The 225,343-nt window shown below is 37.2% G+C and overlaps 3 protein-coding genes across 8 annotated transcripts; 2 read left to right on the top strand and 1 right to left on the bottom strand.

Moving 5' to 3' along the window:
* Window positions 1–2,207: 2,207 nt before the first annotated feature.
* LOC125228218 (calcium release-activated calcium channel protein 1) lies at window positions 2,208–11,911 on the bottom strand. 5 transcript variants are annotated; one of them, XM_048132703.1, is made up of 4 exons: window positions 11,618–11,911; window positions 11,210–11,292; window positions 6,107–6,256; window positions 2,208–3,119 (listed from the first exon to the last, which is right to left on the bottom strand). In XM_048132703.1, the coding sequence occupies exons 3-4, from the start codon at window positions 6,242–6,244 to the stop codon at window positions 2,589–2,591; spliced, it is 669 nt and encodes a 222-aa protein (XP_047988660.1). In that variant the 5' UTR covers window positions 6,245–6,256; window positions 11,210–11,292; window positions 11,618–11,911; the 3' UTR covers window positions 2,208–2,588. The 5 variants fall into 5 exon arrangements, with proteins under 5 accessions (XP_047988660.1, XP_047988661.1, XP_047988659.1 ...); XM_048132704.1 differs by having other exon boundaries at window positions 11,704–11,911; XM_048132702.1 differs by lacking the exon at window positions 11,210–11,292.
* A 543-nt stretch (window positions 11,912–12,454) lies between these two features.
* Window positions 12,455–153,905, top strand: LOC125228352 (mitogen-activated protein kinase ERK-A). 2 transcript variants are annotated; one of them, XM_048132884.1, is made up of 8 exons: window positions 12,456–12,865; window positions 100,561–100,687; window positions 104,596–104,706; window positions 106,088–106,222; window positions 134,002–134,118; window positions 138,788–138,955; window positions 145,183–145,371; window positions 150,421–153,905. In XM_048132884.1, the coding sequence occupies exons 1-8, from the start codon at window positions 12,741–12,743 to the stop codon at window positions 150,538–150,540; spliced, it is 1,092 nt and encodes a 363-aa protein (XP_047988841.1). In that variant the 5' UTR covers window positions 12,456–12,740; the 3' UTR covers window positions 150,541–153,905. The 2 variants fall into 2 exon arrangements, with proteins under 2 accessions (XP_047988842.1, XP_047988841.1); XM_048132885.1 differs by lacking the exon at window positions 104,596–104,706 and having other exon boundaries at window positions 12,455–12,865.
* A 54,763-nt stretch (window positions 153,906–208,668) lies between these two features.
* LOC125228357 lies at window positions 208,669–209,888 on the top strand. The gene is made up of 3 exons (XM_048132893.1): window positions 208,669–208,775; window positions 208,933–209,249; window positions 209,612–209,888. The coding sequence occupies exons 1-3, from the start codon at window positions 208,768–208,770 to the stop codon at window positions 209,788–209,790; spliced, it is 504 nt and encodes a 167-aa protein (XP_047988850.1). The 5' UTR covers window positions 208,669–208,767; the 3' UTR covers window positions 209,791–209,888.
* Window positions 209,889–225,343: the final 15,455 nt, after the last annotated feature.

The following is a 225,343-nucleotide window of genomic DNA, read 5'->3' as shown; positions in this document are numbered from 1 at the left end:
CTGGCGTGTGTAAACTTAACTGTGCATCATTACAAATATTTAGGTAAGTACTAAAAATATCTACGGAAATTTCAAAATAAGTATTCAAATTTGTTGAGTAATAGGAGGTGTCTGTCTACTTCTACTCTTCACTAATCAAATATAAATGAAATTAACTTTTTAAAACGTTATAAATTACATTTTTTACATATAAAAAATAATAATGTCATGTAAACAAATAAATCAAATAATATGAATAAAAACAACCAGTAGCACCCTGTATAATTTAACCATATTAGTTTTTCTTGATGCATTTTGTTCGTAATAACTAATAATAATGTTGAGCTCTTATGATTAGCTTTCGCACCGATTTTAATATTTATTTGGGATAGAAATGAGTACCTAAGAAGTACTTAGAGACAGTCCAAGAGACTTTGGCAAAGATTTTGAATCCCCGCCTCTGTGAGGGTTGAGTAAAGCATGAAGCCCACTAGGCTCGCCGAGTCGAGTCTCAATAATTCGCCTTCTGCATTTCTTATGAAACTGCGACACGTCGAATCGCATTCAAATGTATGAGAGCTCGATTCGATGTGGCTTCATGAAGTCTCACGTTTAAAATGACATTTGGACTGGCGAGTTCTGTCAAAATCGTTGCAAACTTATCTTGGACTGACTTGACTCTACATTTCAAGTAGACTGAATTGGGATTAGGACATATTTCTGTGAACATATACATCATAAAATGTAATATTAAAATAATTGATAAATATAATTTTCCTTCAGCCCTCCCTTCACTTTATATAGTCAAGACAGTCAAATAGTAATTTTAAAGAACGAAGTAACTACAGCTACAATAACCTATTTTATAATGGTTTTCTAAATTCTATTTTTTATTATATTGTATCTGATATTCGGAACATACGTATTAAAAATATGAATAAAATACTTGACATAGGAAACTTATCAACTGGAGATTCGAATGTAGGTAAAGCCTGACCAGTGGCCCGTTTCTCGAAAGGTACAAGCCTTGTACCTATTACAAGTGTGTTTCCATGACAACCCATACGATTTGACAGTTCGCGCACTTGTAATACAAGGCTTGTACCTTTCGAGAAACGGGCCCCAGAAATATATGACTATTGTCAGGAGGGCGCTGTTATTCTGACTAGCGTTGAAAAAACCGGAAAAAATCAAATGATTTTTCCCGAAGTTTATGAATTTTTCGTTTTTTTCGGTATTTTTCGGGTTTTTTAAGAAAAAAACAAATACATTATTAAAATTAGTGTTCTATTAATCACTCTCACTCTCATCATGTACTGACGGTCAACTGACCTTGGCAGTAAAAAAGGCGGTTAATTTGGAAAATATAGGGCTCACCGGCGAATTGTCTTCCTAAAACGCGTGCCTTCTTAAACCTTGAAGTTGGCGGAATCATCGACGACACTTACAAAAATATTGAAAATGTAGGGGCGAAGGATTAATTCCCATAGAAAATTCGAATTTCGCGCCATTTTTAGTGCCAAGATTTGGTTGACCGTCTGTATTTCAGTCATTTCTGCCCATGTCGTCGGTGTAGCCCGTTTGTAGGTGCAAATTCGCCCGAATAAAGATTAATTTACTGTATAAAATCGTTCGGGCAATAACCGATTTCTATGTCTGGTATGTGTCCGTCCAAACAATGACAAATTTCTTTATATTTCATGTTTTTTTTTGAAAAATAAGAGCCGAAACATTCGCGGTTTTTTTCCATAAATTTCTGAAAAAAAACAAAGGAAATGGAAAAAAACGGGAATTTTCCGGCTTTTTTCATCGCTAATTCTGACGTATGGGATGACAGTTCAGTATAGTATGAAGAAAATAGTTCTAATGAAATTCCGCAAGATGGCGCGTAGCGTAGTCATATATCTCTGGCCAGGCTTTATGTCATGCTGCTCGCATTTCAAACGGTACAATACAATTGTATGTACAAAAGTATGTTTTATTTTGTATTTATAAGCGTTGTTTTTTGAGCAAGAACATTGTTAAAATCAGGATAAGTTGCAAGATTAAGTAAACGCTAGAATTTCATCGAAATTTAATGTAAATTGTAGCAAACTTATTTATTTATTTATTTAAACTTTATTGCACAATTGGAAAAAAAAAGTACAAATGGCGGACTTAATGCCTTGAGGCATTCTCTACCAGTCAACCATAGGGCCAAACAGAAATTCTACTTACCTTAGACTTATCTTAGACTGGCTAAAACAAATATTTTATTTTATTGGCTTTTAAAGAGAATGCAAAGTAAACCGCCTGATATTGGCATTTTCTCAGGCAATCACTACACACAATCGACATATTATTATTTTGTAAGAAATATAATTACTATTATCGACATTATTACGTCCAATGCTCAACCTAACTCTAATATACCCGAATTAAGTATAATATTGCAAAATTGGCACTTATATAAGTACACTTTTATTATTGATAAATAAGTACTTTCCTACATTCTACGCGTTAACAATAAAAACGTGGGTATATTCAAGTCAAAAAGGGTAAATAACATCCCAAAATCGGACACTGGAAAGGTAAGGCTTAGCCTTAATATTCATTAATACAATAATTCTTCAAACCACTCTGCTCTGATCGAGTAATGTGAGATTATTCATCCTACCATCATGGTCGCCCATTTCGATCTGCTCTTTAAGCAACTCCAGCTCTTTAATGCCAGTGACGGTCACTTCATATTTATGCGTTGCTAAAGACATGTAGAAATGTATAGCAAACGCTAGGAACACTATCATGACGGGTATAAGTACGACGCAGGCTGACCAGGCGGCAGTCTCGCTTAAATCGTAGAACTTCACCCAACAGAGAATAGCAATTTCTACTAGAAACAGAATAAGTCCGAGTAGCGTTGAGAAAGCCCAAGCGATTTCGATGTACCAATGTAATCTTTCATGGGGCGATTCGTGTACCAGAGATATGCTGTGTAGATTCCCCACTGCTTCTATATTAGGTAGGATACATGTGCTTATCATAAGGGCCAGCATGTGAACAGCTACAAGTAAAGTTGTGCACACTGTGAACGCGACAAGCATCTCTTTGGGTACTTTGCTGGTCTGGTCTGTGTTCAGTTGCACTTCAACCATGGCTACCTGTGAACAAATGAAACGCTAGTTGTAAACATTGTTATCGTAGTTTGTAAATGTAGGTCGCATTCGTGGATCGCTATTCATGTGCATACTGAATGTGTTACGGTTTTCATGTCCTCGTGATAAAAAAGAAACAGTAAATGGAGCCACATACCTACGTGATATATTAAACTTAATAAGTACCTAGTTTTACAATGTATATATTATAAATTGTATACCTACACGAGACATTATATCATTAAGTATAGACTAGCGTTTGGCAAATCAAAGATTCATAACTTCATAATCGTAGAGTTGCTTGTTACTGGATTGGGTTACTTGATAAACAGTATTTTGTATCTTAAATCAATGAGTTGAGCCATGAGAAAGCTATATAATAGGTAAACGTATATAGAAACATAAAATAAAATAATTAATGAATCATTACAATGATTTATAATCTAGTCTTCGTTAGAACGCCGTTAGTTGAAAAACGGCGTTCTAACGAAGTAGCGAGTCTTAAAACCTTGCTTATTAAATTTCGATTCTCTAAAACCCTGTTTTAATTTTCTACAAATATTAACGGGTAACCAGTACACGCTGTCCCCATAACATATGACGTCGGCACATTATTGCCATATGAAAGCGGTTTATAGCGACACTCTTTCGGGGTCAAATAAAATCTTGTCAGGCATATACATATATGGAAGGATTTGTAGTGATTATGATTACCTACCTATTTTTGGTTTTATTAAACAAAAGGAATAATGTATAAGTAATGTAATTTCACTTATTGGGCTACGTTCTTTCGATATCAGTTTGAACTTATCCGATATCCGTTATATTTACGGAATAATGGCCTGGGCTACGCTTAATCATTACGCCCTGTACAGTCACCGGCATAAATATGTGATGATTTCTGAACCTTGTCATATTAACATCTTGTTTGAAATGTCATACGAAATTGACAAACGATTAAAAACGACGAGGTACAGAAATCATCACTTATTTATGCCGGTGACTGTACAGGTAGGGTAATCTCGCCTCATTCGGTGACACGCCTAATTCGGTGATACAAGCTTTGAAGCACTATTCCGAAAGACGATTTTTGGTTGTTTCACCGAATTAGGCGTGTCGCCGAATGAGGCGAATTTACCCTACTACAACAACACAAAATGCTGAACCGACTATAACATGTCTTGAAAATAAAAGTCTTACTACGCCTCAGAAATGGAGCACTGTTAATTACCCACAATATTAGTCACGATTCTAATAATATGCACAACATGCTTTGTATTTAAGTGCAACTATTAATTTTTGTAACATTTACCTACTTCCGTGTTACACATAGTTTTTTCGATTAAAACTACCTATGTAACTTGTGAGATTTTTCCTCTGTGCCTAATTATTGAATTTCTGCTAATTTGCCTACTGCTGCATATCAGATGGCGACTGTACCTAATTATTAAGGTCAAAACTAAGTCTACCTTTGAATCTAACAATAAGACTAATAAGTATTAGTCATGATCATGAATCGTTATGTGCGAACAATTCTATTGTTTCAAATGTCGGAGCTAAGGACCAGGGTTTCTCAGGCCGTATGTCATCTAATTATACTGTTTACATAACATTACAGTGCCAACTTTACAAACATGTGCTCATAAAAACGTATAATAGCTTGATTAGTTTGAAGGCAAAAAACGCGTATAGCAGCCGATGTGCAAGACCGAAATTAATGAAATTATCGTCAATGTACGTACAAATTGTTTACCCAGTTGAAATCGAAACCAAATCTTTCATAATCCCTACTCATAGTGTTGTGTTCCTGCCGATGAGTAAGGCTGCCAGAGCTCAACGAGGGTGCGGTGTGCTGGTGACGGAAGAATCTATGGAAATAATTTGTTCCGTCTATTGTCCTTTGAGTCGTCGGAACCCGAACCCTCCTTGGAACTTGTACACTCCTTCTTGCTGTGTTAAGTACAACTTTCTAATGGGGTGGCAACGCGCATGTGACGCTCCTTGAGTTGCAGGCGTCCATAGGTCACGGTGACCGCTTTCCAGGACCGTATGTTTGTTTGCCACCGACGTAGTATTAAAAAAAAACCGCTTCTTAGACGACAAGTGTCAGGAATTTCCAGACTCCGCTCAACAGATAATTCTGTTGACGTAAATCAAGCGGATAGATTTGAAAAACATGAGAATGCTCATATTTTCTAATCAAATGGAACGTGTGAAATTTATATGCCACAGTTTACGGAGTAAATTGCGTCAGCTCAGAGCGGGGGTCAATGTTTGTGTTTTACACGTTTTTTTTTGGCGCGTTTAATTTGCCGTGTAGGCAGATGTTAGGATTAACTAGGCACGGTACGCCACTACTACCTGCTGTTGTAGTGTGCACTGTACGTTACACACACCTTTACGTAATCTCTCTATATATTCCGTAGGTTAAGTATCAATATATCAGTAATAAATCATACATTCAACCAACAGTTGTTTCCATCAACGCTCCTCCTTTACATGGCGACCCTGCCAGTGCGGCCTTGTGCTGCACTAGCAGCGCGCTGCGCTTGCCAGTCAAGGTTGTGAAGTGAAATAAATATAAGAAAAACATTTCGGACATTAATAAATTTGCGCGTAAGTGACACTGTGTGGAGCAAAAAAAAAATGGACTAAATGGAGACAGAAGGATAACTTTAAACAACTTTTACCTATTGACTGTATCAATTAATTTTAGCTAGGTTACCTACTCACTTCACGCGACTCAGTTGTACGGAGGTGTGTGGGGCCCCGCACTGAACCGAATACTCAACTATTCAGACACAACCCAGCAGTGGCGGGGCGTGAAAATTTTTGTAAGTAAAGCCGGAGGGGTTTTTGGGAACTGTTTTGTATACACTTCTAAAGAAACTGGACAAATTTAGGCAACCCGTGGGGAATCGAGTTGTATCGATGCTACGCCACTGCAACCCAGCCACCCATTAGTGCCTTTGTTACAATGTGACTTAACTTACCATAGCGAATCCAGAGAGCAGTGCCGAAGTCTTACTCGAAGCCTTCAGCTTCGCACGACTAAGTTGTAGTTTCCGCCATGACAGGTACGCGGGTGTGTGAAGCCCCGCGTCCGACTGAATGGGCGCCTCGCCCGACATCACGCACTTGTGCTGTAAATGAAAAACGAACGTAATGAACATGCAATCGGAGTAAAATTGATGGTATCCCGACACCTTTAGAAGCTGTTTTGCGTGAACGCGTGACATGAGAAAGTATTAAGCCCAATGCCGACCAAAGTGGGATTGATCCTTTCTATGTATAGAATCTGATACTTTTGTTTCTAACTAGAAAAATGAGAATATAAGCGAAATAATATCAATTATGAAAATTTATTTAAAAAGTAAGAGGTATTGCACTTATGTATAGAATCTGTACTGTACCTAGAATGTATGAGTACATTCAAGTACAGAATCAAGTTGCTGTGCAAACTTAAGAGCTGATTGACTCCCTCAGAGACGGACATAACAACACCCAGTAGTAAACTACGAACTTTTCCGTACAACATCCGTACAGCGGACGTTGTAACCATGACACAGGTTTGGTGTAACCGACCCTTACTGGGTCGCAGCGCTATCAATCAAGGACCTTGATTTGATTGTAATAAACAATGGATTTGAATAGGTATCACTAGTATATTTCAATAGGTAGGTACTCAAGCGGACTCAGCAGCAGGAAGCACTCGTTTTGGAGGATCACGTACCTATCTCGTATTGAATTCAAATACGTAACAGGTAGGTATATATGAAACACATTTGGCCGTTGGCACCCAAACATAATAGGTATATGTGTTGCATACCTTTTCCTTACATGGCAAACGAGAATGATGACGCAGCCGTTGCAGCCATCAAAGTGAACCACGAATTTTTACACCGTGCATTTTCTAATAAATTAGTAAAATTAGCTCATTATGGGTCACATGTAGAGAATATAGTCTTCAAAGGTGTTGAAGTGGAAGATTTTAGTGTAGGTAATTTACAAACCCTGAAAATTTGGTTTGAACAGTTTTACACATTAGTTACCACAACCAGATCACCACGTTAGGTTTGAGTTAGTCACAAAATATTTGACAAAAATAACAAGATATCCTAAGAATACTTATAATTATGTATGTTGCACAACAAAATAGTGTGACAAAACTTTTCATCAAGTTCTTTATATCTGTTTATATTCACCGTTGTATTGCATAAATATATTCTGTAATGGAATTGTTATCGTACTACCGTAACCGTCCGTTTTGCAGTAACCTCAACCTCAATAATCCAGAGTGTGGCTAATGAAATATTGCCCCAACTTTTGGCGGGAAATTCAAAAAATCTTGGGCTGGTCACACTTGGTATAGTAGGAGATATAGTTTTGATACTAGAAAATATTTTTGTTTTCTGTGCACACTTATATTGAAAATCAATAGAAATTGCTAATATATGTACAGAAATTTGACAAAATCTGTTAGCATTTGACGTATTAACCTAAAAGTTTTACGATGGTTATTGGCATTTAAATATTAATAATTAACGTGTATTACAAGCAGTAATGGGGAATGCACTATCGACATTTTTGCCGCTCATGTATAGACATGTTTCACCAAGATATTTTTATATATATTTTATATTTTTATTGCCATATAAGCAGTGGTGGCCGAGTGGATATGACGCCCGACTTTCAATCCGGAGGTCGCGGGTTCAAATCCTGGCTCGTACCAATGAGTTTTTGGGAACTTACGTACGAAATATCATTTAATATGTACCACTAGCTTTACGGTGAAGGAAAACATCGTGAAATTCAAAGATTTATGTGAAGTCTCCAACCCGCATTGGGCTAGCGTGGAGACTATATAGCCCGAACCGTCTCAGACATGAGAGGAGGCCTGTGCCCAGCAGTGGAACGTATATAGGCTAAATTATATTATTTATTTTATTTTTTATATTTTTATATCAAATTACTACTGACCAGTCACTTCACTGATTTCTTCTAAATATTGGTTTTTCGTAAGTCGTTACGTTCCAATATTTTTATTTTATTAATGCTTTCCAGAGCTTCGAGTTTCTCCTTGTCTTTACACTCTTTTCCTGTTTATGAAATTTAAGTTTTATTATATTCACATACTTAATCAAAGTTATAGGCAAATGTTAGAACTAGTACTTAAAGTATCAAAATAATAATAGAGCACCAACCTACTATATTGTTTACGACTTGTAAACATTGCAGTTTTTCATTATATGCCGCTTCACGTCGACTTCGCTCTTGGTTGTAATTATTTATTAGCTTAAACAGCAAATTGCGGACCTCGCTTGGTATCGTCATTGTTATAATATTTAAGATTTACCCTTAATAACCCGCGAACAATTTGAATAAGTGACATAAATTGACAGCAGACTTTTAGCCTTTTTTTTAAACCATAGACAATTGGTGATACCACAAGGAAATATCTGTCAACAATATTTGGCTAGCCAGACTCTAACGCAAACGCATGTTAGTTGTAAGTTGCATTGTGGTTTGTGGTAAACAACTTAATTAAGGTAAAATATATTTGAGAGCGCACTATTCGCCAACAAACTGGTTCCAGTTTGGCGAAAAGAAAAAATGTAATACTTATAGTCATAAGTTTTTTTGAAATAAATAAATAAAAAAAAAAAAAAAAAGATGCTACTCAATTGCGCTGCTCAACTCGTGATATTTTACTGGTAAAATTGTACATAACATGTCTGGTGACCACTGTCCGTGTACTGAACATTATGGGTTACATCGTGCCATAAGAGCCAACCAAAAGTATTCTTTAATGTAACTACGTCAGGTTTATATTCAGATGAGACTGAGTATATGAAACATGATATCATCTTTGTTATTTAGAGATGAGTGCTCACGTGAAAAGTCAATAACCTGTCAATTAGACGTACTTGTAGGGTTGCCAAAAGAATCTCAATCTACTAAAGTGCAATGCGAATATGCCACTTCGAATTCGTTGAAAATTACCCAATTTAATTGCTCTATTGTACCTAGATATAATTCATTGGTGATATAAAAGTAGCTAAGAAATATCATCAAGTTTTGCTAATACCCGTAACGGTGATGTTACACGGGCAACACAATTGCCAGAAATTCACACACTATTGCCGCGTTTGTTCAATACGCACCAACTAACTATGGAGCAAACGCGGCAATGGTATGTGAATTGCCAGCAATTGTGTTTCCCGTGTAAAAGCACCTTAATTTATCGTCATTTGTCTTGTCTCTAAACTATAATATAATATTTATAGTATATACATTTCATCATTTATGTTATGCTAATTGCTAGTACAGTTCGATAATATTTTAAATTAAGTTTGTAGCTAAGAAATATCATCAATAAGATTTGCTAATACCCGTAACCGTAACGGGCACGGGCAACACAATTGCCAGCAATTCACATACCATTGCGTGGTGAATGCTTCTGGTGACTTGATTCTGGTGAGATCTTTTCATACTTATAATTTAATAGGGTCTTGTCTTGTTATATGATCATCCCAACGAAATGAATATTTGGTGTTCCACTAAGGGCCTCCCCACATCTAGCGTCTCGCGAGCGTAGCGTCGGGTCAACTGTATGGAAAACGTGGACGCGGCGTCAGGCTTTTCCATGCAGTTGGCCCGAAGCTACGCTCGCGAGACGCTATATGTGGGGGGGGAGCTCACAGAAATACTTTCAATAAATTACGATGTAATTCATACACAAACACGTTTAACCCAATTTTGAAACAATCTACACATGTTCATGTTTACAGTTGGTATACACAGATGTGGCATGACATATTCACTCACACAGTATTTGCCAACATGGACATGGCCATAATTATGTAATTGTCAAAATATTTATGTTGCATTTGTTTCAGACCATGTGGAATTTTAGTAATAAAAAATATATTATAAAATTTATGAAATTTATTACCTACTTAGACAATACTAATTCCAGTTTTCCCACAGTGCTTGTATTATTTTACGAGTGTATTATAGAATTGATCATAACTCATTAACCTAATTATTCAGTCACGGCGGTCATGACCCCCCTCTTGGAGCCTAGGTTGGCCATACAAATAGATCATGCGACCCCCCCTCTGGGGCCTGGTCCTTTACCATGTGACCCTCCCCTGGGCATGAAGCTGGATCCACGCTTGAATACAGGATACTATGCCCTAATAGCATGAGTAGCTGTAATTGAGTCCCTATTAATCAGTATTGAAGCAGCACAACAATTAATAAGCAATCAACTTCATTGAATACTGAAGATCATCAATTATAAGTTTCATAACATTTTGATTAGCCACAAACAAGTCATTATTGATAGATAAAGTTAGTTGGAACAAAAAGCAAGCATAGGCCAATTAATTAGCAGTTCATTTTATTTAACCCTTTATAGGGCACTGAGACTACCTGTCCTTATGTCATTAATACAATTAGACAAAGACGTGTCATCTATCTCGCGGCGACATACTCCCGCGGCCATCATGTGCTAGGCCTACTGGTCTCAAAAAAGTGCAGACCACCCTGTAAAATTATCTTTTTATATTTTTTTCTTGTACAGAATTTTTAGAATTACAGGAGGGTGATGACGCTTGAATTCATGATTTTAGTCTTGCCTGCTAAAAGGTTAAAAAAAATTGAGTTAAACATGTTTTTGCACCACTTCCAAATTTAATATAAAATACAAAGATAGTTAGAACCAAATGGTTATATTTACAGCTATGGAACAATTGGTTTCCCCTGAAACGATGTATGGCAAAGTGACTACAAATGATACAATAAATAATCTGAATATTGTAAATTCAACATGATATTTACTTATTTATGGTTTTATTTTACTAAGTTCTGGCTAGTAAATTGATCCATTTGGTTCATATTAAGTGAGTTGTCTATTTGCATAACTTTTATACCAAAGGTAAAGTATTGTTTATAAATAGCAAATAGGTAGGTTATTTGATGTACCTTACCTTTGCCATAAAAGCTTATATTTCATAACATTTACACTAGGATTTCAGTCTACACTACAGGACCCAAGCAACCCTCTCCCAACAAACAAACAGTTAACTCACTCTTTATTAAAGAAGGACTAGTAGCAGCCTCCGTGTAGTACAAAACCAAATTTTAAGGCTTTGCAAATCTCACATCAATTTCACTATGAAAAAATAAAAATAAATATTAAACCATGCTACTTGTGCTCTTGTATACCCGGTATCTTTAATAGACTACCACTTTTTAATACACATAGTTTATTAACTATCCCAAGAATCAGATATTTTGGAACTAAAAAGTGCCAGTTAAAGAGGACCTGTGCTGATAACAAAAACTTGTGACACAACTACACAACAGAGAACCACGCAAGAGACTGCATAATAATACGTGATACGATACGTGTAATCGTGCGGGCCTGATTGTAAACACTGCGTTGAGCGGAGCACGACTCAGTGAGCGGCAAAAAAACATGCTGAGAAACATCATACCTTGCTCATTTTTGGGCACCAGTTACTAGACTGAGAGTAACGATTGGGTGGGCCTGGGACTGTACTGCCTGACCAAACCGACATACCTAAACAATTGCACAGTCCTTCGATACGGTGAGACGAGGTCACTTTTGCAGTGTTATAATTTTATGTATCACTCCATGGCCCGAGTCAAGTATTTCACATAAAATTTTACATTTCTTGAAAATGAGGATTGCGGTACGATATTTAAACTAATTTAATAATATTTGCATTTCTTAATTGAGCAATTAAAATGACAGTATTGGCTCGTGATACACGTACATGTCAAATAAATGTCAAGCATGAGATGTTTTTTTAACTCAACAAAGCTGTCATGATATTTTTATCGATAATAGTAAAAAAAAAGTAAAATAATATATGTAACGATAAATATATTTTAATATTTTTTTTTAGGTCGGCATATTGTTCAAAATCTATTTTATTGAAATTAATATGAATTTATATTACGTCACCTTGCTGAAAGGAAATACTTGTAAAAAAACTACGATGGTTAAATCATTCTGAGAAACGTCTCAAAACTGTCACTAAGGTCACTGAGATATTTTTTTACACTGGCAACTACATAGTTTTTTTCTTTTTAAAAAATGTTTTCTATTCATGACAAAAATGGATTATTTTAATTGTTTTGTTAAAACTAATTTATTCCAAGTTCAATTCAATTATTCCGAGATCAATTCTATAATTAAGAAAAAACCGGCATCAAGGGCACGCGCCAAGTTCACATCACTCGGGAACGAAAGGAAACAATAAATTACAATTAGCGCAAGTGTGAAAGAGATGCTGTTATATGTGTGTATTCATTTGTGGGACGGTAACGGTACGTGCGGGAGTGTCCATGAAGTCTTGCAAACGAGAATGATAAGCGAGTGACTGTGACAAGTGTACGGTTTGGTCGGGTAGTGGATAATGTAGGTCGGATACGGTTTGTTTTGGTTAATTATTAGGTGTTTGATGTAAATTAAAACGCCGAGACTCGATCAGTGTGTGGCCTCATTTACGGATGCTGAAGTTAGAAGAAGTGAGCGTGTGAGGTACTTTAAAGTAAACAGTTTGTGTTCCCGCTTACTGAAAGTGCATCGTGATGGCTGAAGGAGGAGCAACGAGCACCAACCCCAACGCGGAGATCGTGCGGGGCCAGGTCTTCGAAGTGGGGCCCCGCTACGTGAACCTGCAGTACATCGGCGAAGGCGCCTACGGGATGGTTGTGTAAGTATCTACTACTACTGCATTGTTTAGTGTAGCTAACCATAATCTGCATAAAAATGTAACCTTTTAAGAGTCAATTACACAGACAAAAACTGAGTAAAGCTGCTCTGAATGTTGCATAAACAATTTAGAAACATTTGGTGTATTATCTTGTTCAAAAATGACATCATTGTGATAAACAACATGATGCAGGCTTGAATTAGGCAAGGTAGCATGCCAGTTATACAACATTTTGTTCAACATATATGTGAGGAAGCCGAGTAACTAGTTAATAGGTAAGTACCTTGTTTTTCCTCATTGGCTATATTAGGTTTATTAATTGTGCTTCAACTGCTTACACTTGTTACTTCAATATGAATGTTGACTGCTACTTAGTTGTTTGTTAACATTTCACCAATTACTTAACAAAAAAATGCTCAAAATGGGTTTAATGATTTTGCAAAATCAATTAAAAAGTTGTTTATTTTTATTTTATATAACTTTGTTCTATTTGCCTGCTTTTTTTTTTAGAAACTGACTATCAAATTCATCAGGTTCCGTATTAGAAAAAGTCTTTTACATAGTGTATTTGTTAGGTAAGACCATTATTGTCCACAACAGTTTACTTTTAATGCAGCTTGTCACACTGGAATACTGTTATGTATGCAGTGTAATGTAACCTTGATTAAATTTATTTAATATTATGCAGAAATGTCTGCGAGTGATACTACATATTTTTAATTTAAAGAAAAAACTGATAAATCACACCTCCGGCAGGACTTGAACCTGCGATCTTCTGCATCATGGGTGCAGTTGCTATGCCCAACTTAGACACGGAGGTCTTGTTGTTTAAAATTGGATAAGAAGGAAACTAAGGTATTATGGTAAATTATAATGTTTTAAAGGTACATAATAAATACACTTTATCACACACCTTTAGTAAAAGATAGAACCCTAGGCAACTTGTTTTTAAGATATAGGCAGAAAACATGCAATCTTATCACTAAAAGCAATTTCAGATATACCTAGGACCTTTCAAATGTATGGACTAGGTAATCTGACAGAATTGCCCTGATAATTCTGTCAGTATCTTATCTCTAAAGTTACTCATTTGACACTGCAAATTTAATCAGATTGTCTGAACAGTAGGTACTATATAAATAGTTTCAAAGAAATATGTTTATCTATAGAGTGTGTGTCATGTTTTTGTTGAGGTGCATAATTATGTAGCTATGCTGTATGAGGAAACAATAGTCAGTGGGTAAATCCTGAATATGTTTTGTTATTGATTTGGTTTTGATACTTGTTTCAATATCATACCCATGCTGCTTATTATTGTTTATTTTAAAGTCCGTCATACACAATAACTGTATTTCTAAGTAGAATATTGTTATAGATAAGTATGTAATAGTCAATTTGGAGGAATAATTGTAAATTTCGAAATCAATTACAACAAAAGAAATTGTAGAGGTATAATGTAATATTATGTTTAAAAAAGATTCTAATTAGATTGAAAATTGACCCATACTTACATTGTAAAGTACATCACAACTTTACGAAGTTATTTCTTATTTAGCAAAGTTTTTGAAATTTTGTTGTCCATTCTCAGTCTGTGTCGGACTCTCGCCCGTTAGTCTTCGATTTTATTTTCGATTTCCTATCAACAAGATCATCGCTAAATCGAATGTATGGTCATCGATAAATTAGATGTCAATCGATCCATCGAACGTAGATCGATTGACTGATTGTTGTGGTAATGATCAGTCTCGGTTCAGTACTGAAGCAGCCAAGTTATTTATAAACATGTGAATTTTCATAAAAAATCTACAATTAATATAACAAGACATTAAAATGCATAATTAGATAATTTTTAGCACAATTTTAACCAAACCGATAGCACGCGTGTTGAAACATCGAAACTTTTTAAGATGTTGCTAAGATGTCTCTGTCTTTCACATTAGGCTACGTATAAAGGTGTGACTACACCGCTGCTTAAAAACGGTGACGTTACGGAATCGCAGTGACGCATCGTATTTGTACCGTTTTTACCGCATGCTCCCCACACCGCTGCTCGAAAAACGGCGACGGTACGGAAACGCGCGACTAGGGTTTGCAATCCGGATATTCGGATATCCGAATTATTCGAGTATCCGCCAATATTTTTATCCGAAAATATTCGAATAATCCAACTGAAAATATCCGATAAACGGATAATTTGTTTAAACCTTACCCGTCGGTACCCGTCGAAATTTCTTTAGTGTAGTAATAAATATATTTAATAGATAGACGTCACTGAAACCAATTTCGATCAGTTCTTAATGCGGATAATATTATTGCTATCAAGTTAACACTACTGGTGGCGAAGCCGGGAATCGAACATGGGTCTCCAGCTAACGCGGCTGACGTGATAAACCGCTACACCACCTCGACCGCAGAGGTACCCGTCGAAATTTCTTTAGTGTATGTTTTTTAATTGTGTATGTAGTGTTCTTTTTGTATCTATTTCAGTTTACAAGATACAATGCGTCATTGCAATTCCGTACCGTCACCGTTTGTTAAGCAGCGGTATGGTTGCACCTTTAGACTAATGAAAGTAATGAATAAGACGCGAACTTATTTTAGTACACGCTGAACATATGGCGCCATTTTTTGTGAACTTTTTTATAGCTACATTAAATATATGAAACCATATTCGCGCTCGCGGCGAATATGATTCCTTAAAAGACCTGAATACAAATTTAATTGCGATCCCTGTAGGTTTTATTATCAACTCTTTACCGTAAAACATTGTAAAAATCAAATTAAAGAAATAATGCGCGCATACTTTTATAACAAAATGAATACCTATCCGCATACCAATATATGGCAAACAATTTTCGAGACAAACTATGCGATAGTGAAATTAATTTCAGTAAAAATAACTAGATGCAATAACAATTAGTTTGTGATCAACATGTGAGAGCTTCGAATGAAATGGTAGGAAAACAATCCGTTCAAGAAACCATTTTGAATTCTCAAATAAAATATCAACATAAATTGAGATCGTCTCTCTTTGCTTTTAATATGTATTATAAAAACTGTGAACTTAAAGGGTCACCCACCGAAATCGAAAACACACAGCGCGTGGGCGCGACATGAATGGAAATGTGCATTAATAAAATTAAAACAAGTTTTGATTGTTGCTTAAGACAACCGGCGCCAGCGCCGTGAAATGTTAGAAGGGTTATTAAGTTGTCGTTGCATAAACTGTTTCGAGATTATAGGTGTTGGCGTGTATAAACTGAAATCTAACACTTATGTGCTTCGTTCTTATGCATGGGATGAGAGTGACATTAATAACACTGTAAAAGCTAACCCTTTACGGAGCGATACGTAAGGATTTCGATTTTTAATAATAGCTTATTTTTTATATCATAAATAAATAATAATAATAAACCTAAAGGTATATACTAAAAGACATAAGAATTAAAATTACACGAGTGTGCTTTATGAAAAAAAAAACTGAAACACGATAGATACTCCAGAATTATTTACAAATGTAAAGCTGAGCTAAATGAATTCTCTTACCTAGATTGCATTGTGCTAGCTTAGACCACCGATTTATTTTCAAAAGCTAAAAGCTGCAGGGAAAAGTTCGACACAGACCGACCAATCCAATTACTTAAACCATTTATTTAATTAAACCCTTTCCCAAAAGAACAGACTATATGTTTAGTCGCTATTGTACATTTCGGAGCGGCCAATGTGCTCAAAAATATTTGAACACATTCACTACTTTGGCGCGAAGACCCGAAGTGGATCTTGGCTTCCGACACCAAAGACCTTGGTGCTCCATACAAAGCCGTTTCCAAATGGCATTTCTGCGACGCGAAACGATAACGAAACGCAAAGATACGCGCCAATACGCAAGAGCGATAGAGATAGATATCTATTACGAGCGTTTCGTTTCGTGAGCGTCTCGTGAGCGTTTGTGCCCTTCGGCTACGTACCCAGTTTCCGCCCTTAGGTATTTTTGTACTTTACACCGAAACGCCCTAAATGAAGGCAATGATATGCTGTATTCAGATGTTTGTGATTTTCCTGACAGCGAGTGTTCATGGCGTCTAATAGACGGCGATGGCGGGGGGTCTATGCATGTACTTTTATCGTCACGCAAAGAAAAAAGCAGTGGCCTCATGTGACGGCGTCGGCGCGGCGATCTCTACTCATCTGTAATATTAAACTATTTATAACCAAATCAAGCTTATTAATAATTATATATATTTTAATGTGCTGCATATATGAGCCATGTTGCTTAATTTAAATAAATAAATAAACCTACGAGTAATCCATACTCCATACTAATATTATAAATGGGAAACTGTGTGTGTCTGTTTGTTTGTCCGTCTTTCACGGCAAAACGGAGCGACGAATTGACGTGATTTTTTAAGTGGAGATAGTTGGATGGATGGAGAGTGACATAGGCTACTTTTTGTCTCTTTCTAACGCGAGCGAAACCGCGGGCAAAAGCTAGTAAATAATAAGGCGTGTTGTAGGTCAACGTCCGAAAACAAGAGAATAATGCATTGCCTTATTTGCCTTAAATAAAACATTTTTTCCCTGTGCCTTGATCCTTTCCGGTATAAAAGCTCTATACACAGACAGATAGGAAACAGATGAGGAATATTAGGAATATACATACATGTATATTTATTTATATATACCCAAACTCACACCTGTATTCCCTAACGGGGTAGACAGAGTACATGAAGTGTCACTCTTGGCCTGGCAATCAAGGGGTTGACAGAAGCCTAAATTGTGATATTGCAGCGACAGGTTGCCAGCCCATCGCCTACAGACCCCACAGTGGACTTCTGTGACACCCACGTAACGTTGAACAAAAAATTGTGTTCAGATTTTTTAGAATCAATATTCAGCAGTAAGCCTCGGGCAAACGCAACTTCTAACGCTTCGAACGTGGCTTAAACTGAAAATTACCTGGTTTAAATGCTTGCAAAAATATCCAACACAAAAAGTTAATCGAAATGGAATGTTTCGCATCATTGGTTTTTCCAGCAATTTGATCGGAATTATTTTTGCTAGACATTTTCCAGCATTGAAATGTAAAATGCAAATGTACAATTACTGCAACAAAGCTGCTGACTCCAACGACACAAATGGTTCCGATTGTTTTGCATACTAAAGAAGGACTATTTTAAGAAGGAACATGACACGGCCCAAGTAAAATAGAAAATGTTGTGTTATGGAGGTTCGTGTCGAGATTTTTCTAAGGACTTTTGCGGCTCATCAGCAGAATCATAGGTAGTCTGTGTAAACTATAAAAAAATCGACACGACAACAGGCATCTTCTGGGCGAGCTCACTCCATCGTAGGCCACGTCTTTGTCTTTGGCTAGTCTGTGGCCAAGAGTAAGCCCATTCATAATAAAAAAAAAATGCTTAATAGACGATAAGTGTAAGTGCAGTTATTTGAACAGGCTAAAGTGTCTGCGTAGATAGACAATCGCCACTCAAGATCCTTTCATCCCAGCGGCTTCTAATTGAAATTCTTACTAAACCCTTATCAATATGCAAATAATACGTGTCATATAATTTACCAATGAATCGCCTGGCCAGCAATTTGCTCGATACCCAAACCTCCCTCCAGTTTGAATAAGATCTCCAAAACTAGTTAGTGCCTATTCAAATTGGTATCAATCGTGGGTATAAACTTTAAATTGCCCAAATGCAGAGACTACAGTTGCTTCGAAAGTTTGTCTCTTCAATTACCTACGGTTTACTGATACATCATGTTTTTTTAATACGCTCGTCTGATGAGAAAAGTACATCTATAAAACAAAAGCTGCCTTACACGGAAACAGGCAATAAACAATTTTATGTGAATAGACACAAGGAAGTTGTGCATGTCAGCGGATGAAGTTTAGAATAAAATCGACATAAGGTCAGTGTGGGGAAGACCGTCTACCCGGAAAGACCGTCTATTGACTATAACTTTTCTGTTTATATATCTACGCCTCTCACACCTCCGGAGGTATACCAGTTTTCCATCCTTAATCCACTGGTCTTCAATACATATCCCTAGGACGAACACTAGTTAACAATAAACTTGATTCGTGTTTCGAACTCGAACATCGAGTTCAACATGGTTCCGCAAAAAATTAAAATAAAATAGAAGCAGTCGGAATATTTGTATATGATGTATGTAACGTAGTCATTTGATAACCGTTCTTTCTGACTAGTACTATTAATCTACTCAAAACGCGCTCAATTTCTAGTTTTATGTTCTGAAATATGTAACTTAGAAATTGTGCCTACTCAGAAAGTCCGGCATAAAAGAGAAAGGCAAGACCGGCATATGATAAACAAGGAGTTGCCAACCTTTTTTAGGCTTTATTGGAAATAAGTCGAGTGTACACAATATCAATATATAAGTACGTTTTTGGCTTATGAAATTTGTACCGTCTTTGATTTTATTTTCGAAATACAGTTTCGATAATGATTTGTATGGTGTTACTAAAATCATTAGAATGTATTAAGTAAAAAAAAAAATGTGACATGGTTGTGAAGAATGATAAGAGGTGAATAAAAGTAAGCCTAATACACTGCATTATTCATCATAATATTTAAGTTGGTAGAACTATCGTAAGTTCTACCCGTTCTTTATTATTTTTGTTTAAGTATACGTAGATTGTGCAACATGCGACGACAAATATTTCAAAAGAGTAGGGTTTCAAGTTGGACATTATTTTTAGGATCAGCATTACCCAACAGGAACCCTTTAAAACGATTTTGACCGACTATTTTACGGCTACGTGACCGTTAGTTGACATTGCTGGCTGTCACTTTGACACAAAAGTCATCATGGGTGTCATCAAATAGATTCACGGGGGTGCTGCTGATACCAAAATTAATGACCAATTTAGAATTTGACTTTGCTGACTTTACTTTGACGCAAAATTCGTCATGAGTGTCATCAATAGGTTTTCGGGGATGCTGATTTAAAAATTAAACACTACTTTGGAATCTGACATTGCTGGCTGTCACTTTGACACAGAAGTCGTGGGTGCGCGGTCGCCGCTGTCTAAGCAAAACACCTCGTAATAACCGTTTAGCTCAACTTTCGGTCGGGTACCCCTACAGCTACTTAAAACGGTTGAAACGGTCAACATAAGAGTTCAATCGCCCGTTTTAGATTCACACCCACCTATGTTACCAAACTAATTCACGTATCTTAATATCCAATTACCTTTTCTTAATAACAAAATTTCAAAAACAAATAAGATAGTTCGATTTATATGAGCCTGTAATATCGTGACAATTGTATTAGCAGGTGTTCGTTGGAAAAACAGTATTGTGCAATATCTGGACCTGAAAAGAAAAGGTTATGAACCCCATCTACGGGACATATGCCGGTCTTGCCTTATAAATAGAAAAATGCTTATATGTTCAAAATTTCAACGTTATTTTATTAATTATCTAGCACATTCTGCCCTGTTATTACGTAAAATAACAATGATCATGATTTTGGAACCTAGTCTCATATGAAATTACGCGACAACAAGCACTAGACGGTCTTTCCGTGCTCATCGCGGGAGGACGGTCAACCCGCCGAGCCTTAAAAAATGTGATTTTTATCACTTAAAAGTACCTTATTTTACCAAAATGTTGTAATAGCTTTGTAAAATGTAATATTTTCTATCCCGTAGGGCCATGCGCATTACGCCAGACTACATTAATTACAGAGTTTTATCCACTCAAACTTTATTTCAAATAAACTATGCCGGTCTTGCCCGCACTGACCTTATGTACGCCATTTTTCATAGAGCTGACTAGACGGCAGTCGGCAATCTTACAGGCCAGGTACGCACCGCCAACCCTTCTAGTGTTTCGGATGTCCTTGGGCAGCAGTAATCGCTTACCATCAGGCGACATGTCTGCTCGTTGGCCTCTATCGCATAAAAAAGACGTAACTGTTAACCTTGTATAGTCTTCCCTTTTAGTCCCCAATTATTCTCGAGATAGGTCACACTCGCAGAAAGATAAAATCTCCAATATATTTGATATCGATATCGACAACCGACGACGTATTTTCATTATACACGACGTGTCAACCTTAACAAGGGCTGCGGCAGGCGGTTCGCATCGCAAGTACAATTTGTATCCTAGTATTACTTTCGTCTCAACGATGGTACTGTAGTGAAATACGATTTTGCTTGACAAGATTAGCATGAGACTTGGTATCTTGTGGCCGTGAAGTCTGAGGCTGTAGCAATAGCTTCCTTTGTTTATAAGACTGTAAATGCTTGAATTATATTTTTAAAATGTAGAACAAACTTGCCAGAGAGCTTTTAATAGTACATTACGATACAAGTGCGTAAAAAAGGAAGTTCGAAACGAGTGGCGATAAATTAAAACACGACCGAAGGGAAATCGACACGAGTTACGAACCTTTTCGCACGTGTATCGTACGACATTTTTCAGTACAGATGAGCATCCGAAGTTTCGACCTGGCATATAATGAACCACTTCTCGCACTAGTGCGTAAAAAAACACCATCTGTACTGAAAAAGTTTATAACTGTTTCAAAATAAATATAATTTCATAAGACTAATGAATCACTAGTCGCGATTTTATGAAGTACTTAACCCAAAAATAGTTTCATAAACGAAGTCTATGGAATATAAATAAACCAATAACGTAAAAGCGAGATTAATAAATTCTGAACTTCATTCAACTCAATGCAACTTGATTCAAACCAGTTGAGTTGGAAAACGTCATTGAGAATTATCGGGAATTTGTCGCCGTAAATCTAGTTCGTACTTTGCATAGAGTATATTGAATAGTATGGTATAGAGTTATCAGTCAATATTTTCGAATGTAGCGCCATCTATTATTAAGTTACGACAACTTTTCATGTGACTTTCCATTCCGAAAGGTTCAAAGCACATAAAACATTTGGACCCTTTAGACATGGAACGCCACATATTTATAGCGGGATTTTAAAATAGGATTGACGTTTTCATTATGAATCTGAGCAAGACAAACCAGCTTATTTTCCAAGCTCTAAAATTAACAGTAAAATTTACAATGTAATTACATATAATTAACCATAGTATATCGTTCGCTAGTTTGCGGGCGGTACAGCGACATCTAGCGAAGTATTTGGACATCAACAATATTTATACATTTTACAAAGTCATTACCCAGTTTGCGGGGGTAACAGTGACATCTAGCGAACAACTTGCACTACGGCATATAATTGTTTTTCACGCCCTCTATCGTTGAGTTTCCTAAACATATCCTAAGTACATTGGATTTACTATTTCCTTTGACTGGAAACACCGTGCTTTGTATTGCTGCGGTATTGCGGTCGGCTTGAAGGGCTGGGATTGACGATCAAACTCGGATTTATATCGTCATACATCAAAGACCCTTTGCTATTACATGTTATGATTACTGTACGTCACACGTGTTTGTACAATTGTACAATCAAAATAATTTATTTCACATTAAAATGTAATTTCAATAACACAAAAGAACACAAACGTTTACACTACTATTTGAATTGTTATAGTTTTATGTGGTTTTGAGTTAGAAAACTTTAAAGACCTGTACGGTGTACCCCAAAGCTCCTCGGAAAACTTCAACCGAGACTTATTTTTATCCAGAAGTTGTCTAAACTGCCTAATTCCCTATTCTAAATTCCAATTCCCAGTACATCAATTTACTAAAAAAAATTACAATGCCTTTTCAGGAATTACCAAAGAAGGTTGCTAAGTCTACAGTCTACTACAAGTAAGTATGGTGGCGTATTTTGCTGGAAATGTCCCCAGACATCCCATCTACGTAACGTTCAAAGAAAAAAATGTTCCCTGTCTCCACAAACTGGAAATAGCCTTACCTATAAGCTAACCCCATACATAATTCAAACGGGACCAATGAACCGCGTACTGAACGTTTAACCTTTGTGCCTTTTAACCTTTTTCGCCTCACCAAATATGCCCCTGGCATTTTCTAGTGTCCGAACTTGCTGAAATTGACAAACCATGTCACAGAATAGAGATAGCGTGCAGAAAGTTCACTACTCTACATTACCACAAAATATATAATAGTACAATACAGAAGGCTCACTCCTTTGATGTTCACAAAATGCCGCCATTCTAAAAATTCTTACCTACACAAACGGACGGCACGTGAGCAGCCGACATTGAATTCTATTGCGCCGCGCGAAGGTCGTCACCACTGAATGAGCCGCGAACTCGCGGCCGCCGGCATGTACTTGTAGCGCGGAGGGAGCCGCCCTTGACATTACATTATACCTACATCTACAAGCATTAGAAATATTTGTGTAACTTGTGCGCTCTAATCTATACAACAGTAGGATCACATGTAGGTAAGACACTGAAATTGATCATGATCAATATTATATATACCATCTTTAGAAATTGGCAACATCTGCTGATTATTTAGCTTCGTCGCTTAGGTAAAAGTTCGAAACAGGGTATATAGCAGGGTATAGCGCACTTACGTTCTGAATATCAAGCTTCCTTGTCTAATGTGTCTAAACAATTCATTCATAACCACAATCATTCTGCTGATCGATGGCATATGGTAGGTATTGATTAACTGGTCTAGACTGAAGATAATAATTATAACCGGTGAACATTTTTGTTCTACTACTGAGTGACATATCTGCCACATTATTTTGTAGTCTGCAGCTAGCAGCTCTATTCGACTCACGTGCGGAACGTCCGTATAATCATGCTCGAATACCGGAATCTATTGTTTGCTCAGTGGCACAAATCATCTTCATAATCCTGTATGAGACGTCTCATTCAGAATGATATTCCGATGTCATGCCAATGAAAAGGAAAACAAGATTCCTTATTCTTAGTCTCTGTCCGTCCGTCTGTCACATGCTGTGGCGAAGCATCTGATAATTATTCATTTGATCTATGTGACTGTGTACACGTATTATCCGCTGGTGATCCTTAAAGAAAACCTTATTTATTTGAAATAATAATTGAGGTATGATTAATAGGTACCTTTATAATATTTGTTCCGGAGTCACAGGTCAGTGAGGTAGTTTTCTATGTCTATAAGTATTATAATATACATAATTATATCGTTGTATTAGTACCCATATACAACAATAGCCTTCTTGAGCTTGCCGTGGGACTCAATCAATCTGTTCTCAATCAATTTATTTATTTACTTATATATTTTGAACCCCCTTATTTAGAAACCATCACAACCAATACAACCATTCACAACAGTTACAACTATTTGTGGCTCTCTGGCGCAGCTCAGTAGACCTGGCGATTACCTTATTATTATGACTCCCATAATTATTAATTACGTCTTTACGAGCCCGTTGTGTTGTGCCCTCCCTTTTTCCATTTGTCCCGGACTTGACCTACATCTGGCAGTTCTCCCCGTCACAAAATAAGGTAAATATAACACCAATCATATTTCAAATAATACCATAAAATAAAATTATAATAAAGGTGCAATTAATCTATATGATAATCTGAAATCGTTACTATGAGATAAGCTAGGGAATAAACCTTGGTAATTTAGAGCGCTATAAAGAATGCTTGGTTTGCTTCGGCGTCGTAACGGAGACTTCATATATTTTTTATATTTTCATAAAAGCAAAGCTTTATTTGAAGTTATAAAAATGCTGTTAAATGATATCACGCGAGCTTCGTAAGGGCTATAAGGGAGCGTATTTAGATCTAGAAATATGATAGGTCAACGGTTTTGTTACACTGCTGCGCAAAGGCCATTTTAAAAGTTAACTTCAGTGAATTTTTGTCCTTTATGCGCATCTGCGCTATCATAATCGCTGTCTTTGGTCTCCACAGTTTTTATCTGTTTCTTTGCAATCCTATTGTAATAAAATAATTTATTTTTAAGCAACATTAAATACTTGACAACCAAATATCGGCCACACAGGATTCGCCATGAGAGTACGAGTACAACCATAAATCAGCAACAGGCATCATCCTTACACACAAACAATAAAGCAGTCCGCAACAAACTTAGTCATTTACCCATATGGGTTATTGTAACAATTTAATACCATAACCAGGTGCCGTAGCCGAATGGCATTTCTGCGACGCCAAACGAAAACGAAACGCCGCGAAAGGTAGTCTGGCTCTGTTGCGCCAATACGCAAGAGCGATAGAGATAGATATCTACGAGCATTTCGTTTCGTGAGAGTTTGTGCCATTCGGCAACGTACCCGGGACCCGCCTGAGCCGTACCGGGCCTAGAGTTTACCATCACACCAGGAGCACTTCCACGCTGCACAGCCAAAGAAATCCCCTGCATCAGATACGACCCGGAGTGTGGATCGCTGCCACAATCCTTAAGTCGGTGTAATCATAAGTGCGAGCGTGCCGCGATTTAAAAAATGTAGCATACATCATTTTTTCAATTCTGAATATACCTGGCGTGACTCTATTCTGATTTGCAATTCTGTAACAGGGTGTCCACTTTCTGGAAAGTCAGGGAAAGTCAGGGAAAAGTCAGGGAAGCTCATAGTGGTCATGGAAAGTCAGGGAAAGTCAGGGAAATGATTTGGAGGTCAGGGAAAAACTTGACACCAAGAAAAAAAAAATCAAAAAGTATTGAAAAAATAATATGATTTCTTGGGTTGGCCACATCCATGACAGCAAAAATGGATTCCCGGTAGTGATTTTAAGACCACTTAAAATTGTCTCTTTAGACTTTTCATGACAAGTATAGTACCTGGCCTCCATCCCAGTGATTGCTAATGAGAGATATCTTCATGCTCTAGCTGATCTTAATTTATCCGGCCCAAAATCGTAAATGCGGAAAATCCACATTTTTTTTACATTGCGTGCCCTACCCACATATTCCAAAATGGCGAAGGGGGTCGGGAATAAATTCAGTTATTGTGATTCAATTCACTCGCGAAGAGGTCCGCTCGTTTAAATAAAATATAACATATAGATGTAAGTAGTAATAAGTTAAAAATGAGTCGGAATAAAAGGCTTTTTTTTATAAAAGGCTTTTATTGTGATTCAGATTAACTAGAAAGTTGCACCACAATGTCACCATGTACAACATTCATAAGGTAGGTGCTTCTGTTAGGACGATGTGAAAAAGACAAAATTACGTCGCTGTCCAAATTCTAAGTATCTATCCGACAATCCAAAGCGGAGTTCCTCATAAAGATAATGGTAAAAGCAAAACGTCACATAGAGGCGCAATTTGTATGAGTCAAAGGAGCATAGGAGGATAATAAGCGTGACGATGAGAGAACTTCAAACACTTGGAAACCTAAAGGCATGTAGTGCCAAAACACCTAAATGGGCATCCTGACGCTGACAACAAAGAAAAAATTTCGCGCTCGCTTCGCTCGCGTTTACCATTTTTCGTTTTATAAATTTAAATTCCCTTTTTTTTGGGGAAGTTTCGCGAATTTTTCATAAAAATTAAAGATTTTTTTAGAATCATTCCGTAACTTGCACATAACCACTCTGCTCTGATAGACTAGGTACTCCATTTTGTTTCCTATGTTATGTACATAATAACTACTATCAGCCCCAGGGACGTATAAAAGGTGAAAAATTTTCGCGCTCGCTGCGCTCGCGAGATATTTTGAAACTAAAACTCTCTACCCTGAATGATGCACGGGCCGGCACTGGTATAGCCAAAAGTAAATGGCGATAACTACCAACTACAGATTTCGTTTACGTTAGTTTTATAAAACCAGAAATTAAAGTTTAATAGTTAACCTTAAGCTGAGTTTAGACGAGCAAGTTATTGCTGCAAGTTTTGAGACAGAAGTATATCCAAGAAAGAGATGCAGATATTTGCCACTCACTCTTACCTATAGTTACGTCTCAAAACTTGCAGCAATAACTTGCTGGTCTAAACTCAGCTTATGGTACAAAAGTATGAACTGCCTTGCAAATTTTAATATTTCGTACTTTAGAAAACAAACATATTCCAGAAAAAAAATTAGATTGACAGACGGACAGACAGACGCACGAGTGATCCTATAATGGTTCCGTTTTTCCTTTTTAAGGTACGGAACCCTAAAAAACTTATTTTTTTTAGGTTTTTTTTTTCAAGACAGAGAAAAAAACCGTTTTTTTTGCAACCTTAAGCAAAAGTGGTAAAAATGAAAAATTTGGTCAGGGAAATTTTCTTAAATGGTCATGGAAAGTCAGGGAAAAGTCAGGGAATTTTTTTTGGGTTTAGTAGTGGACACCCTGTGTAAGGGAAATTATACACTCGCTTGCGTTAGCCGCGGCGGGGCTTTAGACAAATTGCTCTTCGCGAACTTGCATAACTTGATCGTTAAAGATCTTTTAAGGGTCTTCTGAGGCGTTTTAAACGGCGATTTGGTCCCTTTTGTGAGATTTACGAGTCCATCAGTTGAGATTGTCAGTGATACTTATAGTGAATTCATTTGATGCTTCAAAAGCGCTAAATTACAATTGGCGGAGTGTAGCGATAGTCTTCGTGACTGCTTGGTTAATTAATTATGAGCAGTTGGACAAAGCGAAATCAGATTTATGCCAAAAATACTTGAAATCAATTTAGAATCTTTTACGTAATAATAAAATATGCATTTTAATGGGTTGAACTTTCCTATTACTGACTGTTACTGTGATATACGTCATGAATTAGATCTAAATCCGAACCATATCGTACCCAGATTTCCACCACCTTAATATTGGTCTGAGAAGCAAGCATGCATTCATTTTTATAATAAGTTACCTGACACTGCTTTGAGATTACCCCTCCCAGCTCTTAAGAACTACTTAAAAAAATCATTGATGTTAAAGGCTTATTACAGAGTCGAGGACTATTTGACAGACAAACATGCATGGCCCGAACCAGAAACTACAAAAAACGAATAGCAATTAAAATAATTGTATTATGTATAGAGGACACAGTTCAGATAAGAAAGCACATCAAATATTTTATATTTTATGTTGTGTAGGTAAATTACATATTTAATGATATTGAGATTCATATTATCTTTTTCTTCTATGACAATTTGATATGTTTTCTCTGAAGAAGAACGACGTATTATTAAGCAATAATATAATTTATTGAAATTGATTTCCATAGAGTACCTAGTCTGTTCATATTCTTTGATGAATACTTTTGCATGTTAAATTGTATGTTGTTATTTAATGCATGTTAATTATAAGATGTAATGTTTTGAAAAGAAGTTGCCCGCCGAGTTTCTTGCCGGTCCCATAGTGGATACCCCCCTCCCAACTGAGGGGGGACTGAAATCTTCTCGAGGCTGAGGCGTAGGGTTAGAGCCGGCGTAGCTTTATTTGACGTTCATATGCGCATTGTAATATGCCTACTTGAAAAATAAATATTTCATTTTCATTTTCATTTTCATTTTCAAGCAACTTGTTTCAACCTTTCAACAATGAGCAATTAATATTCTGAAGATATAGTAAGTTCTGAAACCAGGATTTTTTTTAAATTAATCTCACACAACACAATAAGGCAATTTTAGTAATTCATTACACACGGCCAGTGCTTAACAAGTTAAAATCCAACGATGTAGTAGGTACCTACATCAGGATCAGAATTTTATTTATTGTAGCCAAACACAGTCTATCAATAAAGAGGTAATCAAATTTCGCAAAAACCTTTATATAAAGCTGCAATCAGTGTAACTAAATTCCGACTTCGAAATATTAATATAAAATACATTCAATTCATTTCGTATTCTATGTACTTCTAGCGCGAACATTTTCCAAATGGATACTAATTACTATTCATTAAACGTACAATGAAACTCCAGCCGGTAATTGCATCGTCCATCGTCATAAGTTTCATGATTTAACGTTCAATTCTCATTTCAATTTAATCAGGCTAATTGGAACTGATAGAGGCTGTAGACATACTTTCATATAACCGCCATCGCCGTAGTCATAAATGACACCGTTAAATGGCTTCATTCAAACCATTTGCCGTTTTACTGCATTCATATGTTTTCTTGCTCTCTGCAAGGCTCATCTATTGTACCTGCAGGGCTAGGACATTATTGGCGCGAGATTATGTCGCTGCGAGTCTTTGAGTAATTATGTTAACTAGAGAGGGCACCTCAACTTGATTTTGTGTAACAACACTTAGAGCCGATCGGCACAAACGCGCTTAGTCTGTGCCGAACGGCTGTGGTAGAATGACGTATCGCAATGAAAAATATTTCGTCTAAATAATGCCGTCATGTGTAGTGAGGTACTGTACTAACTGCTCAGGAAAATCTAACAAAAGCCAAGGAGTGAGTTGTCATACGTAGGTTTACTGCATTTTTGTTTAAACACGCTTACTTGCGAAGCGCCATGTTGCGGCGGCCATGTTTCGTTGAAATCAAAGAGTAAAAAATGCAACAAAAGCAGACGTGACAATATCGCAAGTTAGTTCAAGTTTCCTATCATATAATAAATTATATATATTTATCGACGCAAATAAGGTTATTTAATTATTATTGTCAGAATTGCACAGTTTTCCGACATGTCGGTCTATAACAGATTCTCAATACGCGTGTCGAATTTCATGTGAGTATGTAGGTAAACGTAAGTGCAGTACCTAACCTGCCTGAATGAATTTGGGTAGGTAGACGGTCAAGCAAATTATGAGTATAAAAACGCGCGAAATTCAAATTTTCTATGGGACGATAAACCCGCGCCCATACATACATGGATGTAGATAAAGTTATGTATGCGACTATACATAATTAGGCATTAAAACACTCATGTTATCTTATTAACACAACAAAAATAACAATGTTTTAATGCCTACCATTATGCAAATGTCACATAAATAACTAATATCCAGTTGCGGCTACGTGTACACATGTACGCTCAGTCCGTATGCAGCTTTCTATGTGGGCATTTAAAAAAATTGGGACTCACAGAGTTGTTAAGAAAAAAATAAATCGCTGTCAGTTTCGCAACGATAATTAAGCATGGAATTTCAATAAAAACATCGTTTTTGTTTTAATTATGTAAATTATACTAAGTTATAATCTAAATTCAGAACGTGAAAAAAGATTGGTTGGGGTATAGAAAAAGGGGGCAAGATTAGTTTTAAATCCAGATTTCAAGCTTAATTGTCGTTACAAAACTAACAGCGATTTATGTTTTTTGTTAACAACTCACGCTAATTGAGAGTCATAAATTAAAAAAATGCCCATGTAAACCCATGTCACTTCTATACTACGACTTCTAATCTATGCACTCTATGCGGGGCTCATCATCGCGACCGAAACGTCGTAAGCGCCGAGTAAAATCGTAGCGCTTGCGACGTTACGGAAGCAGGCCATTGGTTCACACCCCGCCCCCTCGCCCCGCCTTCAGCTTACAGGCTGTGACACGTTCGTTGTTTGCTATAGCTCCTCTATACGAAGTAATAATTACTCAATGCTGCGAGTTAGACTACCCGTCCTTATGTCATTATTAGTACAATTAGAAAAAGACGTTTGACTTGCCTGGCAGCAAGATACAGTACTGTAGCGCAACGTTAACGTAGCGTTTAACACGTGTGATCAAATGCGCAAAGGAAAAAGTGTGCTTACGCGTAAATAATATATATAGATAGGTACGGTACGGGCATTCAATTTCACCAAATTACATGGTATGGTACAAACGCGTTGCGTTTTTCTCGGGAAATAACCGCACTAAATACGACACGTGTCAATATAAAACTACGTCAGATAGTGCATGTGCGATTTTACTATAACGTCCCGTATGGCATGACTGACACGAGGCAATAAATTTGAATACTACGAGTAGTGTGTTGCGGGAATGTTGTCGTCATTCATTGTCATCTGGCGTCGTGACAGTGCGGCGCGTCGGTGGAACGTTTGTCAGGAAGAAATTATGTATTGCTTGTGCCGTTTCGTTCGTTGATCGGATCGCTCCGATCTCGTTCAATCGCTCCCACGAACTAGTTCGCTCTTTTAGGTCTTTTGCTCATTTAGTTCAGCAGACCAGCGACCACTGCGGTCGGAAAGATCAGAACGAATGGGACCGAATAGTGTCAAAATGATACGAATAGTCCACAGATAGTAACATTCCGGGCCCAAAGGTTGTAAGTAACCGAAGTTTAATATGAAAACTTGACTTTTTTTGATGCTCTGCTAAGTAGCTCTCGCTCTCGGTCGGCGCAGTCACACACTCGTTCTCGATCCAAAGTTCCAAACCGCTCGCGCTCGCCGATCCTATAATGAACTAAATGAGCAAAGACCGATTCTCAGAGCACGGAAAGATTCAGTTCATTTCGGTCATTGATGGGATTTTATTCCTAACAGTTCATAGTTCGTGAACGACACAAGCCTATTATGTATTCCAGAAAGCGTACAAAAACGAATATCATATACACACACGCCGCAGTCATATAAAGGCTTCTCAACATGTTTGAATGATTTCCATGTATTAGTCTTGTAAACGCGGTTCTTGCTCCAACCTCAAAAGGAATTTCTAATAAACGGCACCCATATTTATTTCAGGATATCTGTGCTGCATAATCTTCTAGAAACATAACAGAAAGCCATTAAACAAGTTGAAAGGTCTTTTCTCACCTGCCCGTTCTGTTCAATACTCCGGGCAAAAATAGCAGCCACACGGTGCAGACATAATTGACAGTTCAAAGCCGTGGCTATCTCTGCGAGCATTGTCTTGGGCTGCGTGTGTGCTGTGAGTCGGGTTCTTGGCTAGCCAGCGTAACCTGACTTCGAGATCTATTACTTTGCGGAATTGAAGAGCTTATTTTATATTGGACGAATTGGGTCTATCGAGCGTACGAGGCTAGATGGCAGTATGTTATGAATGAATAGGGATTGTTTTGAGGACTAACTGCCTGTATCTATGGCAAGTATGGGACACATTGCATGAAAGCAGTACAAAAGACAAGAATGTTAGCCAGTCTAACTATCGTACCTACCGTGCATCACATCACTCATCACTAGATGCTCCGAATACGTTAATGACGATAAGTGATCGTGTCATCACGATAGAAGAAAATTACGAAGAAGCCGTAAATATGGAAAACAATAAAATACATTTTTATGCTTTTTGGTATATATATATATATATATATATATATATATATATATATATATATATATATATATATATATATATATATATATATATATATATATATATATACAGAGTGGGGCCTGTAACAAACGCGAAGAATTGAACTCTAGGCTATTCTCCTTATACTGATCAACATTTGTTCGGCGACTTTTAAAAATAACTTGTATTTTGATTTTTATCACCCTTGAAAGTTTTTTCTAAGAGGTAATGTATTGCGAATTCTGTTAAGTCTAAAGTGTGACAGACAACGTCAATGACAACAATAATGGCGTACATTGAAGCTAATATTTATTTTGTATGAAAAAATAAAAATATAAAGACTTCATAATTTTTAAAAGTCACTGAACAAATGTTGATCAGTATAAGGAGAATAGCCTACAGTTCAATTCTTCGCCTTTGTTACAGGCCCCACTCTGTATATATGAAAATCAACTACATATAAAGTAAACGTAGGTAAGTAATATATTTTATTTGCGTCGCTTTTTCACTCTTTCAACTCTTTCATACAAGTATTAGTACGACAGTAAAAAGCATAGAACCGTTTTTCCCCCGAAGGGTAAAAAACGGATATTTAGGTTCCTGCCGAAGCTTGAACCACTAATGAGATTAACACCTTCATAACTCGGCCCTAATCGAGTGAATTCCTCGACTAGTAGCGCCATCTGGCGCGCCAGTCAAGTACTAGTGTCGCCCGGTTACCAGCGCTCGGCTGCTTTTTCCTCAGTACCTTTAGCCGGCAAGGCCCTTAAGGGTGGTTCAAGCTTCGGCAGGAACCTAAATATCCGTTTTTACCCTTCGGGGGAAAAACGGTTCTATTTAGGTGTCCGTGCCTTCGCTTGAACCACTAATGAGACGTGTTTAAACCTCTGCCGGCGCTGGTTAGGGCGTACTGTGACTGATATACTTTATTTATACAGAAATTTCATAATAAGAAATAGGAAGGTATACAAAGGGAAGTTTCAAAATTTAGCCACTAAGGTTTCATGAGTTGAAACTGACAGCACATCACAGTTATCCATTATGACTCTATGATGGTGGTGAATCACTTAATTTATGTATAACATAAAACCGACAGGAAGCCAGTAATTAATAGATCGGTATTATAATATTTACGGAAATAAAACCTGTTATTTCAATAACATTTTTGTGAGAAAATATCTGTAGCAACCCAAACTCTGAAGAGCTTCCCTTCATCAATGGGTGTTACATCAACGTCGGCAAAATTTGTCTCACGTTTCCCTTACAACAGTCCCTAGTCAGAAGAAGATCATATACATGTTTTTTGTCTTATAAATTCACCAAGATACTAGTCTTCTTCTGCTTAAGATAACTATAATTATATCATGTAACTATAATACACAATTATATCATAGCACTGCCATGAGCATTATGACATTATGTTGAAATTTTTATTTTTCATGTAAATTGATTACTGTACCATAAGTAATGTATCTCCGAATATGCACATATTATTGTTAGTATACAGAGTAATAAGCAATATTGACATAGCTTAAACATTGTCTTACATAGCCCACTGCCAAATGTCAACGTTTCCCATTGCATAATGTGATATGAATTCTGTATATGAAATATACATTTGTCAAAACAATTGAAATGGACGCTTGAGTTGGGAGAAATTGCACGCTATCATATGTTAATTTGTAATGTATACCCACATCACGATAATGTATGCGTTACTGCTGGACTGGTAGCAAAACGGCAAATAAGATGATAATACATTTTCGGCTTCTGACTGAATTGACAATACCATGGCCATGATTAGCTAAGGATCCATATAATAAAAGGTAAGCTCCTACTCAAAGTCTTTACGAGAACGGAAACTATGCAAATTTTTCCTATTAAATTAAAATGGGTCAACTGAGCAAAAAGCTTTGGGATACAAGCGATTGAAACGAATCAATGATCTAATGAGTCACACATACTTAGGCGAAGGTCAAATGAAGGCAATTATTTCTAATTAAATTGACTTTGATACTTCCATGAATATACATGAATGTTAATGCGGGAATCCTCTCTACACTGTACTCGTCAACTTTATTTAGTCTTTTACTATGTCTAGCTAGTATGCTTTTTTCGATATTTGAAATATTTAATTTGTGTTTGAATAATTATGAATATGTGATGCATATATTTTTAGGCTTATCATTTTTATGACTTATGTGCTGACTAGCCGAATTTATAAAGGGAAAATTGTACGATTCGTGAGCTAGTAATTCTAAAACATTACGACTTATGGCTCTTTAGTCCATTTCGATATTCTAATAAGAACGTAAGACGACAGATAACTCTTCAAATAAGGGTTAATGATGTACGATTACCCATTTATAATTAAAATTCAGTCATCAGCTTAAAATAGTAAATAGTTTTCTTTTCAGAACTTTCGTAATTTATCACCAAATTGCAAAGCAATATATTCTATATTGCTCTTTTGTGCGAATAATATAAATGTCTCACGTTCTTTATAAACTGATGTATACACATAAACATACGGGTTAATATTTACTGTATTCTTGCTTATTTCCCAAAATCCATATGCAGCGGGACTTCCCATAAACAAGATGCAACTGTTATGTAGGGTAATACCTGATTCTACAATTATATCGAGATGACAATTATTTATTTATCGTATGGCATATAATTAGAATTTTCTTAAAAGTCGTACGTACGCACGGCTGTAGCATGTATCGCCACGGACGATGACAATGGTATTTACACTTGCCTGTCATTCGAGACCAATAGGTCAAAATATCGTAGCTATAAGTACCTACTGCGTACCTTAAGCGCTGAGCTTTTATTTTTCATTTAGGTTTCAAGACCTTACTTCTGATAAATATAGTTCATCAATATCTATTTAAACGGCAATAATTTTAAGTTTTCTGTTACCACTAGAAACCCATTTTGCCTAGAATCTGCGCTCCCTTTTATGAGTGTCCTAACAAATTCTTGTATGTCAGGTATATTAGGAGTCCGAAGTCTTCTAAATTAAGTCATAAGCACAGTAATGTTATAAACATCATATTTCTAGTTCCTTACACTAAATTCAATTGGGACTGGGACTCGTCCTCTGACCTTACGAACCGTTTTTGAATAAGTTGTGGCGTCTCCTCTGTTACTGACAAATAGTCGCGCCGCAAAATTTTAATAAATGGCGCTTAGTAAGCAACTGCGGAAATGTGTATCGATCCTACAACGCGCTAATGGAGTTCCAAAAGTTAATTGTAAATATACAACTTCTGTTAATCTCTCTCTAGGCCCCAGAAACCTATTCAGAAAACATTTGTCAAATGAAATAAACGGGAACTTTCTGTTAGTAATACCGCAGTAGCGGGCGATAATTTTAGGATGCGAGCGCCTCTTTATTTGTAAGAGGAAACTGTGGTCAAAAATCGAAAGAGATTCATCCTTCAATTTCCGTTTAATTTATTATTTCAGAAACAGGCCTCCACATTCAGTGACTACTTTTCAACATTTTATCCATAAGAGTGCCTTAGCAAATTGTGAAAATCGGCTTCTCTCGGAAAATGTATTGCCCTATTGGTTTTAATGAGCTTAAAGTGTTTTCGATATATCATACTCATACAACAAATAAGCACTTTGAATACAATTTACCTACACGGTTTCTTGCTTTGTTTTGTGTAGTTGTTTAAAGTTTAGGACCAACTCCATTTACTTCGGTCAAGAGATGTAAGCCATAGTTCTTCGCTGTAAGTAGTTTGAGAATATTGTTCGGTCGTCTCTTTAATCTAATTTGTTAGTTATTTATAGAAACATAGGATTCGTAACATTACGCCATCGAACTGGGCAACCGACAAATCCTTTTACGACGAGAGTCCGTCCTGAGTAACAATGCAACAAGGCATACTAAAATGCTATTGTACTAAATAACATATCCTTTAAGTCATTTTGCCAAACTATCCACAAAATATCGTATATATTTGGGAGTCAGATTTCCGGTACGAGTTTGTTGTCTTTGTATTAACCTCTTCAAGGATTGTCTGTAACCTTGGTCTAGCTAACGTTAGTAATAATGCATGATTGAGTATTCTAACCGTTGGTCGATTAACGGCAGTTTGAGGTCAATTTGTAGTACATATATGTATATATCGTACTTAGAAAACTTTCCGAGCTGTAGCTTTTTATTTCTAAATGAATTGGTTCAGAAGGGTGGGTCTGGGACTGGGTCGATTGTTACAGAAGTAATACTTTTGTCAGTTCGGTATACTGAACAACATATACTGGAACATTATCCGCCATTAGTCCGACTGGAAGTTTCAGCCGGACAGCTATAAGTTTGCTGAAATACAGACGAATATCCAGGTTTCACAGAGTAATGAGCCTAGTACAAGAATTTTCCTTTGCGGTAAGTTATTTTGTAGCTAATAGTCAACATTTGCTAAGTACCTGAGTGGTTTTTCTGCATTTCTAAAGTCCGTATCAAGACCCAAGACCATGCGTCAATTATTGACGCCCGTGAGCTGATGAGACTAGAGCTCTAATCATTCATTCAAAAGAATCTGCACTCGAGGAATAGCGTAAAACAGTGGCATAAATTAATGGATTTTCTTTTTCCCATTGGTAATTTCGCCGCCCCCTCTCCCTTTCTGATTGGGCAAGAAGGGCTTTGTAATATAAAGTGGTTTTTCATTCTGTTTAGCATCACTATTATGTATATTTCTTAATTCGCTTAGTATCTGGCAACAAAGTGCTAGTTAATTGCTACCGAAGCTCCACCCACACGTTTTTAGATGTGGAAGTGGATTTTCACAACGTCAAACCTGCTAATAAACCTCTATCATGACGAGCATTCTAAAAGTTGACATGACAAATTAGGTTGGCAATAACGGCGTTGCTTTACAGTAATTGGATCACACATTCGTCATCATTATGGCCATTCAGATATTTACGAGTGAGAGAAATTTGGACATTCCTCACAATCATTCAATTGAGACGACGCCGATGTCGTTCACTTTACCTGTCTAAAATGACCCCACTTATGGGAACCCATCACGTGATGATTTTTGTCTAATAAGACAATGACTAAACTGTGTAATTGTGTATGTCTCAGGTTAACACGTACGCTGTGGTTCTGATTCGAAAGACCTTCTACGAAGTACATATGTTTAGAAATACCTTATACAAAGTATGTTTAGTTAAGAGTTGTGCTAATTACCGTAAAGTAGATGTTAAAGCGACATAATCTCATTGAGATTCGAGTACAAATACAACATTTTGCCTCGTGATCATAACGCTCGTCTCATGACACGAAAGGTGAATTAGTGCATAGCATGTAATAGCCCAATGGGTTCTCACAGGATGTCGTAAATCATCGCATAGGGCAACGAAATCCAAATTCCAAGTCGCTGCAAAGTTTAATCTTTTACGGGGCGACGCTTCTCAATTTATATGACAGTGTACTTTTTCGCACAGCACAACTTTACTCATGTTGTCTCTAATGACGAATCATGTCTGCACAATGAATGATCTCCTTTGTCATATCACGAGGCGATGCCCTATCGGATCGTGGGCCCTATCTTTTCATAGGCCAGGTTATCTAATGGGACCTCATCTGTCGTTTCAAGACATCTCTCGTGTCCTGTCACCTCACGAGGCGAAGCTATGACTTTTCAAGGGACGAACCTATGTCGTCTCACGGGACGTCGCTCTGTCTCGTCTTACGTGAGCGTAGCATTTGTCCCTTATATTCTTTATGACGGTGCATAGGATTACACTGCGTCCCATCGCTGTCAATTTTCTTCATCGTCTCCATGCCACCACACAGGAACAACCCTGTCGTCTCGCGGGACAATGCAATGTCGTCTCATTGGACGACGCCTGTCGTGTCACGGCACGACGCCATGTCGTCTAACGGGACGACACCAGTCGTCTCACGGGACGACGCTTGTCGTCTCACGGGACTACGCCATGTCATCTCACTGGACGACGTCATGTCGTCTCACGGGACGACGCCTGTCGTCTCACGGGACGACGTCTTTCGTCTCACGGGACGACGTCTGTTGTCTCACGGGACGACATCTGTCGTCTCACAGGACGACGTATGTCGTCTCACAGGACAACGTCTATCGTCTTACGGGACGACATCTTTCGTCTCACGGGACGACGTCTGTCGTCTCACAGGACGACGTCTGTTGTCTCATGGGACGACGTCTGTCGTCTCACAGGACGACGTCTGTCGTCTCACGGGGCGATGTCTGTCGTCTCACGGGACGACGCCATGTCTGTCTCACGTGAGTGAGGCATATGTATCCGCGTACTTATGACGGTGCCTACAGGAGGTCACTGCGTCTCGTCGCTGGGCCAAAGGCACCGAGCGGAATATCACGAAGTTAGAAGTAATCATAATCTTTTCGATGTTTTAAATTTCTCGAACTTTTTAAGACTTGCTTTTGTAAACGTGTTGCTCGGCCGAGTTACAAAAGCGTACTGAGGAAAAAGCAGCCGAGCGCTGGTAACCGGGCGACACTAGTACTTGACTGGCGCGCCAGATGGCGCTACTAGTCGAGGAATTCACTCGATTAGGGCCGAGTTATGAAGGTGTTAATCTCATTAGTGGTTCAAGCGAAGGCACGGACACCTAAATAAAACCAGTTTCTCCGAAATCGGGCGTGGGATAAACCTATTATGCTTTGTGTGAAGTAAAATGTATATTCAGATTCAATCTAGGACGAAAACAGGACCAGCAAAATTGAAATTGCAGAGAAAAATATTCGAATAGTGATTGAAGAAATGTAGAAACGTATTTGATTAAAGATATGTCTGTACCTACTGTTGATGTTCTGACATCTTCATTTTTATGAATGAACTTCAATGTTGATATTTATATTTACCAGCTGATGATCTTCATAAAGCATGTGCATTATTTTCTTGCACCTCAACGTTGGCGGAATCATCGACAATATCGATAACGTCGTAATATTTGATTGATTGATTGATATTTGAAGTATTGTTTTAATTTTATTCAGCCGTATGCCTAAAATAAACCAACAGAATTCGCTTGATAATGTATAAAGAAGGAACGAAAAGTCGAAATAATGCAAAATTTACAGTATTTACCAATAAAATTGTACATTGTGTCCTTGTTGATAGGAAGGAAAGGTATTTGTTTCAGTTAGAACATCTTCATATCTTAAAGGATCATTAAAATAATAAAGAAAAATGATTATTAGATGTTTTCTGATTGTAATTTATGAAAAACTACGTAATTTCGGAGCTCTTGTCTGACAAATCTGAGGAGCGCACTCTCATAAATATAGCAATTTAGTGCTATTTAATACCTTGTACTTCATGACTGAAACAAACATATTTTACTTTGTAATTGAGAAATTGAAAGGTTTCAAACGAACTATATTTTGTCTTCAAAATACTTGAAATACGAGTGACGCACACATACAATCACGCCTGTATCCCATAAAGGGGTAGGCAGAAAACATGAAACTACTAAAGCTTCAGTGCCACTCTTGGCAAATAAGGGGTTGAAAGAAAACGAAACTGACATTGCAGTGAGAGGTTGCCAGCCTCTCGCCTACGCCACAATTTAACCCGAGTGACGATTTCTCCGAAAATCTGCTTAAATCGAAGTTATTTTAGTACGCAATTAGTCTGCCTCGTTTTTCTTAAGCTGCTGTTATACCTTAGTGATTAATGTGATTATAATTTTCTATAATATTTTTTTAGCATTTCTGAACATGTTCCACAATTTATTAGACCAAGTAATATAAATGCTATAGTGAGTTTATATGATTTGTAAACTATTCACAAAGCTCTTTCATTTGACATCCCACAAGGTATGATTATTTAAGAGGGTGCGCAGACAGAGAGCGGTCTGCGTTCTGTCAGAGTTCCGCGTTCTGGTGACCGTTGACCGCTCAAGAGCTCCAACGCACACAGGCGGCGTTCAAATTCTCGCGTTCTAGTTTCGTTTGTGTCTTTGTACATGCAACATGTCACTGGAAAGTTCGTTTTCCTATGAAGAATTATTGCTCAAATATTATACCTATTAAATTCTCCTTACAGATGCACAGTGATTCGATATTTTTATTCGCATGTCGATGAATAGTTTCATTAATTGAGAAAAATAAAGGCTGGCTGTATTTTTAGGGCATTGTAATTATTTATTAAGGATAAAATAAACATAACGGCATTTCGTCATGTACTATCCGTAGATTCGACCTCAGAAATCCTTCCTTTTCCTAACAAATTCATTATTTTTTATGTGTTTGCAACCTCAGACATCCCCGCGTTCCGGCGTTCTCTGTCTCGGCGGGAAAAGAACGCTAGAACGCGGCGTTCCGCTTTGACCGCCGCGGGCAGACTGCCCGCTGTGTGCGTTGCTGCTACAGACTCGGTACATTCTAAAGAACGCAGAACTCTGAACGTGGAACGCAGAACTCCCTCTGTCTGCGCACGCTCTTAGGCAGCGTTCCCACTTAAGCGTCGCGTGTCTCGGGGCGCGCAGCGGACGTCTCCGCCACGCCGCCTTAATGTAATTCAAAAAACGTCTCCTCAGTACATTTTGTATAGGAAGGACGTAAGACGCGCCCCCAGGCGGCGCGGCGCGCGCAGGAGACGTTTTTTGAATTACATTCAGGCGGCGTGGCGCGGACGTCCGTTCCGCACCTCAGGACATGCGTCTCTTAGATGTGGCCGGTCCCTTAGTGTTCGCTCGCGATGTCAGCAGTGCTGACGTTCCGAGGTCACCCTAAAATCTAAAGAGCTCTTAAGTTTTGCCCAATATGGAGAATATTCTTCCGTAAAATAAGTAAAACAAACTTCAGACACGTTCGCCATAACGTTAAGCGGTACCTTCAAGTTAAATCCTAACCACAGTGATCTGAATGAGAAACGCAAAACTTCCACCAGCCACGAGCACCAAACTTCGGCTTTGAATCCACAAAGTTTAATTATTCATAATACTTACTTACTGACTTTAGATTTTTGGAAATTTGTGTTACAACGCAAATTCGCAATCAACCTACTGATCTTAGTATATAAAGCCTTACAGAATCTTTTTCTCCACTCTTAAGAGTATTATCTTACTAAATAAGAACAAAGGATTTAATTAAATACCCATTATAAAAATCTGCTTTGTCTTTATTATATTAGGCTGTATTTATTATCTTCATTGTTGCTAGCGTAAGATTTCTACTTGATTAAAATTGGTTGATAAATACTTATCAAATTAAAATCATCCCCGTAAGCACGCTGGTTAACCTCTATAAAAAATATAGTGGTTCATCATCTGCTCATAAACCGCCTTTCATAAATATCCTATAACCGGTGGCTACAGTGACGCGATCTTAAACGTCCTCCACCGTCGACACGCCTTTCAATAGCTTCTCGACTCGACGCACACACGTTTTTCCACTCGAGCGGACCCCCTCGACCGCAACCTCGCCAACTTCCCAAAATGCCAAGCCAGCCGTACTTAGGAATTACTACTTGTATCGGCCTATTATTTTGTCACGTAGCGTAAGCTCCGAGCGTAATGGAGGTCGCGAATTTTATTTTATGCCTCGGAAGTTATGCACGAGGTAATGTTACATGACATCGTTTGCCTGCAACGGGCGTCGTGTCAAGAAAATATATTTCACGCGAAAGTGTTTGTTTTACGTGGCTCTCCTCTTCACATCCATAAAATATATATTCATCGTATAAAGAGTTCTCGCGTTTTCTTTAATTTTTCATTGCATGAAGAAACGAAAAAGAATAACAGACAGAAATTTCGCATGTTCGTCGATCGTCATGTTCAGCACTGTTGTTTTACATCCAAATGTTTTTATTGATAATAAAGTATAAAAATATCATTATATGTACAGAAATTTCTACTTTAGACTGAAGGTTTATCTGAAATCAAACTAGTAAATCGTAGAAATGTTAGAAATACTTACACAGCATTATTTTTGTATGCTGCTGAGCTGACACGTCAGTCAAAATTATACTTATTATTATCACATTCCTTTGTTGGTATTTGAATTTTTTGCTAGATATTTTTTGTTCGTTTTGGGAATTGTACCCGAATGCTTATGTCGCATTGTTTGTTTGTACAAAAGGCTGACAAAAATCCTCGTGAAACCCATTTGGAAGACTAGCCAGTGAGGTTTTGCTCTCGGTGGTAACTTCTCATTACACAGAGAGCTTACAGCGTTGTTTAGATTGCTAGTACCTATATCTTACTATAGTTAGGGTCACGTTCCAGTTGTTTTCTATATTGTTGTAAAAAAATCAGAATTATGTTGACGACCGGTCTGGCCTAGCGGGTATTGACCCTGCCTGCTAAGCCGCGGTCTCGGGTTCTAATCCCGGTAAGGTTCCTGAGTCATGGATGTTTTCTGTATTTGTATATTATATACCTCTTTATCGTTGTCTGAGTACCCACAATACAAACCTTCTTGAGCTTACCGTGGGACTCAGTCAATTTGTGTAAAAAATGTACTATCATATTTATTTATTTATGTTGTAATATACACTTATTAAGCTATTATCTATAATAATTCGCATCGCTTATGATAATATAATAATCAGTTCAATTAAATTCACGCCAACCCATTCTGTAAAGGAGCTATAATTTTCCTCTATGGAGGAATAAAATCCATTTTCCTCAAATATTACACACACCATGGGCGGTGAATCAGAAAATCCGATATGGGACATATTTATTGCCTTTACCTTCCTGTATACATTATATCTCACTTAAAAGTAATAAAATTGGGACCATTTTGTATTAATTCAATACAATTATCAGTGTCACCCCTTTTTGCCAAGAGTGGCACTGAAACTTAGTGGTTCATGTGCTCTGCCTACCACTCTATGGGATACAGGCGTGATTATATGTCTGTTATATGTATGTATGTATCAGTGTGCTTGGGTACATTATCCGTAATCAATTCAATTTACCTCAACACAGATCAATTATCTTCGACAAACACGATAATATCAATAGCACTAACGTGATTATTGTTATCTTATTATCTCTGCTCTTGTCGTGCTGTTCATGTGTTGTGTCGTGATGGTTCGTGTCCATACGAGGACTTGGTTCGTATTGTCATGTCATTAAAGGCTAGACTGGGTGAATTTTCGCGACATGGTGAATGGCATGAATTGTACGCACTCGACAGACAATTGAATACTGGCAGTGTTCAGTCAGTCTAACTTAATTGAGTTGTTGCTCATGTATAATGCAATGCTAGTGCTACTTGCCTATTATAACTGGGTTATATGTACCTAATTATTTCCGTTAAATTCGACACGTCGTTAGGTTCATTTTCAGGAACCATCCTGTAGATATATCACTTTTAGTTAAATTCGCAAAAAAAAATTTTTCGTCGTTTTCATACATAATAAATGAATTTATTAGTGTGGAGACCCTTAAGAATTACCTTCAACTTAGTGTCAAGTGATTGACGGCAAATGTCAAAACAAAGAACATTAGGAATTGGTAAAGGCTGTCACACACGTGTTCAGTAATTATCTTAATTTTTTTAATAACTCGATAATCGTAAATTATTATATTAATTGTTATATTAATTGTATTATGTATATGATAAATTAATTGTATTTGATCTAAAGAACCTACTCTTAAAGTTAACGGAATTCAATAAAAACAGGGTGTATTTAAACAATAATTAATAAAATCTGTTAAGACACAACTAACAAGAAAATCTGTAAAAAATAAAAGCGTTAACGTTCAGTTTTATGAGATATTACTTAAATTATTTACTAGTAAATGATGCACCTACTTATTTTCATGGTAAACTTTAGATGCCAATTAAAACTAAAATGTTGTCATATTATTTTTGCTCACGCGAATACGAGTACAAGTACCTATAAGAAAAGACACGCGCTAATAAAACCAAACATAAATTCGAAACGACATTATTTGAACTGTGTCTGGTCTGGTGGTTGGGCTGAAGAAGCAAGATATACTGTGAAATAATCAAAACCCAATATCTGAGCTCAGGTGGCAGGGCGGATGCGGCAAGATTTCCCACGGTGCGCTGGGCATCAAGGCCGCTAGGCCAGGGATGAACGAGCGAAGGTCAGATTGCGCCTGGTTGAATTGTGTCATGCGTATGACAAGCTGCCTCGGATGTATACATCGAGTACGTACCCCAATAGAGCAGAAATGTTATTTAATTTGTTCGAAAACGATTCCGCCAACTCGCAGCTACTCATATCCCCTCTCACTGCGCTCCCATTGGCTGATACAAGGTCAAATAATAGATGCGATGAGCGCTAGGGATGAGGTAGTGCGTAAGTAAGGTTTATCGATAACGCTATCAACCCCTTACGCGCTTTATGCACCACCGTATGTGCAAGCCCCAAGTCCGTAACATCGCATGCACACAAGGTTGTGCAAAAATCTGTTAGATACTTACAACTTTATAATATACTAGCTTTTACCCGCGGCTTCGCCCGCGTAATAAAAGTATTCTTATTGAAACGTTTACAAAAAATAAGATTTTCATTTGGATCCGTAGGTTTCTTTGTAGGTACAGATGTCCGCGATTATTTCGATTAAGGTAAAGCGGGGCAATTCTCGACTGGAGGGCCATTGTAACTGATCTATTTGCTGTACGGTCCGGTTTTGGCTGACTGTACCTTACACATATTACTATTGCTTTAAAATAAATTCTTGCAATGATTGTAGAATTGTTACAAAGCGACCACAGCGTAGGTAGTAGGTACGAATATGTATGTATTTTACCTATTTAAATATTTATACTGGGGAAACTTCATACAACCCACATAGCCAGTATCTCGACGCTATGGTCGGTAGGGTAGAAAGTACTTCCTTGCATTATCGCTTACAATTTTTTCCATTTTGCTTATACTTATTGCAAACGTAAACATATAAAAGGCAAGCAAACAACGATCTTCTTACAGCACATTGAATGTAATAGTTATTACGGATGCAGGATACTCGCCGATGCCTACTTACTAATACGAGGGCTGATTGGAAAGTTCGCGGCCTGACCATTAAAAAAAAAACTTAGTTTGTTTTTTCTGCCGTCATTTTGAACTGTCATTATTTAGTTGTCATCCCGCGAAATTTTAATTAAATGCAATATTTTAAAATAAGTTTTTCCTCTCATTTAAAAATACGTGTAAGCAGTTTTTTCACAATGGACAATTTGGAGCAACGTGATGTAATTAAATATCTTCATAAAAAAGGATTGACTGCGAAACAAATTTATGAAGATATGCAGTGTACATTAGGGCAATCCGGTCCATCATATACGATGGTAAAAAAGTGGGCAGCTGAATTCAAGCGGGGACGAGTCAGTATCGCAGATGACCCTCGCTCCGGGAGGCCAACTACTGCGACCAATCCAAATAATGTGGCAACTGTATGCAAAATGGTAATCCAAGACCGACGGTTAAAAGTGAGAGAAATAGCCGACATCGTAGGCATCTCCTATGAAAAAACTCAAAACATTATAGTTAACGAATTAGGGTTTTCCAAGGTGTCGGCGAGATGGGTTCCAAAGCTCCTTTCAGTGGAACAAAAAATCACTCGTCTAACAATTTCACGCGACTGTCTAGACCTGTATGAAGCTGACCCTCAAGACTTTTTGGACAGATATGTTACTATGGATGAGACATGGGTCTACCACTATACGCCCGAGACTAAACAGTAGGGATTGCAGTACCGGTACTGTTTAAAAGAACCGGGATTTTCGGTACCGGAGCAATGTGGAACCGGGATTTCCCGGGATTTTCGGTACTTTCGGGACTGGTCTAATTTTTTCGCTTTTTCAAATATAACAACATATTTTTTGGCATTTTACATCTTTTATTATTATATTTCCATAACCAAACCGCACCGGCTTCGCTCGGCGTATTATTTTATCTGCCTTTTTTATTACAATGAATTGGGAGTCGGAAGAGCAAGCAAAAAATCCTGAAGAATTCCGCCTAAACCATAGGCACCAATGGTTACCGTTGCAATACATTGCTCCGATTAAGCGATCTGCCATTTCTGGGAGATATTTAATCGCTTAGTAAAAGAAATAAGACAAATACTATTAAAGAAATGTAATAATTGATTATAGACCGGCAGTAAAACCTCACAAATTTTCCCCAAACATGTAATTTGAAGCAAAGAATGTAAACTAAAGGAAGCAAAACATTTACTATTTTTTTGCTAGGCAGAGAGAACGTTCTCGAGAAAATGAGTCATTTTCTGGAAATTTCTGTGGAATACCGTAATACCACATTATATGTAAACATTTTTTAAAAGTTAAGCATGTTTATAACAGCTATCCTTAAAAGTTAGACATAACTCATAAGCCATCCCCGACTTTTTTTCTAGATCTACATTTATGTATAAGAGCGACAATTCCACCATACATTATTTTGTTATAAGTCGATCGGTACGTACGGGCAGGGTTTTCGATTGAAGCTCTTAAGCAGCGTGATTTTTACCGACCGATTTTAGCACATGTCGTCATGTTTTAATAATCAATTTATCGTCCCATTAATGCAAATACCGACTAAGTGACTTTTTGACGAAATCGAGTTTTTAGCACCTATAGAATAAGGTTTTCAAGGGCTACAATATGTTAAAACCCATGTATTGATACGACGCTGCATTCAAAAGATAGCTTTCGCATAAAGTTACTTAATAGTCAATTTGTTGCATTATAAACTGCCAGAATGTGATATGAATATTTAATATAAACTTTTATGCTTTATCCGCCAAGTAGAACCTTTTAATGGTGTATAGTGTTTTTTTGCATTTAAACATTTTGTTAAAGTAGCCATCTTATGTTCTAGAAAAAAGTTTAATGTGTACATATTTGATTTTTGCAAATAAAACTATCAACAAAATTCTTTATTTTAAGTCAGGCTAAATACACCAAATGTCTTTAAGATGTTTTTCCAGAAGATGTTTGTTTACAAACATCAGCAATGTCATTCTACCAAAAAGTTGTATAGGGACTATAATTGGTTTTGCATGTGATGTGACGAAGGAAAGGATAACGGTATATTACTGCAAATACCGACTATGTGTAAATAGGCGATTTTGAGATAATGCGGTTTTAAAGTTTGAAGGCACGTTTTATATAAAAACATGAAGAAATGTACGTTATGTGTATGGCATTTTAAAACCTATATTTTTTTGTTTACTACTTTGTCGTATATATATTCAGAATGTATTTAGTTGGCGATCAAATACGATTTAATGAAACAGTCTAATACCTACTTAGTTGGTTTTTCCTGTAGAAATAAATGTTTGCATATTTCTCTTCTTTATACATATAAACCATTGTTTGTCTTAAATTAAGCTTCGTTTTTCATATGATGTTCTCGTGATTAGCAAAAAGTGCGTTGAGAACCTCCTCCTTTTTTTGAAATCGGTTAAAAATACAATAACACAAACGGTTTAAGCTGAAGGAATCCAATTTAGTGTAATTTTATGTTTCATAACTTCGATGACCGTTACTAATTACAGTGTTATATTTAAATCAAATCTTTTTTGCCACTTCACCGACTGGTAAAGGCTCTCTTAGTTCTTCGAAAACGGACGAGAGAGTTGCATTTTATCCACAAAATCTTGTCGATTGCATTAGTGCAAAGTTATTTCATACTAATTTTAATTTGGTAACCTAAGCTGGTTGGCAAATAACCTTAAATTAACCTTTGAATTACTAAAAATAATACAAATCGGTTCAGACGTCTGTGAGTAATCGCATAACATGTATCGTTGTTTTAACAACTCGAAGTGGAATTAGCCTACGACACTAAATTCACTGCGCCAAAGTCACTGTATTGTAGACGTAGGTAGATGATATTCTTATATATTAATAAAATAGTGATAAAGTTATTAAACGTCATCTTCATCGCTGCTGATTCCCATACAGCGACATCTAGAATCTATTTTTAACGCCTTACCAGTTGAGGAGGGTAATAGATATAAGCTTAAGTTAAAAAATTGGTTGATAGAAAATGTTTTCTACAACCTAAATGAGTTTTTTCTGAAATATCCCGGGTAATAATTATAAGTTAGCCAGTAAGCTAATATAGTCAGTAGTTTTTAAGAATATAGTACGCTCGAAATGGGCAACTGTTGATACTGTATTTCCTGTATATCATACCATCTTATGTACACAGTTAATTATGAATAAACTTTACTTTACTTTACTTACTGGCATACCTACGGTACGAGTAGACTTCAGATGTCACAACTGTGTACCACTTCACCAACTGCAGTATTAACGCCGTGGCTGGCGTGGGCGACGGTCGCGCGATGGTCGCGCGACGGCGATGCGATGCATACGAAATCAAACCTTATCAATATGGAAGTAGACGATGCGATGAGACGCGACGGCGACGGTCGCGCAACCGTCGCCCACGCAAGACACGGCGTAAGTGATTAAAACCACCCATGGTACTCTTTAGGTATGAAATCTCTGTCACAAAAGCTGCATAAAGCCTTGAGGACACTTAGGTGGAGTCGAGCAGCGTCGAATCGAGCCCTGCATACATTTACAATGAACGATGAATCCGATTCGACGCGTCGCTAATGGACGTAGTTTCATAAGAAATGCAGAAGGCGAATTAATGAGATTCGACTCGGCGAGCTTAGTGGGCACCAGGCTTAAGTCATGTCGAGATCTGGATGTAGCACAAGGCAAGGAAATCAACGCCACAAATTGAACTCCAGTTCAATAGAACCACCTCTTAACGTATCATACCATATTTCTATATTGGTCTAAAGCTCGATAAACAACTAGCTATCTCTGCGTTCAAGAAAATGGACTTACGCAGACTTTTTGACAAAGGTATCATAACTAAATAGTACCATGAGTGCTTCCAATCACTTAATACCTAGTTAGTCTAGCATTGTCAGCCGTGGATGTGTTTGTATCGAATTCCACCAGCGATGAAGATGTTGTTTAACAACTTTTTATCACTCTTGCGCAGTAAGTGTGCAATCGCACGCAGGCGTATCAGAAGTAAAAGAAAAACTTTTGTTTAAAGTGTTTAAATTTGTATTTTGGACTACCATAAATACTTTTTTCTTTTTATTGCAAGTGTGATGAAAAACACTGCGTGTAACTGGGGGCGTAAGAATATTGCAAACATGATTGCTTTAAATCGCCCCAGAAACCTATGTAATTACCGTTACACATTACTTTTTCTTACTTATTACCTCATCTACACCTAAATTTTAGTGACGTTGGCGTAAATGATTACTACAAAACTTTAGATAAACTATTACTTCAGGTTATTGAGCGTACAAAAACTATTTACCTATATTAAATGTAACAGTGTCGATAGTGAAATTTTGGACATAAATTATGGCGGACTTCGGATTGCCGAGACAGTGAACTAGTATGTAGTAAGTACCTATGCATATTATGCTATTACCCAAAAACTCATTAACCGATTTGTAAAATTCTTTTTGTTATTTCAAGAGAATGCTATTGCGTTACTTATTGTAAAATTTTACTGAAATCGGTTAAAGTATTTTGTGAAAAATCTCCTAAAACCGATTGAAGAGGATTTTTTTCAAAAATTTTTTTTTGAGAATAACCCTTCAAAACCTCAAATAAAGTATTATTAATGGTTAGTAATGTTAAAAAACTTTTTGTTACAAATGTACCACTTTAGTTAACAATGATAAGTGAAGTTTTGTAACATAAAATTAGAGCAGCTATATTTCCTGCAGCTAAAACCGCCTATGTCATTGAGAATATTTAATATATTTTGAAATAAGTTCAAAACTTTTGTATATTTTTTCTTTTTTTGCAAATCATAAGTAAAGTGTATGAAAAGCAAAGCTTAATCAAAGGGAAACACTGCTTTATATGTATTAATAAGAGAAATATACAAATTTTTATTTCTACAGGAAAAACCAACTAAGTTTGCTACTATTTTTTTTTAATCGTAGTTTTATCGGCAATCAAATACAGCCTGGATATTTTTTACGATTAAGTATTAAACAAGACAATACGGGCTGTAGAATGCTGTATACAAATAGTAATTTTTTTCATGTTTTCATATGAAATCGTACCTTCAAACATTAAAATCGCATTATCTCAAAATCACTTTTTTGCACATAGTCGGTATTTGCAGTAATGGGACGTTATAATAACAAAACCTTAATCATTCCTCAAGAATCACTTCATTCATACATATGTGAAAAACGCATAAACATCCGTTTAATAGTTTTTGAGTCTATCGCAAAATTCGCGAACACAGTTTTATAACATGCAGAGAAATGAGTCAAATGAGAAATGAGATTGCGAGAGAAAAAATAAATACACAAATTCATATAACAAACCTTCACCAAAAATACAAAACTCAACTACTGAGCTGGCTAGTGGGGCTAGCCAGTGGCCACCGCGATACCCTCGGTTTTTATGTTATTATAAATTGTTTATATGTTATTATAAATTGATTATTAAAACATGACGACATGTGCTAAAATCGGTCGGTAAAAATCACGCTGCTTAAGAGTTTCAATCGAAAACCCTGCCCGTACGTACCGATTGACTTTTAACAAAATAATGTATGGTGGAATTGTCGCTCTTATACATAAATGTAGATCTAGAAAATAAGTCGGGGATGGCTTATGAGTTATGTCTAACTTTTAAGAATAGCTGTTATAAACACGCTTAACTTTAAAAAAATGTTTACATATAATGTGGTATTACGGTATTCCACAGTAATTTCCAGAAAATGACTAATTTTCTCGAGAACGTTCCCTCTGCCTAGCAAAAAAATAGTGCACCATCTCAAATGTTTTGCTTCCTTTAGTTTACATTCTTTGCTTCAAATTACATGTTTGGGGAAAATTTGTGAGGTTTTACTGCCGGTCTATAATCAATTATTATATTTCTTTAATAGTATTTGTCTTATTTCTTTTACTAAGCGATTAAATATCTCCCAGTAATGGCACATCGCTTAATCGGAATAATGTATTGCAACGGTAACCATTGGTGCCTATGGTTTAGGCGGAATTCTTCAGGACTTTTTGCTTGCTCTTCCGACTCCCAATTCATTGTAATAAAAAAGGCAGATAAAATAATACGCCGTGCGAAGCCGGTGCGGTTTGGTTATGGAAATATAATAATAAAAGATGTAAAATGCCAAAAAATATGTTGTTATATTTGAAAAAGCGAAAAAATTAGACCAGTCCCGAAAGTACCGAAAATCCCGGGATTTTTCAAGTTGATTTCCCGGTTCTTTGCTCGGCCAAAAATCCCGGGAATTCCCGGTACTTTCGGTACCGGTATTTCCCGGGAGCAAACCCTACTAAACAGCAATCAAAACAGTGGGTTCGTGCTGGATCTCCGCCACCCAAAAAGGCAAAGGCCATTTTGTCGGCAAATAAAGTTATGGCATCAGTGTTCTGGGACGCAAAGGGTGTAATAATGGTTGACTATCTCCAAAAAGGTACGACTATAAACTCGGACTATTATTGCGAACTTTTACGTCGATTACGTCGACTTTTACGTCGACTTTGAAAGTAAAAAGACCTGGAGTGCTGACAAAGAAAGTTCTTTTCCACCAGGACAATGCACGCGTGCATACGTCACTAAAGTCAATGGCAGAAATTCATAATTGCGGGTTTGAATTATTGCCGCATCTGCCTTATTCACCCGATTTGGCACCATCGGACTTCCATTTATTTCCAAACTTAAAAAAAACACATGGGTGGTAAGAAATTTTTGACCAACGACGAGGTCCAAGCTGAAGTGGATACCTATTTTGAAGGCCTGGAGAATTTTTTTTTTAAAAGTGGTATAATGGCTTTGGAATCCAGATGGAATAAGTGCAAAGACCTTAACGGGGACTACGTAGAGAAATAAAAATATTATAAAAAAACTTTGGTTTTGATTTCATACTTAAGCCGCGAACTTTTCAATCAGCCCTCGTACCTTCCCACTGAGCCACCTGCATTTTATCCCCGTCCCCGTCCCCTATTTCTATCCCTATCCCTATCCCTAACCCTATCCCGTTCCGTCCCTGTCCCCGTCCCCGTCCCCGTCCCCGTCCCCGTCCCCGTCCCCGTCCCCGTCCCGGTCCCGTCCCCGTCCCCGTCCCCGTCCCCGTTCCGTTCCTGTCCCTGTCCTTGCCCCTGTCAAATTATCATTCTAGGAGGTGAACTATAAAAAATCCTTTCTTAGTGCTCCTCTAAGGAACTTCCGTGTTAATTTGAAATCTCTTGAACCAGAAGTAAAGATAAAAACTAAAGCTATACTTATGGCTATTTTGGATATTTTAACCTCATTGCACAACAACAGGGGAGAAAATTTCTTTTCCACCTCATTAAATTTTAAAATCGTTGTATTTATCGTGATCAGCGACCCGATAAACCATAAAAACGATACCCATATTGTGCTTTTGACTTTACCCCCTTTGCACCCCTTTAGGGGTCAAATTTCTTTAGAAATCCTCCTGTGAAGTTTCGAATAAAATAGTCAAACTAATCTTGTTTCCCCATACAAACTTTGAACCCCCATTTCACCCTTTTAAGAGGAGAATTTTGAAAAATCCTTTCTTAGTGCTCCTCTACGCCATATAAGGAACCTATGTGCCAAATTTGAAATCTCTAGGACCAACAGTTTCGGCTGTGTGTTGATATGTCAATCAGTCAGTCAATATCTTCTTTTATATATTTAAACCCCATTGCACCACAACAGGGGAGAAGGTATTTCACTTCCGCCTCGTTAGATTTTAAAAACGTTGTGTTTATCGTGATCAGCGACCCGATAAACCATAAAAACGATACCCATATTGATTTTTTGACTTTATCACCCCCTTTTCACCCTTTTAGGGGTTAAATTTTCAAAAAACCTGAAACACGTAGTCAGTCATATGTCTTAAGGAATCTTCCTGTGAAGTTTCGAATAAATTAGTCAAACTAATCTTGTTTCCCCATACAAACTTTGAACCCCCATTTGACCCCCTTAGGAGGTGAATTTTGGAAAATCCTTTCTTAGTGCTCCTCTACACTATATAGGGAACCTACGTGCCAAATTTGAAATCTCTAGGACCAGCGGTTTCGGCTGTGCGTTGATATGTCAGTCAGTCAGTCAGTCAGTCAGTCAGTCAGTCAGCTTCTTCTTTTATATATTTAGATTGGTGTAAAAAACGGTATACAAAAAGGGAAAACATTTCTGGAATTAAAAATGGTATAATGATCAAATTGTATTTATTTACATGTATTAAAAGTAAATATTTGACATGTAAAACTAAGTTTTATAACGGAATAAATGAATGAATAAATAAAGAATGTGACATTTTCATGGTAAACGAACCACATTGTCCCTTAAGCACTAGGACGTTCTACTAGGTAATTTGTATAAAAAGTAACGTTATTATCAAATTTCGTTCTTATGGTAAGTGACAATATGGTACCTTTACCATGTCACAAATAATCAATTATGTACACAGTAAATTACTGATTTTTGAAATGAATTAGTTTAGTATAAATTATTCGGACTGCTTTTTTTCTCATCATATATCTTTCTTTTGGTAAGGAAAGCCAGCCTTGTATCTATACATTTTTTGAAACACATTTAGTTAAATCAATGATATGGTTTGTTTCGTCTGCTTAATATTGGTGCTGATATTCCGGAAATAATTGTTCTTCTACGAAACTACTCAGTGCCAACAAACATTAGTGCAAGATAATTTTCTCGTGTGTTTATTTAAACAGAGTATAAATATAATTATATTCCTTACTCATTCCTTAAATATCGATACACCACTTGATGTTATATATGTTACAACACTAGTGAGACTAGAAAGAGAACGCGTAATGTGGATTGTGTTAAGTGGAAGCAAGAGGTAAAGACACATGCGTCATCGCCTTTCACTTTTGTTGTCCAGCTAACTTGAGCTCTGGCAAAATTTAATTTAAAGTAGTTTATAATTTATAATCGCAACTTACCGATGAAAAGTTATTCCGTTTGTTTTGAAATTTGATGTTTTACTGTTTCTTCCACACCACCGAATAGAACAGCATGCCATAATGATAATAAAACGTGCACAATAATTTATTTCGTTATCCACAGTGACACGTACGCACAGATCCAATACTGGTTTTGGATGTATATGAAAAAGTGAAAACAAATATCGTAAATCGATCCTAATAATATATGTATCTACAGTACCTACTAATATAACGATTATTGAAACCAAATGTTCTTGTATATCTGAAACTGTGAAATAAAAATCGGTGAACTATTAAATTAAAAAAATGTTTCTCTTAATAATTAATTTTGCATGATGCTAAGACGGGCGAACAAAAATCGATTTGAAAGGTTCAAAACACTATTCGTTGTTTTGTAATGGATTAAGGGATTAACCTGCTATTCCAATTTCGTGTTAATGTTTCAGTTAAATAAGTAATTCTATGTATTCTTGGCAACATTTTCTCTAAATAGCGGTGTTTTGTTTCCGTAATAGGTATTCCGGGGGCAAAAAACACTATTTTACTAGTTAAGAGATTTACCGAACAAATTGGTAATATTTTGTTACCTTGTTTATTGTATTGTACTATTACAGCACAACGCTAATCCGTTATAATTAAATAAAACGGCCGCTACTTAAATCAAATCGTGAAAAATTGATTGCCGTAAGTATTTTTTACAAAATGTCACTAATAATTAAAAGCTATATAGTTATTTATATGGCTGTATAATAAGTGTCCAAAAATTCAACAAACAACTCACTAAACCTTGCTAAACGCCCTGTTAGTATTCCGAAAATGAACGATGATTTCCGAACGCAATGTCGCATTGTACGTCGATCGGATTCACAATTTACGAGACAGACTTTTGTATTCCATTGTATATATCGTAGTGATCGAATCTCATCAATCGTCGTATTCTTAGTTGTGACGCGAGAGGCTCGGGCCGAAATAATCAATAATAATTCGTTACCTACCAATTATTTCTACGCAACACGGAATAACCTTCGGTTGGTACTGTCATGTCTATCTGATTGGCCTGCGGGACAATTAGCAATTGCGTTTCTTAATAAAAGGCAATTCTTAATCAATGTGTTGATGTTTATAATTTACTTTGTACGAGTACGTCTTAAATTATAAAGTTTATAATTTACTTTGTACTAGAGTACGTCTTAAATTATAATTCAAATGTATGAGAACTCGATTCAACTCGGCTCGATTCGTCTTAGTGGCCAGGCTTCAAAGAACCATACCATTTAATAGTTCGTGCTTTAAAGTTTCGCCTCAAATTGGTTTCCTCTTTTAACCACCAGTTGCTTCGTTTGATACTAAACGAATATGCATGCACGTGCTAAAATTTGCATTTTGTGAAGAGCCTTATAAAACAACGACTGATTTTATAAAACACGTCGCTTTTTATTCACTTTCGGCACACACACCGCGTTCACCTACCTGTGTTCATATCGGATTTCACATTTTGCTCTTGGGTTTCTGGGCTGGACCTTCAGCGGAATATTCTAAATAGCAGGACCAAAGGTATAATGCCGACGTAAAATAAATATTCATGTGTAGGTCATGAGAATAATGTTTTATATTATAGATCGAATCAAGTATAAATAATATAATAGAGATCGACTTCACTACAAAGACCTATATTGGGAAATAAGAATATGACTTTTGATTGATTGATTCGCTCATACCTACAAGTATTCATCAGGCAGGCTAACATTAACTTGCTTTCTCGTGCGCGAATCCAGTCCATACATCCAGCGCGACTTGAAGTTTGGAATTGCGCGCGATGTTGTGCAAGTTGTCCTAAACCGCCTATGGTACAATAGATCACATACCTAGTATATACTCGTGCCTACCCTGTATAGATGATTACATACACATTTGGCTGCCACAGTTACACTAATTAAGGTTAATCAAACTAACGCACTATCGCCGACGACATCACATTGCTAGCATTAGCCTGAATGGCAAGTGATTACACGTAGTGTGGTAGGTATTGCACATAGAATATTGAAAGTACAGAAAAATCGCATAAATTGTTTAAGTACTAAATAAAATTCATTTCTACATGATGATGTATTCCTTAAGGATGAAACATAAGTATCATAACCAAGCACAGTAGATACAATCATACGATATGTTCAGTAAACTTTATTCTTACGACGACCGGTCTGGCGCAGTCGGTAGTGACCCTGCCTGCTACGCCGCGGTCCCGGGTTCAAATCCCGGTAAGGGCATTTATTTGTGTGATGAGCACAGATATTTGTTCCCGAGTCATGGATGTTTTCTATGTATATAAGTATTTATATATTATATATATCGTTGTCTGAGTACCCACAACACAAGCCTTCTTGAGCTTACCGTGGGCCTCAGTCAATCTGTGTAAGAATGTCCTATAATATTTATATATTTATTTTTATTTACAAACTGAGTTCAGAGTAATATTCCCTGGGTGCGTAGCCCAATGGCACAAACGTTCACGAAACGAAACGCTCGTAGATATCTATATCTCTGTCGCTCGTGCGTATAGACTAGATTTCGCGGCGTTTCGTTTTCTTTTCGCGTCACAGAAATGCCGTTCGGCTACGCACCCTGAACCTATTCAACGATGCTCTTAATTTTACCTTTTCAAAATACCGACCTGTGAATAAGTTTTTATGACACTCGCAAAATATTTCGGATAAATTCCACATAAATACCGGTCACCGGGCTTCGCCCTTATAAATATTGCGGTATATGTACCTACGTACCTACAACCATCAAAGGCAATATTTAACATATAACTTTGTAAAAAAAAAACAAATAATAAAACATGTTAGTTTAGATACCCGGTGGTGGTGGATAGTGGATGAATATGTTTATTTAACAATTTGTCGTGCCGAGAGATGGCAGTCCATGCAACTTGAATACACATTTTACTTTGACAAAAATCCTCTATCCAGTATCTTTGGTACAGTCAATTTTCTAAATATAGTTACGGACAAAGTGCAAAAAATACGAGTATGTCGGTATAAGCAATAAAAACGTGTTTACATGTTTTTGGCACTTTGTCCGCATTTGACTGTACAACATTTTATAACCTAAATAGGGACTCCCATACGCGCGCCAATTCCGACTCTCTATTCTATTCACTATTCAGTCATGGCTCTGCTCTATTATATAACGTGTGCGTTATTACGGCTGTGAAAACCTCGTGTGCTCGGCGCCCTTTGTCACGGCTGAAATTGACGCTTAAAGCGTACTGTAATCTAACTTCCATTTAATTGTTGTCTGAAAAATGCTGGAAATGTTTTTATTGTGCGTCCTTTTATTTACGTTGATGGGATGTTCAATTTATTGCTCATATTTTTTGTTATTCAAAAGCGATGACAAGCCCTGAGATATATTTTCGCTACACTTGTGGACGAAATATTCTATGTACTTGAAAAATTGTCGATCGTATAGGTAGTATAGGTACTTACATGTCACCATGACAAATGACTGAATACTTTTCATTGATGACTTGACATATGTTCGACATCGTGACTCATTGTGCATATTTATATGTGGCAACATAAGTACGTATAGTAAGTTTTTTAATTAATTCTAGATTCTGATTGCCAAATAAGGCCGGCAACAGACAGTCTTAAATTTCATAATCTGTAAAAATCATAATCTTACAAAAATCAGTTCGAGTGCATGGAGTTCCATACTATTTCGCGACTGTCCATCACACCACAAGATTATGAATTTTCAGATTGATCTGACAGATTGCATACAAGTATTTTTTTAAGATTATGAATTTTAAGACTGTCTGTTGCCGGCCTAAGGCTAACTTTAATACAAATAATAGTCATGTGATTTCGAGTTTCGATCTTAATTGGCTCGTCGGTCTTTAGATTTGAGAATGAGGTCACTTTCGCTTTTCGAAGAATAAACAGTTTTGACAGATAATAATTTACGCAATGTATTAGTCATATTTTGTCTGGTGTTAGTCGTAAGTTACTTTAAAATACACAAAATACACGGTACTACTGTTTCAATTTTAACTAAACATACATATAACTCTGTAAAAAAAATGATAAGCAGTCTCCGTAGCCATTGGACGCCTGTAACTCCAGAGGCGTTAGGTACTTAACACTTCGACCCTCGTTGAGCTGTGCCTAAAATATTTCTTAAAAATAGTATGCCTCTGTCTAGTCTTAAAATCATAAAGCATGTCTCACTCATTGTAACGGTTTTACTACTAGTTCGGTACCTAAATGCAAATATTCGTCTGATACGGAAGTCGGGATGACGCGCCCCAGCGCATTGAGTCATACAGGTCATACTAGCTGGCACCAAAAATGGCGTATGAACCAACTTTTAAGACGTTAAAATTCGTTGTCGTCCGATTAAATTGAGCTTACTTCACATTGCAATACGGAGCGTTTTCTCCAAAATATAATATGTAAGGTTGTTCTTTATATTATAGCAGCAAAGATAATGCCGCACCGTTACATCACTGCGTACGAAATATTTTCCTCGTTTTTGCGGAACTACGATTAACCAAACAGAAACCTTATTGAGGTCACTTGAGCCCAATCTGTCATTCAGAGATATCGAAGAGGAGGGAATTCGAACACGGAGTATTTTCACTGGCGTCGTCAGCTCTTTCAACTGAGGTAATAGACACACAATGATGGCCTCTTGACTGAATGGGAGGAAATAAAAGTAGTTCATGTGATTTCGTACAGGTCGATTTATTTTGTACGTGGAAAAGATAAATATTTACCAAGTCTGCTCGATAGAATTAGTTACGCAAAGAGTACATGTTGATCGAACTTATAGTTAGTCAGTGGCGCCTTGACTTTCAGAGATAACTAAGGGCTAACTAGGTACGCACTACGCGGCTAGCCGCAAGCGGCCAGCCGCACAGCGGGTAGGAATGTATCATGTATGTAACCGGAGCCGCAAACACCGCACGCACTATTATGCGGCCTGCCGCAACCGCACGCGGTTAGCCGCTTAGTGCTTACTAGCCCTAAACATGCATAAGATAATTTAAGACGGCTACCGCAGTGGCTGGGTGGTCTTGTAGTCAGGAGACTCAGGAGCTTTAGCCACGGAAGTAATAGACCCGGTTTTGATTCCCAGATTCGCCACCGGTGGAATTTGCCAGTTTTTCTTTAGTGTATAATATCTATTTCAGCATGTTAAATACTTACAAAATGCCTAGCAAACCGGATCTTATTATATCTAGTTAAAATTGTTTTATCTAAGAGAATATTTCCCGACAAAAAGTTGTTTGTCCTTTAAATTAAACATGAAGGCGTAATTAGATTACAATAACAAAACCGCTCGGGCCATATTCGGTCGCATTTTCAGGCTCGGTAATGAAGGTCCCCATTATAATGACATAGATATAATAAAATTGCGGTGTCCTCTTATTACGGCGGTAACGATAAAATTTAAATAAAGGCCACACCTACATAGACAATCAAGTCTTATGGCTAGTTGTTGTGTGTGACTTAGACTTCTTTTCATGATATTAGATATAGTATTTTGATCTATAAGTACTTCTTCACTTATTGGTACATAGTACTTGATAGTACATACTTGTTTTGGGCCACAGTCTTTCAATTACCTATTTTAGTGCTCTGCCCACTTCCACTACATGCTGCTTCTCTCAGTTTGGGTCACATTCTGCGACATCACAGCAAAATGCAATACAGCAAAATGTTTGCTCACGCTGTTGTCTCGTATAGCAACGTTTTAATTTTGTAAATGTCGCTGGCGGCGACGGCCATAAAGTTCGCCCTGAAATCGTGTTACCGTAACATCATAGTATGTCTATTTGTCTACATTTTTCAGTTTAATCCACTGCAATAAAGTAAAAACACGTATACATATTTATGAATTAGATAATATAAAAGTCAAGTTCAAGACTGCTCTGCGGTAAGCATTCTTCCGGTTGGCTACGTGTCTGGAATGAGAAAAAAGTCCATAACGTCTGGGCTTAGTCGTAGGTATTGTTTGCAAATAGCCATATTGGAATTTGGACCCTCATCATTTAGCCATGTCGGGATATAGCCGGGGTCATAAGACCAGGCAAGTCGCTGATAAACGATATAACGTGAGGCCGTCCTTTTTGCACTATTTGTAAGTGCGATAGTGTGCTACTCCCGCAAGACTCGTGTTTTAAAATACTTACTGTAATTTCATCATCATCATCATCATCATCATAATATATCAGCCCTTTATCGCCCACTGCTGAGCATAGGCCTCTCTTCTAGTACGCCACTTCTGTAATTTACCTATGTTGAACAAATAAACTTTAAATTCTATTTCTAAAATCATCGAATTGCCTCGATAGCTAGTATGATAACATTCTCTCTTATTAATTGTTGACTGAGTTTTCAAATTTCAAATTATGTATTATAAAATTTTTGCCTTTAAATAATATATGAGAATGTAATTTGTAATAAGTTTAAGATAAATAATATGACGTGGCGGAAATTTATTATAGGTACAAATATTAAAAACGTTACCAACGTAATTGAAGTCGACACGTTTGAATGAAGTACATATTATAATAAATTAAATTATTTTTCATATTTATGCCCGAGGTAAGATCGCCGACAAACTTTAATAAGTAAATGAGTCTAACCGGGTTTTCAATATTTTAAAATATGTAGAGCAAGAAGCCCTTCCGATAAAACACTTTTCAATATGTCGTTGTGATATAAGGGCATAGTTAAAGAACTTTGGAACGAGTGTTCGCTCAAAATTGTCTAGAACGAAGTGAAAACGGCGTCTTAAATAAAAGCAAGCAATTTAATACAGGGTGGTCTGATCAGTGTCAGACACGGGTCGGATGTGGGATACGGGTGAGACTCGCGTGTCAGTTATGGTAATTCAACCCTGCTTAATGAGAGCGTTAAACTGCCAGGGAACTCTATAATCATCATTAGTAAGCCCTAACACGTTGGCAATTTGTCTTTAAGCGTTACTTGAGGTTTACTGATAAACTTGAAGGGTTATGGCACATCTCGGCCACTGGCGATCAAATATATGAATAAGGCGCGTTCCTAGCAAACATTCTAAGCTTGTGTAGGTGATCGCGTACCATGCTTGTACAAGTGAGATATGACAGGTTGACTGTTCGCGTTTTTGACAGGCGGCGCTTTCAGCGGGAGCAGGAGTGGCCATACTGTACGATAGTACTCTTTATTATACTGTGGTTATGGTATCACAATCGTTAATAGTAGTTAGTTTGTATCTGTGCCCAATTTAACAACAAAATGAAGAACTGAAGTATCTAAGAAACTAAGAACCTACCTGATCGTATGAAACGCTCAATCAATGTCAGCTTTCATAAAAATATATCCCTCTATAGAGAGATTTTCTTTATTTGTGACACTTTACTACATTGTCTCCTCTAGCTTTTCGGTGAAACTTTAGTAAGTACAAAAGTCAAGCCGGTGTCTATAAAATGACATATAAAATAATACAATTATGTGTGCTACCAATGTGACAAGTTCACGTACTGTTATTAAATTACCAGCCTGTGTGTTGGGGTTGGGGGCCTTACTCAATTTGCCCAAGTTCAATTTTATAAAACGCGCCCACCGACACGAGTTGCGTCGTGGGCTTACTTTGTTAAAGGAACGTGTTTTATCTGTATCATTATTATTTAGGGATATGGTACTAAACACGGAAAAAATAAGTAACTTTTATATAACTTTGAAGTGTGTATAATAATATGAACTAATACACCTATTAAGTACCTACCAGTAAAATGAACACACGGTAAAGTAACATGTGTCTTCGCCTCGGCCAACAATTACCTAAATGTGATCGTTCTTGTGAGCTATTCGAGATGTATGTATAATACTCATATACCTACTATTTTTATGTTCAACTACGACATCTAACTTCATTTAGCGCAGATCGTCAATCACAATTTAAAATTTCAAAACTTACTTTTTGTATACTTTCGTATAAAACTAACGTTTAAAAATCCACTATACGAGTACAAGTAGAGGAAACCCAAGGATGATAATATGTACGTACGTACTACGTACGTACAATCACGCCTGTATCCCGTAAAGGGGTAGGCAGAACACATGAAACTACTAAAGCTTCAGTGCCATAATATGTTTTCTTCGTAAACATCTGATCTGATAGCTATAACGTCTAACCAACGGATCTGTAAGAACCAGAGCATCTATAAGAAAAGAAACTTGCTTGAAGATATTAATATCGTCAGCCTTTACAAGCAGGGGTGCCGTAGCCGAATGGCATTTCTGCGACGCGAAACGAAAACGAAACACCACGAAAGGCTGGCTCTGTCGCGCCATTGCGCAAGAGCGAAAGAGATAGATATCTACGAGCGTTTCGTTTCGTGAGCGTGCCATTCGGCTACGTACCCTGGAGTCTAGACCGATCACTTCATTCCCCTCTGCACGAACTAAGAAAAATCCAATAATTGGAATGAAAGCGCTCACTGGTGCGATAGCCGTGATTTACTACAATAAATAAAATGTAATCTGATGCAAGGCTTGGATAACTTTTTTTAATACCCCTTGATGATGGCAAGCCGTTAAAGCCGTGACCGTAGCCTTATGGATGCATGTAACTCCAGGCCCCGTAGCCGAATGGCATTTCTGCGACGCGAAACGCCACCGAAACGCCGCAGAAGGGTAGTCTGGCTCTGTCGCGCCAATACGCAAGAGGGATACAGAAAGAGATATTATCGTGAGCGTTTGTGCATTCGGCTACGCACACAGAATTGTTACTTAGGTAGGCGTAACCTGTACAGGTCACCCTTTTTGAAGACCCTATATAGGTACTGTAGAGTGTAGAACCTCGGGAAAAACTCGGCAGAGAGCTCATTCCACCTTATATTGGAAGTCAAAAAATTAATTTCATTTAATATCTTTTATCAGCTCAAGTTTTTAGATCGTGGCTGCAATGCATAAGTTGCCTACGAGTACTGTGTTTTTATTTTGAAAACGCTCATAGTCTCAGGAAAAGAGTTCAGAGCCGTGATTGGAAGATACAAGACATACAAAACAATGAAAGAACAGTTTTAATCGAGTTTTGCGTAGAAGGCGCCAAGGCCGGGATGAATACGAATCTCAAGAGGCCCTACACAAACAATATGCGTCAATGTAAACGAACGGTTATTTTGTTTATATCAATGTTTCACTGTATCCAATATTGGAAGTTATACTGCGATTTTTAGAAGTGAAACTTCTAAGGCCACTTCCAACTGCCAGCGTTAAACGTTAAACGCTCAGTGTTGCCAACTCGAATTTTGAAAAAAAAAAAGCTGGACTGATGCCAGGAATATGCCAATTTTTGAAGTGAAACTCTTGAACTAGTAAATATTTTAAACAGTAAAAAGATGGAAGTAACTAAACGCAAGAACGTGACCGTGACAGACACTTGACAGAATGTTTTACTTTAGAGATGGGCCGAATATTCGGTAAATATTCGGTATTCGGCATATTCGGCAAGTTTTTTAATGTTCGTATTCGGCCGAATAGTTCGGTCACATTGCCGAATATTTACCGAATAAACAAAGTAAATAAATAGCGTAAGTTGTTTCGTAATTCATCACATAATGACATCCTATTTATGCATTCTAAGTAGTTCCTTAAGAGAGTTCCAAAGGGAGTTAAAAATGCGTAAAAATATTAAATACGTACAATAATTTTGTATGAAAGTAAAAATAACGTATCTTAAGAAACGAAAACCAAAATGTTCTTATGCACTAAATTATAGGAACATTAACATAAATGTGTACCCAATACCCATTACCAATCATTGAAACGTTTTTAACTCTAAGTCAGGATTTAAAATATGGCTCAACCGAATATTCGGCCGAATGTTCGGTTCGGTAACAGCTGAACCGAATGTTCGGCCGAATATTCGTATTCGGCAAAGTCCGTATTTGGCCCATCTCTTTTTTACTTCTTCCGCGCGGAGGGTCTCCACGCAATTTTTTTTTGGTACCTATCTATTTTCTTCAGATTTTATAATAAATTATCCTTTTGGCCTCCTTGATTTTTTTCATGGAGCGTACTCGTGTCGTTGCCGGTACGAAGTTAATGGAGGCCACTCTTTGTAAACTAAATTATACTTGCAAAATAGGTACATTTATTAAGGCAGCCTGTATGCTTCACTGTGATTTATGATTTAATTATAAAATAAAGCTTCAGATTTCAGGATTGTCCGTTTGAGAGAATTTAAGAACATGTAAATAATTGACTAAATGATATCAATCTAAATATATAAAAGAAGAAGCTGACTTCAAATTTGGTACGTAGGTTCCTTATATAGTGTAGAGGAGCACTAAGAAAGGATTTTCCAAAATTTACCTCCTAAGGGGGTCAAATGGGGGTTCAAAGTTTGTATGGGGAAACAAGATTAGTTTGATTATTTTATTCGAAACTTCACAGGAAGATTCCTTAAGACATATGACTGAATACGTGTTTCAGGTTTTTTGAAAATTTAACCCCTAAAAGGGTGAAAAGGGGGTGATAAAGTCAAAAAATCAATATGGGTATCGTTTTTATGGTTTATCGGGTCGCTGATCACGATAAATACAACGCTTTTAAAATCTAATGAGGCGGAAGTGAAATACTTTCTCCCCTGTTGTGGTGCAATGGGGTTTCAATATCAAAAAAATATATAAAAGAAGATATTGACTGACTGACTAACATATCAACGCATAGCCGAAGCCGCTGGTCCTACAGATATCAAATTTGGCATGTAGGTTCCTTATATAGTGTAGAGGAGCACTAAGAAAGGATTTTTCAAAATTCGCCTCCTAAGGGGGTCAAATGGGGGTTCAAAGTTTGTATGGGGAAACAATGTTAGTTTCACTGTTTTATTCGAAACTTCACAGGAGGGATCCTAAAAACATATGACTAAAGACGTGTTTCAGGTTTTTTGAAAATCTAACCCCTAAAAGGGTGAAAAGGGGGTGATAAAGTCAAAAAACTAATATGGGTATCGTTTTTACGGTTTATTGGGTCGCTGATCACGATAAATACAACGTTTTTAAAATCTAACGAGGCGGAAGTGAAATACCTTCTCCCCTGTTGTAGTGCAATGGGGTTGGGGGTGCAGTGCAAAAGAAGAAACTGACTGACTGACTAACTGACATAATATATCAACACACAGCCGAAACCGCTGGTCCTAGAGATCTCAAATTTGGCACATAGGTTCCTTATATGTCGTAGAGGAGCACTAAGAAAGGATTATTCAAAATTCTCCTCTTAAAAGGGTGAAATGGGGGTTCAAAGTTTGTATGGGGAAACAAGATTAGTTTGACTATTTTATTCGAAACTTCATAGGAGGATTCCTAAAGACATATGACTAAATACATGTTTCAGGTTTTTTGAAAACTTGACCCCTAAAGCGGTGCAAAGGGGGTAAAGTCAAAAACACAACATGGGTATCGTTTTTATGGTTTATCGGGTCGCTGAACACGATAAATACAACGATTTTAAAATCTAATGAGGTGGAAAATAAATTTTCTCCCCTGTTGTTGTGCAATGGGGTTAAAATATCCAAAATAGCCATAAGTATAGGTTTAGTTTTTATATTTACTTCTGGTTCAAGAGATTTCAAATTGACACGGATGTTCCTTAGAGGACCACTAAGAAAGGATTTTTCAAAGTTCACCTCCTAGCATGATAATTTGACAGGGACAGGGACAGGGACAGGTACAGGTACAGGTACAGGGACAAGAACGGGATAGGGTTAGGGTTAGGGATAGGGATAGGGATAGGGATAGGGATAGGGATAGGGATAGGGATAGGGATAGGGATAGGGATAGGGATAGGGATAGGGATAGGGATAGGGATAGGGATAGGGATAGGGATAGGGATAGGGATAGGGATAGGGATAGGGATAGGGATAGGGATAGGGATAGGGATAGGGATAGGGATAGGGATAGGGATAGGGATAGGGATAGGGATAGGGATAGGGATAGGGATAGGGATAGGGATAGGGATAGGGATAGGGATAGGGATAGGGATAGGGATAGGGATAGGGATAGGGATAGGGATAGGGATAGGGATAGGGATAGGGATAGGGATTGGGATAGGGATAGGGATAGGGATAGGGGAGGGACGGGGACAGGGATGGGACGGGGACGGGGACAAGGATAGACATAGGGACGGGGATAAGAATACGGATTGGGGTCGGACTAATCGGTCGGCAATCGATATCTAGGCAGTGTAAAATGCAGGTGGCTCAGTGCGAAGGGATTAGTAAGTAGGCATCGGCGAGTATCCTGCATCCGTAATAACTATTATATTCAATGTGCTGTAAGAAGATCGTTGTTTGCTTGCCTTTTATATGTTTACGTTTGCAATAAGTATAAGCAAAATGGAAAAAATTGTAAGCGATAATGCAAGGAAGTACTTTTTACCCTACCGACAATAGCGTCGAGATACTGGCTATGTGGGTTGTATGAAGTTTCCCCAGTATAAATATTTATATAGGTATAAAATACAAACATATTCGTACCTACTACCTACGCTGTGGTCGCTATGTAACAATTCTACAATCATTGCAAGAATTTCTTTTAAAACAATAGTAATATGTGTAAGTACTACAGTCAGCCAAAAAAGTGGTTTACCACTTTTCGATCAATAGAGTCGAAAAGTGGTAAACCACTTTCTTGGCTGACCGTACAGCAAATAGATCAGTTACAATGGCCCCCAGTCGAGAATTGCCCCGCTTTACCTTAATCGAAGTAATCGCGGACAGATATACCTACAAAGACCTACGGATCCAAATGAAAAGCCGCGGGTAAAAGCTAGTATTTAAATAACTGTTTTAACACGTGCAGTTTACATAAAACATTGACTTTTAGCAATGTCTTGCGAGCGAGATGCAAACGCAAATGATGATAACAAATAAAGTTAATTTTGATGTCAAGTATTTACTTTTTTCATCTCTAGTGTTTACCCTCAACCCGGTAATGAAAAGCCAGTCGTTAACCATTTTCGTCATATGTCATATCCATACTAATATTATAAATGGGAAAGTGTGTGTGTCTGTTTTTGTTTGTCCGTCTTTCACGGCATCACGGCAAAACGAAGCGACGAATTGACGTGTTTTTTTAAGTGAAGATAGTTGAAGAGATGGAGAGTGACATAGGCTACTTTTTGTCTCTTTCTAAAATAGGAGGTGGAAATTTGTATAAAGCATTGTGCAATTTTCGAATTTAACGTGAGCGAAGCCGCGGGCAGAAGCTAGTATTAAATAAACAGTAACCCTACACTACGTTATAGTCAAGGTCGTCTCACTACATTACTCTCTTTGCTTAAGGCCGAGCCCAATCTTCATTGTTTATTTATGGCACTGATGATATTTACTAATCTCCGAATCTGGGCCATGTTTATCGTCTCGCTTTCAGTGTATGTATCACAGCCGCAACCCTTGGCTATTGTCTAATCAAATATTTTGTGTGACTGGAACAGTGTTTTGTCTATCTATTCTCACTATTTATCCACCTTCTGAAGGGTAAGTACAATACAATTTACGAATTTAACTTAAAATGTGGCGTAAAGACCTATTGTACGAGCCGTACACCTTAGATGATATGATTCTTGATGGTTGATTGTAGTCTTGATAGAAACACTGATTTTGATACACTTATAAATTTATTGATAACCAAATAACCAAGGTATATTGAGTACTAGCTAGGAGCACGTATAAACGTAAACTAATGCATAAATCGATGTATGGCGTAATCGCAAATACAGCAATTAAAATAAAGTCATAATTATATTAATTTTAATGCTGACGCGAGAAATGTGCGATGCTTGCATTGTACATATTCCCGGCCAGGAGATGAGAGATTGATAAAAGATGCTGATACATTATTCTTATATAAATCTGATCATTACAGCGAAATGTATTGAAATAGAATCAAACAAATGAAATAGAATTTAAGTTGCAGGGAATTATTTGATAGAAGTAAATCCCCTAAACATAGAAATGTTTGTAGAGTTAAGCGCAGTCGCCGCGACGCGATGATCTTGTCTCTCAGGGGGTTGTCCATTGTGGTGGTGCTCGGTCGCTGATGGGATAGAGCTGCGCGATGTGATAGACATCGAGGTTGGTCTGCGGCCGCTCTCCCGGGGGGCGGCGGCGGCGGCGAACGGAGGGGTGAGGCGCGCGACGAGTTGCCGTCGACGAATATAGCGGCGCACGTACAGCGCTGCTAACACTGCGACAATGCCCATGACCACGTAGATTATTACTGTGTAATGATGAATGTCGTGGTAGTTGGTTGATTCTGTCTGATAGGGCTCCCTCGTTCTTCATATATTCAATTTGATCTCTGATGACCTTGAAATATTTGTCGTTGTTTTCAAGAGCTGTTGATTCGCCTTGCAAGACTGGTACTGTTAGGTTTATAACGTTGTTGATGGAAGGCACGTCGAACTTAACAACGTTTGATTGTGTTTTGATTTCGTTCGAGAGTTTCTTCTGGGGAAATATAGTAAAGGCGTCTCCATTCAACACGCACTTTGTTCGAAGGGTTATGATTCCTGCCTTGTTTAAATGCTCAGCCTTGACCTCCTGTCCGCATATGATTCTCGCAGTACATTCGTCACAACAAAAGTATAGGTATGTATTCATAGTGCTTAGTTCCGTCCATATGTTTCGACAAGTGTCAGAGTCAGCTGAACACTCGTTCGACATTTGATCGGCGATGCAGAGGTGTGAGTCAGACTTTAGTTGATAAATTGGACCTTGTAGCGTACTAATGAGAGTATATGAATCGTAGTACGAGCATTTATTTACAGTTTCATCCAACATAGGTATATACGATTCTTTTTTGATGTTTATAGCCACTTGTTTTGCTATGGGTCGTATTTTGATCATATTTTTTCCAACTTGACGTGGGATTGATATTAATCTGAAGAGTTCATACACATCTTGAAAAACTAAGGGAATCTTGATTTCGAAGATAAGGTACTGACGGGTCATTCTTGTTCGCACTTTCATTAATTGATATAGTTTGGGTAGATCTGTGTTGATGTTCTCGCAGGGTAGAGTCAAATCCTTTGGCATCTGCCCGGCTATGATGTTCAGCTCATCTTTCAACTGTTGTGGTGTCAAGAGATGCACGTTAAATTTGCCATAAATAACGTTAGCAATGGTGTCCAATAAAGTGTCTTGTATGCTCTTCAGGTTCACGAGTATGTTGTTAGCGATGATTGATGATACGGTGATTTTATTTATGTGGGTTGATTCTTGCATTTCAGTTGCCTGCTTGTTAAGGCTCTTCTCGATGTTGTTTATGTGTTGATTGAACGTTTTGTGCTGATTTTGCATTGATGTTTCAACTCTTTTCAGTAAGTTAGCTTCCGCCTCGATAACCGAAGTTTGATTCCTCCATAATTGTGCTAAATGTTTCTCATTAGCTCTGGTCAGGTCGATGTCCTTCTGATATTGTTCGGCAAACTGTTCATCGAGCACGCCGAACAGGCTGTGAGCGACGTTACCGACGCCGTTGAAGAAGGCCCTTCTCTGTCGTGGGGACTCGACGCGTTGACCGAGTAGCATGCTGTCGTAGTACTTTAGTTCCGAAAAGGCGTGGCGCAATTGAGTTAGGACGATGTTGCACTGTTGTTTATTTTCGAGGGCGTGACACATATTTTCCAAGTGTCTGATGTATTTGGAAAATAGTTCTGATCCTTCCCAGTACGGATTGATGTCATAATAAACTACAAGTTTCCACTCGTCTCGGGCCAGCTTCATGTTCGTTATTTTATCAAAATAAATGCCTTGTCCCTCTTTGAAATGTGACACGCTATGATTGCATTATGCCGGTGATATAATTAGCATAAACAGCATAAGCGCCATAGTGATGTAATTGATGAGTTTTGATCTTGTTTTCCTTTGTTTTGTTTGTTTTGCTGGGGGCGCGACCGACGAGGGCAACGTGTCTTCTTTCTGTACTTCTTTGGTTGATGATGATGATTCGTTTTCTGATACTGGCAGTTTAGACAGTTTGATAATGGGCCTTTTGATTATTGAATTTTTTGTCTTCACTGAGGCGACACGGACAAGTCCATCCTTTCCTTCGTGGACTTCTGATACCCTGCCAAGGGCCCACTTGCCAGCGGGTAAGTTTGCGTCGTGAATGATTACGACGTCGCCGATCTCAATGTTTGGCTTGAGTTGTGTCCATTTACAGCGTGATTGTAGCTGACACAGGTATTCAGTTTGCCATTTCTTCCATATATCTTGGAATATTTTCTGTGTTAGGCGCCACCGAGTGCGTTCGTCCCTTTCTGTTTCAACGATGTGGAGAGTCGGCCCGCTCGATAAAAAGTGTGCCGGCGTGATGTAATCCAAATCGTCAGGGTCTTCGGTCAATGCGCACAGGGGACGTGCGTTTAAACAACCTTCTATCTGTGCCAATAGAGTCGAAAATTCTTCGAAGGTTAGATGTTGTTCTCCCAGCACTCGGTGAAGATGATGTTTGAGACTCTTCACCGCTGATTCCCACAGGCCTCCTGCGCTGGGCCAAGAAGGAGCGTTGAAGTGCCAGCTGATGTTCATATCGCTGATGGCGTTGAAGAATGATTCATCAAGCGAAGCAGTGATCTCTTCATATTCTCTTCTGATTGCTTTGTTGGCTTTAGTAAAATTTGTGCCATTGTCACTGAAGATGTGACGTGGTGCTCCACGCCGGGCGGACATCCTCCGTAGAGCGGCCAGAAATGATTCCGAGCTTAGGTCTGAAACTAGCTCTAAGTGCACTGCCTTTGTCGCCATGCAAACAAACACAGCAATGTAGCCTTTAGTCGTTTTGATGCCGCGACCTTTGCTTGCCTTCACTGATACGTATCCCGTATAGTCAACACCGGTGTTAAAAAACGGCCTTGATGGATTTGATCTCGACTCAGGTAAGTCTCCCATGAGATGATTGCTTTGGGGGTTTCTGCTTGAGGCATGTTATGCAACGACGGAGGCGATTTTTTGTAGCTCTATTACCTCCTATGATCCAGACTGATTCTCTTAGCTTCGAGTGAGTGAGTTTGGCAGTTCCGTGCAAAGTAGCTTTATGTGCTTGATCTATAAGCAACTCGGTCAAACGACCTCTATGTGGAATGATAAGAGGATGCTTCATTTCCCAGCTGATGTGTGCGTTGTGAAGGCGTCCTCGAACGCGTAGCATTCCATTTTGATCCAGGAAAGGTCTTAATTTCACAATATTGCTTTTTAAATGCACTGATTGATTTGTTTTCAAATTTATTATTTCATTTGAAAACTCTCTTTCTTGCACGTACTTGATGATTCTATTTTTAGCTGTGTTTAACTCGTCAGCTGTTAGGTAACTCGAGCTTTGCTGACGCCGCGAAGCCACTCGTAGTATCCAGGCGAGTACGCGGGTGCAATGAGTCATGTTGCTATGCTTACATATTAATTCATTGATAATATCGCCGTCTGTTTGTTGACATGTTACCGCGTGGCTTTGTTTTGATATTTTAACCTCTTGATCCGTAGTGAACGTGGGCCTTTCTTGATTTTCACTGTATGATGACAGCCAGTTTGGTCCATCCCACCAAAGATGGTGTTTTAATAACTGCTGGGCCGTGATTCCGCGACTAGCGCAGTCGGCCGGGTTTTCTTCGGACTTGACGTAGTTCCAACAAGTCGGTGGTATGATTTTTGTAATTTTCGTAACTCGGTTAGCTATAAATGGCTTCCACTTGCTAGGTTCGCCGTTTAGCCAGCCCAAAACTGCTGTACTGTCAGACCAGCAGACCATTTTGATTTGGTTTTCTGACAGAGATAGCTTGACCTTCTCCATGAGGGCTGATAGAAGTAGAGCTGAACACAGTTCTAGTCTCGGCAAGGACACAGCTTTTTTCGACGGTACAAGTCTTGATTTTGCTGCTATCAGTACCGGCGGCGGCGGCGTTGCTTTTTTGTCGTCGGTGGAGATAACACGGCAGTAGATTGCGCATGCGTATGCTTTAGTTGATGAGTCACAATAACCGTGTAGTTCGATTTCTTGATTCTTGCAGGTATTTAGCCAACGCGGGATTTTGATATCTTTGATAACTTGGAGGTCTTGTGAAATTGTGAACCATTCTTTCTTGATATTTTGGGGTATTTGATCGTTCCATCCGATGTCATTTGATATGACATTTTGAAACAGTAACTTCAGTTTCGTGGTTACTGGTGACAGCCATCCCAGAGGGTCAAATACTTGTGCTATATTCGACAGCAACTCTCTCTTCGTCATTGTGATTGATGTTTGAGTTGGGAGTGGTGCAATTTTTAGTTGGAAACTGAATACATCTTCCTGAGGATGCCAGCGTAGACCCAGCGTTTTCGTTGTTTCTTGATCTTTAAATTCGAACGTTTCTTGCTGATCTTGAGTCTTACTAGCTCCTTGCAGTAGTTCGGGCGTGTTTGATGCCCATTTGCGAAGATTAAATCCTCCTGATTTTAATAAATTGATCAAATCTTGTTTCATTTTCTTCGCTGATTCGAGATCGTGACAGCCGTGTAGCAGGTCATCCATGTAAAAACTCTCTTCAACGACTTTAGCCGCTTGAGGATAGTTGTGGCGTTCGTCGTTGGCCAGCTGTCTTAAAGTCATCATAGCTAACCATGGAGCAGCCTTGGTGCCATATGTTGTTGTTGTTAGAGCGTATTCACGGAACCTTTGATGTTCATTGTCTCTCCATATGATTTTCTGATATTTTTGATCTTGAATGTTCATACCAATCATTCTAAACATTTTTTCAATGTCTGCCACGTACGCGACCTTGTATTGTCTCCACATGATGATGAGTGACAATAAGTCGTGTTGTAAATTGGGTCCGCTGTACATGATGTCGTTCAAACTTGTCCCATTTGACGTTTTGGCAGACGCATTGAAGACCACCCTATGAGATGTAGTTGCTGACTCAGGTCTTTTCACGCAATGATGTGGCAAAAAGCACTCCTGTGTCGAGTTGGATGGCCCGTCGACTTCGTCTGTACATTCGCGCATGTGGCCTAAACTAATGTATTCTTGTATAAACTTCTTGTACTCCTTTTCGATATTTTGATCCTTTCGAAATTTCATCTCGAGTTGCCTGAACTGTGCTATGGCTATGTTCTTTGAGTATCCAAGCGCATCTTCCTTCTCTGGCTTCAACGGCAATCGAACAACATATCTTCCGTCCTCTTGTCGAAAAGTAGTTTCGCGGTAGAAGTCTACACAATGTTGATCTTCTGATGACAAATTTGATGTTTCATTGATGTCTTCAATGGTCCAAAAGCGCGAGATATCACTCATGTTGTTGACGATGGTGCAGCCTTGTTGATACGATGGCAATGGGACCTTTCCGTTAATGATATACCCGAGTTTCGTTTTCTGGGCTACGGGGAGGTCATCGTCTTTTACTATGGTTCCATTTTGGACGAATTTGGCGTAGATTTCTGTTCCTAATATGATATCAATCTTTCGGCTGATGTTGTAATCCGGATCTGCCAGTGGTAGTCCTCTTAAATATGACAAATCGGGCTTGACGAAGGTTTGATTCGGCAGTGGCAGAGTGAGTTTATTCATGATAAATAACTCTGCGTCAAATTGAAAGTCACAATGCAGTGATGACAAAGTGACGTTTATAACGCCGTTACAGGAGTTTCCATTAATTCCCAGGCCGTACATAGTGTCATCACAGCTTTCCCGGGGTATTTGGAGAAGTTGAGCCGCAGCCTCCGTGATCAATGACATCTGTGCTCCAGGATCAATAAACGCCCTCAAAGTGTGATACTTTCCTTCTACTGCCCTTACTTTGATGAGGGCGGTAGGTAATAAAACTTCTATATTTTTTCTACATTCTTGCGTAATACTTGCAACAGTTTTGCGCTTATTAAGTGGGTCGGAAGTCTCTTGTTTCTGACTGTAGGCATCATGCACGAGCGTGTTATGTCGTTCATGACACGTGCGGCATCGACTCGTTGAAAAACATTCCTTATCGTAATGATTATAAAGGCAATTTTTGCATAGATTCAATCTTGCTATAGTGCTTCGTTTGCTTTCTGGTCTTGCACTTTGAAATGTTTCGCAATTAAATATGCCATGATTTTTATTACAAACTGGGCAATGTTTTCTTTGATAATAACTTGATTTAACATCATTTGATTTATTTTGTAATAATGATGAATCTTTTATGCCCATAAATGATTTGTAATAAGGTTTTCTTGGTGCTTCTGATTGCTGAGATGTTTTTGGTGTATCCAACTTGCGGCGGCTCGCTTCATATGATGTAAATTTCATTTCTAGAAAATCTAGGAAGTCCTTTAAGGTCGGCAAGTCACGTGGGTTCTTCAATGATTCGACGTACTCCGTATGACTTTCCGGGTCCAATTTTTGTGATAGAATATGGACGATAAGGGGATCCCATGACACGATGTCCACGCCTAGGTTCCTGATGGCGTTTAGGCACTCGTTGGTGGTGTCATGTAGGCGCTTGATTTGTTGATATGATTGTTGTTGCATTGTTGATAGCAAAAGCAGGTTGTTGAGGTGTGCGGTGAAAATTAGTTTCGTGTTGTTGTACCTGTGATTTAGGATATCCCAACAGGTTTCATAGTTTTCTGAGCTGATGTTCAGATGTTGAATGAGTTTTTCAGCTTCACCTTTAACCTTATTTTTCAAAAATTGCATCTTCTGTGCATTAGACATCGAGCGGTTATGATGTATGGCTTCATTAAATAAATCCTTGAATGAAACCCACTGTTGATAATTTCCACTAAAGGGTGGGATGTCCATGACGGGGTTGATTTTTCACGGTGGACCATGGACCATATTTTGGAATTGATAGATTTTTTCATATCTTGGAATTTCTTCTCATATTTGCAAAACGTTTGATTATAAGTTTCGTCGTTTTCGAAAAGTTCACTGTCGATGTCCCAGTGAAGAGTGTCAATAGTTGTCCAACGAGACTGTACTGATTTAAGTAAATCTTCCAATTCCCACTTTTCATTTACTGTGGAGAGGTCGATGTAATGTAGAGTACGTGCGAAGGCCTTGAAGTTGCTCTGTTGCTTTCTCATCTTTTCTGACAACTTGGCAGCATCGACGCTTGGTTTTTCGGTGATATTGAAAATAGGTGCAATTGCGAAAGCAGAATTGATTGTAGCCTGGGTGGCCGACCTTTCTTGATCTACAGATTGATGGGTAGGGACGGCGCGGCTTTGAAGATCCGATGGCCCAGGTTGCTTTTCTTCATTTTTGGTTCTTTCTTCAGCCCAGTTGGGCATCTCTGACGAAGGGAGTGGTGAACGTTCTGTTGGTTTAGGTGAGATTGGTCTCGGTCTCGGTGATAAGGCAGCCTTTTGAACTGTATCCAAATGATCAAGCAATACAGACCGAGTTGATTCGTAGAAGGATTTGGTTTTGATGTATGTTTTTTCGGCAAAAGAAGTGCAGTCCTCGTTCTGGAATTCTAATAACCTTGCATGATTGCTTTGAAACTCCTGCCAGAACCCGTCGAGGCCGGCCAACTTGTTATTGATGTTAGACATAGTCCGGCGGCTTGGACCATCTTTCTTGTAGTTTTCAAATAGCCTGTTCATATTGGCCATGAGCTGATTTTGATCACTGCAAATCGCTTCCATTTCCTTGTCTAAACTCATCTTGATTTATTGATATGTAGTAGAGTAGATTGATAATTTGATAGTGAGTATTAATCAAAATATTTGACAATACTGTGGCCACTGATGTATGATGTAGTGTAGTGTGACAACCCTGATGATATATAACTCATCTCATACAGAGTGACAACCCTATGCTCATGCAGCTGTGTGTTATGGATCATAGAGTTTTACGATGTAATTATAAATAATCATAAAGTTTATGGTATAATTAAAGTAATGATTATTGGTCATAAAATATACAATAAAATGTAATGTTAAAAACAGATGGGAATGACTATTGACCGTGACCAGGATAGTATATAAGCACGATTTTTATTGAATAAAGAAGAGTATTGACTCGACTTCTGAGTTATCACTACACCCGAAGCACCCCACACTTCAATGATATTGATATTGATTACCTTGGTTAACTGATTAAAAATTGATGATAATTTGATAATAGCTGCAGCACTATAATGATGATTTTACAAGTTCGAGATTCCTCTTACTTGAATTGATAGTAGACGTCTTCTGTTGATCTTGATATCTTCGATGATGAACTGATTTTTCTATGACAATGAATATAGTCAGGCTTTGAACCTATGATTAAATTAAAAATGTAGATTTGATCTGGAAGAGATTTCAATATTACGAGTAATCTCTAGAACAGAAAATCACACTGAGCCAAAAGTGTGAAATGTTAACTATTACTCCGCCAACTTGAAGGAACTCCATGTAAACAAGTGTCACTTGGAAGATATTATCCGAGAGTCAATCTAAAAGTCTTACTTCTATCGTAGACGACGGGCTTAACATGAATTGTCACTTCACCTAGGTTGAATGTAGTCTGAGAGATTTATGTGATTTTAAGGTTTTCATAGTAAAGGTTGTTGAGGATGATCTAAATGTTCACCCCTTCAATATTACTATAAGGTAACTAAATAAACACCCTCATCTTCCTCACCATGTTTTAATAGAACCCTTGTCGGTGTATTTAACAGTAGAACCCTTGTCGGTGTAGCAATTTCCATGCGGTTTTCTGTCTTTATTTTGACAGCCTGACGGCTCAGCCACGACATTGGTCTAAGCGCGACAGCGGTGAGCGGCGGCCATACATTGGAGCGAGACACAGCGATGGGACTTTTCATTTGCACGTATGGCTGCCGCTCACCGCTGTCGCGCTTAGACCAATGTCGTGGCTAGGCCGTTAGTGTAAGGCCTGAATGGAAGCTCGGAGCGGAGCGTTCGGCGGGGCGTGAAGCGGGGCCGGCGAGCGTGCATCCACCCTATGCAGCGTCGACTCAGGACACTTGTATTAGCTTCCATTGTTTGACTGTCCAATGTGCACTCAGGCCTATACATTTTCAGAATTTAGGACACCCCAATTAGCGTAAGTTGTTAACAAAAATTAACTCACTGTCAGTTTTGTGACGATAATTAAGCATGAAATTTGAATAAAAATATTGTTTTTATGTTAATTACATAAACTTTAAGCGATAATCTACATTCAGAATGTGAAAAAAGTTAATGTGTAAAAAGTAAATTTTTAGACAGATTTTATGCTTAAATAATTGTCGTCACAAAAGTGACATCGAGTAAATTTTTGTTAACAACTTTCGTAATTGGGGGGGGGGGGGGGGGGGCAAATTGTGAAAATACCCCTACACTAATGCGACTTACGCTCTTCTCGTTCTTTCCTTCTTCTCTGTATACCTAATCCATGCCTACCGCCTGCTGTCTGCCTCTATTTATAATCATTTGTTTTGTCTTCACTGTAGGTATACTTTTTCTGTACCTTTTGCTGAAGCGTGCCAATAAAGAGTATTCTATCTATCTATAATCAATTAGTATGCTAATTTACCTATATGGTTGGTACTATGTACCTACTATGGTAGGTAAACCGATGTACGGTTCTGGTTTTACGAGACATTTCATTCGTAACGAATAGCGCTTTACAAGAGTATAAATAATTCACCCGACGCTATTCAAATTCGAAGCTTTTTCCTTGTTTACAAGCGTATTATATATTTCCGTTTACCTTCCTATCTCGTTTCGAGGGTTAAGACACAGTATAAGGATATATCAGTAGTTAATCTCCGGCAGCGGCGGCGCGGTCGTTACTACTGCGCAAGGTCACGCAGGGTTGTACAACGTTACTATAATCGACTTCGTACAATGTAAGTTGTTGTAAATCTAATAGGTACTATTAACTGTAAGTAGGTTTTAGTATAACAATACCACGTCATGACACCACATTAGTCAGTATTGAAGATACAAAAAATCATTATAAATATATTACTCTCATACGCGCAATAGTAGATTGTGTAACAATAATTGCAAAAGCGTTAATTTAAGTGTTCATTTTATATGTTTTCTCTAGAATACACCCAATCCATCACAATAAAAAAAAGATTCGTTTGAACTAGAAACGTAGGTACCTACTGTCCTACTCGTATTAGTAACTGTGTATGGCGCTATGCTAGTACCAACGCTCTTTCTACCTTTTTATCTAATAAAGATTCAAGTACGTATTTGTTTCTTAAATACTGACGAAATCATATTTACATAAAATGTTTGAATAGATGTTTGCACAATATTTAAGTAGGTACCAAACTTTCGAGCTAGATAGATCGCAGCATCTACCTAAATGTCGTTACAGATAAATCCTTATTGATTTTAATGTGTCATTCTAGCTTTAAATCTCACTTTTACGCCATTTACGTAAGCAATAATGTACCTAACACTGCAAATATATAACAACCACTTACTTTTCTGGGTGTCTAGGAATTCTAAAGAATGACATTTCCGCATTTTGAGAACTTTCCATACACCCATAAACACTACAGTAACGAAAATATGTCTTCGGTGCTGACGTCATTTTCTCCCGAACTCAACACGTCAACACAGCGCGCAAACGCGGCCCCGACTGTCCAGCCCAATAATCACCAGTTTCGCATGTTTTCGCCGCATGCGAGGGGAGGGAGGGGGACACACCGCGCGGCGTGAAGTTTGTAAGAAGAGTTATTACTGGTTTTATACTGTGGTTAAGAGCCCGTTAAAAGCCAATAACCTTGAGCAATTTGCAGGTGTATTGCATGTAAATTATTAAAAAAATATTTCTTATGAGACTTGAGATTATAGATTGGGGCACAGTATAATAAATAGTACTATCGTACAGTATGGCCACTTCTGCACCCAGCTGAAAGTGCCGCCCACCCCCTCTCCGTTACCTTACAGTTACCGCCTGTCAAAAACGCGAACAGTCGACCTGTCATTCTCACTCATACAAGCATGGTACGCGTTCACCTACACGAGCTTAGACTGTGTGCTAGGAACGCGCCTCTTTCATATATTTGATCGCCAGTGTCCGAGGTGTGATTGGGGTTTTTCATTATTTTAAATTTTTGATATATTCGCATATCTCTGTTTATCTAACTTCGCATTTCTCATGCGGATCAAGTACGTAATTTGGTTGAAACAATTATCCCTTTTAACAATTTATTTTTGGACATTTGCATATCAAGTACTGTTTAAGTTAGTCAATTTAGTTCTTATGAGCGCCTTAAGTCGTTCCAGAAATACAATAAATCATGCTAATTGTTGCTTGCTTTTAATTGCTTTTTCCTCAACAGCAATAACGGAACGAGGAATTAATGTGGCCTAATTAATATTCTGAACGTTATGGTTCCTTTAAATGGCGTAGTTAAATTCTAGCATCCTTCCGTTTATTACGTGGATAAGGTATTTGTAGGCTTTACTCACGAATTTATGCGATAAATTGTCATTGTGTATCCCAGTTGGGTATTAAAGATTTAAGGACGATGGGAATTTCTATTGTCAGTACCACAAACGTCAAAATATTGTCTTTATTATGTCTTTAACTGTAAGTTCCATCTGTAGATATATTTAATTACCTTTTATTTCTGTAAAACTATGAAATGTTTTATTCGATAAATGTTTGACGCTTTGTCTAATGACCATACATTGTTTTACGCAACGATAATCACACTGCCATTTTAGCAGTGTTCAACGCTGCGCTGCGTTTAATACGAGACAGAACATCGAGACAGTTAGTCATACATGCATTACATTATATTGCGAAACGCAACGGAAATGGAACCCACCACTTTTAACAGTTTACGCATTGTGGCGTGTCAGAGTATCTAACTATGTCTACACGTAGACATAACAGTGAACACAGCTAATAATGTCGTTACTCGGCGTAATGCAAACTTTGTCACACACACGTGGTGCATAATACAATATGAGATCTATTTACTTTACTAGTATCACTCACAATACTGAATAGGGTACGAGGTATAACTAATATGTGTCAGTGTCAACAACTTCTTCAAGCAAAATATAACTTTTAAACACTGTCACTTCAGTACTTTACCGCAGCGTAGGGAATTCATAGAAGCATTATTTGCATACGGTCGACGCTTAGCTTACAACAACTCACGTTGCCGAACTGATGTTTCTTGTCTTAGCTTCCCGGTCCCAGTCTGCTTATCTCCTTTACCAGAAAGTCTATTACTCGTACCTCTACAAGCGTGTCCATATCTCAAGAAAAGATTAGATTTTCCAAAAAAAATATTAATATCTATTAGAGGGTCCATAGGGCTTTGTTACTAACACAAAGTGCGTTTATTCTGGCTTCTATTATGTAGAGAAAAGTGGTTGCGGAGTCGTTCAATTTAATATTGCAGATTCCTGGAAAATATGTATAGAATATTCCTCACGGTTCATTACACCGCCGAATAAATAAATCCGTTGTATGGCTGTTAGTGACTTACGAAGTTGGATTTTCATTTTCCCCTTAATGGAACATAATGGGGCTGAGAGATAAATGACTACTTAGAAATAGGCTATTTCCAGGCGGGTGTGCCTATCGAAGGTGTTTCTTGAAATACGGGGGTACGTACACGTGAGGGGATATTTTATTCAAGGTGATCGTGGTTACTTCCGCGGCGCGCGCCTGTATTAAATCACCCTGTAACATGTTTTCGTTGTTATGGTAATGTCCGAGTTTTCCGATAAATAAGTAGCAGGGAAAACACATGCTTATATTTTAGTCTGTATACACACACATATATTTATATACATATATATAATAATAATAATATATCTATGTATGTATATAGTCAACGTTAAAATATAACCTAATTGTACATTAAATTCAACATATGACAGAGAGAAGTAGGTAACAGTGGGGTTTATTGGTTTTGGTTTTATATAAGCAAAATCTAATATTCTTGAGTACCTAATAAATATTCTAGTTATTATGTAATAAACCTGACTGTCGCTTTAATATATTGTCATTTGATGTTGATACGTAGACTTCATATTTATTTTGAGCTTTGTCAAATATTTTACTTCAACTTTATTCGAATTGTATTATTAAGAATACAACAAACTTAGGTACTTACCTATATTGTGAAACTCGAATCGATTCATTGTGACTTGTCACACTTGCTAGAACCTAGTGTGATATTATATCGAGAGTCGGACTAAGCTTAGACGGCAACGATTTTGATAGCCCAGCCTGTGCAATGGTTAACTAAACGACACGATTGCATAGGTTTGACGTTTCAAATAACTGTTGCATCGGCGAAGCTATCAACGTCCCTTGATGTGACTCCAACACATGTACCTAAAGCCTGACCAGAAATATATGACTATGCGCCATGTTGCGGAATTCATTAGAACTATTTTCTTCATACTATTTTATTTTATTTTATTTCAAAACAAATTACACAGTATTACAGTGAGACACTAAGGCACTGTGCAATGCATAAAACATCATACTATATTGTTAATACTTAGTGTAATAACGTTAACATAATAAACTTAATAACTAACTGAAGACACCCGATCATCCATCGTTGCAAAACCTCAGACATTCATCAACCTTCCATCTACTGGCAAAAACGTCACAGTCAGGTGCTGATTTGAGAAGCGCATTATGGTACTTCAAAACGCGAACTAAGGGTGAGTTCCTGTACGCTACAGTGCGCGCTTTGGGAACTGCTAGCAAGTCACGAGTTATACTGAACTGTCAACCCATACATCAGATAACAGCGTCCTCCTGACAATTGTCATATATTTCTGGTCACTTGGTCAGGCTTTAAATTCACACCTGACAATAAAATATCACTTACTTATGTGACGATGACAAATGTCTTCTAGAATAACTTACTCATGATCTTAATCTAGAACCACGATCCACATTTCCACGTAATTTCTGCCTTTACACGAATGTATTACATTTCGTACGCGATTTAAATCACCGCCGATCATAAGGTGCCGTGTCGAGATTACAGTAATGTGCTCCATAAGGCGTTTACTTATGTTCTCCTCGCAATATTATACAAGACTGATTTTAGTAATTTATCAGACTTATGAATTTATGTTATGTTATGGTTAATTTGGAAGATTTCGGGTAAATAAGGATTTGTAACATTGGTAGATTTAGATCTCGCCAAAGGCGTAGAAACCCCAATAGTGAAAAACATTTAGGTTCAGTTGCTTCACAGTTAACAAGTCAATGACACATTAACGTCACGCAGCAGAAGTATGGAAATGCCCATACAAAAAATTTGCGAACGCTAAATTGTGTAACAGACGGACGGTTTGGTGCAACCGACCCTTAATAGATCTTCAAATTGTTTATCGCTACATTTGAAAACAATTCAATACTTAATCCGCGAAAAAAATAGGTAGCTAATCATAGAATTTGGTCACAACATTTCACCAGAATCGATTGAGAATTGCGGTCCGTCGAGAAGAATATCCGGATATACCTACTGGATAAACCTACGATATCACCCCGGTTAATCACACTTTACTGCCTGTTGCAGGTTTGTTATTATCAAATATGTTCCGTATTTCATTTAGCAGGTATGCATTACCGTCAATCGTAACGTGTTGTGCGTCGTGCCCGGATTATCCTAATGTTTATTCAATGCGCGGGATATATTTCTAAAGTCGTTACAATAAACTTTTATTTTGCAACAAAACGGGACTATAAACGCGTCGTTAGGCTTGCAGCCTTGCACGCTTTTGTTATTTACTTCGAAATTTGCCACAAAGAGAAAATGGACCACCGATTTTATAAAGATTTCAGTAAATCGCGGTAGGCGCTGTATCAGGCCGTAAAGAAAAGATTGAAGTTTTCTCGACTTTAATATGTGTTAATATGATACCTGATGATCATAAACGGTGGCGATTATTGAAAAAGTCACTGGAGTTACCAGCCACCAAAGGCATCACCAATCACCAAGTCACTTGTAGCTCTTTTTCCGTGTATTATCTTTTTTTCTACTTTACCCTAAGCACATATCTCTTACCCAATTCCTTTTCCAAACAATAATAAATCACAAACTCTTCATTTTTACCAATCTCTTGTCACAATCCCAATAGAAACCCCCGGTTGTAACGGAACAGTGAACCGAATAAAAAGATAATTGAATCTGGGCGCCCCGAATATTCCTCCAGTCGGCCGCGTTTCATTCGTGAACTATTCAAAAGCTGAATTGTTGGTATCGCTTACTACTGAATCGCTTGTAACCGTACTATCTTTCCAACTTGGTCGTCCAGGGAACGGTGCTGAATTTACAAACTTGCTACATTGTTTTTTTGTTACTTTTTTAGTAACCTAGCGCTCGTTGGCAGTATATTTGCATTCTAGTTTGCAGAAAGTACTAGAACAAAGCGGGTTTTATATAGCACAATGTATGCTGCAGTAAATACGTTTAAAGAGACTGGGTCGCCTCTCATTAAGCGTAACGAACTCTACTGAGATATCATTCCAAAACTGTTCGTCCAGCAGACTGATTAAACAAACCAGTATATCTAAAGCCATGTCTCCAATTCTACATACATTATTGAAGCACATGAATGGCATGACCTCAAGATAAAGAGTGAATCCTTGCGTTGTTGATGTAGAATTTACTCGTACGAACCAATTTGCTTCCTATGTCTCGTTGTAAACTTTTGAAAACTGCCATCGTGATTCTTGAGCTTTTGACAAATATCATCTAGGTTTAAGGTATTCCAAAAAATTTCATCTTAGTCTTTGTCATCACTTTCCAACAATCAGGACAATCTGATCATAATAATTAGTAAGATATGCTGGTAGGCTACACGAGTAAAAGCCACATAGATATTTATTTCGAGTTCTCGTTACCCAAGCTCGTCGAAAGCGTCGCTAGCGCTCCCTCAACTAATGGTAACGCTCGGCTGAAATTCAAGCATGACGAACGCTTTACTGCGCCACGTCCACTTCATACGACATTAAATGTGAGCTCGGCTTTATGTGCAAATTATGTTTGACCGTGCTAGATTTTAGTGACGAACAGATTACAGCGGGGTTAGTGTAGCGTTGTAACAAGATACACGGTGACTCATCAGTGGCAATAGATACTGACTTATTTTAGAGGATAAAACCCGATATGGGAATCTCATAATTTTTTTCGTGAAAATCGAGAACAAAATGTAATTAACCCAAAAATGTTTTCATCAAATCAAATCAGACAGTGAAAATAAGACCGTGGAGCAGCTGCGAAAACTCATAAGTGAAAAATTAAAACCTCAAAATTCACCACAAAAAACAATGTCAAACAACGACACAAATATCAAACCTTTTGATGGCTCGAATTGGGAAGCATTCGAAAAACAATTACAGTGCTTAATTTTACTAAATGACATACCAGAAGAAAAGAAAGTGCCACTACTAATAACAAAATTAACCAGTACCGTTTTCGACAACATTCTGAACATATGTGAACCAGCGTCACCATTGAAAAAGACTTATGATGAGTTGTGCAGTCTTCTTAAGACAAACTACACAAATACAAAAGCTCCATCAATCAACAGAGTCGAATTTAGGAAGAGGAATCAAGCAGCTAGTGAATCAATAGATCAATATATCACAGAATTACGGAAACTAGCCAGAACATGCGGATTCAAGGATATAGAAGATCAAATTAAGGAAAAATTTATTGACGGAATAACTTCAAATGTCGTTAAGTTTGAACTATTGAAAAATGCTGATTTTACACTAGACAAATTAGTGATTTTGGCTCGCAGTATTGAGGCCGCAGTGAAAACATCTGGTACAACAGAGAGTACAGAATCAAAGAATGTGACACCAATGTTTAAGAACTCCGTTAACTATAAAAACACAAATAGCAACAGACGAGGGCAGGGCCGTGGCGGAACAGCAAGTGGAAATGCAAGAATGTGCTATTGCTGTGGAAAAACTAATCATATACGTTCAGAGTGCTCACTACAAAAGAAGTATTGTTCGGAGTGTGGAAGACAGGGTCATATTTAGAATGTGCCCGAACAATAAAATGCGACGGTCCACTAACATAGTCTCGACGGACACACAAAGAGTACAAGAAGACAGCAATGAAGATTTTTTGGATGGCTCATTACAACCTTTGTTTCAGGAGTATGAAGTAAAATCATTAGGTGTAAGTAAAATACGCCCACAATACTTAACCTTAGATGTAGATGGTATAAATATAGAGTTCGAGCTAGACACTGGGTCTGAGGTTACTGTAATACCCATTAATTATGTAAAAAAATATTTTCCACAGAAAGAAATAATAAAATGTAACACAATTTTCAAAAATTTTGATCAAAGTTTATCTCTACCCATGGGTATGATTGAGGGCCTTAAAGTAACATTTAACGACATTTGTATTAAAACCACTAGCTTTGTGGGAAAAGAAGTGACACCCTGTATATTAGGTAGGGATTGGTTATACCTACTAAAGCTATGGCCACTTAACTTAGATGCCCTACAGAAAATATCACAGAACTATAATACTCAAGAATGTAATTTTAAAACTGTTTCAGAGGCAGAACAACTAATTAGAAGGAAGTTCGCAGAAGTATTCTCTCCCGGCTGGGGAAATTTTCAAGGAGAGGAAATAACTTTAAAATTGAAACCAGGTGCAACTCCCAAATGTCTTCCAGTAAGGCGGGTGCCTTTTGCACTTCAAGACAAGGTAAAAGGTGAAATCTCTAGATTATTGGCTAATGGAAGAATAGAACCAATAGAACACAGTCAGTGGGGAACCCCAGTTGTTCCAATTTTGAAACCAGATGGGTCAGTGCGCCTATGTGGGGACTACAAATTAACCGTTAACCCTAATCTGGAGATTGATCATTTCCCATTACCACATGTAGACGAAATATTTAATTGTTTAAAGAATGGAAAATACTTCTGCGAACTTGATCTGAAAGAGGCTTATTTGCAAGCCCCATTAAGTGAAAAGTCACAAGAATGCACTACAATTGTGACAGAGTCAGGAACATTTAAATACAAATACCTTCCATATGGTGTGAACACCGGCCCTGGGTCTTTCCAAAGATTAATGAGTCACAAATTGGCGAATATTCCTAATGTAATAGTGTTCATAGACAATATATATTTGTCAGGCAAAGACCTTGAATCCACTTTTGACACATTATGTAAAGTCCTAGAAAAATTAAAACAGTGTGAATTCAAACTGAAACCTGAAAAATGTAGATTTTTTCAAAATCATATTGATGTGTTCAGTTATAGAATTAATAGTGATGGAATAAGTGTAATTAAAAAAAATATTGACCCCCTGCTGAGAACACCGCCGCCAACAAATTTGACGTTATTAAAATCATTTCTAGGTAAAATTAACTATTATTCGCGCTTCTTAAACAACATGGCTAGCATTTTGACACCTTTGTATGAGTGTACAAAGAAAAATAAATTTGAATGGACTCCTCAGTGTGAACAAGCATTTAAAACAATAAAATTAAAACTAGCTTCAGTTCAAAATTTGAGACACTATGATCCGGATTTGCCATTGATCCTAACATGTGACGCTTCAGATGTTGGAGTGGCAGCGGTGATCTCAAACAGGGAAACAAATGGCACTGTAAGACCAATTGCATTTGCCAGTAAAAAATTAAGTGAAACAGAAAAAAGGTATTCAGTAATAGATAAGGAAGCGTTAGCAATCATATTTGGTGTGACAAAATTTTATAACTACACTTATGGCCGCAGTTTTGAACTGGAAACAGACAATGCAGCTTTAGTCAGAATATTTGGACCTAACAAGTCAATACCAAAACTGGCTGCTAAGAGATTACAGCATTACGCAATATTCTTGTCAGCATTTAAATATAAGATAAGACACATTAAAACAAACCTTAATCCAGCAGACTATATGTCCCGTACTGTCGAAGACTGTCATAATGATGTAGAGTTACATAAATTGTGTCAAGAAGGGGATTTAGGGAATATATTTTATACAAACAGTTGTGAATTAGAAGTAGTGGATTGGAAGCTAGTAAAGAAAGAAACAACAAAGGATTGTAATCTGAGCACTGTAATACGTTATTTAGTAGATGGATGGCCAAGTAAGGAAATGTTGGACAAGGACTTATTGCCTTATTTCAACCGAAAGGATGAAATTAGTACTGATAGAGGTTGTCTATTTTGGGGCTACCGAATCATAATTCCACATTCTATACAGAATAAGGTATTACAGGAGACACATAAAAGCCACTTTGGCATTGTAAAAATGAAAGAGATAGCTCGGTCATACTTTTGGTGGCCTGAACTAGATAAACAAATTGAACAAATAACAAAAAACTGCATAGCTTGCCTAAGTAATAGTAAAAACCCAACAAAAATTGTAAAATTATGGCCAGTGGCGCCATCTACGTGGTACAGACTTCATGCCGATTTTATTGGACCATATAAAAAAAATGTTTCTAGTAATCATTGATAGTTACTCAAAATGGGCAGAGGCATTTATTATGAACGATATAACCTCGAAAACTACAATAGAAGTTTTTAAAAATGTATTTTCTAGGTATGGTTACCCACATCAGCTAGTTACAGACAATGGCACAAGTTTTACCAGCTCAGAATTTCAGCAGTTTTGCAATTCTGCTCAAATTAAACACACATTCTCACCACCATATCATCCAGCGACAAATGGCGCTGCTGAAAAATTTGTAGAGACTTTTAAAAGCCATATAACTAAAATAATGGACAGTGGGTACAGCATGACAGCAGCAATGAATCTATTTTTATCAGATTATCGCTCCACGCCACACAAAAGTAACGGCGTGACGCCAGCTAAATTAATGCTGGGGAGAGAGCTTAGGAACAGATTTTCATTGCTGCGACCACCCCCAGTATCAGACGTACAGTATGAAAATAAAATTAAACAAAATAACTATAGCAGTGGTCATCGCAGCGTAGATTTCAAAATAGGACAAAGTGTTATGGTTAGAGATTATCGACAAGGTTACAAACCCTGGATTAAGGGGATTATAGTGCAGGAGTCTGTACCCGGAGCAACTTATTTGATTGATGTCAATGGCTCAGTTTGCAAAAGGCATGTCAATCAAATGCTTGAATGTGGAGAACAAGAAGTAGAATAAATTAGGTTTTTGATTATATTTTGCAATATTACCTTTAAGATAGGATTAATATTATTTAAGTATTAAAGGCGGGGAGAGTGTGAGAACGCATTCTAAGTGAACGCAGCTAATGTTATCTCCTTCTCACGGGTCGTGCTCTCTCTCTCTTCCCTAAGCTAGAAATTAATGGCCGACTGGGATTTTGTAACTTTTAATAAAATAAAGTTCTTATTAATTAATTAGCCTTTACTTTAAAAAAAAGTTTACTTTAAAAAAAAAAACTGACAGGTTTACAACGAATGTCGCTGATTTTATTTAATTTATAAAAATACATATTTTTGACCAACATGGCGAAAAAGTAACCAATTTTTAACAAATCAGCACCTTTTTTACGATAATATATGATCGCAGAATTTTCTGACGTCGCAAACAAGATATACCTACCAATTCCTCAGTTTTCTTGAGATTGACATATTCCGCTGTCAAATCACCGATGTTTCTGCATTTCAAGTAAAATAGTTATGGTCTCCTTAAAAATGTAGACTGCCCCGACCAGCACTGAACCGCGGGCGGCCAAAGGCCTAGCATCCGCCGCGGCCTGCGACGGCGCACCGCAGTCCTACTGCCAGCCGTGACAGCTACCAAAATAGTGACAGACGTTTGTTTTTTATATATAATATTGTGTTTTGTGGTTTTTTCAGTGTTAATAGGTATTTATTTTTAGTCATAGTTATATTTTTACATAGTTGTATTTCTAATGTACTTAGTTTTTAAATTCTCATGCAGGCCGCGACCCAATCTGGTGATAGCACGTCTTCCACTATCCATCCTTGTCCGTTGTGTTCAAAAACCTTTGAAACTAGCCGTGGCTTAAATATCCATAAAACCAAAATCCATCGTAATGCTCTCAGCCAGAATAATTCTCCGCTTATCCTAGCCAATACACCACCTATTCATCATCATCCGTTCCATATCCGCCTCAGTAATCTTAAACAAAACGTCCCAGTAGTAAAACGTATCCCGCGCGGTGCCCGAATCTCGGTAGCAACCCATCTTAGCCACCTCATAAAAAAGTGTTGTGATGCTAACACTACTGAGGATTGGCACAATCTCCTTTTGTTTCCTTACGTTATATTACATGCAAAAATAAACAACGAAAACATATCTCTAACTCAAAAGATTAAAAATAATTGCAATAACTTTTTACTTCCTTCAACCTCAACCACACCTAGACATCTTCCTAAAAACTACAACGAAATCAAATCCATTGAAAATAAAATCACAGAGGGAGACCTGAAAGGCGCCGCTCGCCTTCTTTTTCTAGCGACGTGCTGTCTCCAGATAACCCAGATACCTTTTTGGCCCTACAAACTAAACATCCCCCAGCTCCCGCGACCCCCTACTTTTTCGACCCTCCAACAGCAACGGAGTCCTGTTTGCAGACGAAAAACATTGAAGTATTCAATGCCATTTGCTCTTTTAAAACCGGGTCTGCGGCAGGACTCGATGGCCTCAGCCCACAACATCTAAAGGATTTGACATGCCCGTCCTTAGGGGACGTCGGCGAACAATTAACCAATAACATCACGAAATTAATAAACAAAATGTTCACAGGAAATATTAACTCGGAAATTGTACCCATTTTATATGGAGCAAATTTAATAGCTTTAACTAAAAAGGATGGAGGGGTGAGGCCAATTGCTGTTGGTGCAACACTTCGCCGTTTAGCATCCAAAATTGCCGTTAGACATATCTTTCCAAAATTGCAAAAGTCTTTCGAACCGACTCAATTAGGCTTTGGAATCAAAGGAGGTTGCGAAGCCGCCGTGCACGCCCTCCGCACATTCCTTAGCGACGACCAATGCGAAGTTTTGCTCAAAATTGATGTCAAAAACGCATTCAATTCTTTGGACAGAGATACCTTGTTGGCAGAAGCCAAATCTAACATTCCCGAAATTTATAACTATCTTCTCCACTGTTACGCAGATCCAACGAAATTAATGTACCGAAAAAACGAATTATCGTCAGAAGTAGGCTGCCAACAAGGAGATCCCCTGGGGCCAGCAATTTTTAGTTTGGCAATAAATCCTATCATCCAAAATTTGAAATCTAAATTTAATGTTTGGTACTTGGATGACGGGACCCTAGGAGGCGACGCCGACACTGTACTAGCCGATCTTACAGTGATCATCCAAAGATTTAACTCCATTGGCCTACAACTAAATTTTGATAAGTGTGAATTATTCATTCAAAATTCCTGTATTAACAAAGATGACGTTGTTCAAAAATTCAACTCTCTCGCGCCTAATATAAAGTTACTCGACAAGAGTAACCTTTGCCTCCTAGGATCCCCCATCTTCGAAGAAAATTTTCCTAGTTATGTTCAAAATTGCGTTTCCAAATTCGAAGAACACTCTCATCGTTTGCTCCAAATTAGCCCTCACTACGCTTTGACTGTTATAAGGTTTTGCCTATTCGTCCCGAAATTAACTTATGTGCTTCGCTGCTGCACCCTTTGGAAAAATCAAAATCTTCTTTCACAAATAGATATTATAATTAAAATTAACCTAGAATCCGTCCTAAATATAAAACTCAGCGAGCAGTCTTGGACCCAGGGATCCCTTCCCATCCGGCACGGTGGGTTAGGGATCCGCAAAATTTCCAGTGTGGCATTACCAGCTTTTTTGTCGTCAGCTCATAGCTCGTCCAGTCTCATAGGAAAAATCCTACGAACAAACTGTGAGGCTGCGGGCTTGGCTGACGCCAAAAATGCTTGGTCAATTGCTTGCCCCGGTCAAAATTTTCCTGAATATCCAAATTCTCAAAGGAGCTGGGACGACATTATATGTAAATTGACCGTTAGTTCCCTCCTAGCCCAATCCGACACTGAGGGACGAGCCAGACTCCTAGCAGCTGGAACCAGCGAAGCAGGGTTCTGGCTCCATGCACACCCTTCACCAAATTTGGGCACATTTTTAACCCCCGATACTCTTCGTATTTCAGTTTCTCTTCGTCTTGGGGTCCCGGTCTGCGCCCCCATCGCTGCCCCTGTGGCCATGAGGTTGACCGACTTGGGCACCACGGGCTTTCCTGCCAACGAAGCGCTGGCCGCTTCTCGAGGCATGCTGCCCTCAACGACGTGATCCGCCGGTCTCTTGCGTCAGTCAATGTGCCGGCCCTTTTAGAGCCGACCGGCATATCTAGGACGGACGGTAAGAGACCGGATGGGATGTCGTTGGTTCCGTGGAATATGGGACGGGTGCTGGTTTGGGACGCAACTTGCGTTGACACACTGGCCCCGTCTCATCTCCACCGAACCTCTGTGAGGGCAGCGGCAGCAGCAGAGGCGGCCGAGAAAATAAAGCTAGGAAAATACAGCGGTCTCGGCGCCGAATATATTTTTATTCCATTCGGCGTCGAGACCCTTGGTCCGTGGGGCCCTGGCGCTCTGAGTCTCTTCAAGGACTTATCGAAGAGACTAAGAGACGCCACCGGCGACCGAAGAGCTGGCAGCTTCCTCGCTCAGCGTATTAGCTTGACAATCCAGCGAGGAAATGCTGCCAGCGTCTTCGGTACTATGCCACAGGGGCCGTTTTTAGATTTACTTTAGTTTAATTTTAGATTTATTTAGTTTAATTTAATTTTAATTTTAATTTTATTTTAAGTTTAATTTTAGATTTAATAATTTAGTTTTATTGTAAGATAATTTTATGTTTTACAAACACATGTATAACAGATTTGTAATAAAGTACTATTAAATTAAGTTTACATTAGCCTTTATTTGATATATCACAAAATCATTTCACTGAAATGGCCAAATTAAAAAGGCAGTATTCTTGCTTTATGTTTTCTTTCGTTAAATAGATTAAATTAAAACAAATGACATTCATTCATATCATCATAATTAAACTTGTCCCAAAATTTAATTAGTGGAAGATGACAACGAAAAATGAGAATTAATTGCAGAATAAGGATTTAAGAAGGGTATGAAAAATTCAGGAAGGAAAATGTGAGTGACAGAGATTTAATGAAAAAAGTTATGCCGTACTACGACGATCTTGAATTTAGAGCAAGCAGATTATTATCGTCGAATAACATATACGTTGTGAGTTGTGATTGATGTGAACCAAGTCGCAAACATAATAGAGACTTTATGTAGCAAATTAGTATTCATGGAAAACAACACAGATACCCACAGGCTCCAGCATTTGATCGCACTGGAATTCCGTTTCCTAGCTAGTACATTTACATAAAAACCTATTTGACGCAGTGAAACGGGCCATTAATTCTTATTTAAACATTTATTTAGGGCTTGGGTCGTTGCATAAACGATGGAGATGACACGAAACGATACCATGTTTATAATGAATTGTATATAGGAGCACTTTGTCACTCCGGCTATTAAACGATATGCTAAATTCTCGATTAACGCAATCCATTACTCGTAAGAGTCGTGAGACAAAACTTATGTCTCGAGTCGCCCTTATACAGGATTTGAAACGTCGTGATGTACTTCAAAATCGCTATACAGTAATCCTTAGGGCTGGCCAGGGGTCGCCACAAGTATCAGAAATACATTACTTGAAACTTCGACCCTGGTCAACGTGACCCGTTTGGCCTACTAGCTCAGATACCTTCCGCGATAGCAGTGGACGCTGGTTCGATTCCAGCGAGGGTAACTTGTGGCCTTGGTCACTGTTTCTTAGGTTATTGCATTTATTTAAGTTTATAAATTTTATAATCCGTTAGATTAGAACACTTACTAATTCAATTAAAAAATATAAAAGAAAAAAAAACGAAAAATAACTTTATTGAGGGATATACAGACGGCAACCCGGTTAATAATTGAACATATTTTGATCAAATACACTTATCTTTTATATCGTATGTAATACACAAAACGCTTTGAAGCCTTATTTTACGTGAAATTATTCTATTATCTCTTTGTTTAGCTAGGTCCTGTTTATCCTAGCCGTTCGGGATTGTGCGGGCCCTAGAGGTTCAAAATCAATTATTATATTCTCTTATACAGTACTAGCTCTGTTGCGGGCAGCGGATCTCCGCTATACAGCTATAAGCACTAGTCGGGAAAGGAAATTGAGTGTCAACGCTATACAATGTTCTCGCTTTCCCACTATTTTCGCTTGTTTATTACAGATAATCAAGTTTCTCCGTGCAGGAAATAGCTATTCTTGCTTGAAATACAAATACTGATAGCACTGAAACCTTAGTCGCACCTAGTAAATTACCCTGTCTCTATTCGCAAAGCTCGATCAGTGCTCTACGGGTCCAGTATAACAACGCCTTCAGGGTGCTGTTGCGGCTGCCACGCTTCTGTAGCGCTTCGGGTATGTTTGCGGACGCTCAAGTAGACGGTTTTTATGCCACATTAAGAAAGCGTGCCGCAGCAACGCGTAGCAGAGTGTTTGGCAGCAGCAACGGTATCCTGGGTGCGATAGCGGGCCGGCTTGATAGTCGCTATTCGGCTATATGCAACACTGGTCGAACCTGCACCTCTCCCTAGCCAATTTTGAAAAATAGTATATAGTAATTAGGCACTAAGGAAATTAACATAGTGGTAGTATTAGGTTTAAGTATTAACCTTGTATGGATTTTGTGGTCCGAAATAAATGATTTTTATTTTATTTTATTTATTTTATTTTATTTGTTGTGTTTGTTTGTTTTATTTGTCTATTTGTCCTTCCTCTGCCTGAAACACAGGAACTATCCTAGCTCAGGCCTTTGTATAAAACATCTCTTATATGTATAACAATTCTTAGCCTTTAAGAACAATCACTGTACAATTATGTTTTTATTAATACATTATTTGTATTTGTATTTAAAGAGACTTCGATGAGCGGAATATTGGTAAAGCTCGGTATGAAGTAATTTCTAATTTTACTTGCCATTGCTTTGACTTTCCTATTTCAGAAAATATATTGGATATCAATCAAATTGGCTCAATCTATGCCTCTTCTATTGGCAGATGTACTTGGAAATAAATTTGTTTCCTTTCCAACTTGTGTCGCTAAGGGACCCAATTTGGGCTACAGCAAACACTCCTATTTAGACTTCTATTATTAGTTTTTCGGCGGATTGACGTACTAAGTAAAGCTAACGGATGAGAAAACTTTCGATTTGCATAGTTGATTTACCTGTCAACTGACGTGACTGTCATGTATGGGACGGTCGACCTCGTAAGTCTCGGAATAAAATATGTGGTCAAAGATATAAAAGGGTATATTAAAGAACCGGTGTATCATACGAGTATTGAGTACATACACCGGTCATGAAATTAGTTAATCTTCGCTGGGCTCAGATGTTCTTGATGGTGGTAAATGATAAGCGGACTGTAGTTTAAAGCTGGTTTACTCCGAATTATGAGAAAGAACAAAGAAAGTGGTACAGTGAATTGTCGTTGTAGAGCGGAACAAGCGAAACAGAACAAACCGTAAGTTTTTGAAAGCTCAAAGCTGTCAAATTTGAATTTAAATTGTAAACATTGCCATAGGTGAAATTAATGAAATATGAATAAACAGGAACAATGCAACTGCCGTAGAAGTTCAATCATGGAGTAAATATTTATATGTATTTAAGCAAAGTGTTTTATTCTTTACTGAATTCGATTTTAAAGTTATGGTCAGCTATTCTCGGTATTATTAATTTTATTTTTGTATTAAATTTTTTTGCAGTTGTCATGTGACATTTCATAGTATTAAGTTTATTAACCCTTAAATTGTTTTTGTCCGTTTTGAATGACGTAATTTGCATATATAAAACTATAGGTCCATTCTATAAGAAATTCTAGCTTTTAGCATATTTACATACATGTTTTATAAGACTGTTTGTTTCTCATTAAAAAAAATGCAGCGTATACATATAAATATTTTCTATTGAAAAAAAAAAAATCTGTTATTGACGCCAAGTTGAAATCAGCAGAATAAAACAAATAATTGAAACTTATGCCGTTTTGGAGCTTTATTACATATGCAATTATCAAAATGCTTTCCTTGAAAATGTATAGTCTATACGTGATTATCTAATACTTACCCAAAACTGAAATCAAACTGTTCTGCGTAGTCATTAGTTCAGGGAAAATGATCCTAAACGAGCGCGTTTGAGTATCGTCCCGTAATCTAATCTCACTTGCCATCATTTCCGCAGTATTCTATTGTCTTATCGCCCGCCGGCGGGCTCAGGGTAACTAGCCAACTTCACAATCTCTTACGACTCGGAAGCGTATCTCTCCCTATCGCTCTTCCGTAGTAGCAGGATAGAGCCCGACTGGGTTTCGATTTTCGATCGCCACGTAGCGTCAACCATTGTCACTTCGGCTAGGCCGGCTGGTTCTTATAACTTTAGCCCCAAGGGTCGTAAGTTGTATTATTGCCGTTACATTAGCTACTAAAAGAAAAGTCACTGTTTAAACAGCCTCGAAAAAAGTCTTGTTAGAAGTTTTCAGACGGACGACGGACGTGTCGACTTCAGTTTTATCGCCTTTGTGTAACTACAGAAAGGACTTTAGTTTTTGTTATTAGTTAAGGTTTAGGTTTTTAAACGTAAGTAGGTAGTGTTTATTTCGTTTGGCAAATAATTGTCTCTTAGTTTTTTTTATTTTTTATTACTGGCACAGACTCCACCACATGGTATTGTGTATTACTTCTCGCTAGCCATTTCATTATTTCAACAAAAAGATTCTATCCAATTGACGTATACAACCATGCTCTACAAATTTAATTCAAAGCTTCACATTTCGATATGAAAAAAATTAATGACGATTACCTACGACCATTGATTGTCATCAGTCATCATTACTCATTTCGTTTTTTCACGTATTGTCATTAACTTTTCACGAGCAACGTTAACGGCGTTAATAATCATTGTTTGTTATTAATTACGCCATCCCTCTCAATTTTCAGCCGGCATAATTGAAACGCGAGAGGTTCAAATTGCAAAAAAAAAAATGTTTGAAGTAAAATATTCCGTGTCACCTTGGGAATTAATAGGTTGACCTAAATAAACAGTGGGTTTGTTTTCTCCATGGTTGTTCATCTTATTTATCAGCACAACTATACATAATACACACGATGACGAGACACACGAAGCGATTATTGATTTTTTTTTCTACGTCAAAAGTTTGTGATTGACTTTATTATTCCGTACCTATTTATTTTTCTTCCTACGCCCTAGGCTTTTTACAATATGAATGTATAGGCATAGAAAAATGCAAAATAATACACACTCGTAACTCATACAATCACTTAACTAATAACCTAACCTAATATGCCGCAAGCAGCGGGACAGGGCCCAAGCTGCAGGTTGTCAGGGCCGCAGAGCGAGGAACCGGCGTACTGTACGCGGCGTGTCTAGGATTACCGCCTTCTGTATCAGGCGTTTGATCCAACCTCCCAGCGAGAATTTCTCTAATCCATACTAATATTATAAATGCGAAAGTGTGTGTGTCTGTTTGTTTGTCCGTCCTTCACGGTAAAACGGAGCGACGAATTGTCGTGATTTTTTAAGTGTAGATAGTTGAAGGGATGGAGAGTGCCATAGGCTACTTTTTGTCTCTTTCTAATGCGAGCGAAGCCGCAGGCAAAAGCTAGTATTACATATTATTACTTATATCAAAGAGGATCGAGTATTATAGAGAGTTACTGTCAAAGTAAAATGTGTAATCACAGTGCATAGACTGCTTTCTCTCGACACAGGTTTAAAACTTTGAACCTCAGTTTTGACAATTTGGCCCATATTGTTAGCTTGATATGTGTTAAGTAAAATGTCAAATATTAATATTATCTAGCCGAGCGTTCCCAAACCGGCCACCGTACCTTTTTCTATAGGGCTTTGAGGTATGTTTTTTTCTTAGAATTTATCCGTCTATACGGTGGAGTTACATATGTCTTTGCTTATATTAATTATACAGATGAAACGTCACTATTAACGCTGACATATGTAATATCCGATACTCGTAAATAAATAAAACGTATGTACGTTGCTTTTCCATATATAAATGTGATATCTATTAACTGTCATTTTTATTTGTTTTCAGGTAAGTAAATCCCAAGCAGTCATGGTAACGTAGCTACTGTAATTCAGTTGATAGCAAACATTCCTCGCCTAACATTGTTGGAACTCGAAATAATGGGCGCAGATGTGTCTTTAATTATGAAACTTTACATTTTTGGCGCAAGGGAATTTATCTACAATGTGATTTGGGGCCTGTTTGCCCAAAACAATCAGTAATAGAATACGAGTACACATGAATCTGTATTTATTGCAAATGAGCTTGTAATTTTAAGTTCGATAGTAATGCTGGTTTCTGTATTCACCAGTTAAAATTGCTAACATTATTACAGAATAAATTAAATTACTAGAGAAAAGAGACTTCCTACGAAACCGAAGTGTGACAGCATTTCATAATCAAATCGTGTTCTCCATTTCTAATTCATTTCAGCGCTATCTCTTTCGACTATTTAGGGTTGTTAAAAATCTCACAAAGTAACGTCAAGTTATGCTAACCCCAACTTAAACTACGTAGGTATACGAGCCGAACGAATCCGCAATCGCTCGATAAATCTGGCATAACTGCAAGTTGTTATTCCAATTACAGCATCCATTGTTTTTACGGTAGGAAAAATTTGATAGCTGATTACACTCGCGCCTCGTAGCGTAGCTTGGCTTGCTCGCTTGGTCGTCTTTCAACTTGGACGCAAGTATAAACTTACTATGACACTTCGAGACCACCGTCTACACTGGCGCCTTTCGCGGCGAATTCCCTCCCTAGATCTTATTGTTATCTATCCAGGTTTTTTTTTTCATAATGTCCAATTTTCCCTAGCTTCCAGAGCCTTTCTTTACAACATAGTAACTCGTAACATTGTATGCCTAATCCTCCTGGGCAAACATAAAACTATTTATGTTTAGGTTTTACACCCGCATAGCCTTGCGTTAAAAGCTTCTAAGCCCCTGTCCCATAAATTTCGCTGCGGGTTACCTGTCACTGTCACCACGTTCGGACGTAAGACGAAACTCTTGTAGTCCGAAGGTTTTTCCATTTTTAGGGTTCCGTAGTCAACTAGGAACCCTTATAGTTTCGCCATATCTGTCCGTCCGTCCGTCCGCGGATAATCTCAGTGACCGTTAGCACTAGAAAGCTGAAATTTGGTACCAATATGTATATCAATCACGCCGACAAAGTGGTAAAATAAAAAGTGGAAAAAAATGTTTTGTTAGGGTACCCCCCCTACATGTAAAGTGGGGACTGTTTTTTTTTTTCATTCCAACCCCAACGTGTGATATATTGTTGGATAGGTATTTAAAAATGAATAAGGGTTTACTAAAACCCGTTTTTTGATTATATTAATATTTTCGGAAATAATCGCTCTTAAAGGAAAAAAAAGTGCGTCCCTGCCCTCTAACTTTTGAACCATATGTTTAAAAAATATGAAAAAAAATCACAAAAGTAGAATTTTATAAAGACTTCTAGGAAAACTGTTTTCAACTTAATAGGTTTAGTAGTTTTTGAGAAAAATACGGAAAACTACGGAACCCTACACTGAGCGTGGCCCGACACGCTCTTGGCCGGTTTTATACCTAACCACATAATCCACCCATAGATAAATGTCATGCATTGTACTGTATACACATTTACACATATCTCAATTTTATTTTTTGTTATTATTATTAGGAGCCTGCTGTGTCCCACTGCTGGGCAAAGGCCTCCCCCCTCTTTTTCCATTCGTCTCTGTTAAGTGCTATGTCTGACCAACCACATAAAAATGAGTCGAGGTTATCCCGCCATCGCCGATGTGGTCTGCCGGATCCCCGGTTTGACTCGTGGGGCTCCCACTTCGTGGTTATCTTAGCCCACAAGTCGTCCGGCATTCGGCAGACATGACCAGCCCAGTCCCATTTCAACTATTTATTTTTTGTGTTACGTGTTTTTATGTTTCACGACTACTTATATGATACAGCCCTACCAGTGCGGAAATAAACCTATAATTTACTATCAGCTGCAAAAGTGCATGGAGAAATTACGAATGATAAATTCGCCATGCACTTTTACGGCTGATAGTACCTATACTAGTCAATTTTATGATTAGATTAACTGATCGCACGATATTATATAGCGAGCTGACAATCTTTAGGCTCCTTTATGACATGACTCAAGTTTGATTTCAGGGTAAGTTCGAATAAGCCTAACCCAACATAAACGCGATGTAAAAACAAGAAACAGGCTTTTGTTTTCAATGATAATATGCGTAGGTTTTCCTGGAAAACAGAAAAAAGAGTTTATTTTCGTAAAGCAGAGTAATTTCCAAGTTATTTCAGCTGTTGATATGCCCACCTCGCCCGGGGTAATGTTCTACGCCTAATAAAAAGAGAAAAGTATAGCGATAACCATAATAGCGGAATGTTTTGAATTATGTACATTAAAGTGAAAATATATTATGTCCTGTTAGAAATCCGACCATTTTCCATGTCTCAGCAACTGTTTTTAGGGTTCCGTAGTCAACATTTTCCATGTCTCAGCAACTGTTTTTATGTATATTAATCACGCCAACAAAGTGCAAAAATAAAAAATGGAAAAAACGTTTTATTAGGGTACCCCCCTAAAACGTGTGATATATGTTGGACAGGTAATATAAGGGTTTACTAAGATCGTTTTTTGATAATATTAATATTCTCGGAAATAATCGCTCCTAAAGGAAAAAAAGTGCGTCCCCCCCCTCTATATATATGTTATAGGTTCAGTATATGTCGTATATTATATTATGTTACGTATATGTCTATTTACGTTAGAATAGAAATTACTTCCAATAAATATTAACACAATGCAGCTCTTTGAAGGTGCAATAAAATTGTGGTATAAAAAATAAAGCTAGACTATCAACAACATTTGTGCCTGGGAATTTTCAGAATTTGGGACCCCCAATTAGCGTAAGTCGTTAACAAAAATTAACTCACTGTCAGCTGTGTGACGATAATTAAGCATGAAATTTCAATCAAAATATTGTTTTTGTGTTTTACATAAACTTTAAGTGATAATCTACATTCAGAATGTGAAAAAAGTAAATTTTTAGACAGATTTTATGCTTAATTGTCGTCACAAAACTGACAGCGAGTTAATTTTTGTTAACAACTTACGCTAATTGGGGGCATCCAAATTCTGAAAATGTCCGCCTACGAGTAATATCGCGTGTTCTTATTGGTTCCGAGAATAATTTTCATAAGGAAGTAAGCATATCAATTTCGAACTTAAAGGAGAACGTGTTTAGTTACAAGAAAACCTTTTTTCCTAAAATTTTCATAAATAAATAAAGTAAAAAAATCCCTATTATAGTTCATCCTTTATATCATTAATTCTATAAAGGTTTACACGAATGACAGCTTACCATGAAAAATATCTACCATTACCATTTTGCCCATACAGGAGACCGTCCGTCCCACATTTCCCACTTAACTTTTAATACGTGTTCATGTGATAATACCCTTTCAGGGGTGGCCAACCTTCGCATACGATGATTTATTACTTTGTTACAGGTCGGCCTTCGACAACGTGAAGAAAACGAAAGTCGCCATTAAGAAAATATCGCCCTTCGAGCATCAGACATATTGTCAGAGGACTTTAAGAGAAATCAAAATCCTTACACGGTTTAAGCATGAAAACGTAAGTTAACTATTTACATTATTCTAAATCAAAATCAATTAAATAGTAGGTACTTACCAATCTCGTAGAAGGGCATTTTCAGAATTTGGGACACCCCAATTAGCATAAATCGTTAACAAAAATTAACTCGCTGTCAGTTTTGTGACGACAATTAAGAATAAAATCTGTCTAAAAATTTACTTTTTTCACATTCTGAATGTAGATTATTGGTTAAAGTTTATGTAATAACCACAAAAACAATATGTTTATAGAAATTTCATGCTTAATTATCGTCACAAAACTGACAGTGAGTTAATTTTTGATAACAACTTACGCTAATTGGGGGGTCCCAAATTCTGAAAATGCTCAGAACTGCGCCGTACGGATTGATTCGAAATTTAAATTACGGCATATCGGATATGTCAGTGTCAAAAGAGACTTAACGTTTCGAATCACACCTGCATAGTCTTGTTACTCGTATTTGTACAAAATTTTATTCATTTAAGCCGAATAGAATTTCAATTTGGAATTTTAAACAGCAGAAACGGAACTAGTTGCTGTCACAAAACCACTCACGTCACTGAATACGTGAAAAGGTTTCCACTCGGCTTAGTGTCAAGGTACCGTTCCACCATACTTTGATGCGGGTCATCCGTTGAAACCCTTCCAAAAACGCAACATGTCTCTACGAATAAAATACTACGACAGTCCGCCACAGTTCAAGTTAGTGATGTGCAAGTTGCGGAAACTTTCCAAAAAATCTTAAATTTCTTGAAAAATTCACGAAACTTTCACGAAAAATAAAGGGAATTTAAATTTATGAAATGGAAATTTCCGTCCATACAATTGTCCATACAAAGTATGGAAAGTTTTCGGAGTTTTCCTATGTGAAAATTTCAGAATTTTGGAAACTTTCCTTCGGCACATCAGTAGTTCAAGTTACTTTTTTTAGTTCGATATAAACTATATATTTAATAGTTACGAAAATTAGTATACCTACACCTATGATATGTACAGGAGCTCAGAATTCGTTTCTCTTTAAACCATTTATTCATTTATTTATTTTGGTTTGAACATGCCTGTCTTCTCTCATGAAGTGCCAGCGACGAGCCCGGCGACTTTTTGTTCGTAGTCGCTGTTCGGTAGATACGGGTTATAACATGTTATCGGCTACATTCGTAGCGCGTAGCACTCGCTTTCACCAGACCTGGGACACTGAAAAAATGGCCGCGGGAGTATGAAAATGCGAGATAGATGACACGTCTTTGTCTAATTGTATTAATGACATAAGGACAGGTAGTCTATCTCGCGGCGACATACTCCCGCGGCCATCATGTGCTAGGCCTACTGGGACACTGACGATCAAATATATGAAAGAGGCGCGTTCCTAGCACACAGTCTAAGTTCGTGTAGGTGAATGCGTACTATGCTTGTAAGAGTGAGATGGCAGGTAGACTGTTCGCGATTTTGACAGGCAGTAACTGTGAAGTAACCGAGAGGGGATGGTCGGGCACTTTTAGCGGGGAGCGGGAGTGACTATACTGTACGATAGTCTTCTTCCTCCTACCCTTATCCCACGTTATGTGTACGATACTGTACGATAGTACTCTTTATTATACTGTGCTTGCACTGAATGTGTTAATTACATCGTACTGAAAAGGGCGTTTTAACTGTGGAAATATGTTGTTTTACATAGGTATAGCCCATGAACAAGTTTGTCACTAGAAAAAGACGCGAATATTTGAACATTTTCTATGGAACGATCGGTCGATAGTCGATAGCAATTCGCGCTAACATTTTTTTTTAATCTGTCGCTTTTTCTAATGACAGAAACGGCTCTACAGACTGTACTGCTTTTTGTGGTTTAAATTACAGCTGTAATGATAGTTGTTATGAAAATATTCCTCGTAATTATTTCCACTGATACGCAGAAAATTGAGCCCTCAGTCTCGGTACGAAACAATTAAAGTCCGATTTATCATGTTACTTTTATTTAATCAAAAGTTTTGGAACAATAATTATGTAGCAAGTCGGTGTTTTCGAATAAAATATTACTACATTAATTTACTTTTAATTGCTTTTAAAGTGATTTATTTCAGTTTATATATTTTGAAATATTAAATATTTATTCATAACTATGAAAAGAGATTTAATTTATGCAGTCAGTAGGTTTGGGGAAACCCTAAAGTCAGTATTAGATTGATTCATGTATCGATTCTAACATGAAACTCGCTCAAACGCTTGTTTACGGCAGCACAACATTACACGCTAGTTTTATAAAGACATCCAATATCGCTTAATGCGATTTATACCGCCAAGGGACGCAATATACCTGTAAATCCCACGTGCAGTTCAAACAACGCACAAAGGGTGCAGCTGGGTTTATCTCGCACAGCTTTAAACAGCTTGCTTCTATTTTTAACATTTTTGTATTTTTTTGTTTTGAAGAAGCACTTGTAATCTTTAGATATAAGTACTTAACTTTTTCTTTGATGTGCAAGTTCTTTGATAATACTCTCCACGAGTAATAATGTATTGTTTTAGCAAACTTCGGCTGTTTTATCAATCAGCTGTTTATGTAGATATATGATTGTAGCAATGTTTTCACGATACAAATATTTGTGTCCTGAAAGTCATAATCAGACTGCTATTGTATACCTCGTCTTTATTATACTTGCATTGCGACCAATATTATTATTTTATTTACACTCCGAGAATAAGATTTAATAAAAATAGACTATAACCAGCATTAAAAATGTCATAAATATGTCCCCCCTATAAAGCGCAATATTGCGTTACCTAGAGCCCGTGCTCTAAAATATGCATTAATCTGCACGATAAAATGGCAAAACAAGACACCTCTCACGACTGCATTTCAATGAATAACATTTCCTTTGATGTATCGTATATATTTAATCCTCTTTGTTTTTAAAGCTCACGCTCTGTTCAAAAGAAAACTACATAGTTGTTACATTTTGCATAGATTCCATGAATTTTAACGTTTGCTTACATGCACTTGTCGTGGCATAAAGCTTTGACGAATTTTACTGCGTAACCTGCCAGTTTGTTCAAAAAGGGGACATTCATTTGCTTTTATGTATGAAATCCCATATCTGCATGCACGACACGTACGCATTCTAATATGAGCAAATACATGTGAGTGACGCGCGAATTCATAATTTATTATTTCATTCCCTATCTCTGCGAGAGAAATTCGTGCCGTAGTGAATTTCAACTGCACCAATTTAAATTTATTTCTTACTAATGTTTTATTATATTAAGTACTGTTATCAATTTATTTTAGCGACATACTCAGGCCAATGTGTCAAATTAATATATCTGCGCGTTTGAATCGGGCTCCTTGCGTAGCAATCTACACTCTACGAAGTCTACGGCGTAGCGCTACGAGTGTGTAAATTTGTAGAGACGTTAATGCAAGAACAAGAATGGTAGAGCCCGTTTGCGCCGTAGAAAAAAGTGACGAGTGTCATCGAAATACGTGATATTAACGGACACTTTCCTTATGTTGTTATTATTCTCCGATTATCATATAATTCGGTAGATCGACATAGTCCAAGAGCAGTACAACAAAAGCGCAATTTTAGCTACTGAGCTACGAAAACTTAAGGTGTCGTAACTCTATGAGATTTTGATTCCTGCAGGTAGCCGAATGGCAATTCTCCGACGCGAAACGAAAACGAAACGCCGCGAAAGGTAGTCTGGCTCTGTCGCGCCAATACGCAAGAGCGATAGATATCTACGAGCGTTTCGTGAGCGTTTGTGCCATTCGGCTACGAACCCAGAATCGGAATCTCATCAAATATCTTAATTTAGTAAAAACCTGTTTTTATTATTATGTTGAATTCTTCAAATTTTGTGATATTCCCACGCCTTATTATCAATTTTTTTACACGTTTCTTTTTTTACAGGTAATCGACATTCGAGATATTTTAAGGGCGGATTCTATTGATCAAATGAAGGATGTCTACATCGTGCAATGCCTAATGGAAACAGATTTATACAAATTGTTAAAGACACAGGTACAATATTTACCACTCATTTTAACCTACATTTGATGTCTGACTTCTAATACAATATTACATTCCCTTTTTCTATTGGATTATGTTGATCCATCAAATGCACGTGTCGTTTTTTCGGTTTTCCTTATCCTTCTATATTTTTATTTGTAAAAGTATTAAGGTTCACCAGTAGATCTTTTCTCTTTGTCATGTTTATATAACTTCCGCGTTGTTTGATCTTATATTCTGTCGTTTCTCGGAAATGTTCGTATTTGACGTGCTACTTCAGTACTTTTCGTGCGGACTGAAATAACATGAGATGTTCGTGTGTTTCCATGAAAATACGATGGAAAATAATTTTGCAGTGAGAGAAATTTGAATTGTAAATTTAACAAGTTCAACTTGTTGCGGGTTTATCCGTTTGAAACAAAAGTATTTTAATAAACGGAATAAATCACAATATTGATGATACAAGTCGAATTTGTTCGAACAACAAGGTCAAACTTGTAAAAGGATATTTGATTGAATCAGCCAAACATATGTTTCAAACAATATGTCATGTGGCTTTTATAAAATCGACTTGTTGATTCAAATATATTGTTGATTCAAATAACTTGTAGAATGTACTAGTTATGTACACTTAACAAAATCTAAGTTGTTTGAACCAAAAAGCACGTAGGCGCTATTTTAACCAAAAAACTTGTTGAACGAACATGAAAACTGGTTGTTTTTTCTCTCAGTGTATATGGGTCAGTGATCTTAAGTTCAAAATGGGTATCTTCCTCGTAATAATGAGAGAAAATAAGCTTAAAACTCGTATACACCTTCATTGTAGCATTCTAAACGATCCCGTATAAGAAAAGTATAGATGCTATGCTGCGATCGTTTCTCATCGAACGTTATTCAATGTCTAAAATCGCCGTCAATAGAAATTGTGAACAATGTAAACAAACCATTCAATAAAATATACATGTAGACCTCTTTTATTGTTCCAATTGTGTGTTATGAATTGATTAAATCACACATTGATTTAGCCGGTATTTGATGAGTTAGAATGGACATTAAATACATTTTGAATACAATTTGATTCTATTGATGGCGACTGTAATGTGTAGAATGCTTCAATGAAGTCAAAAAAGAAACTTCTGTTCTGTCTGAACTGTCCCTATGTCTGAGACTCTTAAGTGACATTCGTTCACATAGATAGATAGAATACTCTTTATTGGCACACCTCAGCAAAAGATACAGTGGAGACAAAACAAATTATTATAAATAGAGGCAGACAACAGGCGGTCTTATCGCTAAAGGGCAACAATACAACATTCCTTAAAACTCTATGTATACCTATGTATACCTCCCTAAGTAGGTATACTTAGTATTGAAAAATGATTTATTGTTACAGAAATTAAGTAACGACCACATCTGCTATTTCCTATACCAAATACTACGAGGGCTGAAGTACATCCACTCGGCGAACGTGCTACACAGGGACCTCAAGCCCTCCAACCTGCTACTTAACACCACCTGCGACCTCAAGGTAACTTGATAACGAGAAATTACATACAAACATCAGCTGGTCAATTCGCAGCAGTGAATGAAACTGAATTTGCAGTAAAGTTTTGTAATATAAGACTTATATTGACCGGGATTACCTTTTTGATTAATATCGCGACACCAAGAAAAATCAAAAAGGTAATCACGGTTTATATCCCGGTCAATATAAGTCTTATGAAACTAACCGTGAATCATTTAAAACTCTAAGTTTTGTAACGACATTCATTTGAAAATGCATTCACACAAATATGTATATTCAGTACAAGCAGTAACACACACTAGAGAAATTTCGTCGGGTACCACGGCGGGCGGGTGGTTTAGTGGTAATGACGTTAGCCGCGTAAGCTGAAGACCCGGGTTGGATTCCCGGCTCGACCATCAGTGGGCCTTGACGTTTTTTCTTTCGTGTATGATATCTATTTCAATTTATAACCTCAAACAACCTCAAACCAACTAGAACCTCTTATTTACACCGTGTACTATTTGCCATAAAAGTCACATTGACGTCTACGATGCAAAGATGTGGCCTAGGATTCAAATTGGTTGACAGTACATAGGTAAAAACTACCTTACGTTACAATGTTCATGCATTAATATATGATCAAACGAGCTTCGCAAGCGAAGTTCGATCGATATTATATGACTCGCTTCATTGGAAGATATAATTATTAAGTTTACATTATTGTAGTTTATTTAATCTACTGGCAACATATTGCACGCTTATTTTAGAGATTTATAAAAAATAAGTATTTCAATTGCCTCTAAACCCCACCCTCAGGTCGGTGTCAACCGGCGGTGGCAACCTCATTATTTTCAGAGATTATTCCAAGCAAAACTTTGGAATCTGGGTGTATCGGGAGGGAGGGTAATTATATCTTCCAATGAAGCGAGTCATATAATATCGATCGAACTTCGCTTGCGAAGCTCGTTTGATCATATATTATATTTCCTCGCTTCATTGTTCGATATAATTATTAAGTTTACATTATTGTAGTTGTTTAGAGACAAAGTTTTGCGTATGGCAATTGTGAAAACAAAATTAAATATTTATCATTCAATTTTGTTGCATAATTATTACTAAACAACTAGCAATTACATAGTTATGTAATTTATACACAAGATCAGTCTTATTCAGTAACACAGTTCATAATTAATTATAGCAAACTGATCTTGCAAATAGGTCAACTATTTGACGATGGCAGAATTTAGGAAATATTTGCGAGGTTGAGGTCCAACCCGCAGTTTTTTTGATAATGTCAAACATTGACCCCTGCCGAAACGGCAGTAGACGTGGTAGCATGGCGAGTGCCTGTGTGCACTAAATGTTGCCACGTCCATCCCGATCTCCGCTAGTACTTGTTTTATCCACCTGCTTATTGACTGTGCCATCGCGTCCCTGTGAGGGCGCTTCGCAGTTAATAAGAGGTGTTCTGAGTTCGGAGGCCCTTTTATCGCTTGTTAGAGTAAGATACTCGCGAAGGACCGAAGTCGCGTGACACGTTTCTTTAAGGTACGAAAGGAACAGTATAAGTATGTCGGGGCAGATGGTTATATCTGACACGATAATTTTTACCCCATTTGGGTAGTGTATATTCACTCATTTAATCAGTAAGAATGTTGGCACGCGATGGGCAGTGCATAATGCCAATAATACGACAAGCTTTTTAGTACCTAGGTAATCTGCTCTATAGTCGTATTTGGATACCATTCATCAATGTAATCCAATACTATTTTTGGATCCCAAGAGTAATTATATTTTGGAAAAATAGGTCTCATTTTAAATGTGCGTTTTAACAAACGTTTAACATGTTCTTTTTTTTTTTTTTTTTTTTTTTTTTTTTTTTTTTTTTTTTTGTCCTGAGAAACAGGGATAATGCTGACCTTATGATTGTTTATGGATCCATAATATGACGATCCTGCGTTAAACTGGTCCGTTAAAAATCTTAGAATCAACTTAATCGAACTACTAAAAAGGTTTTGATCGAGTTGTGATCAAAATGTCCACCATAGTTTAAACCACGTTTAAACAAAACGTTATATTGCTGAATGGTATTTTTAGAAATAGATGCGATCACATGAAGTTTCCTCAGATAACCTTTACCGGAGAGCACCGCTGCACCCAGGAGAAGGCGCTTGTGGAACGGATTCCTGGTGCTGTGATCAGAACAGACCTTATGTTCTTCGGGGCTCATGTAAATAATATCGGATTTTACTAGTGACATTAACAAAGGAAACTACGCTTGGGATTGCCAGACGGGGAAGCTAAACTTCCTGTTACTTTGTCATAAATTATCTTTTTTTAAAGATTTTAAAATGATCGGCAATGGAGGAAAACTGTAAAAGTCTAGTGTAAAAGCATCTACAGCTGATGCATCTGGGTCTTTCCACCATGATAAGTAAGTGTACATTTGGCATTGGAGCGAGAAGAGAAAAGATCAATATCAGGCTCACCAGCAGTATACATTATGCGTAGCAGTATAAACGCTTCATGAGATAGTTCCCATTCAGTATCGAGATTCACATTTCGTGATACCCGGTCTACTTCTATATTGTTTTTCGTATATTTAATATTTATATACGATGCAAAAAAACCAAAGGTTTAGCTTCTTCGCACCACTGCCAAATCCGTCTGAAAGGGTCGGTCAAATTTCGAAATTGAACGTTGCCCATGCGATTTTCATCGCTTATATCAGTTATATAGTCATATAGCTTATATCTTTCGTATTGTCTATACGAATTAATATAAAACAGTCACAACGACGGTCATTAAAGAAATATTAAGAGGTAAACATACTGCTAACATTTCCAATTGGTCTATGTGGAAAGCTTTTTCCTCGGATCTCGACGCTCCGTGTGCAAGAGAATATAATATTCATCCCCCAGTTCGGATCATTTAATATTAGTTTCGGTAATTTAATTTTCTTACTATAGTTTGGGTCGCGTTGCAAGGCTAGAAATTTTTGGCGTTCTAGAATTTTAGTATATAGCCACCCAAATTTAGCTGCAGGGCATGCGTCAATAAGTACTCCGATCAGTTGAGATAATTCTCTAACGGAACAAGAGTGTAGTGACAGAGATTTTCTAACCATCACGTCGATTTTTCTCTCATTTTTCCCGTAGGTAAAAAAATCGACTGAGTTGAACATAAAACCTAAGTCTCGACAAACCTGTCGCGGTTTTAATGTCCTATTAGTATAGTTTATGACAAAGCACAAGCATTCTAGTAGGTTAACGTTTACGTTTCGTAAACACTCTACATAAGAGTACCCGACACATAAAATACCGCGCTAAAAAAGACCATAAGACAAAGCCGTAAATTCATTTAAGTTAATAAACTAGGGTTTTCATCTTCAAAATGGACGCTCAGATATTTGCGGCACTGTCTCGCAATAAGAATCAGTGGGTAAGCTTCCTTCAAATCAACTGTAGCCATGAAGCTACCTGTTAGTAAGTATAAGCTTAACAGTTGGTCTGTGGTTTTCCATTTTGAAATGTTCTCTAGGAATAAATTTGTTCAGCTTTTCGAGATTTGGAATAAAACGTTTGGTGTCATTACATTTTTGTGACAAAAACGTTCTCGAAATAAACTGGTCATGCTGTGGGATGCAAGGGACAACTGCATCCAGCTGAATTAAATTTTGGACGTACCTCCATAACGGCTTTTTCACTACTTGCCCAATTTATTTGGGGTACAACGTCTTGAAAAACCGGACGTTCAAAAGTTACCGAGCAACCGTTTTTAAGCGAATCTAAAATAACTTCATTTGATGTTATTTTTGACCAGCAATCATAAAAAATATTTTATTTTACCAGCGTGAGGTAACTGACTCATTGTTGAGGAGTGGCACGGGGCTTGCCCTGGCCTGCTGGTCTGGCTGGAGGGTTCGGGGTTGGTTGACTGCTGTCCTTCTCTGGGCTCCCCCCGCCGTTTTCGACTGGTAACGAGGAAGGCCTGACCCGTTTCCCTGAAACTGGTATTGGTTGCGCGCCGACGTTGTTGTCGAAGTTGATGGAGCCGTGTTGCTCTTTCCCGAATATACAGACTTTTTTATCTGTAGCCATTGTTTCTCAATTACTTTTGAGGCTTTTATTTTTTCCGGGAGTTTACTTCCATAGAGTAAATCGCCCGCATCTTGAATTATGGTCAAGAAAGGTTTTTATAACCTGGGTGTGACAAGCCTTGTACGTGCTTGGGTTTTGCAATAATGCAAGTCTGATAAGATGCGACAACTGTCGCTTAACAGCTTGGTAGCAGTGATCTTATATATCATCAGACGTCAATAGAACAGTAATAGCTCGGTTTATGGCTGTAATGCCTACCTAAACGCAACTGGCAGCTGCCACAAACAGCATGGCTGTAATGGCCGCAGAAATTTCTGCATGAAGCATCTAAATGCTTAAAAAAACGTACAATTTTCGGAGATAAGGTATTCTTTTAATATCTTATCCTTCAAATCTTTGGTAAACCCTTGCGGACTAATGATAACCAAGGGGAGGCTAAGTTACCGTGAATTTTTCCCCAAATATGGGTGTATGGTCGGTATATAGCCTCACCTAAACGCGGTAACCAGGTCTGGGTCCAAATCAGGTACTTTTGGAGCTGAATTTTCAGGAGTTGAGCCTGGCGCCGTACCCGCAGGGGCGTCTTCAGGTAAGATCTCCGGAACATTCTCGATGTATGGAGAATTCGAGTCCTGGTAATCGAGTTGGTTGTCCGGAATGTACCATTTCGGTCTCCGTGACTTCTTGTTCGAGAAAGCAACGGTGCTTTCTGAACAGAACAAAAACCAAGCCATAATTTAGTTTTATAAAAACTAAAATAAAAATAGTACCAAAATTGTGGGTACACTGAGAGAAAATACAACCAGTTTCATGTTCGTTCAACAAATTTTTTGGTTAAAATAGCACCTACGTGCTCTTTGGTTCAGACAACAAGCTACTTGTCATTTGAATCGGCAATATATTTGAATCAACAAGTCGATTTTATAAAAACAACTTGACACATATTGTTTTAAACATACGTTTGGCTGATTCAAACGGATAAACCGCAACAAGTCGAACTTGTTGAATTCACAATGCAAATTTCTCTCGGTGTAGATTTCACCCATATGCGCGAATGCGCGTCTTACTTAGTGTTATCTCGCGGATAACATTCAGTAACTAATGTTCATATCAACATGTGTTCGTAATAGAATCACCATGTCTTACATGAGTTATGCCTTCGTGTTGACTCACGGTCAACCCCCAGGCTCGCGTCTTGTTAAAAGTACGCGTTGTGTGATCATCCGTAGATGATGATAAAAATACTAGTCCACTGTTTTTCTTGGTCAGTGCGTTTTACGCTTTGGCATTGCCAACGACCAAGATAAACTTAGTATCAAAAGATAGTGCAGTGGACGCGTGCGTCTGTTGCCGTGCACGAAAAAATAATGAGGTTGCCACCGCCGGTTGACACCGACCTGAGGGTGGGGTTTAGAGGCAATTGAAATACTTATTTTTTATAAATCTCTAAAATAAGCGTGCAATATGTTGCCAGTAGATTAAATAAACTACAATAATGTAAACTTAATAATTATATCGAACAATGAAGCGAGGAAATATAATTGCTCCTCAACAGTTGACCGGGGTTGTGGATGCACCTTTATTGTAGCCCAAGGTTTGATGACTCCTCTCCGGGGTTTTTTTTAAATGAGTGTATTTAAAAAAAAGAAATTCACAGAATGTTGACAAGGTTTCGACGAGATTAATCAATTTTTTTTTGGTAGCGCTCAATAAAGAGTGTAACTTTTGACAGAATTACGTACGTATCTACATTACCGTATGAAATTATTTAGGTACTAATCGTAAACAAACACTAAAGTCTGAATTAAATCTACGTATTATATCTATAGTAACAGAAATACAAGGAAGGAAACCGCCATTGCAGTAGGTCACTAGAGCTAATCTAATCTAGACTCCATCTGAAATGGAATGAGCGAAGCAACGCTCACTGAACTTCAAACTTATTAAGATCAAACTTCGCTAAGTCGGCTGAGTGGGATTGCTGCTATCAGGGATCGTACAAGGGTTATATCTTATGATTATAAGGGTTGATTTAGTATGAGATCTCGCATGCGAGTTTCATGACAATGCGGCATTTGATCAGACGTCTAAAAAGTGGAGATAGTTGACGGGATGGACAGTGACATAGGCTACTTGCCTACTTTTTGTTTCTTTCTAACGCGAGCTAAGCCGCAGGAAGGAACATAGACGAAATTATATATTCCTATTTCATTGTAAACAATGAAATAGGAATAAAATTACTTTTTTTAAAACTATGAATGCAGTTTTTCTTAGTATAGAAAATTACGCGTTGTTTTGAGATTAAAGCTCAAAAAGTCTCGCCTTGATCTTTAAAAACCGGCCAAGAGCGTGTCGGGCCACGCTCAGTGTAGGGTTCCGTAGTTTTCCGCATTTTTCTCGAAAACTACTAAACATTACATTACGTACATTTTTTTTTTTTATATACATATACGATTGTTTTTTTTTTCTTTCTTCAATAGCATACAATATAATTGTACAATGCAAGCATCGCACATTTCTCGCGTCAGCATTAAAATTAATATAATTATGACTTGATTAGAATTGCTTTGCATTGCTTGATTGCATTTGCATGCATTTAGTTATGTTTTATTGCAAATAAATAATGATTGATTGATTGATTGATCGCTGTATTTGCGATTACGCTATACATCGATTTATGCATTAGTTTATGTTTATACGTGCTCCTAGCTAGTACTCAGTATACCTTGGTTATCAATAAATTTATAAGTGTATCAAAAATCAGTGTTTCTATCAAGACTACCATCAACCATCAAGAATCATATCATCTAAGGTGTACGGCTCGTACAATAATATTTCACTAATTTCATACCTTTTCATGATTTACATTATTATTTTTTTTTTTTTAATAGGTCGCTTGTCAGGCGTCTAATGTATATTAGGTAATTATTGATGATAACATTGATAACTGATTGTATCGGCCCTATACTTCATTATATGCACCTATTATTGCTAGTAACTAGTAAATAGTACATATAAGTATTTAGTTATAGAACCTAATGTATCTGGAGCCTCGTCTGCCGACAAACCATACTCTGGTTTGGCAGAAGATAAATTTAGTTGTAGGTTTAGTTTTTGAATAAACATTTATTTCATTTTATTTCATTTTTCATTTCATCTAATGCAATTCATAATACTTACGGATATTATAATGTTTAGTTAGATCTACTCATAAATTTAATTATAAATTGCAGTGCATAGTTATTAAAACTTTTACTGTCTACTGTTTTTTTTTTCTGGATCGAAAGGGCTCGTGATTCATTGCATTGTAATACATAGAGATACTATATAGAATATGCATTAAAATCCTATTCAGGGTCACGTATCCACTTTATCGTTTTATTGATTTTGTTTCATCATGATCAGCTTTCTTTCTCGTAGATACTTTGTACCACACAAAGTAATCAACGATTAATTTTCTAAAATAGATAGCTGTTCATATACTATTTAAGAAGTGCTTACCCAATTGACCCAATTATACTAACATCCGATTTATATCTACACAGTATGTATATATTTTAGATAACACTTTTCTTTTAAAGTATTTTATCAACATCTTTTTTTTATTATTATTATCTCTTTATCTATCTTAAGATCTTAACTCTTAGGCTAGGCTATTTTATAATATGATTATTAAAGAAATTACAAAACCACTTTTTTTTTTTTTTTTTTTTGGCTGATTGGCTATTGACCATAGTCACACCCGATGGAAGGTGAAGATATAGTCGAAGATGGAGCTCACCGATTCAGTAATACTTAGCATATTCACTTTTATCTTAAAGACACCGAGGTCGTATTTTTCTGGGAACATCTATGGTGGGAGTGCATTCCATTCCTTTGATAAAATATTATCTAAATTATTACCCAAATATTATCTCCTTCATTTACTTTCTTTGCGCTGTTAACCGAACAAATCAGCATGCCCATTTACAAGGCATCAAGTCATACTGAAATTGACCGGAGTAACAGGAGTAACAGAATACTTATACAGCTCACCGAACTACGAGGTAACTACCTCGTAGTAGGTAAGCACAGTGTTTCTCCCCAGGTACCACGATTTGAATTTGTTTTTGCAGCTGTGTCTTTAAATTCCTTCAGGAGATGTTATAATTATCTTGACAGACTCAGCGTTTATTTATGTGTCACACGGAGAGAAAAACAACTAGATTTAATGTTCGTTCAATATTTCTATTTTTTTTTTTGTTAAAATTGCGCCTACGTGTTCTTTCATTCCAACTACAAGTTTGATGTTGTTAAGTGTAGTTACACTTCCTTCTACATTTTTTTTTATACCACGTCGGTGGCAAACAGTTATAGGGCCTCCTAATTGAAAGCAGTCACCGTAACCTATGGACGCCTGCAACTCAAGGGGTGTCACATGCGCGTCGTCGACCCATTAGAAACTTGTATACTCCTTTTTTTTTTAGAACCCCATACTGTAGTTCATCGGGGAATACCTTGACATAGCTCATTCCACAGCCGGAGCGTTCGTGGGAGGAAATATTATTGTTTTTTTTTTGAACCAATCTTTTATTTAAACCAACAAGTCGATTTTGTAAAAGCACATGTCACATATTGATTTAAACATATGTTTGGCTGATTCAATAAAATATATTTTAACAAGTTTGACCTTGTTGTTAGGTTCGTACAAATTCGACTTGTATCATCAATATTGTGATTTATTCCCTTTACTAAAATACTATTGTTTCAAACAGATAAACACGCAACAAGACGAGTTTGTTAGATTCACAAGGCAAATTTCTCTCAGTTGTACCCTTAACTTCACATCCGTCTATCGGGATACCCCCATTTGCCAGAATTTCATTTGCCATAATTTTATTTGCCATCCTATTCAACAATCATAATATTGTTTCTCATAACATCTTATGCCATAATCATTGTTTACTATATTAATCTAGTGCCAGAAACTTTGTTTCCCATAAAGTCAGTTTCCATAATGTCATTTGTCAGAATCATCGAAATCCGTAATTACCACATTCCATACCATCATTTGTCATACAAATTAGCGTCCAGAAAAGTCAATTTCCATAATGTGCTTTGGCAGAATCAAAAACTACTATAATAGGTACTAGAAGGACTAGAGAATGAAACTGCTATCAGAAAGTAGGTTAGGTTAGAACTGTGACCCCCTGGAAAATGAAACTGCTATCAGAAAGTAGGTTAGGTTAGGTTAGAACTGTGAACCTCTGGAAAAGGAAACTGCTTGAAAAGTAGGTTAGGTTAGAACTGTGACCCCCCGGAAAATGAAAATACTATCAGACAGTAGGTTAGGTTAGGTTAGAACTGCGACCCCCTGGAAAATGAAACTGCTATCAGAAAGTAGGTTAGGTTAGGTTAGAACTGTGACCCCCTGGAGAATGAAACTGCTGGAAAAGTAGGTTAGGTTAGGTTAGAACTGTGACCCCTGGAAAATGAAACTGCTATCAGAAAGTAGGTTAGATTAGGTAATAATATGGGCAACAATTAATATGGCAATAATTGCTTATGGCGTTTGAATATTCTATGAAACCATATTATTGCACTTAATAATATGGCTAACAAATAGTATGGCATTGTATGATTATGGAAGGTAATATTCGGATAAACAACGAGTATGTCATATGATTTTTATGGTAAACAAATCATTCGGGCAAATGAAATTCAGGCAAGTTAGATTCGGGCAAATGAATATTATGTTAAATGACTGTCGGGCAAACAATAGACAACCCCGTCTATCAATCCATTTATATATAGAATAGAATCATGTTCCCTAACTTCTAAATAATGTGCATTGTAAGTAGTTAGGTACCTAGATAATTGACGTGAAGCATTGAAATATGTGATTATTTAACATTTTACAATCACTACAGACAAAGCTGATTCAGCCGCTGATTGTTGTCCTTTTGTTCATTTTCTTGACCAGACGAAATAAGGTCACTAGTGAGATTTATTTTATAAATTTACAAACTTAGGTTACTAGTTCGCTTGGAAAATCTTATACAAATTTAATATGTATTCACGAAAGAGAGACCACATTTCAATATCCTCCCGTGAAATTACGCAAACAAGTTCAGCATTTTTATTTCTTATTTTTTTTTCTATATTAGTTCAATAGAGGCTCACAGATCCATTAGTTTATTTGTTTTAACTGGACACCTGACTTGTATGAGATTCACCTACATGAATCTCTGCAGTATGTACCTATTACCCTAACTGATAACGAGTACCTTCAGTACCAATATATTTTTATAATGATTTTCAACTGACGTAGATTGTCTTTGAAAATCTATCATAGATCAACTTAAATAGGCATGTCTTTCTCTTGAGGTCACCCATACTGACAAAGCCTTGTTGACGGTAAGCAGAGTTAGCAACTTCTTTTTTTTTCCGCGTTGTTGAAATGTATCAAGCGTTCGCTTAATTTTATTCAATTCAGCTGCACCACTACGTGTTTTTTTTATATACAATGCAATGTCAAACCAATGAACTGTCTTTATTTATTTATTTTTTTTCACTCTTTTCACTCTGATTGACGTTAGCGGCATCTAGGTATATAAAGAGTGCTCTTTTCCAGCGCTACCACCGAACTCCTACTGATGTAGGATCACCTTCGCTGTCAAATGCCTCCAACGACAATTAAGAAGCCATACTGGACTTTCTTGGGGCAACCTGTACCCAATCAATTTAATGATTCTAACTAACACAAGTCAAAATATATTATATTGAAAATATTTCAACTTATGCTATCTCAAAGTACTCAGTCATTGTACTTGAGTGTTTTACTGGGGTAGTTGTCTCAGACTCTCAGGCACTGGATGCCTTGGTATTTTTTCTTTCATATGTGTAATTTATTTCGGTTTCAATTTAATGATATTTATTGACCGACGTCAATCTACTATTATGACAATTGAAGGCTCAGATAGCATTTATCATCTGATCTAAGCGTCATTTAAGCGCACGTTCAACCAGTATAACCGTAATTTACTTCGTGTTTAGGTTATTATCATTAAGCTCATATTTGCAACAATTCAATGTTCAGTTTTTTTTTTTTTTAATTGCTGTTTAACTATGTTTACAACAATTTAATGACCAGATAAATATATCTGCCTTAACCAAGGTAAGTATTTGTTTTTTTTTTCATTTATTTTACATGACAATTAAATGTCCAGATTCAGTAATCTGCTGGTTCCACATATATCTATATTTATCCTCGTAAGGCTAAAGTCATGTCAAATTAATGACCAGATACATTTTATCTGCTTTGAATGAGCCGTGCACACTGTACAGGTCAGGTCATTGTTATTCTGTTACCAGTAGGTTTTTTTCCATGACAATTTAATGTCCAGATTCGGTAATCTGCTGTATTAACTAGCTTAATAACCAGAATTTCTGTTATCCAATTCACACACATGACAATTAAATGTCCAGATTCTGTAATCTGCTGTTTCCAAATTCGCAATTGAATGCCTTATTTTCAGCCACAAATGGCATAAAATTTCATAGTTTTTAGATGCCATTTAAATGGTCGATACTAAACAATACAATTGAATGTACAGAGTGCACCTCCATGTGCTGTTTCCAAATTCGCAATTTAATGCCTTATTTTCAGCCACAAATGGCATAAAATTTCATAGTACTTAGGTGCCAATTAAATGTTCGATACAATTGAATGTACAGAGTTGCATATCCGTTTAATGCCTCTTTTTTTTCTGCCGACTTTACTGACAAAGTAATTTACTACTTAAATGGATTTCTTTATTTATTATAAGTAGGTCTATTTAGCACTTAATGTGAACCCATCTAGTTTTCTGGTTTTTAAGTAATTAAATACTCAGATAAAACTGCTCGAAATCGGCGTTAGGAATGTCGTATTACGTAAAATTACGTAAGTCAATCCGCGACAAGAGTATTAGTCACGATTTTATGGCATGTTCAATCAATTCAAAAGATTCACGTTCAAGTGATAATCTATCTCTAAATAAGTGTTACTTTCCCGACATATGCATAGATCCTTTCATTTGCAGCTGTAGTTCAAATAACCACTTAATGAAGTCGTGACTTACGTTACTTTTACGTAAATTCACCCCTGTAAGGAAGTATACTTAGGTAAGTATTTATCTAGTTTGTTTTGGTTTTCACCTTACTCTCAAACATCGACTAATGCTACCATAGGACATTTAAGTGTGATGGTTGTACAACATTTTATCATTCAAGTAAATGCCTTATTTAGGTAAATAGCTTAACCATTCATAAATTTAGCAACATCACATAATTTTGTGTATTAAACCAACCAACAGGTAGATGGTAACTTCACTAATTAAAAATAAATATAATTTCTTTTGGTTGGACGGAAATTATTGTAATGATTCCGGGCTGTGATTTATGTAAATAATAAATCAATTTTATAAACCCACTACACATAAACTCAAATAACATTTTGGTACCTAAAAACATTTGGCAATCTAGGTAGGTAACCAAACCGTTTACTAGGTAGGTAGGAGCCACACACCGACACCTGTATGTATAGGCATGACAATCTAGGAAGGCTGGCCGTATGTTGTCAATTGCCTCAAACATTTTATTAATTGCATCGTTCGGTTACCTGCTTACAGGGATCGGAACCCGTTCCCAAATACCATTTGATATCGTTCTTAAACCGTTACCTATAAATTTTGTTCAATGGGAACAAAATAATTTCGGTTACGGTTCTTATATCGTTCCCTAAACGAACGGTTCATTATAAATTTTGTTCAGTGGGAACAAAATAATTTCGGTTTCGGTTCTTATTTCGTTCCCTCAAAGAACAGTTCCTTACAGTAACGTTTAAATGAACGAACAGAATTTTAGCGTTCCTAAAACCAATATTATTTCGTTCCGAGCCGCGCGGGAGTAGGTATAGCGACTGTAGCGAGCGCCAGAGCCGAACGTTTTCGCCGACGCACGAGCCGCCTTTCGCTGTCTCTTTTTCACACGAAGTTCATGTATATTTCTGTTTCGGTTAGCCGGCCGGCCGCGGCCGGCAATGAAGGTGAAGGTAGGTTGTTTGTTTCGTTTACTTCATTTACTTGAGTTGCAACTTTCGGCGTATAAACAGCGAACGTGCAGTGATAGTGTATGCTTGATATTGAAACTATTAGGATAGGAAGAAACAGCATAGAATATACACCATGTATAAAGGGCGGCAAATTTTAAAATTGTAGGGCTCACCGGCCAATTGTCTTCATAAAACCTGTCTACTTAAAGTTTCACGTTAACGGAATCATTAAAGGATTAAGACGATACAGGAGGCAAGCACGAATTCAGATTTTTAGGTCTTTATCGCCGTCGCGTTGACGGGGGCGGAACCCACAGAGAGGCCCTGTATAGTAAAGTTGTGTGTGCGCGTGGCGCACGCACACAGACGCGTACGCCGGCGGCGCAAGTACTCGCGCTCGAGCCGACCGGCGCCCGCAATCGCTCTCTATAGTCTCTATCTATATTTTTCTAGTTTTGGACTTCTGATTTGCGTATAGTTTTGGACTCCGTGAAGTATACTCGTACTGATTTGAATAGAATGCAAATTTGTCATATTTTAGGTATTCTAAATATTATTCCTTACCTTATACATAATGTAATTATCTTAAAAGGAATCATGATACCGAAATAAAGTTATTCGGTATGTAAAAAACTAAAGCCTTTTCGATGTCAAAAAGAAAGTTTAAAATAATTTTGTGATAAAGTAAATATTTTCTGAAAGGATTGGGTTTATACCTAGGGATTGCAATAATATAAAATCCGGATTTTCGGATTATTTTTAGGGCAAAATCCGAACTCCGGATTAAATCCGGATTTTTTTAGTAACTAAAGCCTGACAAGTTTTTATTTGACCCTGGAAGAGTGTCGCTACAAATCGTTTTCATATGGCAATAATGTGCCGACGTCATGTATAATCGGGACAGCGAGTACTGGGTTTCGTTTCGCGTTAATATTTGTAGAAAATTAAAGCATGGTTTTAGAGAATGACAATTTAATAAGCTAGGTTTGAAGACTTGCTACTTCCACACAGCCTAAAATTCATGAAGCTTGTGCCTGTATCGAAGTCGTCGATGTTTATTTTCTTCTTACGTGGGACCTTGTTTTGTACTGGTGGCGATGATGAAACGGCCTCCTTATTTCTTTAAATATTTTTCACGGCAGAGCTAAATACAGACACCATAAATAAGAACAAAAAATATATTAAGCTAAATCGAAACCAACTAATCATTGCATGAGAACATTATTAGGGTGCCCGCCCCCTACACGTAAAGTGGGGAGAGATTTTTTTTTCATTTCAACCCTGACGTGTGATATACCTATTGTTGGATAGGTATTAAAAAATGAATAGGGGTTTACTACTAACATTTTTTGATATTGTTAATTTTTTCGGAAATAATCGCTCGGAAATGTATGGGACATTTCAGAGGTAAACTTTTGTATGGGCTTTGTCAGTCCAGGTATCTATCGTCCTTGATATTAGGCAAGTCAATGTGCACCTCTAACGACTCTTACGCAGTGGCCATTGAGGCCAATCAATTAAAGGTGAGGAAACAGTCTCAGCTGTTGCCATTAGATTTGGTGAAAATAACATTGATCGCGTTGGATATGGTAAGTATGGTTAAGAAACTAAAGCCTGACCAGAAATATAAATAACTATTGTCAGGCAGGAGTGCGCTGTTATTCTGATGTATGGAGTGACAGTTCAGTATAGTATGATGACTATGAAGAAAATAGTTTTAATGAAATTCCGCTACATGGCGCGTAGTCATATATTTCTGGTCATGCTTTACATGTGTATAAAATAAAACAAAACTTATGAATCTTATGATATAATCTTTCCAGTAATTGCCTATGGGAAAATAACATTGTAGTTACCACTGGTAACAACTTAGTGGTAACTCTGACTAGTGGAATAACCCTTATTTTATAACGATATTTCACTAACGAATGTACCAAAATATGATTGACTTTTACACTGAAGCTATAATTATGATAGAGTACACATAATCTTGATACACATTTAATAATATTTTTCTATTTTATTTTCGAGATCTTCTAAACAAGCCCGTAAATTCTCTTCGGGAACTTGTTCTAACTTTTTTCTTATAACGACTGCAACTATATTACGCTTGCATGAACAAGGGCACATCGCGTCCGGTTCCGGTTCACTATAAATGGATTGCATGGGTTGTGCTCTCTCAAGGACTGCATCTTGGTCCTTAAAACATTTAAAAACATATCACTATTACAAATTCACACAGATTAAGTAACACACATATTTATACAAATTAGTGCAGATTATATTTTATACAGCTTTCTCACACTATAAGCACTTACATCCAACTCAAGGTCATCAGAATCGCTTGGATATGGGGTAGTTTTTTCTCTATATATATTTTTTTGAAGGCTAGATCTTCATCATCTATGTCAAAGCTTTTATCTGCAATAAAAATATCTTATTTATTTTGCATAATGTACTTACATTTCTAGAAAATTATTACAATAAGTTACAAGCTTTTGAGAATTGGGCCCTTGGTGTATCTACATGGAATACACAACTGTAGTTGGCGAGTGTATTAGTGTCTACACTGTCTACAGACGACCAAACCGACCAAGGTCCAACAAGTACGGGATTGTAAGAGCGGGAGAGCTACGTCAACCGGGGTGGCTTTAGGAAAATTTGGGGTTACTTTGATGGTATTTGAACGGCTTTAAAATTAACATCATTCATTATTTACTGAAACTGTTCATGTAATTAGTAGATAGATAATAGATCAATAAATATTCTTGTAAATCTACCATAGAAAATCGCGAATTTACTTACAGTATGACTTTAAAACTAAATTTTCAAAGTCACCCCTGCGTTTTAAAGCCACCCCGGTTGACCGTATAAGGCTTTCTCATTTTTTTACAAATAACTGCGTCCCTAATTGACATATGTCGGTACGGTCGCCTGTAAGTACCTACTTTAGGAGTGACACCGAATAGGGCTTGTATTGTAATCCGGATATATCCGCTGATTTTGAAATTCGGATAATTTGCACGTTAAAATCCGGATAAAACGAATAATTCGAATATTGTGAATGACAGAAATACCATTGCAATTTTTAAGAAGCTCATTTGGAAAACAAATTTTAAAGTAAAATTAACACATTTACGATATTAAAGCGATTTATATCAAAAATTACTCCTTGAGTGGCACTACTACCTTATTTAATAATAGTCATACTAGTTATGAAAAGAAAGCTGCACTTTTGGATGGAAGCAAGTCGCTTTGCATGGTGATAGTAGACATCATAGTAAACGATTTTTTCCGAGGATATCGAAATTTCATCCCTTAAGAAGCCGAGCGTAGCGAGGTGTTTTATGAAAATGAAAAAAATTCTATCTTTTTATTGTATCGTCCGATTTTGACAAAACGTATCTCAAATGAAAGGTATTAATTTGTGTAATTAAAAAAAAAATACAAAAAAAAATTTAAAATAAAAGTAAGAAAAAAATAAAAAAAGTAAATTTCCGTCTCGCACTGAATAACTTCAAAGAATGACAGACAAAATGTACAATGTCGATAATACAAGTTTTTTTTTTAATCGAAGACAGATAAAGTTTTAGTTGAAAACTGAAGACCGCATCGAAATCAGATCAGCATTTTTTAAGATACAAGTTGCCAAAGTTGGGAAAGATCGCTTTATATGGCCACTTTGAAATTCCTTTGCCAGAAAGTCAGAAATAATATGTTTTTCGGACACAGAAAAATACATAGTAACAGTACACATCAAAATAAAATTAAAAATTCCGAGGATATTATAATTTCATCCCTTAGAACGACGAGCGTAGCGAGTCGGTTACGAAAACCGAAAAAAAAAATCTCATTTTTTTGTACGTCGTCCGATTTTGACAAAACATGTTTCATTTGAAAGGTATTACTTTATGTAACTTAAAAAAAATATTGAAAAAAATTGGAAAAAAAATGTAAGATTTAAAAAAAAAAACCTTAATTTTCGTATCACACTGAATAACCGCAAAAAACGGTAGACACGGTGTATAATTTCGATATATGATTTTTTTAAATTAAAGACAAATAAATGTATGATTATAAACTAAAAACCGAATCGAAATCGAATCAGTAGTTTTAAGATGCAATTTGTCAAAGTTGGCTTAGTTTGTTTATATGGTCGCTTATAAATTCCTTAGCCAGAAAGTCAGAAACATTATATTTTTCTCACAGTTAAAAGTATGCATAGGTAATAGACATCATAATAAACAATTTTTTACGAGGATATAAAAAATTCATCCCTTGGAAAGCCGAGCGTAGCGATGTCTGTTACGAAAAACAAAAAAAAGGCAGTTTTTTTTATTGGATCGTCTTTGTAAGGGTTTCTAAGGAATGAAATTTTTATATCCTTGTAAAAAAATGTTTATAATGTCTATTACCTATGCATACTTTTAACTGTAAGAAAAATATAATGTTTCTGACTTTCTGGCTAAGGAATTTATATTATAACTATTATAAGCGACCATATAAACAAACTAAGCCAACTTTGACAACTTGCATCTTAAAAACTACTGATTCGATTTCGATTCGGTTTTTAGTTTATAATCATGCATTTATTTGTCTTTAATTTAAAAAAATCATATATCGAAATTATACACCGTGTCTACCGTTTTTTGCGGTTATTCAGTGTGATACGAAAATTAAGGTTTTTTTTTTTAAATCTTACATTTTTTTCCAATTTTTTTCAATATTTTTTTTAAGTTACATAAAGTAATACCTTTCAAATGAAACATGTTTTGTCAAAATCGGACGACGTACAAAAAATGAGATTTTTTTTTCGGTTTTCGTAACCGACCTCGCTACGCTCGTCGTTCTAAGGGATGAAATTATAATATCCTCGGAATTTTTAATTTTAGTTTGATGTGTACTGTTACTATGTATTTTTCTGTGTCAGAAAAACATGTTATTTCTGACTTTCTGGCAAAGGAATTTCAAAGTGGCCATATAAAGCGATCTTTCCCAACTTTGGCAACTTGTATCTTAAAAAATGCTGATCTGATTTCGATGCGGTCTTCAGTTTTCAACTAAAAATTTATCTGTCTTCGATTAAAAAAAACTTGTATATCGACATTGTACATTTTGTCTGTCATTCTTTGAAGTTATTCAGTGCGAGACGGAAATTTACTTTTTTATTTTTTTTTCTTACTTTTCTTTTAAATTTTTTTTTCTTTGTATTTTTTTTAAATTACACAAATTAATACCTTTCATTTGAGATACGTTTTGTCAAAATCGGACGATACAATAAAAAGATAGAATTTTTTTCATTTTCATAAAACACCTCGCTACGCTCGGCTTCCTAAGAGATGAAATTTCGATATCCTCGGAAAAAATCGTTTACTATAATGTCTACTATCACCATGCAAAGCGGCTTGCTTCCATCCAAAAGTGCAGCTTTTGGCCAAAAATTCTCCATAACAAGTATGACTATATAGTCCATGGGCCAGTGAAGAATTCGGTATAATTTGGGGGTACTAAGTTTCCTTTTTACAGCAGTTAGGTAGGCTTATAGGGATGTTAAAAAACCATGATTGCCATCTCAAAATGGTAGCTAAACAAAATGGCCGCCAATCCAAAATGGCGGATATTGAGTTTTAGAAAATCGACCATAACTCCAGATGTATTGGTCCGATTTCATTTTTATTTTTTTTAAACGAAAGCTCTTTTTGTGTACTCAAATACTTGTCATATTCATTGTTTCGGTAAATTCAACCATTAGTTAGTAATTAACGAAAAATGTAAAAAAAATATCTTTTTTTCTAAAACTTTTTGTCAAAAATCATGTTTCTACAAAATACCTTGCACATTCTAATAAATATTTAAATGTAGAAAAATAGTGCCATTAATCACCTTTAATTTGATCTATAAAAGATACAGATTTAATTTAGAAAAACCCATACAGGCTTAAATTTAATTCTGCCTTCGTTGAAATTCACCGTTGCGCATACAGTACTAAAAGCTTCAGGTAGATGTTGTAGAGTACGAATATGCCGTTTTTAGTTTATTTTAACAATTGTACAATTAGAATAATAGTTCTGGGCATGAGAGTATCCATGAATTTGTAGATATTCGATAGTACTAGGATAAAATTTGTTTAGATATCATATGTGCAACACACCTCGATGATGTAAATTAAGTATTTAAGTATACTAGATATATGACTAACATTTTGTGTCGAAAGTATCAAGATAGAACTATTAACCTTTTGACCGTCACGGACGGCCACGGTGGTCACCGGAAATTCTTGTCAAGGACGCCAACGATACGGACGCCAAATGCAATGAAATTGCGAATTCGCAATGCAGTTTTGTTGCGATTGTGTCTGGGAGACGGCATACTCCTTCATCATCTTGCGTTTAAGGGTTAAAATCGTATTCCGGATTGAAAATCGTTTTGCATTCAAGGACTCGATTTGAAAAAAAAACTTACGCACGAGCGGGTTAAAGCAGAGCACCCCCAGAAGTCGGGCAAACTTTGGAAATGTTCTTTAGTACAGCATTAATAGATTTTCCTTACCTATATTTTACCGATTACTAAACAACGAAGACTCCATAATATATATGGCTCCATACAGGAAAAAACATCTCGGATCCCCGAGAGACTTCTCCGAGGTTCTCTTACTCAACATTAAAAGTCTAATAGGATTTCTCGAGGAGATGAGCTTGTAGGACTAGCTAAATCCCCTACATCACGCAAAATAGGCACAAAACGTCGAGTTGTGTCGAACTATAACACAATACAGAGACTTGGATCGGCCTTGCTGCCGGCGGAGATCACACAGAGGACTTGGATGTCTTTTGTAGGCTGAAGGACGTATTAAGGGCCAGAATACCAGACACTGAAGACCAACATGTTTGATCAGTGTGTACTTCCCACCGTGACATAAGCTTGCGAGACGTTGGACACTAGCAATGTACGAAATGAAGAGGCTAAAAGTTGCATATAGAGCACAACACGTTCGGTATGTCTTTCTACGATGGAAATGAAACGAGATGATGTGGCGACGGATCAGAGTTATAGAGGTCGGATTGCTACTCTAAAATGGGCTTGGGCCGGGCCCAGGCACGTAAGTCGTGGAAGCCTAGCTCAAGAAAACCTGCTATAAAAGTTCGAAAAATTAGGAGAAAATTAATCTGTTACCTGTGATTGTCTTGAAGGTGATTATTAGTGATATTGGCTCTACAATCTACATTCGCGGTGATAAGTACTATATTTTTGTGCGTAAATTAAGGTTTATTCGGTAGGTACCTATATCAGGTCGTTTAGTAGTCGGATACTTCATAGATATGCCTCATTAATGCATTATAGTGCATATCTCAAGACTATTTGTCATTTGGGGTGTGTTCTTCACCTCGTGTATGCAAGGATTATTTTAACTAAATATAAGTTTTCTCGAACACGGATCAGAGTTTCTGTAGTGAAAAAGATATGACAAGTCGGGGCCCGGACACCAGACGTGGATCGCGATTATTTGAGCAAAATTAGGCGTTATAAAGGCTCGCATGGGTCCCAAACATTGGCAAAACTGATGGTCATCGTTGGCGTCCTTAGGAATCATTTCCAGCGACAGCTATATCCGTCCATGGCGGTCAAAAGGTTAATGTGTTGAGATAGAATCTCATACTCACTGTGTCAGACACAGTTTATTTATTTTGTATTATCTCGGTTGGTTGGCCCAGCATCAATAAGGAAATTTTATTCAAATAATTAAATATCTAAAACTGTAGTTTACCTATGACATATTATATTATATTATATTATTAAAGCTAATGGATGTCGGATACTATCATGTTCAGTTCTTCTCAATTGCAGAATTATACTAAACAGCGTATTAGCAATCTAAAACTTTGACCTGAAGCTTTTAGTACTGTATGCACAACGGTGAATTTCAACGAAGTCAGAATTAAATTTAAGCCTCCACGTGTTTTTTTTTAAATTAAATCTGTATCTTTTATACATCAAATTAAAGGTGATTAATGGAACTATTTTTCTGCATTTAAATATTTATTAGAATATGCAAGATATTTTGTAGAAACATGATTTTTGACAAAAAGTCTAAGAAAAAAGATATTTTTTTTATATTTTTCGTTAATTACTAACTAATGGTTGAATTTACCGAAACAATGAATATGACAAGTATTTGAGTACACAAAAAGAGCTTTCGTTTAAAAAAAATAAAAATGAAATCGGACCAATACTTCTGGAGTTATGGTCGATTTTCTAAAACTCAATATCCGCCATCTTGGATTGGCGGCCATTTTGTTTAGCTACCATTTTGAGATGGCAATCATGGTTTTTTAACATCCCTATAAGCCTACCTAACTGCTGTAAAAAGGAAACTTAGTACCCCCAAATTATACCGTTTGGCAAAATTGGACCAGCTGGCCCATGGACTAATAAGTAAATAAATAATAAACAAAAATATTGGGGGACATCTTACATAGATCAACCTAGCCCCAAACTAAGCAAAGCTTGTACTATGGGTGCTAGGCGACGATACGAATACATACTTATATAGATAAATACATACTTATATACACAGAAAACATCCAAGACTCAGGAACAAATATCTATGCTCATCACACAAATAAATGCCCTTACCGGGATTCGAATCCGCCGGGACCGCGGCTTAGCAGGCAGGGTTTTTTTCATGAATATTTGTGGATAATCTCATGTAAATGTATATCAATTTAACTCAATCAATCAAGTGACACTGAGTACCGTATCAAACGCTGCACTTTCATTATTGTTAGCATCCGAATACATTATAAATAAATAAATAAATTGCAAACAGAACTAAAACTGTTCAAATTTTCTGACAAAAAGAAGTCTTCTATGTATCCCGCGGCGGAAGACCTGTTTAGTATTGAACTGCAGAACAAGATGAAGTAGTTAAGCAGATACGCTTTTACATTTTATCCTTTCAAAATAGGTTGCAAGTGTTGCAACACCAAAACTTTTTCGCTGTATACGTAACGTAAGGCCCTCTGGCTAAGAACGTCTACCCGAGAGTCCCAAGTGTAACTGGAATGGAGTCACGAAGTTATCAAAGATAAGAGGTGAAAATTATTAGAGAGAAAGATCATTCAGCCTTGTTATTTAACAAAGCTAAATGGTGTTTGTAATATGTCATAGTTCTTTTTGCATTTGAATAAATCGGCAATGAAAACCTCGTAAATGCAATCTGATATTTAAACAAGGAGTAGGTAGGTAATACCTTTTTTAGGTAATATTCGATCTAAACGATCACAACATGACGTTTTGCCTCATATGGCAATCAGATTATGTCTCTAGCATTAAAATTCATTAATATCAAATATTAGTCAAAATTACATAAAAATAAAATCATATATCTTATGGGCAACTGAAGTCATTTCATAAAAACCGGCCAAGAGCGTGTCGGGCCACGCTCAGTGTAGGGTTCCGTAGTTTTCCGTATTTTTCTCAAAAACTACTGAACCTATCAAGTTCAAAACAATTTTCCTAGAAAGTCTTTATAAAGTTCTACTTTTGTGATTTTTTTCATATTTTTTAAATATATGGTTCAAAAGTTAGAGGGGGGGGGGGGCGCACTTTTTTTCCTTTAAGAGCGATTATTTCCGAAAATATTAATATTATCAAAAAACGATCTAAGTAAACCCTTATTCATTTTTAAATACCTATCCAACGATGTATCACACGTTGGGGTTGGAATGAAAAAAAAAAATCTGCCCCCACTTTACATGTAGGGGTGGTACCCTAATAAAACATTTTTTTCCATTTTTTATTTTTGCACTTTGTTGGCGTGATTGATATACATATTGCTACCAAATTTAATATTATCAAAAAACGATCTAAGTAAACCCTTATTCATTTTTAAATACCTATCCAACGATGTATCACACGTTGGGGTTGGAATGAAAAAAAAATCTGCCCCCACTTTACATGTAGGGGTGGTACCCTAATAAAACATTTTTTTCCATTTTTTATTTTTGCACTTTGTTGGCGTGATTGATATACATATTGCTACCAAATTTCAGCTTTCTAGTGCTTACGGTTACTGAGATTATCCGCGGACGGCCGGACGGACGGACGGACGGACGGACGGACGGACGGACGGACGGACGGACGGACGGACGGACGGACGGACGGACAGACAGACATGGCGAAGCTATAAGGGTTCCTAGTTGACTACGGAACCCTAAAAAAGGCAAGAATGAAATAACTAAGTAACCTAACCTAACATTAAGGTTACGAACAACAGCTCAAGCCTGATTATAAAATAACAATTTCCTACGACGTGTTTTTCGTATCGTAGTACATAATTATGTTACTAATTATGAGATTTATTAAATAAAATAAAAAATATTCGAAATATCCATTTTATCCGAATATCCGGATTTTCAAATATCGAGTCGAATCATCCGGATTTCGAATTGGACGGATAATTGCAAGCCCTAACACCGAACCACCGGGCAGAGTTTCAGTATTTAGGTTTATGAAGGTTTAGTATAGGTAAGTACTTACTCAGTGGCTCATTCTGTGCATCGATCAAGTCATAAATATCATCATTAGTGCCCCTTTCACTCGCAGCAGTATAAGAACATTGGATGAATTGGGATTCTTCGAGTTCTGGGACACGGGAGTGTTGAATACTAAAAACAATTTATTTTTGTGACTAATTGCACATTTCACATCTTTCATTGTGACGTTTTTAGACTAAGGGCCCGTTGCATCAACCACATTTGACACACACATCATCGTCACGCAGCAGACGCCTATGGAACTGTCCATACAATAAAATTTAACGAATGCTTTAACGGTAACAGACGGTTTGGTGCAACTGACCCTAAAGGTCCATTGTTGATAGTAGCTGATGTAATTTCTATGGTAATTGACTATCTACAGTACCAACGACACAATTAATGGGAAAGTAGTGTATATTGTACACACGCACACGCACACGCACACGCACACGCACACGCACACGCACACGCACACGCTCACGCACACGCACACGCACACGCACACACACACACACACACACACACACACACACACACACACACACACACACACACACACACACACACACACACACACACACACTGAGATGACCACAAGGTCAAATAAGGACGCTCGCTCTTGCTAATAGCGGCGTCCCGTCCTTATTTGACCTTGGACTGTACGATTGCCTGTAAATAAATACTTAAGCGTCGTGACATTACTTAAATTTTAAAATCGGTAAAATTGAAAGCACTAAGTTAAAAGAAAAAAACTTACTTCATTGTGGTTGTGGTGCAGAATGTTTTCGACGTATTTGTTTCGTTCGACGCCACGTTTACTCACCGCTAGTCTCAAATCAAACTAAAGTTACTAAAGTGATGGCCGTGGCCGACACCGCTTGCACTGTTCGTTCAAATTCTTGGAAATAGAAAAACCGAAATAATTTCGTTCCTGCGAACTGTTCTTTAAAGAACGTATCATTTAATTCCGTTCCCGCGAACTGTTCTTTAAAGAACGTATCATTTAATTCTGTTCTTCGGAACAGTTCTCACTCATAAACGTTCGTTCACTGAACGAAAAAGAATACCGGTTAATGGAACCAGAAACGCTAAAGTAAAGTTCTCGGGTCAACGTACGGAACCGTTCCGAAAAAAATACCGGTATCCGATCCCTGCCTGCTTAAGGTTTATATTCGCACAGTTGAAAGAAATAACATTTCATTTATTTTTATTTGGTTTTGACTTAATTCTTGAAAAACTGCCGTTATAATCATTTCGCTTTGTAGTATTTAATTAACACTTTCATTTAGCTTCATTACGTTCCGAAACTACTAAGAATGCCAGTAATTTAAAACGGCAGGTAACCAAACCTGTTTACAAAAAGATAACGGTGCATCATGGCGCATCGTTACTCGATTTTATAGGTTATGTTACTTATGTTTCTATCCCATCTTTTCCGAATACTAGATTCACGTGGTAAGTACTTGCTTTTATCCTCGTCGCCACTTGTAATGTCACTCTATTACACTATATACATCGGGTTGGCTCGCCAATACACACCGCACGTCCGTGCTCCATCGCACTCGGACACCGACTGCCATATGTACTCGAGACACCTATATCACAGTATAAGGATATATCAGTAGTTAATCTCCGGCAGCGGCGGCGCGGTCGTTACTACTGCGCAAGGTCACGCAGGGTTGTACATGTACAACGTTACTATAATCGACTTCGTACAATGTAAGTTGTTGTAAATCTAATAGGTACTATTAACTGTAAGTAGGTTTTAGTATAACAATACCACGTCATGACACCACATTAGTCAGTATTGAAGACACAAAAAATCATTATAAATATATTACTCTCATACGCGCAATAGTAGATTGTGTAACAATAATTGCAAAAGCGTTAATTTAAGTGTTCATTTTATATGTTTTCTCTAGAATACACCCAATCCATCACAATAAAAAAAAGATTCGTTTGAACTAGAAACGTAGGTACCTACTGTCCTACTCGTATTAGTAACTGTGTATGGCGCTATGCTAGTACCAACGCTCTTTCTACCTTTTTATCTAATAAAGATTCAAGTACGTATTTGTTTCTTAAATACTGACGAAATCATATTTACATAAAATGTTTGAATAGATGTTTGCACAATATTTAAGTAGGTACCAAACTTTCGAGCTGATAGATCGCAGCATCTACCTAAATGTCGTTACAGATAAATCCTTATTGATTTTAATGTGTCATTCTAGCTTTAAATCTCACTTTTACGCCATTTACGTAAGCAATAATGTACCTAACACTGCAAATATATAACAACCACTTACTTTTCTGGGTGTCTAGGAATTCTAAAGAATGACATTTCCGCATTTTGAGAACTTTCCATACACCCATAAACACTACAGTAACGAAAATATGTCTTCGGTGCTGACGTCATTTTCTCCCGAACTCAACACGTCAACACAGCGCGCAAACGCGGCCCCGACTGTCCAGCCCAATAATCACCAGTTTCGCATGTTTTCGCCGCATGCGAGGGGAGGGAGGGGGACACACCGCGCGGCGTGAAGTTTGTAAGAAGAGTTATTACTGGTTTTATACTGTGCCTATATACTACACTCATGGTAGTCTCAGAACTCTCAGAAAAGGTAAACGCCCTGCGAGTAAGCTGGAGATGTCACTTAATAAAGTGAAATCCTTAATGCTTTGTCAAACAACGTCTAATTTCAGAGAGTAAATTGGGATTATGCGAGCGGTTCTTTCAACTTAACGCGATTATTTCGTAGCGTGACTAATTTAGTTTCGTCTTTAAATCTTTAAGAGTAATTAAACTGTATTTATTTACACAATAATATTCAAAGAAAGCTCTTTATAGTTGGTTTTTAGTTTTAAATAATATCAAAAACGTCTTCAGCCGTACGTTTTTTACTCTTAAAGTTTTAACTAATTAAATTGGTGGTTTACAGATCAGAAAGGTTGATTCTTATTTAACAGTGATATGCAGGTTTTGAACTGGATTCGATATGACTTTTATGATAGCGCAATCACCACATTTCACGTATCTAATACGACTTTTACAACACCTCACAACTCATATGATCGAGAACTATCTTCTAGACTATATCCAACGCCCGTTTAATACGCATTCTCGCACAACTATTTCAAGACCATTCCAGTTTTGAACTGACACTGGATTTAATCGCATTAAACTTATGTTTAAATTTGTTGTTTGGTTTTGTTTACACTCAGGTCTCGTTTCAGTTTAAAACTAGAAGTGAAAATCGTGTCTGTTTAAATGAACAGCAGAGCTAGTCCATGATTGAGGTGACAGTATCTCGCCGTGACATAGATCACACGTCTTTTTCTAATTGTATTAATGACATAGGATAAAACGAGTATACCATAGGTACGCGGCGACTTAATCTCGCGCCAATGTAGTATAATAAAGAGTACTTTCGTACAGTATGGCCACTCCCGCTCCCCGCTGAAAGTGCCGCCCACACCTCACAGTTACCGTCTGTCAAAAAGTCGACCTGTCATATTTCACTCATACAAGCGTAGTACGCGTTCACCTACACGAGCTTAGAATGTGTGAAAATGAAAATGAAAATGAAAATTTATTGATAACATTAGGTTACATGTCAATCGTTAAGTAAAATTTAACTTATTTAAAACATCAATAGTATTAGGCATATAAAATAACACGCTATATACCCCGTAAATAACACGATTTTAACATAATGTGATTCTTACTAGTAGGTACATACATGTTCTTCTTTAATTGACACTGATATTATAGAAATTTCATACATTAATATTGAGTTATTACATACTTAATTTATGTATTTAGGTACAATAGGTATGTCAACAATTTCATTGGATAAATAGTCGTCAATATCATAAAATGTTGATTTTAGTAGCCACTGTTTTAATCTACTCTTAAAGCTATGGAAGGAAGGTGCATCCCTGATACTTTTAGGTAGGTGCTAGGAACGCGCCTCTTTCATGTATTTGATCGGCAGTATCCGAGGTGTGCCAATGATGTGTTAGCCCTGCAGAACCATTCAGACCGTTTCTGTTGACGATTTTGATGTTTGTCTCTTCGTGCAGATATGCGACTTCGGGCTGGCGCGGGTAGCGGACCCTGACCACGATCACACCGGCTTCCTCACGGAGTATGTGGCCACGCGCTGGTACCGCGCCCCGGAGATCATGCTCAACTCCAAGGTGAGTCTTTTTTAACTTGACACAATTATCAAAACTGAATCTTGGCGAGCGTGCCAACTGTCCTGATCATGCGCTTCCTGCTAGTTACTTAAGTCACAGTATACCAAAGAGTACTATCGTACAGTATGGCCACTCCCGCTCCCCGCTCACCCCCTCTCGGTTACCTCACAGTTACCGCCTGTCAAAAACGCGAACAGTCGACCTGCCATATTTCACTCATACAAGCATAGTATGCGTTCACCTACACGAGCTTAGACTGTGTGCTAGGAACGCGCCTCTTCATATATTTAATCGCCAGTGTCCGAGGTGCGCTTAAGTGGTCCTCCACGATTCCTGGGCCACAAAGTATACCTATTCTAGTTTCAAAAACTGGGAGTACCTACTTCTGAAAGACTCGCAACGTACTTCCAAGTCCTCTTGTGTGTCTGGTGTACCTAAATGGGCGGCGGTAATGCTTACCTGATCACATCTAATCTGTCTGCCAATCTGCCTCCTATAAAAAAATCCTTTCTTCATGCAATTGTCGTACTTTGTATTCAAACCGAAAGACTTACTCAACTGCCACTGAAGTGAGTCACAAAAGCTAATATCCGGTTGTTACTTCGTAACTTAATTTATTCGGTCACACTCCGAATACAAAGTTAAAACTAGTTCTTCTTCTTTGTAGTCTGGAAGTTGAAATTGTTGAAATGTGCTATGTAACTACCTACTTGTAAGTTTTCATTGCGGTTCATGGCCCAAAAACAATTTATTAGTAAATTGTTGAGAGTGTTTACAATATGCCATCAACTTGATCCCAAATAGTTGGTTTAATTACACGAATTTCTCCGTTTAGCAATTAAAGCAAGGTTTACAATCCAATGCGCCTATTTAAATAATAAGGCATAAAAAGTGAACACACAAAGACAATATGTGAGTCTTATTTAATTGAAATTTAGTCTCCAGGTGCTGGACAAAGTTAGATGATAGTGTAATAAAGAAGACTTAGACTACAAGCCGGATAAGTAGAATAGAACAGGAACAGTAAAACAAACAGTTGATAGTGTTTAAATAATTATTTATTAGGTAAGTACAAAATAAATGTCATTTATGAAATAAAGAAATTGTTTATTATATAGGTAATTGAAACATACCTAATCAAGAAATTAAGAATCACGAAAAAAACCATACAGTAAAAAATAGGCGCATGGTTTGATAAAAACAATAAAATTGTACTTACTTGTACCGCTGATCCAAGATCGATTTCACTGGCAAATATCCATATAAGTCCAAAAGATAACGTTAGCTTAAGTCACAGAAAAACTACTTCAAAGTCCATAAACAAAACAAGTGTCGAAGTACGACGTGATGTAACACATTAAGAAACGGGAGCAAGTAGTTGTGTGCAGGTCAGATGACAAATAGCAACTGACCTCTCTGGGTTTTTACTGGGTACTTTGGGTAAATACCGGGTATTTACCCGGTATTTACCCACCCCTACCCATCTCTATATGCGCAGTGCGCACGGGAAAACGTCCCACTTTGTCGATTGCTATAAAGCGCTTTGTCAGTTTATTTATATAAAGATACAAGTAAATCTCGCCTTAATGGTAACCGACAAAGTGGGACGTTTTACTAAACGCACTCACATATAAATGGTTAAATAAATTGCGAAGTCATTGACGTCATTCAAACTTCAGGTTAAAATGGTTTTTTACGGCTCGTCAAGACTTCCTACTGCCGGAATAACACGTTTAAATTAAGATTGAGAACTAACTTCGTCAGATTTACTTATACATACTATGTTTGGTCTTAGGGCCAGTTTCATCAACCACATTTGACAGACACATCATCGTCACGCAACAGACGTCTATGGAACTTCCCATACAATGAAAATTCAACGAACGCTTTAACGGTGACAGACGGTTTGGTGCAACCGACCCTAAGTCTAATCTTAGACAATACCCAGTCGCGTGTAATTTTTTATAATGCGGTAAACTCGCAAAAGATTAAGATAATTTTATAAGTACAGTCTTCATCAGATAAACGGGAGCTGTAGAGGTGCTCAAAATATCTGAACAAGCAAAACGCCTTGACAATAGAGGAGACATTATTGCTTTAAAATAAAATTAATATTCATATAAGGAGTGTTGATATTACCTAAGACCAAATATAATCGTATTTAACCCTATTAGAGCATGGGCATGGATCTATACATAATGTAACATATTAGTTTCCAACTATTACGGATGGTTAGACTTGTTACTAGTCTATAATTAATATTACAATTAATGGCAAATTGAGTTAGCTAAGTCGTGCGATAGCGATGGAACTTGTACCGTCATTTATGTGGCTTTAGCTCGAGATTGAGACACGTTTAAACGCTTCTCTGTGAATATTACTACATCCCAAGATTGTGGTTTCGTAAATGGTTTACTGTTTTTAATACAGCGTCGGTAGCAAACAAGCATACCGCCCAATGCAGCATGTTCAAAAATAATGCTTCAAAGATTCGAACAACAATAACAATACCATATTTGCTATTACCTATATAGTAACGTATTTAATTCCTATTATACTAAATTTGAGGTTAGACACAGGAATACATATATAAATAAAAGAGAGCAATATGACAATGTAAAACGTGATGCAGGAAAAGTTGAAATTATCCCTCAGTCAGGATTATCTCGTAGCATCCTGCGTCATTTAACGTCGTGTTCGAACAATTTTCAGTAGGAGTAAGATATCACTTACGCTATAATACTAACTGTTAGTCCGATCAACATCGTATCTAAAACTAATATCGTACTACGAATAGGTCGTATTGTACTGTACTGAACCGTCTAGCTACGGAGTTTGTACATTCCCGAAGATCTTTACCCGGGCGGCATCCGGAGGGGCCTTACCCAGCAACACATGCATAAGATATTACACATTCTCTACACAATGATTCCGTCCTTGGGGAGTAACGACAAACATTGAGACCAACGTTATTTATGTTTTCATCTGGGTGTTTATCTGGATCTTTTAATGGATATCAAGGCTGTTTACTATGGCACCCTAGAGATAAAGAGGGTATTACGAGCTGACGCTACGTCTCACGATCTTGAGCGGCACTCTTGACGGATGGCAATTTACCGCCTTTTCAGTATTTGTTATCCGTTCAGTTTCGAACGAGATGGATTGGCATCTTGGTTAGCCAGTTCATCTGAAAGCCTTTATATCTCCTAACGTTCGGTACCCCCATAAATGTACTCAGTCAGCAATCTGCTAATTCACTTGGCGAGGCGAATAATATCTCGATACATCTCAATTTTATGCTTCGTGATTGTTGATGTCATTGAATCGACATGTGGTGTAAATAATTTGATGCAAATTTTGATTTCTGTCCTTACGTTGGCTGGTAGGATTTATTTAGAAAAGATGATTTATAATAGTAATTCTTGATTAAAAATAACACGGTTGCAGGTTAGTTAACTTGGTTAGTAAATATTTCGTACCTGCCTAAACGAAAATTATATATGTCGTTGGAATCTTTTCTATTCATAAGAAATTCACCAATAATACTATTTTTTTATCGGTCCGGAATTCAGGACGACTCGGTTAGGTGAAATGCGTGGCATCTCCCCTAGACTATCTCGTGAAATTGAATTCCACCAACGACACTTATAGCCGTCTCGAGCTGATGTGACATTGATTTGATCACGCGGATTTGTCAGTGCGTACGTCAACGCTACCTACGCTGTTCCAAGCAAGATTTCCCCGCCGGAAATAAACGTGAGAAAATTGGAAAAGTTGTTTTGCGGCACATCAGAAGGCTTTCTGGAAGGCTTAGGTCTGGTATTCTGAGTTTCAAAGATCTAACGCGTCTTTTAGAACTTGAGGAAAATCTTAGAAAACCTGTACTTTCCTATTAGGTACAGATGAATATGATGATATTAGCCTAGAAACTAAAGTTATTCAATTATTATTTGTAATAGATCCTGATCAGTAAAGGCATTGCCAAAAAATTCCATTAAAAAAAACATAAGCATCCCTAAATAAATATAGGCAAAGAAAATAGAACAAGAATATGTGCATATAAATAAATATATGATACTGCAGTGCCTCCCGGGCTTTTTTTATCGCTGGGTCTGCGGTTTGGCTCGTTTGTTTATTCTGATTGGGTTGAACATTTTCGTGTTTCTAACCCGAACGCATATTTGTACAGCGATCGACGCTGCGGGCGTCAGCATTGGGTGTTTTCGCCGTCAGCATTTTTGAGAAAATATTTTATATAGGCGTTCAATAAAAACAGAAAAATATATGTATTCACTTGTAATGAATTAGGCTTATAATTTTGTTATTTTCGATTACATTTTCTACGGCAAAGTCGACAAGGCCATACTTGTCATGCATGGCACTATTGGCACTGCCACTTGACATTCGACGCAAGTAGATGCGTTCCATTCTAAGGCCCATAAGGCAGCGCGCGAACTTGTGATTTTATTTACATTGCGGACTGTTGAGATTACATATGAACTGTCAACACTGAATCAACAATGTTATTCTGGCGCCGTGTAAATTAGCTATAACGCGACCTTGTGATATCTATCTACAGGTGCGATGGTGGCCCCTAAAAATATGCATCATATGCAATTGTAACTTGATCGCGAAATGAATGATTAATAATCATATTTCTTTCCCACAGGGCTACACCAAGTCCATAGACATCTGGTCAGTGGGCTGCATCCTGGCGGAGATGCTGTCCAACCGGCCCATCTTCCCGGGCAAGCACTACCTCGACCAGCTGAACCATATCCTGGGCGTGCTCGGCTCACCCAGCCAGGAGGATCTCGACTGCATCATCAACGAGAAGGTGAGAGGAACTGTGGACTGTAGTCGTTATCAAATCTATGAGTCGTTTTCATGCTGGCCGAAAACAAAACAGAATCGTAACATCGTAGACACAGATTATTAACAAGTTACTAACGTAACCAATCCTTCACTCGTCCGCAAAACGACAAATACCGACGCTTTATTTAACTAATACTAATAATTAACTACGTAAAACTCAGAAAAATAGTAGGTACGTGCCGTCCGACTACACAGGCGGGCGCGTGGCGCCTCTCGGCCATTTGTTACCTCGAGGCAACTGCTATTAGCGGGTAGGTACTTAACGCGCGACCGCGAGCGAGTGACGTAGGCCTGTCGTAGATAACATACTTATTGGGTTTCAGTTTGTATTACTCTGTGGGTTTTGTCTTAAGTAAGTTTTTCGTTAGTGTTTGATGTAAAAAACTTAACGTTATATTTTGGTATAAGTAGCAAAACTTTAAATACCCACTTAGTTTTTGTGCAGAACTTATTACCAACAACTTTTACGCCAGAGAACAAACTTTGTAAAAAAGCTTAAAATGTAATGCAAAACTAATGAGACTTACACCGTGGCTTGCGTGGGCGACGGTCGCGCGATGGCGATGCGACGCATACGAAATCAAACCTTATCGATATGGAAGTATGAGACGCGACGGCGACGGTCGCGCGACCGTCGCCCAAGCAAGACACGGCGTTAGAGTAAGCTGTCAGCTCCCTAATTTATTTTGTAAATTTTGTGCGACTAATGACAGAAGCTTTAAACAAAAATGCTATCAGTTATTTTGGCAAAGAAGAGTAGTTTACATTCGATGTTAACAGTTCCTTTCGCTAAATGGATAGTTGCGACACGAAAATTCAAATTAAAGAAAATAATGTTAGCCTGTTGACAACATGAAAATATGTTTGCATTTTGCAAACCACAGACAATACGATATTGTTTTATATGCGTAAAAAAAAATTGAATAAATAAAATGTTCAAAAATCCTTGCTTACCCCTCGAATATGATGACTATGATTCAATATGATTTTTTTATAAAATAAAAATAAAAATAAAAATAAAATAAAATATTCTTTATTGCAACTATAAGGTTACGTGTATATACAAAATTGGTCCCTGGCTCTCAAAGTAGGTCTCCCTGTGTCTCAAGAGCCAGTTTCTTCCCGTTTACAATCAGGTGTAAGGTTACAATATTTTACACATTTTGAAAAAAAAAATATATATATATATTTATATATTAAATCTCACCTATAACTAAAGTTAAATTTTATATAAATGAAAGAAAAATAGGATGTGTGTGTGCGCGCGTGTGTGAGTAATGTGTATGTGTGATTTTTGAAATGTGTGTGTTTGTGTGTGTTGACGTGCGCGTGTGTTATTTGAGACTTTTCTAGACAATGATTTGTAGTAATAATTCCGTATCGTTATAATTTAATGTTTTTAACCAAGTTTTAATTTTGTTTTTTAGTTGAAAGTTACTCATGTTATTAATATTAAGAGTCTTGTTAGCTTTATTGTACAAGTATGGAGCCATAAATGAAAAATGCCTTTTAGACCATGCACTATTACAGCGCGGAACTGGATAGTGAGCTATTCGTTTATTACTTAATGTTATAGTAGGAGCTATAAGTCGGTGATATCTTCGTAATATTTGATAAATAAAGAGTTTGCGTACACTTAATACTTCTGTCATGGTGAAAAGTAAATCAGTAGGGTATCTAAATGGAAGATGGAACATGACTTTTAAAACTGCTCGTTGTGCACGTTCAAGCTCAACCAGATGTGATTTGGATGCACCGCCCCAAGAACATATGCAATAACTTAGGACACTTTGGCATAGTGCATCATATGTCTGTAGTAAAAGATGATGGTCAGCTACCATTCGCAAGTTTTTAAATATAAATATTAGTTTTCGGATTCTATTGGCAGTAGTAGATATGTGAGGACCCCATTGCAACTTATCGTCAATGACAACACCAAGATATTTAATTTTAGTCACTCTAGATAAGACACCACAGTTACAGTTAGAGGATATATCAGCATCAGCAGTACTAGTATGTCTGTTACAGGGAAAGGTATGAATTTTCATAGTGTTAAGTGAAGAGTCGGGTGCTGCTGCAGATGTTTTGCTAAAGCATAAGTATTTGGTTTTGGTGATATTTAAATTGAGGAGACTATCTTCGAGCCAACACGTGATACGACTTAGTCCTTCCTCTACCCGCACTTTGACTTCTGCCCAAGTTTTATGATTCGAATATAACTTTATTAATAAGTTAAATAGCTACCTTAGTACAGTTAGCTGCAGAGAAAAGTAGACCCCCCTTGCATACAAATTTGTATGCGAATATTTGTGAATATTTTTTTGTAGAACACAGGAACTAGGTAACTTTTTAATTGCTTTAAACTTTTACCACAGAATATATAATAGTACAAGTACAGAAGGCCCACTGCTTTGATGTTTACGGAATGCCGCCTTTTTAAATGCCTACAAAATTCTTACAAAGAAACGAGCCGCACGTGCGCGGCGTCTGGCGATAGGGTTGCCTATTGATTAAAACGAATTAATACTCAGATAAAATGTTACTAATTATATTCAAGTCTTGGGTACTTTCTAGGTATATATACCGTATGTATATCTTTTGGTTGAAATACCAACATCACAAGCCTTATTGAACTTTTCCGTGGGACTTAATCAATAGTAATTCTGTATAATAATGTCCTATGGTATTTATTTTATTAATTATGTCTATTTAACTAAGCATTATTAGCCATTCCACATGCGGACATCGCATATAATTTTCACGACGTAAAGTAACAATAGAAAATGTGAACGTGCGTTCTGTGAGAACGCGCGCCACCCCTGAGTAGGCCGCGAACTCGCGGCCGCCAGCATGTACTTGTAGCGCGGCGATAGAATCGCGGAGTGAGCCGCCCCTGCTTTTACGATGAAATCCAGGCAGCAAAAAGAACGAATGGAAAAATGCAAATTCTGTTAAAATTCGGCGCCGTGGACGCTTACTGAGTTTTCACTGAAAATCCCGTAGTTTCAGGAAAATTTTATTTCCACGTACGTTTATTGGACAATAGTGTTCAACCAAAAAAACAGCGTACCTAATCATGATGGTTTAAATCATTGTTATACTTTTAAAATAAGGATGTCTTTTCGACACCCCATAATTGAAACAGATTGACGCTGTCTTTATCACGCTGTAGTACCATAGACCAATGTGTCCATAACATTCGTACGAAATGATAATTTTGCAAGACTGGCAACAATTAAATCAATAGCAGCTATTTAACGCATTCTGAGAAACTGAAACTGTTTGGAGATATTTATTTTCCTGCATTTAATAAATAACCCTCTTTTTCAAATCCTGGCATTTCTTGCAGCCAGTTCCGTCTAACCACTTTCATTATTTGTCTCGACGTGCAGCTGTCCTTTGCTTCCGCCTCGGTACCGGCAGTACACGTACCAAAGGGGTGTAAACTACTGCGTAACTCATCAATCAGAACATCGTGTATTCGCGTCGCTTGCACAAACTTTCGAGTTCTCAGCCGAAGCCTTCGTTCGTGTGATATTTTCATTAGGTGTTTGACAAAAGCAAACGCACATCATACGTGTGCATCAGCGTACTCATACATATAGAAAGTTTGTACTGAAATGTATAGAAATCCGGTAATAAAAAAGGAAGGTTTCATACAAACTACCTGGGACATTTTGGGAAACCTAGTGGATCATGTACTCTATCATCCTAACAATTTTTATCAAAATCGGTGATGTGATCCAAATGTACAAACTTTTCGGGAATAGGCTAGTTTCCTAATAGTCAAATCAGCTTCTTTTTAAGAACTGTCAAAACGATTTGCTAATATGGAATTACTATGAAATACTGTAAGAGGTTTCATATACGGAATGAAACCTTTTACTTACTTACTTTTTAGCATTTTGATGTTCGCTGACTGGCAGTTCCCGATTTGAATTTGGAATAATAGAAAAACGTCAAGGAGAACGAACACTTGACGGGACATTCAGATAGAAGCAGCGATTGAGAGTGAACGCTTGTTATTTAGCTCCTTAAAAAAATAAAAAAGATATTGAGTCAAAGTGTGGTTTAAATGTATGGATGCCCTTCACCAATAGGCCGTCTCTCTTACAATACTGAGGAGTGACGTCACGGTCAATTCATTTACTTTATATGTTTCCCTTTGATTTATTAAATATAAGTTATGCTTAAACATAACTACTGTCCATATTTTTCTTCTAATTAGGTGGTGCTTTATTTCGTGCACTGCATAAAATATTTTATATTAACTGTAGGAAACTAGCCTATTGCTGATAAATAGACTTATAGATTCGTTATTCCTGAGCGAGTTTACTAGTTGTAGCGGCTTTTGGACCTTTTGACATAATTTGCAACGCATTCGTCGCCCTTGCAAGACATGAGAATTTGTCAAATCTAACCGTAAATAGCAACGCATGACTATACGAACAACGATATCTTTACGTGCAAATTATATTCCTGTGTAATGGAGACATAGTCTTATCTTGCGGCAATAGGAGATACAATTTGCGTGCGATTTAAAAACGAGTTCGGCCTGGCCAGCCAAATAAGAGCACATGGTAGGAAACGTCCGTAAGGTGTACGCCGTCATCGAAAACGATGAGGAGGACTATATTATATACTTGTACAATACAAGTTGCCTGACAGTCTAATTTAGACGAAATTGTCTCCTGAAATATCACATTTTCATTTCCTGAAATATCAAATTGACTTAGCATTATGATGTCAAATTGATACCAATAATTAAAAAGTGCAACTCCTACTCTGTGAGCGATTGGAAACCGTGACAGCCGATGGCGTCACATTCCTTGGTGATTTATGTCATCGGTTGTATGCCTTTTTGTACGCCACATCCATTATCTCGTACAATATATTGCCTTTTGGTGGGCGGTGGCAAGACATACCTCCATCTAATCGATCGACGGAAGTATCGGGATGACACGGATATATATTTTGTTTTTTTTTTTTTTTGTTGTCTTATGACAATATCAAGACAAATATTAAAGGTATTTTAACTGGTTTTAAAGACCTCTTCTAAAGACTCCCTACTCTACACTTCAAACAAGATCGTGCTTTACCGTAGTTGTTGTTAGTTACATTTTTAATCCTTATTTATCCATAAATACATGCATCAATAATCATAAATCCTTGCATCAATAACCATTTATTTAAATATTTCCTATTATGCGATTACTTTTAGTGGAGATTGGTGTATTTCACGTACGGAATTTATTATTTTGCAAAATCAATCTCGATCAAGAGTCGGACTACAAGTAATCCCTCATAAATAAATTGCGTCCAACCAATCAGCCGGCGACATTAAAACGGCATACGTAACTTATTTATACCAACAAGCGGAAAGGGTTGCGCTCAATACATAACCAATACACGGCCATGAATAAATGAATTTACAAACAGGATCAAAGTTATGCTATTGTAGTTGGCAAATTTATTTTAAATTGCCCATCTGCCCTTCTTGTAATAACAAGGGAATAAAGGCTTTTAACATGTGTATGTATTGAACAGGTGGACTGGCAATCTTCTGCACTGTCGGGAACAATGCTTCGGCGGAAATTGAATTTACAGATAAAATGACTTACATTTTCTCGTTTAGAGAGATATCATTCGCTTTATTGCACATTTCAGTAAATATGAATACCTATTCCCAGAATCAAAAGAACCCGTCGGCAAATATGGGTCACGTTGAATAGTAAAAGTTTGTTGAAAATTGGTAGGTAAACTATTTTTGGGCTAACATTCTCAGGCGAATTTTTTGCCGAATACGTCAACCGTTTTCTAATCCAGGGCCCGTAGCCGAATGGCATTTCTGCGACGCGAAACGCCACCGAAACGCTGCAGAAAGGTAGTCTGGCTCTGTCGTGCCAATACGCATGAGCGATAGAGATAGATAGCTTCGAAAGAAATATTATCGTGAGCGTTTGTGCATTCGGCTACGCACACAGTTTAAAGAATGCAATATTTATCTTCAATTGTGTTCGTGAACTCACATTTTGACGAATACTCTACTAAGTATCAGTCGTTCAATATGGTTATTTGAATTATACTTCATCTCTCAGCACAACATGACGAGTATTTGTCCAAGATTGCTCTTGTACTTAAATAGGGAAATCTGACGAATGTATGCTTAAAAATTCGGTTTGGCCGCAGGCTCGTGGGTACCTGGAGTCGCTGCCGTTCAAGCCGCGCGTGCCGTGGGTGGAGCTGTTCCCGGGGGCCGACGCGCGCGCCCTGGACCTGTTGCACCGCATGCTCACCTTCAACCCGCACCGGCGGATCACCGTGGAGGAGGCGCTCGCGCACCCGTACCTCGAGCAGTACTACGACCCCAACGACGAGGTGAGTCATGTAGCCAGGACCTTCACCGCATGCTGCCGTCAACACCGGCGTGTACTAACAAGGAAAGGTACCCTACTGTCCCCCTCCGATTTGATTGATTTTTATATATGTTATAGAGTAGTCAAAAATAACAGACACGTATTTTTTTATAACAGTCCAAACTTGTCCTTTAAAGTCCTGAAAAGTGACAAAACCCTCTAATTTCTTCAGGGAGTTTGTTCAATCATATTGATAATTAGGAATTACCGATTTCGATATATGTTAGAGAACATGAAAAAATAAGGGACACGTGTTCTGCGTTTTTACCTCAAACTCATATTTTATATAAAACATTTCAAAGTTTCATATTTTTCATCGTTCCACACTCACCTCCCTTTTAGGAGCCCAGACATCCTAAAATTATCAAACTCCTAACCACTTCTCATTAGTACAGGCTGATAGCGCATGTCTCGAAAGTCATAAAAACATAAGTCTACCGTAGAGTACCTTTCCTTGTAAGTCCCCCGAGTCATGTGTGTGTACTAAGACCCCAAAGACACCTTCGAAAAGCACCGACGGGTTACTTCGAGTAGGTACTACAACGACCTCAGCGACGAGGATAGTCCATTATTGTATTGGATCTGACATTTGTGATGCTTTCATATTTTGAAGAACGTAATACACAGCGTAGTGAGGTAGATGCCGGTTAATACTTACGTGCCGAGTAATTTTATTAGGTTCTGTACGTATATGACATGACTCCATGCGGTGTCGACTAGGTATCCACATATTTGTAATAGATGAAAGATATAATTTATCGTGGAACTCAGTCAATCTGTGTAAGAATGTCGCATAATATTTATTTATTTATCCTTGTAGACAAACAACAGTTGACATCAGCCAAATTAGAGACATTTCGGTTATCAGAGATATTTCAGAAATCTTGACCACCAAACCTCCGAGCCAATTTACCCGGAACGACGCAGTACCTCAGAATTCGAAACTCGATCTTGCCATTTGATTCTTAGGATGTGTCTTAAACACCTCAGATGATAAGTGTCCAGCTTTTTTATATCGGATTTGTAAAGGCACCACGTCTCTGAGCCATACAAAAGGACTGGGATGATTAGCGCCTTGTAAACACTAATCTTCGTCTCTAGCTTGAGATCGTGGGACTTCCAAACCCGGTTAGCAAGTCGTCCGAAATTGGCAGCGGCGTTAGCGATGCGGAATGGTATCTCCGAAGCCAAGGTGTTGTCATGTCGGATAGTACTTCCAAGGTATTTGAAGCGTGATACCTCTTCTAATGGTTTCCCGTTTAAATAAAGAGTTTCTGGATCAGCTTCAGTGCCTCTTTGTGGTTGCTTAAGTACTTGCGTCTTTGAAGCACTTATGACGAGTCCGAACCGCTGACAAGACAGATGTAGAGCGTCAACGTAGCTTCGAAGATCCGACATGCTATCAGACATGAGGCATACGTCGTCAGCGTAAAGAATCTCCATAATAGAGACCCTTCGCACCCTGGACTTTGCTCTAAATCTCGAGATGTCGAACACACTTTTCCCAGTCCTAACGTTAAGTTGGATTTGGTTGCTGCAACACTTGAGTGCGTCTCTCATGACTGCTGAAAAGTATATGGCAAAGAGTGTGGGTGCCAAGACACATCCTTGTTTTACTCCGCTAGAAATCTGGATCTCTTCAGAAAGCTCGTTATCGTGTTGAACCTGTGCTTTCATTCCAACGTGAAATTGGCGAATCAGGTTGACGAACTTCTTAGGAAAGCCAGATTTCTGAAGAACAAGCCAGAGGGCGTCACGTGGAACTCTATCAAATGCTTTCTCTAAATCGACAAAGCACATGTAGAGAGGCCGTTGTTGTTCCAGGCTTTTTTCTTGGAGTTGCCTTACGACAGCGATGGCGTCAATAGTCCCTCTACTGGGACGGAATCCACATTGACTCTCTGGCAGGTGTCCAATTACGGACTACACGAAACATCGTTTCCAGATTTTAACGAACCACTTGTTTATTTAACTTAAATTGTTAACGTATTATTTCAACGATAGTTTCACCTTAGTTTTATTTATCATTGAATTTTTATTCCACGAATACGAAATGCGCGGTTACAAAACTTGTATATTTAAGTAATTACTTTACTAGGAAAAACGTCGCTGGTAAAAGACGAATATAAACTCTTGAATTATGCAAATTCTCGTTTGTTTAGAATCTCATACAAGATAAATTCCTAGCACGTATAGATTAATTAGCGAGGGCGGGGAAAAGCTTATTTTGCGATGCCTGTGTGATTTCAGGAATTCCAAATATTGAATTATGTTTCCCTTCTCATGTCTCTAAGTAACAATATTTGTTTTGGTAACGTGTACCATCGAGTTTAACTAAACAGAAGCCTAAACATGATTTCTCGATACAGCATACAATATTAGATTAGATGGTTACGTACGTACCTACTACTTTATTGGAACAAACCAACGATGTAATTCCATGTAGGGTCCCCCCACATCTAGCGTCTCGCGAACGTCGTCGCCTCTCCAACGCCCGCGCGGCGTCGACGCCGCGCTTCCGCAGCGCCGACGCGACGTTGCGGCGCCTCTCGAACGTCGACGTCGCAGTGACGTCCGCGCGGCGTCGACGCCGCGTTAGCGCCGCGCCTCCTCGACGTCAGTGGCAGTAAATCAAAAGTAGCTTATACGTTAGTTCGTATGTTTTGAAATCTACCCCAAAAATCCCGAGATACTGGGATCCCGGTATTGGAAGCCCTAGCTGGACGTTGGTAGCCGCTGGCATCGCGGCGGCGCTGCGCGGGCGCGGCGTTGGCGCGGCGTCGACGCCGCGCGGACGCCACTGCGACGTCGACGTTCGAGAGGCGCCGCAACGTCGCGTCGGCGCTGCGGGAGCGCGGCGTCGACGCCGCGCGGGCGTTGGAGAGGCGACGACGTTCGCGAGACGCTAGATGTGGGGGGACCCGTAAATGTAATTTCATTGCATTTTAATTTATTTATGACGCGGATGCATTTGTCTCCATATATGTGTTACTTTTATCTCTCGATTGGCATTTAAATTTGGACAATTAATAGTCAATGAGGAGTCACACTCAAAGGTTATGACAGATGGCGCCACCCTATTAGTCCATACATGAGAGCGAGAAGATGATATGTTTTTTTCTCTCTCTCACATATGAATGAAAGTGACAGGCCTAGACACTTGCATAGGCGCCGCCTGGCGGGATAAAATGTCAGTGTGCCTCCTCATTGTCACTACGGCACGTTACGCTCTATCGTGAAATTGTCCATAGATAAACATACAATACATAGGTACAATTATTTATAAATCAAAATTATAATTGCATATAGTACAGTACAGTCTTTCACATTATCCGATCCGATATCCGTACATCCGATATCGGGTCTGACAATGTGAACACGCTCTCATATAGGTACTCATTCCCCTCGTTCTTGTTTTATTTGCGTGCATTCGTCTGACAGTCCTGTCTCTAGGGCCGCACAGGGCTAGATTACTGCATGCATTTTGTATGAAAGGGCCGGACGGTGCCGCTCCCGTCTGCGACGATACGTAAATTAAACCCAGTTTATTTAAAATTCTATGAGATGCACTATATCCTTTTTAATAATGTTATAGTGTTTTTTAAGTTGAATAATTCAATTTAACGCAGTAAAAGCTTACAAAATGTCTATAAAATACTTATTATTGTTTCTAACATCGATAAATGACGGATAAATATAAAGTGAGCCTTACCACAATCTTTTTAACAACGATTCAAACGCAGAGCAGTTCAGTTCAAACCTTCAATGCTCAAAGCCGAAACGGAATCGCTTACAAGTGAATGAAAGACCGTTATTCTCTCTGGTCCGCAACTGAATCGCTTTGACACGAAAAGGATGACGCTATAGGAATCGTTATCGAACATGTTAAGACCTCTCGAACACAATCGGCTCACCGTCTATTTCGTCAATATTTCTGAGTGGACGAGCGATGTCTCTGATTCGTTTTCATTAATGTAATTAGGTCATTACAAAGTACTAAAAAAAAATCACAAATACATAGTCATTGAGAATCCCAATCGAAACTTAAATTACCAATACGCATATTTTTTTTAATGTATTGCAGTGTTTACGTCCTATCTTTAGAACTTTTACTCTTAACTTGGTATAATTTGACACGTACCTATTCCTGGAACGCGTGCTTACCCAATATTTGTCCTTTTCCTCCCACGGTGCGACGTGTCGTTAGCTTGATTGTTGGTCATTAGTGTCCTGCTACATTCACAAAACTTGCCACAACCGACTATAATTTAACCTATACATCCATAACAAATAAATGTAAACGAAGTTAGTCTAACACTGGTCGGGAATGCTGCATAAGAGAAGCGCTGAAACAAAAGGTTCACTAAGTAAATGTTTGAATTAAAATCGCGTGATATTAGGTAGACGACCTAACGACACTCAACACGGAAATTAAATTGGCGCCACGATCCCTCGGGCCGCGCGCCTCCAATTTTACCGAACGTGGTTATTATTAACGCATAGGCTCTGCTAATGGTTATTGACGGAAAAAGACTGAAGCTACGGCAAGCTTTATTGGCTATGCAATTTAATTTATACGTTCATTTTCATTTAGGATGATTTTTATTTTTATTTCACGATATTTGGATTTCAAATATAAACGTCTGATTTTACGGATACACGGCTTCTATTTTTAACAATTCAGATTTTTGAAGTGAGACTTCTAATGCGACTTCCAACTGGCAACGTTAAACGTTTAACACTCGGTGTTGCAACTTCCAACTGACATCGTTAAACGTTTAACACTCAGTGTTGCAACTTCCAACTGACAGCGTTAAACGTTTAACACTCAGTGTTGCAACTTCCAACTGACAGCGTTAAACGTTTAACACTCAGTGTTGCCACTTCCAACTGACAGCGTTAAACGTTTAACGCTAAGTGTTGCAAACTCGAATTTTGAAAAACAACACAATACAAACATTCACTCTACGCACTATTTTTGTCATTTAAAGTCTGATTTGTCTTCCTGCAGCCCGTAGCAGAGGAGCCGTTCCGCTTCGCGATGGAACTGGACGACCTTCCCAAGGAGACACTCAAGAAGTACATCTTCGAGGAGACCTTACTCTTCAAGCAACTCAACGAAGACGCGTAGGCGCCTAACTACCCACTGTCTTAATCAGATCTACTTTGTCCTCTGTATTTGTGTATGTGGTAAGCGTTCTCGGCCTTTATAGCGACGGAGCAAGGATGATTGTTTCTTAGTTTTGATGGTTCCTAGTTCTTATAGCTATCCTTTGACTGATGAGGCGATGGTTCCTACATCATATGTAACGTATGGGAAACCGGGGTATCTTTAAGAAAATAGTGAATATTACTACTAAAATACGTTTTCCCAGGTTTCCCTTACACATGAATGTAAAAGTATATCAATCTACGATATTCGCACACTGTTTGCGAACTGGTAAGAAATAATCAGTATGTATGTTATATACATTATTTTTTGACAACGCGAAGATAATCCAGCGGTGACCGACAGATATCTTATCAGATCGCGTTACCGCGATGTAACGAGAATTCTAAATTACAGAAAATTGTAGCAGGAAAATGAAAGGCTTTGTACGGACAGACGGACAATAGGTCTAATTAAACGGACGGTGAAGTCAACGTAGTTTGACGTTATCAAACGTATAGTACACGCCGCCGGACAACCAAAGCTTCACTCCGACCGGCGGCCCTGCTTAGCATAACCATGCCGTGCCGAGCCAAAACGGTGAATACATCTCGCTAACGTGAACTATATGAAAATTCATTCGCCATTTTGAATCGGCATGGCTCCCTTAAGTATTGGACGTGGGACTTGGCAACGAGTCGACGGGATCAGTTGGTATTATACTGTAAGATAGATTGTGTAAATGGGGCATCAATGCTTTTCACTGACTCAAAGTTTGTGGTCAGATCTTCGAATCCTTTTGCGAAAAACATTTCGGCAAAAAACATTAAGGTGTACTTTTACCAGTGAAAGTTGCATTACTAGAGAGAAAATATAGTTTTCTTGTCTGTACAGCAGTAATAAAAGAATATGCATTTCATCTCGTGAAATTCAATTGAAATGCTTATATTTTTGAAATAATACGAATTCAGAGAGACAGAATTGCAAAAGTTACCTAGAAATATTAAATATAAAGAAATTTTAGAGGGGAAGTTCTTGGTGTAATAACTGCATTAGTTAAGCGCTTTATTGTTTTACCGTAAATAGATAAAGAGATGCATGTCTTTTATTAAATTGACTTCGCAAACATTCAAGTTTCTTGAAAAAATATTACACTATTTTAGTTTTCTAAGAATTTGAGGACAGCGAAATACTAAGAGCATTGAAGTATATAAATACATGTCTGAAGATTTGTTCTATTGTTGATATATGCTACAAAAGGCTTCTTTTTAGCATTATTTACATTTGCAGAGCTTTTACCTAAACTCTTGCTATAGTATTTGTCAGCTACTGAAGAACTGATCATTTATGTGATGTTAAGAGAAATAGTTTTACTTGAAATGTCTATACACAAGGGTCGTCACGACTGGTTCAGATTGTAGAAAAGTTGAAACAGTATAATGTAAATGTAAGCGTAGAAACCTTATAGGATATTAGATAGGACTTTCCGAAATTTATAAACGTTAAAAATTAACAGTTGGTATTTGGGTATATGATACAGATACAGCGACAGAGAGGGAAGTGTTGCAGTATTACAACTTGTGCAGTTGATTTGGGTACAAAGCTAATTTATTCTCTTTGTGCCCTTGATTAGACTCGATTTTCGATATGTGTAATAGCCAAATACAAAGCCAAGATATTTGACTGCGTAAAAGGATATCGTGCTTCACATAATTGCTTTGCTACTTTGCAAACAATGTTTTAAATCGCCATCGTAAACGGCTCGTTAATATAATACATATAAATAATAGGTAACTGTGTCAAATGATATGAAAACGTACATCATGACATCATAATACGGTTACAAAATAATGATAAAATGTATCTGCGTATTCAATTCGCATTTATTACTTGACATCTTTATTGTCGCGAACAAAATAATAAAAGTAGTCTATACTATACATCGATTGGCATCTATTTTTGAAGGGACAGAGGGCCGAATGGCGAGAAAGTGTACATATTTTTGCATTTCAATAAATGTAATTTAAAGTTTCACCGCTTCAGACTCTCGAGCACTACTTTTATTCTTCGACTGTATCGTGGTCTACTTTCGAATAATCGTGTCTCGTTGTCTACGGTGAAAGTATTTGTTGAAAAACTTGCTTGTTCAAATGGTTTATCTTAATAATTATCGTCTTCCTTGTATTTGCATGTTAGCGCACAACTGTTCTAGAATAGGCGATTCATATCAAATGTGTTTAAGAGAATGTTTATAATTAAAAATTGCTTTGATTGGGCGGGAGTTTGTGTCAAGTTTTTCAACGAATGGTCGGCTATCGGTATGGTGCAGGCGCGGTGGCGAGAGGGGTCTGTCTGTTGTTATACTCTATATGTCTATAATGATGTTGTTAGTATGCTCGGTATGAAATCTGAGCATTGTCTCACTAAGACCATAGTAAAATGGTAAAGTAGGTCAAATGACGCCCTGTCGTATGTATTTGATTCAGTCCATCGACGCCCAGTTCTAGCCGCCTGTAGTAGACAAGCGCGAAATGCTGTGTTCAACTTTTATCGGAAATGACCTTCTTTCATCCTTTTACTATGCTAAGGACTTTAAAGTTGTTACGCGTTAAATACATTTGTCATTCAAGTGAATCATAAAATGCATTCAAATAATTTAATGAGATTATATCTAATAAGATCAGGATGTTGTGATGTTAAATAGATGTTGATTTTATCCGTCACACACAGCTCTTCCATACAGGTACAATATTAACTACATTTAATCATAGCTATTTCAGACATGTTTTAATAAATTTAATTCTTATGACAAATCATTTGTCAGTGTTTTAATTGTAATCATAAAATGAGTAGCAATGTGAGTATTTTCATCTGTATTGTAAGACTATAATTAGTCGTTACCTTGGTTAACTTAAAAGACAATCAATTTAAGAGTTACTGTGACGTTTAGTAGTAATTTTACATCGAATAAGTGAGTCGTTGTCTTCATAGACTGCTGTCAACTGTCATGTACACCCTCGCCAGATATTTAGGAGACCGAGGCATGAAAAAAAAATTATTATAATTAAAAAGACCAGTGAGCGTTGAAGATATCCACAGGTCACCTAAATTCCTGGTAGGGGTCTGTAATAACCCTAATCGGAATGCTAGAACTCCTTGATATGCCTCCACTATATGAGGCTCTACTTTTACAACTTCAAAATGATGACACCATTACTATCATGTATTTATTGTTAAATATGAGTGTTGCCATATTTTCTTAAGTCATTATGTACAAATTGGATATATTAAGATAATTTGTTGTCAGTCAACAGTTGAATATTACGAAAATAAATCAAATGAAAGGATGGAATAGTTTTATTTCACTACAACCCTGCATGTAATTGAATCTCCATCAACCGAAACTAATCGGAACAGAATTTATTACACTCCCAATTTTCAATAAGGGTTCCTTTTTGGTTCAAAAAACTTTCAATAAGTAGGTATTTCAATGAATAACCAATAATTAATTTACTTCGTAGTTATCTGATATCGGAATGAACTTTCCCAGAGACCTATTTCGCAAAAATATCGGACTTTTTATTGAGCTTATTTGCTGCTCGGTAATTCTTAGTAAATTGTTGATCATTAATCTCTCGTATTCATGTCAAACCTACGTAATTTCAGATCAATACAACCACTTCAAATAAAGTGACCGTCAGCGACTTCAAAGGTCCCAGCGGTAAATTATAAGAAAGTTTCAACCAAGCCCGTCAGTTAAGTTCCTTTCCTGTAGCAATGAGTGCAATCATTGACGCTCCGCGGCTAACGGATACGCAACTGGCTCTGTCGCTCGTATACGCAAGAGCGATAGAGAGAAAAAAACTATACCACGCTAAGTACTGAGTGTCAACGCTTGTCACGCTTGTACTCTTAACTACAGGTCTTGATCCAATATAAATTAAATCACTACCGGTCGAGTTCGAGTATTAATGAGCTAATGACGTTTGTTTTGAAAGGAGGTCAATGTGACTTAGCTCACCAGACATCTCGGGCTGTCTCGTGTCTCCGAAATAATGAAATTGTGTGGAAACTTGTTTTTATTGCGTACATTTAAGTAATTGTAGTGGGCCCTTGGGGCGAGTGATGTATGGCAATCCGCCAACAGATAACACTGATAGTAAAATACATGTATGTATAGATAAAAATGTAGTTCCATTTTATACAATTTAATTTGGCTACATAGTCGATCTGAACGTCACAGTCTCAGCCCAGAAGATGCTATTCGTAGGTACTTAGAAGCTGTTTTTAGGTGCATATTAGGTAAGCACGGGATTTCGCATAATTCTCGGCGGAACGAATTCGTTGAGCCAGCTTGTGCCTAAGTAGAAGAGTACGTAATACCTATAGTACTTAACCATCATTGGAAAGTACGATATTGTGCCATAAATAAGGTCAATATATTTATACAACAATGAATAAGTATCGAAACAAGCGATGCCTAACATGGGACTGCAATAATTTACCGTAAGTCGTCCTTCGGGAAATACCGACGACGCAAGTTACAACGAAAGTACTGAGATGCCGAACTAAAAGAGAATTCGAAATAGATACTGTGGTAACAATAAATACTCCATGTTATTATGATATTCATGTATTTATGAAAATAGTTTATGGTGTTGTGACATACTGTCAATGTGTCAGTTTTATGTTTTAAGTAGCTTGCGAAATAAAGCGTTTGTGTTTTCGGTCTGAGATGGCGTATTAATTAATTACTCATCGAATACAACAATCTGGCGACGAGACGGTCCCGAACAAAGTGTTATAAATAATAATTAAAAGGAATATGTTATTTTGTGTGAATTAATTGTCAAATGTCAATGTGGATTTTTGAATGTGTAGTTTCGGGAATTTGATTTGAAAGAACTAACAAACGACAAACGGGAATGGACGCTCTCCTGAAGTCTGGGAAAAAAGCTTGGATTCAAACTAAAAAGAAAGATGAACTTATTATTTTAGCAAATTCAGTTGTGAAGGACGAAGATATTAAACTTTCCAACGAAAATTCGGTTGAAGAGATTCGACGATTCCTTCGGGATTATATTGAAGAACAGGAGGAATATAGAGAATGCACGGCGGAAAAGCTCGCATATAAGATGAACTCTATTTCAAATTTGGACGTTTTTACCGGAGGAAACTGGAGGGCTTACAAACAGCAGCTGGAATGTTTTTTCTTGCTAAATGACATAGATGTCAATAAAAAGGTGCCACTACTTATTACAAAACTTGGAGCGAGTGTCTACGAGCTCCTTACGACCATATGCACTCCAGACTCACCAGTAAATTTAACATACGACGAAATTTGTGACAAATTAGAAAAGCATTATCATCCCGCTAGAAATTACGCACTAGAACAGGCTGAATTCCGAAAGAATTTCCTGAAACCAACAAAAAGATGAAAATTTGGACAAATATATACTCGAACTAAAGAAATTATCAAAAAACTGTAATTTCAATAACATTAACGATGAGATCAAAGAGCGACTATTTAATGGCACTTTCTATGAAGCAGTGAAGTTTGAAGTGCTTAAACAGGCAGACCTGCCAATGGAAAAACTAGTAGAAATAGGTAAGACTGTCGAGGCCGCATATAACTTAACATACAAGAATGAGGAAAAAGAGACTAAACCGCAAATGTTCAAGTTAGAAAGGAACAGAGGCTATGGTTCTAGACATGAGACTACAAAATCTAAACCAGAGGCAGGAGGAAGTACTGGAATTTGTTTTTGCTGTGGAAAAGAGGGCCACATGAGAGCTGAATGTACCTTGCGCATGAAGTTTCTGTAGTGAATGTGGTACAAAGGGTCACATTTACAAAATGTGTACCTACCCATAATAAAGATAATTGGAGGGTGAAGACCTTAAATGTGGTCGATAAAGAGCATAGCTGGGCACCGTTAATCAAATAGTTAACTTCGATAATCGTTAATCCGTTACTTAAAAAGTTAACTTCGTTAATCGTTAAAGCGATACATTTTGGTAGATTTAACGGAAGTTAAAGTTAATCGATAATCCGTTAACACGTCATAAAAATAGGACTTCACTCTAAGCATTATGTATTTGTATTTACTAAGTATCCACCAAAAACCATTAAAACCTGTGACGCCAGTCGGTAAAAAACCGAAATGTAATAATTACGGTCTCTTCAAGCTTTTACCGCCGTTGGTTGGCTAAATCCTAGGTTTTACTTCGGATTGGTAATTATTGGGTCATTCACGCGAATCATGCGGTCGCGATCGTGGTGCGTCGGTTCTTCAGATTGAGATTTGCGTCGACAACTCGATGCTGTGGGCCACGATAACTTGGTAGAGTAATCTAAGGCCCGCCGGACTCTAACTCGATGCGTCGGTTGTGCGATTTGTCTGTCATGCCTGATGATTGCACTCTATTCCCAGGTTAGTGATCGATCTAGCACGCCTAATAAGATTTAGAAGATCTCGAATAAGTGATCCAAAGTCGCCAATTGGTCCTTAGACTGTTTATAACCGACGGATCTGCTTTAACCGATAAATCCTAGGTTTTGCCGTACTACGGGCTTTTACAGTAGCAGTCACGACGTGGTTTTCGCGGCGCAGCGAGCCGCTTGGGGTGCTGGATTAACGATTAACGGACTCGATGAAATTTAACGGAAGTTAACGAATCCGTTAACATTTTTTAAAGTTAACTTAAAAGTTAATCCGTTAACCGAAATGTTAACTTCGTTAATTAACGATTAACGGATTAACAAGTTAATGCCCAGCTATGATAAAGAGACATACAAATTCATTGGAAATGAGGAAAAAAGTAAAAGATATGATACACCAGGACCGGTATCTTATGATATGTTTCATTGTAGTGAAAAAGACAGGATTCCATCGCAAAAGTTAAGTGTTCATGTAAATGGCAAATTGCTGGAGTTTGAAGTAGACACCGGAGCAGATGTAAGTACGATTACGTGTTCTGATAAGAAGCAATATTTTCCAAATTTAGAAACGAAGCAACGAAATGTAGTTTTTACAAATTATGACAAGTCAACTTCAACACCACTCGCTATTTTGGAAGACTTAAGTTTGTCGTATGGAACTGTAAACGTAGAAAACCAAATATTATTTGTCGTAAAAGATGGATTACCTAGAGTAATTGGAAAAACACGGCTGTCTGTACTTGAACTCTGGCCTCCTACTTTTGAACAAAGTAAGGTTAGTGAAACAGGGCCTAAAGAGAAAATGACTTTTGCAAAGAAAACTCAATGTGTTTTTGAACATGATATGAAGAACGACAGGCGGACGGATACAGACGAGCAAGTTGAATTGGAGATTAAACCTAAACCAGTTGTTCTTGCAAAATCAGTGTTGGAGACCTATGAGAGATTTAAATCAGTATTAAGAGCATTGAACAATTTAGGACTGAAAATTAAATTAGAGAAATGTAAATTTGTTGACGAAAAGTATGGAATTGACAAAAATGTTACGAAAAATAAGAAAAGCAATATTCAGGCCGTATTACCATTGCAAATCATAAACAGTAACATTACTAAACCGATTATATTTGGAAGCAGGATTCTAAACAATAGTAGTCACTCAAAATACCCGATTTTGAAAAAAAATGGTTATGCCATTACATTAGGTTTAAGTAAATTTTGTGAATATCTACGTGGACGAAAATGTATCTTACAACTCTTACAAGTACTCAATAAGGCTTTTACTATGATACTAGAGAAATATTCACGTCTGTCACAACGTTTATGGCAAGGGACTACCGTAAAAATAAAAAAAGAGGAGGAAGGAAAGAAGAAGACATAGTAATCGACAAAATGTTTTGTGTTTTAGAACAGTTTTTCTTTGATATTACTAAGCGGGGAAGAGTGTGGTAACAATAAATACTCCATGTTATTATGATATTCATGTATTTATGAAAATAGTTTATGGTGTTGTGACATACTGTCAATGTGTCAGTTTTATGTTTTAGCTTGCGAAATAAAGCGTTTGTGTTTTCGGTCTGAGATGGCGTATTAATTAATTACTCATCGAATAGGTACAACAGATACCATATTTTATTATGCTCGGCTGACTTGGCCGTTTCCGGAAAATTATTTGTTTTTTTTTATTTATCGTTTGGCCCATTAGTCACATGTTGGCAGAAGATGGAGCAGTGTCAGGTTCTTGCACTTTTAGCTCCATTTTTAGGTTAAGTACATACCTACATGTGGCGTAGCGATGGGTGGCGAGCACTATTTGTCACGTGTTAGGTATGTTGTTGGACTTAAAGACGATGGTGTTGCTCGAATCAAATCTGGCTACAAACCCGCATAAGCTTTAGTGACGCATTCAGGAGTGAATGGTGTCTCCGGACAAACGTTCGTATGTTTCAATTTTGAAACTGACACGCAAACCTGACAAGGTCGAAAAATCCTAACTTTTGTTATGTTTCCATGTTAGGGAGGGAAATCTTGACCTAAGGACTACCTTCGAATATCAATAACGACTTTTTTGACCATTTATTTATCTAGTTTTCGGCTTTACAAGTTTACAGTGCTACTGTATACCTACTATTCCACAAAAACCAAAAATAAAATACTTAATTACCTCGCAATGTCGGCACTCAAATAAGTTTCGTAGAGGATGCTATATACAATAAGTATCTAAACGAAACAAAAGAGAGTCCTTAATAAGCACTTCCTAAGTTTTAAAAACGAACTGATTCAATTAAAATACAACTGGTACTGTGACCTGTATAAAAATGTAATAGGTAGGATTAGTAGGATAGGCACTGGCATGGAACTTCGTCTTAAACGGTTGGTAATGGAAAAAGCTACAATCAATTTCCCTAGATACTTAAAACCTACCTTACGAGCAAGCAGATGGAATAAACGCTATCCCGGGCAGCGACGGTAGGTATTATTTATTTCCGCTAGCTTCGTTATTTCGATGCGAACCGTAGGAGCGCGTGAAAATGATTGATTACGGAACATAATTCTATTAGGAAATCCAATGTATTTTTGTATCTGTATTTTATTTCAATTACGACGATGTACTGATATTATTTACCCGTTTAATTTACCGGTTTGATGACAGTAGGTCCTATGTTTTGTAAATTAATTACGTATTTTACACCTGAAAACTGAGATACGCGTTGTCAAGACATCATCATCATCATTTTTGCCTCCCGTTGCCCAATGACAGGCGTTCGTGTACACCACTTATTATCCCGGTCCCGGGATAGACTTATTTGGAAGTGCCCTGCGATAGTCCGAAAGTCAACCACACAACGAGTTAACAGACATCAATCACCAGTTTTTGATCCAAAAACGGCCATCCGTTAATATTCTGGTCTACCTCTCTGCCATCACTTCATCATAGTTAAACCACAGTCATGTTTCACGTAAGTATCTACTTATTATGAATAAAAAAATAAAACTTACTTCAAAGGAAAATTCTATTATTACGAATTCATACGTACAATCAACAGCTTACATACTTTGGTAAAGAATTGAAATATGTACTAAGTTATCAAATCCGTATCTAATACGCAAACGCGGCTATAAACATAAAAATAAGCCGGCTAATATTTATGGAAATGGGTACTGGTCCAATTGAAGGAGAGCAATTATTCTGAGCGCTGCTTTAAACTCGGTAAGTCCTCTAATGGCGCTTCTTGCACTTAAGTTGAGTGATGGCTGGATAATGTGAAAATGGATCTTTTACTATGTACTCACTTGAAAATAACGAATAAGTATGTTAGCTTTAGCTGCGTTTCTAGCAAACTATTAATTCTGTTCGGAAAGGCAGTCGTGGAATGTATAGCCCGGGATCTATTAGGATGCTTTTCGGACACCAGTGACGTCAAACAGATACTTCACAATTTCTGCAAACAACTTGTGCGCGCCGAGACCCAATGGACCTTTTCCCATGGGCCCCATGGGAGTTTCAAACGGTACTCTTACCGAGGATCTTATAATTGTTACGTTTCAAAACTCGCTTAATATTCAACCTTATTTCCAAAATGGTGTCAGCTAATTTAATTATTGGTAAAATTATGGGCGCCACGGTTGTTGGTCGTAACTGCCTTAACAGCAGTAACGTGCCGCAAGATAAGTACATTAGTGACTCGGCACAGGGGGCACTCGCAGGCTATTTATATCAAAATATAATTTGGTCTGACGTATTTTGTATACAACTCAAATTAAATAGCCACACATAATTGAATAATATGCACACTACACAAGTCTATAATTAGTAGCTCAAAATGATGTTCGAATCCAATTCATTCATTTAAAAGTGTTGGCTCATACCATACACAAAAATGTAACTTAAATATTTGCTTAAAATATGTGAACAAGTCAATGGATGTTGAACGGTTGTATAATATTTGCAAGTCGAAAATCTGCGGTAAACTCACAATATTTTTCAAAGAAATTCTTTGCCTGATTTTGTAAATGATCGCCTGAATATGACAGCCCCACATTTAGTGAGACTTTCGGTAATTGGACAACGAGACAGGAATGTACAAAGATTTTTTTTACAAATTTCTATCGGCTATTTTTAGTGGTTTTTTGAGGATTTGAGAGGAAATACCATTATAAAATCTCTCTTGACTTTGAGAGGATTAATCCTAGCCAGCCTAGCCTTAATCCAGCCTAGTAGAAGTGGTAATCGTTGACACTCACAGTCGGGCTCTGTCGGGCCACCTCAGAAAAGCGATAGGGAGAAAGCGACGAAGCGTAAGCGATTGTAACGTTGGCTAGGTAACCTAGTCTAGCCGCAGTATTTGCCATCTCTTCAGCCTAATCGAATTGTGGTTTAAGTCCTTCCCAAGTTCGTTTTTTTTAGTCGTTCTTTGTTCTTGACCAAATATCGGTTACCTAAACTTCTAACCTTACCTATTCATAAACGTTCACTAAAGATATCAAGCTGATAAAAATCGTTTGTCTCTTTCCGATGAATTGGTGGGATGGAAAGGGACAAACGATTTTTATCGGCTTGTTAGCTTTATTTAGTGAACGTTTATGAATAAGGGCTAATTAAGTCTCGGAAGCATTTGTTTTGTTTTTAAATTCAGAACCCTTTGTAACACAATAAATAATCAAAATTGACTTTGGAATATGTACAAAAAATTGTACACGAGGACGACCACAGATGTCATATATACCATAGATCAAGCAAACGTATCTACTTAGCGTGTCAAATGAACTCAGTGAAATCCACTGAGTTGTCCGTCTTTACTCGCAGCTTTCGGGCGTCAATTTTTGTAAGTCAACCAAAACATAAAAAATGCCTCGTTACGTGATATTCAATTGCAACAACACAAAAATTATGAACAATCAAGAGCCTGAGACATATTTAAAATTACAGGCAAGAATCAACTTCAGTACAAAATTTGACACGCTCGGCCCCTATACAAATATATGAATTTGTTTCTTCTATCTAAATTAAGTTCTGTGAGGACGACTTTTAAGTACCTAGTCATATGAAATTATCTCTGTATAGTAAAAATGAAGCGTCTGAATACGTCCACTGCCAACCGACCATTTAATTTATCTTTGAATGGTACGTTGCCAGATGGTTCATACACGTAGGTATATAAGTGTTTCCCTAATGAAAAGCAAAGCTTTGTCTGATTAATGATTCAGTACATTCTGTAGACGTTTCGGGCCCGAGGGGTTTGAAGACCCTTTCTTGTCCTTGGCCATGTGTGTAATGTAGTCTGCCATAGTTTTCCCAAGTTCCTTATCCGTATTGGAATGAAACATAAGAGAAGAATATAGGTGCCTATATTATTATTATATCATGTGGTACTCCACAGGGAAAGATTTTGTCAAAAGATAAGAAAGAAAGATAAACATCCTATCATAAGAAAGAAAGAATAGGTATATATAAAATATAAATGCCAAATAATAAACGCCACTGTCACAATCACAAAAGTAGAACTTTATAAAGACTTTCTAGGATAATTATTTTGAACTTGATAGGTTGAACTGTTTAAAAAAAAATACGGGCGATGCCTGACACGCTCTTGGCCAGTTTTTAATTTTTACTATCTTTGGTCAGACTGTAAACTGTAGGTACACAATTCCTAGAAAACAAAGAATCACGTCTGCAGTAAAAGCTTACCCCGAGATACTTGCAATCTTAATGCAGACGTTTGCTCAAAGAAAGGAAAATAGACGTGTAGTTTTCAGGTCTCGCAGCGTTACCTTTCAAAGCTTCCCTCGGAATCTTGTACGTTGTAAGTGAAAATGCAATAGAATTTCCAACATATTATATATAAGTATTATTAAAACCAGATTGCTTTTACAAAATGACTTATCACAAGTTTATAAAGGAAATTGTTACGAATGTATCGTTGAAGTCTTCGTGATTATTAAAAAAAAAATGGAATATTTCGCTAGGTGTGCAATTCTTATAAAAAAAAAATACGGACATCTATAATTTTCAAATAGAAAATGCTTGTATTGCATAGGTCACCTGTTTCGGCTTGACGAAAAGTCAATCACAGTTGGTTTTCCGAACTAACCACGACGGCGAATCACAAATCTCATTTTATTCGCCGCACGGCCTTAATATCACATTCAAAATTTGGAAAAATCATTTTAAAATACACTTTTTGAAAAATAAATCTACTTACTATTACAAAATACTTTTGAAATTTACAGTAATTTAATAGTAAAAACAGTAATATAGTTATACTAAAAATATGACTAATAAAACTGTTAAAATAAATCTTGATAGGTACTTAGTTTACATTAAATTATCGTGTCTGACAGATATCTACATCTACAAGCAATCATACAGCCATTTCATTTTGCGAAATAAGTAATTTAGATTGCTCTCTTCCCGGCGTTACGAATAGCCGACGAGCGAGATTTTGGCGGATTAAATCCATCATTTGGAATTATTGTTGTTGTGGCTGAAAAAAAAAACATACAGGCGACTTGAGAACCGTCCTTCTTGAGATTTGAGGCGACGGTTAAAAATGTTACGTCACGTATCACTTAGGTATATTCTTGTTCCAGTTAAAACTATTAAGGTTTATTTGTTCACGTGCTCGGCGTGGTTGTCGAAATATAATATAAACAAAATAACAGTAGTATATAAACGAGATTAAAACAACTTTTATATCATTAATTTGATATCTTTTAATAATACTTAAGACTTTAATTTATTCGCCAAATCACGTTAAAAAAATCCAATTTTCTCCTCTAATAATCAAAGGTAATGAAGCTTAATTACTGGATTTAATTAGGTGAAATTAATTAACAACGAGGATATGGGTAAGTGCTTAGCTACCCAAATCTCTGTACATGTACAAGCATCATCAAAATAAATTATAGCAGCGAAGGTGGCCAAATAGATTGTTACACTGTGATACAGTCAGCATCAAAGTCTTGTATTCAGATAGGCTTAAGTACAATAAGCACTTTTAAATGACAGCGAGAGAGACAGGGCACGATCTACCCTCCTTCGCGCACGTCGGCTGCGTTTCAGGTCGACAAAAATCAAAAAGGTAAAATCACGGTCTATATCCCGGTTAATATAAGGCCGTTTTCACATTATCCGATCCGATATCGGATGTTGGAAGGATTTCAATGGAAAAAATCCAAGATGGCGCCTGTAATGCATGGGATATCGGTCCTACATCCGATATCGGATCGGATAATGTGAAAACGCACCAAGTCTAATGAAAATAACCGTGAATGAAAATATATTTGTATTTGATGCTGACTGTATTATCTATTCATTAGTTTTCGGGACACACTTGAGTTATTATAATTCCCGTGAAAGGGTGTGATTGAGTAACAAGTGGATGAACTAAGTTGGGATTTATATCATTAGTTGGGGCCAGATGATGCCCACCCACATTAGGCTTTGGCTAGACTATCTATCAAATCAGCTTTGTCCGTTTTACATGTTTAATACTCATTGATCAATTTTACTAACCATTTAATGTTTAATTTTTTTTTTTGAGATAGAAGGCAAACGAGACGAGATGTCGCCTGACGGTAAGCGAGCACTGCCGACCACGGACATCCGAAATACTAGAAGGGTTTTAGGTGCGCTGATTTAAGGTGGTACGCTCGTGAAGGTTTGACGGAAGGTACGAGGCAGGAAGTTTCTGGAAAAACGCAAAGTTGAGGATTATCAGCCATTTAAACGATGAAGATGGAAATGTATATTGTCAAAAATAAGAATTGAAACTAGATTAAGCATATATGTAATTTAATAGTTAACATAAAATTTAAAATAAGTCCTTGGCGTATTTTACCGAGGATGCTGGCATTTCCTCGCTGTATTGCAATGCTGATACGTTGTGCAAGTTGCCATCTCTTCGGTCATCAGTGCATGACATCGACGAGATGCTTCGCTATTTCTACATAAACACTTGTGCGCGCTGGGACTCCATTTATTGAGGCGAAGGCTATTCACATTCAGTTGACTTCGAGCAAACTTAGCTCGTTGTTCCATCTTTCATACTTATTGTTCTAACCAGTTTGCAAATCAACATCCAATCTGATTCTTTTACAGGAACCTTTGACCACTTCAGCGGAAGAAGTGTCTGTATCATGACTCTCGTGTAGGTCAAGTTTAACCGAGCTTTTCTCGGCCCCCATATCTGTAAGATGTCCACTACGACCTGTCACCATCGTGACGAAGATCAATGACGCAGTTTAACTAGATTGAGCAATAAAACTCATAAACTGAGCGTGGATCCAGTGACAGGTTTGTTTACGATAAGCCCTCTTGTAATCATGTTACATTAAAGAAATGAAAAGATAATATTTGGAACCAAAAAACCCTAAATAACAAAAAATACATAAACATGTACTTATTTAAATTACATATTTATTTATTACTTACTATACTTACTTCGATAAGTACATAAGTTTCCAGAAGCTCATTTGTACCAGCTGTAAAATGAAACAATAAATGTTACTTAACTGCCAGTGTGGGAGTACCATCTATAAAGACTGGTTGCTAAATAATAACACAAAACTGTATACAACTTCAAGCGTATTCAAAGGATAATAATTATAAAGATGAAGTCAGGAGTAAAAAAACGGTTTAAATCAAAATCCAATCATTTGTGAATGAACCGGAGCACTACCGCGAAATCCGAATTATCCCAAAATTAAACATACTGTTATACGATCACTGCCGGCGTTGCCGAATGGCAATCGTCGATGCCAGACGCCGACAGAAGTGCAGTCTGGCTCTGTCGCGTCAATACGCAAGAGAGATAGATATAGATAGCTACGGAACAGATACAGATGTAGTGCGTAAAGGGTTTTCCTCGTATTTTTCCCGAAAACGTTCGTATTTGTCATGATAGTTCAGTCAATGTCAGTACATCTTGTGCTAAGATTGACAGAAATAGCATGACACGTTCGTAAGTTTCCGTAACAATACGAAGGCAAATCTTTTCGCTCTACATCTGTATTATCGTTATCATTTGTGCGTTTGGCTACGTATCCTGGTTTCAATTGAAATCACTGCAACTCACTGGAATTCCAATAATGTAAATCCGTAGCGGCCGCTACGAGCTACGAGACCACTACGCCGCGCCGTAGCTCATCGCCTAGCGGTTGTAGCAATAACAAGTTTATATGCGGTTTGCTTTATAGTAGAGCGGCGAGAGGGTCTCGGGAAAAGTTGATGTGACTGGAGAGTATACTGCTGACAAGTGGTATCGTTGTGATCGGTACACTTTACTGAGTACGAAATAATGACTTGTCACTTTCTCAGAGTCACAAAGATCGCGGTCCCGGGTTTAATTTTTTTGCCAATTTGTCTAGAACCCCTTATCCAATTTTGAAAAATGAGGTGTCGATTGAAAGCGTATAACATGCTGATTAAGATTTATTATATGTGAAAAGTATAGTTTTGTTAGTTATTTTTTAATTAACAATAATGCAAAAAATACGTTTTTTTTTACTCTCTTTTTTGATTTTTGTGACTCAAAAAGGCAATGAAAACGGCCACTTAGCTAAAAAATATGTTATATAAATCATTTAACTACATTATTAAGCTATCTGTTGCTTTTTGAATTTCTACGATCGGATAATAAATGAGCAAACTACAACCACATACCTGTAGGCGGGGAGTACCGCTTGACACGCGTTCCCATACATTCGGCGTCTACCAAATTACACCTCGCGCAAAATTCGTTTCAAGCAGATATACCTCTAATCTTATTCATCGTAACCTATCAATATTGATATCATTTGAAAGCACAATTAAAGTACTTTAAAAAACAATGTCAATCATTTTTTTAAAATCAATAATCGCCAGTCTGTGGTGGTTACAAAGGAAAAAAGTGGGTATGCAATTTGACTGGTTTCCTAGGTTTGATACCCTAGACGAGTTTAAAAGGGGAGGTAAAGGTGACATATGGGTTTTTCTCTGGCCTAAAAGCTACACAGAGGGTCAGGGGAGAAAAAACTAGGGTTTAAGTTTAGTTTTAAGTTATTTTTTCCTTTATTTGTTGATTTTATTGTGTTAAATTTTTTGTAATTTTATCAAGGATACACGTTGGTTTCTTTTGCTAAAAGTTGCCTTTTTTATGAGAAATGTTATGAATTTTATGGCTTTTTCCGATAGAGACTAAAATTAACTTTCAAATAAGGCCACATAGTCATACTTTTACTTATATAATATTAAGGGTATGACTATGTATCAGTAGGCCACATAGTCATACTTTTACTTATATAATATTAAGGGTATGACTATGTATCAGTATGACTATGTGGCCTTATTTGAAAGTTAATTTTAGTCTCTATCGGAAAATGCCATGAAATTCATAACATTTCTCATAAAAAAGGGAATTTTCAGCAAAAGAAACCAATGTGTATCCTTGATAAAATTACAAAAAAATTAAACACAATAAAATCAACAAATAAAAGAAAAATAACTTAAAACTAAACTTAAACCCTAGTTTTTTTCTCCCCTGACCCTCTGTATAGCTTTTAGGCCAGAGAACAACCCATATGTCACCTTTACCTCCCCTTTTAAACTCGTCTAGGGTATCAAACCTAGGAAACCAGTCAAATTGCATACCCACTTTTTTCCTTTGTAACCACCACAGACTGGCGATTATTGATTTTATGAAAATGATTGACATTGTTTCTTAAAGTACTTTAATTGTACTTTCAAATGATACCAATATTGATAGGTTACGATGAATAAGATTAGAGGTATATCTGCTTGAAACGAATTTTGCGCGAGGTGTAATTTGGTAGACGCCGAATGTATGGGAACGCGTGTCAAGCGGTACTCCCCGCCTACAGGTATGTGGTTGTAGTTTGCTTATTTATTATCCGATCGTAGAAATTTAAAAAGCAACAGATAGCTTAATAATGTAGTTAAATGATTTATATAACATATTTTTTAGCTAAGTGGCCGTTTTCATTGCCTTTTTGAGTCACAAAAATCAAAAAAGAGAGTAAAAAAGTATTTTTTGCATTATTATTAATTAAAAAATAATTAACAAAACTATACTCTTCACATATAATAAATCTTAATCAGCATGTTATACACTTTCAATCGACACCTCATTTTTCAAAATTGGATAAGGGGTTCTAGACAAATTGGCAAAAAATTGAAACCCGGGACCGCGATCTTTGTGACGTCATAGTTAACCCCCCCACAGTCTGAGAAAGTGACAAGTCATTATTTCGTACTCAGTAAAGTCTACCGATCACAACGATACCACTTGTCAGCAGTATACTCTCCAGTCACATCAACTTCAAAACTAGACGACTTTTTTCAATTCCGCCGCCTTACTATTAGTAATTGGATCCATATTGTACACAGTTAATCGTGAAATATGTAAACACTGATAAAATTAAATATTCTCATTAAATATCGTTATCAGCGTGCTGTATTGGTGGCAAAGTATTGTTGGCAAAAAAACAAATATACAAATATTTAAAACATTACATAACAAATTATGAAATATATACATATTTATAATTATTTATCTAAACTACATGGAATAAGTAACTAAAATTTGTTCAACAGATTTGGATTCGTGCACTACTTTTGACTTGAACTACTTGATAACAATTCTAGATAGTCGTATATAGAGTGCATTTGATTATTTGAATTAAAATAATATACACTTCGCGTAATGTTTTTTTATGACATAATTAATGTCATTCGACGTATATTGTTTTTAAAATATATAGTTGGTCGGAAAAGGCTTTGTACCGTAGAGGTGTAATCCTAAGAAGGTAAGTATTTAGTTTGTAGTTAAGAACAAAGTGAATATTTAAATGTATTATATTTTTTGCCAACCTTACCATTTGCCACGAAAAGTGCACCTTGATAACGATCTTTGATTCTCATACATTAGATGTACATTGTTGGTCTTACCAAAAATAAGATTCGTGGTGTTGTACGCTTTGTACTAACAAAAGTTTGTCAGGACACGATAAAAACAAGAAATAAAATAGTTGCTGAAAAACTAATGATTTGCTTTTTTATTTTAAAAATATAACTCGCACGAGCATTTATTTTTAATGTGGCTACTATTACCTCTAGTAGGTAGGCTACTATTACTTCTACCATGAATTTATAATGTTTATAAATTTTATAATTCGTTAATTTCGTTCCCAATTAGCGCAATAGTCTCAACTTTTATTGATTAATTAAATCAATTAAATCAAGGTTTACTAGCTTAACATTACCGATAAAATTAAAACATCATTATCTAAAATGATCTCTCAACAAATTGAATACACGCGAGTAACATTTATACCTACTTCTACAAAACTTATTTCCATTTTTCCTCAAAGAAACATTTTACACGTCACTTACCTAAGCTATCACTTTAAAGATATTATATTACTTCGGTCTGGCATTCGTCTAGACTCAAAGGAATTTCAAATGCAATGATATTTACAGGCAAATATTTAAAAGGAGCGTATTTTAAATCTAATTTATAACCTTAGTCTAGTGCTATTTGCATTCGAGTAGGAGGCCTATTCGAACAACTTGATATGATTTTGTCACGACCATGAAATTTCTTGTCGTTGTGATAGACAGAGTAGACAAATAGACGGACCAGGGCGTACTATATGGGTTCTTTTTGTACCTTTTTGGTTACTAACCCTATCTCAGCAATTCCCATGCCTAGTGGAGCATGATCCACTAGGTTTCCCAAAATGTCCTAGGTTGATTGATTGTATGAAACTTTCCTTTTTTGTTACCGAAAATGTATAGAATTCTGGTAACAAAAAAGGAAGGTTTCATACTAACTGCATAGGACATTTTGGGAAACCTAGTGGATCTTGCTCAGCATCATGGACTCTATCAGCCTACCAATTTTTATCAAAATCGGAGACGTGATCCAAATGTACAAACTTAACGGGAATTGCTCATCTATTATATTTATACTCGTAGGTACTTCAATTTAGAACAATAAAATTAAAATCGACCTTCTGATTAATAGTTTATTATGGGTTTGATTTTCTTTGCGAGTAAAAAATAAGATCAAGACGGTAACAAAATGACGCGGAGAGAGGGCAGCCATTTATAGGAAATGTTGTTATGTAACTGCAGTACACCATATTTATATCCGAAAGGGTATTTAACACTCTCGCTACCAAGAACCCGACTGTCGGGCAAAGAAGCGTTTATTTTTCCCCGTAAAAAAATGTCGTAGCACAAAAAAAACACAAAACGCCAATAACACACAGTACAAATATAATAAATAACTTACACGTAACTAGAAAAAAATAATTATTTAAAGTAAAATGAAAAACTAAACTAAAATATAATAAATATCTAATCACATACGTTACATCCTGCTAAAGATAATGACAGCACTATGTTTTGAAATTTGATTTTTACTAAAGATTACGCAATCATACTATTAAATTATTACATTGTTCAGTGAAATTCGTGTGCAAAAACAAAAACATCAATTCGTCGTTTTGCGTTTCGCCAATGTATAAAACATGTGCTCTTAGCATATTTATGAATCATAAATATTTTATAGTCCCAGATTTCTTTTCATTCATATTAATAGTGTCACAGGTGCTCGTTCAATACGGAAACTTACATAATTCCCAGTATAACATTGTGTTTGTCGTACAAATACCGAAATAATACAAAAAAGAATATATCGTTTTCGGGGACCCATGATAGTGAGTTGGCGAGTCACAACCTGCCCACTTTTTTCATGTTATTTAACATATGATTAGTGCAGGTGCCATAGTGTTTAGTCCATTAGCATTTCAAACTAATAGCCCAATTTATTGTTCCTTTTCTTGCTTACAATAGTCCTACACTAACCGGGGATTGTCCTATGGTGCACTACCATAGTGCATACAGGGATAATCGCCGGTTGGTGTGGTGTCACATGACCTTTAAAGTAAATTGTCTACTTACAAGGGCATCTACGTGTTGACTTCGGCCCCACGCACGCCTTCCAAATGCCCGGGACCCCATGGTCCCGAGAATTTGTAACAGTCATACAAATAAGAATATAATATAGTTAAGTTATTTTTATTATCAAAAACCTCTAGCTTTATTATTATTTTATATTTAGTAATTTTATCTTGGGATTAGTTGTAAAAGCGGACCCAAATGCCGGGAGGCTCAGTTCAATGGTTTCAGCCATTTGTGCCAGCAAATATGAGCCGGGATAACGCAAGGAGGATGATGATTAGATTTTAGTAATTTAAACGCGTTTCGATAATTCTTCATCAGTTTGTAAATAAGCTATCGATATTATGCACTTGTTTAATTAAAAAAGAAAGCTTAAAATACAAATAAGGTCTCATTTCAACTAGAGGGTAATTTTAACTAATCGATAATTCGGTTAAAAACAGAGTGTCAGTTCGCGTTGTTTAGTATACACATAGCTATGGCATTCTATATAGTTAATGTAGTTGTTAGTGCAACATGAAGTAACATACGATTAGTCGAAATTGATCCCCCGTACCTTATGATTATGGGTGTTTTAGTATAATGGTGACTAGTTGACTACTATAAAAAAACATTACACACAAAGATTACCATCTGCCTGATCTTACGATTGGCCGTTGATATATATAAATAACACTTTTGACTCTACATATCAGATTCGTATCTAAAAGAGATCGACTAACTAAAATTCGAATACGCCATTAGCCGTTACAAGAAAAAACCGGAATCAAAGTTTACGACGTCGTTGAATGACATTACGAGGTCGAGTCGCAAACTCTTGGCAAACAAAAGACCACTTATCTTTTAATTAACTTGTGCTAATTTAGTCTCTTTAGTCATATAAAGGAATAATTAAACAACGTTGTTAATGCTCCGCTGACGAGCATATTGCTTTGAGGTCTACGTGCCTCCATTAAGATTTAACAGCTTAGATTAACGATGGAAAGAACGTAAATTTGTATTTTATGAATTTGTGGATATAAAGACTAGGAAAAAATTACGCAAAACACAATTTAATAATTTAAGTAAATAAATAATTCGCGTTGTTTTGGTTATAGTAACGCGATATTAGACATATCGACTTAGGCGTGATGTAGGTAGTTAGTGTACCTAACATCATCATCAATAGTAGCGAATGAAACAAGGTACCAAAAGATATTACTTAGGCATACCTATCCGAATTTTCAGGAAAAGATAAGAAGAAATAGTACCTACGCAGAATCGAGTACACGATTTAATCTTAGTTTTATGTAAGTACTAGCATTTGCCCGCGGCTTCGCTCGCGCTAAATTCGAAAATTGCGGAATGCTCCATACAAACTTCCACCTCCTATTTTAGGGAAATGGGGGGTCAGAAAGGGACAAAAAGTAGCCTATGTCACTCCCCATCCCTTCAACCATCTCCACTTAAAAAAATCACGTCAATTCGTCGCTCCGTTTTGCCGTGAAAGATGGACAAACAAACAGATTCCACTTTCCCATTTATAATATTAAGTAAAAGTAAAATATCCAATTTTTTAGTTTTGTTAATAGTTTAGAAATTTGTCTATTACCGCGCAGTAATTTACCTTAGCTTCGGGCTGATTTCACAATAAACTGAGTACCCGAACCCTTTGTTTATGCAGACTTATTGCTCCCACGGCCCTACCCGTAATGCAAATTCTCACTTCAAGTTACGAACTCTGAAGCTTTAGTCCTTTCTCCCTTCCTCTAGTTTATTTGTCTACCGCAAAGAGAGAGATAACGATGTTTTTCGTCCTGGACTCCTTATTTCAGCTATATTACCCAACTTTCGCTATACTGTAAATTTGTGATAATGTTTGCCTCGACAACAATACATGCGCTGACAAAGACTTTATGAAAGACGGAGATTTGAATACTGCGCCCTCTAACGAGATTTAAATGGGAAATAATTAATAGATTCCTGGACGAAATATCAAGGTCAATGTCTTCAACGGCCATCAATGCTATCATAACCTTAAGTTCGTTTATGAGATCTTTCATCGCTTCTACGTCTTGCGATTCCAGACATATATATCCTGGATACTTGATATATACACGTGTAGTGTAACCTAATGAAAGAAAAACTAGTTTATAGGTTTATTTCAAATTATATAACTGTTTAATTTATTTTTAAGTTGAGATTTATTTAGGGAGCTTTTTTATAAGTTTAGTTAGGAATATTTAGTAGAGCATGATAATCAAATTCTGTAATGATTTTGTGGCTCAATTAAACAGTTTAAAACGTAATAAATCTCACATCATTTGTATACTTACGTGCTCATAAACGGCTGATAGGACAATTTGCTACTTCAAATTTTTTTATTAATGTTAATTTTCTTAGACAAACAAGAGCTTTGCAAACCATTTGCTTAAGTTTCTTGTCGATTTTAAATATGCATATACGTATAGTGCTCTGAGTCAAAGCGCCCGCGGCGGTGTCCCTACCGCAGAGGAACTCCTCAAGTTGCCACCCAAACACAAACTAGGAACTAGAGCCATTTAAACCAAACTTGGGCAGCTGTCTCGACGCGCTACAACCAGCTTAGCATATCGTTGACAATATGTGGTCGAAACGTAGTTCTGGCTTTGTCACGCCACTACAGAAGAACGATAAGAAAAGCTAGCTACGAAACGCTTAAGAAGCGTGAGAGATTGTGACTTTGGCTAGGCATCCTGGAGGGAGTTTTGGTGACATCGGCTGCATTTTAAATCAACGTTCGGTTGAGTGTCTCTACAATGTATGGAGAGGTATATGAAATAGGGATGACGACTACATAAAAAACGGCATTCTGTTTAGTCCGTCAGTTAGATCGCCCAAAAATACTGAACACATATTTTTCGCTTTTTCTAATTAAGGAAAAAACACAAAGATTATAGAGCATCAAAGCTCCGGAGTGGGGCTTGTGACGTCACTTCTAAGCAATAATTGTACCTAGGTACAGTTAGAGACAGACTACCTAAACGAACGTGAGCAATGCGTAAAAATCAATGACTGTTATCCTGAAATAGCTATTACAAAAAACACTAAATATTTGGGTATTATAATCGATGAAACTCTTTCTTTCAAAGACCACGTCGAAAAATTGTGCAGTAGAGTGCGCAAGCTGATATAATTATGTTTTCAAAAAACTACGAACAGTCGCGTCAACTCACCTAATCAAACAAGTTTATTATGCGATATGTCAGTCGGTGATCACATACTGTATTTCCTCTTGGGGCGGACTAGCTGAAACTACTCTTCAGTCAATCAAGTATTTATCAGTCAAGTTTTCTTTACATTTATAGCATATTGACGCCATGTTGTGATGATGTTGAAAAAAAAAAGAAAAAAAAACACAAAAAGTATTCGTCCGCTGGGGGTTCGAACTCGGGACAACTGGTGATGTATAGAGCAAAAGCTCTCGCATATGCCGCTAGACCACACTGACCACTACGTCAGCGATCGAATTTAAGCGCTTTATCTCGTTATGAGTTCATGTGACGAAAATGCCTGCTAATAGTTCTAGCAATGTATTTGAAGTTCACCCTCACTTAAAAAAATATTGATTGCACTCAGTACACAGTCACTAAATCCATATTTTGCTGTCAAACACTTATTTAATGCTACAAGTCTACAATTTTAATTGCACAGTTGATTTCTAATCAATGATTTATACCGTGTTATGCACATTTTTGGTGTTTATTTTGCACTGTAGCTTGTTTATTTACTTTTCACTTTCAAATCACTTGTTTCGTACTTTATATAATCCAGAGATTAGAGATAACATTTTCACTTAAGGATCAAATGTTTTTCAACAGATATTACTGACACTAAGCACTAAATTACTTGATTTCGCATTTTTAAACACTAAAATAAATAGAGCCGATGTGAATGCGTTGACGCTAGCGCAATATGTCCTCAAGTGTTCAAAATGCGAACATTCTTATGACACTGAATGTGCTGGAAGATCTAAAAAGCTATATCTATTAATGACCGCGGAGAGTAGAAAAAAATGGTCATGCTTATCATGTCGTTCAAGTGAAAGTACTCCAAAAACAATGGCAACAAAAAAGCATATAGATAATATTATAAAAAATAAAGAAATAAGCAATAATGTTACTAAGAGAAAAAAACAAATAAAAAATGACTTGTATTCCCCTCCGCCATCTATCTCCTCTGCTTCATCAAGAATACTTGAACAAGAAACAGAGACTAGTCCATCACTCAACTTGCAGTCCGAGGAAATTGAAAGTGTTGCCTGTGCAAGCAGTACACCTTCTGACAGGACAAAGCTACAAAACGAGCCGCACATGACAACAAAAAATCACTCAAATATTGATATTTCCAATGAAAGCCATCAAACTGAGTCAACTCTTGATTTTCTTGAGGGGCATTCTTTACAACAATCCTGTAGCCCCATCAACAGAAGCTGTCCCGAACCAAGAACTGTCACAGAAGAAGAACTTCTGGACTACAAAAATAAAATTATTAACTTAGAGCTGCGGTTGCAATCGGCAGAAACAGAAATCGAAAATTTAGTTTTAGAAAATAGTTGTCTTAAGAAACAACTGGATGAAAATGAGAAGACCATCAAAAGACTGAAAGATATATGTACACCAACTTCAAAAAAATCAAAAAAGAAGAAACAGCGAGCTAGTATTGTATCAAATTTAAATTCAAAGAAATCTCGGGAAAATAAAAAAGTTAAGTGCAACACGACTACAGGCACTGAAATACTCGGCCCCTCAAGCATCAGCCCTACGCACCTACGAAGTGACTCGGACACCTCCGACGACATGATAGGAAGCCCGTCGGATTCACATCATACGTCCATAATACCACTTAACGATTTTGCACCTGTGAAAAATACTTACAATCAGGCTAAAACAAAACTGTGCGTAATAAGCAACCTATCAAATAAAAAAACCCTTCAAGCTATTGAGAATGCATTTCAAAATGAAGCTCAGTTCTGTCATTATGTAGCATCAAATGGTAGTATTAAGAATGTTATGAGCAACTTAGAGGTGAAGCTAGATCAGTTTACTTTTAGCGACTACTGTATAATCTGTATAGGCCCAAATGACATAAAATCAAATAAAAATAGCATATATTTAGTCAATTATCTACGTGAAACTCTTCAAAAAGTGACATATACAAATGTTGTAATATGCCTTCCCACTTTCGTCTGCGGAGCCCTGATATATAACTACAAGGTGGAAATGTTTAATAATTTATTATCCATGGATCTACAAAGTCATGATTATGCATATATATTTGATACGAATTACGATTTGTCATTAGATATGTTCTCAAATTACTCAGGAAAAATTACACCATTCGGCTTAAAAAATATATTTATGAATTTGAAAAAGTACCTATCCAGCTTTTCGGATGGTAACTCAGATTTTGTAAATACACGAGTTACTATGTCAAATAGTTCACCCAATGTTTCAACCAAAACCCAAGAAATCGTAGAGGAAAGCCAGGCCGACCCGGACCTAGCTAAACATTGTTTTCGTGACCACAGACAATGAATATACCTTCAGTATTTACCACCAAAATGTACAAAGCTTAAAATCAAAACTAAGCCAAATTGAAATTCTTGTAGACAACTCAAATATTGACGTAATGTGTTTTACTGAAACTTTTCTAAAAAAAAGTAATGCTTTAACTCTTCAAATTAATGGCTATAAAAATGTGTCTTTCTTCTGTAGAAATAATAAAACACGAGGTGGGGTTGCAATATATGTTAAAAAATCAATAGATTGCATAAGTCTAGATTGGATTTCGGATATGTCTATAGAGACTCATTTTGAGTCATGTGGAATTCTTATTCCAGGCCTAAACTCCGTCATACTTTGTGTTTATAGAAGTCCACAAGGTGACCTTAATACTTTCTTACAAAAACTAGAATTTCTTCTTGATAAGTTAGTATTCAGAAACAGAAAATTTACACGGAAAATTTACATTGCAGGAGATTTCAATATAAACCTGCTAAATGATGACGCAAATTCGAACCTCTTTATTTCTGCATTGCGCAAATATAATATGCATCCAACAATTCATGAGCCTACAAGAATTACCAGTCATTCTAAGACCTGTATTGATAATATTTTAACAAACGCTAAAAAATACGTCTCGGAGGTGATGAATTTAGCAATTTCCGACCATACAGGCCAGATTATAAAAATTCCAATTAGTGAAAGTTACAAGGAAAAATACTGGTTTGTACGCATTAGAAAGGTAGAGCAAAATATGGACATTTTCATGAGATATATTTCTCAAATTAGTTTCGAGGAAGTTTATCACTACTCTGATCCCAACAATGCATATAATACATTTATACATTTATTTCAATTAATATTTAACTTGTGTATACCAGAGGAGACTATTAAAAAAACACACAAAAGAAAATCAAATTGGATAACCGAAGGAATAAAGAAAGCAAGTAAAGTAAAACGAAGATTACATTTAGATATACAACAACGGAAAAATACAGTTAATAAATATAAATATAAAAAATATTGTAAATTATTAAGAGTAGTAATTCGTAAAGCGAAAATATTAACTAATGATTCTTTTCTTAAAAATAGCTCAAATAAAACAAAGGCAACATGGAGTATCATAAAAAGTAATACGTGCGCAAATAATTTCATTGCCTCCTCGATTGAGAAAATTAATCACGACAACAACATTATTACCGATCCAACCAATATGGCTACACAATTCAACACTTTTTTTACAAACCAAACCTCAAAGCAACAGCTAAAATCTACAGAATATAAGCCAATTGGACCACGGATTACTAACAGCATTTTTCTTATGCCTGTCGATGCACAAGAAATAAGGAAGACTATAATGTCATTAAAATCAAAAAAAAGTACTGGCCACGACGAAATACCAATGCAAGTTATAAAGGCATCTGTAGAGTATATTGTCCATCCCCTTACCTATATAATTTAATCTCTCACTAGAGAAGGGCATATTCCCTGACGAGTTAAAAAACGCCATCATAAAGCCACTATACAAAGAAAGGAGCTAAGGATGACATGAGCAATTATCGGCCCATTGCCTTATTATCAAACTTTTCTAAAGTATTTGAGAAAGTAATTTATAATAGACTCATTAAATACTACGATGCGTTTAACATCCTAAATCCTAATCAGTATGGTTTCCAATCCAAAAAGGTAAGTCGACCTCATTAGCTGTATTTAGGATTTTCAAAGACATATGGGATAAAATAAATGAGAAACAACTATGTGTTGCCTTATTTATAGACATGTCCAAAGCTTTTGACTGTGTCATTCACAGGGTCTTATTACGGCAACTGGAAAACACAGGCATAAGAGGTCATGCTTTGAAATTGTTTGAAAATTATCTTTGTAATAGAAAACAACGTACAGTTGTCTCAAAATATTGTAAAAATTCTAAAACTATTGAAAAATATCAATCTGAATACCAGATAGTAAATACAGGCGTGCCTCAAGGTAGCGTTCTTGGACCTCTTTTATTCTTGGTTTATGTGAATGAGCTCCCGAATGTAGTCAATGAACTCTGTGTACTATTTGCCGATGATGTAACTATTCTTTTTTCGGATGCAAATTGTAATGTATCAATTTTAGAAAACAATATAAATTGTACATTAAGGAAAATTGTAGAATGGTTGGGACAACTGAATCTAAATGTAAACTTGACCAAAACAAATGTTATGCAGTTCAGGAGCTACAATACAATCCCGATGTCATTAAACATTAATAAAGCGGGGGTAGCCATTCAAGCAGTAGATAGCATCAAATTCTTAGGAGTAAACATTGATTCACACTTAAACTGGAAGTCCCATATAGAAAAAATAAATAAAAACATATCTAGTCAGTGCTACGCTTTATCTATTTTATCAGAAACCTGCTCAGAAGAAATCACTAGAAATGCATATTATGGAAATATATATCCATTGCTCACATATGGAATTATCTTCTGGGGAAACTCGACAGACGTCCAGTCTACCTTTATCTTACAAAAGAGATGCCTACGTACTATCTACCGTATTAATATCAATGAATTGCTATCCCATAGAGCCCTCTTTAGAGAAAAGGAATTTCTTACGTTAACTGGAATTTATATTCTGGAAATATGTACTTTTGTTAGAAATAATGCCGCATTTTTTGTTAAGAAATCTCAATTGAAAAGTAACTTACGTAACCAATATAAGCATGATCTAGTTCGACCTAGAGTAAATACCGCAATTTTAAAAAAAAGTACATACATAAGTGCTATAGATATTTATAACAATCTCCCTGATGAACTAAAAACTCTGGAGGGCAATAAGTTCAGATGTAAATTAAAACAATGGTTAATACAAAAAGTATTTTACAATAGACATGTGTAAGTAATGCGAGTAATATCACAAATGTGATATCACTTGAACACGTAATATGGCATTACGTATCACTCCGAGAAATCCACCATCACCTCTAGCATTACGTATCACCCGAACGCAAATGTCGGGAACTACTAAAACAGTGCGCGTAATGTTTACTGCCCCATGTGAAAACTGTAATGGTGTAACAACTGAGATGTTTGAAAGCATCACTTATTACACTTATTACTTTCTTATTTCTTATCCCGCTCTCGCGCTCACACGCGCCGCACTAAGCTCTCGGTCGCTCTCGTTCTAACCATCAAAATATCATACGATGCTTTCGGCTATTTCCGGAAGAGTTCGGAACGCGCCACTCAGCCGAACGCGGTCGCGTTTACGTAGTTGCAAATTTCGCTTGCGAATATGATTTTATAACAGTCCAAAAGATTTAAAACTGTAATGCGTCCCCATAGAGCTTATTTTATTATTATCATTTCTTATAATCATTTTGTGGATGCGGGTAAACAGAGTAATTTTGTCTGTGAAATTGGGCGCGCCGAAAACAAAACATTATTATTATTGTTGTGAAATGTTTAGTTGACTTTCGCGGCTAATAAGGTATCTAGATGTACATTACGTACATGTGTGGAAGTGGTATCGTATGATCCAGTAAGTATAAGTAACCATTTGCAAATTTTATAAAATATACATAATTCACGTAGCGGTGACAAAAAGCAACATGTAATGGAACTACGCGCTGATATGAGAAGCGTAGCCTTGTTGATATCTGTGATGACTGTGATGGTGCCATCTCGCGCGCTGTTCAAGGTCGGGTAACGTTTCGAGTGATGTATGATGTGACATCACAGTGAGATGTTACTTTTTCGGAAAAGTGATGTGATATAGCATTACATTTTGAAGCACTGTTTCGCGCATGTCTATTTTACAACATTAAGGAATATTTTGAACATGATAGTGATAAAATTATGTAACCACCTAGCTTCACTTCAATTCGCGGTATTACCTAGTTATTTATTTATATTTAAGATTACAACTGAACTAACCATAAGTTTAGGTATTACCTAATTAGTTTAGGCATAATTTGCATGATAGTTAATAAAAGTTACGAGTAATATAGATAATAAGTAGATATAAGTTATACATTGCACGCCCATGTCGGGTAACTGTTGGGACTATACTATATACATTATACATACCTGCTATCTTTTGTACACAGTTTGTCAATAAAGTGTTTCTATTCTATTCTATTCTATTCTATTCTATTATATTCTATTCTATTCTATTCTTTTCAACCTAGAAAGAGCCCAGAGAGCCGTTCTAAAGGTAGCTACTTTCCGCCCATTCCTCTTCTCATCTAACCTTCTTTACAAGTCCTTTGGGGTCCTTACTGTTAGACAATTGTTTATTTTGAACATTGTATTAAAACAGCACGCCGCAACCCCGTACAACACTGAACATACTAACAAGAGGCGCAAAGATATTGTTTGTCAACAAAACATTCATAGGAAATATGCCTTTTCTATGAGATTTTTCATCGCTCTGGGTCCTTTTTTAGGGTTCCGTAGCCAAAATGGCAAAAACGGAACCCTTATAGTTTCGTCATGTCCGTCTGTCCGTCTGTCCGTCTGTCCGTCTGTCACAGCCGATTTACTCGGAAACTATAAGTACTACAGTGATGAAATTTGATGGGAATATGTGTTGTATGAACCGCTACAAAATTATGACACTAAATAGTAAAAAAAAAAAATGAATTGGGGTGGGGCCCCCCATACATGTAACTGAGGGATGAAAATTTTTTTTCGATGTACATACCCGTGTGGGGTATCAATGGAAAGGTCTTTTAAAATGATATAAAGTTTTCTAAAAAACATTTTTTTTAAAGTGAACGGTTTTTGAGATATCAGCTCTCAAAGTCGTAAAAAAAGTATGTCCCCCCCCTCTATTTTTATAACTACGGGTTATAAAATTCTAAAAAAAAAGAGGTGATGCATGCTAATTAACTCTTTCAACGATTTTTGGTTTGATCAAAGTATCTCTTATAGTTTTTGAGATAGGTTGATTTAATTATATTTGCTGCTACGGAACCCTTTGTGCGCGAGCCCGACTCGCACTTGGCCGGTTTTTATATAACAAGCTTAATTCAATTTTAGATTTATAATCACTTAGCTACACGAAGTGTAAGGAAACTCTCCGAAAAGCCCTCCAAAATATGACGTACGAAGACACAGAGAATCTACTATTAGTTATAAAATGAATAATTATAGATAGGTAATAGGTAGGTCTAAACACTCATTGAGATAAATAAGATTATTAATATATTATGTATAGCTATGGTATTGATCTGCTAAATCAAATAATAATGTTAATAGTTATATTATATAAATAACTTAAGTAGTTAAATGAATAAAAGATAAATAAATACATTTTGTAAGTGAACATTAAAATTAAATTAAATTAAGTTTGAACCTTGTTTTGCCGTACCTCTCGCCTGAAACACAGGGTTTCCCTAGTTCGGGCAAATGTAAATTATCGATAATTTTAAGTATTTGTTGGATGTAATGTAAATATGCAATACTTGTTTTCAATAAAAATTATGTTTATGTTTTAGAGTGTAATGGAAAAGAATTTAATACAGGAAGATACAAACAATATCCATATATGCTACATATGCGCTGAATACCGCCTCGCAATTGTGGCCGCGTTCAGATGTTTCGGAGGGGCAGGCCGTACAGCTGCGTTCGTGGCCCACAAAGTGGTCTCGCCGGAAGATCAGCGCTGACCCCTGGGTCAGCATCTATGCTGAGGCGGGACCATTTCGTGGTAAACCCGTCATACATTTTTTAATATCAATTGTAAAATTGTATATAATACTTATGTAGATAATTATGTGTTTACCATGAATAAACTATTGAATCTTGAATCTTGAATCTTGACATATAAATAAATATATATACAGACCTAATAAATGAAATTTTGATAGATAGCTAAATTTCCATACTAAAAGTTAAGTTATTATTTTTCGAAGGGTAAAAGTTTTTTTTTAGTGTTAGTGTTTTGCAGAGTCACTGAATAGAAACACCAAAATGACATAAAAAACAGTCAAATTAAAATCTCTTAAACACTCCAAATACAATTAAGTATTTAGGTTGGTTCGCATTTTATTTACGGTGTCAGGACGATCAAAGATGAAAGGTTTACTCTTATTTCAAAGCAGAAACTGATACATATTTAATACTTAAGTGTTCGAAAAAAACAAAGAATTTAAATTGAGTTCAATAAAATTTAAATGAAATTTCAATTCAAGCTGCTCAAAGTAAACACTTTCAACAAAGAGTTAAATAGAATGTGCTGAAAAAACATTTCACTGTATAATCTATACGAGAGTGAGTTCGACGTTCTCGTTATAGTTTGGGAGCCCAACAGAGCAGACGTTTTAGTGGTAGGTATACTTACTCTTGGGTCGACACGTCCGTTTTTCGTCACGTTCCTAAATTTGTCCGATTCTGCTTTCGTCAGCCATTCTTCATTCGTCAACTTAGTCTGCAGTAATTATCGTCTTTGGCCATGAGTTGTTGGCCTTTTTATTATTTCGACTCAATGGTTTTTCGTCATTTTGTATTTGATCATATTCTAAGTTGAACAAACACAAAAAAACATAGATTTAACAGCGAACATGCCGAAAGAAGATTATGACGAGTAAAGAACGAGGCGCATGAACAACAAAATTGACTATATTTGAGAAAGACCATCGACGATCGTGACGAATAAAGCATGGCTGACGAAAGCAGAATCGGACAAATATAGGAACGTGACGAAAAACGAAAGTGTCGACCCAAGGGTATACCGTTTTAGTTACTCTAACAAGAGATATGAGTGAAAGTCTATCTTAACTGCTTTTAACCGTCTACGTTGACGTTGAGCCCTTCGTTGGTTTGGTGATGGTCAACTACTTTACTCGTTAAATAGGTTTTGGCTTAATTCACACAAATATTACTTAATCTGACAATAATGTACATAGCATGCATTATTTTAATTTCACGGTTTTAGCAGCGGTCGAGCATTGTATACCTGTAGGTAAGGTAGGTAAAATCTGTAGTTCCTTTCAGGCTTGCTGAAAAAAGTATATTCAGAACTTATTTTTTTCTTATCACCTATTCTTTCGATACCAATTGATGTCGAACGCTTGAGTAATGAGTTACACATTTAAAACAGCGGGCTTCCCAGCTATCGGTGAAAAAGACGGCAAATTGTTTATCTTGCAAAGTTTGAGGTCGGCAAATACGATTTTACCCGCGCGCGAATGATGGGATTTCATCTTATTGAGCAACGATAGTGATTTCATTTGGGTATTGTAACGAGTTTAGGTATACACGAAGTGGCGTTGTGAATAAAATTGAATTAATATGTTAAATAGTGTAGTCTACATTTTTATTTTTTGTCGTTTGCATCAAAGATACGACATGAAAAAGGTACACGGATACGCAAATAGCTTTTGCCATGAGTTTTAGACTTTTTGGAGTACGTTGCTCGATAGCCTACACGTCACGGAAACCGTATGGAAATGCTGGTTCTGGGGACGTAGCCGAATGGCATATCTGCGAAGCGAAACGCCACCGAAACGCCGGAGAAATGTAGCCTAGCTCTGTCGCATCAATACGCAAGAGCGATAGAGATAAACAGCTACGAAAGAGATTTATCGTGGGCGTTTCTGCATTCGGCTACGCACACTGGTAAGTAACCGTTTGTGAGCGCTGTTCACTTTCCATACAATGAATCATTTTTCGTGACGTAGTAAAGTCATAAGTAGCCACTCTGTTCCTTTTAAAAACACTACAAAACACAAAACTAGATTACATTAGACACACAATCCTTCACAAAGACTATCAATCAGATGGGGTGCTTTTATTCTATAAGCCCGTTCAGCTGCACGGAGCGACACTTCGAGCACCTGACTAAAGGATTACTAGTCTTACACCGTGCCGTGCCTTGGCAGATGACCATTACTATACTACAACCAAAACAAATCTCTACAGTGTAAAAAAGAACATGCATAAATATAATATACTAAAGTTGATAATTGGGACAAGTTTAATAAAATTCACATCTCACAAGCGAATTAAAAATCATTTTGAAAAACTGTGTTGCTTAACTTCAAACTTGGGTAAATTCTGCCTTAAGGTTAATTATGTATAACAATATATTTAATCTAAAAAAGAATCAACCTTATAGGAGAATGGATTTACCCGAGTTTGAAGTTAAGCGACATAACTATGAAGTTGATCAACTATGCTTTTGTCATAAACATCCGATGACGTGTTTGTCATTTCCCTTTGATGTCATTATAAGCGGATTCTGCGGGCAGGCAGATCACATGAAACTATTCAAGTCTCAGTCTAATTAATTAAATCGAAATTGTGATATTGCAATGACATAATGAAAGCTCATCGCTTGAACCCATATCCCAATTTTTTTTTTATCGCCGCTTTGACGTTCTTATTAATTTTTTTCTTATTTTTTGATTCATGTTTTATTATTTTATCCTATTTTTTATTATTTTGTATACGATTGTATGCGAATTTGTGTTCTTTTTAAGTTGAAATATTATGTAATTTCCAATAAAAAATAAAGGAAACTTATCTAATCAGTCTATTTCTACGACACCCACGGTAGAAATGAGTTAGGGAAATTATTCATCCGTCACCCCACACCATTAGTAAAAACCGTAATTTTAAAATGATTGAAATCTCATATACAATTAAGGCATCAATATGTAGTATATAATGCAACCCAGTGTTTAAGAGTGGTAAAAAAAGCGAGTGTCTGTGCGTTATCCCGGTATTTGCCACAGCATCGGCTCATGGGAGCCTGGGGTCCTCCTTTGGCATTCGGATTCTACTCGGTGTGACACTAGTTCCATAAAGCTTTAATCCGAACAATGCCCGCTTTGGCCGCCAGGCGGATGACAGATGGACTGAAGGAGATTTTATATAGGTACTGTACTAGTGGTACGTACTGTCCGTACGTACGTACGTACGTACAAGTGGTACGTACGTACATGTCCACTTACAGTCATGTAGTCTAGAGCCAATTTGGCCACAAGTCGTCTCCTTCACGATTTTCGTCGACATCTCCTCTAAATACCTAAAACAGGTATGGATATGTTCCTCGTTCTTTCCAGATTACGAATTGACCTGTTTTAGTTTAAGGAGGGGGGGACGGGTCGAGAAAAAGGGGGGGAAAGATGGCGACCTACCATCATAGATATTTATTTACATCTCGAGTCCTATGGCACCAATCTGTTCGTGCGAGGTGTCATTTGAAAGCTTATTAAACCTACTTTAATTGTTTTCAAACAACTATGCTCATAAAAGTAACCGTTTAGGAAATATTTGAAAATATGTGTTTTTTTATCGCACATGAATTGCACAAGTACTAGTAAAAAATGCGTCTAACTCAATAAACAATAACTTTACCGCAATTGATGTTATTATAAAATTTTCGCGTCTATTCATGCTCTTTCTAAAAATATAAGTTTCATTGGTATATGATAATATATAACCATGTAATTAAGAATTTTGTTTGGCAGGGGTTATCCTCCAGGTCGCATAAACGGGCGCTGACCGTAGTAAAGTATTCAATATTTTTGAGGTCTTATTTTACGGATCCATATGTGAGAGGTATCGTATGAAAGATAATTAAACCTACTATAATTGTTTACACATAACTATAGTATTAAAGGTAGCTGTTTACATAATATTAGAAAATATGTGTTTTTTATCGAGCATGAATCGCACAAGTACTGGTAAAAAATGCTTCTAAGTCAATAAACAAGAACGTTACCGGAATTGATGTTATTATAAAATTTACGCGACTATTCATGAGATTTCCAAAATATAAGTTTTATTGGTAAGTGATAATATAACCATTAAATTACGAATTTTGTTTCGTAGTGGTCACTCCGCCGGTCGCATAAAAATGAGCGCTAACCGTAGTAAAGTATTCAATATTTTTAAGTTCTTATTTTACGGATCCATATGTAAGAGGTATCATTTGAAAGCAAATTAAACCTACTATAATTATTTTTGAATAACTATAGTTATAAAGGTAGCTGTTTATAAAATATTTGAAAACATGAGTTTTTTTTTCGAGCACGAGTTGCACATATACCGATAAAAAATGCTTCTAACTTAATAAACCATAACTTTACCGCAATTAATGTTATTATAAAATTTACGCGAAATTTCATGCGCTTTCTAAAAATATAAGTTTTATTGGTGTATGATAATATATGACCAAGTAATTACGAATTTGGTTTAGCAGGGGTCACTGCGCCCTGTCACGATATTGGGTGCTGACTGACCGTCGCCAAATTTTCTACGTTACTCAGATCCTATTTTAGTGATAAATTTGTTAGAGGTATCATTTGAAAGCATATTATGCGTACTATCTTTATTTCTAATATTTCAAGTCGAAACTGTAGAAGTTTACAAAATATTTGATTAGTAATATGTGTAATTTACTGTGCATGAATAGCATTAGCATTGATAAGACACGCTTCTAGCTCAATAAATTATAGTTTTCCGCAATTGAAATAATAACAAAATAAACGGAAAATGTATGACTTACACAAAAAATAAGTTTGGTTTGTATGGCATAAACAATTAATTTGAATTTGTTCAGCTCACCTACTGCGGACCATCATATAAATGGATGTCCACCGTTGTTGCCTTTTTTTATGATTTTTCATATTTTATTTCACTAATCGTATATTCATAATAAATATAATCTATCACGTATCGAATTTACTTATATACTTAATTGATCAGTAAAATAAAATCTGTAAAATGATGAAAAAATTAAGGCAACGGCGGTGGGCATCCGTTTATATGACGATTGACCGTGCGCAGTGGGTATGGTGGACAAATTAACATTAATTGTTTAAGCAAAACTAACAAAACTCATTTTTTGTAAAGGCCATACATTTTGCGGTTCATTTCGTTATTATAGCAATTGCGGAAAAATATAATTTATTGAGCTAGAAGCATGTTTCACTCGTATCAGTGCGAATGCTATTCATATACTACAGTAAAAATACACATATTGTCAAATATTTTGTAAACTTTTACAATTACGACTAAAATTATTAAAAAGTAACGATAGTACGCATAATATGCTTTCAAATGATACCTCTCACAAATTGATCGCTAAAATAGGATCTGAGAAATACATAAAATTAGGCGACGGTTAGCACCTATTTACGTCACGGGGGTGCAGTGACACCTGCTAAACCAAATTCGTAATTACTTGGTTGTAAACATCATACATCAATAAAACTTATATTTTTAGAAAGCATATGAAATGTCCTGTAAATCTTATCATAACATTATTTTAAGTTATTGTTTATTGGTCATGCACCAAGATACAATCTTAAAAATTATGAAAACTGCAACGAATATGGTCATCCATGTACCTATATGACGGTGCGCAGTGAGTATGATGGATAAATTAACATTAATTGTTTATGCAATACTGACAAAACTTGTTATTTGAAAAGGTCATACATTTCGCCGTTTATTTTGTTATTATATCAATTGCGGAAAAAATATAATTCATTGAGCTAGAAGCATGTTTTACTCACATCGGTTCCAATGCATATTTTCAAATATTTTGTTAGCTACTACAGTTACAACTAAAATTATTGAGAACTAATGATAGTACGCATAATATGCTTTCAAAAGATTCCTGTTAAATAAAATAAGATCTGAAAAATATAGAAAATTTGGCGACGGTCAGCATCCATACGTGGCCGGGCGCTGTGGCCCCTACTTAACCATATTTGTAATTACTTGGTTATATAATATCATACACCAATAAAACGTATGTTATTAGAAAGCGCATGAAATTCCACGTAAATCTTATACTAACATCAATTCCGGAAAAGTTGTTGTTAATTGATTAAGAAGCATTTTTTACCAGTAGGTACTTGTGCGACTCATGGTCTATAAAACACATATTTTCAAATATCTTCTAAACAGCTACCTTTATGATTATAGTTATTTATAAAAAAATATAGTAGGTTTAATTAGCTTTGAAACGATACCTCTCGCATATGGATCCGTAAAATAGGACCTCAAAAATATTGAATACTTTACTACGGTCAGCGCCCATTTCTGCGACCGGGCAGAGTGACTCCTGCTAAGCCAAATTCGTAATTACATGGTTATATATTATCATATACCAATAAAACTTATATTTTTAGAAAGAGCATGAATAGACGAAAATTTTATAATAACATCAATTGCGGTAAAGTTATTGTTTATTGAGTTAGACGCTTTTGTTCTAATACTTGTGCAATTCATGCGCGATAAAAAAACACATATTTTCAAATATTTCTTAAACGGTTACTTTTATGAGTATAGTTATTTAAAAACAATTAAAGTAGATTTAATAAGCTTTCAAACGACACCTTGCACGAACAGATTGATGCCATAGGACTCGAGATGTGAATAAATATCTATGATGGTCGGCCGCCATCTTTCTCCCCCTTTTTCTCAACCCGTCCCCCCCTCCTTAAACTAAAACAGGTCAATTCGTAATCTGGAGAGAACGAGGAACACATCCATACCTGTTTTAGGTATTTAGAAGAGATGTCGACGACTTTTTGTAAAAGAGGTCGTTTGGTCCCTGACTAATGTGGAATTCGTAAATTTTGACGCAACTATAAATTATAACATTTAGAGAGATTTACATACCTGGCAGTTGGTAGTAGTCATCGCTTGAGATCTAGTGCAAACCTGACTCTTGCTGTACCGTCTAACAAGACCCGGACATACTCGGAGTCGTTCACAGTGCGCGCTGTACAATTATGGAACAAATTGCCGTTGTCTATTAGACAGTCCCAATCGGTAGCATCACTCAAGAGGAATTTGCATAAGTTATGGCTATCTAATGACTTGTGTACTGGTTGAGTACTAATTATTTAATTTAATTATGATATTGTATATATTTGTATTTATGTATGTATATATATATATATATATATTTGTTTAAATATAAGGTATATATGTATATTTATGTATTTGTATATATTGGTATAATAGGCTGCATGTTCTAATTATTACTGGGGTAATAATTGAATTGAACTATTTTTTCTTTCTGTACAGTGTTCGTTTGTCTATCATGTTTTTATTACTTTTTTCCTCTCAATTCGCTCAAAGGTTGACTGGAAGAGATCCCTTATAGGGATAAGTTCGCCTTTGTACACCATAACTATACTGTATTTCTATGTCCTAACTTGTCTTATGTACAATAAAGTGTTTACATACATACATACATATAACACTTTCAAGTTCTCGCGGTTTGTACAGTCACGTTTCGTCCATAGCGAAACAATCACCTAGGTACCTATATATAAATGATAGATATTTTGTTGCCGACATATAATTATTTCGTAGGTTTTTTTTTCTCTTTTGTTTATTCGCGTACCATTTACATCAAAAGTTTATTTAATAGGTTGCCTTTTAGTTTAGGTAACTATGGATTAGATCAACTCTGCCATATTTTTGAAAACTTATCTTATTCCATAGCAATGGTGTCTACAATATGCCTCTAATAGGCGAACTCAAATCAAATGCCCATTTTTATTGCTTTCTGCCCGATAAATTCCAAATTCAAACTGATTTTCCAATAGCTGATGTTTGTTGCAGTTGTTGTTGGGCACAATCAGCAATTCTGCATTCTGTACTTTCTTTGAATACACCTAGCCAACGTTACAAACGCTTCCGCTTCGTAGGCATTTTGCAAATATCTGTTTGTAGCTCAAAACACTGTATGCTCTAGAGTAACATAGACCTAAGTGTAAACACAGATTGCCTAAGCCCTATGTAAACTTGTCACTCACCGCAAAAAAACTCCTATATCATGTGTATCACAATTTATAACAAGTTACCTGATCGCTTCAAACAAATGAATATAAAATTAAAACTGTGGCTATTCGAAAAATGTTTTTATTCAGTCAATGATTATTTAAGTTACTCGTGATAATGTTTAAATATTTAAGTTTAGCTATAAATGTATATTTGCCTGAAAAGGTAAAGTCTCAGTGTAACTGAATGTGTATTTTCGACCTACAATGTAACCTGATTCTTATACAGAGTGGGGCCTGTAACAAAGGCGAAAAATTGAACTGTAGGCTATTCTCCTTATACTGATCAACATTTGTTCAGTGACTTTTAAAAATTATGAAGTATTTAAATTTTTAATTTTTCATACAAAATAAATATTAGCTTCAATGTACGCCATTATTGTTGTCATTGACGTTGTCTGTCACACTTTAGACTTAACAGAATTTGCAATACATTACCTCTTAGAAAAAACTTTCAAGGGTGATAAAAATCAAAATACAAGTTATTTTTAAAAGTCGCCGAACAAATGTTGATCAGTATAAGGAGAATAGCCTAGAGTTCAATTCTTCGCCTTTGTTACAGGCCCCACTCTGTATACAATAAAAACTTTGAAACTTTTTGCAGTTCTGTAGATGCGCGACAGAGCCAGAAAGCGTTTCGATCGCCACGTGGCGTCAACGGTTGTCACTTCGGCTAGGCCGGCTGAAGACTGTACAGCATAAATGCGTGTTCAGATCTTTTTGTTCACGTAATTGTGTAGATGAAACTGAACGCAACTGTACTTTAAAAAGCAATCATTGATTGGTTCTGCTCTGCTGCAACATTGCAATTGTTAACGATAAAAGTTAGATAAAAGTGTCCAGGCAATTTAAACTTTCAGTTGCCTTCGCCAAGTTGCTAAGCGAAATGTTTCGCTGGAACGTGTGTGGTCAACAGAGACCGTAGACAAATGTTCAATCACCCACGCCCTGTAGCGAACGATATATCACTTTCTCTATCGCTCTATACGGATATTGGTGTGACACAGACTGCGTACCGTTAGCCATGAAGCGTTAGGGATCGGCTACTTGCCTACGGATCCACAGCTAGTTTCGCCGCTGAAATTCAGCTCCACAGAAACAATGGGACATCGTTACGTACCGCGCTATTGTTTTACCATTTTCGTATAAATAGTTATTTAGATTTAAATATCGAGTATTAGAATTAAAATTCATTGCGCTCTGAAGTTTCGGTAATATTCTATTTCTGACCGTTAATGCCACACTTTTGTAGTAAATAATATAGAGTATTTTTAAAATAAATCGGCACAGCATGAAAATAGAGAAAACGTCGGTCCCTGCCTTCATATGGGTTCTGTAAACAACACGTTAGCACAGAAGAAAGGTTTAGCTCCGCAGAGCGTTACGTTTTTATGAAGAAAGAAATAGTCATTCCATTATTTTCTATTATTGTCTGTGAAAAAACCTGACTTTTAAAACACTTAAGTTTTCGCTTTTTATACAGATGGTCGAAGTCTGTCGAGACCATGGCAATGCAACCTGAATATGAATGACTTAATTTTCAAATACCTATTATTAAATTTTGTACAAATAATTATTCAAGTTCATAATGTTATTTTTACAATATTTTGACAAGCGGCTAAAAGGTAATTTACAATTAAGAAGGGAAAAATATTTTTTTATTCCACATTAGAGAAAAATTCTTAAAAATTAAAAATACTTAAGTATTAACATTTTGTATGAACATTATTTAGAAAGTATTCAGCCCCATAACGAAATTTTTACAATTTAACACAAAGCTAAAAGCCATTTTGGGACATTCAAAGGACAAATTAATTTTTTGTTGATAGAAATAATTAACGCCTGAGTAGGGTCTGAAGCTTTCAAAACTTTTTTTATTTTAAAGGCCCATTTACACGGTGCCAGGACTCGCATGCGAGTTTCATTACATTAGATTTTCTTAAAAAAAATACACTATTAATTTTCTCATCATGATCGTCAAAAAATACATAATATTAAATTCTAAATAATAAAAAAATATTCGTGACTGCCAATAAAGATCGTAATTTACAAAGAAAAAAAAATGTCAAGCTTTACATTGCGCTATTTGATTTGTATACTGAATTGCATGTCACCACAAAAACCACACGCGAGTTCGCGCGCCATCTAAATGAAATGAACCATACCTAATTCTTTTGTAAAGAACGAATACATGAATCTTATAGTACCAGGGAGCCGATTTTTGAATGTCGACCATTCGTATTCGTGAATTTCGTTCATTAATATCGCCACTACTAACAATTTAAATGCTACTAACAGAATCGAAAACGAGTGGTCATTACCACTAGATTTTAAATTACTAGCCGTCTTTTTTCGAAAATAGCACTTCGTCTTTTGAAAAAAAACTTTCGAATGGCTAATTCGTGCGTTCGAAATTCAAAAATCGGTCCCCAGATCTAATTTTTTTTTAGTTTTATTTTTAATGATATAATTTCGTACATACTTATGTGACGCGTCACATTATGCCATCGTATGGGATCTTGGATATGCCTAAAAAGAAACAATTCCAAAAATAAGAGTCATCGTGTTTATGAACATTTAATCAAATTTAAGTAACGTTGTTTAAAGGTAAATGTTAAAAAAATATCTGAATAAAAATATTCATCCGATGGCGTTTTATTTAAAATGACTTTTAATCCATAAAATTACTTCGGTTCTTCTTTCTTCAACCGTACACTTCACAAATAACGATACAATTTTGACGATCTTCGTTCGTTTATTTATACACGAACCCTTTTAGACAAATTGTTTTTTTTTAAGAGTATCAAATAGAGAGTCTACATCTCAGCGTTCGCGTTACAGGGCCCGAGGGACGGGCTCATAAATAGTGAACTTTTATGCGCACCTCCGCAATACTGGCAGGCCAATTCAAACGACACTGATATCAGAACGATATATTTTCCGATGTGCTGTGCCTCACTCTGTGTGGATCCGGCTAATGATGATATTTATGTGAACCGTGCGCAAATTCGCGTAACTTTATGGGCATCACCAATATTAATGCTAGCGCCGCTAGCGGCGGCTGTTGTGACTTATTTGACTCGAGATTAAACATAGAAAATCCCACAAAGAGAGGACAGCACCCGTCGTTCACACAGCAAATAGCCGGTCAAACAAGTTAGTTACCAGTAAAAGGCTCAAATTTAAAATTTTCTTTGGGACAATGAACATTCATGCCCACAATTTTTGGCTTAAAAGACTAGTTTTCCTGTGACTCGCTCGCGTCAATGTAGCTACGGGAAAGCTGGAGCGAGATGTGCCTTGAGATATCCTTTAGATGCCATATGTTATTAGTATAGGTTCGAATTCGCCTGTATCTAATAAAATTGTTACGGCCCCGCAAAATTCTACCGCTTCTTTCAGTATATAAAATGCCATACTTTTCATCGTATAGAGGGACATTCACTGGTAATATTTCCTGGTACATAGTACCCCCAGGTACTTGCCTTACAAATGTGATATTCACGTCGGATTTATCTTCATGCGTTGGTAGCATATTATAGTTAATCATGAATAGAGTTAACAAATAGAATATATTTATGAACTTGATTAAGGTCATAATTAAATAAAGTTTGACGTTCAAAATAATAGCCCATCAAAGCTTCAAAATCGCTGCCAACGTAGGTTAATATGACTACTTAAACCACTAACTGCCACTCAAGTCAAGACATTCGACCCGTACGTGTGTGAGACTGGAGCCGCTAATTACCAAGCCGCCAAGCAAGCCCCAGACAAACTGATTATTGCTCCAAACGGCCAAATTACACTACCACTCGTGTCCAGAATCTCATACCTCTACCACAGAATAAATAATAGTACTAACGTACAGACACATACAAAACCTTGGCACCAGGCTGCGTAGCCGAATGGCACAAACGCTTACGAAACGAAACGCTCGTAGATATCTATCTATCACTCTTGTGTATTGGCGCGACAGAGTCAGACTACCTTTCATGGCGTTTCGTTTTCGTTTCGCGTCGCAGAAATGCCATTCGGCTATGGGACCAGGGTGCGTAGCCGAATGGCACAAACGCTCACGAAACGCTCACGAAACGAAACGCTAGTAGATATCTATCCCTATCGCTCTTGCGTATTGGCGCGACAGAGCCGGACTACGTTTCGTTTTCGTTTGGCGTCGGAGAAATGCCACTCGGCTACGGGGCCAGGTTCGAATCCTGCGGCCCCTTTCTAATATACATATATAACTTTCCCGTTCGACTATTCAGGGTTGTAAAAACAAGTAATTAAATATATTGTCTGTATAGGCTATGTAGGCACGCAATAGGAATCTTCTGAAAACAGCCATCCAATTTGACGTTTTCGCGGCTAAAACAATAATATTAGTGCCTATTTGAAGGAAGGTAGCTAATTTTAGAGTGACCACGAATATCAAGCGTGACCAGAAATATATGCCTACGCGCCATGTTGCGGAATTTCATTAGAACTATTCTCTTCATACTATACTGAACTATCAACCTCAGAATAACAGCGCCCTCCTGACAATCGTCATATATTTCTGATCAGGCTTTAATTAAATAAATTGAACCATTTTTTCTAAAGTGAAAAATAAAACGTTTTTCCCACAAATCCTAGTACGAGACAATGCATGGCAACGCATGCGCGGATCCATGACCCCCCCTGGAGCCTAAGCTGGCCATACAAATAGACCAAGTGACCCCCCGGAGGGGGGGGGGCTTTACCACGTGACCCCCCCCCCTGGGCACGAAGCTGGATCCGCGCTTGTGGCAACGGCAGGTGGGTACTGCTCACGTCTTTTAATTCACCATGTATTTCAAGTGTCACATTCAATAGTACCTAAGCTGTCACATTTCAGTACATATAAAAGGCTCTAAACCTCTATAATTTTACCCTTAATAATAAGGCTTACCTATGTTAGAGTTTTGACGGGCATGAAGCCAAAAAAAGACTGACGTGAACATAATACTGTTTAATTCTGAACATCTCTTTGAACTTCTAAAGTTTTAGGAATCATAAATAAGTAACCGTATAAATATGACGTATTAAATACTAAATTATAACATAAGGTGAAATACCCCATAATGGACGGTGATGCCATTATGGACAAAAAAACACAATTCCTTAAAAATAATTATCTAAAATTAGTTTCTAAAAACTGACGGCTATGTACCATAAACTAGAGTTGTAGAGCTGTTTCATTTTGAAGTTTCAATTAATTCGGTTATTTCTGAAGGATTTGGCGACAAGATAAAATTCATCAGTTTACTGAAAAAAATATCAAGACTAATTCTTAGTATTGTTGCTAAGAGAGTTGAGTTCATGTATAAAATAATAAAAAAATAATACTCGGTGTAAACTTAAATGCGTTTTACTTACTGCATTAAGCATGAGATAAGGTATAAAACATACTAGTTTGTTGCTCCAAAGATATAAAGAAATGGCGTTATTTTGCGAGTGTCCATTACTGGAACCGAAAAACTGCCTACCTCCTATGATGGACAAGGAACAATTTACAAAACCAAAATTTACAAGAAACAATCCTATGTTAAAATATCTCAAACTAATTGTATTTATGGTATATAATATTGACTCATTGAGTATCAGTTGGCTTTAAAAGTAAAATTTTAAACTTATTTCACTGTCCATAATGGGGGATCCATTACTGGAGAACTGCCGTCCATAATTGGAGAAAAAACACCTATTTTTTATTTGTTAACTATGAAGAAACCAATAGGAGTATCCATTCTGCAATACGCTTGAAATGTAAAAGAAGGATAGGACATTCAAGATTGAACACGCTTAGCGATAGAATTTTTACATTTATGAGTGATATATCAAAAAGAGGCGAAAATTTTTCTTAAACTGTCCATGATTGGGTCCGTTACCTTATATGTTGATATAGAATTAAAATCAACGAGGAGGAACCGCACGGAAACCCCTTTTCATACAAAATTTCATCATAAATCTAAAATAACATAGCATTTACCTACTTATACAAAATACGATACTAATGCCATACGGGCATTATTCCCAGTCCCGTATTCCCATAATGGGTAAACAGGACACATTAAACTGCTCAAGTTTCAGAACCACTCAGCAATTAAGGTGTTGAAAGAAAACGAATTTGTGATATTCGCTTAAAAGAGAAAACTTGAACAATCCCCAGTCATATAATTTTATTGAAGGCCATTTGACAAACAAATGATCCGAAAAAAGACATTACATTATTATCATGCATTTAACTTTATAAAAGACGAAACAGAAAATAAAATTTATGAAAAGTAGAAAATTTATATTCTGGTTATTTTTGAGCAAAGATTATTTTACGAAACATGTTTACTTACTTTAGATGCTGTGATGTGCAAATTAATATCAATTTTCGGTTTCGCCTCAAATTGTTACCCACACCACTCGTCTTTTTTGACCTCCTTTAAACGCCTGTTGCATAAAATACTATAACCTGATCCCAATAATTTTGCTGCTTATTCAGAAAGCTACAAATTATAATAAAGGACGTTTTTCCCCGCCAAGCTATTCTCTCAGATAATATTTCATCGTTTCATCTGTGAGCATAGATCAACAAGTATGGCCCTAGGGAGTTTCTGATAACATGCAAATGCCTCTAGACTTAAGGGGTTGAGGGATTATAATAGAAAACGTTTTAATATTTGCAGAATGTTCAATCTCTTGGGTTTTTTGTAATATTTGTATTGCTGCTGCATGTTTTATTATTCACTTACTTGTGATACGGAACATTTTAGAACTAAAGAAAGTAGAGATAATTTAATACAAAATTAGAACTTATTTGTTTTAACTGTTACGCAAGGTGTATGTAACACGAGGAAACTGAATCATTTTAACAGAAGAAGCGTGAAATATATGGGGACTTAATACATACATAATTAATTATTTGGACATAATTTTTTGACTTTCACAATACGTAAAAATTCATGTTATGTACAATATTACGTACCTACTTGGTATTCTTAGCTTTTTTTAAGTTCAATGATAGGTAATGATAGGTCTTGTAAACAAACAAAATTGTATCCTAACGCTTCTATTTATCAGTTTCTATTTATTAAATAATCGGCCCTCTAGCTACACATTGTATAATGCTTGCAATTTATAACGCTGTAAAACTTGCAATTGTTTTCTCAAATTACTTTCAACGGTGCGGTGCAATTTTAAATTGATATTCTTTCTCCTTCATATCGTGCATTTTAATTTAAAAGCTCTAAAAAATACCACCAGGGTATTTATTTTTACAAAAACTATTGCACAATGTACATACAGCGAGGTTTTAATAATAAATCTTAGCATACTTAATTAATACCGCTTTCACCTATGCATGACATGATACAATGTGTCATTCGGTTTTTTTTTGAGATTGGTATTACAATTTTATTTTCTTAGTAGATATTTTATGTAATTTATGGAGCATGTATTCTATGCAAAACAGAAAATAGCTGTGTGTATTAGAAAACAAAATAAATGATTATCTTATCAGTGTATCTTATGTATGCCCGTGTGGTGACGGGTTAAGAATTTCACCACCCCCTTTCTTCCCGTGGGTGTCGTAGAAGGCGACTATGGGATATGGGTTAAATTGTGGCGTAGGCGAGAGGCTGGCAACCTGTCACTACAATGTCACAGTTTTGTTTTCAAATCAACCCCTTATTTGCCAAGAGTGGCACTGAAACTTGAGTAGTTTCATGTGCTCTGCCTACCCCTTCATGGGATATAGGCGTGATTGTATGTATGTATGTATCTTATCAGTATTCATCATATTGTAGGTACCTAAGTATATTAGAAATACATTTTCATTTCGCTAAAAAACGAGTCGTAATGGTGGAAACTTTTATGCATTAATCTACTGCTATTTTAATCGCAGACATTGTTTATTTTGCGCAGTAAAACAATGAGTGAAAGAAACATTGTTTTCACTGTAAAACTTTACGTTATTTTTTATCGGGATTAGGGTTTTATTCTGTGATTGGAAAAAAACGTTTTTTACAGGTTGATTCATAAACATTAAAGACTGGTATAGGTACATAGGTACAGCCATCTTTGTGTTTACTTCATGGTAGCGGTTGGGTGAGACTGTTTTTTGTCGGCTTAGCAGGCACCCTGCCTGCACGCGCTAGAGTGGACTGGTCGTCAAAGTAACCACGTTTCACTTTGGTATCACGTACCTTACGAGTACGAGTATAAAATATGATTTCAAGTGTTGGGACTGTCTGAGACAGCTAGATCAAGTTCCAATGTAGCTCACTCACGTATACGAGTATAGGTTAAACCACTAAACTGAGCAAACTAAAACCCACTCCGGCATTTTCTCCTCTTTGCTATTCGTAAGTGCGTTTTCACATTATCCGATCCGATATCGGATGTAGGACCGAATACCGATATCCCATATATTTAAGCCGCCAACTTTGATTTTTGCCTTTGAAATCCTTCCGATATCTGATATCGAATCGGATAATGGGAAAACGCACTAAGGGCGCTAGATCATTTCACCATGGCACATTTGATTAGACTGCTACCGACTCGTTGCATTGTCTCCACTCCAGCGACACTTCCACTCGGCCCCGCAAGACATATATAGACGTCTTCCTGTTATGTCTTTATGTCTGAAGCTGCAGACGTGTTATATTTATCCACTTCCCTTTAATTGCCAATCCTCGGTCAATTACTTTAACCTATCGTCATTTTACTGTGCTCTTAAGTTCCAATCGGGTTGGTAGCTGTCAATTCGCCATGATAAAGTGCGCCATTACAAGATTTACGATCCCGCGCAGATTTATGGACCACTAATGGCATAAACAAATATTATACCTTGTTTATGACGGGCGGTTACACTTGTATTACTTAAGAGGACGTGCGACATTCAATTTTCCATATAAATGGTGTTCTTTAATTTCCTCCCCGGATATTATGAAAAACGTTTTTTCACAATTGAATGTACTTAAATCATAGATCGAACGTATCTATGATTTAAGTACATTCAATTGAGAAAAAAACCGGCAAAGTGCGAGTCGGACTCGCCCACCGAGGGTTCCGTACAAACTTTCAATAGTTGAATCATCAAATGTAATTCATATAAATCTACAGACTTGAATAAATCCCTCAAGACATAACTTCCTACGTAACGAGTAATATTTAATATACAATTTTATTACTAAACAACGTCCAAAGAAAATCAAGACAATTTGACTTCAATAGTTTACGTTACAACATTGTCGTCAGGACGCTTCTGATCCTGACCCGACCCCATTATAATATATCAGGAAAAACGCGATGTAGGAAATGAGCGCTCAACGTACAGCGACATCTATCGGCAAATTTAGTAAACTAATGTGCGCGAGCTTAAAGTATGGAAGATGATTCTTATGGGATAATTATTTATTGCGTGGACCTATTTTAATAATTTTTCCTCTATTTGAAAGAAGGTACTTTTATTGTTATTCAGTAACAATTACAGGTCCAATAAACACCCAGGGTGGTAAAATTGAAAATGTAAATCTGAGAGGTTTTTTATAAATAAAAAAAAAACGTTTTTTTAAAAAAAAAAATTATTTTTCCTGTAATATTTATTATAATAGCCATATTTGGTAAAAAAATCATAAATTTTCGTTGGTAAACTTCGAAGATAAGGAGGGGGGAAACGGTACTTTTTTTTAAATTTTCCTTAAAAAAAACGTTTTTTTTCCAGAACAAAAAGATTATAAAAAATATTTTTGATATGTACAGTTTGAGCTCTTTCTAACGATACCCCACTTGACCTAATAACTTGACATTTATAGTTTGCCCCCCTTTCATTTTGGCCATTTTCTATCGTTAATATTAATAAATTAAAAAAAAATACTTTCAGATTGTAGAGGTTCACGATGTTCATAAATGTTCCAAATTTCAAGTCGATAGCATAATTAGTTCTCGAGATATTTAGAAATATGACAGACAGACAGACAGACGGACAGAGCGTCGCCATAAGGGTTCCTTTTATACCTTTTTGGTACGGAACCCTAAAAACGTTTTTCATAATATCCAAACGGTTTTCAATTAATTAGAAAAATAGTAGCAAATTTTTTTTTTTAAATGTTCATTCATAATATAATAATGTGGTTAAATATGAATCTAACTGTATAAAAATATTTTTAATAATTTTAATATTCAGAGAGGAAAATGTAGGAGTTCGTTTTTGCGCAGTGCGTCTCTTTTTGTATTAATTAAGGAAAAGTTAATGTTGCGACTGCGACCTCACGTTCGGTCCACATCAGTGGAATTTGGTGTATGAGAAATATTGGGTGAAGTATAAGTCATTTAACATTACCCGGTATTATACGTAGGTATATTATGTTATGAGTATCGTATTCGAGCAATATGTCACAATTTCTTCAAGGACGTTGTATTCAAGACGTCCTTATGATCACTAAAGTAAGAAACGAATATGTATTACCAAAGAGGATCGAGTATTATAGAGAATGACTGTCAAAGTAAAATGTGTAATCACAGTGCATAGACTGCCATCTCTCGACACAAGCTTAAAACTTTTGAACCTCAGTTTTGACAATTTGGCCCATATTCTTAACTTGATATACATACTTGATATATTTTAAAATGTCAAATATTAATATTAGCGCCATCTAGCCGAGCGTACCCCAAAGGTGTATCGCCATCTAGCTCATCGTACCTTTTTCTGTATGGTTTTGGGGTACGTTTTTTTCTTAGACTTTATCGGTCTTTACGAAGTTATATAGGTCTTTGGTATTACATAATTGAATATTTTATAAGTACCTACCGAAATATATTTTTAATACAGTTTCTCAAAAAGTGCCCGTTTTTGGCTGTTTAGCCTGCGAGAAGTTGTATTTTACGCGCGCGCGTTTTTACGCGCACTGAAATAGTACATTTCGTTATACTAAAAAGTATGCGTTCCATTTTACGACTTACGCTCGTGGCACTAATAACGAAATGTACTATTTCAGTACCTACAGATGGTGCTTTTTTTAGTGCGAGAAGTAGTTCACTTCTTGTCAGGGTGGCTAGCCGAATGGCACAATCGCTCACGAAACGCTCACGAAACGAAGCGCTAGTAGATAGTAGGCCCAGCTAGCCACCCTGGCCCCGTAGCCGAATGGCATTTCTCCGACGCCAAACGAAAGCGATACGCCGCTAGCTCTGTCGCGCCAATACGCAAGCGCGATAGAGATAGATATCTACTAGCGCTTCGTTTCGTGAGCGTTTCGTGAGCGATTGTGCCATTCGGCTAGCCACCCTGGCCCCGTAGCCGAATGGCATTTCTCCGACGCCAAACGAAAGCGATACGCCGCTAGCTCTGTCGCGCCAATACGCAAGCGCGATAGAGATAGATATCTACTAGCGCTTCGTTTCGTGAGCGTTTCGTGAGCGATTGTGCCATTCGGCTAGCCACCCTGGTCTAAACTTCGGAGGGCCAATCTATACTGAAAAACGTCATACGATACACGTGCAAAAAGGTCATATATACTCGTTTCGATTTAATTAATTTATCGCCACTCCTTTCGAACTTCCTTTTTTACGCACTTGTATCGTAATGTACTATTACGTACTGGTGTAAAACAGGATAGAATTCTTCAAATTGTGACCTCGATATATTTTACCAATGGCAGCTTATAACAAAATAATTACGACTTCATAGTAAGCTAAAAACAAATATCTAAATGTGCGATGAAGCACATGATCCCAGCAATGTTTTGGTATCGAAGGTACACAATCTGAAAATAAATTGTACAAATTAAAAGAGGTAATACTGTTGTGTCGTCCTTTTCAAATCAATATACATATAAGAAAACGGGACGAAACTACATTTTTACCATTTTATTTTTCTACATATTCTTATCGGAATGTATAAATAAAACATACGTAGATCCCGACACGAACGCGGGGTGAGTTAATACCTTCTGTTCAAATATTACGCTGAGTTAAAAAGGAACCATATAAATATTTAGCAGTTACGTTTCCGCAATCTGAGGCCGACATTTTATATTTAAAAGGGAATACAAAAGATCCCTTTACCTATTTAATCTCAATATTTTTCCATTTTATCCTTTTAACGTAGGTATATAATAGATAATACTTTCAAAGTTTACCTATAACTTTAGGAAATGAGAAAGTTAAAATTAGAATAGGTATACAGAGTGGGGCCTGTAACAAAGGCGAAGAATTGAACTCTAGGCTATTCTCCTTATACTGATCAACATTTGTTCGACGACTTTTAAAAATAGCTTGTATTTTGATTTTTATCATCCTTGAAAGTTTTTTCTAAGAGGTAATGTATTGCGAATTCTGTTAAGTCTAAGTGCGTTTTCACATTATCCGATCCGATATCGGATGTCGGACAGATATCCCATACATTACAGGCGCCATCTTGGATTTTTTCTATGGAAATCCTTCCGACATCCGATATCGGATCGGATAATGTGAAAACGGCGTAAAGTGTGACAGACAACGTCAATGACAACAATAATGGCGTACATTGAAGCTAATATTTATTTTGTATGAAAACATTTTTTTTATTTTTTTTTATTATAAATGGGCTTACTCTTGACCACAGACTTGGAGTAAAGATGCTGTTCATATTTGAAGGTTTTATATGAAAATATAGCCGCCGGCAAGGAATCACTGAATAAGAAAAGAAGAAGCAAATTCGTGCGGATTCGTGGAATATCCACCAAGTAAGGATGAAAATTTAAAGACTTCATAATTTTTAAAAGTCACTGAACAAATGTTGATCAGTATAAGGAGAATAGCCTACAGTTCAATTTTTCGCCTTTGTTACAGGCCCCACTCTGTATATTTGTTCACATTCCACATATTGCTTCCACGCAGGCAAGCAAGGTCGCGCGATAAATGATAAAGAATCTGGCCGTCCCTATCGCACTTACAAATAGTGCGTTACTATGTCGACGGCCAGATGATTTATCATAATTTATCGCGCGACCATACTTGCCTGCCAGAAAACAATGAATCCGTTTAATGAAAATCTTGAACCACTTATTTCCTTTACAACTGATCGAGACATATAGGTAGGTAGGTATTATACCTAACATTAACCTAAACTCATATTCTTATCATACAGAAACTTCCACGAGCGATACTTATTACGTTACCTTTTAAAATAAAACGTTAATTTAGTGAACAAAAAATATTAAATTTCAAGTAGGTACCTATCATCCTTTTGAAATTAAAATGAAAAATTCTTCTGTACTAGGTAACTACCGAGATTTGGGATATGAAAGAACGACTGAACTTTGAAGGTTGATTAGAATTTAAAATGTAATAACAGAGGTAAGGCACTTAATTAACTCAAGGAAAGGTGCGGTATTCTCGGAAAACATAAAAATACGAAATCACACTGAGGAATCTGTCCTCACACAAAAAGAGAGTGCCCGTCGAAAGGGACATATTTCAGGGTACCGGCCTAAACAACGACACAATCACTTTTCGTAAGCGAATCGTAGGCAAATAGCTCTTCCTATATGGGTCTTGTGTGGTGGTTTGATAGAGGCAGACTACGTGTCCGTCGTCACGTATCGTCAACGATTCTCACTTCGGCTAGGCCGGCTGAGATTGTCTCTGCGGTGGTAATGTAAGTGACCTTCGACTACTAACATGAACATCCTGAAAGCTCCTTGTTTCTTACGTACTAGCGCACTACGCACTGTGTCCGTTGATGGAAAACCGCGGGCATGTAATAACACCCCGGGGTGACAGAATTTATAACGTCTCGCGGCGACGCGATGAGTAATAGGGGTCGTGGATCGCTGCTACCGATACTGGGGCGCGTTTATCTTTGTCTTCCAATGGGCTTCGTTATGGAAACTGATCCGCGACACTAATGACCTCACTAAAGGGCGCGGCGGATGACGTGCCTTTTTATATTGTTGCAAATGGGAAACGGCAAATTAATTAAGTGTCAAATAAAAATGTAACATTAAGCAGAACGGAAAGAGACAGACGCTTTGGGAAATGAAGACACAGTATCGATATAATTACTCGGATCTATTATTTTTAATAAGATCTGAAAATCACTATTTTCTAGCTAACCATTTACTATTTAGTTGTTTTTTATTAGCATACATAAACCTTAGGTTGTAAACGTAGGAAGTATGATCGGATCGCAGCGAATAAAATATGAATTAATTTCTAACATTTTCTACTGACTCATTTAATTTATCTTTTCGAATAAACTAAAATCATCCTTCGTTTAAAGCTGAATTTGTTCATCAAAAATATTACTTACTCAGCGGTAAAGGCAAAAGAACAAAACGCTGAAAATTGCAAAAACTTGGCCAAGTTCGAAACAAATGAATGGAAAATATCTTTCCAATTATTTACCCTCTTCGAACCGACGAGAATCGAATGCAAACAAACGGAAGAACTGGTAATTGAATAATTAATTAATGATGATTCTTCATTTCAAGAACATTCATTAAAGAAAATAGACTTCACGGAAGATTTCTTCGGTTGAGGACTTTATAACAGAGTAGGTATTACTACTTATGAGCTGTTGACGTTTTAGAGTAGGTACGTAACTCAACAACGTGAACGTCGCAGAAAATGTATGTAGATAATTTTTAGTTTTAGTAAGCGCTGTTCACTTTCTTCCATACATGAAAGAAGAAACTGACTGACTGACTGACATATCCACGCACAGCTGAATCCGCTGGTCTTAGAGATTCCAAATTTGGCACGTAAGTTCCTTATAAGGGACCTATAGAGGAGCACTAGGGAGGATTTTTTAAAATTCTCTTCCTAAGGGGGTGAAACAAAGTTTGTGTGGGAAAACAAGATTAGATTAGTACGCGGGCAAAGCCGCGGGAAAAAGCTAGTTCTCTAGCTAGCCTAACGCATTCTATAACGCCAATCCCATGGTAGACGCTCATTAATGAACCAGCGTGTTAGTTAATTATATTGTCGGCAGGAAAGGAGTTTACGCTTTGTTAAGTTTACCTGCGATCGAGTTTTCAATTTAATTGATATTGGGCTATTGATAAAACATACACCGTGTTTTTTTTGTTTTCCGTTAAATTCGACACGTCGTTAGGTTCATTATCAGGAACCACCCTGTATATCACTTTTAGTTTAATCGCAAAAAATGATTTTATCATTTTAATACATAATAAATGAATTTATTAGTGTGAGAGACCCTTAAGAATAACATTCAAGTGAGTGTCAAGTGATTGACGGCACATGTCAAAACAAATAACATCAGAAATAGGTAAAGGCTGTGACACACGTGTTCAGCAATTATCTTTATTTTTTTAATAACTCGATAACCGCAAGAGTTAAGACGCTAGTTTCTTAGAGAAATTAATTGTATTTGATGTAATGAATCTTCCCTTAAAGTTAACGGAATTCAATAAAAACAGGGTGTATGCCGTAACATTCCGTCTAGTTATTAAAGCGTTTTATGAGTAATATAAACTATTCTAACAATATAATTTAACTAAAGATTCGGATTCGAAGAATCAAAATTGAGAAAACTTTGCACGTTTTCTCACAAATAATAATAATAGTATAACTGAATTGAGAATTTGTTTAGTTGTATTTAAAGTATGAATGAAACGCAAATAATTGTTTCTGTTTTTCATAAATAAACGGCTTCGCAAATTGAAAATGAACGAAGTAAAATGCCCTGTCTGTGGCAGGTTATTTTGAATTCGTCTTATTTAAGTTTTCACAAGTTTTATTGTTTAATTTATTGAAGAACTTTTTAATTTATCCGCTCGCACAACCGTTCTCCCAAAAGTTGTAATTTAATTGTTAAGTGCAATACAGTACAGTCATCTGCGATAATATGTCATTCAACGGAGCACAAAAAAATATCGCAGACGTGTCACATAATGTTCACGGCACGGTGTTTTTTGTTAGAAAACAGTACTTATACACTAACAGTTTCTTAAGTCATCCGTAGTCGACATCGACCTTTTCTTTTTTTTTAAGTTTAAATTTGTTTTTTGAATTGGGGTAATTTGGAAAGTTACATAACAATCACCATTATTTCCATCATATATCAAGATTCAAGATTCCCTTTCGAAATTACACGAGCATTTCTGTGAAATTACCCCAATGCACAAATTGTAAAAGAAGTTAACATAGTGACTTAGGTGGTATGTATTATTTATTGCTGACTGTACCTGTCTCAAGAACAGCTTGATTCCATTAAAACAACAATGATTTTCATTAAACCTGCAGAGGCTGGAAAATGACAATTAATGGCTTAGATTCGATTTTGTCGGACAATACAAAGCAAAGTCAGAAGACGATTTCACAATTAAATTTCGGTTAAGAACTGCAAAAGCCTTGGTAATAAGTATAAGGTTAAAGTACCATTGCTCGACAGTGTACCAGTAGAGGACACTTTCAATATTAAGTCATCATCAATAAATGTGACAGAAGGGTGTCTATCGCTGATACTTTTACCTTAGCGCTCTTCTCTCGCACTAGAAAAAGTACATTACCCAGAAAACATTATGAATAACCCTCTTTCGGTTTTGAGTAAGTTTCGCGACCCCGAAGGCAGTTCATGTAAACTTACCAGAAACTTGTTAGCGTTATTACATGCCATGTCGTAATACAACCATTGTTGGAAGTAGGTTATGGGGTGAAAACTTTACTCGTAAAGCGGTACACTTGACGTGACTTTGATAACAATAACTTCGTCGTTAGCACGTTTCTACTAATTTGTTACCCATTCTTTCATCAGTTACTTGCAAACTTTTCACTTTTCATGTTCTGAATAAGGTTCTAATAAATAGCTAGCTTATAGGTAGGTATTAAATAAAACTGAAAATGAGCTATTATATCCCATTTATATGAATTTCATAATTATGTTATCCCGTTTAGACATAACAGTAACTATGTGAGGTGTGCAATAAAGAGTATTGTATTGTATTGTCTCGTATGAGCTATGTATTATCAACTTCGCAGCTATTGTAAAGATACCACAGAATGTAAAGTTGCCACGTTAGACGCATTAAAATAATTGTTAAAGGACCTTAACATTTCTTTGACATAACAATTATAATACAATGATTCGTATTACCTATTCATAACATTCCCAGATATTTTGTGTGTAACGAGTTAAATATGGAATGCAAGTTTAACTTGTCAATGTATTCACTGTGCGCCAGTTACTTGTATGCAGGCTACTGATCCGTTTTAGAGGCATATGTATTCCCGGCTTAACGAGTTAAATATGGAATGCAACCTACGAGTTGTGTAAGCGTACGCACCTACACAGTGATGGATTCCATCCAATTCGGTCTCCAAAACCGCCTTACACGTGTTCATTCGTATTAGCTACAATATTCATTGGTATCTATTGCATAGATGAGAATGTATAGTCTAGGAGTGTATATGTGGGTGTGTAATGATTGGTATAACTTTTTTTGGTATAGTAACATTTGATATAACAACATTTGGTATAACCAAAAAATATCTACTTTTATTTTGTATAATCATTATTTCGTATAACACTTATTTATAATAACCTTTATATGGTATAAGTATCTATTGATATACGACTAATATAATATAACAAAACTACTAGCAAACAGTATAAAAAAATTCAAGAATTATTTTATTCTTTTTTTAAGGGATCACAGTTCTAACCTAACCTAACCTACTTTTCTGATAGCAGTACATATGTTTAAGGGTCACAGTTCTAACTTCTAACCTAACCTAAACTATTTTTCTAGTAGCAGCGCGTTGTGTGTGTGGGGTCACAGTTCTAACCTAATCTACTTTTCTGGTAAATGATGGATCTAATTTATTGTAAAAAAAAATATTCTGTGCTTTAGAAAGAATTTGTGTTACACAATTTATTTATTATCGAAAATAAGCATTAGACTCAAAGTATGTTATTCGAAAAAATTATCATTATATTAAATAAGAATTATACAATTTGTTACTATACATATTATTTTTTGTTATATGATTCAATAATTATATCAAATGATATTATCGTTATAACGACTAAAAATATATCAAAAAAAATATCAAAAAAAGTTATATATCGATACGCACCCGTGTATATGTATGTACATGTTGTTAGAATCTACGTAAAAGCACGCAACCCAATTAAATGCTTCAGATGCAAAAAGAGTGGACATACCAAGAAGGATTGTCCAGAAAACTCTGACGGCAAGAAGAGTGGCATGAAAAGCCAGACGATGCTTACTGCATTGGCCGCAGGAGCCAACCGTGACGTTTGGTACGTCGACAGTGGTGCGGCACAGCATTTCTGCAACAATCGCAGTTTTTTATCAGATTTTACTACTGATAAACCAAAGAAGGTATACATCGCGAACGCTGGGAAAGGAACTGCTCAAGCTTTGTTAAAGGACAATAGTGTGAGATCTATAAGTAATGTATACTTAGTACCTAAATTGTCTGCAAATTTATTATCTGTTAGTGCTATGGACAGGCCCCGTAGCCGAATGGCATTTCTCCGACGCCAAACGAAAGCGATACGCCGCTGGCTCTGTCGCGCCAATACGCAAGCGCGATAGAGATAGATATCTACTAGCGCTTCGTTTCGTGAGCGTTTCGTGAGCAATTGTGCCATTCGGCTAGCCACCCAGGAAAGGTTACGAAATTGTGTTTCGTTCTGGCGTGTGTAAAGTTTTAGACAAAGGGCAGGTTTTAGCTACAGCTACTTTAAGGGATGGTATTTATCAACTCGATGCCATCGAAACTCTTTCTGCTGTGTGTAGCGAGCCATCTTCGCAGGCTATGTCTTTGTCTTTGGGTACAGGTGACAGCGTAGCGGTGCCGACTGCTGCCGTGAGCGTGAAGCAAGCGCCACAGATCCCTGCTACTGGAAGCCAGTCAACACAACAAGTTTGGCATCGACGTCTGTCTCATCTGAACGCCCGCAGTATGGAGTTACTGAGAAAAGGTATGGTTACTGGTATTTCTTATGACAACAATAATTTTGAGTCGTGTGTTTCCTGTATTTTAGGTAAACAGACTAAGTTGCCATTTCCGAAGAAATCTGAGACCAGGGCTAAGGAAATCCTTGGGTTAGTTCATAGTGACGTCATGGGACCACTACCGTGTCCGTCCATAGGTGGGAAAAGATATTTCCTGTTGTTCATTGATGACTTGTCAAGAAAAACATTTGTTTATTTTCTTAGGCGGAAGGATGAGGTTTTTGAGATGTTTAAAGAATTCAAAGCTCTCGTGGAAAACCAAACCAATAAGAAAATAAAAGTTCTTCGTAGTGACAATGGTGGTGAATATGTCAATTCTAAATTTCAGAAGTTCCTGAAGGCGCATGGAATTCGACATCAGACCACGGTTCCAAGGTCATCAGCTCAGAACGGAGTCGCGGAGCGCGCGATAAGAAGCGTTACGGAGAAAGCCAGGTGCATGCTTCAGGAAGCAGGCTTGAAGAAGGAATTCTGGGCAGAAGCGGTCAACACCGCCGTCTACCTTAAGAATCGCTCTCCGACTAAGGCTGTGATGGGCAGTACACCAGAAGAAAAGTGGACAGGTAAAAAGGAGAATCTTAGCTACCTGCGCATTTTTGGCTGTCAAGCTTATGCTCTTCAGCACAAACGGGACAAACTAGATCCCAAAAGTAAGAAGTATATATTTGCCGGATACTGTGATGACACTGTGATGTAGGTAGATCATTACAGTTTGATAAACGTATGACAGGTGCGGGTAGAATTAAGTTATTCTTGCAATACATAATGATTCCTTACGGCTGTGTTTCCTTGCGCTCCTGCTAATATAACTATCCCTAGGCGATTCCTGGATACATTACAGTGGCGACGAGTCGTATAAATAGAGTATCTCTCGACGGACAATAAAAATAATACCAAAGTGATGTCAATCGGAAAATTAAGTGTGTTCGATGTCAAGTGCGGGGTGTGGTCGTCATACGTGGATCGGCTGAACATGTACCTAAAAGTGAATAAAGTGGCGGACGACATGAAATTACCTGTACTTATCGCGTCTATGGGGGACGAGGCATACGAACTATTGGTGAATTTGGCTAGTCCGAAGCAGCCATCGACGTTAACGTTCGACGAGGCGGTAAAGTGCATGAGTCAGCACTTGCAACCGGCGCCATCGGCGTTAGCGGAGCGGTTCCGGTTCAGACAGAGGAGGCAAGGTGCGGATGAAAATATAGCCGGTTATGTGGCAGAGTTAAAAAGGCTGTCGAGATATTGCAAGTTTGGAGAAAAACTAGATGATAACATGCGCGATCAGTTCGTGTGTGGGATCAGGAGTGACATTATTCGCCAGAGACTCTTTGCCGAGAGCGACGACGTGACCTATGCGCGAGCGGTGACGGTCGCGACCGCCCTCGAGGCGGCGGAGCGGGACGCGGCCGCGGTGGAGGCGAAGACGTCGAGGGAGTCGGGCGCCGGCGCGAGCGGCGCAGGCGGGGCGGAGGCGACCGTGGTACATGCGCTCGCGGCGTCGGGCGCGGGAGCGGGCGCGGGCGCGGGCGCGGGAGCGGGTGGCCAGCGCAGGCGCGGAGGTGGCGGAGCGGTCCCGGCGTGGGCCGGCCAGCAGCGGGCGGCTTTCGGGAGGGCCAACCGGTCCAGTGGGGGCCCTACAGTGGGGCCGCAACAGCGCTATTCGTCTTGTGGGGCCTGTGGCGCACAAAACCATACCTACGGGAGCTGCCGTTATAAAAACTTCGTGTGTAGCAAGTGCCAACGCACGGGCCATTTACGCCGGGTTTGCCCGGAGTGGGGTAGGGCGGAGAGAAATGGCCTACATTTTGGAGATGCGCAACAGGTGATGGAAGACGAGGGGGTCGGCCGGAATGAGTATGACTTCGAGCAAGAATTAAACCATCTGTGCTTGAACGACTATAAACCAGTAAGTGTTTCTGTGTATATAGACAATATACTTGTTACTATGGAGATAGACACGGGCACGGCTATGGCCTGTATTAGTAAAGATATGTATGAAAAGCTATTTAGTCATTGTGAGTTAGAATCCGGTAAAACTGTTTTCACGTTTATAAATAATACTAAATATGAGCCTTTCGGTTTGATTAGACCTAAAGTTAGTTACGGTAATATTACAAAAAGTTTGCAACTGTTTATTATCGATTCCGCCACGACTTCGTTAATAGGGAGACAATGGTTGGCAGAATTAGGTATTAAGGTTCCGGATATACCTATTCCCAAATTAAATTGTAATTTTGTAACGCATGTAAATAACAAGGTTGTAAAATTGCTCGACAGATATAAGGAGCTGTTCAGTGGCGGTCTGGGACGGTACACGGGCGGCAGGGCGACGCTGGCGGTGCGCGAGGGCGCGGCGCCGGTGTTCCACCGCGCGCGGCCGCTGCCGTACGCGCTGGGCGCGCGCGTGGACGCCGAGCTGGACGCCATGCTGCGCGCGGGCGTCATCGAGCCCGTGGACCACTCCGACTGGGCCTCGCCACTGGTACCTATTCCTAAGCCGGACGGCACACTTAGATTATGTGCGGACTATAAGTCTACTTTGAACCCCGTCTTACTGATCGATCGTTATCCTTTGCCTAAAATTGATGACGTGTTAGTAGGTTTAAACGGTAATCAGTATTTCAGCAAGATTGACTTATCGCAAGCGTACAACCAGATAGAACTAGACGAATCTAAAATGTATACCGTAATAAATACCCACCGAGGCCTTTTTAGGTATAATCGTTTAGTTTACGGCCTGGCATCAAGTGTAGGTATTTTCCAGAGGATAATGACGGGTTTATTAAGGGGTATACCTAACGTTCAGGTATTTTTAGATGACGTGATAATAGGGGGAAAGTCAGAAGCGGAGCATATTCGCTCTCTGGAATTAGTTCTACAACGTTTGTTAGAAAACGGGTTAAAGTTGAAGGAAAGTAAATGCGTTTTTTTAACACAAGAGGTAACGTATCTTGGGTATGTGGTCTCCAAAGAAGGGATAAGGGCAGATAAGTCAAAAGTAAATTCTATTTTGAAAATGGCTGCTCCGCAAAACGTGTCCGAATTACGTTCTTTCTTGGGGATGGTAAATTTCTTTGCGAAGTTCATTAAAAACATTAGTTTTATATTAGCACCATTGTATAACTTGTTACGAAAAAATGTGGTCTGGAACTGGGACGGAGAGTGTGAGCGATCATTCCGGGAAGTAAAAAAGTTGCTTACGAGTGCGGAGGTCCTGGCTCATTACAATCCAGACCTGCAATTGGTGCTGACTTGTGACGCGAGTCCGAGGGGCGTCGGGGCAGTGCTTTCACAAAGGGACGACAGGGGGTGCGAGAGGGCAGTGGCGTTTGCGTCAAGGTCGCTTAGTGACGCGGAAAGAAATTATTCGCAGATTCATCGCGAAGGGTTAGCAATAATATTTGCGTTAAAGAAATTTCACCAATATTTATACGGACGCAAGTTTTTATTACGCACCGATCATAAACCTTTGGTTTCTATATTTGGGCAACATAAAAACATCCCTCAAATGACCGCTAGTAGGATGCAAAGGTGGGCTGTCATTTTGTCAGCGTACGATTACGAGATAGAATACGTCAAAACTACAGATAATTGCGCGGACGGCTTGTCGCGGCTGCCGGAAGCGGGGCGGTCTGAGGAGGCTACAATTCCGGAGCAGACATATTTACATTTCGCTCAGGAAGCTTTATTGTTAGATTACAATGTAGTAAAATTAAAAACAGCTAAGGACGCGATGCTCAGTAGGGTACTATCGTACGTGAGGGACGGTTGGCCACCAGAATGCGATATCGAGAACTTGAGGCCATATTTTAATAGGAAACAAGAATTGTACGAAGAGCTCGGCTGTCTAATGTGGGGTCATAGGGTGGTGATACCTGAAAGTTGCAGAACTAAGGTATTAGAAATAATTCACGAACCACACATGGGCATCGTGAAATCAAAGGCGATGGCCCGCAGCTATGTTTGGTGGCCCGGGCTCGACGAGGCCGTGGAGACGGCGTGTCGCGCGTGCGCGGTGTGCGCGGCGCAGGCGGACCAGCCGCCGCGCCACGCGCCCAGCGCCTGGCCCTGGCCCGCGCGCCCGTGGGCGAGGATACATTTAGATTTTCTGGGACCTATTAATGGTAAAATGTATCTTGTCGTGATAGATGCAATGTCGAAATGGATTGAGGTATTTCAAGTTCCCAGTACGGCTGCTAGCTTTACAATAAAAATACTTACTGAGCTTTGGAGTAGGTATGGCTTGCCTAAACAGTTGGTCACCGATAATGGCCCACCGTTTGCTAGTAAGGAATTTAAAGAACATACCAGTCGTAACTTCATTGACCACATTTTCACAGCACCTTATCATCCGGCATCTAATGGGGCCTGTGAGAATGCAGTTAGAACGGTGAAACGAGTGATAAAGAAAGCGATATTTGAGCAGAGATCCATTTCTGAATCTCTATGTACCTTTTTGTTGCACTACCGTAACACAGAACATTGTTCGACGGGTGAAACGCCTTCTATGCTGCTAATGAACCGTAGGTTGCGCACTAGGTTAGATGCTTTGAAGCCAGATAGAGGAGCCAAGGTTTTAGTCGCACAGAAAAAACAGACTGAGGCGGCGGGAGGATCGCAGCGGAGGGTGGAGGCGGGAGACAAAGTGTGGTATAGGCAGTACCTGCAAGGGGAAAGGTGGGTACCAGGTATGGTTTCAAAAGAAATAGGTAAAACAAATTACAAGGTTTTGGATAACGATGGCAAGGAAGTGCACAGGCATATCGATCAGTTGAGACGGAGAACTAGTAGGTTAAGTTCACTTATAGGTCCAAACGAGGATTCGTTCCCAACAACAACACAGGAACCAGTGGTTGGGTCCGTAGATTTGGGTGGGGGTGTAGGTAATGGCGAGCCAGGAGGGGATGGACAAGAGGAAACGTGGCATGATGCCGACCGCGAGGAACTTCAGTCTAGCCCGGCTAGGACACTCGCGTCGCCACCTTGCGCGCATGTACCGCCCCAGACCCGCCAGGAGCGTCATGTGAGACAATGTCGTGTAGACAATCCTCCTAAGTATAAGTACTAAGTTAAGGCGTCCTTAGGTTAAGTTACCGAATAATTACTGTCGGGGTTGTTTTTGTAATTAAGTGTGGAGGGATGTGATGTAGGTAGATCATTACAGTTTGATAAACGTATGACAGGTGCGGGTAGAATTAAGTTATTCTTGCAATACATATTGATTCCTTACGGCTGTGTTTCCTTGCGCTCCTGCTAATATAACTATCCCTAGGCGATTCCTGGATACATTACAGACACCAAAGGTTACAGATTGATAGATCCGGAGAACCCGAAGACTGTCATAAAAGCTAGAAACGTGATTTTTCTAGAACATGCTTTTTGGAATGACATTTCATCGGATGAGTATGACAGTTCACGTTACACTCAGATTAGTTTGACGAACAATGTAACTGTCGCTGATAATACTCAGGTGCAACCCGCTTTACCCGTTTTACCCCAAGAGCCCGCAGAAATATCTGATGAAAGCGCTCAAGATAACAGCGTCATTACAACAGATGATTCTGAGAGCAGCAGTGAGACCCCAGATGACCCTGCGGATGAGACGTATGTCCCAGGAGATTCAACACTGGAAGACTTTGAAAACTCTACGGACGGAACGAGTGAGTTTGAGTCTGCTAATATAGCAAACACTGTATGCAGTGACACAGGGGACCCTCAAACAGTTCGCGAGGCACTGAGTGGCCCGGATGCGAGTAAGTGGAAAGCCGCGATGGCAGAAGAGTATAAATCCTTCATCGATAACAAGTGTTGGACTCTGACTGACCGCGATGCGAAGCAACGGCCTGTCAAATGCAAGTGGATCTTTAAAAGAAAGCTTGGCCTCGATGGGGAAATACTGAGATACAAAGCGCGCCTTGTTGCAAAAGGTTATACCCAGAAATACGGTATTGATTACGAGGAAACGTTTTCTCCTGTAGTAAGATATTCCACTATACGTACGTTACTAGCTTTAGCAACGGAACATAACATGAATATCGAGCATCTTGATGTAAAAACGGCGTTTTTGAATGGAGATTTAAAGGAAACCGTTTTTATGGAGCAGCCAGAAGGCTATAAGATTAAGGGCCAAGAAGATAAAGTTTACAAGTTGAATAAGGCCATATACGGACTGAAGCAAGCTTCGAAGTCTTGGTATGAGAAAATAAATGGCGTTTTGACAAACAAAATGAAGTTCAAACGTTTATCTTCCGAACCTTGTGTTTATGTCAAGTCGAGCGGGAAATCCATTATTATAATTGCGCTCTATGTTGATGACATAATGTTGTTTTCTTCAGCTGATTGCCGAGATACGGCTGGAATCAAAGAAGAATTAAAGAAGGCCTTTGAAATCAAAGACTTAGGGCCAGCTCATCACATTCTTGGAATGAGGCTTTGCAGACAGAATGACGAGATTACTCTAGACCAGTCCAGCTATATTAAGAAGGTGCTAGAACGATTTCATATGTCGGATTGCAAACCTGCGCGAACACCTATGGAAACAGGTCTGAAGCTCGTGAAATCTACAAAGAAAGATTGTACGCACGACTACAGAGGCCTGATAGGATGTCTAATGTACATAGCGGTATGTACGCGACCAGATATTGCGCATGCTGTCAGCTCACTCAGCCAGTTCAACGACACGTACGACGAGACTCACTGGAAGGCGGCGAAACGCGTTCTTCGCTATCTGAAAGGTACGCTTAATCATTGTTTAACTTTTCAGAAGTCAGGTTTAGACATCGTCGCATATGCTGATGCTGATTTTGCGTCAAATGAGATCGATCGCCGATCTTATACCGGTTTTGTGTTCAAAATCGGAAATTCTACTATCTCATGGGAGAGTAGGAGACAAAAGACAGTCGCTCTTTCAAGCACGGAGAGTGAGTACATGTGTCTGTCAGATGCTTGTAAAGAGGCTCTCTTTCTACGCAAGTTTCTGTTCGAAATTTACGGGGTACAGTATAGGATTACTTTGTTTAATGACAATCAGTCTGCACTGAAATTGTGTGCTAATTCTATGTACCACGCCAGAACGAAGCACATCGATGTACGGCATCACTTCATCAGGGAAATCGTTGAGGAAGGTACTGTCGTTTTAAAATACCTATCAACTGATGAAATGGTGGCCGATGTTTTAACGAAACCGTTAGCAAAAGAAAAACATGATAAGTTTGTTAGTCATTTATTTGTATCATTAAATAAGTGACTTGACTCTAAGCAATATACTATATACTTGTGAAGGTATAGTTTGTTTTAGATCCGTTTCATGTATGTTTTGACTATTTGTAGTTTTATTACGGATACTTTACGAAATTTACTGATACCTTTGCTATGCCTATTTTTGAGTTGTAGGTAATGTTTTGTTTTTAGACAGCGGATGTGTCTAATGTATTTGCTTAGATTACTATGTGTTTAATGTATGTGATGTACATGAGTTTATATTGGTTCAAGGGCCAATGTTAGAACCTACGTAAGTTTATTAACTATGAAGTTCGTATGTGCACCATTATAAACTCTACTGGTTGAATAGAATCGTCTTCTAGACAATGTCACACAATGTAAACATGTCAGTTTGGTTCAGTTCGTTTGCCTGTGCGGTCGGCACAAATATACATTGGAAAACTATCTAGTATTTTATTTACTGTGTCCACGGATATTTCCAACTCATGTACCTACTTAGGAATGTGCATTTGAACGTTACTAATAGGTAGGTACTAATATAATATTATGGGTGTAATGTCTACATCAGAGAGCTTGTATGCAGACAGACATTTAAGTATAGTGAAACTAATATAAGCTCAAGAATATGCATGTTATATTATCCAATAGTTTTGTTAGGTCTTAGATGTATAGTATATTGAAGTATTGTCGCATGTTGTGTTCGCCTGTAATTGGATAGACACTTATTCATGGATTTTTTTAGCTCTAATCTGTATGTGTTGTAGTGTTGTATCTGTTGGTGAACCTTAAATGAATAAAATAAAAATAAAAAATAAAATAAAACTAAATTCGAAAGGAACCTAAAGACGTTTTATCTATTAAAAAGAGAGTTATATCAATATAAAAAGGAACCATTTCACAAGAATTTCGCTTCCGATGTCATTCTTCCAATTATGTATTTCCGCGAAAGCGATATTTAGCCTGTTATTTTTATATGACATGGCTCACAAAGTGGTACTACTTAGTAAATACCCGGTAAAAACTTCCATACCAATAATTTCGTAACCCACACAGATTTTTTTTTAAATTATAAATGGGCTTACTCTTGGCCACAGACTAGCTAAAGGCAAAGACGTGGCCTACGATGGAAAATAGGTAAGTATGTTTTGCTCTGAGGTAACCCACATTCTCGAGCGACCACTTTTTCAATACCGATCAATAAATCTACTAACTCACATATTGAAATTTACAAATTATGGGCATCTTTCTCTTTTGCTTCAAGGCATATGTGTATTTTGGGCATCTGTCTCTGTCACAGATGCCCAAAATTGTGATAGTGTTCGCGAAGCCCTTACCTACTCGTGAGTTGTACCACAATACAATACAAATCCTTAACTCTTTATTGCACACCTCAATACAGGAAACAATATATGTAGTAAGTATACACAACAACTTAAGAGGTAAAACACGAGGCGGTCTTATCGCTAAAGAGCGATCTCTTCCAGACAACCTAGGTAGTGGAGAATAATAAATTTAACCTTGTAAGTAAGGTGTACTAAATGTAGACTTAGAGGAAATCTAGCACAAAACTATACACAAAACGAGGCACAATCATTATTGTTGTGCCTCGAGGCTAAGTCAGATGTTCGGTTTCATCTGAACACAAACAACGCTTACCTATTGCTTACAATGTCAGGATTAAACAAAGTAACATTTCAAGGCTGTGTAAGATGTAGCTCGTGCTCCAGCAACGTAACAAGTTATAGTCTGTGTCTGTAGAGATAAATATGTAAATATAAGAGATGCACAAATAAGTCTGACACAAATCAAATTATATTAAATAACATTTCATATGTGGCCGAGGCGAGTACGCGGACAATCAATCGGACATGAAACCGGCGGTTTATTACTCTTTTTAGTGTGCCTGATATCTATTTCAGTTTTTTTCTTTGTAAACTAAACTTAATTTCGAAAATCTTATCCAGTAGGTAGGCATTTACTCTTCCAGCCGGCCTAGCTGAATGACAATCGTCGACGCCAGACGCCGATTGAAACGCAGTCTAGCTCTGTCTCCAATACGGAAGAGCGAGATAGCTACGACACAGATATTATCGTGAGCGCTTGTGCATTTGGCTACGTACCCAGATTGGGATAAATAATCCGAATTATTTTTGATTCTTAGTTTAATTTTTTATCACTTTGGACAAGTCAGGAATTCAAGTATTGGCAGAACCGATTAATTTATCGAATACTTCAAATTTAATAATTTCAAGAAATTTCAGATTAATCCGCATTTTTATAAGCTACATAAGCCTTCAGACTTGTGGCATTTGTTGGCACAGCACTCGTTACTTACTCAAGGCGAGCGGAGTCAGTGTTTTGATCAAGCTAAAAGCCGGCTTCCGTCTTGATACTTATAGGTAGTCGACCACGGTATGCAATAGGTACCTAGCTAGGTATAGTAGGTACTATTGTGCCTGAGCTGTAAGTTCACATTTGAAGTATGTTGTGATCAAAATCAAAAATTAAAATCAAAATAATTTATTCAGCAAATAGTATGTTTTTACACGCGATGTGGAATTGAAATTACTTGATACTATTATATACTAATTCTAAGAACGTTATCGTTTAAGCGTAAAATCTAGCGATTATTTACGAATTGGTTTAATCTATTAGGCCCTATGTACAAGGAGGCGCTTAAACAAATATACGATTTCTATCAACTTATTGAAATGTCATTTAAATCGAAATGACAGACTCTGCCACATCACTAGTTTAAAAATAAAAATGAATGATAAATGACATAATAAGTAAATCCTGCGCGGTAAATTAATATCGTAAAATACTCTCTAACGAAGAACCCCAAAAATGTAACATGTGTTAGATTATGTTTACAGTAAGCGATATATTGTTTTTAAGTACTTGATTTTTTTAAATACTATTACAGGATTTTATTTAAAATTTCATTAGGTCGCGCCAGTTTACGTTTTGTGGACGCTGTCATGAGTCAAAAATGTGAACTTACAGCTCCGGGACAATAGTATAAATATTTACGTAAGTGGAATGAAAGTAACCTGTAGTTCTACTCTCGTTGTACAAAACAGAAGTCCCTAATAATAACAACAAAAATGTGTTTGGCTACTCGTATGTCCAGTCGAATTCACAAACACCTTTTCAAACCAACATTCCAAATATACACTACCTTATTGTCATTTGTCATAGAGACGTGTAAATATATTTTTGGCATGTTGGCTTGTGAAGATGTTTGTGTACTCGACCGTACCTACTTAAATATTGGGCTGGCTCAACTTTTATCCAAGAATAAACCAAAACAGTTGCGCAAGTACCTAATACGCTACTCAAAATCTCAATTTTATAAGAAACGTGTAGGTAACACTAAATTACAAACAATTTATTATTGAACAGAATAGCTAAGAAACATGTTAGCTTTGTTTATTTATTCCTAGAAATCCCCGTGTACTTGTAACATCGATTACTTATTCACAGGTTCTTGTGTCCTAGTTACAGACCGGAGTTATTTAAACTGCGGATTACGACATGTACATTGGAATTCAGGAACAGAATTACCAATTCAAATGTTGGTCGCCGCTGCGACCTCAAGGATCAGCATTCCCGACGCGAGCGAAAACATTAATTTAAGTACTACTACTAGTTTGATACGGTAAAAATAAAAACATTATTTGTAACTAGTATAATATACGTTTGTAACGAATACCTTATACACATCTTGTCTACATACTTTACAGAATTCCTATTTTTTATTTATGTGACAGTTTTTTAATTCCACTTGAATTAGAAAACTAGAGGAAGGTGATTCTATGTAAATATCTTATTTGTCATACGAAATGTAAAGAGTCTAGGCAATTAGACGCAACCATAAAAATATTTTCAAAGAATGATTCAGAAATGCCGTAGTTTAATTGTATATTTTTATGGTCTACAGAACATTACTTTAAAAACTCCTGTCCAACTGCACTAATTTTAATATGTAGGGGCAAGTTTTATTCAGAGATTCTTAAATAAAAACCCGGCCAAGAGCGTGTCGGGCCACGCTCAGTGTAGGGTTCCGTAGTTTCCCGTATTTTTTTCAAAAACTGTTCAACCTATCAAGTTCAAAATAATTTTCCTAGAAATTCTTTATAAAGTTCTAGTTTTGTGATTTTTTTCATATTTTTTAAACTTATGGTTACTTATACTTTTGACTATGGTTAGAGGGACACATTTTTTTTTACTTTAGGAGCGATTATTTCCGAAAATATGAGCATTTTCAAAAAATGATTTTAGTAAACTCCTATTCATTTTTAAATACCTATCCAACAATATATCACACGTTAGGGTTGAAATTTAAAAAAAAATCACTCCCCATTTTACGTGTAGTGACGGGTATTAAAACATTTTTTTCCATTTTTTTATTTTTGCACTTTGTCGGCGTGATTAATATACATATTGGTGCCAAATTTCAGCTTTCTAGCCCTAACAGTCACTGAGATTATCCGCGGACGGACGGACGGACGGACAGACATGGCGAAACTATAAGGGTTCCTAGTTGACTACGGAACCCTAAAAACGAATCGATGGTCATACCTATATATATATATATATATGGGTTACGGCTTCTTCAAAATATTTCGCTGCCTCAGTTGACCAAGGCTCGCATCAGCGGTCAGAACACGGGCAGCAATGAATGGGCTACGCGCCGACCAGCCAATGGCGCTGACGACGTGGAGGCACCTTAGACTCTCGGCTGCTATACAAACTTCATAACAGGTTGCGGTTATGTCCGAAAAATAACAGATAAACGGGTACAATCGGGAACGGTGATTTTCGAAAATATTTTTTCAGTACAGATGGTGGTTTTTTTACGCACTAGTGCGAGAAGTGGTTCATTATATGCTAGGTCGAAACTTTCAAGGCTCATCTGTACTGAAAAACGTCGTACGATACACGTGCAAAAAGGAAATTCGTAACTCGTGTCGATTTAAAACACTCCCTTCGGTCGTGTTTTAATTTATCGCCACTCGTTTCGAACTTCCTTTTTTACGCACTTGTATCGTAATGTACTATTCAGTCCAAATGGTGTTTTTTTTACGCACTAGTGCGAGAAGTGGTTCATTATATGCCAGGTCGGAACTTCGGAGGGCCATCTGTACTGAAAAACGTCATACGATACACGTGCGAAAAGGAAATTCGTAACTCGTGTCGATTTAATACACGACCGAAGGGAGAATTTATCGCCACTCGTTTCGAACTTCCTTTTTTACGCACTTGTATCGTAATGTACTAATATGAAATACATTCAGTGGTGGCACTACTAGTACCTACATTGGATACAAATGGATAGCGTAGTTTTGTATTTTAAGGCTCCTTGAAACCATTTAGCTGCCTCAGCTGACCGAGGTTCGCACCACCAATTGGAACACAATCAACAATGAATGGGCGACACGCCGTAACAGCATTTTCACATTATGCGATCCGATGTCGGATGTAAGAAGGACGTAAAAGATGGCGCTACATCCGATACCGGATCGGATAATGTGAAAACGCACTAAAGCAGTGAATGTAGCTGACGACGCGGGGACACGAAGGCTCTTGGCTGCCCGACTGTTACAATCGAATAAAACCCTCGGACATGACAAGGGCCAAGGAAACTGCCACAAAAAGGGATAATAGCTTTCTAAGACTAGATTGCGATGTCAATTCGATGGGATACGGACACGAACGATACCGACCAAAACCAGAAAAATAGACAGCAATTTGAAAAAAAAAAATTTGTATATAACTAAACATAAGGTATCTACCTAATATAATAACTAGTTAATAGATAATATACCCTATGCCAAATCTTGGGATTAGTTGTCACAGTGGACCCTAAGCTCCTATGATATGAGCCATGGCTAATCCAAAAGTGTGAAAATGTAAACGTAAGTTTTCTTTGACATGCACGCACAAAAACATTATAATATTACCAATACGATTCGCTGCATTTATATATGATCAAACATACTATAAACAGATCAAGGGATAATTTGCAAATGACAATAAAAGCACAATCAGAGAATCTGTACACGTGTCTTGATTAAAAACCCTTACCCACGAATTTAGCTCATTAATATCAACAAACGCAGCCAATTACAAAGTCCGTTGCGGGCCAAGGATTACCGGAATTGGCCGACCTAGCCGAGGTGACTATCGTTGATGCTACGTTCAGTGCGTTAGGCTTGTGTAGTACATGTACTAATAGTACAAAAGACATGATTCCCTGCACTGTACTAGACCGAACTACTCCCAAATGATACTGCTCTTTAGTACATTTAGTACACTCACACACGCGCAACAGAATGGGAGCGAAAGGAGCGGAGAGTCGAGGAGTGACAATGACAGCAAAGCGATCCGTGTGATCCGACCGCAACCGAACTAGAACCGACTGACTCGGGCCGAGAGCGCGCGAAAACGGCCGATCAACTCTCGGCTACGCCATATGTGTCGCTTAACTTCAAACCTGGGTAAATCCATTCTGCTTTAAGGTTGAATATATAAAAAATATAATATGATCTGAAAGATAATCAACCTTATAGCAGAATGGATTTACCCAGTTTTGAAGTTAAGCGACACATATTCACAATTTGTCTCTCGGTGTATTACTGTATTTACTGTACTAAATGTCCTAAAAGAACGAACTAGTACATTTCGGAAATCGTACTAGTTGGGAGCGATCTTTTCAGTGAACGAGCAGGCACAACTCTACAGTGCATGAAACACAGTCTAGCTCTGTCGCGCCACTAAATAAAGCGATTGAGAAAGCTAGCTACGACACGCGTACGAAGCGTAAATGACTGTGAGGTTGTCTAGGTACCCTGAGGATTATATAGGTACAATTAAAATCGGTAGCCGCGGTGTGAGCTTTAACATGGGAAGACATTAAGATCTCGGGCTTAAGGTGAAGTTAATATTCAAGGGAATGAAGGTGGGGAACTGGGGAATAATCGCCTTGAGACGGATTTGCTAACACGTGGAGGTGCTTATGCTGACTTATTGTTGTCTTGATATACAGGATTAGGTATGTAGGTATACTTCAGCTATTTTTGTTATTCATTATGTACTTATACTTTTTTTTGTATGTCTTTCCCATCACGGGACAATAGTATTCCGTACCTTTGGGAGGCGTGCGCGGGGCCGAAGCCAACGCGTAGAGGCCCTTTCGACACTTTAATGAAATGTAAGGGGTACACCGAGCGGATTTTGCCCTTGCCCGTGTCATGGGACACACGCAGAAGCAACACCCGCTAGGGTGTAAGGACTATTTGAAAGTTAATGTAATCTAAAATGAACTGGTCTATTTTGATAAAAGTGATGGACTAAATACTGGGCTATGGATAAAAAACCGGACGCCTGCCTAATAAAACGGTATCCAATTTTATTTCCGGCAGACGGTGACTCGTCCCCACAAGATGGGCCCCCACAAAAAGCGACATCCAAGATGGCTCAAGAGCAACACCAGTGTGAGAACTCAAGGGTGTCGAGAGGTGTACACCGCTTTCTGCCCAGTGGCTGTTAAGCCACTGTACCAACTCGCGTCTGTTGGATTTGCCATTATAATATTTAATAATTGTAACATTTTAAGGTACGTTTCTCTCAAACATTTAAATTTATGGCAATAATGTCGGTAGACAAAGAAACCGGGTCGGTTGGCAAGTTTACCTGGACTGGTTATAAAAGGGACTGCTCGTCGGCGAGCAGTCACTTTTAGTTCTACCAGCGCCACGAACAGAGATAAGTACCTTAATCTGATTATATAATAATAATAATTGTCTGAATTAGTTTATGAAATTATTTGAAGTACCTTAATCTGATTATTTAATAAATACCTGAATTAATTTATAAATTTATTCAATGAAAATTGTCTGAATTAATTTATGAAATGGATTAATGAAAATGTAATTAAAAAGTTAATGTTTTAGTGTTTCGTTATAAACAACTCTACAACCCTGTTTATGTCTGATTATTTAATAATAATTACCCGTATTTAACTATGAAAATTAATTAATGAAAACTACCTGAATAAATTGATGAAACTGACTAATGAAATTGTAATTAAAAATAAGCATATTTTACTATTTCATTATACGTAACTTAATAGTAACCATGTTTATGATTTTACTCCCTTGTTGAATATTTGATGTGTTTCTAACGAGTAAATATATAATTGGTGTCATTGATTTATAACCAACGCAGTTTTATTATGTCCCATATTTGCCAATTGAATTACATATTTAAATTTATCCCAAAAACAAATTTAATTAGGATCGCTTAAATGGAGAATACAAATAAATGTTTACAATTATTTTATCATAATATTAGTCACTTCAGGTCATATGACATTTGGGTAAAGCTAATTTGTTCTTTGGAAGTTAGTTATTTCATCATATTAGTAGTCACTACAGGTCATATGACATTTGAGTAAAGCTAATTTGTTCCTTGGAAGTTAGTTACCTTTCTTGAAGTAAAAACGTTGATTATTATTTTAGACAAAAGGCTGCATATTATACCCCTTTAACATACTCGGTCGCATAATTGAATTGATATGATCTCTCATACAAGCATAAAATAAAAACGTTTCATTATATAACCAAAATGCTAAATTCAGAAGTGGAGATACGTTTTACCTAGCCATCTTTTAACACTGTGAATTATTTCAGAGATAACGGATTGAAATCTGCTGACCAACTTTCATACCACCATTCGGAGTGAAGTTTCTTCGGGCTGCCGATACCACAACATTGTGCTTCCTACATTTGGTCCTACTAACAGCGATGATGGGGCTGTACGGCCGACGCAT

Source organism: Leguminivora glycinivorella, chromosome 7 (genome assembly GCF_023078275.1).
Source record: "Leguminivora glycinivorella isolate SPB_JAAS2020 chromosome 7, LegGlyc_1.1, whole genome shotgun sequence".
Taxonomy (NCBI): domain Eukaryota; kingdom Metazoa; phylum Arthropoda; class Insecta; order Lepidoptera; family Tortricidae; genus Leguminivora; species Leguminivora glycinivorella.
This window is presented reverse-complemented; position numbering and strand designations above follow the sequence as displayed.

What these genes read in the sequence shown, in the direction of transcription:
- LOC125228218 (XM_048132702.1), bottom strand. Translation starts at nt 11,701, where the DNA reads ATGTCGGTTTGGTCAGGCAGTACAGTCCCAGGCCCACCCAATCGTTAC. An exon ending in GGTGCCCAAAAATGAGCAAG is followed by an intron (nt 6,257 to 11,617) that starts GTATGATGTTTC and finishes TTTCATTTACAG; the next exon opens with CACAAGTGCGTGATGTCGGG. An exon ending in TGCTCTCTGGATTCGCTATG is followed by an intron (nt 3,120 to 6,106) that starts GTAAGTTAAGTC and finishes ATTTGTTCACAG; the next exon opens with GTAGCCATGGTTGAAGTGCA.
- LOC125228352 (XM_048132884.1), top strand. Translation starts at nt 12,741, where the DNA reads ATGGCTGAAGGAGGAGCAACGAGCACCAACCCCAACGCGGAGATCGTG. An exon ending in GGCGCCTACGGGATGGTTGT is followed by an intron (nt 12,866 to 100,560) that starts GTAAGTATCTAC and finishes ACTTTGTTACAG; the next exon opens with GTCGGCCTTCGACAACGTGA. An exon ending in ACTGCATCATCAACGAGAAG is followed by an intron (nt 138,956 to 145,182) that starts GTGAGAGGAACT and finishes GTTTGGCCGCAG; the next exon opens with GCTCGTGGGTACCTGGAGTC.
- LOC125228357 (XM_048132893.1), top strand. An exon ending in TATGGAGTTACTGAGAAAAG is followed by an intron (nt 209,250 to 209,611) that starts GTATGGTTACTG and finishes TCTAAATTTCAG; the next exon opens with AAGTTCCTGAAGGCGCATGG.